The sequence below is a fragment of the Camarhynchus parvulus genome, chromosome 10 (genome assembly GCF_901933205.1).
Source record: "Camarhynchus parvulus chromosome 10, STF_HiC, whole genome shotgun sequence".
NCBI lineage: Eukaryota > Metazoa > Chordata > Aves > Passeriformes > Thraupidae > Camarhynchus > Camarhynchus parvulus.
This window is the reverse complement of record NC_044580.1, coordinates 19,908,139-20,117,501: the sequence shown is the minus strand read 5'-3', so window position 1 is coordinate 20,117,501 and position 209,363 is coordinate 19,908,139. Positions and strand designations below refer to the sequence as shown.

The 209,363-nt window shown below is 64.0% G+C and overlaps 26 protein-coding genes across 36 annotated transcripts; 15 read left to right on the top strand and 11 right to left on the bottom strand.

Annotated features, from left to right (window-relative positions):
• Positions 1 to 2,072: 2,072 nt before the first annotated feature.
• Positions 2,073 to 9,847, top strand: PDIA3 (protein disulfide isomerase family A member 3). The gene is made up of 13 exons (XM_030955381.1): positions 2,073 to 2,340; positions 2,422 to 2,500; positions 3,182 to 3,299; positions 3,686 to 3,793; positions 4,655 to 4,784; positions 5,244 to 5,360; positions 5,802 to 5,927; positions 6,333 to 6,515; positions 7,055 to 7,163; positions 7,967 to 8,095; positions 8,517 to 8,596; positions 9,103 to 9,160; positions 9,444 to 9,847. Exons 1-13 carry the CDS (start codon positions 2,171 to 2,173, stop codon positions 9,561 to 9,563), a joined length of 1,527 nt encoding a protein of 508 aa, XP_030811241.1. The 5' UTR covers positions 2,073 to 2,170; the 3' UTR covers positions 9,564 to 9,847.
• Positions 9,848 to 11,342: 1,495 nt separating this feature from the next.
• On the top strand, positions 11,343 to 13,493 carry LOC115907545 (peptidyl-prolyl cis-trans isomerase FKBP8-like). Its single transcript, XM_030955498.1, has 7 exons — positions 11,343 to 11,577; positions 11,713 to 12,058; positions 12,229 to 12,446; positions 12,519 to 12,691; positions 12,769 to 12,846; positions 12,968 to 13,071; positions 13,162 to 13,493. Exons 1-7 carry the CDS (start codon positions 11,343 to 11,345, stop codon positions 13,196 to 13,198), a joined length of 1,191 nt encoding a protein of 396 aa, XP_030811358.1. The 3' UTR covers positions 13,199 to 13,493.
• A 103-nt stretch (positions 13,494 to 13,596) lies between these two features.
• On the top strand, positions 13,597 to 14,308 carry SERF2 (small EDRK-rich factor 2). The gene is made up of 3 exons (XM_030955279.1): positions 13,597 to 13,661; positions 13,889 to 13,997; positions 14,098 to 14,308. The coding sequence occupies exons 1-3, from the start codon at positions 13,655 to 13,657 to the stop codon at positions 14,159 to 14,161; spliced, it is 180 nt and encodes a 59-aa protein (XP_030811139.1). The 5' UTR covers positions 13,597 to 13,654; the 3' UTR covers positions 14,162 to 14,308.
• Positions 14,309 to 15,373: 1,065 nt separating this feature from the next.
• SERINC4 (serine incorporator 4) lies at positions 15,374 to 19,642 on the bottom strand. The gene is made up of 12 exons (XM_030955378.1): positions 19,071 to 19,642; positions 18,812 to 18,943; positions 18,212 to 18,390; positions 18,030 to 18,109; positions 17,843 to 17,936; positions 17,569 to 17,780; positions 17,203 to 17,298; positions 17,005 to 17,131; positions 16,728 to 16,800; positions 16,466 to 16,517; positions 16,232 to 16,388; positions 15,374 to 15,934 (listed from the first exon to the last, which is right to left on the bottom strand). Exons 1-12 carry the CDS (start codon positions 19,116 to 19,118, stop codon positions 15,718 to 15,720), a joined length of 1,467 nt encoding a protein of 488 aa, XP_030811238.1. The 5' UTR covers positions 19,119 to 19,642; the 3' UTR covers positions 15,374 to 15,717.
• Positions 19,643 to 20,270: 628 nt separating this feature from the next.
• On the top strand, positions 20,271 to 21,342 carry HYPK (huntingtin interacting protein K). Its single transcript, XM_030955393.1, has 4 exons — positions 20,271 to 20,482; positions 20,673 to 20,728; positions 20,960 to 21,011; positions 21,178 to 21,342. Exons 1-4 carry the CDS (start codon positions 20,297 to 20,299, stop codon positions 21,271 to 21,273), a joined length of 390 nt encoding a protein of 129 aa, XP_030811253.1. The 5' UTR covers positions 20,271 to 20,296; the 3' UTR covers positions 21,274 to 21,342.
• Positions 21,343 to 21,699: 357 nt separating this feature from the next.
• Positions 21,700 to 26,034, bottom strand: MFAP1 (microfibril associated protein 1). The gene is made up of 9 exons (XM_030955149.1): positions 25,870 to 26,034; positions 25,535 to 25,754; positions 24,716 to 24,848; positions 24,241 to 24,428; positions 23,705 to 23,813; positions 23,474 to 23,634; positions 23,069 to 23,228; positions 22,525 to 22,614; positions 21,700 to 22,410 (listed from the first exon to the last, which is right to left on the bottom strand). Exons 1-9 carry the CDS (start codon positions 25,946 to 25,948, stop codon positions 22,228 to 22,230), a joined length of 1,323 nt encoding a protein of 440 aa, XP_030811009.1. The 5' UTR covers positions 25,949 to 26,034; the 3' UTR covers positions 21,700 to 22,227.
• Positions 26,035 to 29,215: 3,181 nt separating this feature from the next.
• Positions 29,216 to 45,895, top strand: FURIN (furin, paired basic amino acid cleaving enzyme). 3 transcript variants are annotated; one of them, XM_030955503.1, is made up of 16 exons: positions 29,216 to 29,239; positions 33,716 to 34,083; positions 37,801 to 37,899; positions 38,506 to 38,601; positions 39,164 to 39,292; positions 39,531 to 39,607; positions 39,962 to 40,050; positions 40,250 to 40,422; positions 41,278 to 41,490; positions 41,581 to 41,681; positions 41,790 to 41,893; positions 42,090 to 42,207; positions 43,117 to 43,296; positions 43,383 to 43,507; positions 43,922 to 44,038; positions 44,113 to 45,895. In XM_030955503.1, exons 2-16 carry the CDS (start codon positions 33,904 to 33,906, stop codon positions 44,679 to 44,681), a joined length of 2,370 nt encoding a protein of 789 aa, XP_030811363.1. In that variant the 5' UTR covers positions 29,216 to 29,239; positions 33,716 to 33,903; the 3' UTR covers positions 44,682 to 45,895. The 3 variants fall into 3 exon arrangements, with proteins under 3 accessions (XP_030811363.1, XP_030811360.1, XP_030811361.1); XM_030955500.1 differs by lacking the exon at positions 29,216 to 29,239 and adding an exon at positions 31,730 to 31,838; XM_030955501.1 differs by lacking the exon at positions 29,216 to 29,239 and having other exon boundaries at positions 32,278 to 34,083.
• A 1,725-nt stretch (positions 45,896 to 47,620) lies between these two features.
• FES (FES proto-oncogene, tyrosine kinase) lies at positions 47,621 to 53,497 on the top strand. The gene is made up of 19 exons (XM_030955298.1): positions 47,621 to 47,692; positions 48,391 to 48,636; positions 48,731 to 48,904; positions 48,973 to 49,069; positions 49,430 to 49,613; positions 49,764 to 49,901; positions 50,012 to 50,131; positions 50,214 to 50,336; positions 50,404 to 50,590; positions 50,762 to 50,839; positions 51,052 to 51,261; positions 51,358 to 51,480; positions 51,682 to 51,735; positions 51,856 to 51,974; positions 52,174 to 52,268; positions 52,362 to 52,485; positions 52,595 to 52,752; positions 52,938 to 53,060; positions 53,215 to 53,497. Exons 2-19 carry the CDS (start codon positions 48,415 to 48,417, stop codon positions 53,355 to 53,357), a joined length of 2,472 nt encoding a protein of 823 aa, XP_030811158.1. The 5' UTR covers positions 47,621 to 47,692; positions 48,391 to 48,414; the 3' UTR covers positions 53,358 to 53,497.
• A 503-nt stretch (positions 53,498 to 54,000) lies between these two features.
• Positions 54,001 to 62,686, top strand: MAN2A2 (mannosidase alpha class 2A member 2). Of its 2 annotated transcripts, XM_030955597.1 has the most exons (22): positions 54,002 to 54,501; positions 54,675 to 54,929; positions 55,036 to 55,180; positions 55,268 to 55,439; positions 56,006 to 56,133; positions 56,261 to 56,434; positions 56,736 to 56,922; positions 57,011 to 57,188; positions 57,331 to 57,533; positions 57,766 to 57,948; positions 58,101 to 58,215; positions 58,387 to 58,454; positions 58,620 to 58,785; positions 59,033 to 59,269; positions 59,366 to 59,488; positions 59,580 to 59,694; positions 59,785 to 59,918; positions 60,026 to 60,167; positions 60,355 to 60,488; positions 61,127 to 61,321; positions 61,412 to 61,522; positions 61,675 to 62,686. In XM_030955597.1, exons 1-22 carry the CDS (start codon positions 54,370 to 54,372, stop codon positions 61,825 to 61,827), a joined length of 3,450 nt encoding a protein of 1,149 aa, XP_030811457.1. In that variant the 5' UTR covers positions 54,002 to 54,369; the 3' UTR covers positions 61,828 to 62,686. The 2 variants fall into 2 exon arrangements, with proteins under 2 accessions (XP_030811456.1, XP_030811457.1); XM_030955596.1 differs by having other exon boundaries at positions 54,001 to 54,501; positions 61,127 to 61,522.
• A 544-nt stretch (positions 62,687 to 63,230) lies between these two features.
• On the top strand, positions 63,231 to 64,559 carry LOC115907539 (protein shisa-like-1). Its single transcript, XM_030955488.1, has 3 exons — positions 63,231 to 63,297; positions 63,944 to 64,157; positions 64,340 to 64,559. Exons 1-3 carry the CDS (start codon positions 63,231 to 63,233, stop codon positions 64,557 to 64,559), a joined length of 501 nt encoding a protein of 166 aa, XP_030811348.1.
• Positions 64,560 to 64,928: 369 nt separating this feature from the next.
• On the top strand, positions 64,929 to 71,314 carry UNC45A (unc-45 myosin chaperone A). Its single transcript, XM_030955280.1, has 20 exons — positions 64,929 to 64,977; positions 65,453 to 65,611; positions 65,972 to 66,008; positions 66,098 to 66,273; positions 66,369 to 66,461; positions 66,681 to 66,848; positions 67,042 to 67,210; positions 67,450 to 67,620; positions 67,724 to 67,895; positions 68,068 to 68,368; positions 68,521 to 68,615; positions 68,721 to 68,862; positions 69,025 to 69,165; positions 69,322 to 69,449; positions 69,619 to 69,685; positions 69,840 to 69,953; positions 70,044 to 70,159; positions 70,250 to 70,367; positions 70,450 to 70,605; positions 70,790 to 71,314. The coding sequence occupies exons 1-20, from the start codon at positions 64,966 to 64,968 to the stop codon at positions 71,048 to 71,050; spliced, it is 2,796 nt and encodes a 931-aa protein (XP_030811140.1). The 5' UTR covers positions 64,929 to 64,965; the 3' UTR covers positions 71,051 to 71,314.
• A 65-nt stretch (positions 71,315 to 71,379) lies between these two features.
• Positions 71,380 to 76,387, top strand: RCCD1 (RCC1 domain containing 1). The gene is given in 8 exon segments (XM_030955287.1): positions 71,380 to 71,555; positions 71,959 to 72,149; positions 72,152 to 72,312; positions 74,932 to 75,053; positions 75,236 to 75,340; positions 75,462 to 75,614; positions 75,777 to 75,806; positions 76,012 to 76,387. Coding segments are annotated over 8 exon segments (1,062 nt in total). The 5' UTR covers positions 71,380 to 71,398; the 3' UTR covers positions 76,155 to 76,387.
• Positions 76,388 to 77,488: 1,101 nt separating this feature from the next.
• PRC1 (protein regulator of cytokinesis 1) lies at positions 77,489 to 82,851 on the bottom strand. Of its 5 annotated transcripts, none has more exons than XM_030955286.1 (14): positions 82,778 to 82,803; positions 82,442 to 82,574; positions 82,011 to 82,133; positions 81,461 to 81,691; positions 81,218 to 81,388; positions 80,877 to 81,026; positions 80,513 to 80,660; positions 80,292 to 80,428; positions 79,952 to 80,047; positions 79,689 to 79,835; positions 79,258 to 79,368; positions 79,012 to 79,110; positions 78,334 to 78,442; positions 77,489 to 77,706 (listed from the first exon to the last, which is right to left on the bottom strand). In XM_030955286.1, the coding sequence occupies exons 1-14, from the start codon at positions 82,801 to 82,803 to the stop codon at positions 77,678 to 77,680; spliced, it is 1,710 nt and encodes a 569-aa protein (XP_030811146.1). In that variant the 3' UTR covers positions 77,489 to 77,677. The 5 variants fall into 5 exon arrangements, with proteins under 5 accessions (XP_030811146.1, XP_030811144.1, XP_030811145.1 ...); XM_030955284.1 differs by having other exon boundaries at positions 77,492 to 77,706; positions 78,257 to 78,442; XM_030955285.1 differs by having other exon boundaries at positions 77,492 to 77,706; positions 78,293 to 78,442.
• Positions 82,852 to 83,180: 329 nt separating this feature from the next.
• Positions 83,181 to 90,923, bottom strand: VPS33B (VPS33B late endosome and lysosome associated). The gene is given in 25 exon segments (XM_030955449.1): positions 83,181 to 83,302; positions 83,461 to 83,577; positions 83,656 to 83,731; positions 83,903 to 84,004; positions 84,492 to 84,565; positions 84,808 to 84,940; positions 85,284 to 85,330; positions 85,408 to 85,462; positions 85,580 to 85,644; positions 85,928 to 86,002; positions 86,175 to 86,265; positions 86,884 to 86,970; positions 87,854 to 87,993; positions 88,062 to 88,067; positions 88,477 to 88,497; positions 88,609 to 88,705; positions 89,010 to 89,114; positions 89,421 to 89,515; positions 89,812 to 89,857; positions 90,051 to 90,118; positions 90,250 to 90,299; positions 90,404 to 90,465; positions 90,542 to 90,579; positions 90,582 to 90,621; positions 90,789 to 90,923. Coding segments are annotated over 25 exon segments (1,866 nt in total). The 5' UTR covers positions 90,885 to 90,923; the 3' UTR covers positions 83,181 to 83,222.
• On the bottom strand, positions 90,897 to 93,826 carry HDDC3 (HD domain containing 3). Of its 2 annotated transcripts, XM_030955446.1 has the most exons (6): positions 93,775 to 93,819; positions 93,601 to 93,708; positions 92,998 to 93,524; positions 92,409 to 92,464; positions 92,085 to 92,325; positions 90,897 to 91,159 (listed from the first exon to the last, which is right to left on the bottom strand). In XM_030955446.1, the coding sequence occupies exons 3-6, from the start codon at positions 93,245 to 93,247 to the stop codon at positions 91,029 to 91,031; spliced, it is 678 nt and encodes a 225-aa protein (XP_030811306.1). In that variant the 5' UTR covers positions 93,248 to 93,524; positions 93,601 to 93,708; positions 93,775 to 93,819; the 3' UTR covers positions 90,897 to 91,028. The 2 variants fall into 2 exon arrangements, with proteins under 2 accessions (XP_030811306.1, XP_030811305.1); XM_030955445.1 differs by lacking the exons at positions 90,897 to 91,159; positions 92,085 to 92,325 and having other exon boundaries at positions 92,420 to 93,524; positions 93,775 to 93,826.
• Positions 93,827 to 94,185: 359 nt separating this feature from the next.
• TTLL6 (tubulin tyrosine ligase like 6) lies at positions 94,186 to 101,746 on the bottom strand. The gene is made up of 13 exons (XM_030955447.1): positions 101,706 to 101,746; positions 100,507 to 100,625; positions 99,911 to 100,041; positions 99,390 to 99,546; positions 99,059 to 99,202; positions 98,414 to 98,499; positions 98,081 to 98,306; positions 97,521 to 97,705; positions 96,767 to 96,955; positions 96,175 to 96,307; positions 95,684 to 95,857; positions 95,063 to 95,414; positions 94,186 to 94,526 (listed from the first exon to the last, which is right to left on the bottom strand). Exons 2-13 carry the CDS (start codon positions 100,525 to 100,527, stop codon positions 94,270 to 94,272), a joined length of 2,055 nt encoding a protein of 684 aa, XP_030811307.1. The 5' UTR covers positions 100,528 to 100,625; positions 101,706 to 101,746; the 3' UTR covers positions 94,186 to 94,269.
• A 144-nt stretch (positions 101,747 to 101,890) lies between these two features.
• On the bottom strand, positions 101,891 to 103,730 carry GDPGP1 (GDP-D-glucose phosphorylase 1). The gene is given in 2 exon segments (XM_030955444.1): positions 101,891 to 102,893; positions 102,896 to 103,730. Coding segments are annotated over 2 exon segments (1,056 nt in total). The 5' UTR covers positions 103,716 to 103,730; the 3' UTR covers positions 101,891 to 102,657.
• A 60-nt stretch (positions 103,731 to 103,790) lies between these two features.
• Positions 103,791 to 106,551, top strand: CIB1 (calcium and integrin binding 1). The gene is made up of 7 exons (XM_030955335.1): positions 103,791 to 103,895; positions 103,990 to 104,024; positions 104,430 to 104,532; positions 104,902 to 105,055; positions 105,305 to 105,423; positions 105,497 to 105,585; positions 105,819 to 106,551. Exons 1-7 carry the CDS (start codon positions 103,845 to 103,847, stop codon positions 105,838 to 105,840), a joined length of 573 nt encoding a protein of 190 aa, XP_030811195.1. The 5' UTR covers positions 103,791 to 103,844; the 3' UTR covers positions 105,841 to 106,551.
• A 1,362-nt stretch (positions 106,552 to 107,913) lies between these two features.
• On the bottom strand, positions 107,914 to 119,460 carry SEMA4B (semaphorin 4B). Of its 2 annotated transcripts, XM_030955589.1 has the most exons (16): positions 119,383 to 119,460; positions 116,323 to 116,511; positions 114,955 to 115,099; positions 112,349 to 112,509; positions 112,052 to 112,114; positions 111,835 to 111,933; positions 111,611 to 111,722; positions 111,272 to 111,388; positions 111,015 to 111,172; positions 110,661 to 110,842; positions 110,426 to 110,576; positions 110,081 to 110,291; positions 109,885 to 110,000; positions 109,581 to 109,744; positions 109,414 to 109,508; positions 107,914 to 109,284 (listed from the first exon to the last, which is right to left on the bottom strand). In XM_030955589.1, the coding sequence occupies exons 3-16, from the start codon at positions 115,040 to 115,042 to the stop codon at positions 108,509 to 108,511; spliced, it is 2,493 nt and encodes an 830-aa protein (XP_030811449.1). In that variant the 5' UTR covers positions 115,043 to 115,099; positions 116,323 to 116,511; positions 119,383 to 119,460; the 3' UTR covers positions 107,914 to 108,508. The 2 variants fall into 2 exon arrangements, with proteins under 2 accessions (XP_030811449.1, XP_030811450.1); XM_030955590.1 differs by lacking the exons at positions 116,323 to 116,511; positions 119,383 to 119,460 and adding an exon at positions 115,261 to 115,341.
• Positions 119,461 to 122,337: 2,877 nt separating this feature from the next.
• Positions 122,338 to 126,352, top strand: IDH2 (isocitrate dehydrogenase (NADP(+)) 2). The gene is made up of 11 exons (XM_030955611.1): positions 122,338 to 122,442; positions 123,334 to 123,425; positions 123,767 to 123,932; positions 124,322 to 124,482; positions 124,563 to 124,706; positions 124,809 to 124,945; positions 125,032 to 125,183; positions 125,257 to 125,369; positions 125,451 to 125,548; positions 125,663 to 125,755; positions 126,099 to 126,352. Exons 1-11 carry the CDS (start codon positions 122,352 to 122,354, stop codon positions 126,184 to 126,186), a joined length of 1,335 nt encoding a protein of 444 aa, XP_030811471.1. The 5' UTR covers positions 122,338 to 122,351; the 3' UTR covers positions 126,187 to 126,352.
• A 717-nt stretch (positions 126,353 to 127,069) lies between these two features.
• On the bottom strand, positions 127,070 to 132,699 carry ZNF710 (zinc finger protein 710). Its single transcript, XM_030955487.1, has 6 exons — positions 132,623 to 132,699; positions 130,352 to 130,889; positions 129,393 to 130,313; positions 128,667 to 128,858; positions 128,072 to 128,246; positions 127,070 to 127,881 (listed from the first exon to the last, which is right to left on the bottom strand). The coding sequence occupies exons 1-6, from the start codon at positions 132,640 to 132,642 to the stop codon at positions 127,709 to 127,711; spliced, it is 2,019 nt and encodes a 672-aa protein (XP_030811347.1). The 5' UTR covers positions 132,643 to 132,699; the 3' UTR covers positions 127,070 to 127,708.
• Positions 132,700 to 149,309: 16,610 nt separating this feature from the next.
• On the top strand, positions 149,310 to 154,981 carry AP3S2 (adaptor related protein complex 3 subunit sigma 2). Its single transcript, XM_030955616.1, has 6 exons — positions 149,310 to 149,684; positions 149,936 to 150,027; positions 150,120 to 150,231; positions 151,199 to 151,270; positions 154,141 to 154,248; positions 154,551 to 154,981. Exons 1-6 carry the CDS (start codon positions 149,616 to 149,618, stop codon positions 154,677 to 154,679), a joined length of 582 nt encoding a protein of 193 aa, XP_030811476.1. The 5' UTR covers positions 149,310 to 149,615; the 3' UTR covers positions 154,680 to 154,981.
• Positions 154,982 to 155,604: 623 nt separating this feature from the next.
• ANPEP (alanyl aminopeptidase, membrane) lies at positions 155,605 to 163,989 on the top strand. Of its 2 annotated transcripts, none has more exons than XM_030955608.1 (21): positions 155,605 to 155,712; positions 158,054 to 158,959; positions 159,211 to 159,356; positions 159,433 to 159,569; positions 159,653 to 159,779; positions 159,879 to 160,033; positions 160,106 to 160,219; positions 160,331 to 160,474; positions 160,549 to 160,614; positions 160,757 to 160,822; positions 160,977 to 161,149; positions 161,230 to 161,309; positions 161,469 to 161,602; positions 161,691 to 161,746; positions 161,864 to 162,011; positions 162,120 to 162,217; positions 162,354 to 162,461; positions 162,550 to 162,717; positions 162,825 to 162,965; positions 163,075 to 163,156; positions 163,694 to 163,989. In XM_030955608.1, the coding sequence occupies exons 2-21, from the start codon at positions 158,358 to 158,360 to the stop codon at positions 163,850 to 163,852; spliced, it is 2,904 nt and encodes a 967-aa protein (XP_030811468.1). In that variant the 5' UTR covers positions 155,605 to 155,712; positions 158,054 to 158,357; the 3' UTR covers positions 163,853 to 163,989. The 2 variants fall into 2 exon arrangements, with proteins under 2 accessions (XP_030811468.1, XP_030811469.1); XM_030955609.1 differs by lacking the exon at positions 155,605 to 155,712 and adding an exon at positions 156,679 to 156,756.
• A 6,490-nt stretch (positions 163,990 to 170,479) lies between these two features.
• On the top strand, positions 170,480 to 172,662 carry LOC115907620 (gonadotropin-releasing hormone II receptor-like). Its single transcript, XM_030955613.1, is given in 5 exon segments — positions 170,480 to 170,522; positions 170,930 to 171,152; positions 171,154 to 171,478; positions 171,911 to 172,115; positions 172,226 to 172,662. Coding segments are annotated over 5 exon segments (1,233 nt in total).
• Positions 172,663 to 173,557: 895 nt separating this feature from the next.
• TMED3 (transmembrane p24 trafficking protein 3) lies at positions 173,558 to 176,186 on the bottom strand. Its single transcript, XM_030955615.1, is given in 4 exon segments — positions 173,558 to 174,690; positions 175,147 to 175,293; positions 175,295 to 175,396; positions 175,987 to 176,186. Coding segments are annotated over 4 exon segments (639 nt in total). The 5' UTR covers positions 176,140 to 176,186; the 3' UTR covers positions 173,558 to 174,453.
• Positions 176,187 to 177,600: 1,414 nt separating this feature from the next.
• ANKRD34C (ankyrin repeat domain 34C) lies at positions 177,601 to 179,339 on the bottom strand. Its single transcript, XM_030955610.1, has 2 exons — positions 179,263 to 179,339; positions 177,601 to 179,146 (listed from the first exon to the last, which is right to left on the bottom strand). Exon 2 carries the CDS (start codon positions 179,131 to 179,133, stop codon positions 177,601 to 177,603), a length of 1,533 nt encoding a protein of 510 aa, XP_030811470.1. The 5' UTR covers positions 179,134 to 179,146; positions 179,263 to 179,339.
• Positions 179,340 to 209,363: the final 30,024 nt, after the last annotated feature.

Below are 209,363 nucleotides of genomic sequence, written 5' to 3'. Positions count from 1 at the left end.
AGGACGCAGGGACAAAGGGGAGTCTTCACCCAGAGCCACAGCTCTGACCCCCAGGCGGGGGCTGGCCGCTCCCAGCTACTGGTGGCTGAGCAGAGCGGGTGTCAGTGCTGGGAGTCGTTCCCTGTGCCCGCGCAATAGCGAGGAACGGCTCTAGGGCTGAGGGAGCAGAACCGGCCCTCGAGCACGCATCTCCCCGCGGCGGCTGCGCTCCCGGAGGCCCGTGCTTACTCACTGGGGTTGGGGTACCGCAGCATCAGCAGAAGCAGCATCCCCGGGCTGGCAAGGAAGGCAGCATTCCTGCGTCTTGTGGGCAGCAGGAGCGAGCGAGAGGGAGATAGAAGAGGTCCCGCAGGGCTCGCTCCGGCAACTACCGCAGTACGGCCCCGGAGCCCGGCTCCAGCCCCCGCCGCTCCCGCATTCGCTACGGCTCCCAGCCTTCCTCCGACACTGGCAGCCCCAGAGACCCCCGTCCCACAGACCGCCGAGACAAGTTGTGACACACCTGATACCTCCCCGGCACGGGACCCCGCCCCGTCCCTGCCCGCTCACCCCGCTCCGGCCGCCGGGGCTGGCCCCCCACGGCGCGACGGAGCCGACTGTCGCTGGCCTCTGTTCTGGGCGCTAATCCGAGGCCGGCGCCAGCCCCAGCACCGCAAAGGATGCCGAGCTCGTGCATTATTGATGACGGGAACCCGGCACGAGCGGAGGCAGCCGGGCGGCAGGGCACTGCCCGGAGACGCGGACACCGCTCGGGGCCGCGGACACCGCCCGGGGCCGCGGACACCGCTCGGGGCCGCGGACACCGCCCGGGGCCGCGGACACCGCTCGGGGCCGCGGACACCGCCCGGGGCCGCGGACACCGCCCGGGGCCGCGGACACCGCTCGGGGCCGCGGACACCGCTCGGGGCCGCGGACACCGCCCGGCCCCGCCGCCTCACGCCGGCCGGAGGAGCGGCCCGGGCGGCGGGCGGCGGGCGGCGGGCGGCGGGCGGCGCCCCCTGGCGGCCCCGGGGCGCACGGCGCTGCCCGGCCGGGCCGGGCCCGGGCCCTTTGTTGCAATGGTGACGATGAAGTCAGGCGGGTTGTCCCCGCAGCCCTGGGGCCGACTGGCTGATGCAGCTCAATATTGGTGACAAACACGCCAAAAACAAGCCGGGCGGCTGCCCCCGTGCCGGAGGTGAGCTGATGAGGGCTGGCCCCGATCAGCAGCTCTGGGGATGCTGGGAGCAGTTGCTAAAACTCAGCTGTCAGCGGTAGGCACCTGACGACACGGCGAGGGCAGGAGCACGTGGGCTCTTAAGAGAAACGGATGGTGAGGCGAAAACGGGGTACCGAGAACGTTTCCCCAATTGATGCATTGTCCCCTGAGGCCCACCTGAGCTGCCCGGTGCGCTGCAAAGGGAGGTGGCGCTAGGTCGGTGAGAATCAGTTTTTGTGCGGGGACAGCCCCAGGCCCCATCAGGACCAGGGCACGGTGGTGCGAGGTGGGAGCAGGCTGCGCCTCATCAAAGCTGGGGGCGAGCATCCTGGCAGGGATGGTACAGACCCCAGCAGAAGGTGCAACTGCCGACGGATGGGGTTACGGGGTAAAGACCCACTCCCAGGTTTGGCTCGGGGTCAGGAGAACGCCAGACTGTCCCAGGGCTGGAGAGGGAGGGGTGATGGGGGAAAATGCGGGGCTGCGGTGAATCCAGCAGGCGAGCCTGCAGCGAGACGAGCGCTGTCGAGCGGCATGTGCTGGGCACGTGTCACTGGCACGGCGCGATAGGGACACGGTGGCCATGGTGGGCACAGCTCCTGGACACCGACAGCGCACTCGGCAGCGCGCGGCCTCGGGGAGCCTCCGCGGCCCCGGGGAAAGGGCAGGCGCTGTGGTCGGCACGACACAGCTCCATGCAAGGAGACTGCACCGCGGGTCGAGGACGGGCCCCGGCCCGGCCCCGCCGCGGCCCGTGCAGCGCCGAGCACTGCCGGCCATGAGGAGGGGCGGGGCCAGCGCGGAGACCCCGCCCCGCTGGCATGTGCGCCGTGACGTTCCGGCCAATCAGGAGCTGCCACACGGCAGATCCGGATGCGGGGGCCGGACTTCCGGCTGCGGCCCCGGCGCTCCCTCAGCTGCCGCTCCTGGCCCCGCCGCTCCCGGACCGCCGGACGCGCCGCTCCCGCCGCTATGTCCGCGCCCCGGCCCCCGCAGCCGGCCCTGCCTGCCGCGCTGCTGCTGTTCCTGCTGCTCGCCCTCTGCGCTCGCGCTTCCGACGTGGTGGAGCTGAGCGATGCCGATTTCGAGAGTGGCCTGGCCGAGCGCCCGGGGCTGGTGCTCGTGGAGTTCTTCGCGCCCTGGTGAGGGGCCGCTGGGGGCGGGGGGCTGGGGGCGGGCCGCGAGGGGCACCCGGCCGGTCTGACTCCCTTCCGTTCCTCTAGGTGCGGACACTGCAAGCGGTTGGCGCCGGAGTACGAGTCGGCCGCGACCCGGCTGAAGGGGATTGTGCCTCTCGTGAAGGTGAGCACGGGCTCCCGCCTTGGGGCAGACCCGGGGGCGGCCAGCGGCCGCATTCCTGCTCTGCAGGCCTGGCGGACTCCGTTTGTTTGGTGCCTTGGAGCCCTGAAATAAAGTGGAAGGCGGTCCTTGCAGGGCCGCAGCCGCGCGGCGGGTGTGCACAGGGTGTGTGAGGGCTCGCCCCGGCCGGGGAAATGGGCCTGCTCGGAGCTGTGTGATGAGGCTCAGAGCGAGCACCCACGTACCCACTGAGGCATCCTGGCTAGGAGCTTTCTTTTCTGCACAGAACTCGTAGCGTTTTCTCAAATCAGGGTCTCTCTCTTCCTTTACGGGAAGTGACATGGACTCTTGGCACCATGGCCTCCTGGTCAGGTCAGCCTGTTTTCTTCAAATGTTATATGAACTTTGGGACTGACAAGGGGCTGAGAAATTCCATGTCATTGATTGCAAAAAACTATCCTTTCTAATTTTTTTTAGTATGTAGTGTGGTTGAATTTGAAACTATTTAGTCTTTGCAATGTTTTCTCAAATATTTTTCCAGGCATCTCATTTCCTGTGCTACCTCTTTCCCAGTCTGGGCTATTGAGCACCAGGCAGTGTGTGACAGATCCCTCTAGTCCCTTATTTGGCATGGGTGTGTTAGGGCTGGACCTCAGTCTGAGAGCAAGGTTTCTTTTCCTTTAGGTTGACTGTACAGCAAACTCCAACACCTGTAACAAATATGGAGTCAGTGGATATCCCACATTAAAGATTTTTCGAGATGGAGAAGAGGCAGGGACCTATGATGGGCCCAGAACAGCAGGTAAGAACTGTTCAGCAGTGTCTGGTTTGCTGAGCTGCTGCAGGAGGCAGCATGTAGCAGCCAGGGATGCAGAGAAGGTTCACATCTACGCATACACCCCCCCAACCCCTTACTCTCTCCAGAATTCTTTGTGCTGACAAAGCCTGGGATGTTTATCTTCCCTTAAAGCTGTCCTTTAAAGGTGAAGGTTTCCACATTAGCTCCTAGTTCCCAGGATGCTAGAAAGCTCCTGTGTGAAGCTGATGGGAGCAGTCCTTCAGTTCGCATATTTATTGTATGGGAGATGTGCGTGGATTCTGCAGAAGCAATTTCTGGTTTAGGAAGCTTGAAAAATATCTTGTGGAACTTGGTATTGATCCCTTTAATTATTTTACTAATCTTTCAAGATGGGATTGTCAGCCATCTGAAGAAACAGGCGGGACCTGCTTCGGTGGCTCTCAGTTCTGTGGCTGAGTTTGAGAAGTTCATTGGAGATAAAGATGCTTCTGTCGTGGGTGAGTAGAGGTGGTGAAAGGAGTGGGCTCTGGGAGCTGGTGTGCAGAGAGCACAGGCAGTGCCACAGGCTGCAGAAAATGAAATTCCAGATGCACGTGAGCAAAATCACTGCTGGCAATGAGAGCAATAAAGCGTAGAACATGTATCCAGAGGGATTTTAAAATGTTCAGCCTGGGAAATTTTCACAACTTAGTTGGACAAAGCTCTGAGCAACCTGCTCTGACTGGGGGTTGTCCCGCTTCAAGTGGGAGATTGGATTTGAGGACCTTTAGGTATTACCTCCAAATTTTTTTTTCTTTTTTTTTCCCTTGGCCATCTGGCTTCGTTGGCTCCCCTGGCACCACAGTATGTTTTCCAAAGATTGTTGCTTTCTTGGCTGGCTGACAACAGGTAGCTTTGGGTTGTTTGGGGTGTGTTTGTTGCTCTGGTGGCATCGGAGGGCTGTTGGCATTGGCTGTCTGTGGTTATATGTGGCAACAGCAGATAGTGCAAATCAGGTGCCATCTTGTAGGTATAACCACATGAGTATTAACCAACATTCCTAAATTTACCGTTATTAAGTGCCAGTGGCTGTTACACAATCACCAGTGGATGTCTGGGTGTTCAGGGGACAGTTGTCCTTGGTTGAATGACCAATTTGGGCTTCTCTTGAGTAACTTTTCTGCTGCTGGAATGGGGGAGGGGGGCGGTGCAAGGAGGTCCTGGAAAATGAGAGAGAAGCTGTCGAAGGTAAACACCTCAACATGCACGGAAGGACTGGATTCAGGACTGATCCAGTGCATTGTAGAGAGAAATGCTGAGACCTGCAGAGGGTCCAGAGCTGGGCTGGTTTGAGGTCACAGTCTGCCTTTCTGCTGCAGGCTTCTTTGGCGATGCATCTGGGGATGCTTATTCGGAGTTCATGAAAGCAGCCAACAGCCTCAGGGATAACTACCGCTTTGCACACACCACCGAGGAGCAGCTGCTGCACAAGTACAAGGAAGATGGAGAGTAAGTTACTTAATACAAAGATTTTTTTCTTATTTAGGCATTTGGAACAAATTCATGGATTCCACTTAAATGGTTTCCGTTTCTAAACATAGCTTAAGGTCTGGTTTCTTCCCCAGCTGACAGTGGTGTTTCTTTTGAATTGAGATAGAAAGGTGTAAATGGTCTCTGAAGTGTTTGTGTCTGCCTCTGGGTGGAAAGTATCTCAAAAGAGACATTTTGTTTCCATATTCCTTGTTATAGTGAGAGTTTTGTTTCTCATTGTGGCCTGTCTGAATTATGGAGAAGGCTCTGACAGGTACACCTAGTGCACTAGTGCCATCAAGAAACTAGACGGTGTTGTTTGAGCTATGAATGGTGAGTGGGGATTGTTACTGAGAGTGAGTTTTTGTCTTATCTGGCTGCTGTCCTTGGACTCCCAGGGACACTTTGAACTAATTGATAATACCTGTTTTCCCGCAGAGGTATAGTCCTATTCCGTCCTCCACGCCTGACCAACAAGTTTGAGGAGAGCTCTGTCAAGTATTCAGAAGACAAAATCACCAGTGGAAAGATCAAGAAATTCATCCAGGAGAACATGTGAGTGATTCCTCACCAACAAATGTGACAAACTGGCCCCAGTTGGCTTTGGCCCTGTCAGAGCTTGTTTTTTCATTGCTTTGGCCCTGTCAGAGCTTGTTTTTTCATTGCTGCCACCTCTGCTGCATGCTTCCCTTTGGGGACACCTTCTTGAAATCCTGATGTGGCTGTTGGCATACACTCTCCATATTCTAACCATTATGTTTAAAAACTGGACCTGTGAGAGCTGTGCTAGCTTTGGCCTTAACTGGGTCAGCTCTAGCCACTGATGTGGCAGGAGATGGAGATTTTTCTCAGAAAAACCTGGTACAGGAATAAGCAAAGCGTTTCTTCCTGGGGCCTGATTGGTCACTGGCATTTAACTCCTGAGTGGGAAGCAAGTGTGCTGTGTCAAGCCTGTTCTGGGGTCAGGGACTCTGCTGATACCTCTCTCGTTGACAGCTTTGGCATCTGCCCTCACATGACTGAAGACAACAAAGACTTGATCCAGGGCAAGGACTTGCTGGTGGCATACTACGACGTTGACTATGAGAAGAATGCCAAGGGATCCAACTACTGGCGCAACAGGTGGGAGTGGTGGGGGTAAATGGGCCTTGCACTGTTCCTGCCTTGCTGCAGTTCCGGAGCTTGGGTGACAGTCCTCTGAAATCCTGTGCGATTGCTCTTGGAGCCCTGGGACCTTACCCACAGACTGCCTCACTGCTGTGCTGTGCAGTTCTGCCCTTCGTGCCTGAGACCCTGGGGTCACGCCGGTGGGGGATGGAAACGTGCAACACTTGCCTCAGTCACCACAGGCACGAGTCAACTGGTCTGCTTCTCAGCACCGTTTCTGCAGGACTTGGCTCTGAAGAGCACATTGTGCCACTGAATTCCTAGTCTGATGTGTATGTCATCTTGAAGGGTGTTACATCATGTAGAAGAAAATGTTCAAAAAAATAATGCTTTGGGGTTTTGTTTCTTTTTTATCCTCAGAGTTATGATGATTGCAAAGAAGTTCTTGGATGCTGGCCACAAACTGTCTTATGCTGTTGCTAGTAGAAAAACCTTTGGCCACGAGCTCTCTGAGTTTGGTCTGGACAGCAGTGTGGGTGAGGCCCCCGTCGTTGCCATCAGAACTGCCAAAGGAGATAAATATGTCATGCAAGAAGAGTTCTCGTGAGTTCTTGAACTTGATGGTCATGGGTCTGATTTGATGGACTTTGGTCTAGAGGTCTCTGACCAGATGATACTTTGTTAGCTTTGAGGAAACAGAAAAGCTGGCTGTTGCAGCTGGAAGAAGCAATTGCTGGGTCAAAATGGCTCCTACTCGTGTGTTTTCCTACTCTTTAGAAAGCTTTCATTCCCTGCTGTTATATAAAGGGAGAGAATTTAATTCAAGATCATGAAATTCTGGTTAGGAAATAGGGTGCAATAAAGGGCAGAAGAATTCACTGTACCTTTCATTTTGAAAAAAAACCCTGAAGAATGCTGGAAGGCCTAAAACTTTGAATGGAATGTGCATCCAGCCTCCTGTCAGAGCCCTTAAGGACATCACTGCACTTGTTCTGGGGTCTACTAAGCCAGCCCCAGACTGGTGCTGTCAGAGATGCAGATGGCATCTGTTGTGTGGGTGGAAGTAGCTTAAATAAGCCTTGAAAGTTTCCCTCTCTCATCCTGTGTGTGTGATGATGGCTGTAACATCACTTTTCTTTCAGCCGTGACGGAAAGGCTCTGGAGAGATTCCTGCAAGATTACTTTGATGGAAACTTGAAAAAATACCTGAAATCAGAGCCTGTCCCTGAAAGCAACGATGGCCCTGTAAAGGTGAGTGCGGCTTACAGCTGCAGAGACACTGCTCAGCAGCAGCTTCCTGTGCCTGTGTGAAGTGCTGGGAGTGAGGCATGGTGGCAGCTCAAGAGGCCTCTGTGCAGATAGACAGAGGAATTATTCACACCCTTGTTCCACTGCAGCTTTCTGAGGTGAAGGAGACATGCAGCTTGCAGTTTGGGTTCTGCTTTTTTTCTCTCAGCATAGGAACTGCTGCTTGGCCCCAGCAGTTACATGCTTTGTGAGTGCAGCAGCATCCAGATTTCCAGGGCTTACGCAAAGGCCTGCCCTCTTGGCTTATGCTCAGTTCTTCATGGCATGGTCTTCCTGTTGGTTGTGACTGCACTATTTTAGGGATCTCCCTGTTTATTTCATCATTGGGATCTGGTACAATTCCTGCCTTTCACCCTCCCAGGCAATTCTGCCCTGAGTAAGAGCATTCCCTGGCCTGGCTTTCTGTATGAGAGCCTCATACAGGAGTACTAGTCACGGGATTCACAGATGTTTTTGGGGCCATGGGGACAGCCTCAGCCAGTCCTGCACATTGCTTGCTGGGATTAAAAGGAAATGGCTTTATCTTCCTGCGAGGACACCATATGCAGACCTCACTTGGAGGTAGTGCTGGTAACGTACAGCAGGTTTTTACCTGCATAGTGCAGATGAGGAGTGCTGTGTTTGGTTCTGCTGCTTGCTCTGCAGGTGTGGGAGACCCAGGCTTGGGTTGGAGTGTGTGGAGCATGTCATGTCATCACCTCATCTTTGCCTTGGAAGGAACTAACTGGTGTGATCAACCCTTATAGGTGGTGGTGGCTGAAAACTTTGATGAAATAGTTAATGCACAAGACAAAGATGTCCTGATAGAGTTCTACGCACCATGGTGTGGCCACTGCAAGAATCTGGAGCCCAAATACAAGGAATTGGGGGAGAAGGTAAGTCTGAGATTCTTGCAAATGTGAACTAGAATTTTGTAGCACTAAATGATCCTGCTGCTCCTTTCCAGCTTCTGTGATAATGGGGTGTAATTGTGTCTTCCTGAGGATTACAAATTTTGGTTTCTTTGCAGAGTGCAGATATCTTGCAGCAGGATCTGTGGTAGCAACCACACTGGTATGTTTAGTCTGTGTTATTGGCTAGGGCACAGGAATATTCTAGGATTCAGTGACTGGCCTCAACTGCCCAAGTTTCTTTTTGGATCTTTTCCGTCTGCATGATTATAGTCTCCCATGTCGTGAGGGTTGGTGAAGTGGCATTCCCTATGCACTGTCCTCTGACACCACTGTCCCAGATCATGCTGACTGCTGGGTTCCTGGATTTTGGAATTGGTTACTGATGGGTTCTTTCTACCCACAGCTCAGCAAAGATCCCAATATCATCATTGCCAAAATGGACGCTACAGCCAACGATGTGCCTTCTCCCTATGAAGTCCGAGGGTAGGTGTGACTGCTGTGACACCACGTGTCAGTGCATGAGTCCCTCTGTCTGACTTCAGGCACAGCACTGAAGAGCTGAAAGAGCCTCATGGGGAAGGGTGTGGGGGTTGCCAGGCAATAGTTAGGTGACTGCTGGGCAATGGCTTGATGTGGAGAAATCAAGAGTGAAAACAAAATACACTGATCTGCCTGGCTTCTCCAGGATTCTGGTGTCCTGGCTCTGCTTGGAGGCCTGTCCTGCTGCTTTGGAATCTGCTGAGATTCTGTTCCTGGTAGTGTGAAAACAAATCTGGGCTTGCTATTCCAAAAGCAGTTCAGCTAGCAAGCTTGAACCTGTGAGCTCATCCAGATCTGCTGGGCTCTTGAAGGCCACACCTGGTGCCTCAGAGCCACTGAAGCTGTGCCATGTTAAACCAGGGCAGTGTGGGGTGTGAGTCCCTTCAGTTGGGGCTGGTCTGATGGAAATCAGAGCATCTCAGGAGCTCATGTGTTTCTTCTCTCTCCAGTTTCCCCACCATCTATTTTGCTCCAGCTGGCAAGAAGCAAAGTCCAAAGAAGTATGAGGTGAGTATTTTGCTGTTCTTGATGCTTTGTAAAGAAGTGAAGAGCATCCAGGTCTTCTAATTATACTCAAGCCTCTTTGGAGGTGGGGGTGGCACTGTGTCCTGTTACCCTGGGAACACACTGATGGTACCTGCTGGGAGCGTTGTACTTTGAGTTATAGGCCCTGGGGAGAACACTGCTTGCAGTCACCTGGGTCTCCCTCCAAGCACCTGAACCCCGCTTCAGGAGAGGGTAGGTCCATCGTGGGTACAGCTGCTGCCTGACTGTCATTTGTTTTCTGCAGGGAGGCAGAGAAGTGAGTGACTTCATCAGCTACCTGAAGCGGGAGGCAACCAACACTCCTGTGCTGCAGGAGGAAGAGAAGTCCAAGAAATCCAAGAAGAAGGTGAAGGAGGATTTGTAAAGTACCTACTTGCCACCTTGTCAGAATGAGCTCTGTGTGAATTGGGGAAGCACTGGTCAGACTGGGGCCAGTTCTGGGCTGTGGAGAGCCAGTGGCCATGCGGGCCGAGGGGCCCCAGCTGCTGTATCTAGTAATGTTTAATTTTCTGCCGTCTCTTAGCTGCACTGTTGTGGGGCTCCCCAGGTTTGTTTTGTGGTTTGGGAGGGGGTGGGGGTACAGTTATTTTCTAATTTTTTTTGTACATTTGGAGAAGTGAAACAATAAAATGACCCCCTTAAGACCAACTGTCCCTGTCCTGAGGAAGCCCATCAGACCTAGTAATGGGATCCTGTTCTTCATAGGCAGCAGCTTCCTGCTCTAAGTTGTTCCCTACAGTGAGCCTTCCTAGTCACTGACTTTAGCTTTTAGCCCATTATCCTCTTTCCTCAGCTGCCTGAGCCCCTCCAGAATGTAGCAGCAACAGCTATCCCAATGTGTTGGGCTTCGGGTGCTGCATTTACACCCATTTTGGACTGGGGAGCTGTGGTCACCAGTGCCTTTGCTGTGTGCTGCCCTGGTGAGTTCAGAGGTACATGGTGCACACTGTGACTGTGGGATTGCAGCAGTGCAGGCACACAGAGCAGGCTGGCAAGGGCCTTGCTCAGCAGCAGCAATAAATCTGCTTTGAAGCTGGTGCAGTAGTAGTCAGCTCCACTGACACCTGACAAATACCCATGTAACACCAAACTGGAGTGCTGCTTCCTTGGTGGGGGCAAGACAGTGCTCTCTATCAAGCCAAGGAGAGCCAGGAAAGTGGTTCTAATCCTGGCTTTGCTCCCTGCTCTGTGACTGTTGCCCTGGTGGCTGCTGAGGCACTGAACACAGGTAAAACTTGTCAGCATCTTTGGCCCATAGCATCACTGCTGGTGCCCAGAGCAGCCTGGGTGAAGTTAGCACAGGCCTGGGGAAACTTTCTGGCAGGATGGACAGAGGATGAGGAAGTGCTGTGCTGGTGGCTGCCCAGATGCCCCTCGCTGTCCTGCAACTGCACTGAAGGTACTGAGCTTCAAAGTGAGGAGAAGAAGGCATCTGATGAAGGATTTGTATATTTGCTGCCTGGAACACTTGGCAAACAGGATGGCTGCAGACCTTTGAGTGAGACCTGCATGGAGAGCTGGTCCTGTGTAAGGGAGAAGCCACCACCCAAAGTAATACATTCCCCCCGAGCAGGGAATGGTGCTTCAGGGTAGCTGGAGCAGCTGGCACTGCTTCAAAGACCTGTCCGGATGAGCAAGGAAAAAACAGCAGCAACAGATTGCTTGGGAGACCCCGCTTCTTGTAGAATCAGGCTTTTGATGTGAGACAGCCTTGGATGGAGATGCTCACAGTGATTCTTCTCCTGCTGGTAGCTGGGATAAGCCAGAGACCCAGCCCGCAGCCTCGGTATCGGAGACGCCCGGCCACGGCATTGCCTGGAAGGCGCGGCGGCGGCGGGCGGTCCCGAGGGGCAGGGCGGGCGGCGGGAGCCCTGTGGCGGGGCTCGCCATGGGACAGCTATTTTTGCCGCCGGCGCGGACTAATCCCCTGAGCCGCTTCCCGGCATTAGGTAACGGCGCGGCGGCATGCGCTCCGCGGTGTCCCCGGCCCGGGCAACCCCCGGCAGTCGCGGCGCGGCGGGACCGGCGGCGACACGCCCGGTGCTGCGGGCTGGGGGCCGTGGGCACCCGCCGCCGAGCCCCGGGCGGGCCCGGACCGAGGCCAGCAGGAAGCGGCGGGTGGTGAGGAGGGCCGGGGGCGGACATGCCGGGCCCGTCGCCCGGCGGCTCCTCGGAGAGGGAAGCAGGGGCCGGCGGGCGGCCGCGGGGGCCTGGCCGGGAGCGGCGGGTGCGGTTCCGGCTGCCTCACACCGCCATCGTGGTGCCGTCGGTGCGCGAGGAGGAGCAGCTCTTCTACCGGCGGCTGGAGGCTCTGGCAGTGCCGGGGCCCGGCGGCTTCGGGCCGCTCTTCGCTTCCGACGGTTGGAGCGACTTGACGGGTGAGCGCCGACGGGCGGCCACAGGGCCAGCCGGGCCGGCGGCCCAGGCTAGGACGGCCGGTACCGGGGAGAGTCGAGCAGGGAGCGCCAATTTCGGGACTCCCGGCTCGGCTCTCAGCGGCTCCTCCTCCGCAGAGGACCGGCTGCTGCGGAAGCGCGTGGTGCGGGCCGGACCGGGCGGGCCGCGGCCGATGCCGGGCCAGGAGGTGTCGGTGAAGGTGCTGGGCGCCCTGGAGGACGGCGGGCTGGTGGAGCGGGACCCGCGGCTCAGCTTCGTGCCGGGTCACGGGGACGTCGTGGAGGTGAGCCCGAACCGGTGCGCGGTTCAGTGCCGTGCGGGCTCAGCGCCGCCCTGGGCTCCGACCCGCCAGCCCCGCCGTGCTCGTCCGCAGGCTCTGGAGCTGGGCGTCCCTACCATGCAGCCCGGGGAGGTTTCCTTCTTCCTCGCCGCTTTCCCCTACGCCTACGGCCGCCCGGGCAGGTAGGGCGGGCGGGCGGGCGGGCGGGGGAACGAGTAGGCGGGGACTGGAGCAGGCAGCGGGCGGACAAGAGGCCAGGCGGGGGGCGATAGGAGGAGCACAGCCGGCGGGGCTGGCAGGGCAGGGGACCGGGGCGGGCAGGTGTCGCGGGCAGCCGGCGCTGTACCAGCAGGGAGCCCGACGTGCCGCCCGAGGCGCCGCTGCTGTTCGAGGTGACGCTGCTAGAGGTGCGGGACGGCCCCGACCCGCAGCCGCTGCCGCCCGCCATCCGCCTGCGCCTGGGCTCGCAGCGCCGGGAGCGGGGCAACTTCCACTTCGCGCGGGGGGACTTCGCCGCGGCGCTGCGATCGTACCGGCTGTCCCTGCGCGCCCTGGACGGCCCCGCCGCCGGTGAGACCGGACGGGAGGGAGGGCCCCGGGCTGCCCAGGGCTGGAGCGCTGAGGTCGCCACTCGCCCCGCAGCTCCGCCCGGGCCCGAGGAGGAAGAGGAGCTGCAGGAGCAGCGCGTGAAGTGCCTCAACAACTGCGCGGCTGCCGAGCTTAAGCTGGGGCGGGCGGAGGAGGCGCTGGCAGCCTGCGAGGCGGCCCTGCGGATCTGCCCCGACAACGGTCGGGCGTTGCTGCGGCGCGGGCAGGTGGGACTCGCATCGCCCCGCACCGCCCCGCTCCGCTCGGCCGGCCGTCCAGCCACCCTCCGCTCCTCTCCCCGCAGCTGCTGGCAGAGCAGGGCCGGGACGCAGAGGCGGCGCTCGTCCTGAAGAGAGCCCTGGAGCTGGACCCGGCCAGCAAGGTGTGGGAGGCGGGGTGCGAGGGCGGGCGGTGGTCCCACAGCACCTGGTACTAGGGAAGGAAGAGGATCCCGCGGGAGTCGGTGGGTCGGGTGTCCCACCGCAGCCGCCCCTCGTCCGCAGGTGATCCACACCGAGCTCTCACGGCTAGCGAAACGCCAGAGCCCTCCATCCAGCACCGGCCCGCAGAATCCCCGCCACGACCCGATGCCGCCGCCGAGCTCCGCGTGCGTAGGCGACCTGGGCTGTGCAGGGACGGATGCCCGTCCCGCACCCGGTTGGCGCGGATAGCGCTTATAGCCGGTCCCTCCCTGTAGATCCCCCGCACCGCCCTCGGCAGAAGGAGCGATCTGAGCGGCCCCGCAGCACCCTAGAGCCTGACCGAGGAGATAGAAGAGCTCTCGTACCGTCCTCCCCACATCGCCCCACACTCCCTGGGGCGGGACGGCGCCCGCCCCCGTTCCGCACCGCCCGTCCCGCACCGCTCTCCCCGCGGGCGGTGCTCCCGCACGCCTCGTGACGTCACGGCGGGGGGCGGTTCCCCCCGCCCGCGTCCTATCGCGCGGAGGCGGCTGCGGCGCGTGCGCCCAACCTTCCGGCTTTTTCGCCCCCGCCGGCAGAAGGGAGGCCATAGCCCGCGGCCAATCAGGCGGGGCCTTGCCGGAGAGACGCGCCAATGGGAGTGCGGCGGGGGGTGGATCGGCGCAGTGATTGGCTGTGGCATCCCTTAAAGCGCCGCGCGGGGCGGGGCGCGGGGGGGTGGTCAGTGCGGGACGTGGCGGTGGAGTGGAGGTGGGAGGGAGCGGCGCCATGACCCGTGAGTTGGGGGGGGAAGGCAGGAAGGAAAGGGGGCTGCGGCTCAAGAGTGTGGTGGGAGGCTGCTCTGGGACCCGGGAGTGCGGTGGGGCCGGGGTTAGGGGCTATGCCGTGATCCGCCGGTGCGCCGAGACCCGGCCTGCGGGCAGTGGTCGGGCCGGGTGTGGGGGGTGGCGCCGCGGCCCGCAAGCGCGGCCGGGCTGCGCTGAGGCGGCCGCACTGTGGCAGGCGGGAACCAGCGCGAACTGGCGCGGCAGAAGAACCTGAAGAAGCAGAGCGACTCGGGCAAGGGCAAGCGGCGGGATGACGGGCTCTCAGCTGCCGCCCGCAAGCAGAGGTGAGCGCCGGGCCGGCCCGCCGGCTTCCCCAGCCCCGCTCCCTGCTCCTGCCCCGCGGCGGTGCCGGCCCCGCCGCCAGCCCCGCCGCGCTCCCCGCAGGGACTCGGAGATCATGCAGCAGAAGCAGAAGAAGGCCGATGAGAAGAAGGAGGGCAACAAGTAACGGGCGGCCGCGCCGGGCTGCCGCCCCAGGGCCGGTCCCGCCGGCAGGATGCCCCGCGCCGCCCTAGGCCGGGTCCCGCCGGGACCCTCGGCATCGCCCCGCGCCCTGCGGAGCCGTCCCCTATTAAAGTAGCTGTGGAGCCCTGCACGCTGCGTCTGCTCGTCCGTGCGCCGGGCGGGGGGTGGGCGAGCATGGGTATTGCCAGCGGGGCAATCGCGTCCGCGGAGAAGGACCGAGCGCGGCCGTGGTGGAATCAAGCGGCGGCATCTTGACGGTGAGGAACAAAGGTGGGGCCGGGCCTGGGCGGTCCTTGGGGCAGCACTGGGGCTCAGCGCGGGGCTGAGGGCCGACCGCCCCGGGGCGGGTGGGGGAGCTGGCAGCGTCGAGGAGCGAAGCCGGCGGGCACAGCGCCGGAGCGGGCCGGGGCGCAGCCGGGGCTCCGGGCCGCTCGGAGGGCGGCGGTGGAGAGATGGCGACCGGGCCTGCGCACCGGGGGAGAGCCGCGCTGCGGCACGGCCGGGGCGGGCCCAGCTGTGGCTGCCCGTCCGGCAGCAGCGCGGAGCCGTGCGCCTGGCGATGGGGTCCAGCTCAGTGCTGAGGCCGGTGCCGATCCGCCTTTTCACCTCCCTGCAGGGCCATAATAGTGGCTTCAGCCCGATCCGGCAGCACGGCGACGGGTCCCGCGGCAGCCTGGGCTCCTCGCCGAGCCAGATGCAGCGCCGCCTTCCACCACGCTGGTGCCGTCCTTGGCGCTGGTCTCGCAGAACAGGCAGCCCGGGGGCTGGGGCTGGCAGCGGGGCCCTGAGGAGCTGCTGCTCGCCATGGCCAGCTGCCTCTGGTCTGTGTGCACCCCTTCGGCCAGGCCAGGCCGCAGCTCCGTCTTGTTCCCCACCAGCATCAATAGCTGTGACTGCTCGACTGCAGGAGTGTGGTGGCATGGGGCTCTCTGGGGCTGGCCCAGAGGGCCATGCCAGTGCTGTGGCAGGCTGCCCAGTGGCCTGTGCTTGCAGCAGGCGTGAGCAAGGCATTGTTTCCCCAGAGGACAGCCTGTGCTGCCTGCAGCAGGGGGGCCTACCAGAACCCCCCATCTGGGTCAGGCTCTGCGGAGACTTGCAGCAGTGCTGCTGACTAGGGGTGTTTCACAGGGCTGGCACCCCCTCCCTCCATCCCCATGGCAGCAGTCTGTGCAGGGCAATGGCACAGGCTCAGTTCAGAGTTTTATATAAAAATGTATTCAAGCAGGTATTTACAGTGAATGCACCACGGCAGTGGCAGCCAGGGCAGAGCCCTGCTCCCCCAGTGCACCCAGCGAGGCCAGGGCAACCAGGCTGCAGGCTGAGCACCTGCCACCAGCTGGCTCTGGCCCTTTGGGTGACCCTGGCTCAGCACGGGGCCAGTATCCCTGGCATCCACCTCCCATGTTCCCCTCAGGCTCTCAGGTGCTGCTGTCTCCTGGGACAGGGGGTCAGGGGAGGCCAGGAAGACCAAGCAGGGCTGGGGCACAGGCACGGGGCACGGCAGGGACCAGCCCTGGGCACAGTTTGTCCTGGCAGGGGCTATGTGGAGACGTTGATGCGCTGTGGAGCGCGTCGGCGCCGTACGATGCGTGGCCCTGTACTGCTGCGTTGGTGCTGTGGGGAGCCATGGAGGCAGAAGGGGCTCAGCAGCAGCCACAGGTAGAGCAGGACACAAGCCCAGCACGAGGACACCTTCACCCAGAAGGTTGACCAGCTGCCGTGTGTGAAGGTGGTCTCCAGCACTGCGTTCTCATAGCTGGTGGGAGAGGGCAGGGCTGAGTACCCAAAGGATGCCAGCACAGGGGGTTCCAGTGCCAGCTGCAGCCACCAGATCACCCTGTGTGCCAGTGGCCACGTGCCCCTGGGCATGTCCCTTCCATGGGCCCTCCAGCCGTTCTTGCTGCACTGCACAGCTGCCACTGGAACAGTGCAGGTCCCCGGGCACAGAGTCCTGAGCATCCCCAGCAGGTGCCAGCTCAGTGATACCGTCACAGCCCGGCGCAGAGGTTTGGAGTGAGAGCAGGGAGGGCTGGGCAGCAGCACAGAGCCTTACCTGAACCAGTTGGTGAGTGTCATCATAACATAGAGCGAGGCAAGGAAGAAGACAAAGTGGAAAGCTGAGTAGCTGTAGACCACCCGGTCCTGCTCATCCTCGATGATGAACTGTCCTCTGGCACTCTCTTCTACTTGCTGACATGTCTGGTCGGTTCCTGGGGGAGTATGGGGACATGGCACTCCCAGGCTGGGACACAGGCTCTGTCCACTCCCACACAGACACTGCGCTCACCTCTCAGCTCCTCCTCCATCTTCTCAGGGCAGCAGAAACAACAGGAAGGTTTCTGCAGGGAGAACAGAGTGCTGACTGCCCAGCCCCATGGCCACCATGGCCAGGTTGAGCCCTGCTTGATGCCAGGGCAGGTGGTGTGGGCAGCCCTCTGTGCTTTGCTAGACAGACCTGCCCCTCTCTGGGGCTGGGACAGGGCCTTGAGGTGGTGGGTCTGGGGTGCCCTTAGCAGGAGGACATGGAGCACAGCTGCATCCATACTCACTTTAAACTCAAAGCTGTAGACTTTGACCATCCAGAGGGGCCCAAAGACCTCAGCGAGGTATGAGGCTTCATTGCTGTGCCCGGGAGAGAGGCAGAAATCATGACACAGCCACCCATCACGCTGTGCTAGGCTCCCAGCCTGCCCCACGGATTCCCAACGGCCACAGGAGCTCTGCTGTGCTGCCTCTGTCCACCCACCAATGCCCCACCTGCTCTTGCCCTGCCACCCGCCGGGATAGCCCTGGCAGCCCGGCTGTGCCTGGGCAGGGAGCACGCACCATGCGAAGAGCACGCAGGCGTACATGATAGCAGCGCCCAGCACGGCGACGGTGGTGTCCTCTGTCTGCAGCTCATCCTGCCCGACCCCCGGGAAGCAGACAGTGAGGTTCTGCCCCTTGTACAGCACTGCAGGGAGGTGGAGGTGAGAAGGGCATGCATCATGGTGGGGACTGCTGGTGGTGGACAGGGACACCCACCTCTCTCTGGGGGGCGGCTGGACAGTGCAGAGAAGGTGAGGTACATCACATAGCAGCTGATGATTGAGGACTGCAGCAGCCCTGACCGCGGCTGCTCTGCAAGAGTGCGGATAGAGGTGTTACTGGATGGAGTTCCTGGAGTAACATGAGCTGGGGGTGGGGCTCCCAGTGGGCCCTGGGCAGTCCCCTCCCGCCACTCGCCCATCCAACGCCTTGTGCCAAGGTATAGGAAGGGCCAGGAACCCAGAACTGGGTTCTCCTCCAGTGCCCCCGTGCTGGCCCTGAGCTGGGGCCCACAGTCAGCACAGGACACAGCTGGCCATGCAGCATGGCAGCCCCCAGCACGCTGGGCTGCGTGGTACTCACTGAGCCGCACACACGGTGTGATGGAGACGAAGGACATGATGCCACAGAGGCTGCCATTGATGGCAAGCAGTGCTTTGTTGAGGTGGCAGGCGGCTGGGTGGGTGTAGAACTTGTAGAGGAAGGAGAAGGCGGCAGAGGCAAGGGTGTAGAAGGTGGCCGTGGCCAGCAGCACGGCCAGATACCAGCGCTTGTCCTGCGCGGCTCCTGTCAGCCTGCGGAAGAGTGGATGAGCAGGGGCAGGGGACAGGTACCCACCCGGCACCCCAGCACTCACCAGTTCTTGTTCCAGGTGTGTGCAAAGGCTGTGATCAGCACCAGCTGGATGAGGATGAAGGCGAAGCCCCCACAGACACCTGTGTAGTGCCAGGCTGGGGGAAGAGGGCAGAGGTAGAGATGGCACAGGGCAAGTGGGGCCCAAAAGGGGTGCCCAGGGTGCCAGCTCAGGTAGGGTGGGGACACACCTTGGATGAAGTTGTCCTCAGGGATGAAGAAGCTTGCAGCCCAGAGGCCCACCAGCACCAGCAGCTTCAGGAGCCAGAACCTGCAGGGCAGTTAATGTCAGTAGGACAGAGCCCCCGACAGCCCCACCCCAGGGCAGCCCCATCCCAGGACACCCTGTCCCAGCCCCATGGCCCATCCTCACCCATTGTGGAGCTGCGCACGGCAGTCAGAGCTGGAGCGCACGTTGAGCAGCAGGGCAGCCTGTGCCAGGTGGAAGCAGGCAGTGCCAAAACAGACCCGGTACACGGCCGAGGAGCCCACGAGCTGCTCGCAGTCTGTGCCCCCGGGCAGGTGTTGGCACAGCACCACTGAGAAGGGCACCTGGCATGCACGGTGGTTGATGGGACAGGGCTGCTGGTGTGTCCACCCACCATCCCCCAGTGCCCATGGCATCCAGCACATCCAAACTTTGAATATTCCCACCATTCCCAGTACCTTTCTCAGTATCCCGGGACTGCTGGGACCCTCAGCATGCCAGGCAAATCCTGCATCTCTGGTACCCCTGACACCCCTTCCCCCTTGGCACCTCCAGCACCCTTGTCACTCCCAGCAGCCCTGTCACTATCCCACCATGCCAGTATCCTCAGAATCCCAGTACTCCTGATGTCCATGGCAATTCTGGCATGCCCAGTGCTCCCCTGGGTGCCCTGATGTGCCTGGCACCCCAGTACCCCCAGAACTCAAGGTACCCTTGGGACCCCAATACTCCCGATACCCTGGGTGTCCCGGTTCCCTCTGTCACCTTCTCCGTGATAGCCTGGGCCACGGTGCGGGACAGCATGAGGCAGCACACAGCAGAGGCCAGGACGTGCAGGAGCGTGTAGAGGATACGCGTGCTCGTGGACACGCGGAGCCCGTGACAACCGCAGCAGAGCTGGGGAGGGGCATGGTCCGTGGGGATCCCAGGGGACCAGCACTGCTCCCCAGCCCGGCCCAGCACACCCTGCCCGCCCAGCCTCGCTCCCAGTCCGCTCCCAGCCCCGCCAGACCCCAAGTCCCACCTGGAAAAGCAGCGGGTGCAGGAGGTGCTGTGCCACTGTGCCCGCCATGGCCCAGCTCGGCTCTGCTCAGCCCCCGCAGCCTTGATGGGATTAGGGGATTGTCAGCTCGGCCCGCCCTGCCATCTGCTCGCTGTTCCCTCCAGGCAGCCACCCCTGGCGTGCTCAATGGGCACTGTCCAGTGACTCCTGGCCTTGGGCATCCCTGCCCAGAGCCCGGCCCTCCTTGGGCAGGGCAAGGCCTGGGCATGTGACGTGGACATGAGCTTGCGTGAGGGGCACCGGTGTTCTGCACATGATGTCTCCCTGATCCCAGAGCGGTACCATACAGATGAGTGGAGGGGCTGGGGGATGCGGAGTTTACTGGAGGGGGGAGCAGCCCCGGGCACAGAGGCACCCAAGGGACACAGGTACCTCGCTGGGTAGCGGGACGGCGTGCAGCGCATCCAGCGGCTAGCAGGATGGCCCAGGGTCGGCACGAGCTGGGGACAAGCAAGGGGATGCAGGGGGCTCTACGCTGGGGCTGGCGTCACCTTTCTTCAGCTGCTCCACAGCCGCTCAGGCTGTGCGCCGGCAGAGCCTGAGACACGGCGGGTGGCGGGGCCGCGGCTGCAGCGGCGATGACACAGATCTCCCGTGTCCCCCGGTAGCGCACACAGCGCAGGGCCCGGCCCGGCCCGGCGCGTCCCCACGGCCGGGGGGTGACCGGTGAGCCGCGTGCGCCAAGGGAGCGGCGGGGGCGGGCCCGCCTGTGCCCGCGGCAGCCGGGGCCGCGCTGCGGTACGGCCTCCGACGGCCCGGCACCGGGGCACGGGGAAGCACGGCCACAGCCCGGCCGCCTCTCGCCTCCGGCAGCGCCCGGGGAGCCGGCCAGGCCGCCGCTGCGGCTGCCCCGTCCGCCGATCCGTGTGCCGGCGGCGGCCATGTCGGGCTGGCTGACCCGGCAGCCCCGGTGCGCCGCCAGGGGCACTCGCGGGCAGCGGCGGGGCCGCGCCCGCCCGGCCGGCTCCGCGCTTCGGCAGCGCCGGCGGCCCGCCGCTAGCGATCGGCCCGGAGTGCCGGCACTGCGAGCTGCGAGCTGCGCGGAGCCCCGAGAGCGCCGGGGAGCGCTGACCGTGCCCGCTCGGGCCTGGAGCCGGCCCCGCCCGCGCTCGGTTCTGGCGGCGCGCGCCGCTGGCCGCCCCCGCTGGCGGCGCACGTGACCGGAAGCGGGCCGCGGCGGCGGCGGCATGGCGGCGGAGGGCGATGTGGAGCTGGAGCTGGAGACGGAGCCGAACGGCTCCGGCGGCGGCAGCGATGGGGCGGGCGGGCGCGCGGCCGAGAAGCCGCGGAAGCACGATAGCGGCGCGGCGGACCTGGAGCGCGTCACGGACTACGCGGAGGAGAAGGAGATCCAGAGCTCCAACCTGGAGACGGTGCGGCGGCGGGACGGGACCGGGCCAGGGTGGGAGGCCGGGCGCTGCCTGCAGCGGGGCCGAGCCGGGTGCTGACAGCTGCGCCTGCACGCCCGTCCCGGTACCGGTACTGGTGCCGGTGGCCGTGCCGCCGGCGTGGCGCTGACCCGCCCGGTGCCGCGCAGCGGGGTGACCGCGCTCGTTCTGGCAGGCTATGTCGGTGATCGGAGACCGGAGGTCCCGGGAGCAGAAAGCCAAGCAGGAGAGGTAACCGTCCGCGCTCGCTCCGGGGCAGTGCCTGTCTTGCAACTTGTCACCACTCGGGACACGACCCAGGCATCTGCTTCCATGTGTGACATCCCGGCCCTTCCCCGGCCCCCTCCCAGCCCCACGCTGCTGCGAGGGGTCGCTCCTGCCCACCTGACGGCCGAGGGAGCACCGGGGCAGGGGCCAGCGGGGACTGTTGGTCACCGGAGGTTTGTCCATCTCTTGTCGTAGGGAGAAAGAACTGGCAAAAGTGACCATCAAGAAGGAGGACCTAGAGCTGATTGTGAGTAGGGGCGGGACCCCAAGCAGGCTGTGACATGTCCCAGATTTGGGTGCACCCACGGAGGAGGCTGGGGCATCCTGCCCTGAGGCCAGTCCAGTGTCCCCATGGGTGGGTGTCCCCCAGGGCCCTGCGGGTGCTGTACGGGGCTGTGCCTGTTTCTCTGCAGATGACGGAGATGGAAATATCACGGGCAGCAGCGGAGCGCAGCCTGCGCGAGCACATGGGCAACGTGGTGGAGGCTCTCATCACCCTCACCAACTGAGCTGGGAGGCCATGGGCTGCCAGGCATGGGCCTCTTGCCATACCAATAAAGGCACTGGTGGGACTGGGCTGTCTTTGTGGTCTACACAGTGCTGAGCATATGCCCCTGGCACTGAGTGCATGGTGTCCACAAGTGGGGCCCAGTCACGTGGCATTGTGTTGGCAGTGCCAGCTGGGCTCCCCCGTGACGAGAGCAGGACAAAGTGACCTGCCTGAGCAGTGAGACATGCTGCTCTCCCCGCTTTTAATCTCTGCCCCTGGGGCAGCACAGGCTGGACAGGCACAGGCCTGAGGCAGTGGTGACAGCTGATGGTGCATGCCCTGCCTAGGCCGGTGCCTCCTGTGCTGCCCCAGCTCACCACGGCTCACAAGGGAAGGCACGAGAACAGGATGGCCATGTCTTTAAGAAGAATGGGGCCAGAGTGTGTAAGAAAATCTAATCTTTAATCAAACCCTCCCACCCCACACAGGTAGAAAAGCCAAGCCCTGCAGGACCATGGTGAGGAGATAGGGTCACCAATGACCACCTCAAAACAGAGCCCAGACTGACACCTGGGACAGTACAAGCAAGGGGCTGTAGACCAGAGAGGTGCAGAAGTCCTGTAATTCTTCCAGAAGTGGATGTGCTGAAGCCGGGGTGGTGCTGCAATGTGCCAGACACTGCCAAGGCTCCACAGTGGCCGTTGCTGGGACATAGTGTGGCCACCAGCCTGGCCAGCACCACAGGCCATCATCCTCCACACTGCATGGACAAGGAGCCCATCGGGTCTGCTCAGCACAGGGAGTGGCACACCTCATCTGGGTAGGCATGGTACAGGTGGTACAGGCAGGGGAAGGGCTTGCCACCACAGGAGTCCTGGAACATGTCCCTTCTGGCCCTGCCCAGGCTCTGGCAGCTGGCAGGGCAGCGCCCTCCTGCCAGCATCTGCCACACCAGACCCTCCAGCCCGTGCTCCTAGGTCGTTTTCCGTTTCTTGGCCGAGGGTCTCTCAAAGACATCCCGCACCCCCGCTGCCTTCTGCTTAAAGAACTTGGTGTTCTGTGCACTCTCCTGGCCCCAGGCAGAGTCAAAGGAGGTGGTGTCCTGGTCCACCAGGTGCGTGTACTTCGTCCGCCCCGAGCGCCCGAAGTTCTTGACCTGGGGAGCAGAGGAGCTTGTGAGCAGCTGTTCAGGGGGATGCAGGACCAGCTCCTCCAACCTGCCCACCCCCTGGCATGCGGGCTGGGCACCCTCTGCCAGCATGACACGCACCTGCATGACTTTGGGCAGGATGGTCTTGTTGAAGTGGTCCTCGAGGGTCGGAGCACTGAAGTCCCTCTTGTACACCTCTTCATCTTCATCCTGCAGGAAGACACACCTGCTTAGCCTAAAAGGTTCCAGCAAGCCTTGGCAGCAGTGCGAGAAGCTGCCTGAAGGTCATATTGCTGCTCTGCCAGGGCTGCCACACTACTTGCAACCCTATTAACTCCTGCTGGAGTGGGGGATGTGAGCACTGTTCCCCGGGCTGCTTCTCCAGTGGCCCTTGCAGAGCTGACTTGGGTCTGTCAGCCCAAACACCAGCACAGGGACAGCTCTGCAGCTTCAGCTCCATTTCAACTGGGAACCCCTAACCTGACACGCTCTGGTGAGGTCACTCTGGGCCAGCTTCAGCCCCATGCTGCCTCTGAAGGTTGGTTCTTACCCCAGGGCACCCCCAGCCCCAGGGCACCGTGGGAGAGGGGAGGCTCCCCACAGGGAAAAGGTGGCCCTGTGGTCTCACATGTGCAGCCAGGCCTGGCCTTAAAAGCACACTCACCATGAAGAAGGCGCCACGATGGTAGTACTTCTGCAGGAATTTGTATTTGCCCTTCACTGCCTTGTTGGTGATGACTTTGCCATTGGCCCGGAGCTCAGCGCGGCGCTCCTCCTCTGTCAGGTTCCGCATACGCTCGATCTCTGCCTTCTCCTTCTCCATGCTGGGTGGGAGAGAAGCTCCTGAGACCCTGTGTCCCCACAGCATCTCCTGGGAGAGAGACTGTCCCCAGCTACCACCTGAGAGCTTATACATTTACTGCTAGGGAGCAAAGGCACCATGAGGGCAGGCAGGAGGAGCTCTGGGCATTCAGTCTATCTGGGATCCTGCTGCCAAAGGACAGCCTGAGGAAAAGATGCTTTAACTGCCTGTGGGCTCCCAGCCTCTGGTCTAGCAGACAATACTCACGCTTCTCGTTCCTCACGGTCTCTTTTGATACGCTTCAGCTCACGGACTTTCCAGGCCTCGTACTCCTCCTCATCGTTCTCATCATCTGTATCGAGTGCATCCAGTGCTGCCAGTGAGCGCTTGTTCTCCTCCAGCTCCTTCTTTGCTTCCTCTTCTACAATCTGCAGTGAGGTCCAAGCTAAGCTTGCTGCAGTGACTGCCCCCTCCAGCCTCCAGCCCACCCCTCCGCACCTTAAGCGTGTACTTGCGCCGCTCCTCTGCCATCCTCTTTGCCTCCTGCTCCAGCTCCTTCTGCTTCAGAGCTTCTGCTTCTCTCTCCTGCACTGTGATCCGGTCCTTCCTGAGAGCAGAGCCATGGCAGCCTTCAGCCCTCCCATGAGCCACTGCAGTGGCTCAGCCTCTCGCTGGCTCCCACACCACAGCTGCTTTCAGCCTTTGCCCTCTCCAAGGACAGGTCAAGTCCCAGGGCTCTCCCCTTTCTAGGGACTACCACGTCCTTTTGCCACCGTATGGCCTTGCCAAAGAGCTCTGGTCAGATTCTGCAGCCTGATGTCACAGCAACCCAATGCAATTGATATGGGGCTGTGGGAGCAGGGATCGTTCCTCGCTCCCTAGCTGTGCCCTGCCAGACTGTGACTGTCCCATCCCACCCCAAAGAGGTGAATGCCTTCCTCACAGTGAGAAGAGACCATGGCAGCAAGGTCTCCTTGGGCCCCAGCTTCTGACTACCACAATCCAGGGCCGGCCCATGCACTTCCATCACCTACTTGCGAATAAAGACCGGTTTGAGACGTGGCTCCATTTCATCTTCGCTGTCCGTGTACTCCTCATACTCTGATTCTGACTCAGACTCTTCTCCAGACCGACCCTCATCTTCCAATTCCATCACTTCCATCTCCTCAGTTTTCCTCTCCTGTGCTCGCTGACGCATCATCCCACGCCGACGCTCGATCTCCTAATGGGGACAAGCACAGAGCAGTCAGAGGCCAGCCCTGCTACCACTTCTCTCTCTCTGTGAAACACATGTCATGTCTGGACTGTTGGCTTTGAGAAGATGCACCTGCCTCTCTGGACGTGGTGTGTCCTGTTCCATGCCAGAGGATGGTAACCCACCAGTTAAGTCATGGCTAGGTGTGACACTTGTCCAAATACATCAGACAGCCCACATATCCATGCAAAGGGCAGTTCCAGCCTGTGCCCTTCCAGCTTTCCTAGGCCCATTATCTGGCTCTGCAAACACACCTCATCATCGATCTCTTCCTCTTCCTCTTCACTGGTGTCCTCCCGTTCCAGGCGCCAAGCTTCTCCCCCCTCCACTTCTGAATCACTTTCTCCAACCACCTCAGGTTCCACGATTTTGCGGTGTCTTGCCAGCCTGCAAGAGACCCCAGTTAACACACGGCACTTGGGATGTAAGGGGCTGCAGGAAAGGGACTGTTCACACATCGCTTCTAGCAAGGCCCCAGTAAGCACCGGGACTGCCAAACATGGCCACAACTGATACGTTCCCTCAGGAGGCCACAGTGGCTGGGCACTGGCAGCTCTTCCCTGTCCATGCTTCAAGGAAGAATGGAGTTCCCAATGAAAAGACTGTTAGTGGAAATAAAACCAACCACAGTTCCATGGGAGGCAAACAGCACTCAGTGGTGTTTTTCTGCAGATGACAGAGATGGAAATATCACGGGCAGCAGCGGAGCACAGCCTGCGTGAGGGCAGGGGCAACGTGGTGGAGGCTCTTATCACCCTGTGTACACTTCATGAGACACCATCCTTCCTCGCTACCCTGAGCCTCAGCATGCTGCACTGATTTCTGTTTTGGTGCCTGTTTTTGATACCATCCACACAAACACGCCTGGACATGGGCTGCACCTGGCTGGCTCCTGGCTGGAAAGCAGCCCTAGGCACAGTGCAGCGTGGATATGAGAAGTCACAAACACTCCTGCACTGCCTGGACCACGTTCCCAGCTCCTGCCCTGTGCAGTTTCTCCCTGTAGCAGAGCAGAGTGCCAGCCCCCAGCCCCAGACAAAGGGGGCTCAGCTCTTGCCTGACCCAGCACTCACCGCTCCTCCACGTCCTCGGCGATGCGGTTCTGGAGACGCCGGAGCCGGGGGTCGTTGGCCAGTTCCTCCTCCTGTTCCTCGGGCTCGACCTCTTGCTCCTTCGCCTTCTTGATGAATTGGAACTCCTCATCCTCCTCCTCCGAGGACTCCATGGGTGCGTAGTCGGGCCGCTTGCCCGACACGTACCGCTTCACCTTCACCTTCTCCATGGACAGCTCGCCTGCGGGCGCCGGGCCGTCAACGGGGGTCTCGGCCCCGCGCCCCCGCCGCCCCAGCCCCGGCCCCGGCCCCGCGCCGATCCGGCCACCCCGCTGAGCCCCGGGCCCCCAGCTCACCCTTCTCGTTGCGGACGGGCACGGCGCCCGCCGTGGACTGGATCGGCGGCTGCTTCATGAGGGCGCTGGGGACCGACATGGTGGCGGCAAGCGGGGACCGGGCCGGGCCGGGCCGAGCCGAACCGAGCGGAGCCGCTGACAACAGCGCCTCGAGCGCTCACCCGGAACCGGAACCTGTCCCGCTTCCGCCGCCCCAGGGACCGTGCAGGGGCCCGGAAGTGACGCTCGGCCGGGGCCGCGTTTCGGCCTGGCCCGGCGCGGGGTGCGCGGCGTGTGCCCGGCCCGCGACTGCGTGCCAGGGGGAGTCCCCGGTCCTTTCGCATCCGCCTTCGGCCGGGAGAGGTTCCGTTCCCTCCCGCACGACGCGGGTTTCCCCCCGAAGGGGCGTCAGGGCCAGGCACCGGCCAAGCCGCCATCGGCCGGCGGGGGCACCGGGCAGCGCCGCGATAGCGCTCTGCTGCTCGCCCGGGGGTGACTCGCCGGGCGCCTCCGGCCGTGTCTGAACGGGGCCGGGACTCTGCAGGTCCGGCCGTCCCTCTGTGCAGGGAGCGCTCCATGCGGGGCTGGAGCTGAGCCGGCCGCTGCTGGAACACCGAGCGCTCAGGGTCACCCGCAACTCGCTGACCGGGGGAACGTCCCCCGGTAAATTCCTGTGCCGAACTGCCTCCCACAGCCGGGGAAAACCGCCGGTCGCTTTGGTGCACAGCGGGCCCGGGGGCTCTGCGCCGTGCCCGCTGCCAGCGCGGCTGCTCGGGGCGGAGCGGGGCTCGGTGGCCGCGGCCGCTGCTGAAGCCGTGCAGCTCCTCCCTGCGGCGCGGCACAGCCGGCCGGCCGCCCGTGCTCCCGACAGCCGGAGCCGGCCGTGGCCCCAGTGTCCCTGCTCTGCCCGCTGCCAGCCGGCTCCAGCAAGTCCCGGGCAGCAAGGACAGACAGCTCCTGCCCCGCCGCGGGCCCCCGGAGCCCCCGGCCTGGCCAGCGCCGGGAGGCGCGGCTGCTGCGGCGGGGCAGGACCTCCGCCGTGCTGCTCGGCAAGGCTGGGGCAGCTCCCGGGAGTCCCCCTGGCGTGGGTGTGGTAAAGTGTCTGTGGGGAAAGGCTGGGGCCCCGGCTGCTTCTTGGGGATTTTCCATGAGCAGCCGGGTGCTGCCTGTGTCAGCAGGTCTCAGCTTCCGAGGGCTGCGCGGTCCCACGGCGTCGGGGGCGGCTGGTGCGGGATGTCCCCGGGCGCGCATCCTGCCGCAGAAGATAATCGTTTCTCTTAAGTTGGTAAAACTGCGTCACAAGCCACTACTGCCACGTCTGCCACTTTCTGCCTGCCGCCTTCTGCTGGCTTCTACGAAGAAAGGAAGAGGAAACCCTCTTTTATCTTCCATGAAATCTGCTAGCTGGCAGGGAAATTTAGGAAGCAGGGGAGCAGAGCCATGCTTTAACAGTTCACGGGCAGTAGCAGAGCAGGTGCTCTCGTGCTTGTGTGGCAGTGGCCCTGTGGGGTGAGGCCAGCTCTGGCAGCCAGGAAAGGCCAGGGCACATGTGCTTTTCCAATTGCTGGGTCAGCAGTGGAGCACAATCCCTAGGGGAGTGCAGGGACGTGTTTTTCTTTTGGTGTCCTTGGTCTGGGTTGGGAGATGTCCCTCTGGCAGCATCTCCTGCAGCCAGTCTAGGGGAGAGCAGACCCAATTTTTTGCAGCAATACCACCCTAGTCTGGTCCCAGAAGTGGCTGCAGAGGTCCCAAAGCCGCCACGGAGGTTGGCTCTCTCCTGGAGGACTCTCCTTGGTCTACAGAGATGCCGGGGCTGGGCAGATCCAGGCATGGGGGCAGTGGGCCCAGTCCCTTGCAGCACTGACTCAGTCCCTGCTCTAGTTCTGGGGAAGGGTATCCCTGCAGTGCCCTCCATACAGACCTGTTTCTGCTGCAGGCAGAAATTATGCTCTGAAGCTGGTGATTTGCCTGAGCAACTGAGGCATCAGTGCCTTTATAATCCTAGAGCACCTACAGCCTCTGCCAGGAACGAGCAAGAGTGGATCTGTGTGCTTGTTGGTGTGCTTCTGGCCTTTGCAGCCAAGTGACAACCAGAGCACCACTCTGTGTTTATGTTGTTAATGTTGAGGGTTGTCACAGTGTGTTCCCACCTGGTGACTCCTGTGCCACGTGGCAAGGAATAAGTTTTTACAGGACTTGGAGGAGCAGTTGGCCACAGCTATGAGGAAGCTTGGGGATTGCACACAAAGCAGATACTGTCCCATTCAGGTGAAGCTAAACTAAAGACCTGGGCAAACAGGGAAATGCCTTCAAGCCTGGCTCAGTTCTGTGGCTCCAGGTGCTGGAGGCCATGGCAGGAAGATGCCCCTCACTGTGAAGTCTTTTGCCCCGTGATCCCTTTCCCCAGTGCAGTGGCTGCTGACATCTTGGCCCTACAGCACTTGGCAGTTGGCAGCTGGGCTTCAGCAGGGTGGGAGGCACTTCCTGGGGCTGAGCCCCCCCATTGCTGGGCTGGTGTGAGGCCATGGAAGGCTGGCAGCTGTTCCATGAGTGAGCCTGGAGCACGGGCCAGTCTGTCCCTCAGTGCTGTGCCAGCCACACCTGCTGGTCTTTGGGCTGGGTTTGTGTGTCCGTGCTTGTGAGCACCCCCTCCCCAGCCCACAAAGCCCATGGGCACATAGCATTCCTACTGCTGGGCTGCAGGTGGGCTCCCAGCCTGGTGTTCCCTGCCCGTGTGTGCGTGTGCCCCTGTGCGTGTCACTTGTGTGGAACGCCCCAAGTGCCACAGGCACCTTATGGACTTAGGCTGGGCAAGGCTGTCCCTGCACCTGACCAGCAGGTGATGACAGGGTACTGTCACAGGACAGGTGATGGAAGGGCACGTCCCGCAGCCCAGAGCAGGGGCAGAGCCAGACTAGGCTGTAGATGGATACCTTGGCAGCATTAGGACTGCTGCTGACAAAGCCTAAGGCAGATAGTTACAGACCTCACCTTGAGTAGCTGCTGTTTATGTCTGCAGCTGTACTGCAGGACAAGGTCAGGGTGTTTGGGCTGGGCCTGAGTCCCTGCATGTGGCCACAGTGAGATGTTGTGTCTGGGAGTCAGAGATAAATAGAGCTGCTGGAGCCAGCTGGACCTTGTGGAACACAAATCCTGCCTGTGCCGCGGCAGTCTCAGCTCCCTGGGCACCAAAGGGCCTGCTGGTACTATCCATTGTGGAGGGGATGGACTGGAGAGACTCCAGGGAAAGACTGGAGAGAGACTCTAGACTGCAGCCTTAGCTTTAGGAGAGTGTGAGGATGTGTGCAGGGAGAAGGCTGGACAACACAACAGAGGGACTGTGGGCTCGCCTCTGCTGGCATGGGGGGCAGAGCAGGCTGCTCTGTGCTGGGTAAACCTGGTGTTTATTTGGTGCATCCAGAAGTTTCTGCCTGCTGTTGCTGCCTGTTACTTGGTTTTCTCTGCTGGTTTCTCTGTGTGGGCTCTCTGCCCTTTTCCTGCTATTGCCCATTCATTAGCTGCTTTCACCTGCAGTCCTGCAGGTCCCCCAGGCATGGTCCCCAAGTCTGAGAGGAGGGTTTGTGATCCTGGCAGATGTGTGGCAGTCGCTGTTTCACCCCCTGGCTGCATCGTGGCTGGGGGCAGAGAAGGGAGCCCGGCAGCCCTGAGAGGCAATGGGGCACAGCGGCTGCTTAGGTCCATGCTGGGGGCCCTCTCTGCTCCTTCTGCAGCTGTGCCCGCGGCTGCTGGGGCAGCGGGTCTCTCCCCATCCTGGCGTTGTGCCACCTGCAGCCAGGTGCTTCCTGAGCCAGGTGTTTTCTTTGGCAGGGCTGTGGGGTCAGCGCGGGTCCCAGGCCAGTGGTTTGCGTAAGAGCGCGGTGCTTCCTGCCTGCCTGCCCCGCAGCCCCGCGATAAGCCCGTGCTGACAAGGGCCCTTTGTCAGCTCCTCTCAGCACCGCGTGTCACAGGGCTGCGCAGCAGCTCCTCACCTGCCTAGGCACGGCTGCCAGCGCCCAAAGGAGGCATCCAGAGATAAGGTTCACGGGTGGGGCAGGCAGCCCGTGTCCCATTCTCCCTCCCACCACTGCTCCGGACCTGCCCCTGTCCATGCATCCTCCATATAACCCCATGGGGCACAGCTGGCTCCCTGTACCCCCAAGGGCAGGCCTGGGTTTGCCAGCTCACAGGGACGACTCCTGAGCATGCTGCAGTGACACTGGGGTGAGTGCTGCCTGTGTGGTGGGTGCCTTCTCCCCCTGGTGGGACCGTGGCCCTGAAGGTGGGCCTGGGGCACCACAGCCCCTGTGGCTGGTGGTCTCTGGTGCAGCACTTGGGGCTGGCTGCCAGGGTTGGCCCAGCCTGAATACCTGCGGCCAGGGTACTGCCCTGCAGAACTAAGCCAGTTTAGCACAGCAACCTGCCTGTTGACGGTGGTCACAAGGGTTTCAGGGTGAAGGAAGAGATGTAGATCTGGCTTCATGATCAGAAGACTTGATTTATTATGTTATGATATATACATCTCTTTAAACTATACTAAAAAGAAAAAGAAAGGGAGAGTTTCCAGAAGCTGCTAACCTAAGCTAAGAAAAGTAAAGAATGAAAACACACAAGCTGGCCTTGACAGACTCCGCACGCCAGCTCTGCTGTGACTGGTCACTGAACCAAAACTTTCACAGGAGACCAATCACAGACCCACCTGTTGCATTCCACAGCAGCAGACAATCTATTGTTTACATCTTGTTTCTGGGGCTTCAGCTTCCCAGAAGGAAAAAATCCTAAAGAAAGGATTTTAGTGAAAAGGATGTCTACAACAACCTGCCCTGTGCTAGATTTTCTGGGCTGTTCTCAGCATCTTGGTTACCAAGGTGACTGTTTCCTGTGTGATTGCTAATGCTTCACGATCTCGGTCATGGTATCTGAGTGACTTCCTTTTCTCTGTAAAGAGCACTAGGACCTGCTCCTGCCCTGGGCTGCCAGAATCATCGCAAGTGTGGAGGATTCAGGTCAGTTTGGGTTCAGGTCACTTTGGGTTCTGCTGCATTTGTGTTGCTGATGACATGGTCCCGTGCTCACCGTGGGTTGTTTTTTACAAATGACTGAAGCTGTGTTTCACTTCTCACCTTTTCTCCTTGGTGGAAGTCTCTCTCTTGAAACGGGGCTGATAGATTTTCCTTGTGTTATTCCTAACCAGACAGTTTTTCTGTCAGGCTGCTGCACACCGACCTGGGGTTGCAGCCCCACGATATGGGCCTCATGGGAAGTGCGATTCCTGCAGCCTGGTTGGGGAACTCTCTACTCCGGGGTCTGCCAGGGCTGGAACAGGCTAATCTGGCAGGGCTCCTGTCCTGCCAGCCCCGTGTCACAGCATAACGCACCACTTGCTGCACCAGGTGGGGGACTGGGTATCTTCTGTGTGCTCTCCACTGCAGGCACCCTTACACCCCCGGTCACTGCCGCGGGCCCGTGGCGGGGGCTCACGGCTCTCACGGCGCAGATCCGGGTTTCCTGCCTGGGCTGGCAGAGGGTACCCCCGGGTGGCAAGGACAGCCCCATGCTCGGCTGCAAGAGAGGCCGTGCAGAGCCCCGGGCTGTGCCCGCTACTGGCGACGGGGAGCGGCCCCGATGCTGGCGGGCGGCGCGGAGGGGTTGCCGGGGGTCCGTGCCGGACCCGGCGATGCAGCACGGGACGGAGGGGCGGGCGGCGGTGACGGCATCCGGCGGCGCCCGGCAGAGCGGCGGCCGGGCCGGGCCGGGCCGTGCCGAGCCGAGGGAGCCGCGCGGGGCCGGTGGCTCGGCCGTCGGGGCGGGGCCGGGCGGCGCTGACAGCTGCGCGGCGTAAACAAGCGGCCCCGCCGGCCGCCCCGGCCGCCCCTGCCTGGGCCGGGCCCGGCTCCGGGGCGGGCGCTCCGGGCGCCCCGCGGCGTGACGCGGCGCCGCCGACAGACGGGCCCGGCTGCCGACGGGACGGAGCGGAGCGGGCAGGCCGCGCGGTAAGGACGCGGGACCGGCATCGGCCTGGGGCGGCTCGACCGGCCGGCGACCGCGGTTTGACAGCTGGGGCGGCCCTGCCGGACGGGACCCGGGCGGCGGAGGGGCCGGGCCCGGGGCGACCCGCGGGGCCGCAGCCGCTGGGCAGCCCCAGGCTTAGGGCGCTGCCGGCGGGGATGTGCGGGCGCGGCGGTCCCCGGGAGCGAGCGGGGAGCCGGGAGGCCGCGCTCGGAGCTGCGGCGGGGGCAGCCGGAGCCGCCGCCGCGGGAGACCGAAGGGCAGCCAGGCCGCGTCCCGCCCCGGCTCCAGCCCGGCCGCCGCCGTCCGGAGCTCCGCCGCCGGAGCCGCCCCGTGCATGCAGGCCCGGGCCCGCCGCTCAGCCCGGGGCCGCTGGGCTGCTCCTGTGCGGGGCTGGGTCCTTGGGCGGCGGGCACGGGCCGGGCCGCGGTGCGGAGCCGGGAGCGCGGCTCCGGGCTGGGTGCGGCGGCCGGGCCGTCCCAGCACGCGGTGCTTCGCTGGCGACGGGTCCAGCGGGAAGGCGCCGCGGGATCCGGGCTGTCCGCCGGCGGCCAGAGTGGCCCCACGTGCAGCGGTCACCGCCGGAGCGGGACGGCTGCCGGCGTCGGGACCAACGAGGGGAAATAGCCCGGCCTGGGTGCCAGGTATTGGCACGTACGCTGGTGGACCACGGCAGATAGTTTTCTATTGTGCCGTACTGTGCTGAGGGCCTTGACAGTCTGGCACCCGGGGCTCCCGTACAGCCTCCGGCGGGTGCTCGCGGCTCTGGGCGCTTTGTCGGGGCGGTCCGGTCCGAGGCTGGCCGAGGTGTGGCTGATAGGGAAACCCCGCTGTGCCAGGGTCGCTGCACTGCTGTGTGTAGCCTCTGGCGGGTCTCCGGCGGCTGCTCGGAGCTCTCTCCTGTGGCGCTGCCGCAGGCTGCCAGCTCTCTGTGGCCACTTCTGGACGGAGGGGAATGTGGCCCCTCTGGGCACTGCCGGCTCTCTCTTTCCCAGCTGCTTCTGAAGCATGACCAGATATTCCAGGGTCCCTCTGGAACTCCGAGTGTGGAGCTCACCCTGGCACCATCATGTCTTGGGCTCCCTTACACTGAGTGGGTCATTCCCTGCTCTTTCCCTGCAAGTTCTTGCGTTTGCTGTCCCACAAAGCATGAGCTGTTCCTGGGCATCCCTGGGTTCATGCTGGAGGTGACAGTGTGCCCCTTTTCCTGGTCCTAGTTCCACCGGGTTGCGGGGATGAGTCACACCGGTGTCACCATGTTGTGCTCCAGAGGAAGGACAGATCTGAGCTGCTGCTGGTGACAGGCAGTGCAGCGCTTGCCATGGCTGCCAGGCACTGCCTGGTCAATGGCTGTGGAGATGAGAGCCTGCAGGTTTGCTGGACGTCAGGAGCTCCCCTTGACTTTTCTCCTTCCAATCTCTCATTTTGCTGGGATTCCTCGCACAGTACCTGAGGACATCTCCTTTGGGCTCCCCTTGGGACTGGAGAGGCAGGCCTCCCGTTTCAGTTGCTCCCACCTCTGTACCCAGATAGTCCCATCCCAATTGGAGCAGGGGTAGTGGCAGCAGGAGGCACAGCAGTCTCTCTTGCCTTGCTTCTCCCCTCCTTTGGTGCCCTCCTCTCCTCCTGGTTAATTCTCTGTGTTTATAAGCAAACATTGGCTAATAGGCAAGGTAAACAGCACCTCCGCGCAGGAGCAGACATGTGGGCACACGGCCAAGCCAGGCGGCTCCTCGGCTGCCGTGGGGGGCAGCAGGCGCTGTGTGCCCAGGGGCTGACCCACGTCTCAGCGAGGTGCAGCCTGCCCTCCCGAGGTCTGAGGAAAGGTGCCCTGGGTGTGACCTCTGTCCTGTCTCTGCAGATCGTGCTTCTGTCCTGGATGGTTTGTTCCCGTGCTTCTGTGGGCTTGGCCCCATGTGGCCTTGGGCTGAGCTGGGACCAGTAGGGCAGAGAGGCCGGTGTGCCTCGGAGTGCTGACGCTGGGAGGCTGCTGGACCTGCTTCTCCCAGGACCCTCCTGTTCCCCAGCTCGAGGAACCCCGATACTCTGATGGATCTGAGGCCTTGCTCGCTGCTGTTGCTCTGGACTCTGGTGGTTGCCCTCTCTCTCCTGGACCAGGAGGTGCTGGCCCAGCATATTTACACCAACACCTGGGCTGTGCTCGTCCCTGCAGGACCCCAGGAGGCTGACAGGCTGGCCAGGAAGCATGGATTCCTCAACCTAGGCCCGGTAAGTCTCCTGCTTCCCTCTTCTCACTGAACTAGTGTTCTCTGACGTGGTCTGGGCAGGCGCTGAGCTTAGTCCCAGAGCTGGCTTGGGGCCTGCTCTTTCTGGCAGCAGGGCCACTGTGTTTGAGCCTGTTTGCTGTGGCCTTCCAGCATCTGGTGCCTTGACTCGATGGTGGCAGTTACCTGTATGGAACCAGGGTCTCCCCCTGTCACTGGGACCACTGGTGACATGGTGTGGCACGCTGCCTGCTGCATGGGGAAGGAGGAAAAGCCCATCCTAGCATGAGGAGCTGGACTGGAAGTGCTGTGTGATGATGGATGGGGAAGGCTTCCAGATTCCACTGTTGCTCCCCACAGCAAGCTGCCCAGTGCAGCATGGCCTTGGTTCAGTGGGACAGCAGCAGCGCCTCTGAGCTGTCCCCAGAGGGGTCTGACAGCAGCTGTGTATTCTTATTCCTGAGCTGTCCTTGACAGAAGGTGTGTCAGCAGGTCCCCCCAGCTCTCAGCTTTCCCTGCTGTCAGCCAGCGACCAGGCAGTGTGCGTGGCTGTGCTGGGAGTGAGCTGTTTCTCTGGGAAGGAAGTGCAGGGTGAAATCCCAGAGGAAATTGCACAACTGTGGCTGTGGTGTCAGGACCTCGCTGTGCGTGGCTGCTGGGAACAGTGGGAGGGTGGCTGCTGCAGGAGCCAGCAGGACCTTGTCCTGCCACCCAAAAGGAGTCCTGCATGGGCACTGGGTACTCTGGGCCCTCTGGGACTTGTGTCATAGGAGTGAACTGTGGGGGTTGTGGCTAGACCCCAGTGAGGGTGTCTGTGCTGGGTGGGCCATGGCATTGCCTTAGGCAGCTGCTGTCAGTGTGGAAGTGGCTCAGAGCAGGTCTCAGGGGAAAGAACTTGTCAGGCCAAGGCAGCTGCCATGCATAGGGGACTGGGAGAGTGCCATGTCCCACCAGCCTGGATGTCTGATGAGACCCCTTGGAGTGGGGATGGTGGTGAGGTGCCATCAGCCTGCTCCTGGCAGTGCTCCCCATCATGCTGTGGTGCCTGGTCCCAGGCCTGGCTGTGAGGGCCAAGGGGCACTGCTTCTGTGGCTTCATCTCCACAGTGCAGGGCCTTGTACTTCAGTTGAGAGCCCAGGCCTGTCATGAGTTCCATCCCTGTGAGCCACAGAGGCTCTGTGCCAGCTCTGCCCTTGTCTTCTCCCCGCACCGTGGTTCTGCGCCTGGAGGCTGGCACCTCTTCCTGGCTCCCCATCCCCTCACAGCAGTGAGCCTGCCCTTGTGAGCACAGCCCCACATGCTGCAGCAGCCCAGGCTGTAGCAGGAGCTTCTGGTCTGGGCATGTTTTCTCGCGTTCTGGAGCCTGTCCCACTGTCTGCGTTGCGGGACCAGGTTTGCTGGCCAGGGCTTTGCAGACGGGTCGTGGCAGTCCAGTGGGAAGAGTGTGGCTGGAAAGAGCCTGGGGCTTTCTTTCCCTTGCAGGTTTCTGGACTGCTGCTCCTGGGGGTGTGTGCCACTGGAACAGGATATGCAGCCAGGCTGGGAGTGGGGGAACTGGGTGCATCTGGCAGTGCCCCAGTAAGAGGGCCCAAGTGTCCTTCTCTGAGAGGATCCTGGCCTCAGCCTGGGCTCTGGACACTGTCCCCAAAGCTGTGCTGTCCTGGCATACCTGTGGCTATGCCGCTGCCTATGGAATAGGAGCCAGTGGCACCTGGGGAGAGGGCCCATGACTGGCTCTAGTGGCCTTGGGGAGGGCTTGAGGAGGACACAGGGGACAGTGGGGGGTCGTGGGTCAGAGAGAGGTGGGGGCTGCATGTGGCAGTGAGGTGGGTTTGTAGGGGTTTCCACTGCTGGGATTGTGCAGAGAAGGGGGCACAGGCATTGCCCCCCACTGCTGGGATTGGGGTCACTGGGAAAGGACACTGATGGTGCCATCCCTGGGCTGTGTTGACAGGACAGTGCCATCCTGGGAGGGGGTGGTCCTGTCTCCCACACCACTGGGCTGCAGGTCCAGCATGTTGCTCCACTCCAGGGGCTATGGTCAGGCATACAGGCAGCCTCCTAGCCCTGGGACTGGCCGGGGTAGTTGTGAGCTGTGGCCAGGGGTCAGGCAGCAGCACTGAACTGGCACCAGGGACACGTGGTGCTGGGGGGTGGCTTTGTCCTTGCTGAGGACAGGGACAGTGAAGATTAGGGTGGAAGTGTGTGGGCTGGCCAGCTCCTGGCTGCCACCACAGTGTCAGTGCAGACCTAATCCAGGTGGATGACCAGTCAGAACTGCAATCTGTGTGCAGGAACAATCTGGGCTCTGTCCATACCCCTGGAGGGAGTGAGGGATGCTGAGGGAGAGCAACCAGCCTGCATTCCACCACCAGCCCTGTGCAGAGGCTTTGTACCTTGACACGTCCTCAAGGGCTCTGAACAGAGAGGCATCCTGGGGAACACGGTGTGCCAGAGGAATGGGTCCAGGGTTCGGGATGAAATGGATCCTGGGAGAGCTGACTGCTGCCCTGGGCCTGAGGGTGCTCACCTGGGTGCACCTTGCTTGGCCCAGTCTGTCCAAATTGGCGGCACATCTGCAGAGCTCTAATAAGCTGGGGAGGTTTGTTAGCCCCAAACAGACTGTTTTGGGGCAACCTGAGATGGAGAAGGCTGAGATGTCTTCATATTCCTACAGCCCTTGCAGCCCAGCCCCTCCAGCTCTGGCACAGCCTGGGCAGCTGGATCCTGCCTGTGGCTGCTGCCTGGGCTTTGTGGCTCACAGGGAGCTGCTCTGTGCGTGCTTGTCCCCTTCTCCCCAGTTAGCGCAGGCTGCTGGGCTGGGAGGCCCTGGGCAACCAGGGTGGGGCCACTGTGTCCGTCAGCCCCAGGATGTGCGAGAGGGGACACGGAAATGACAGCACTGGAGAGGGTTTGGGGTTTAAAAATAACCATCTGGGCGGCAGAATGGCCTCCTGGCCCAACCAGCTGTCCTGGATTCCCGTCCTGCCCCAGCTGGGCTGTGCTGGAGTCCCACTCTGGGCTGTCCTCCTCACATGGGAGTGGAGCAGGGTGAGGACAGCACGGCTGCTTGGCAGTGGGAGTTGGACCCCGCTGGGGTTGGATGCCCGCATGCCCCCTGTTCTCCCCCACTGAAACTGGCTGTGCCTCAGGTAGAGGCTGGCACTAGGTGGGTGTTCCAGTGGGGCACCTGGGGAGCAGCCAGCAGCCTGTCCAGAGGTGCAGAGGCTGGTGCAGACCCTGCCCTGGCTAGGACCACCTGGAGTGTGGGGCCTGGAGCCATTGGGACCTTCTTCCAGGAGGAGCTGGGTGGCACTGGGGGAGAAGCAGTGGGTTTGTCTTCTGAGTCTGGTGTCTCTCACAGGCTGACTCTGAGAGGCCTGTCCCTCTCTGCCACTGCTTGCCTGGGGCCTTCCTGCTAGGGCAGCAGTTTTTTTGGACAATGTTAGACTTGCTGCCATGTGGGGACCTGCAGGAGGGTGAGGTGCACAGCAGCTGCATTTCTGCTACTCCAGGGTCTTCCCAGCTGCCTTGTCCCCAGCTGCCACAGCTTCTCACAGGCGGTCCTGCCCAGAGTACCGGACATAATACCAACCACTCTGGAGTGGGGGCCCAGCCCGTGCATGGCAGCCCTGGAGCTCAGATTGCACACACGGGGTGTAGAGGACTGGAGAGACCAGGCTGTCAGGGCTGTCCCACGAGCAGCATTTCTCTGTTGCAGATCTTTGGTGACTATTACCACTTTCGGCACCGCGGCGTGGCCAAGCGTTCCCTGTCGCCTCACCAGCCCTGGCACAGCCGCCTGGCCAGGGAGCCCCAGGTACGAGAGAGCAGGGCCTGACTTTGGTCCTGGCACTTCACAAGGGCACGTGAGCCAGTGCTGGGCACAGGACACGGCTGAGCTGCCTTAACCATTCCTTGGCAGAGGGGGTGGGAGCCCACCCCATGTCTGGCAAGGGCAGGGGGTTGGTGGAGCCCAGTGTCAGTGGCCTGTGGGTTGTTGCAGTGCCAGGGTCCAGGAGAGCCTCTGTCCCCAGGAGAGCTCTGTGTACTTGGGACAGGACAAGGTGTGCAGGGCAATAAACAGATCCCAGAGCAGTGGTGTGTGGGGGCTGCTGTTTTCCCCACCCTCTGGCTTCAGCCCAGGCCCTGGAAGGCGTGTGGTGTGGCGTGGCAGCTCTTGGCAGCCCGTGTCCCAGCGGAGCTTGGCGCTCTGACCGTCCCCCTCCACTGGAGCACAGCCTTTGCAGGGCACAGCCAGGAGGGGGGCCTGGAGGGGCGGACTGGGGGTGGCAGTAGCTCTGACAGGTCCAGTACTCTGCCAGGCGAGAGCTGACTGAGCTTCCTGGGGAGAGCCCCTCCAGGCAGGCTGAGGGCTGGGGTCATGAGGGGTCGGCGGGGGACCCCACACCCTCTCTGCCCTCAGGTGCAGTGGCTGGAGCAGCAGGTGGCAAAGCGCAGGACCAAACGAGACGTGTTCATGGAGCCCACGGACCCTAAGTTCCCACAGCAGTGGTACCTGGTGAGTGTCGGGTGAGAAGGGGGCCTGTGCTCATGATTGTGGCTGTGAGCTTGGGGACACAGGTGTGGCAACCTAGGAACTGCTGTCAGGCAGCAGCTGCTGCTAGCCTGGCAGGAGGGAGGAGGAGGAGAAGGGGGAAAGCCTGGGGCAGCTGCCCAGTGCTGTGTTATGGGAACACCCCAGGGAGGAGGCTCTGCTCACAGAGCTGTGGCTCCTGGCTGGAATGCTGGGAGGGCGTGTGGGGGACCCAGGGCTGGACTAGGAGGTACAGCCTTTTGCCTAGCCCAGGAATGGGTCCCTGCCTGTGCCTGCTTCCTGGAGCTTGAGCACAAGCCTGATCTCTGCAAAGAGTGCCTTGTCTGTGGGACTCAAGCATAGGCTGGGGTTCAGTCTTGCTTTCAGAGCAGCCCTTCTCAGTTAGTTGTGCCCAGCCTTGTGCCCAGGTCTCTAAGGTTCCTTGTTACAACCCACAGACGAGCGGGGTGAGAGCTGGGTGGGTTTTGGGCCCATCACAGTGGCTATGCCTGGGTGCATCTCCTAGTGCCAAGGCTTCTCTTGGCAGTACAACACAAACCAGCGGGACCTGAACGTGCGTCAGGCCTGGGAACAGGGATACACGGGCAAGGGCATCGTGGTGTCCATCCTGGATGACGGCATTGAGAAGAACCACCCTGACCTGGAGGCCAACTATGTGAGTTTGGGTGATGGTGCGGGGTGGAGTGCCATGGGCGCTGGTCTGGGCAGCTGTGTCCATGCGGGGCAACCCCAGAGCTCTGAGGTACAGGGCTGGTGCCCACCATGGTGGGACATGGAGATGGGATTGGAGCCTGCCCATCCTGCTCAGCAGCTCAGCCTCATGCCGTGGAGTAAGGGCAGTGGGGCTTGGTGGCTGAGGTAGACAGTCTCCAAGTGTCCAATTTGTCTTCCAGGACCCAGGGGCAAGTTTTGATGTCAATGACCAGGACCCGGACCCACAGCCCCGCTACACGCAGATGAATGACAACAGGTGAGGCAGGAGGGAGGGGTGAAGACACAGAGCCTAAGTGTGGCAGGGACCTGGTGCAGTACCACCCCACATGGGCTGCTGGAAGCTGTGAGGCTGGTGGCATACTTCTGCCCCATGGGGAACCCTTCACCTCCCTTTTTGACGTGAGCAGCATCCTTTTTCTGCCCAGAGTCAGTGTGGGCTGTTCAGTGCCCTGGCTCTGGAGCAGGAGGGTAGGTGGAGGAGCCTTCGCTGGCTACCTGGTCCGAGGGGACAGGAGGCAGCCCGGGTGGGGGTTGCTGGGGCTGCAGCCTGTGCTGACCCCTGTGCTCCTCACACCCTATTTGAGCATGCTTCATCCTCCTTTGGTTGCAGACATGGCACGCGCTGTGCTGGGGAAGTGGCTGCTGTGGCAAACAACGGCATCTGTGGAGTTGGCGTGGCGTACAACGCCAGGATCGGAGGTGGGTGCTGCCCTGCGCCGGCTCCTGGGGGTGTTGAGTGGCTGCAGCAGCAGCTGAGCTGGGGACCCTGGCCCTGCTGGCTGCAGCAGCTGTGACAGCCCGTGGCACAGGTGGCAGCAGGGTTTGGGGGCTCTCAGCGGCAGCACCATGGCCGCTCTGCCCCGGCCGGTCGCCGGTGACGTTTGCTCTCTGGCCCTAGGAGTGCGCATGCTGGATGGGGAGGTGACAGATGCTGTGGAGGCCCATTCCCTGGGTCTCAACCCCAACCACATCCACATCTACAGTGCCAGCTGGGGCCCTGAGGACGATGGCAAGACTGTGGATGGCCCGGCCCGGCTGGCAGAGGAGGCTTTCTTCCGTGGGGTCAGCCAGGTGAGAAGGAGGGTTTGCTGGAGGAGCACTGGCCTCAATCCTGCCCTTCTCCCGGGTCTCCCTTCCCTCTGCCTGCCCTGGGTGTTACCCTGGCCCTCCCAGGATGAGCCATCTTCCAGCCCATCTCTAGGATCAGGCTCTGTTAGTTTTTCTTGTTCTTCCTGTGTGATGGCTCTGAGTCAGGACTCCTCCCGTGTGGTGTTATCTCTGTGAGGGCTCCTGTGTGGCATGCTCTCTCCCTGCTCTCCCAAGCCCTCTCCTGGTTCTTTTCTGGTTTTGTGCCAGGTGCTCACCCTCGCTTCCTGCACCCATCGTCCCCCACTGTCCCTTTGTGCTGTCAGTGTTGCCCAGCTGGGCAGCTGTCATGTTCTGCCCAGGATTCCTTACAGAGAGATGCATGTGGTGCCATGCTGACTCTGTCACGTCCTCTGCGAGGGTAGCTGCCACATTTGGGTGCCAAGACATGGCCAGGACTGTGTTGTGGGCTCCCACAGCTCTGCCAGGCTCTGCAATCCCACACAGACAGAGTCAGGCCAGGTGACTTCTGAGCAGAAAAAGACTTGGGCTCCTGGAAGCCTCACATTGTCTGGGCCTCCTGCTGCCTGGTGTGTCACACACTGGGACAGCCCTGGAGTCTCTGACGAGGTGCTGGGCACCCTCCATAGGCACAGTGGTGGTGAGGGCACCCAGGTTGGTGGGCTGTGACTGGGGTGTCATGCTGTCCCTCATGTCCCAGCTGCATTTGCTCTGTCTGTTCAACTCAGGCTGGCGCCATCTGCCTGTCCCCAGCTCCAGCCTGGGGTTTCCTGTGTGTGGCAGTGTTGATGCTTGCCCTCACCCTGCCTCTGTTGCTAGGGCCGAGGCGGGCTGGGCTCCATCTTCGTCTGGGCGTCTGGGAATGGGGGCCGCGAGCATGACAGCTGCAACTGTGACGGTTACACCAACAGCATCTACACGCTGTCCATCAGCAGCACCACCCAGTACGGCAACGTGCCCTGGTACAGCGAGGCCTGCTCCTCCACCCTCGCCACCACCTACAGCAGCGGCAACCAGAATGAGAAGCAGATTGTGAGTGGGGGCTGCTGCTGTCCGCAGGCCAGGGGCTCAGGGGGTGGGATGTGCCTGCAGCATTTCCTGCCCTGGCCCTCCTCCTCGCAGGTGACGACTGACCTCAGACAGAAGTGCACCGAGCTGCACACGGGGACGTCAGCCTCAGCACCCCTGGCCGCCGGCATCATCGCCCTCGCCCTGGAAGCCAAGTAAGGGATGGATGGGGGGATGGCTGTTTCTGCCCCTTGCACCTGGACGTGGGCCTGCCTGGGGCCAGCAGGAGCTAGCACTGACCTGAGCTCCATGTCTCCCTGTAGTAAGAACCTGACGTGGCGGGACATGCAGCACCTGGTGGTGCAGACCTCGAAGCCAGCTCACCTGAATGCCAATGACTGGGTCACCAACGGCGTTGGCCGCAAAGGTACCGGGGTGCTGGGATGGGAGCGGGGTCTCCCAGTCCCACATGTACCACTGGCCTTGGGGTGCTGAGGCACAGTGCCCTGGCAGCCCTGTGGGATGAAGGAGGCAGGAGGGCCCAGGGAGCATGCAGCATGGCCAGGCAAACATCCCTCCCTGGGTACCCCCAGGAGCGGTGCTGACCCCCTCTTTGTCCACAGTCAGCCACTCATATGGCTACGGCCTGCTGGATGCTGGGGCCATGGTGAACCTGGCCAAGAACTGGACTACGGTGGGACCTCAGAGGAAGTGTGTCATTGACATCCTTGCAGAGCCCAGGTATGGGCTGGTGAGCTCAGGAGAGGATCACTCAGCGTCTGTTCTGCACAGGAGCTTGAGAGCCTCTGGGCCCAGAGCAGGGAGTGGGGAGAATCTCAGGGACTGAACTGCTGCTGAGACCCTTGGAGCATCTTCCTGCAAGAGCCTGGGGAGAGCTGGGAAAGGCGCCTCCAGCCATCCCGCTCTGGCGTCACTGATGAGCCTCCCTGCCATGGGCTGGGCCAGTCAGTGTGGGCAGACTGGGGCGCTGCGGTTGGGGTGCAGCCAGCACGAGTCATCCTGGACAGAGGGGCTTTTCAGGGGGCAGACAGAAGCTCCTTTGACTCCTGCTTGGCTGCTGCTGCTGCCACAGTGCAGCATGTGCAGTCTTGTCTGTGGACAGGGCACTCCCTCGGGGCTCCTGGGTGGGGAGATCATGTTGCTGTGCATGAAGGGAGCTAGTGCTGGGCCCTGCCCTGACCCTCCTGGGGAGCCAGCCCTGTGTGGATACAGCAGGCACATCCTGTGCTGGCATTGTGGGGGGAGCGGCCGCAGGCCAGCAGCAGGATGGGGACGGCTCTGCCCATCCCATCCCATCCCTGGCTGGGCCATGCAGGGTGTAGCTGGCCTGTGGTGTGTGAATAAAGGGCCTATTCAGGGCTCATGTGTGGCAGCGCCTGAGGAGGCAGCACTGGGCAGCGCAGTTCCCACCCCTCATGCCCAGGGGCTGGGGCACCCCTTCTCCTGCCTGCACATCTCTGGGAATGGTACAGTGGTGGTGCCACTCTGACCCACTGCGGATTTGATTCCCGCTCTAGCTGTCCTGGTGCCTGGTCCCCAGGACAGCTGCACAGCCCCACAGCAAGGAATGGGGAGTGTGGTCTGTCCCCTTGGTGTGGGACTGGCCTCACACTTGCCTGTCCTTGGCAGGGACATTGGGAAACGTCTCGAGGTACGGCGGAAGGTGGATGCCTGCCTGGGGAAAGCCAACTACATCAGCCGGCTGGAGCACGCTCAGGCCAGGCTGACGCTGTCCTACAACCGCCGGGGGGACCTGGCCATCCACTTGGTCAGCCCCATGGGCACCCGCTCCACCCTGCTGGCTGCCAGGTACGTGCTGGGCTCTGGCATGCCCCAGGCTGGCCCCTGGTGAGTCTGGGATGTGTTGACAGCCACATCTTGCCTTTGTTGCTCAGGCCCCATGACTTCTCAGCCGATGGTTTCAATGACTGGGCCTTCATGACAACACACTCGTGGGATGAGGACCCCTCTGGGGAGTGGGTGCTGGAGATTGAGAACACCAGTGATGCCAAGAACTATGGTAGGAGAGTGCTTCCCTGTCCACTGCCTCCCTCCAAGTCTGGGATGTGAGCTGTGTAGTCACCCAGTTTCCCCCCCGCCCCTGCTCCTGAGCTGAGGGGCCAGTAACATCTTGGATGTTTAGGGTGACGTGGCTGGGGAGAGGCTGGACTTGCGCGTGTGGGATGGTGCTGCAGCCCCTCTGGGGCAGTCCAGGCAGAAGGAGACCCCATGCCAGCTCACCTGACCCCCTGCCCCTTGGGAGTCCTGTGCAGGGTCATGGCCCCACAAGAGACTCTCTCCCAGGTGGTGGGCACAACCCTGCTGTGCCCTGGCAGCCAGGATGGGGGACCAGCGTGAGCCCCCTCCCTGTGCCTGTCATGGGCACAGGTGGTCGTGGGGGCACCTCTGTGGTCCTCACCCTGCGTTGTTGCAGGCACGCTTACCAAGTTCACGCTCGTGCTGTATGGGACAGCCACCGAGTCCCCCAGCCTCTCCAACCAGCTGGAGAGCAGTGGCTGCAAGACCCTGACCCCCAGCCAGACGTGTGTGGGTGAGTGTGGGGACAGCAGGGGGGGAATGTGGGCGCAGGAGCCCGCAGCCCAGCTGACCCTGCCTGTCCCACAGTCTGCGAGGAGGGGTACTACCTGCACCAGAAGAGCTGTCTGAAGCGCTGCCCTCCTGGCTTCGCACCGGGCGTCCAGAGCACACACTACAACCTGGAGAACAGCGTGGAGCCCATTGCACCCCACCTCTGCCTGCCCTGCCACTCCTCCTGTGCCACCTGTGCGGGACCTGGCCCCAACCAGTGCCTCACCTGTCCTGCGCACTCCCACTTCAGCAGCCTGGACTTCTCCTGCTCCCACCAGACACAGAGCAGCCGTGCGTCCCCTGCCCTGGCAGATGGCGAAGGACCAGCTGAGGCCCCCCCTCCGGTCAACTTGCCTGTCCTCATCGCCAGCCTCAGCTGCATCCTCATTGTCATCATCTTTGTCACCATCTTCTTGGTGCTGCAAGCACGCTCAGGCTTCAGCCTGCGGGGTGTGAAGGTGTATGCCCTGGACAGCGGGATCATCTCCTACAAGGGGCTCCCCTCTGACATCTGGCAGGAGGAGGGTCCCTCTGAGTCGGACGGTGAGGATTACGAGGCCCACAGCGAGAGGACTGCCTTCATCAGAGACCAAAGTGCCCTTTGATGAGCCCTCCTGCCCCTCCCTCCTCACTGCCCAGCACTGCAGGCTTGGGGCAGGTGAGGCTGAGGGGCCCTGGACTCTGCCCCTGTCCCCTTCCTGCACTGCAGCAGCCTGGGGCTCCCACCCACTGGCACCATCCCTCAGCCCTAGTCTGGGTGGCCAGGCATGGTCCTGCAGGCACCATCCCCAGCACAGCACCGTCCCAGTCTTGCACCATCTCTCGTGGCCCTGCGTCCATCCTGTGCCCCATGCCGGGGTGTTTGGTGGCAGTGGGGCCCAACACTTCCTGGCCCTGCACTGGCAGCAGTGTCTCCCATGCTGGATTATACGGCTGCTGCTTGGGATCTTGTGAGTTCTCCAGGATGGGCAGCGTGTGAAATCCCTGGGTTGCCATGGCTCAAGGTGGGCTGGCTGTGGCAGGGCTGAGCCCAGCCTGTGTCACAGCATCCCCCTGCCCCTCCCACCCTCAGCCCGTGCGGAGCTGCATCCCAGGCTCAGTTCATTGTGTCCCAGCTCCCTGCCGCCTCCCCTGGGCCTGTCTGCTTCCACCCGTGCCCTTCGACAGCAATAATGGCCAGGCCTCAGCTGCTGCTGTCCACTGCCTGCCCATCCCACCGCCGCTGCCTGCAGCGGGTAGGAGCCCTGGCACCGCGGAGCATCAGGCTGGGCACCACCTGACCCTGTGCCCATGGCACAGCCCACAGCCTGGCAGGGACCCCTCGCACAGTCCCTGCTTTGGGGGGCTGCCTTGGGCCCCTTGTGTTCTGCCCCTGGGGAGGGCTGTAGGTGCTGCTGGCTGGGACTGTCAGGTAGCACCAGTGCCAGCACTGCCCCAGCTCTGCCTGCGTCCTGCCTGTGCTGGGCAGTGCCCAGCATTCCTGCAGCCCTAGCCCCCCAACGTGCCTTGCCCTCACTTGGTGACAATCTGTTCTGCTCCCCGCTGGAGCCCTTCCCCTTGCTGCCCCTTCCCCGTGGGCTGGGGGCCAGTGCCACGCGCCCCTTTGCCGTCCGCCGCCGCACACCGGGGCCAGCCGTGGATGGAGCCGCTGGCCAGGGGCCACAGGACTATTTTTCTATAACAACTTTTTGGTGCACAGTAATTTTTTCTTGTAATTTAATCAGCCGGGAGCTGCCTCCTGAGCCTGTTTTTAATTTAATGGATGTGGATATAACGCTAGAGAGACTGAGTTATTAAATGTTCAGAACTATGCAAACCAGCTCCGCTGCCTGTGCTCTGTGTGCCGTGGGTGCCCGGCTGGGGCAGTGGCCTGGCCGTGGAGACTGTGGGCCTCAGGGGCACCCAGATCTGTTCTGCAGGTGCGCTGCAGGTGGGCTGGAGCCCTGCCCAGACCTTCCCCAGGGCCAGGGACTGCCCTTTCCTGGCTGTGGACAGGAGATGTGGTGGGGACAGGCAGGGGATGTCCCTCACCTGAGCGAGGGGAAACAGCTGCTTATGGGGACGTGCATCGAGGGCAGTTAATTCAGAAATGGGCTGCATGGGTGTGTGTGCGTGTTAAAAGCCTGGGGACTTAGCACCCCTTTCCCACAGCACGAGGGTCAGTCCCTTCACCAGAGCCTGGGCCCTGGCTGCAGCCCCTGTGTGTAGCACCACCCTGGTGCAGGAATGGCCTGGCTGGACCTGGGACCCACTCGTGCTGTGGCCAAGCTGCAGACACAGCCCAGCGCAGCCTCACCGAGCCCCACAAAAGAGCCTGTTGTGGCTGCGCTCCGTCACAGAGGCAGCTCCTCTCTGCAGAGTCGCTCGGCCTCGCTGTGCCTGGGCCGCAGCGGCTTCCTGTGGTCAGGAGCGCGGTCCCCGTGGCAGGCACAGACTGCAGTGCACTCTCCCTGCTCTTCCTCTTCTCCCGAGGCGGGGCTGGGGCCGGGCAGCAATCTGCCTTCCAGAGAGAGCTGTTGCCCTTGCGGTCAGACGCAGAGCAGCCCACCCCTGACTGCCCGGGAGCAGCCTGGCCAGGCGGGGAGGGGAGCGGCGCTGCCGCTGCCGGGGGGATGCTGAGGGGATGGGGGTGGTGGGACAAGCAGCACGGTGGCAGCCCTTCCTTGGGGCTGCTCCAGGATGTGGCCACCCCACATTGCTCTGCTATAGGAAGGCGAGTCAGCAAAGCTCCCGGCTGACATGCTTTTTCCCTGACTTCCTCTAAAAGTGGAATTGGCCTGGCAGTGTCCTGCAGGTGACATTGAAACTCCTGTGGCACCAGAGCCTCCCTGCCAGTCACAGGAGAGGGCTCAGGCCCAAGCAGCCAGGCAGGGGCTAGGCTGAGCTGAGTGGAGCGGACCTGGGCCGTGCCGCTGGGCAGTGGCAGCGGTGGTGGCAGCTGCCAGGGCTGGGCAGTGCTGCCGCGGCACCAGGGAAGCCCTTTGAAGGGGAGGTGCCCAGTGTGGTCCTGGCTATGTGGATGCAGGCTGGCAGCAAGAGCTGGGGCATGGCACTCTGCATGTCCATCAGTGGGTGCTCTGTCCTGCAGCCTTTCCCTGTCGCAAGGGCCAGGCTTGGGAATGGTGATAGGGTGGCTACAGTTCAATGGGGCTACACCGAGTCCTCGGGACCCCCCAGGTCCTGCAGTCTCTTGGAGACACAGGGACATGGAGTGGGACTGGGAGCCAGGCAGGACCAGGCACAGCTGAGGGGGCTTTGCTGGGTGGGACTGGTGCTAGATGAAGGCTCCACAGGAGCAGTGGAGCCCTTGGTTACAGGGCTGGACCTGGTGGTGTCAGGCCCTGGTGGGAGACAGCTGGGAGGTGTGGTGGGGCTGGGAACTGCCTAGCTGCAGCAGATCTGTGTGCTGGCTGCTGGCGTGGGGACTGGCAGGGAGGGCAGGAAGCGCAGGAAATCTCGCAATGGCTGTATGGTCAGCACTGGGTTTCCTGTTCCTCCCCAGGAGCCGGAGCTGCACCGGGTCCAGACCGCGTCAGCCCCGGCCCCAGCAGGACGCCAGCTGCAGCCTCACAACGAAGACCCAACAACAAATGTAGGTTGGAACGACTGTGCCCTGGTGAGGTACTAGCAGAGACAGGGGGATTCCTTTGAAAGGCTGGGGGGGCAGGTCTTGGTGAGGTCAAGGGCTGTGCCAGGAGACATCCTGTGCTGCACAAGGAGGTGCCCCAGCACTCTCCTGCTCCTGCTGCACTCTTGTTTCAGGATAGGGGCACCCAGGGACTGCCACTGGGATCAGTTTGACTCCCAATGGCCTTACTGGAGTCCTGCATGCTGGGACATATCAAGGTTCTGCACCTTTCTCTGGGGCTCAGAACCCTCCTCAGCTTCTGCTGGCTTCCCACCAGTGTTCCAGCCCCAGGGAACTCCCACACTGTGGGCATAGGGGTAGAAAAGGGCAGGACAGGACTGGAACTGCTAGAGAGGAGGGGCTGGTGCTGCCCTGGGTGGGGGGCACAGCCGTGCTGCCCTTGGGGAGCAGCCCTGTGTATGGCAGAGGTGACACTGCTGTCCATGGCTCCACACTTCCTCCTTCCCAGCACCATCCCCACAGGCCCCAGCTCCCACAGAGCTTGGAGCACTCATCCTGCTGCTTTGAATAGGCGTTGCAGGGCTGTTTGCAGTGGGTGGGGAGGGCCATCTCTGCTGCCCAGACCGGATGATGGGGTAGGAGGGTGTGAAATGCAAAGGGCCCAGCCGCTGGTGCAGGCAGTGCAGGGCGGCAGCTGTGGCTCAGGCTGTCCCGGTGCCCCGCAGACCCCCTGGCTGGACAGTGGTGCCATGGGCTTCGGGCCGGAGCTGTGGTGCCCGCAGGGGCACAGCGCACTGCTGCGGCTGCAGGATGGGGAGCTGCGCCTCCTGGAGCTGATGAAGAAGTGGATGTCACAGCGGGCCAAGAGTGACCGCGAGTATGCAGGGATGCTGCACCACATGTTCTCCCAGCTGGAAAAGCAGGAGAGCACTTGGCAGCTCCATGGCAACCATGGTGGTCACATCGAGAAGGTAGGGATGCCTCAGAGTAGGACTGCGCCCTGCAGAGCCTGTCAGGTGCTGGAGGATGCCATCTCCACGCCATCCCTGACTCCCTTTCCTGCAGTCCTGGTCGGTGCTGGTGAGCCGGACAGAGACGCTGAGCCAGATCCTGCGGCGGCACGCGGAGGAGCTGGCAGCGGGGCCGCTGGCCAAGCTGAGCCTGCTCATCCGCGACAAGCAGCAGCTGCGCAGAGCCTTCAGCGAGCAGTGGCAGCAGCTCAGCCAGGACTACAGCCGGGTACGTTGGAGCCAGCAGGGGAACTGGAGAATGTGCTGGACCTGCTCCCTGACTGTGTCCCTCTCCAGACGACACAGCAGGAGATGGAGAAGCTGAAGGCACAGTACCGCAGCCTGGCCCGTGACAGCGCCCAGGCCAAGCGCAAGTACCAGGAGGCCAGCAAAGGTGCCAACCTGGCCCCTGTCCCCTGCGTGACCTCCCAGCTTCGCTTATGGGTCAGGGATGGCTGGAGCACCCTGCACTCCGTGAAAACTACAGCCCAGCCTGGAGTGGGTGGGGGTTCTGGGGTTGGGCAGCATAGAGGAGAGCCCAGCCTGGCCCCCAGGAAGCCAGGCAGAAGCCTGGGGGCCTTGGGATACCACACTGTGGGTCAGGGGCATCTCCGTGTCACAGTGTGACCACCCCAGGCTTGGTCCCCCTGCCTGCCCTGGGACCCTCTCCCAGCCCTCACCCTGTGATCCCTGCCCCGGTGCTGGGGCAGGTGGTGTGCTGGTGGTTGGGGTTTTCCACAGCCTCTCTCCACAGAGAAGGAGCGGGACAAGGCGAAGGAGAAGTATGTGCGCAGCCTCTGGAAGCTCCACGCCCTCCACAATCAGTATGTGCTGGCTGTGCAGGCGGCGGCATTGCACCACCAGCACCACTACCAGCGGGTGCTGCCCAGCCTGCACCAGTCCCTCTATGGTCTGCAGCAGGAGATGGTCCTCGTCCTGTAAGAGCCCTGCCTGCCCCGCTGCCCATCCTGCGCCCCACTGCCCACCCCGTGCTACACTGCCCATCCTGTGCCCTGCTGCCACCCTGCACCCCACTCCCGACCCCTGGGCACGCCCATGGCCCCCCAGAACCAGCAGTGCTCCCACAGAAAGGAGATCCTCAGCGAGTACTGCAGCATCAGCAGCCTGGTACAGGAGGATCTTTTGGCCGTGCACCAGGAGATTGCCAGTGCCATCCAGGCCATCGACCCTGCCACTGAGTACAGCAGCTTCATCCAGTGCCACCAGTATGGCTCCACGCAGCCGCAGCCTCTCTGCTGGGTACGGCCCTGCTGCCTCTGGCTGGCAGCGGCCAACACGGGGCAAGTGGAGGCACAGCTGTCCTGGGTGCCCACAGGTACAAATCTGAGATGCCACCAGCTGTGTCCTTTGATGAGAGCCTGCTGGAGGACACAGAAAACCTGGTGCCGGGGGAGCTGCAGCTGAATGAGCTGACCCTTGAAAGTGTCCAGCACTGGTGAGTGGGACTAGCCATAGGCAGGGGCAGGGGCAGGTGAGGGGCAGGGGCCAAGCCCACTGTCGGCACCCATCTCTTGCAGCCTGACATCAGTTGAGGAGGAGTTGGTGGCCGCCACAGAGGCCGTGAGTATCAAGGAGCAGCAGATGCAGGAGCTGAAGGCAGAGATCCACGATGAGGAGCAGGGCCGGAGCCCCGGGGAGCGGTGAGGTGCAGCAGAGGGGGACGAGGGGCTGGGGCAGCGGGTGCTGACCATGCCCTCCCCTCCCCAGGGTGCACTTGTTGGGCAGGCGGCAGGGGCTGCATGAGGTGCGGCAGCAGCTCGAGGGCTGCCTGTGTGCCCAGGCCAAGCTGCAGCTGCAGCGGGACCTGCTGGCCAGCAAGCTGGCAGAGCTGGGCGTCAGGGAGCCTCTGCCTGCCCTGCCTCTGCCAGAGGATCGGCAGTCCGTCTCCTCCACGGTGAGTCAGCCTCGCCTCCTGTGCTCTGGGAGCTGCAGGGATGGGGTGCACAGCTGGTACACAGCCCGCTCTGGAAGCTGCAGGGATGGGGTGCACAGCTGGTGCACAGCCCGCTCTGGGAGCTGCAGGGATGGGGTGCACAGCTGGTGCACAGCCCGTGCATCCTTCCAGGAGCAGGAGCGGAGTGGGGCCAGCGCGCTGGAGACCCTCAAGAACCACATCACGGGGATCTTCAGCCCAAAGTACTCGGTGAGTCCCTGGGTGCCTCCCGCCACCCTGCTCTCTGCCCAGCTGCCTTGATGAGCCTGTCCTCTCCTTTCTGGCCACACAGCCCCCCTTGCTTCAGCATCTCCAGATTCTGCTCCCACCTGCCCTAGGCACAGCTTCCAGATACTCCTGCTGCCCCACCTCTGGCACAACTCAGGAGTGTGCATAGCTGGGCTCACCTTGTCTCCTTCCAGCTGCCACCTCCCGTGCCCCTAATCCCAGACGTGCAGAAGCCGCTGTGCCAGCAGGTCTGGTACCACGGGGCCATCCCACGTTCCGAGGTACAGGAGCTGCTGACCTGCACTGGGGACTTCCTGGTGCGGGAGAGCCAGGGCAAGCAGGAGTACGTGCTCAGCGTGCTGTGGGATGGGCAGCCCCGGCACTTCATCATCCAGGCTGTTGGTGTGAGTGACCACAAGCAGGGGCGATGGCTGCGGTGGCCTTGCATGGGCAGGCACGGGTTCCTGCCCATCACAAACTCTTGGCCTCCCTCCCTGCAGAACATGTTTCGGCTGGAGGGTGACAGCTTCCCCACCATCCCGCTGCTGATCCAGCACCTCCTGCAGAGCCAGCAGCCCATCACCCGCAAGAGTGGCATTGTCCTGGCCAGGGCTGTGCCCAAGGTGAGACAGGCAGTGGCGAGGAGGATGGGGCCCCCTGGCAGGGCCAGTTCTGCCTGTTCCTTTCTCCTGTTGATGGCTGGGCTGAGGGCCACAGGCATGCTTCTCCAGCTGGACAGGGGAACCTGGGCCTGGGCTCTGCCTGAGGGGGGCCTGCAGGGGTCTGTGGGCCAGGGGCAGCTCACGGGTGTCTGTTCACTGCAGGACAAATGGGTGCTTAACCATGAGGACGTGCTGCTGGGGGAGCGCATTGGTCGGGTGAGATGGGGTGCTGGGGGCTCTGCAGGAGGGCAGGGGTGTCCTCACAGCTCTGCAGGAGGACAAGGGTTGCCTTGGGCCGCACGGTGAGCTGAGCCTGGTGCACCTGTGTCTCGGAAGGGTAACTTTGGGGAAGTGTTCAGCGGACGCCTGCGTGCTGACAACTCCCCCGTTGCTGTGAAATCCTGCCGGGAAACCCTTCCGCCTGAGCTCAAGGCCAAGTTCCTGCAGGAAGCCAGGTCCGTGTGGCTGTGGGCTTCTGCTGTCACATCTGTCCACTCTTGGAGCTGTTGGACACTGCTGGGACTGCAGCACCCTCGTGCTGAGGGCCGTGTCCCCGGGCTGGCTGGGCAGAGTGCCCTGGGGATGGCAACAGGTGGCTTGTGCCCAAGGCAGCCGGGCCCCCCTACACTCACAGTGCCCATCCTGTCCCCACAGGATTCTCAAGCAGTACAGGCACCCCAACATCGTGCGGCTCATTGGTGTCTGCACGCAGAAACAGCCCATTTACATCGTCATGGAGCTGGTGCAGGGTGAGCGCCCCGTCCCCACGCTCCCCACACACCCACGCCTGGGTGAGCTGCCAGCGCTGCCTGGCACCCACCGCCTCTGCAATCTGGGCACAGGGGGGGACTTCCTGACCTTCCTGCGCAGTGAGGGTCCCCACCTCCGCGTGAAGGAGCTGGTCAAGATGACAGAGAATGCTGCCGCCGGCATGGAGTACCTGGAGAGCAAGCACTGCATCCACAGGTGGGCCCTGGTGGGACAGGGAGCCCTGGGATCCTCACCACCCCATCCCGTGCCAGGTGGAGCCCCAGGGACAGCTGGGCACGTGGCTGATTGCCTGGGGCTGTCTCAGGGACCTGGCTGCTCGCAACTGCCTGGTGACGGAGAGGAACACCCTGAAGATCAGTGATTTTGGGATGTCACGGGAGGAGGAGGATGGCATCTACGCCTCCACAGGGGGGATGAAGCAAATCCCTGTCAAGTGGACGGCCCCTGAAGCACTCAATTATGGTACAGGATGGAGCCAGGCATGGCCTGGCACCCCGCAGCTGGCACTATCTCACTCCCACGCACCTGGTCCTGGGGAGGGAGGCAGAGACCCTGAGCACCTCAGCCCTCAGGAGCACGGGCACAGCTGGGCAGCGGTGACATGTGTGTCCCCTGCCAACATCATTTGTCCTGCCCCATGTCCCCAGGCCGATACAGCTCAGAGAGTGATGTCTGGAGCTTTGGCATCCTGCTGTGGGAAGCCTTCAGCCTGGGTGCCGTCCCCTATGCCAACCTCAGCAACCAGCAGACGCGGGAGGCAGTAGAGCGTGGTAGGGGACACGGCTGAGGCTGGCTCCTGAGAGCCACCATGAGCTGTGGGTCCAGCACTGTGGGGCTGTGCCTGTGGGATGGGCCAGACACATCCCACAGTGGGATTTGGGGTGTGAGGGGCCAGTGATCCACGTCCCCATCCCTGTTGCCCAGGTTTGCGGCTGGACCCTCCGGAGCAGTGCCCTGAGGAGGTGTACCAGCTGATGCAGCGCTGCTGGGAGTATGACCCCCACAAGCGGCCCAACTTCTGCACCATCCACCAGGACCTCATTGCCATCCGCAAGAGGCAGCGGTGACAGGGAGCACCAGGGGCCCTGGATCCATCCCATGGCACTGCTGGGGACACTGCAGAGCCCTGTCTGGGCAGCGGGTACTGAGGGGTGGCTGTGTGGCCCTTGAGCCCCAGGGCAGGGGCTCCTGCATTCCTCAGGGTGGGACATGCCACCCACAGCTCTTGCCCGGCTTCGTCTTGTACAATAAACACACGAGCTCTGCAGCTGTGCATCTAGGAGCTGTGAGGGGACACGGACTTGTACTGCACTGGGACATGGCACTGGGAGGGGTCACTGTGACAGGGCATGCGGTGCACCAGCATGGGGTACCAAAAAGAAGTTACCAGAATGGAGTGCACTTAGACAGGAACTGGCATGGGGAGTACTGAGACAGGGCACTGGGACAGATGGCTGGAACGGGATCCTGGGACAGGGCACCGGGACAGGGATCAAAGACAGGGTACCGGGATGGGGCACACCGGGACAGGGTACCGGGAGGGCACCGACATCTGAACTCGGCTGCGGGGTTGGAGGCGGCTGCTCCCGCGGGCCGGGGCCGGTTCGGTGCCGCCCCCGCGGGCCGGGGTCCGTTCGGTGCCGGCCGGTTCGGTGCCGCCCCCGCGGGCCGGCCCAGCGGGCGGAGCGCGAGGCGGGGCCTGGCCTGGCCTGGCCCATCCCGGCGGGCCCCGGCGGGTCGATGTGAGGGCCTGGGCCGGACTGCGGAGCCGCCCGGGGCACGGACGGGGTGGCGGCAGGGACACGGTCGGTGCTGGCCCGGCCTCTCCCGGCCCGGGCCGTCGCCGCGGGGCCTCAGCGCGGCGGGCCCGGGCGCTGCCCGGCCCTGCGGGGCCGCGCGGCCTCTCCGGCCCCGGCCCCGGCCCCATCAGCGGATATAAATATCCAGCATCGGATTAAGCCAAGTAGGACGCGGTGAGGGCTCTTGGAGGAGGAGGCAGGAGGCCGCGGTGCGGGGCTGCGCTGTCCGACCTGGCTCCCCCCCAGTGCCGGCGCAGGTGAGTCCCTGCATCCCTTCGGGATGAAGCTGAAGAAGCAGGTGACAGTGTGTGGAGCTGCCATCTTCTGCGTGGCCGTCTTCTCCCTCTACTTGATGCTGGACCGGGTACAGCATGACCCTACACGACACCAGAGTGGGGGCAACTTCCCCAGGGTGAGTTTGGAGGGTCTGGGGTGAGTGAGAGGGGTCCTGGGACGGCAAACAGGGACATTCAGCCAGGGAAATTCATGAGGAGCCAGCCCTGGCTTCTGGGCATTAAGGTGCCCAGGACCAAGACTGGCTCCCCCCAGCTGTGGGTGACCTCTTGCCCCTCGCTGTGCCCCCAGAGCCAGATCTCGGTGCTACAGAACCGGATCGAGCAGCTGGAGCAGCTGCTGGAAGAGAACCATGAGATCATCAGCCACATTAAGGACTCAGTGCTGGAGCTGACAGCCCATGCAGAGGGGCAGCCAGCACTGCCCCAGCATCCCCTGAATGGCTCCTGGGTGCTCCCCCCTGAGAGTCGCCCAAGTTTCCTCTCTGTGTCCCCACAAGACTGCCAGTTTGCTCTAGGGGGCAAAGGACAGAGCCCAGACCTGCAGGTGAGCGTCTGATGGCTCTGCTAGCATATGAGGAGTCCATACCTGGGCATCCATGGAGTCCTGGCTCTACTCTTTCAGGGATCTCAGCACTGTCTCCTACCCACAGATGCTGGCTGTGTACTCCCTGCTGCCCTTTGACAACCAGGATGGCGGTGTCTGGAAGCAGGGCTTCGACATCACCTACGAGCCCAACGAATGGGACACAGAGCCCCTACAGGTGTTTGTGGTGCCGCACTCCCACAATGACCCAGGTGAGAGGCAGGGGCTGGCCCAGCTCCTGCTAGGGTTCCTGGCAGGGACCCTGGGCCCCCCACAGTGACCCCCGCCTGTGCTGCCAGGCTGGATCAAGACTTTCGACAAGTACTACTACGACCAGACGCAGCACATCCTCAACAGCATGGTGCTGAAGATGCAGGAGGACCCGCGCCGGCGCTTCATCTGGTCTGAGATCTCCTTCTTTTCCAAGTGGTGGGACAACATCAGTGCCCAGAAGCGGGCTGCTGTGCGCAGGTAGGGCTGGCCCCCTGGCCCCAGTGCTCAGCTAGCTCCCAGGCAGGCTGAGAGCAGAGCGTGTGTGAGGGAATGGCTCTAGGGACTGGAAGGCTGCGATGGGCCCTGCACTGCTCAGCATGGGGTGCCCTCAAACTGCCAGCAGCCTCCCAGGGCCATCCGATGTCAGAGCCACTGCCTTGTGGAGGGAGAGGTGGGAGAGACAGCTCTTGCCCTGGGCCCCTTCCTGTGCTGATTGGGCTGGGGAACTTGTGTGTAAGGCCCAGGGCACCCATGGAAGGGTGGGAGACCTGGAGAGCAGGATTATGTGGTGAGACAGGGTCCCCTTGTCTGTCCCTTGCCCTGAGAACATTGGGGATGGAGGACACAGTGGAGGGGGAATGGGCTGTGGTTGCCATTGGGCTGTGGAGGGATGACTCTCTGTGTGGGGACAGCATGACAAGGGGGGAATGGCCGTGGTGGCTGTGGGGGCTGCATGTAGACTGTAGGTGGCTCAGGGCAGGACTCTGCAATGGACATGCAGCTCGTGCAGGGCTCTGGTCACATCTTGGGTGTCCCCCTGACAGGCTGGTGGGCAATGGGCAGCTGGAGATGGTGACGGGCGGCTGGGTGATGCCTGATGAGGCTAATTCCCACTACTTCGCCATGATTGACCAGCTGATCGAGGGGCACCAGTGGCTGGAGAAGAACATTGGTGAGAGCTGGGCAGATGGTGGCAGGGGGCCTGCCTAATGCTCTGCAGGCCTCCACGTCCTCACAGGACCCTCGTCACGGGAGGTGCTGCTGTCCCAGCACGGGGCTGACAGGTGTCTGTGCCCCAGGTGTGACACCACGGTCAGGCTGGGCCGTAGACCCCTTTGGGTACAGCTCCACCATGCCCTACCTGCTGAAGCGCTCCAACCTGACGGCCATGCTCATCCAGCGCGTGCACTATGCCATCAAGAAGCACTTTGCTGCCACCCAGAACCTGGAGTTCATGTGGAGACAGACATGGGGTGAGGGGCTGCCAGGAGGGGACTGCAGAGGGGGCCCTGTGGGGCAGGTGGCAGCAGAGAATGGCTACCAACTGCTTTTCCGCGCATATGAGCCAAGCAGTGGCAGGTGATTTCTCTGCCCTGTGGGACAGCCTCAGGGTGACTTTCCACCTGCCCCCAAGTCCAGCAACACACTCGGGGAGGCTGCTGTGCCCTCTGACCTCTGAGGTCTCCTTTGTCAGACCACTGTCTTTGGGCTCCCCTGCTCAGGGACAGGCAAGGGAGAGCCATTGCTGATGCTCATCTGTCCTTGGTCCCACAGATCCAGACACGAGCACCGACATCCTCTGCCACATGATGCCCTTCTACAGCTACGATGTGCCTCACACCTGTGGCCCAGACCCCAAGATCTGCTGCCAGTTTGACTTCAAGCGCTTGCCTGGAGGCCGGATCAACTGTCCCTGGAAGGTGCCTCCCCGCGCCATCACTGATGCCAACGTGGCAGAGCGGTGAGTGCGGCAGGGGCAGGAGCAGGGGCATGCCACTCCCGGCCTTGTGGGCCATCGGGGCCAGTCTCATGCCCTGGCCCCCACACAGAGCCCAGCTGCTGCTGGACCAGTACCGCAAGAAGTCCAAGCTGTACCGCAGCAAGGTGCTGCTGGTGCCCCTGGGAGATGACTTCCGCTACGACAAGCCACAGGAGTGGGATGCCCAGTTCCTCAACTACCAGCGCATCTTTGACTTCCTCAACTCTCGGCCCGACCTCCATGTCCAGGTATGTGTGGAGAGCTCTATGGAGCTGGGGGCAGCAGGAAGCCACAGCAGAGCACAGTTGGAGGGGTGAACAGTCCTGTGAGGGGTGATAAGAGCCCCCACTGCAGGAGCCCCAGCTCAAGGCAGCATGTGCTGTCTTGCAGGCACAGTTTGGCACGCTCTCTGACTACTTTGATGCCCTGTACAAGAAAGTGGGCATCGTGCCGGGGATGAGGCCACCCGGGTTCCCAGTTCTGACTGGGGATTTCTTCTCCTATGCGGACCGGGAGGATCACTACTGGACAGGATACTTCACCTCCCGGCCGTTCTACAAGAGCCTGGACCGGGTGCTGGAGGCCCACCTCCGGTGAGGGGCAGTGGGCTGGTCCACGGGGCACAGGAGGCATGCAGGGGGCACGGGTGAGGGGTGGCCAGGCAGCATCTGGGAGCTCAACAGTCCCCGGTCTGTGCCAGCTGCCAACACACTGGACTGGTGCACGGAGTGCCAAACCCATGCCTTTGCCACCCCCCTCCCAGGCCAGTCTCTGCAGTATTGTATCACCAGGGTAGGGACACTCAGTGACTCTGTCCCTGCGCAGGGGGGCAGAGATCCTGTACAGCCTGGCACTCGCCCACGCCCGCCGTGCCGGTGCTGATGGCAGGTACCCACTCTCTGACTACGCCCTGCTGACCAACGCCCGCCGCAACCTGGGCCTCTTCCAGCACCATGATGCCATCGCCGGCACTGCCAAGGAGGCTGTGGCCGTGGACTACGGAGTCCGGTGCGTGTGGGGGCCAGGGCGCCCTCAGAGCCTGTCTCAGAGTGGGGCTGGTGGGCTCAGGGCTGGGAGAACGGCTAGGTGTGGGGATGCTGTGGGGAGGTTCTCCCTCTCACAGGGAGATGTAGAGGGTGGCTCACTCTGCCTCTGCCTAGGCTGCTCCAATCCCTCACCAACCTGAAGCGCGTCATCATTAATGCTGCGCACTACCTTGTGCTGGGGGACAAGGACGCATACCGCCACGACCCGGCTGCGCCGTTCCTTGGCATGGTGAGCAGCACCAGCCCCTGCCTCCCTGCACTCTGGCACACTGTCCCCATGCCCCCAGGAGCAACTCTGTGCTGCAGAGGCCAGGAAGAGAGCCCCAGATTGTGCCCATATCCTTGGGCCCAACTGGCAGGGGCATGGGGCACACTCCAACTCTTTACTACTCCTCCCCAGGATGAGACACGCTCCAGCCAGGACTCTCTCCCTGAGAGGACAGTGGTCAAACTGGGCACCTCACCTCGGTAGGGCCTCCTGCCTTGCTCTGGGGACTTCAGGGGCTGTGGGGAGGCAGTGAGGGAGTACCTGTGAAGCTGTGGGTAGGTGCAGTGGATCTGTAGTTAGTGTGGGGCATGGGACACCTGGGATGCTGTGAGGCTGGGATGCCAGCCCTATGTTACCCCCCACAGGTTCCTGGTGGCGTTCAACCCGCTGGAGCAGGAGCGCCTGAGCGTGGTGCCAGTGCTGGTGGACTCCCCGCACGTGCGTGTGCTCTCCGAGGAGGGGCAGCCCCTGCCCTCCCAGATCAGTGCAGTGTGGAACTCTGCCACTGAAGCGGTGCCCAATGTCTACCAGGTATGGGGTGCCCCACACCCACAGCCCATCTGTGCCAGCCTCCCATCCTGCACACTGCCAGGACACAGCGGCAGCCCTGCTCTGTCCCTGCCCCACAACACGAGATCCCACAGCTGCCAACCCCCAGGTCCCCATGTGTGTCCCTCCTCAGCAGCGGCTCCGCAGTGCTGAGCAGGGTCTTTGCCCCACTGACCCCCAGTCATTCCCTAGAGGCGGGGGCTGGCTCAGGTCCCCATGCTGCCTGCAGGTGTCTGTCCTGGCCCGCCTGCCTGCGCTGGGGCTGCGTGTGCTGCAGCTGCACAAGGCCTTGGATGGCCACGCCACGCCAAGGTCCTCCACGCGCCTGTACCTGCATGGCCGGGACGTGCCCGTGCACAAGCCCGAGGCTCTGCCCCTGCACGTCTTCCCAGCTGCTGCTGATGACTTCTGCCTGGAGAACCAGCACCTGCAGGCCTGCTTCTTGGGGCGCACAGGCCTGCTGCAGGTGAGTGCGGGGCTGTGACAGGGCGTGGGGTGGAGGACAGGAGGGGTACATCCTGCTGCTTCATGCTCTTACTGCTGTGCCGGCACACACCTGCAGAGCCTGCGCCCAGCTGGGGAGGAGCAGGGGCACAGGGTCAGCAGCGAATTTCTCGTCTATGGCACCAGGACCTCCAAGGACAAAAGTGGGGCCTATCTCTTCCTGCCTGACGGCGAGGCCAAGGTACAGGGTCCACCTGTGGAAGCCAGCTGACAGCTGTGCCCGTAGGACTGTCCTCAGGCAGCAGTGTCAGCACAGCTATCCCTCTCCTCAGCCCTACGCTCCCAAGGACCCCCCAGTGGTGCGGGTGATGGAGGGACCCCTCTTCTCAGAGGTTGCCAGCTACTACCAGCATGTCCAGACTGTGGTGCGGCTGTACAATGTGCCAGGTGAGGTCTTGAGGCTGTGCCAGGTGTTGCTGGCCCAGGGAACTGGGCCATGCTGCCCTTGGGGCTCAGCTCCTCACTGCCTACCCACAGGGGTGGAGGGCCTGTCCCTGGATGTGTCCTGCCTGGTGGACATCCGTGACCACATCAACAAGGAGCTGGCCCTGCGTTTTAGCACTGACATTGAGAGTGATGACACCTTTTTCACAGACCTTAATGGTTTCCAGGTATGCAGCAGGCTGGGGAGGGACAGCAGCTGCCCACAGGGGGACAGTGCTTTGGCACCAGGCACTGTGGGGTCCACCTCTGGCCACTGATCTCTGTTCCTTGGCAGATCCAGCCCCGCAGGTACCAGCGGAAGCTGCCTCTGCAGGCCAACTTCTACCCGATGCCTGCCATGGCCTACATCCAGGACATGCAGAGCCGCCTGACGCTGCTCACAGCCCAGGCCCTGGGGGTCTCCAGCCTCCACAGCGGTGAGCTGGGCTCTGTGCCTTGGGGACCTGCTGTGGAGCTAAGGGCTGTCCTCTCCAAGGGAAGCAGGGGAGGAGGGTGCTGCAGGCTGGGCAGGGTGCCCTGGTCCTGCTGTCGCTGGGGGCTCTGTGCTGTGGGGTGTGGCTGGCCCCTGGTAAAGCCTGGGCTGCAGGGACTTGCTCTCCACAGGCCAGCTGGAGGTGATCCTGGACCGGCGCCTCATGCAGGATGACAACCGAGGCCTGGGCCAGGGGCTGAAGGACAACAAGCGTACCTGCAACCGGTTCCGGCTCCTCCTGGAGCGCCGCAGCACTGCCAACAAGGTGCTGGCTGTGAGGCAGCAGGGCTGAGAGCCCGACCTGCCTTGGGATGGGGCAGGGTGGAGGCATTTGCAGAAAGGCACATGTGATGGGATGCGGTGTCCTCTCCCCCTTGTCCTGTTGTGCTGGCACTGGGCAGGGATGGGCCTGGAGCAGGGGGCATGGGGAGAGCAGGACGTGCAGTGGGTTCTGTCCCTGTGGAGCCACGTTGCCCTCATAATCACAGTGTTCTTGTCCAATCCCCTCGCTGCCCTCTATGCGTGTGCTGTGCCACTCATCCAGAGCTCCGGCTTCTTTTCCAAACTGGTCTCCATGTTTAAAGCCTTGAGCTTCCCTGGCACCAGGACTGGCAGCCCTGAGGTAATGGCCAGCCTGGCCCTGCTGTCTCTCCCTGTCTTGTGCACTAGCTGCTAGCCACTAGTCTAGCCAGGCTTGTAGCAGGTCTGTAGCCTGACCATCAGCTAGCCGGGGTCCTGTTTGGTGCTGGGGCGGGGGAACCTGCCTGGGCAGGGGCAGCTCCGTGTGCACTGTGCTGGCAGGTGCCTGGTCTCAAGGCACTGCTGGAATGGAGGTTCTTTGGGCCTTGCCCAGGCTCTGCCTGCCTTCCTGGGCCCCCACTTGACCCATGTGCTACTTGGCAGGTGCAGGATGAGCGCCCCATCAGCTTCCCCTCCCTGCTGAGCCACATCACCTCTGTGCACCAGAATGCTGAGGCCTTGGTCATGCCAGTGGCCCTGGAGCAGCCAGCCCTGCCAGCCCTGCGCTCCTTTGTGCCCCTTGCCACCACCCTTCCTTGCGACTTCCACATCCTCAACCTGCGGACGCTGCAGGCAGAGGTGAGCCACGGCCCAGGGGCGGTGGGACTGTGGTGGGGGCCTTGCCCCTGCTGTCCCCAGTGCTGTGCCTCACGCTCCCACTCCCTGCAGGATGACTCACTACCATCAGCTGAGGCAGCACTGATCCTGCACCGCAAAGGCTTTGACTGCAGCCTGGAGGCCAAGAACCTGGGCTTCAACTGCACCACCAGCCAGGGCAAGGTAGGGCCAGGCTGCCCCCACACCTCCTCTGGGCCAGCTGGGCTGGGAGCTCGGCATGGCAGCCACGGCACATGTCAGGCTGTCCTGGGCACAGTGCTGCCCCAGGCATCGCATCCTCACCTGGGCCTCCCCACTTCCTCCTCTCTCCTCAGCTAACTCTGGGAGGCCTGTTCCAGGGCTTGGAGCTGGGCTCCCTGCAGCCCACCTCATTGACACTGATGTACCCGCTGGGCACAGCCTCCAACAGCACCAACATCCACCTGGACCCCATGGAAATCGCCACGTTCCGCATCCGCCTGGGGTAGTGTCAAGCAGGAGAGGAGTGGAGTGGCTGGACAGCACAGGAGCAGCACCAGTGCAGCAGTGGAGTGGGGCCAGCAGACTGGCAGAGGCTGTGCTGCCACTCTCTAATTTATTAGCTCCATGTTCTCAGATAGATTTTGGAATGAACTGCTGTGGCAGGGCTGGGGCAGACGTTGCTGGACACGGTGCTGGGTGGGCCGAGCGTGGCTGGGGAGGGCTGCAGGCTGGGCTCTGCTGCTGCTGCTGGGACACACACTGCTGCCCTGTCACAGGCAGGCTGCCCAGGAGGGTGGCCACCCTGATGGCTGGGGCAGGGCCCGTGCAGTGCTCCCCCTGACTGGTGGGGCAGCAAGGGGAGGCCAGGAGCACCCAGGTGTTGGGCAGCTGCCTGAGGAAGTGCTGTGGACTTGGGACTGACCTCTCCCGGAGCTCATAGGAAACACGAGGCTGTTTCCAAGGGCCCTGGTGTACGTGTGGTTTGTGGCTCTCACTCACTCAGGGGAGCGGGAATGGTGTGCTGCGGGGAGACAGGGCAGCACTCTCAGGTGGGCTGAGGCCAGCTTGAAGATCTGGCCAGGAGCCCTCGGCACTTGTGAGAGGCTGGTGGCGTGGCCAGGCCCAGCTGTGCTCGGGAGCAGGCAGCGCCTGGTGCTGGGCAGGAGCCAGGGGGATGGGAGTCAGTTCCTGGTGCGGACAACAATGCCTGGGTGAAGCGTGGGAGTGCCTCCCCCAAACCCAGAGCCTTTAGCCCCGTTTCAGAGTGAGCCTGGCGCTCTGCTCTGCTGGAGCTGCAGTGGCTGAGTCGCAGCTAATTACACCGTGTCACCAGAGCATCCTCCTGGTTGCTGTGGGAACCACAGGCCATGCTTCCTGGCCCCCTGGGGCTACTTACTTCCAGCAGGGAGGGCATTGGGAAGGACAGGGTGGGGTGGGGAACTGCCTCAGCTCTGGCTTGGTTGGGTTGGACTGGATGAGCTCAGAGGTCTTTTCCAACATAAAGGATACTGTGATTCCACAATTCCTGCACAACCCCCAGTACATCCACATTGCATGGGTTTGGCCTCTGGAAGCTCAGCACCTCGCAGTGCTTGCTCTGTGCCCTGGCCTGGTCCAGTGCCCTTTCAGACACTCCAGGATGGGCCCAGGTGCCCAAGTGGGGCCCTGGACACAGCAGCTGGTGCCTTGCATCCAGCTGGGAAAGGAGCCTGCCGTCCTAGTCCTGGCCCTAGAAGCTCATTACTGATGCTCCCGCCTCCAGCCCGGTCCCTGCGGACAGGGGAGTGCAGAGGCTCTAATGGCTCTGAGCGGCTCTTGGTGGAGGCTCGATGGAGGCGGGAGCAGGAGGAGCTGTGGTTTCTGCCTCCACTGGAGCCACAGCTGACTCTGCCCAGGACTGGCCGGGAAGATGCTGGATGGGCACCTGCTCCAGCTGCTCCTTACCGCGGCTCTGTTGCCCAGCATCCTTGGGACAGGTACAGCCCCATTCCTGCCCCTCCTGTTCCCTGAGCCCACCCCTGCTGGGGCCTTGTCCCCTGAGGGTCGCTCCCCAGCAGCGGTGGGGGTCTGTGCTGGGAGGCAGCGCTCTGCAGGGAGAGTTGGTGCTCAACACTGGGGATGCGGGCCCAGGTGTGGTGCTGCTGGGGTTCCTCCCACTGCAGCACTGCTGTGGGGGCTAAGTGCTGTCCCCACAGGGGACACAGGGAGGGTGTTCAGCACGGGGGCTGGGGGCTGACCTGATGTCCCAGGCGGTTTCCCCTCTGTCTGCCACCATCACTGCGCTTGCCCATGTTTGCCCTTGCCGAGGCCTCAGTGAGCACTGGAGGTCACAGTGTACACAGGGCCATGGCACCAGAAGGCAGTGCCAGGGGAGTCTGCTCAGCCACTGCTGCCTCGTGGCGTGTTGCCCACTCTGAGGGGGGCTGAGCCAGGGCCCCCATGCCACGTTAGCCAGGCTCCCTGGGACTGCCGAGCCCAGCCCTGCCCAGCCCTGCTCTGCTGCATCACGACACAGAGCATGCTGTGGAGCTGGCAGCCTGTCCTACAGGCCCTGCACAGTTCCCATGTCCCCGCAGTGGGGGTTGTTCCCTGCCCTCTGCAATGCCCTGCTCCCCGCTGCAGTCTTGGCGCAGAACCTGCACCTCTGCGAGGGCTACGCGGGCCCTGATGGCCGCTCCCACCCCGGCTTCTACTGCCCGCGGCTGACGGACCCCCCCGGCCACCGCTACTGCTGCCAGCCCCGCCTGGAGGCTCTCAAGTCCTGCTGCTCTCAGCTGGCCCTGGAAGCCCTCACTGGAGTGAACCTGTCGAGCCTGGCTAGCCCTGGTCTACTGCGGTGAGCAGGGCTGCAGCCGGCTGTGCTCCTGAGGATGGGGGGCCTTGGGACACCCCCAGGGGCTTCTCCTGGCTGCTGGGGCAGGGCCTCTGGTGTCCTTCGGAGCCCACAGGGGCCCCACCTGGCCCTCCCCGGTACCACGGAGGGTCACGGCTGCCCCCCTGAAGTGCCCCACCCCGCAGGAACCCGCTGGCCCTGCCTTTCGTGGGGCTCTATGGGCTCCTCGTCCTCGTGCTGATGGCCATCGACCTCTGCCATTTCTACTGGACCTGCCGGTGCCGCCTCCGCCGCCTGCTGCCCCGTGCCTGCTGCGTGCCCCGCGGAGCCCCGCGGCGGCACCCGGCCGGCGCCCGGGCTCCGCACGGTGCCCCCAGAGTGACCCGGCCCGGCCGGGGCTGCTGAGGGCGCCCACGGCAGGGCAGGGGGGGCACACGGGGGGGCTTGCACCCGGGGGACGGGGGGGTCACTCGCATCCCGGGGTGCAGCACGGGGGGGACACTCGCACCTCAGGGTGCACCACGGGGGCGTAGGACGGGGGGGCAGTACGGGGGGACACTCGAACTGCGGGGTTAATAAGGGGCTGGACAGGGGACACTCGCTCTCCGGGATTCAGTACGGGGCAGTGGGAGGGTGCGGGGGACGCGGGGACACACACAGGGCCGCCGCCGGTCGGTGCTGGCACCGCCGGGCCGCGAGGCGGCGCTGCAGCGTCGGCCCCGCCCGCCTCAGGGCGCGCCCCGTCACGTGACAAGGGCGGTGGCGTCAGGGTTCCCCAGGCGATCCGCGGTGACGTCACGGGTGCGGCGCGATGGAGGAGCCGGTGAGCGAGGCTGGGCGGGACCGGGCCGGCGGGTCCCTGTCCCGGGGGTCCCTGGATCCCTGTCCCGGGGGTCCTTGTCCCGAGGGTCCCTGGATCCCTGTCCCGGGGGTCCCTGTCCTGAGGGTCCCTGGATCCCTGTCCCGGGGGTCCTTGTCCCGAGGGTCCCTGGATCCCTGTCCCGGGGGTCCCTGTCCTGAGGGTCCCTGGATCCCTGTCCCGGGGGTCCTTGTCCCGAGGGTCCCTGGATCCCTGTCCCGGGGGTCCCTATCCCGGGGGTCCCTGTCCCGAGGGTCCCTGGATCCCTGTCCCGGGGTTCCCTGTCCCGGGCGGGGGTCCCTGAATCCCTGTCCCAGGGTTCCCTGTCCCGAGGCTCCCTGTCCCGGGGGTCCCTGTTCCGGAGCTCCCTGTCCCGGGACTCCCTGTCCTGGATCCGTGCGGGGCCCAGGGCTGTGTCCCAGCCGGTGCCCCTCGGCAGGTGACGGCGGAGCAGCTTCGGGCGCGGGGTAACGCGCTGTTCCAGGCGGGGGATCACGCAGCCGCCCTCGCTGCCTACACGGAGGCTCTGAGCCTGAGCGAGGCCCCGTCGGAGCGCGCCGTGCTGCACCGCAACCGGGCCGCATGTTACCTGAAGCTGGTGAGCGCTGGGCGGGTGCGTCCCCGCGGCCTGCACGAACCTGCCCGGCTGGCTGGGGCTGTTCCCAAGCAGTCACAGTCTCTCTGATCTCTGGCAGGGAATCTTTGTCTGGGGCAGGGGGTGGACACGAGGAACTTCAGGGGCTTGAGTAGACCAGAAGTGCCTGAAAAGCACTGGGGGCCATAGGGCTCCCTGGACGCCCTCTGAGGGTTGTATTCTGGGAAAGACAGGGTGTCCCACTGTGCTGGCTCCCTGTCTCCAGTGATGCTGTTCCCATCCTGTCCCCAAAGTTAGGGGTGTAGGCTGCGTGGGGCTTGTGCCAGCAGTACTCAGGCATTTTTCTCTCCTGTCTCTGCACAGGAGGATTACACCAAGGCAGAGGCCGATGCCAGCAAAGGTACTGTCGGTGGGGCTGGGGAGCAGCTTGCGAGCCGCCCGTGGGGCGGCGGGCAGGCGGTGGGCCCGGTGAGTGACCGCTGTGCGCAGCCATCGCCGCGGACGGGCGGGACGTGAAGGCGCTGTTCCGCCGCAGCCAGGCGCTGCAGCAGCTGGGCCGCATGGACCAGGCCGTCAGCGACCTGCAGCGCTGCCTCAGCCTGGAGCCCCGCAACAAGGCCTTCCAGGAGGCCCTGCGTGCCCTGGGCAGCAGCATGCACGAGAAGGTCAGCGTGGGGCGCTGGGGGCTGCCGGCCTGCTGGGGGTGTGGGTGGCAGGAGAAGGCGGGGAGGACTGAGCCGCTCTTTCTGCTCCGTTGCAGATGAAGGCCATGTCCTGCACGGACTCGAAAGTAGAGCAGATGTTCCAGATCTTGCTGGATCTTGAAGAAAAGGATGCGGACAAGAAGCAGAAAGTCTGAGCTCAGGGAGCGGGGTGCAATGCTGTGGCTGGGAGGAGAGGAGGGGAGGATTGTTGCTCCTGGCCAGCGGTGGCTGAGTGATGCTGCCTGGGCAGGCTGGGCTTGCCGCCCACAGAATGCTCCCCAAGACGGGTGGAGGGTGGGTGCCTGCAGCTGCTAGCAGGTCCTTGTGCAGTGTGCTGCTGTGACCCAGACTGAACTCTCCTTCCCCAGGCTGCGCAGAACCTGATCGTGCTGGCACGAGAAGAGGCTGGAGCAGAGAAGATCTTCCAGAGTGACGGTGTGCGGCTGCTGATGCAGCTGCTGGACACAGCCAAGGCTGACCTGATGCTGGCAGCCCTGCGCACGCTGGTGGGGCTGTGCTCCGGCCACCGCTCTCGTGTAGGTGCCACCACACCCAGGGCTGGGCCCAGGGGAAAGCTGTGCTGGGGAGGCTGCAGAGGGTCACACAGGGGAGCTCTGAGCTGTTCCCTGCCAGGCCTGAACTTGTGAGAGGAAACCATCCTGATAAGGGGCTGGGGAGCAGCAAGGCTTCCCCAAGGGCTCCGGAGGACAGGTGTGCCTGTACCTGCAGACCGCGGCCATCCTGGCGGAACTGGGGGCTCCCCGTCTCGCAGCAGTGCTGGGTGTGGAGCACGAGCAGGTGTCCCTGGCTGCCTGCAACCTGCTGCACGTGATGTTCGACTCCCTGAAGGAGGGGCTGCAGAAAGACTTCCGAGGGAAGGAGGATGCAGTGGTGCTGGGTGAGTGTGGGCTGCCCTGGCTGGCTCTTGTACGGGGAGAGCCCCAGGCAGGTGCAAGAGGTGCCGTGGGGCTATTTGCTGCTGCCCTGTCACTGCTCCCTGCAGCAAAGCCAGGCTCTGATCCAGGGTTAATAGGAGGCAGAAGCCCCTGGTCATGGCAGCATCTCTGCCAACTGTACCATGGGGGACGTGAGGCCATGCCCAGGGTGCTGACTGCTGGGCACTGTCTTTTTTGGAAGATTCCTCCAAGGACCTGAAATTGCTGATCAAGCACCTCCTGGAGCTGCTAGTGCTGGATGGGGCCTCAGCGCATGGCCGTGACAACGCCCTCAACCTGCTCATCAAGGTGGTGCCCAGGAAGTCACCAAAGGAGACCAACAACAGCCTGAGCCTCTGGGTGATTGATCAGGGTTAGTGGAACAGCTAGCAATGTCCTGCTGGGGCATCGTGCTCCTCTGCCCCAGGTCTGCACATGCCACTGTGCCCCTCACTGGACTGTCTGACCTTTCCCAGGCCTGAAGAAAATCCTGGAGGTGGGCAGCACAGTGTGCGGCAGCTCGGGCAGCCTGCCCGTGACAGAGAACAGCCGGATGAGCACCTCTGTTCTGCTGAGCAAACTGTATGAGGACCTGAAGTGTGATGCCGAGAGGGAAAACTTCCACCGTCTGTGTGAGGACTATGTGAGGTGAGCCAGGGTGTCCTGGGAGTGACGGGGCTTTTGTCACCTGCAGCCTGGCAGCACCTGTCACCCTCAGTGCTAAAGCTGACTGGGCGCCTGCTGTGGGGGAGGTTCAGCAGGTGGGGCAGGAAGAAGCAGGTGGATCATGCTGACCCTTTCTGGTGGTCTTTCCCTGAAGGAGCTGGTTCGAGGGGCACGAGCTGCCGGGAAAGCTGCGGGCCATTCAGACAGTGTCGTGCCTGCTGCAGGGTCCCTCAGATGCAGGGAACAGGGTGCTGGAGCTGGAGGGCATCATGGACAGCGTGCTGTCCCTCTGCGCATCTGTCTGCGAGGCACACCAGCTGGTGGCCGTGGAGGCGCTGATCCACGCGGCCGACAAGGCCAAGCGCGCCTCCTTCATCACGGCCAACGGCGTCAACCTGCTCAAGGAGATTTACAAGCACAGCGAGAGGGACAGCATCCGCATCCGCGCCCTCGTGGTGAGCAGCTGGCACAGGGTGTGACAGGGCCCTCTGTGGGCTGTGGGTGCAGGACCTCCGGTCACAGCACTGCTCTCCGCTGCTGTGGGTCCAGGACTCACATCAGGTTGCCTACATGCATTCCTGCTCCCACACTCTCTTCCTGGCTGCAGGGGCTCTGCAAGCTGGGATCTGCTGGAGGCACGGACTTCAGCATGAAGCAGTTTGCCGAGGGATCCACCATGAAGCTGGCCAAGCAGTGCCGCAAGTGAGTGGGGCTGGGTGTGGGGGGTGGGCAAGGCACCCCCCAGCTGGGCTCCCTGCAGCTGGGCTGTGCACAGCCCCACAGCCAGGCTCAGGGAGCACTCTCCAGGTGGCTCTGCAACGAGGCCATCGATGCGGGCACGCGGCGCTGGGCTGTGGAGGGCCTGGCCTACCTCACCTTCGATGCAGATGTCAAGGAGGAGTTTGTGGAGGACAAAGCAGCAATGCAGGCCATGTTCCAGCTGGCTAAGGTGCATACCAAGAGCTGTGGGATGGGCACCCTGGCACCAGGGAAATGTGCTGGAGCAGGTGTGGGGCTCATGCTCGGGGGGGGTGTGGGAGAAGCTGGGTGGGCTCCAGTCCTGGCTGCTCCTCCCTGCTGTGAGTGTGACAGGTGCCCACTGTCGCCACAGTCAGAGGACAGGAGTGTGCTCTATGCTGTTGCCTCCACGCTGGTGAACTGTACCAACAGCTATGACCACGAGGAGCCTGACCCGCAGATGCTGGAGCTGGCCAAGTATGCCAAGCAGCACATCCCAGAGCAGCACCCCAAGGTGAGCAGGGCACTGCTGTGCTTAGGAGGAGAGCGGGTGGTGGGACAGCCTGGGCTCCCAGTGTGGCCATGGTGTCCTTGAGGCCCACAGGGTGGAGTTGGGCACCTGCACAGGTGCTGGTGCTCCTGAGCCCAGCGTGCCCTGCCTGTGGCACAGGACAAGCCCGAGTTTGTGAAGCGGCGCGTGCGGAAGCTGCTGACGGCCGGCGTGGTGTCGGCTCTGGCCTGCATGGTGAAGAGCGAGAACCCGGCGCTCACCAGCTCCTGCCGGGAGCTCATCTCCAGGTGGGACAGAGGGAGCTGGGGTCCCAGCCTGCCAGCATCCTGCTGGTGAACTTGCGTGCCTGTGCTGAAGGCCAGCTCCTGGACAGCAGGGAGGATGTTCAGGAGTCTGGTGCAGCCTGGGCCCACTGTGACGATCCAAGTGCTGCAACCAGTCCCACTTGGTCCCTAGAGTGTTCTTGGCACTGGTGGAGGAGGCAGAAGACCGCGGTGGTGTGGTTGCTCAGGGAGGAGGCAAGGTGAGAGCATGGATCCCGCTGTGCTGCCGTGCACTGCTCCAGGGGGTGCTGGGTTTAGTAGGGCTGCACTGGCTCCCCTGGACATGAGGCTGGGGAAAGCTGCCCTGGGTGCTGTGGCCTTGGCTGCAGGACAAGCTGCTGTTTCTGCCCCCAGGCTCTGATCCCACTGTCCCTGGAGGGCACTGAGGTGGGGCAGACCAAGGCAGCGCAGGCCCTAGCAAAGATCACCATCACGTCCAACCCGGAGATGGCGTTCCCTGGGGAGCGGGTGAGTGCTGGGGCTGGGGGCTGCCAGGCAGGGGCTCAGTTGGGAGCAGCAGTGGGCATTGACTCAGTGCCATGCGTTCTGTCTCCCCAGATCTATGAGGTGGTGCGGCCCCTGGTCAGCCTCCTGCACCTGCAGCGCACAGGCCTGGAGAACTTTGAGGGGCTGATGGCGTTGACCAACCTGGCTGGCATCAGCGAGAGGCTGCGGTAGGGATGGGGGAGAGGGTGGCTGGCTGTGCCCTCGGGCCTGGCGGGCTGCCCTGGGCAGGGAGCGCTCACTGCCCGCTTGCCTCCCAGGCAGAAGATCCTGAAAGAGCGGGCTGTGCCCATGATCGAGGGCTACATGTTTGAGGAGCACGAGCTGATCCGGCTAGCCGCAACTGAGTGCATGTGCAACATGGCCATGAGCAAGGAGGTGAAGGCCGGGATGGGCTGGGGTCTGTGCTGGGCTGCTGGACCACCACACCCCCCTGATCCCTCCTCTTTCCCCTGTGCAGGTGCAGGAGATGTTCCTGGCTGAGGGCAGCGACCGGCTGAAGCTGATGGTCCTGTACAGTGGGGAGGAGGATGAGAAGCTGCGGCGGGCAGCCTCGGGGACCCTGGCCATGCTGACTACCCTGCATCCCCCCATCTGCAAGCGGATCCCCCAGGTGGTGAGTGCACCCTAACACAGCAGCCTGTGTCCCTTATTCCCTCCCCGCGGCAGCTTGGAGCTCTGGCCCCAGAAGACAGGGCAACCTGTCACGGCTTGGGCCAGACTCTGAGATGGGGCTCTAGGGGGGGAGCTGGAACCCTTCTCTTGGGGTCCGTGATGATGTTGGCCCCACTCCCCTGCAGACGGTGCACTGGCTGGAGATCCTGCAGGCCCTGCTGCTGAGCGCCAGTGCAGAGCTGCAGCACCGTGGCGCCGTGGTGGTGATGAACATGATGGCAGCTGCTCGGGAGGTGGCCGAGCAGCTCATCGCCAGCGAGATGCTGGAGATCCTCTCTGTGCTTGCCAAGGACAAGGACAAGCCGCGGGTGGCGCAGGCGGCCCAGGAGAGCCTGGCACACGCAGTGGCTTACGGGCTCATCAAGCCCAACCCCGGCCTCGCCTGAGGCCCGCGGGTCCCGCTCGCTGCACACGCTGCCCAGGCCGGGGCTCACACGCTGTCCCAGGGCGGCCCTGGGCTCCGGCTGCACGCGGAGCTGGCTCAGCACTGCCCGGGGCGGGGCCCGCGCGGTGCCCCGGGGCGAGGGGGAGCACAGGGCTTGCCGCTGCCTTTGCCACCGTCTGCCTTAGCCGGGAGGGCCGACCCGGGGCGGGCCCGGCGCGGCGGAGCCAGGCCCACCCGGGAACACTAAAGCTACTCTTGGACCACGGCCCGGCCTCCGTCCGTCTGTCCGTCTGTCCGCCCGCCCCTCGCCGTCACGTCCGGCCCCTCCTCTCCCGGTTCCGCCCCAGCCATGGCGGCGCCCGCCTGCCTGTGGCTCGTGTTCGGGTTCAGCCCCGAGGAGGCGGCCGGGGAGCCGGGCCCGGGCCCGGACCCGTGGCGGCTGGAGGCGGGCCCCGAGGGGATCTCCCGCGTGTGGCCCGCCTGGAGCTACGTGGTCGTGGAGACCGGTGAGCGCCCCCGGCCCGCCCGGAGCCCCGCTCCCGTCCCTCCCGCGGGGCAGCGCGGCCCTTGGCCGGCCCGTGCCCGTTTCCCTTTGCCGCTCCCCGGGATGGCGGGTCCCGTTCCCGCCGTGCGCTGCCGCGCCGGTCGCCTCGGTTCGTCCTGTCCGCCCCTTCCCCTGACGCCGGTTCCTCCGGGATGGGACCCCTCCAGCGCTCCCACCGCGCCCGTTCCCCCGGGATGGGACCCCCCCAGCGCTCCCACCGCGCCCGTTCCCCCGGGATGCTCCCCGCCGGTTCCCCGGTGACGTTCCCGTCCCGTCCCCCAGCAGCCCCCCGGCGCTCGTTCCCCGGTGTCCCCGGTCCCCCCGGGCTGTGCCCAGCGCCGGTCGCTGAGATGCCGCCGCGGCAGGCGCGGGGCTGGAGGTGCGGAGCGCGGGGCTGCGGCGGCGGCTGCCGGGCTGGGCCGAGGCGCTGCCGTCCGAGACGCACCTGGTGCTGCGGGGCGCGGCGGCGGTCGGCGCCTGGCGGCGGGAGGCGGCGCTGGGGGCAGCGCTGCAGGGCGAGCCCGCCTGGAGCCGGCCGCTGCCGCCGGAGCCCCCTGGCGCCGGCCGCTGCCGCTCCTGCCCGGCGGCTTCGCCACGCCGCGGCCGCCCTTCTTTACCGCGCTGCCGGCCGGCGTGCGGGCCCGGCGGCTGGTGCTGGGCACGGAGCACGCCCTAGCGCTGGGCGCCGCCGGGGAGGTGTTCTCCTGGGGCGGTGGCAGGTGAGCAGGGCTGTGCGGGCACAGGGGGCTGGAGAGGGACGGCGGCGGGTGGGCCTGCAGGGAGCTCCGGGACAAGCACGGTGCTGGTGGGAGGCAGAGAGAACGATGATGGGGGATGCAGAAGGGATGTGGGGGATACAGGGGGAGTGCAGGTGAAAGCGTGTCAGAATGGGGGTCACCTCAGGGGCTGAGCCCCCATTAGCCTGCGCACACTGCCTGGGGCCAGCATATGCCTCCTGACTTTCCCCTGGGGATGGACTTGGGAATGTTACCTTACAGCTGAGAGAAGTATTGGGGTACAGCTGCAGGTGCCCAGTACTCACCCACATGCTGATGGGATCTGTCCCTCACCACAGCCAGGTTCCCCGGCACAGGCATCCCAAATCAAGGCTTCTCTTGGGGGGCGCTGGCCTTGCCATGCCCCTGTTCCCACTGAGTCCACCCTCGCTGGCCCCATGGGCAGCCCTGTCTCATCTCCGGGCACTGGGTCTCTGGCTGCTGACTCTGGTCTCTGCTCTGACTTTTGGCTCCCTCAGGGCAGTCTCCGAGGATGCTTGGGTCTCTGTATGACCATCAAGGTCCCTGCTCTGTCCCTGCTCTTCTGTAGCTTGCCACACAACACCAGCTGGCAGCAAAGCTCTTGTGTTTCTGAGCTGGAGATGGATTCCATCAGTCTGTGACAGTTCAGTGCCAGGTCCCTCTGGTTCAGCCTGTGGAGGGGAATGAACCCCTTGGGAAAACCCTCCAGCCCCAGCGCCCCGTGTCACCTGCCAGCAGCTGAACTCGGGTGCATTTAACGCCTGGTGGCACCGCTCAGTTTATTCTCACAAAGGTGTTTCTTCTTGTATTTGTTTTGGTTTAGGGTAAATTTTGGGAGGAAATTTCTGAGTGGGGTTCTTTTAGAAAGTAAATTCAAGTGGCCTCTCCCCTAAATTGGTTTGGGGAAAGATTTCTTTGGGGAAAAGTGGAAAAAACCTGTTTATTAAAATAAGCAAAGAATTCACAAGTATAAAAAAAGAGTAATATTAAACAAAGAAAAAATTTTTGCTGTTCTGAAGAGATGGCAAATTTAGAGAGGTTTTTCTGTGAGGTGTAGATTGGCTTGCTTAGTCTTTTATTAGACTTTGTGGCTCTGGAATGCAGCATCCTATGCTTTGGGGAGTTACAGGTGTGAGCTCTTGGTGTTCTTTTGGGTCTTCAGTTTAGAGTAGGTTTGAACAGTTCTAAGAAAAAGAAAACTCATAGTCTAGGGAACTTCACTGCCTCAGCTAGCTAAAAAAATACTAACTAAAAAGCAAAGGAGAGCTTTCTCCTGCTGTCTGTTTGTGCTTCAGACAACACAGTCTAGCAGAATGATGTGGGGGAGTGAGTGCAGCTTTTGAAAACAAACTCTGTGTTTCTTTTTTCCTCCTTTTGCTCTCAGAACCAGTCTTTAAAGCACAGAACTTAATATCCAGCATAAAGAAAACAGGTGGCTGGGGGTATAAGCATCATAAAGTCACTCTGGGACAGCAGTTCATTAGGGGGTTGTCTGTGCATTTGCTGCCCCAGTCAGGTGCTGGAGAGCCCAGCCACAGGTGCCCCGGATCCCTGAGTTCTGCTGGTGCCTGATGAGGCTTGGCCACGGGAGCTGCTTGTTCTCAGCTGTAGAGTGGAAGGGTTGCTCTGTTCCTCTTTGCTACTTAAGGAATACAAACCCAGCACTGCTCATCTTTCACAGAGCTGGGTGCCCTGGCCCAGTGCCCTCCCTGTTCTCATCGCTCAGGAGCGCTTCCTGCCCCAGTCCCTGCTCCTCGCTCGCTGGCTCTGGGCTAGCTGGTGGCAAACACAACGCTCAGTTTACATCAGAAGTTGTTGCTTTGCCAGCACTGCATTATTTGGTCCTTCTTGCCTTCCCTTCAGAGGAAAGGTTTCTACATGTGGGGATATGTACTTGAGGATAAACTTTTTTGTAGCTTGGTTATTCAGCACATCTGAGAATCCTCTCACGCTTGCCTGTGCCAGTGTGCCCTGCAGTGTGGCAGCTGTGCTGTGTGGTAGCCAGGTGGTGGCCCAGCTCACCCCTGTGTAGCCCCTCTCCTACTGCTGGCTGTGGTCCCCATTACCCTCTGGTGAGGGAGTGCCCAGAGCCAGTTTCCTGTTGCAGCAGGCCCTTCCCTGCCCCTCAGCTCTCAGTGTGTCTGCCTCAGTCCTCTGCAGATTCCATATGGAATGTGAACAGCCTTTCCAGTCCCGAGCTGTCACACTGAAGCTCCCCAGACCAAACAGGCACCACTCTGCAGCTGAGCTGCTCCTCTCACCCCTGCAGCTCCTGCCAGCCCCTCCTGCTTCTGCCCATCTTTGACAACTAAAGCAATTAAAGCCCCTGGTGCTGTGTCCCACTGCTGCCCACCCACCCCTGGCTGTAGCTGGTGGTCTGGTGCTGGGCATCATTCTCCCCCTGGCGTTTGGTTTTTCCTGGGGTTAATTCTGCTCAGCTGTGGCTGTTCCCTCAGCTGCTCGGGCTCTGCCAGCCTGTGGCTGGGTTGGTGGCAGCAGGAAGGGCTTGGTGGGGTCTGTGGGCAGGAGGCAGGAGCTGGAGGCGGTGGGCTGTGTGCGTGTATGTCTGTGTCCCTGCAGGCACGGGCAGCTGGGCCACGGGCAGCTGGAGGCAGAGCTGCAGCCGCGGCTGGTGGAGGCGCTGGCCGGGGTGCCCATGCAGGCGGTGGCGGCCGGCGGGTGGCATTCGGCCAGCCTCAGCGGTGAGGGGCCGGGCCGGGCGGGGCCGGGCTGGGGGGTACGGCTGGGCACGCTGCTGGCAGCACATGGCTCGGGGGGACCTGGCTGGGGAATGTGGGGTGTGGGTGTCCCCGGAGCACCCAGTGCTGCCAGCGAGTGCGGCCCAGCGCTGAGCTCTGCCTGATGCGTTTTTCCCCCACCGCAGAGGCAGGAGACCTGTACATGTGGGGCTGGAACGAATCGGGGCAGCTGGCCCTGCCCTCCAAAGCGCTGGCAGAGGAGCGAGCGCAGGATGAGGACACGGGCACAGGTGGGTGCTGCTGGCCGGGCTGAGGGCAGGGCTGGGCCGGGTTCCTGCACAGCCCCTGCAGCTCGGTGCAGGGCCAGCGCGGTTCAGCCTGTGAGCAATGCTGCTGTCACCTCTTGTGCAGGGAGCACCAAGCTGATGCCCTGTCAGGAGCAGCTGGCTGCCCAGGATGCTGCATTCATCTCCATCCAGGCGTTCCCAGCACTGCTGGATCTGCCACAGGACCTGGAGGTCAGCGCTGTCAGCTGTGGCTCCCGACACACAGCCGTGGTCACGCGTGAGTGTCCAGTGGGGCAGGGGGCAGTGCCCCCGGGGGCAGGGGCTCTAAAGGGGTTCCAGGGCTCACCAGGGCCTGCGGGGCAGTGCCTCTGGGGGCAGGGGAGCACTGTGGGGAAAGGAGCTCACCGGGTGCTGCCTGATGGTGCTGTCCCTGTTGCAGGAGGCGGGGAGCTCTACACCTGGGGCTGGGGTAAGTGGCACCTCTGCTTTGGGAGTGTACAACCTCCCCAGGAGCAACTTCTGGTTCCTGTTCTCTCGCCCTTGGCTCTTTCATCGCTGTACGAGTTCTGTGAGCACTGGGGGCTCTTGTGTTCCCTCCCTTCCTCCCCACAAACACCAGGAGCAATTGCCCTGTGAGGCCCCAGGGCCACGTTGTGTCATGACTGTGTCTGCAGGTAAATACGGGCAGCTGGGACACGGGAACAACATCAGCTCTGACCAGGCCCGCCGTGTGGAGCACCTGGTGGCCGAGGGGCTGCGGGTGGAGGAGGTGGTGTGTGGGCCCTGGACCACCTATGTGCGTGTGCGGGAGCCGTGAGGGCCCCAGGAGCCGTGGGTGCTGCAGATGGCGGTGAGGGCAGGCTCTGCTCTGCAGGACCAGCTCCAGGACTGCTCTGTGCTCAGGGCAGGGCAGGCAGCCCTCCTGCGGCACAGGACAGGGCTGAGTTCAGCCCGCAGTGACCTGATTGACATGCTGGAGTGGGGCTGCAGCTGCATCAGGGCCAGGGACACCCTGGGACAGGCTGGATGTGTTCATTAAATTCACTTTTCCATAAGGGCTGCAGTGTTGGTGTGTGCGAGACATGTTCCAGCATATCGGGCTCCAGTGAAGCTGTCCTGGGGCAGGGACTGCACGGGGCCGTGCCTGGGTTTGTGTGAGCACGGTGCTCGCTCTGGGCAGTGGCAGAGAGAGCCGCGCTGGCACAGAGCTGAGGCTGATTCTGCTCCTCTGGGGCGTGCAGAGGAACTCGTGGGGGGCTGGGACACACAGCTGGACCAGGGGACCCCCAGCTGACCCCGAAGGTGTCCCAGACCATGTGGCATCATGCCAGCGTGGAAAGGGGAGGAGAAGAAGGAATGGGGGGATGTTCAGAGCAGGGGTGGTTTTGTCCGAGTTACCATTACCGTGATGGGACCCTGCTGTCGTCGGGAGGCTGAACACCAGTAGGAAGGAGGGAATGAATTCTTGGCTTTGCTTTGTTCTGTGTGGCCTTTGCTTCGCACACTGAACTGTTGACTCATATCACAAGTTTTCTGGCTTTCACCCTGTGCTTGTCTCCACAGTTCTGGTAGGCAGTTCAGGGGGAGAGCAAGCAGCTGAGAAAGGCTGAGGGTGGTTTGGGGGAGCGGGACTGCAGCTTTTTGCTCAGCAAAAAAATCCCTTTTGGTCAGGGACTGAGGCTGCGGCTCTGGCTCGGCACGGTCCGGACTGAGGCTCGGTTTGCGCAGCCGCTCACGGCTAGCTTTTTCAGCCAATCCGGATTCGGATTAGACTGCTTCTTCAGCCAATCCGGATTCGCATTAGACTGCTACTTCAGCCAATCCGGATTCGGATTAGACTGCTTCTTCAGCCAATCCGGATGAAGATTGAAAATTCGAGGGTTTGTTTTTTCTTTTTTAGCCAATCAGGAAATGATAGGGACCGCTCCTTGTTTGGCCAATCACGGCATGGATTGAAGCCCCAGCTCTTCCAGCCAATCAGAGCTCGGAATTCCAGATTATTTGGCCAATCAGGGCACAGACTGGGGCTGCTGGAGTTGGCCGAAAAAGCTGCAGCCCGGCTCCTGATTGGCTGAGACTCTCCAGGCCGTGCCCCGCCCCTTCCATTATCCGCCTCGCTCCGCGCAGGGACGCCTGGACGCGCCCGGAGGCTGGGGCTGTACAAGGACTTTATTCACAACATCTAGAAATTTTTTTTTAAATAAAAGCACATTCCTAAAGCAGCAAAGGAGGGGAGCGTTATCCAGGAACGGGAGGTGCTGCAGGCCCTGCATTGCTGCCGGAGCAGGGCTGCATCATGCGGCATTGTTGGTGGTGGAGTTGAGAACACGGGAGGTGCTTTCAAAGCTGGAAGCCTTTGAGAGTTGGCGCTGTGGAAACAAGCGGGGAAAGGAGAGGGATGAGGGAAGGGAGGGGGCTGCTACCTCACAGCTCAGAGGGGACAGAGAGAGGCAGGCCAGGCTGCCAAAGGGAGATGGAATACAAATTGTATTATGTAACTTGTAGCCAATGAACATTAATGCCTTTCTTTACTGAAATGTATAAAGAGTAGAAAACTTTTGTTAGTTTCACACAGTAGTAAATCTCTGGCTCAGCCCGGCCTGATGGGAGGACAGAGGGTGTCCAGGTCCCCACAAGGTCCCCCACCCTGAGAGAGGAAAGCAGGAAAGCAGCCCCCCTGGAGCCCCTGCTCACTCCACGCTCAGGGGCTCTGCCTTGTAGCTGTCCCTGCACGGGTCTGTCCCCAGCGCTGCTCAGGGCCCGCTGCCACCAGCTCTGCCAGAAGCTCTCCATGGGGAGTCACAGGCAGGGGCAGGAGCAGCCACCGCACGAGAGGACACGGGGGACACACAGGGGGGCACGGGAGGAGCAAAGGTCCTGTGCTGTGCAGTGATGGGGGGGTTAGAAGAGGTGAATTACCGCAAACTCAGAATAGGTGCTGGCAACAGAACTAACGCTGTGGTTACGCTGGGCAGGGGCTCTGGGGGTGCACCCACCGCTCAGGGTGGTTCCGTCCAGCTGGGACACGTTCTCCTTGTTCTGCTCCCTCAGCCTGCGTCGGGGGGGCTTCACTGCCGGGCAGGTGGGGGTGCGGGCCCGGCTGAACTGTGGGGAGAGGTGACAGTTATGGGATGCAGGAACTGAGCACAGGCAGGAGACCTGCGGCAGCTTCAGTGCCAGAGGAGCCAGAGCAGTGCCAGGCTCCAGGAGCTCTCCAGACTCTGGGGTCCAATTCTGGCCCCTGAAACATACAGCACAGAATCCTGCAATGATGTGGGTGGGAAGGGACTTTAAAGCCCATCTCGTTCTACCCCCCTGCCATAGGCAGGGATGCCATTCACTAGACAGCGATGCTCAGGGCCTGTCTGGCAGCCCACACACATTTTGAAGGTCCCTCAAGCTGCAGGCTCAGCACTAAGGAACAGGGCTACTAGAAATATAGGCTGGAGGAAGATTTTCTGGCGCCCTTCTCCTCCTCCCTCAGGTCCCAGAAACAGCCCAGCAGGATGGCAGCAGCCCCACAGAGCAGACTGCAGACAAACAGGGGCTTCTGTCCCCCACGAGCTCAGCAGGGGAGGCAGTGAGCCACGGGGTGACAGCAGAAGAGCTGCACCACCTCAGCTCACTTTCCCTTGCAGCCCAGCCGCGGGCAGGGAGTCCCCAAGGCCCCTCACCTTCTTCCCGGAGGGTGGCAGCCGAGAGGTGGGCGAGTGGGAGATGGCTCCCCCAAAGGCTGAGCGAACAGTGGTGTTGGCGCTGGAGGTGCTGTGGAGCTGAGGAGAGCAGAGCACACGTCACACAGGACACCTTCCCTTCCCGTGGGCTGCAGCAGCCGAGCCCTCCCCACGGGGCCGAGGCCAGCCCGAGGCTGTGCTCCAGGCACGCCCAGCCCAGCCCAGTGCCCTGCAGGGACATTTTACCTTGCTTACTTTGGCAGGTGTGTGGGGGCTGAGCATGCGCCGCTTGATGGGCGTGCGGGGGGCGCTGCCGTAGAGCATCTCTGCCTCCATCTCCCGGCTCTTCTTCAGGTGCTGTGGGACACGCCTGCACTCACACACTGAGCACCAGGGGCTGCTGACAGTGTGACACTGCAGCGGGACTGCCCTGCTGACAGCCTGGCACGGCCGCGCAGCAGGAACTTCAGCACAGAGTCACACGTGGCCAGAGCCAAGTGTCACCTCTGGCACAGCTGGGGCCAGAAAGGGGCTCGGCCATACAGATGTGACAGCAGTGGGCACCAGCCCCAGTGCCTGCTGCTTCCAAGCTGGGAATGAGCCGGCAATGTCCCAGCAGGGACAGCCCTAGGCTGGCACTCCCAGGCAGGAGCCAACAGGCTCAGCTCTGTACTCACCCGCTCCTGCTTCTCCTTCTCCTTCTCCAGCCGGTACTGCTGCCACTGCTCTGACACATACTCCATGAACTGCTGCCCCTTCACCAGGAAAGCTCCCTTGAACTCCTCCTCCCAGGTCTGGACCTTCCTCTCCAGCTCCTCCTGCAGCTGATCAGGACATGAGGGCAGTGTAGGGGCTGCCCTGAACGCAGGTGTCCCCACACCCAAGGATCTCTTTTCCTCTGTCAGTGGGACCACAGGTCCTTCCCCAGGGCTGGACCTACCCTAGACAGCGTCTTCTGCAGCTTTGCTCGCTGCTTCTCCTCCTTCAGAAGGTTTCCTCCTCGATTGGTGAAGCGACTGGGGTCATTTGCTTTACTCTGGTAGAGAAGCGTGGTCAGGAGAGGCACAGACACACCACCCAATCCCCTCAACCTCACATGGTGAAGGCCTCAGAGGAGCCAGCCCTGCACAAACACCCCAGTGCTTGAAACACAGCACCTCATCCCTGCACTGGCCCCCCATGACTCCTCAGTGGCTCCCTGCTCCTTCCCAGAGCGCTGTCCCAGGGGAGCAGAGGTACACCCTGACCCACGGCCCCCCGTGCTCCTGCCTGGACAATACCTCCAGCTCCAGGAACAGCTTCCAGTTCTCCTCCCACTTCTGAACAGCCTCAAACAGATCTTTGTGTGTTTCATAGTAGATCTTCATCTTGCCCACCTCGGCATCATGCAGCTCGAGCAGGGTCTCTGTGTAATCCTCTGGAGGGGCACAAGAGCCAGGTCAGGGGGCTGCTGGAAGCCCTGGGATCCCTCCCCAGATCTGCCTGGCCAGCCAGCACCCACCATCATAGAAGGGGCTGAACCTTTCCCTCTGCTCCTGGCTGTAGAAGCATTTGTCCCAGTAGTCGGCCAGCTCCGCCCGGATGGCGTGGATGACGGATTTCATGTTCTGCAGCTTCAGCTCCTCCAGACGGTCCACCTCCTGCTGCAGCTGCCCCCGGGAGCAGAGCAAGGTCAGGGAGGAAGGGGAGAACAGGGTTCATCTTCTGCGTGAGCCGCTCTCTAGAACGAGGCAGCTGCCACAGCCTCCAGCTCCTCCCTCCACGAAGGCAGAATTTGCCCCGCTCCCCTCACCGAGCAGCCAGGAGCACGAGAGCCCCCGAGCTGCTGCCCCAGCCCTGCCACCGTGAGCGCAGCAGGGTCTTACAGCTCTCCTGGTTCGGGCTCTGGAGCCGGCCAGGTGCACGGCCGAGGAGTCTCTCTGCTCCTGGGGGATCTGCAGCCGCTCCCAGAGCGCCAGGATCCGGGCGCGCAGCTCCGCGCACACTGCCTCGTTCAGGGCCCGCCGCCCTTCCAGCTGCACGCAGGGAGGGAGCGTGGGCTCAGCGCAGCCTCTGGCTCTGCTGCACCCACTGAGCCTCACTGGGGCACACGAGAGCTCCTCAGTGCCCCTGGAAGGCTGCTCTAACACACACAGCCTTGCCAAAACCCAGCGGCTGCTCTTACAGCACGGTGGCAGCCCCAGCCCTGGCTCAGGGCACTGCATACCTGCTGCAGCAGGTTCTGGAGGGCCATGATGTTGTCCTCGGACAGGCAGAACGCCTCCTCATCCTCACACACCACATCCCGCTCGAAGCTGGTGTCCGGGGTGTGGTCCAGCTCCTCCATGAGCAGAATGATCTGACGCTTGTTGCTGACGAACTCTTCCCGCCTTTGCTCCTGCGGTGAGGGCAGTGTCAGAACCAAGGGCCCCCTGAGGGCGCCTCAGTGACCCCTGCGCCCCAGGCTCACCTTCAGGGTGTTGAGGGAGGCCACGTGGCGCCGGTAGCGGTCCAGGTCGTCCAGGCTGGGCACGCTGCCGGTGTCGATGGTGAACAGGGCTGTGCACAGGATGTCACACAGGGCCCGGTCCTGCTCCTGCAGGGCCTTCAGCTCCTGCTTACGGTCCCGCTTCTGCTTCTGCAGCACCTCCACGCACGTGCGCAGGTTCTTCTCCATCTGCAGGATGGTACTTTCCTCTGTCTGCAAGAGGCCAGAAATCAGCTCTGTTCCACACTTCTCCCGCACCTGGCTCATGCTTCAGGTTTTTATACAAAGACCGCGGCCAGCAGGCCTGGGTGTGAGTGAGATGTTCCCCAGGAAGGTGCGTGAACACCAGCAACACACAAAACAAGCTGCTGGAGAGCGCCACACAGCCACCTACCAATGCCTGCCCTGTGAGGAGCCCTCGGCTCTACCAAGCACCCAGAAAAGCAGTTTTAAGTAGATATTTGCCTTCTAAGCTCTGGCCTCTTGGGACACGCAGGCAGAGGCCAGGCAGACCCCAGGATCCCCCCCTCACCTCAAAGGGGCCCAGCTGGAGCTCCCTGCACAGGGTGTCCAGCTCCTTCCGGCACAGGGCGATGCTCTTCAGCAGACGCTCCTTCAGGCTTTCCTCCTCCGCCACCATCATGTCCAGGAGGCTCTGCAGCACGGGTGTGGTTAGAGGCAGGGTGAGGGAGCCGAGAGCGGGCAGGGCAGCGGGACCACCGCGATGGACCCACGGCTGGGCCCGAGCGGGGTGTGGGCAGTGTGGGGAGCCCGGGGCTGCGCGGGGCGGGGGCAGAGGCGCGGTAACAGCCGGGCAGGGACCCTCGGCGCTCCCGGCAGCCCCGGCCCCGTGCTGGAGCTCCGAGAGCGGCGCTGGGTGGGCTCACTCCGAGCCGCTCGGGTCGCGGGCTGCCGCTGCATGCAGCAGGTGCGGGGCCCAACAGAAGAACCGGCGCCCCTCACCTTGATGTGCTTCCTGACGACGTCTGTGCGCTCCAGACGCTGCTCCTCGGGAATGCCGATCTCCTCCCAGATGTCCCGCAGCGCCGCCATGGCGCGGTTCAGGCAGGACACGGCCTCGTTCGCCAGCACCTCGCTGGGCACGGCGGGGCCGTCAGCGGCACGGCCGGGCCGGGCCCGAGAGCCTGCGAGCCACGCCCGTCCCGCCGGCACCTCCCGCCGCGCTCCGCAGCGCCTCCGCCCCGCCGCGCCCCAGCCCCGAGTCCTGGTTGGCCCCGGTCCCCGTTCCCGGCCCCGTGTCCCCCCGTTGTCCCGGTTATCCCGGCTCCGGTCCCGCACCTTTTCCTCACCGCTCCGCGCTCCATCGCCGCGCGCCGCCGATTCGAACTGCCCCGGCCGCGCTGATTGGCTGCCGCGCCGCCGCGGCCCCGCCCACAACCGCCACCCGGGCCGCGCCCCCGCCCCGCCCCAAGCCGCCCCCAGCCAATGGGAGTGCAGAGCTTTGGGTGCTGCCAGCCAATCCGGAGCGAGACCGCCGCCGCGTCCTGCGCGGGTAACGGCGCCCCCGCGCGACCGCATTTGGACAGCGCACCGTGACCGCGCCCGGCGGGGCCTGCGCGTCCCCGCCGCTCCCCGCGCGTCCCCGCCGGGCCCTGCGCCGCGGCTTCCACCGGGCCCGCCCGGCCCCGGCCTCAAGGCTGCCCCGCGGGTCGCGCTCGCACACAGACAGGCGCAGGCTGGGTCGTTGTCAGCAGAATCTTTACTGGCAGGCTGCCCTCGGGGCTCAGGCCTTGGCCTCGATCATGGCCTCCATCATGCGGGCGCTGTTGGTGATGGCCGTGGTCAGGAAGATGAACTTGCACCCTGCAGGAAAAGCCCGTCGGTGCCCCAGCCGGGCAGCGCCGGCACTGCCGGCCCCGTCCCCGCGGGCTCCAGCCTGAGCACGGAGCACGGAGCACAGAGCGTGGCTGGCTGCGGGGCAGCCCCGGGCTCCTGCCCTGCCCTGCCCGGGCCGCTCCTACCTCTCTCCTTGCCCAGGAAGCGGAGAGCCGCGATCTCAGAGAAGGTGCAGCCCCCCAGGAACACGGCGAGGATGACGCGCTGGCAGTCCCAAGCGGGGTTGTCCTCCACGGCGCTGTCTGCAGAGGGAAGGGCGCTGTAGGCCATGCCAGCCCCCATGAGGAGGCTGTATGCCTGTATCCCCCCAGCCCCACTACCTGACACAGAGAACTCGTTGCCATTGAGCAGCCGCACGACCTCCTCCAGGCCCTGCCAGCCCCGGCGCTCCAGCACCTGAGGGACGGCACGGCAGGGTCGGGCTGGCTGCGGGGCACTGCTCAGGGGGTCTCGCAGCAGAGGGCCACCACCAGCCCCAGCCCGGGCACATGGACCCTGCTGGGCTCCCCAGAAGGAGGCAGGGCTGAGGGGACGTGCCCGGCTCTGTCCCGCGGCAGATGAGCTCACCTGCTCGATGATCTTGCAGCTCAGGGGCACATAGGCCCCGCCAAAGACATAGGCCATGTCCCGAGGCATTTTGAGGTCATACTCGCCATCCAGCCGAGGGATCTGCAGTGACAGGTGACACCAAGGGTGCCTCGTTCCCCCTCAGAGGTGCAGGGGTGAGGAGACACAGACACTTGGAGCACGGCTCTGTCCCCACCCCACCCCACCATGCCAGAGCCACCATCACATGGCCTGGGGGGGCTGTGCAGCAGGGGCCAGGGACAGAATCTCCCTGAAATGTCCCAGAAATGTCATCTTGCCAGCACCCTAGGACCTCTGCCTAGGTCAGACACAGGGCTGCCTGCCCAGCGCCATGCAGTGTCTGAAGGGGGCAAGGAAAGCCCCAGCACTCCCAGGGCCAGGGCAGAGTGGGAAGCTGGCAGTGGACCCCAGCCCCGAGGAGAAGCCCCCAGGCTGCCTGGAGCAGCTGCTGCAGCTCTGGCCCTGAGCTGTGTCCCCCTGGGGTGTCAAGCCTGCAGCCTGGGCACGGGCTGAGCAGAGCTGTCTGCTCTGTGGCACTGTGTCCAGCCAGCATCCCTTGAGGACATACCAACCCCAGCTTCTTGCTTATGGCTCGGAAATTACTCTTTCTGGCCAAAGAACTGAATGCATCCGTAATCTTTCCTGGAAAACGTGACAAGGAGAAACATCTTGAGAGGCTGTGTCTGGACAGCAGAGCCAGGCTGGCAGAGCTGTGCAGAGCTGTGTGCTCTGGAGAATGGCCGTGGTGCTGCCAGCCCTGGTGCCCCCAGAGCGGAGCCCCCCGCCCTGCCTGCAGCACCACTGCTTGCCCCATGCCTCCAGCCAGAGCTGGGCCAGCAGCTCCCCTTGCCGGGCTCCAGGACATGGGGCAGGGGCTGGCGCACCTGCAGCACGGTCTGTCACCAGCTTGCTGACTTTGCTCTCCACGGCTGTCAGGGTCTCCCCAGCTGCCTGCTCGGTCAGCAGCCCGATGCGCTTGAGGTTGTGGAAGGTCAGCAAGTGCTCGGGGCCATAGCTCTGTGACCGGGGAGCAGCATCAGATCAGCGTGGGCTCCTCTGTGAGCACGGGCAGCACACGGGCTGGCCCCTCTGAGGCAGGGCACAGCCTGCCCAGAGCCCCAGCAGGCACAGGGCAGGGGCAGGTAGAGCCTGGGGCTCACATGGAGCCTGTGCAGGCAGGGTCTGTCCTGCAGGGACAGCCGGGGTGTGCTGGGGCTCAGCGAGGGCTGTGCAGGCAGGGTCTGTGCTGGGGCCCATGTGGAGCCCGTGCAGGCAGGGACAGCCCCTGGAGTGCCGCTGCCCAGCCCCTCGAGGCCGGGAGCACGGGGAGGGGACCCCGCCCGGCCCAGCTCTCGCTCACCTGCAGGTACTGGGTTTTCAGGGAGCGGTAGTCCTTGGGGATGAGACCTGCGGGGAGCAGCAGGTGAGCTCTGTGCCAGGCTGGGGCTGGGTGCCCTGCTGGCCTGGCAGAGCGGGGTGCTCACCGTTTTCTGTGATGGACAGGAGGCACATGAGGCGCAGGCTCTCGACGGGGGACACCTGTGCAAATGGGGGTTAGGGGGGCACCTGTGGGAGCAGGGTCGGGGGGACACCTGTGGAAGTGGGATTAGGGGGGCAGCACGGTGCTCCTGTGCAGCCAGCAGCCCCTGCTCTCACCTGGCGGTCGATGTGCTCCTCGATGAAGCTGGTGCTCTCACGGATGTCAAAGCCCTCCAACAGTGCTGTGGCAGGGGCACGGGCAGCGTCACCCCAGGGCTCTTGCCAGCCTGCTGGGCTGGGCTCTGGGCTCCGCTGCCCTCCCAGCACCCCAGGGAATGGGCCCCAGCCCGCCACACAGTCCCTCTCACAGAGTGCAGCCTGACCCTACTGAGGAGCTTGAGACACCCCCGAAAGAGGGGCCTGGGAGGACGGCGCCACACAGGGCACACCCAGGCATGAGGGCGGGCCTGGGGCCAGCGAGGCCATGGCTCAGACTGGGGCAGGCACAGATGGAGCAGCACTCACAGTGTTCAGCCTTGATGGTCTCCTGGAAGTCCTGCTTGGTTTTCTTTTTCATGATAGACTCACAGGCACCAATATCTACACAGCCAAGAGACACAGCGGCTTGGAGGGGAGAGAGCTCTGCAGGCACTGCTAGCACAGGCCAGCAGCCCCTGCCCCGTCCCTGCTGGGCACACCCAGGGCCCCCAGCCCCTGCTTTCCCCCAGCCCCAGCAGCACAGCCGAGGGCTCCCCTGCCCCTCGGTTCCTACGCAGGCTCAGCAGGCGATGCTCCTGCTTCAGTCCCTTCAGCTCCTGGGACACAAAGTCCTTCATCTGCTTGATGTCCATGCCCCGGCGCCGCTGCGGGAGGGAGAGCAGGGGCTGTGGCCAGGCTGCACTGGGGCTGTGGCCAGGCTGCACTGGGGCTGTGGCCAGGCTGCACTGGGGGCTGTGCCCAGGCTGCACTGGGGCTGTGGCCAGGCTGCACTGGGGGCTGTGCCCAGGCTGCACTGGGGGCTGTGGCCAGGCTGCACTGGGGCTGTGGCCAGGCTGCACTGGGGGCTGTGCCCAGGCTGCACTGGGGGCTGTGGCCAGGCTGCACTGGGGGCTGTGGCCAGGCTGCACTGGGGCTGTGGCCAGGCTGCACTGGGGCAGTGGCCAGGCTGCACTGGGGCTGTGGCCAGGCTGCACTGGGGGCTGTGCCCAGGCTGCACTGGGGGGCCGGTGCCCAGGCTGCACGGGGCACGGGGCTGTGGCCAGGCTGCACTGGGGCTGTGGCCAGGCTGCACTGGGGCTGTGGCCAGGCTGCACTGGGGGCTGTGGCCAGGCTGCACTGGGGCAGTGGCCAGGCTGCACTGGGGCTGTGGCCAGGCTGCACTGGGGCAGTGGCCAGGCTGCACTGGGGCTGTGGCCAGGCTGCACTGGGCAGTGGCCAGGCTGCAAGGGACAGTGCCACATGCATCCCAGGGTGACACTCACGTCGTACTGCGCCTGCAGGTTCCGTGACTTCTGGCTCAGGAAGCCAAACACGTTGGAGAAGTGCTCATTCCGGATCTGGCTGAACACCTGTGCGAGCACCACAGCTGCCAGGGCCAGGCCAGCTGCAGCCCTGGGGACACAGAGCCCAGGGCCAACGCTGCCCACACCCGCACAGCTCGCTGGCCACGTGCCACCCCGTGCCCCAGAGCCCTGGCTGGCAGCACACAGCCTGTGCCAGCGTGTCCCTCTGAGCCAGGCCACACCATGGTCACAGAAATGCTCCTCAGGGGCCAGCCCTGGTGAACAGCACCTGGGTCCTCCGCGGCTCAGCAGAAACAGTCTCTCTTCCTCAGAACTAGTACTGTCTAACCAGCTACTGTCTGTTAATAAACAGCCTGGGAAAATTATTTTTGTAACCTGAATAAAAACCCAAGTGGAGTAATATTTTCATTGTCAAATTCCATAGTCAAATACCAACCTGAATTGTGGCCAGAATAGAAAATTACTATGAACCTCATGACTCAACAGGAGGGTCTTCTGTATTCCTTTCCTATCCTTTTGATTCCCCCCCCATTCCCCACCTCCACGTCCACAGAAATATTTTTGGGTTGATTTTGGTTTGGATGGATTGATGTATAATACATTTTTGCTTTTTATCTGTGTGCTTTAACCATTTACAACTTTGCCAACGAATTTTGTCAAGCTGCAGCTTTTATATTAAACCTGTTTTTGTGGATACCTGTGCTGGGGATTCCCTTAGTGACCTTAAACACCCCTTTGTGACACAGCCCGGCACGCAGGGACTCTGACAGGTCCAGAAGTGGAGCTGCACCAGGTTTCTGTGCTCTGTGCCTGAACCATGCTCCGAGGGCCCCGCAGCCCCCAGGCACTCCTGCTCAAGCTCAGGGGGGGAATGGTTCACTCTGCCTCCTCCCACCAAGGGGATCCCCCGAGGCTCGTGAGGACTCACTTTGTCCTGCGAATTGAGCAGCACTTTAATACTCTTGTCAGAAGAGGTGACATCTGGCCCAAAATCCACACTGCCTGCAGGGAAAAGTGAAGAGCTGCTTTGTCCCAGACACGGCAACACTCCCACATGCATGAGCCTTGCTGTAAGAGGCAGCAGAGACAGCGGATGCCAGCCCAGTCTCTTGGGAAAAGTGAGGATGGCCTCCAGCAGCACACTGGGACTGTTCCTGTGAGAACAGCACCGTGCCTGACAATGCCAGGCACAAACCTGCACAAAACCTGCTGGCCAGGTGAGTGCAGAGCCCCGTGCTGTGAGTACAGAGCCCCGCTTTGCTCTGTGCTGTGAGTGCAGAGCCCCGCCTGTGCTGTGAGCCCCCCCGTGTGAGAGCCAGAGCCCGCTTTGCTCCCTGTGCTGTGATACCCCGTACTGTGAGTACAGAGCTTGCTCTGTGCTGTGAGCAGAGCCCGTGCTGTGTGTCCGCTTTGCTGTGCTGTGACGAGCCCCGCGTGTGCTGTGAGTACCACTTGTGAGTACAGAGCCGCTTGCTCTGTGCTGTGAGTGCAGACCGCTTGCTTGTGCTGTGAGGCAGATGTTGTGCTGTAGAGTGACCTCTCCTACCACACTTGGAGTTAATTATTTGGTGTCTGCAGGGAGAGTGGAGCCAGGCTGCCCTCCCACTCCTCCTGCTGCCCCCAGGGGCCCTCCCTGCCCCTCTGGGACACGTGCTGCCCGGTGCTGCCCCTGCCTCAGCCCACCTCTGTCCATGAGGAACACGTGTCCAATCTCGGGCTTCCTGCCCTGCCCTTCGCCCTCGCTCTCCTCCTCCAGGTCCCGCCACAGCTCGTAGCTCATCTGTGAGGGGCAGAGGCTGCCAGGGCGGGGGACAGCCCAGGCTCCCACCCAGGGCCCGGGCACACAGCGGGGCTCACAGCCACGGCCAGCCACAAACACTCCCACCCTTGGGGCACGGGGGCTCCACCTCACCCAGCAAGCAGCAGCCGCCCCTGCGCTGCCCACCCTGGCACACGGGACCCCCAAAACCCGCCCAGGAGGGGGCACGGGCAGTGACACCTCTGTGCTGCTGTGCTGCCCCGTGGCTGGTGGGCCCGGGTCCCTGCAGGCTGCAGCCCCGATGGGGACCTGGTGCCAGCCCCACCTTGGCACAGCGGCCGATGCCGTGGGTCTTCCCAAAGGGGCCATAGAGGGAGTTGAGCAGCTGCAGGGCTCTGGCGACGGGGTTGATCCAGCGGTGATCTCCCTCCTGGGGAGCAGGCAGGGAGTGTGGGCAGCTGCCCGGGAAGGGCTGGGCAGGGAGCTGGGGGCTCCATCCCCGGCACACAGCAGGAACTGCCCCGAGCTGCTCAGCCAGGGGCACAGGGGCCAGCTCGGGGCCGAGCCACCACTGCCCAACAAAAGGTGCCCCTGGGAGCAGCCAGGGCCCGTGGTGCAGGCTGAGGGCTGAGCAGGGCACCACACACCTCCCCTCTGAACAGCAGCTTGTCCCCATCATCCCCAGCAAGGCACGGGGGACAGGGGGGACCGTCACCCCCCACAGGGTCCCACTGACCAGAAAGTAGTCACGGAAGAACTCAGGCAGCTCCATGCTAATGATGTCCTCATCCAGGGGCAGCAGGTAGAAGGACCATTCATCGCAGGTGACATCTGTGTGCCGGACAGGGACAGGGGACAGTTATGCAGCCCGGGGCAGGAGCAGCCCCAGGAATCACAGCAGCCCCAAAACAGGGCCTGTGGAGCTCCAGACAGGATGGGGCAGGACCCTCTCTCCTCTCCTCGGGCAGAAGAGAGGGGCTGTGCTGTGTGGGCACACATCTGCCTGCAGGCTGGCAGCCAGCCTCGAGAGAACCCGTGTGCCCTGCCCACACAGGAATCCCAGCACTGGGATGTAACTGGGATCCTGTGGTGTCAGCTCCCCGAGCCAGCCCCGCAGCCCCACTCACCACCAAAGACCCCCTCTTCCTCCAGCACCATCTCGCAGGCATAGAACTGGAAGGGAAGGAAGGGGAGACCCTCAGGGCCAGGCAAGCTCTGAGCAAGAAAAGCTCTGCAGGGGCCCAGCGCCTTCCCAGTGTCACAACACTTGGGTTCACTTAAACATCTCTGGGTTAAAAACAAACAATTTTTGGTGCCTAGAGAAGGGTGGAAGGTAGAAACGGACAGCACCCTGGGTCCCACTGACCTTCTGGGGGCTGAAGATGATTTTGTACTTCCTGCTCCTCCCCGACATCTTGTCAGCGTTGACGATATCTGTGGACACCCCGCAGAGCCCCTGCACAGCCGCCCCCCGCCCGGCACGGCTCCCCCCGGCTCGCAGGGCCCGCTGGCCCCAGGCCCGATGGGCAGAGCCCCGGCCCCGGCTGCGGGCCGGCCGCACTCACCGGCGATGAACCTCATGGTCCTGACCCGCGGCCGCACCAGGAAGCAGAACCTGCACCGAGAGGGGCCGGGGCCGCTCGTACCGGGCCGGGCCGCCGGACCCTCCCTGCCCGGCCCGGCCCTGCCCGAGCCCCGCAGCCCTGCCCCCGCACTCACTGGTCGCTGGCGCCGGGGGCCGGCCGTGTCTCCACCTTGTACAGCTTGTCCACGTCGTGCTGCTGCGGGGACAGGCGCGGGGTGGGCGCGGGCGGCGGCGGGCGGCGGGCGCGGACGGCCCGGGCGGCCCCGCGGTACCTTCAGGATGGACACGTTGGCGATGCGGTCCAGGGGCTCATCAGGTCGGCCTCGATGAACAGGTCCTTCTTGCCGGGCAGCTGCGGGCAGGCGGGCATGGGCGGGCACCCGGCGGCTGCCCCGAGCCGCGCCCGCCCCGGCTCCCGCCCCGGCCCCTGACCCCCCCCTGGGGCCGGTGCCGATCCCGCCGACCCCCTGCGCCCGCCCCGCTGCGGGATGCCCGCCCCGCCGGGCGATGCCCCCGGACCTGCTCCAGCAGGTAGACGAGCTGGTCTCGGGCCAGCCGCTTCAGGATGCCGAAGTCCGGCGGCTCGGGCGCGTCGCGCCGCCCGGCGAGGGCCATGGCGGGGGCCGCGGCGCCACCGGAACGCCCGGGCGCGGGCGCGGCGCGGCCGGAACTCGGCGGCGGCGGAACCGCGCGATACCGTGGCAACGCAGGGACGCCGATCTGTGCGCACGTTTATTGGCGGAGGCGGGCGCGGCCCGGTCACGTGGGCACGCCGCGCGCCTCGAACAGGCGCTGCAGCGCCCCCTCCAGGGCCGCGCTGCTCCCGCGCAGCCCCGACACCACGCGCACCGCCCACCGGAAGTACTCCTGCACGCGCTCCTCCGACCACCCTGCGGGGACACGCGCGACGTCACTTCCGGCCCCGCCGCACCGGGGCCGCCCGCACCCCCCCCGGTCCCACGGAGACACCGGCACTGACACCGGGACACACACACCGGCACAGACACCGGCACAGACACACCGGCACACACACACCGGCACTGACACCGGGACAGACACACTGGCGCACACACACACCGACACAGACACCGGCACACACACACCGACACAGACACCGGGACACACACACCGGCACTGACACCGGGACAGACACACTGGCACACACACACACCGACACAGACACCGGCACACACACACCGACACAGACACCGGCACACACACACCGACACAGACACCGGCACAGACACACCGGCACTGACACACCGGCACAGACACCGGCACACACACACCGGCACAGACACCGGCACACACACACCGGCACTGACACACCGGCACAGACACCGGCACTGACACACCGGCACACACACACACCGGCACTGACACACCGACACACACACCGGCACTGACACCGGCACTGACACACCGGCACAGACACCGGCACTGACACACCGGCACACACACACACACACCGGCACTGACACACCGGCACACACACACACCGGCACTGACACACCGACACACACACCGGCACTGACACCGGCACTGACACACCGGCACTGACACACCGGCACACACACACACACCGGCACTGACACACCGGCACTGACACACCGGCACAGACACCGGCACTGACACACCGGCACACACACACAAACCGGCACTGACACACCGGCCCCGCCTCCCGTCCCTGCCGCCCCGGCCCCTCTGTCCCTCGGCACAGGCAGCAGCACCAGCCGTGCTGCGGCCGGGACGGCGGGGCCCGTGCCCGGTGCCGCTGCACTGCCGCCGTGCTCCCCGCGCCCCCCGAGCCGGCACCTTGCGGGGTGCAGCGGTTCAGGTCCCGCAGGTTGTGCAGCTTGTCCGCCAGCTTGACCAGCTTGGCGCGGTGGCTGCAGGCGGAAGCGCGCTCGATCTGCAGCCGCTTGCGCTCCATCTTGGGCAGGCTCTTGTCGTCCGTCACCTCCTCCACCACGCGCCGCACCTCTGCACCGAACCGCTCCTCGATCTCCGAGAACGTGGTGTCCGTGTCCTCCACTGTGTCGTGCAGCAGGGCGGCCTGCGGCGGGCAGGGGACGAGGGGGCTGCGGGACTCGGGCCGAGCCGTGGGGAACGGGCAGGGCAGGGCAGGGCAAGCGTTACCTGCAGCACCACCATGTCCGTCACGCCGGCCTCATGCGCCAGGATCCTGGCCACGGCTGCAGCGAGAACGGAAAGGTGGCAGGAGGCGGCGGGGAACAGGCAGCTCCGCGCCTGGACACGGGGGCTGCGCCGCACGGTGGGCAGCGAGGCTTCCCCGAGGCCAGCCCTGGGCAGGGGACACCCCGCGGGCACGTCCTGCGCGCTGGATCCTCGGCTGGGCAGGCAGGAAGGTCCCAGGGGCTGGCAGTGCCCCCCAGGTGGGGCTGTCCCCAGGCCTGGCAGGTGCGGCTGCGGCACGGGGGCCCCTCGGCAGCTCCCGCGGGCCCCACGCACCGCAGGGCAACAGGGGGGCGGCAGGCACACCTAGAGCCGGGGCCGGGGCTGCCGTGCTTCGGCAGCTCTGCCGCCATCGGCCCGAAGGACACGGCACGGGACAAGGGACACAGCTGTGTCCCGGGACCAGGGCGAGGGGCTCCCGGGGGCTGGCAGCGCGCCGGGGCAGGAGGGGTCCCGGGGTGAGCGGTGCGCTGGGAGAGAGGGGCTGCGGGGGTCTCCCGGGAGCGGGACGCGGTGCCGGGGGGTTCCGCACCGATGGGGTGGTTGATGTAGGGGGTGCCCTCGGGGTCCTTCCGCCGCTGCTCCTTGTGTTTCCTGGCTGCAAAGTCCACGGCCTCCAGCAGCCGCGCCGCCTCGGAGCCCGTCCCCAGGGCTTCGGAGCCCATCCCCGCCGCCTCGGAGCTCATCCCCAGGGCCTCGGAGCCCGTCCCCGCCGCCTCGGAGCCCATCCCCGCGGCCAGCGCGACGGAAGCGGCACAGGCGGAGGCGGGCCCCAAGTGCATTTATTGCGCGCCGGGCCCCGGCCCGCCCCAGCCTCGCGGCAGTCGGTACAGCAGCGTCCCGTCGGGGGCGCGCACCTCGCGCCCGTCCCCCGCCCCCCGTGCCGGTGCCGTGGCCGTGGCGGCGGCGCTCAGCGCCCGCTGGTCCTGCCGCAGGCGGCGGCGCGGGGAGGGACAGCCGCGGCTCCGCAGCACCCGCCGCACCACGTCCGTGCTGACACCAAAGCCCTCGGCCAGGCGCTCCAAGGGCCACTCCTCGGGCAGCTCCCGCCGCAGGAACCTGCGGGCACGGGCACGGTCACCGGGGCGCTCACCGGGGCGGTCGGCGGGCGCGGCCCGCCCGGCCCCGCGCTCACCGCAGCTGCTCCATCGCCTGCCAGGTCAGGGCGCGGTCGGGGGCTCCGCGCGCCCCGCCCAGCTCCCGCCGCAGCCGCTCCATCCGCGCCGCCCGCCGCCGCCGCGCCCTGCGGGGAACACGCGTGAGCGCCCGGGCCGCCGCACGCCCCGCCGCGCCCCCGGCCGCTCCGCACCTCTGCGTCTCCTCCAGCGCCGGGTCCGGCGGCTCCGGGTCCCCGGGCCACGCCGCCGCCGCCCGCCGCGGGGCCCGGGCGAGGAGCGGCACGGCCCGCAGGGCGCGCCGGAGCAGCCCCGCCATGGCCCGGAACAGGCCCGGGGACGGGCGGGGCCGGCGCGGGGAGCGGCCCCGGCGGGGGAAGCGGGCTTCCGACGGGTCCTGAGCGAGGTGGCCTCCGGAGGGCTTCGCCGCAGGCGGCTGTGCAGCGGGCAGGGCACAAGCACCAGTCTCCGGCCCTGGCAGGGGTGAAGGCAGCCGGGGCAGGTGGCCGGAGCCGTGCTGGGCCCAGGCTCTGGTCAGGAGGCTCAGCAGCTGACCCCAGAGTTGATGGAGGCAATCAGCAGCTGACCCCAGAGTTGATGGAGGCAATCAGCAGCTGTCCTGGTTTCATCCTGCAAGTCTTGGTTCTCACGCAAGGACACACGGGAGGAAGGCTGAGCCCTTGGCCATGTTACCTGTGCTTTTCAGGCTGTGAATCTGTGGGGCACTGGCACGGGGCAAGGTGCTGGCATGGTGTGACACACTGGCACGGCGAGGCTCTGCCGTGGTGTGAGGTGTGTGTGTGCTGCACCTGAGCGGCAGTGGCGGTGGGGAACTCCTGGCCCACAGCACAGCTGAAGGTGCCATCACCTGGGGCCTGCTCTGGGCTGGCTGGGGAAGTCGGGGGACAGCTGCCCCCATCGGAGGATGACCGACTACCAGCATCACCTGCAACAGCACAGATAGGTGTGGGGCCGTGCAGAGCCAGCAGCTCTGCAGCTCAGCAGCCCTCACTGTTCTTCCCGGTGGGGCTTGGTCCTGGCAGCCCCTCCTCTGTCCCTGCCCCCCGGGTCCTGAGGCTGCAAAGTGGATGAAGCCGATGCCAGGGAGCTGGGCTGGGCAAGCATGGAGGGTGAGAGCATGGGCAGGGAGCAGTGAGGTGGGAAGAGACTGGGGGCTATGCTGTGTCACCATGTTCCCTCTGACCCTCAGGAGCTAATGCACCCCTTTGACTTTCCTGGCTTTTCACACTCCCCCATGCCTGCACATCAACCCTTGATCCTGGGAAACCACCCATGGTTCTTCGCTGTCCCTGCAGATGGGATCTCCAGGCCTCAGAGGTTTCCAGTGGTAACCAGTGCCCCAAGCAGAGCACGGTGACCCTTTTGCAGTGTCCCAGCATCCCTGAGAGCTCCATGGAGCCCACCCGTTCCTCCCAGCCTGGCAAGGCCAGGAGCACCCACGGGAAGGTGGTGTGTACTTACAGCCTGCAGCCTGGCTGGCGGTGCCAGGGAGGCACTGCTCCCTCAGCTGCTGCCCCCGGGGGTGGGCGCAGGGCTGGGGGAGCGCTGCCCCCGCTGCCTGGCCCTGCAGCCAGCCCCCGCCCTGCGCCCGGGAGCCCTTGTGCCGCGCGTGGCACGGGATGCTCTGGCCTCGAATGCAGAGGGTCTCCATGTCCTTGGGATCTGGGCCTGGCATGTGCTGCGGCAGGCCCTGGGCTGTGGGGCTGGGTACGGGCCTGTGTGCCAAGGGCCGAGCTGGGACTCCCAGGAATGAGAAAAGCATCATTAAATTGTGGGCGCTGTGCTCCTCAAGGACATCCCAGGGAAACAGCAGCTGGAAGGAGGGAAGGAAAATGGCCACGGCTTACTTCTGTAGGCCTTGGCAGGAGATGGGAAAGAAGAGTCTCTAGTCACACCCAAGTGCACACTGAAGCATCACCCTGCACTTTGTCCCCAGGTATGTCCCCAGCACCATTCCATCATCTGAAGGCACAGCAGCTATTGCACCTGCAGCAGCCCCCATCCTGCCCCAGCAGAGATGCTCAGTGCCCAACCCTGCACCAATCCACTTCTGTGTGCGGTGGCTGTGGGCAGCGCCGTTACCTGGCTCTGCAGCACGTAGGGTCTCTGGGTTTCAGCCGCGGGGAGCAGCTGGGAAAGCAGCTCGGTGATGCCCAGCCCTCGGATCTGCTTCTCACGCAGCAGCAGAGCATTCACTCTCCTCTTCTCTTCGTGTTCCACAATGTTCTGGGGCTTCATGGAGTTGTACTGTATGCGCTGCACCTCGGCAGAGAAACACCTGAGCTATAGCAAAGCTGAAGCTGGGATAATGCACAGGTGAGACAGAGCCGTGAGCTGCTCCAGCCCCGGGGACAGTTACAGTCCCAGGGAGGACAGAGATCCCAGTGAGAGCCAAAGTGGAAAGCATGACACTGGTGCTTGCAAGTAGTGCCAACTCAAGTTGTTGACTCTGAACTTCAGGCAGGGAGTCAGACCTGGAATTTCTGCTTCATGGGTGCTCAATGGTTCAGCGCAGCTGCCAGAGCCACATCAGTGACTTAGAGAGCCCACAGACAGTGCTGACACTGACGTACCTTTCTGTCCCACGACTTGGTGCTTCTGTAGGAAAGGTGGGTTGTAGGAGTTGTGCTTTTACTCCTCTCTGTTTTCTTCTTCCTGACAGCTTCCAGCTTTTCATTTTTCAGGCGCATCTCCTCCAGCTGCTGCCTGCCACACAACACTACAGTCACTCACAGCTCAGAGCCACAATAGCAAAGGGCTCTGGGGCAGATTTCAACCTGAGGACATTTACTGCAGGCCCAAGTTCTGTATGAATAGCCCATAATAGAACTGTGCCAAGAAAGGGAATGGGAAGCTTGTAAAGAGACTTTTAAAAAGAGAGATGCCCTTGGATTAGGCAGTGTTTGCCAAAAGGGAGGGGGACATTTGGGAAATGGTGTTTCCAGGGTCCAAAAGTCAATGGACTACTGCCCTTTCCTCTCTGGAGTCCATCCAAAAGGAGCCACTTTGCTGTGGTGCCACAGCATGTGCAGGCTCCTTCCTTTCCCCTCCCACTCTCCCCGTTTTCTTACACCTGCAAGCAGCAGAGTTGCTCCCCAGGAGGGATCAGGAGCAAGTGGTCTCCATGCTACCTGTGAGAAGTGGGTTTCCACAGGAGCAGCATACCTGGCATACTCTTCTCTTGCCTTGGATGCTGCTGTATCCTGGAAGAGGGACCTGCTCTGCTGGAAGAAAGGCTCGTACTTCTCTGTCCCAGGTGCTGGGTAGATGCGCCGGAACCCCCCCAGGTGCTCGTTCTCGTAGGTTTCAGCCTGTGCCAGCCAGGCAGCCTGGCTGCTCTCCTGCTCCCTGCGCCTGCAGCGGGAGGAGCACGGGGAGCTGTGGAGGGAGGCTCTGGCACAGGCAGAGAGCAGGGCTGACGTGCTCAGCATGTCCCAGGATTGTCCCAGGACTCCTGATGGAAACAGCAGCTGGAGAGAGCCACAGCCTGCCTGCCAGGCAGCAGGCTCACTGAACACGGGCTTGTGAAAGGACATAGGGCACACATAGGAACAGGAAACTCTGTCCTGGAAAGGACCCCTGCCCTGGAGAAGGGTACCCCCAGTTCCCGAGGCAGGGCTGTGAGCATCCCTGCCAGCCCAGGATGCTGGCACTGCCCATCCCCAGCAAAAGAGATTACAAGCAGGTGCAGCTTGGGGAGAGTTCTGTCAGGGCCTAGAGCACAAAGTCACAGATCTCCTGGCACCCAGAGGGCAGCCCTGGCTCCTCCTTGCAGGATGCAGATAGTTTGGGAGAGCTCAGAGGCTGCACGATGCCATGGGCTCTGGGAGCTTCCACAGCTAGCCCTGGTGTTATCCTGCTCTGTTGTGCCCTGTCTTTGCTCACTGGGACCTGCAGCACTGTGGGGGAGCAGCAGTACCTGGACTCCCAGGGAGTCTGGCTGGCCTGGAGGAGCCGTTCCTTTACCCGCCGCTTGTCTTCCTCCAGCACCTTCTTTCTGTCACAGGCGTGCACATTGATCAGGTTGAAGGTGTCACACAGAAGGGCATCCTTCACCTCATGGTCTAGCTGAGAATCTGTGTTGAAGCTGGGAGAGTGGTTCACCTGCCAAGACAAGCAGGTAACCTAACCTGGCACCCCAGCCATGCCCCGGGATGCTCTGCTCCCTGCCAGAGACAGGAGCCACACACAGCACTCTCTCCTGCCCACCTGTGCCACAGGTCACTGGATCCCACCCCACAGGGGGCAGGCAGGGGGCAGCTGTCACAAATTCAGGGTGCTCCCAGGACAAGGGGTCTGAAGGCTTGGGAAAGTCCCTGTTGTTAGATGGTGTGCAGGAAATGGGTTCTCTTGGATCCTGCTCACAGCAGGTTGTTTGGCTTCACAGCCTGGTTAATTCTGTGAGCAAGGTGGCCCTTTTGAATCAAACAAACCCCCTGTCCTAGTGGCCCAGCACTGAGCTCTCCACTCCTTCCTCACCTCCAGCAGCCATGGCTTCAGCCTTCTATCCAGCAAAATGTCAAAGCCCAGGATTTCAAAGCAGGCACAGCCAGTGGTGCGGTTGGAGAAGCAGCTCTGGTAATGGTGTTTCAGCACAGGGTGAGCTGAAATCAGTGTCTTTATAACAATGTCATCAATATCTGCCCAGAGCTTTGATGTGTCGTAGTTGTTCTTTGCCATCCAGGCATTCAGGGTGGACAGTTTCCTGTGTGGGAACAGGGGTGGTAAAGGCTCAGCTGTGTCACTCCAGGAAGGCTGAGGTAAAGCTGTGTCCCCAGGCAGTGTTCCTGCAGTGCTGGGACATGCCAGTACCTCTTGCTGCCCACCATGTCGTCCTTGATGAAGTTCTCATTGTGTTTGTTGATTGCATAATTGGTCAGGTGCATGCAGATGTCACCCTGGCAGGGAACCACAAGAGATGTTTGTTCACTCTGAACCACTGAGCAAGAACAGGAACAGCCCCACCAGATACTCCCATGTTCTCTTCTGTCTGGAGCATGGGCAGAGTAGGAATGGTGTGGAATTGAGCATTCTTATCAGGGCCAGAAGCAGAACATGCTGCCCAGAGACACCGGGGCAGGGGGAGGCTTCACTCTGCAGGTTTTCAAAACCTGATCGGGTGAGACTCTGAGAAACCAGATATGAATTTATTGTTGACCACGTTTTCAGCATGAGGTTGGAGACCTTCCAAGGTTCCATCCAAGCAAACAATTCCATGATTCCATGGTAATGCCAGTGAACAGCCCAAATGTGGGGCCTTGGGGTAGATGTACTATCCCTCCTGAAACACCTCCTGTGAGGAGGAGGAAGGGGTATAGAGGAAGAACAGGCAAGCATCAAGCTGGGACTCCTGCAACTCCCAATACCTACCTTTTCAAGGCCTGGAATGCCCCCAGGACAAGTTAAGGACTAATACCTACAGATACTATATGAGTTTTTTTAAAACTTCCTCTTTACCAGGTTTCTCGTGCTGTTATCGATGTACCTCATGGTGGCAAACCGGGCCAGGCCCTCCTTGTAGAGAAAGATCTTCAGTGGGTCACAGGATGTGACCAGCACGTAGATGCGCATGTCAAACTTGAAGCCATCGATGAGGAAGGGCTGAGAGGAAAGAGGCAGGAGCGGGGGTGAGCTGAGGAACTGCTCCCCTGCCTGAGCTGCTCAGCAGAGGGACAAGCTGTGTCTGTGTCCCCGATAGGCCACAGCCACACCAACACCTCCAGCAGACCTGAGGAGACCTGGGGAGCATGGGGGATGCTGGAATCCTACCCCAGGACCATCCCAGTACCTCAGAGATGTACTGCTGACAGATCATGCGCTCCCCGTGCTTGATCTCCTCTGGGTGGTGGGTTATGAAGATCCCTCTGCCCTGGCAGCTGTTGTCGGGCTTGCAGATGAATGTTCTTGCTTTCCTCATGGATCTATAGGCATGGAAATCTCCGTAGCTGTGCAAGGGAGGGGTGACTATCACCAGCTGCCAAAAACACCCCTCTGAACTCTCTCCTAACAGCTGGGTACTGAAGCCATGGTGCTGTGGGCCAGCACACACTGAACTTCTGCAGGGGATGAATTGAACTCTCATTCCTAATCTGCAGGAGTCACAGACTGGTCCCTGTGCGACCCGACCCAGCCTCCCCATCCCTCCTTTTCCCTGCACACATCTCCAGCTCTGCTGGGCGGTTTGCTGAAGAGGTCACAGCAGTGTGTGCCAAAGCGATGCAGGTTTGGGCTCTGGTGCCCAGACAGAGCAGGCCAGCAGCCTCCCTGCCCGTGTCCCCTGTCCCCATGGCACTGTCCCACGCCACTCACTCGGCTGGCAGGCACCACGTGCGGGGGAAGATGTTGTACTCCTTGGGGAAGAGCCGGAGCATGCGGTTCAGGTTGCGGGCCAGCAGGTCCTTGCGGCACAGCTCGATCATGCCTGGGAAGTGGTTGATTTTCTGAAAGTGGTGCGGAAAAACCCTGGTCAGTGGAGCCCGGTGGGGATGGATGCTCCCAGCCCCGAGGAGAGCCTGTGTGTGGAGAACCAACAGTGAGAGGGAAGCCAGGCCTGTGGCTGCCTTGAATTACTGCCGGGGGGTGAGACTTGCTACAGCTGCTTTATCTGGGCTCCACTACTGATTTATCTGCCTATTCCATCTTAGCCCTGGAGCAGCACAAGAGCTGTTTATTTCACAGCACATCACAGGGCTGGGACGCTGCTGCTCCCACCACAGCTGCTGAGTGCTGCTGATGACACCAGCCAGGGACATGGCACAAGCAGAGGCATCTGACCCTGCGCCCTGGAGCCGAGGCACAGATGGCACATGGCACACTTTGGGTGCTTCTGTTTCACTCTGCCACGTGCTGTTCCACAGACAGCCCTGTGTCCCGAGCAATGCCTGCTGGGCAGGTGTTCTGATTACCTGGAAGCGCTTCATTTCCATGAGGCGCTCCAGAGTGACCGTGCTGTCCGTCCAGTACACCGTCCACTCCTCGTGCTCGGCCGCCTCCTTCAGCCCGCAGTGATGCGCCGCCCGCCGCACTGTGCCAAGGCAAGCAGTGACAGCGCCAGCCGGGGACCATGGGCAGGGCTGACACACCCCAGAGAACCGGGGAGGGGGTGTGAAACACACCTCTGCATGAGGGGCTGCACACAGGGACTGACAAACCCCCAGAGAACCGGGGAGGGGGTGTGAAACGCATCTCTGCCCGAGGGGTTGACACACACAGGGGCTGACACACCCCCAAGGGATGGAGAATGCAGCTCTCCGGGCTGCAGTTCCCCTCTCAGAGGTACAAGGTATTGGCATGAAGGTGTCAGGAACACCAGTTTTAGCTGGCCAACCCCCAAGCCTCTGGCTGCAAGTGTTCTGGGAACTCTTAACCCTCTAATCCCACCTGTCTTGAGGTGCCAGGGCCCCTCAACAGCGGGATTGAACTTCCCATGGGTTTTACACCTCACAGGCAAATACAAGTGTTGTGAAGGTGTGAATTTAATCTCCCAAATCAAAGGTCTTTCAGCAGCAGAACACAGCTCTGCAGGAAAAGGTCTCTGCTGGCATGGTTCATGCTAGTGCCAAGTATGAATTTGGCAGGGCTGATGGGGATCCACGCACACCAAGATCCCTTAGCAAAGTAGATTAAGAACAGCCCTCAAGGGCCAGGAGTTTGTTCTTTGAAGATCCAGCTTGTGGAAGGAGAGTGGGAGGGGAGAGTGGACCAGCTCCCTGGGGTCCCTAGGGATGAGCAGCACAGGGAGAGCCTCCAGGTACAAATCCTGCCTGCTGACCACCAACTTCACTTTGAACAGCTGACAACCCTCAGGTCCTGTCTCCAAGCCCGGGTGCTCCCTTGCACTGTACCTGATGGAACTCTTCCTGCCCATTTTAGCAGACAGCTAGCAAACACAAGTGTGGGGGACGTCGAGGGCTCGTGCTGCTGTTGCACATTTTAAATCGGGAGAAATCTCAGTCCAAAGCGAGACAACTCCCCACTGACACTAACAGGGCCCTGTGCCAGTCGCTGGCAGCAGCAGTGAATAAACCAGCGGGAGCTGGGTGCCAGCAGCGCTGCTGGCTGGGCACGCCTGGGGAGCCTGCGGGTCCCCGCCCCTCTGACTTACCGCTGTCGTACTTGCAGCCGCTCAGGTTGATGGAGGGGACACTGGAATAGAGACGAGATGACAGCAGCTCAGCGAGGCACCGGGCAGGGCACAGAGTGGGGACAGCCCCGATGCCCCACACACGCAGAGCACACCGGGCAGCCCGACCGAGCCTGCCCGGTTCGCTGCAGCCCTAAGGAGACGGGCAGGCTGCTCCTGGGCACGGAGCCGTGCCCGGCTGTGTCACACAGGGGGTCATTGGGGCACTTCCAGGGAACACTATTTATTTTGGGTCAGCGGGACCCCGCACCGGCTCCCGGGGGCTGGGGAGCACCGCGCACCGCCTGGGCACTGTGCCACGGCTGGGCTGGGGCCGGGACCGAGCGCGAGTGAGGCAGCGGGAGGCGCCGCCGGGAATGGCCGGACGGGCTCCAGCCGGACCCTGCCGGGGGCTGCGGCCCCGCACTCGCCTGCGCTTCCTCCGCGGCTCGGGTCCGGCGGGAGCAGCGAGACGGTACCGGGGGGCTGCGGCGATGGGCGCCTCCTCACTCGGAGGGGTTTCCGGGGACGGGCCCGGGCCCACGCTGCCCCTGCCGCCGCCGCCCGCCGCCGCCATCGCACCGCTCCCGGCTCCGCCGCGTTCCCATGGCGACCGCACCATAGAGCCGGGCATGCGGCCAGAGCGGCCTCGCGCGGCCACGTGACAGCCACTTCCGTGTCCTCCACAGGCAGCGCCCTCTGCCGGTCCCAGTGCGCTCAGCTCTGCACCGGCCCAGCCGCTGTCCGTGCCCCCGGTTCAGCGCTCCGGCCGCTGTCCGTGCCCCCGGCCCCGCGCTCCGGCCGCTGTCCGTGCCATCAGCGCTCCGGCCGCTGTCCGTGCCCGCAGCTCCGCGCTCCGGCCGCTGTCCGTGCCATCAGCGCTCCGGCCGCTGTCCGTGCCCGCAGCTCCGCGCTCCGGCCGCTGTCCGTGCCATCACCGCTCCAGCAGCCGCGCCAGCTCCCCGCCCAGGTGCAGCAGCTCGGGCTCGGGCAGCAGGTGCTGGCGGATGGCGCTCAGGGCCTGCTCCTCGGTGATGTCCCGGTAGAGCGGCTCGGCGGGCAGCGGCAGCAGCCCCGCCAGCTCGCACAACGCCACGGCGAAGGGCTCGCCCGCCTTGGGGCCGAAGAGCGGCCGGCGCGCCCACAGCAGCACCCGCAGCCCGCGGCCGCCCCCGGCCCCGCCGGCGGGTCGCCCCGCGTGGCCAGCACGTTGCAGGCCAGCCCGGCAGCGCCCAGGTGCTCCGCCGCCCGGCACACAGCCCGCGACACCGGCTCCAGCGCCGCGGGGCCGGCGGCGAAGAAGAGGAAGGCGGGGGCCGGTCCGGCGCGGAGCAGCGCCAGGCGCGGCCCCAGCGGCTCGGCCGGCGCCTCCTCCAGCGGCAGCGGGCGGTCCAGGTAGAGCCCGTGCAGGTGCAGGTGGTTCACCGAGGCGCCGCCGCCCAGCCCGTTGAAGCTCACGCGGAAGCCGGGGTGGGCGCTGAGCAGCGCCGCCTCCAGCGCCCCGCGCAGCGCCGGGGCCGTCAGCGCCTGCGGCAGCCGCCGCGCCGGCTCCGGCAGCAGCAGCACGTGTCCCCGCTCCAGCGGGCTGGCGTTGATGGCCACCAGCAGCGGCTCCGGGCCGCCGGCGCGCCGCAGGCGGAACAGCAGCTCGGCGGGGCGCAGCCGGGTGAAGTTGAAGGCGGCGGGGTCGAAGGGGTCGCGGAGGCTGCGGACGGGCTGCGGCGGGCGGCGCTCCGCGCTGCGCTGCTCGTTCAGCTGCGCCACGAGGCGCACGGCGCCGGGCAGGACGCGGGTGGGCAGCGCTCCCAGCCGGTACCGGAACAGTCCCCGCTCCATACGGTCGCTCCAGCCCGCCAGCAGCACCCGGTCGAAGCGGGAGGGCGCGGAGCCCGGGTCGCCCCAGCCGGCTGCCTGCAGCACGAAGTCCTCCTCGCCGTACACGAACTCCTCGGGGCTCGGTTCGCCCGGCTCCCCTCCCGCCGTGGCCGCCATCTCGGCGGTGGCGGGGCCGGGAGCCGCCGTGTGCCGGGCGGGCGGGGCCGGCGGTGCGTGCGCGTTTGCCCCGCCCGGGGCGGGCAGCTCCGCGGCGGCGGGCGGGGAAGCGCGCAGGGAAGCGGCGCCATGGGCGGCTCGGCCAGTCTGATCCCGCGGGAGCTGCTGGGCGAGTACCAGGTACCGGCACCGGGGCACAGGGCCGGCTGCGGGGCCCGGCTGGGGTGCCGTGCCTCAGGCCCCGGTGCCGGTGCTGACCCGCGCTGTCCCACAGGAGCTGACGTTCCTGAGCAAGCAGGAGATCTTGCTGTAAGTACCGCCGTGAGTGCCCCCCCGCCTGCCAGCCCGGTCCCGCGGGGCTTCAGCCTCTGCCGCGGGGCACGGAGAGCTCCCGTTCCGCCCCGCTGAGCCGGGAGATGCCGGTGGCACTCCCTACGAGCCGCCTGTGACGGGGCCAAGGTCCGCGGGTGCTGCCGGTGACGCCCTGACCCGGGGCTAGGGCTGGGGCCGTCCCGGTGACCCTCCGGCAGCCCCGGAGCCGGGCGGGCAGCAGCCGGACCGGCCCCTCTGCCTGCCCCGGGAGCAGGGTGGGAGCCGGCAGGGGCTGTGGGAACGGGCCAGCCCGCCCGGGGGAGCGCGGCTGGTGCCAGACGGGCACCACGGTGCTGCCACCCGCCCGCACCACAGAGCCGCTCTCTTTGTTGCCTCTTAAAGTGCCTACAAGAGGTTCAGTGAACTGCTGCCAAAGGAGGAGAGGGAGAACGCCTGCTCTGCGCGGGTCCCCAAGAGCCAGATCCTGACGCTGCCTGAGCTGCGGGTATGGCACATATGGGACACTGCTGCTCCGGGTTAGGGCCCGTGCACCCAGCACGGCCTCGCTGTGCCAACAGAGAGCTTCCCTGTCCTCACCGAGCAAGTGACGATCCCCCGGATCCCTGCTGTGCCACGGAGGATCCCGGGTCCCTGCTGTGCAGGATCCTGGGGTTTCCTGCTGTGCCACAGGGGACCCTGCTCATCCCTGCTGCACGGGGCTGCACCCCGGGAGGCACACGGGACAGGTTTGACCGTGCTGTGGGTGATGGAGCAGTGGCAGAGCAGGGCACCTGCTCACCTGCAGCCACAGCCAAGGTGTCCCTGATGGGGCCAGCAGAGCCCAGCCCTGCCTGAGCCATTCCCGTGTCCACAGGCAAACCCCTTCCAGCAGCGCATCTGCCACGTGTTCTCAACCTCAGAGACCGAGGATGACAGCATGTCCTTTGAAGACTTCCTTGATATGCTGAGTGTCTTCAGTGATTCTGCCACCTCTGACATCAAATCCTACTATGCCTTCCGCATCTTTGGTAAGGCTGGGGACTGGTGCTGTGTTCTGGGATCCCTGCACCTTGAGGAGGTGGGAGCAGGGTGATGAATTGATGTTCAGGCGGGCTGGCAGTGCCCTTGGAGCACCCACGGGGATGGTGGCTTTAGAAACTCCCTGTGGGAACAGCTTGTTTGGCATGGTGAGGTGCATGGAGGGGCGCAGTGCCGGTGCCTGTGGCTCCCTGGGGTCACTGTGGCCCTGCCAAAACCTACCTTGTCTGTCCCCACAGACTTTGACAACGATGGGATTCTGGACAGGAAGGACCTGGAGCAACTGGTGAACTGCCTGACAGGGCAAGGCGAGGGGTCCCGGCTGAGCAGCACAGAGATGGACCAGCTCATCCAAAACGTGAGGGCTCCCAGCCAGGGCACGGGCACTGCAGAGCCCCGGGAACAGAGCTCACTGCTCCCCTTCCCCACAGATCCTGGAGGAGTCCGACATCGACAAGGACGGCAGCATCAACCTCGCCGAGTTCCAGCACGTTGTCTCCCGCTCCCCCGACTTTGCCAGGTGAGGGTCCCCAGAGCCTGGCTGGGGTTCATCACCCTCACTGCTCAGCTGGCACTGCAGGAGGGCAGGGCTGCCCTGTGCCAAGTGTGCCCTAATGGCAGAGGGTTCTGCATCCCCGGCTGGCTCTGCAGAGCCTCTCCCACACGGGCATTCTGGTCCCTGCAGCGCTGGGTGCTTGTAAACCCTTTGTATGACCCAGCAAGCAGGTGCAGATCCTGTCCTATCTCTTGCAGCTCCTTCAAGATTGTCCTGTGAGCCCCTGGCTGTCCAGCAGCACCCCTCCAGTTCCTGCAGCTCTCTGTGGGCTCAGCCATTTCCTCTTCCAGGGAGCACAGGCCCAGCTCCTCAGTGGCCCGGCTGTGCTGCAATGCCTTGGGCAGGAACCCTCCTGCTCCCCTCTCAGGTGCCTGCTTGGCAGTAGGGAGTCCCAGGAATCTGCCTCTCCTGCGGCCCCTCTGCTGTTTTAGCATTAGAATTTGAATCCTTATGCATTCCAAGGGCAGCTCTGCTCCTGCCTGGGGCCACTCTGCACCAGCACAGGCCCTCTCTGCCCTCAGGACCAATTCCTACCTTGTGCCTTGCAGCAGCAGGCAGGGAGCTGCCTCCCCTGCCAGCCTCTTCCTGCCTCTGCTGTATTTCTGGGAGCCTGCCTGCTGCCACATGGATCCATTTCTCTGAGCAATAACTGAACGTGGGTCCTCTGAGCAATAACCAAAAAGTGGCTCATTTTCCACAAGCAGTAACCCAAATGGGGGTGCTTTCTCTGAGCAGTCACCCAGGAGTCACTGTACAGGTGCCACCCCAGAGCAGAGCTGTCCCCCCACGGCTGTGCTCCGAGCCTGCACTCCTCCTCCTCCTCCTCCCTTTCTGTCTTTGCCCTGTTCTGGCTCCAGCACAGCAGCTGCTCTGCTGCCCTGCCTCTTCCTCCCCCAGTCCCTGTGAGGACACAATTAAAGGGCTCTGGTTTCACCCTTGCTCTTTGCTGCCTTTGTCTGGCTGTGGGACGGGTGCCACCAGGGTGTTGGGGACATGGGCTCCTGCCAGCCCTCTCTGCCTGCGGCCAGCCGCCACTGCAGGGGACGGGCTCCACGTCCTGCTCCACCACAGCCCTCCCAGGGCCACCTCCTTCCCTCCCTCCTCCACGCTGGGGTCCTTCTGGGCAGCACAGAGGGCTTGGTGCTCAGGCCGGGGCGCTGAGGGGAGCCCTGGGCAGCGAGTGGCACCGTCACTGCGGGCAGCAGCAGCAGCAGGGTCCTTTGTCCTTGCTCAGGACCCTCTCTGCCCTGCCAGGACTGCTGTGGGTCCGGCTGGCCCCGCAGAGCCCCGTGCTGGGGCAAAGCAGCTGATGGCTCTCGGGGCTCTGGCGAGGCTGTTTCTCACACAGTGGTGGCTCCTGCTCCTGGCGCTGCAGCCCTTCCAGCTCACTGCCCCACGGTGCTGGCAGTATCTGCCCGCCGAGGCCCGTGCCCCTGCAGCCCCAGGGCTGTGTCTGTTGGCAGCTCACCAGCCAACGCCTCCAGTGGCTTTTTTGATGTCCCAGAACAGGCTGTGCAGGAAGTTCAGTGCACGGGTCCAGCTGGGAGCGAGGCATTGCTGGTCCCTCGGGGGAATCCTGCCGGGACACGCCATCTCTGCGGAGCTCACCGCTTCCCCCAGCCCTGTGCTGGCACTGCCGGTGCTTCCCAGTTGTGTGAGGGCTCAAAACCAGCACTGGCTGCAATCCCAGGCCTCGCCCTCAGCCACCACGGAGGCAGGTCCTGCTGGCAAAGTGTGCAGGGTCAGCCCACAGCAGAGTGGGATGGGGAGATGGGGACAAGGACCCGATGCTCCCTGCATGGGCAGTGGGTGCCACATGCAGCACAACACCGTGGTCCTGGGAAGGGGCCTGTCACAGCCTCTCTCCTGCTGGGGGCTGCCTTCTTCCCAGCTCCAGGCCCTACATTTTCTTACTCCTGGTCACCTCTGCCTCCTGTTTCTCATGGTGCCAGGATGGCCCCACTGCTCTGTGCTCCCCCACCACAGGGCCTCCTGCACCACACTGCCACGGCACGGGCCTCAGGCACGGCCCCGGGACAGCCCAGGGCTGCCAGCAGGTCACAGGGACACCGCCACTGTCCCTGCAGGGCCCCGCGTGCCCTGGCCCAGTGCTCAGCCAAGCACAGAGGAGGGGACTCCACAGAGCTATGGCCAGCACAGCCCTCTGCCCCCGCTGGAGGCACGGGCAGATCTTCCTCTGACTGCAGAGAGAGCCAGACGAGGCTGCTCTCCACGGGGCCAGCCGGGATGGTTCTGGCCTAGCAAGGCACTGAGCCCTGCCGCACACACGTGTCTGAAGGACTTTATATAAAAACAAGAGACGTTTCCACACACGCACGTGGGGCCATGGGGGTGTCCCTGCCCACCCAGCGCAGGGAAAGCTGTTCCCAGCTCCCCTTCCCCGGACACAATTCACATTTTCCACATATTAAAAACGAACCAAGCACAGACACACAGCACATGCCGCGGGGCTGGCGCTGCCCAGCCGCACACGTGGCCCTGGGTCCCCAGCGGGACGTCACAGTGAGTTGGGGCACGAGGGGTCTGCGGCCGCCTCTCCTGCCCTCTGCATAGAGGGGGTCAGGGCCTGGCACCAGCAGCCTGAGCCAGGAGCCGTGTCCATCCCTGCAGCAGGGACGCCGGGCTGGAGCCGTCCTGCAGGGCCCTGGAGGGCATGAGGCACCCCTCACAGCCACAAGTACCGAGGGGATGCCAGGGAGCCCGCCAGGCTCTAGGCCCCACTGGCTGGTGGGCGCTGCCACAGAGGGTGGGTGCCAGGCTCTGGGCATGCACACACAGACAACGCGGACCCTGGCAGTGGTGCATGGTCCAGCGAGGCTCAGCAGAGCAGAAGCAGTGGTGAGTGAGGGCTCGGCTCTCGTCCCTGTCACACCACCGAGTCCTGGATCTCGGAGCCCAGGCGCACCCGGGGTCTTTGGCAGGCAGGAGACACCTCCACAAAGCTGTCACGGACGTGGAGAGGCCTCTTCTCTGACTCAGAGAAGGTGCGTGGGGGTCCTGGGGGCTCATGCACCGGGGTACTGACGATGTAGTTGTCCTGCAGGGCCTGGTAGCCCTTGTGCTCAGGAGCCGTGCTGGGCAGGCTGCTGCCATTCAGGGGCAGGCTCTCCACTGGCTTGCGGGGCGGCTTCTGGTGCCTGCTGGGGTCGCCAGGCTCCAGCAAGGCCTTCATGCCGTCACGGTGCCGGTGCAGCACAAAGAAGGCCAGCACGAGGACGGCAGCGGCAAAGAGCACACACATCACCAGGAACTCGGTCCAGTAGGTCTTGCCCTCCAGCCGTGCTGCAGCACTGCCCACCGCTGAGGTGCTCCGTGACGTGCTGACCGTGTCCAGGGCGTCACGGCCAGCAGCCACCTTCCTGCCAGGGTCTGCTGGCCCGAGGGCTGGCTCTTGCACGCCCACGCAGTAGCTGGCCATCAGCTTGCGGAAGCCCTCCTCCAGCGACCAGCACTCGTAGGTGCCGGCACGCTCCGGGCTGCCCACCAGAATGAGGGCCCCGTCGGGCAGCACCAGGTAGGAGGCGTTGACAGCAGCCCCGTTGTGCAGCCAGCGCCCCGAGGCCAGGTTGGAGAGCAGCCGGCACGGCAGCGGCCGCACTGCGTTGGGAGGGAGCTGGATCTGCTGGCATGGGGAGCCTGAGGCTGCAGAAATGACTCAATATCAGCGAGGGGACCCCAGCCACGGGCAGGGGCTGCTGATGGTGGAGCAGGAGCCTGGGATGCGGGGGATCCCCCAGGACACGCACCCACACAGCACCAGCGGGAGCTCACCTGGGGGCAGGAGGATGCGGGGACGGGGCTGGGAGGCGTTGGCCGGCTGGCAGAGTCGCTCTGTGTCGGCATCCTCGATGTCCTGTGCCCAGAGCCTGGGAACAGAGTGAGGGCAGGGCAGTGGGGTGCCCTGGGGTGGAGGGGATGGCAGAGGGTGCAGCACTTACTGTGGGTGTGCCAGGGGATGTGGGGTGAGCCTGCGGCAGGCACCCCGGCTCCAGGCGCAGAAGGGGTCCCGTGCCAGCACACATTCCCCACAGCTGCGGTACAGGCTGCAGTTGGCAAAGGGCACCTGGGCCACTGCTGTGTAGGTGGCTGCGTACACAAGGCCCTGCGGGAGGGGACACGCTGGGGTCAGCGGGGTGGGCTCCTGCATGCCCCTGCCTTCCCAGGTCTCTGTCCCCCAGCCCACAAACAGGACCTGCCCCAAGCAGGCCGAGCCCCCAGTGCCCCCCTCGCCCCGGCTCCTGCCTGGTCCTGGTCCAGCAGCAGCTGGAGAATGGGCTGCCCATCAGGGAAGAGGCGGATCTCCTCAATGATGTGCACGCCGTGGTTCACCCGCACCGCCTTGTGCAGCCGCCCATCATCTGCAAACAGAGGGGCTGTGCTGAGCAGGGCCGGGGTGCAGGGCACGCAGCCTGCCCCGCACAGCCCCGCCTGCACCCACCCGTGCCCAGGAAGAGGACGTCATAGGTGCCGTGCAGGCCGGGCGCGCGGTGCACGCCGATCTGCTGGTAGCGCCGCTGGCTCTGCAGCAGCAGCGGCTGGCTGCGCACCGGGCTGTCCATCAGGAAGTGGTCCTTGATAAAGTTCAGCACCCGATCTGGCATCTGCAGCGATGAATTGATCTTCATGTGCCGCGTGTGGCTGGTGATGCACTGCAGGGAAAGGAAGGGGCTCAGAAGGGGTTGGGGAAGTGGCTGGGGACCATGCTGTGGCAGCCACTGGGACCAGGAGAGCAACGGGGCACTGCTGCGTCCTGCGCTCGGGCAGGTGCCAAGGGGCCACCTACCATGCCTGGCCGGGGCTCTGGCACGGGGCTGGTGTCTGTGTACCACTGCTGCGTTTCGCGGTTCACCTCCTTGTAGAGCCCGCCGAAGGCGCGCTGCACGCTGCGCATGGGGAAGGCGCAGACGGCCGAGCTGCCCAGCCCGCCCTTGTTCCTGGTGAGGACAGGCAGAGCCCATGGCAAGATCAGGGCCTGGTCCTGCCAAAGCTCCCGCGCTGCCCTGGGTGGTACCACTCACCACTGCGAGGTGAAGACACCGTAGAAGAGCGTCTCCCTCCAGCGCAGCTCACCCGGGGTGAGCACAAAGATGTCCTGCAGTACGTTGAAGGGGAACCCATCCTCAGGGTGTGAGCAGAGCAGCTGTGCCTTCAGGAAGGTTGTCCAGCGCCGCTGCAGCACGCGCTCCCCGCCCTGGTCCCCCTGCGTGGCACAGTGGGTCAGGGGGTGATGCTGCAGCTGCAGGGCACCCCACGTGCTGAGAGAATGGGGGGTCCAGGCACCAGGGGGTGGAGATATGCAGGATGGCCCCACATCCCCCCACCCCAGCAGCCCCAGGCACAGCCGCCACATGCCCCTGCTGCCTTATGCCCACCTTGCACACACGTGCGATGCGGGAGACGATGGTGTTCTCAAAATAGTCAAACTCCTTCCCGGTCTCGCTGAAGAAGAAGTAGACCTTGTCGTCGTCGCCCTCAGGGTTGCCGGCAGGGAGGCTCTCCCGCAGGTAGGCTGAGCCCACGAACGCTGGGTCTGGGGGCACGAGCACCCTCAGCACTCTGGCCCCATCCCTTGCCTCCCATGCTGCAGGGCAGAGGGACCCCGAGCAGCCGTGCCAGCCCCAGCTCTCACCTTGCAGCCAGTTGAGGGAGTTCTCGGTCTTGAGGGCGATGCGGCTCTCCTGGCTGCGGGAGATGGTCGGCTCATTGCCCTGGAAGTTGCTGACGGTCCCGGCGTAGAGCTCACCGTCTGCCAAAGACACGTTCCTGCTGGGACCCGCCACGCGCCACCAGCACGGCCCTGCGTCCCACTGGGGCTGAGATAGCCTGGCCTTGGCGTGGCTTGGCCGGGCAGACGCAGGGACGGGAGGCACAGGGAGGAGGGCAAAGGTCCCAGGGCGCTGCGGGGAGGGTGTGGGCTCCAGGGTGGCACAGGGAGGAAGGGCGAGGGCCGCAGGGTGTTGTGCCTTACCGACCATGACAGCTGTGGAGCGGTACTCAGGGTCAAAGGGGCAGCGTCCCTTCCCGTCCTCCAGCACCACCTTCCCTGATGCGTCCCGCTCCAGACTGAAGTGCTGCACGTTCTGCAGCAGGAGGAGGCTGTGAGCCAGCAGCACTTGTCCCAGTGCCAAGGACCCCACTGCAGGGCCCTGATGGCACAGGGGGTCCCGCAGGGGACCCAGTTCCTGTACTCACAATGTAGGCACAGGCCGGGCTGAAGGCGCAGGTCCCACAGGTGTACAGGTGGGTGCTGTTCAGCTGCAGCAGCAGCTTGATGTAGTTGTGACAGTCCCTCTGTGGGGGCCAGAGGACGCAGCTCAGCCCTTGGCTCAGCTGTCACCCACACCCATCCTGCACAGGGCACTGCCCGTACCCACCACTGCCCCCGATGCCTGCTGGCAGCGGGGCTCACCTGGGGGTCCTTGCCCTTGAACACACACTGCCTCTTCTTCTCCTCATCTGCGCTCCACAGCAGCTGTGGAGAAGGGACAGTCACTGGGAGTCCCCTGTCCCTGGCTGATCAACCCACACCCTCCTTGGGCTTGTTCATAGCAACCACATCCTCCCCACCTCAATCATCCTGCTCTGGGGCAGTTGCTCCCGAATACACGATGGCTCACACAGACCCAAATGCTGATGGGGATCCCCTGCACTCCAGCTGGGTGCCCCCTCCCTCCCCAAGGGCCGCCCAGCCCATCCCTGGGCTCACCCTACGAACTGGGGAGCTGGGCTGAAAGTTGCTGGTGTTGAGGGTGAGGAGCAGCTCTCGTGCCCCCAGGTAGAGCGTCCCGCCGTCCGGGCTCAGCAGCAGGGCCGTGTAGTTGGACACCCCAGGTGCCTCAAAGCGCCGCACCACCCTCTCGGCCGAGTCTGTGGGGCAGAGTGACAGGCATCGGCCTTGTGCTGGCACCTCACCCCAGGACCCTGCGCCATGGCTGCCCCTGGCCCCTCTGCCCAGCACCCCGGCCATGGCACCCACCCGGAGCAGCCAGGGCCAGGTCCAGCTCTGCCCACACTGCCAGACACACCGCAGTGAACTGTGCAGGGCCGTGCTAGTGCCCGAGGCCACGCGAGGCACAGCCATCTCCTGGCCCTGAGGATGCCCCAAGAGCCCTGCCTAGCACTGGGGTACCTGCCCAGCCACGTCCAGCCCTAGAGCTCAGCCCTGCAGCATGGGAGGCTCAGCCCAGCCCAGGGACCCGAACCTCACAGCAGGGGGAGATGAGTGCTGGGAGTATCCTTGTGCCCCAGCCCACAGGGCTCAGCCCCGTGCTGGATATGGGGCTCAGCCCTGTGCTGGGCGTGGGGCTCAGCCCTGTGCTGCCCACACTGCCCCGCGGGGCTCAGCCTCTGCAAAACACAGGGCTCAGCCTGTGCTGGGCGTGGGGCTCAGCCCGTGCTGCCCACACTGCCCCGCGGGGCTCGGCCTCTGCCAGACACGGGCCAGTGGCCGTGCTGAGTCCGTGCTGAGTCAGGGAGCGCCCGTCCTGTCCCGTCCCATGCCGTCCTATCCCGCGTGGGTGGCCTGGCCCCGGAAGCCCTTCCTCTCCTAGTGCCGCTCTGAATCAGATGGGCCTGGCTGTGTGAGCGGGACACGTCGGGCTGACTCACGCTGCCAACTCCCTGACCCTCTGGGGACTCCCTGACGTCCCCCAACCCCTTGCCTGCTCCCAGAGCCCCACCAGGACAACAAACCCAGAGCTCCTGCCAGGCCCTGCCTGGTGAGAGCCACTGTGAGGGATCGAGGAGCTGTGGGGCAATGGTGCTGTGGGGAGCACCCCGTGGCTCTCACCTCCCATTGCTCCACCAACCCCAGGCGCCTCTAGATGGGGCAGCATCTCCCCCATTCCGGGGGGCTCAGCTGCCCCCAGCACCAGCCCAGCTCTCCACAGTGGTGCAGAGAGGAGGAAGCTGATGCCCCAGGGCATCCTCCTGTGAGGGGCCCTGCACCCTAGTGGCAGGTGATGCCACCCGTGGTGGGCACGGCAGCGGAGGGGCGACGGGGCCCCTGTGCCTTGCAGAGCTGCGCCGACACGGCGAGCTAGCTGCTGGTGTGGCTGCCAGGGACCTGTCAGGACAAGACCTGCTTCTTCCAGACAAACCTGCTGCAGGCACATCCAGTGCTCCCAGGGGAGCAGCTCCCAGCTCCTCCCTCCCACCGACCGCAGCCCCACGTGGCCAGCTCCATGGGAGCCACCACCGGACACACAACGGCCACCGGCCCCCGCTCCCCGCCCAGCTCCCCCGCCTCGCTGGGCTCCAGGCCGGGATCCCCTGGCACTGCCCGTGCCTGCAGCCCCACAGCTCCCACAGGTGTGCAGAGCACGGGGCAGAACCGGTCTGTGCAGGCAGGGCCAGGCAGCGTAGCTCAACACGGCACAGCACAGCATGGCACGATGCCGAGCTGGCTGTCTCACTGGGTCCCAGCCTCCTGTCCAGCTCAGCAGGTCCCACATCTGCTGGAGCCACCACGGCCGCGGCCAGCGGTCATGGGAGCATGTGGTGGGGCCACATCTACACCAGTGAGCTGCAGCACGCTGAGCCAGGGAGCGCTCGCAGCTGCCCAAACCACGGCACCCTCCCAGCGCAGGACGGGATGGGCTTTGCTGGCCGGCAGCAGCTGGATCCAGCCACCTCCTGGCAGCACAGCCGTGGGTGGCTCCCCCGCACGGCACAGCTGCCGGGGTGAGCCCGAGCAGCGTGCCCCACGGCTCGCCCAGCCCGTGCCAGCTGCTGGGGGCTCTGCAGGGCAGGAGGGGCTGCAAACAGGCCCCCCGCTTGTTACAGTTCTGCCTGGCCTAGCACCCTCCCAGATATCCTTCCTGGCCCCTGCCCAGTGTAGCCCCCCGCACTCGGGCCACGCAGCTGACAAGTGCCTGCAGAGGGGCTCAGAGCTGTCCGGAGCGGAGCATTGCACAGCAGGGGCTGTGGCGTGTCCCCTACCCCAGGGACACACTGAGCAGAGTGCCCCGGCCGGCTCAGCCCGCCCCAGCTGGTACGGGGCACAAGCGGCCGCGGGTGCCCCCGGCACACCCACCCTCGGGGCGGGTCTGCACGGGGCTGCGTGACCCTACAGCCCGCAGCATCCCCGGGACTCTGCCCCAGCCTTGCTCCGTGTCCCGCTGACAGAGGGCTCGCCGTGTCCCGGGGAGCTGGCGGGGCTGTCACACGGCGTTTCCACGCGGCGTTCAGAGCCCGGGGGGACGCGGGACGCTCCGCCGCGCCGGGGGAGACGCCGGCCGGAGCCCTCGGCGGGGCTGGCTCCCCTCCCCGGTCCCGGCGGACCCTCACCCACCGAAGGCAGCGGACACTCACCGTAGGGCAGGCTGACCCGCGGGACGGGCTCCGGAGCCGCCGAGAGCAGCAGCGCCGCCAGGACCGGCAGCACCGGCCGCGCCGCCATCCCGGACCGAGCCGCGGGGCTCCGCCGCGGCCGCGAAGCCGCCCGGGCGCCGCAGACCTGCGGGGGGAGAGAGAAGGGGCTCAGCGGCTCGGTAAGGCACGGCCCGGCCCCCGCCCCGCTCCGCCCCGCCGCACCGGGCGTACAGCCACGGGCGAGCCCCGCCCGGCTGGACCGAACCGGCCCCGGCCGAGCCCTCCTGATCTGTTCCCGAGCCGTACCCAGCCGTTCCCGGGCGCACCGACCCGCTCAGCCCCCAGCCCGCCGGTGCCCCGGGCGGGGTGGGCCGCTCGGAAGAGGAGGCGGGCGGTTCCCCGCCGGTACCGCCCCCACGCCGCCCCAGCGGGACCCGGCCCCAGCCCCCGCCCCGCGGCCGTCACGGTCCGGAGGGAGCGGGGCTTTGTCCCCGGGCTGGCGGCAGCCAGGGACTCCTGCGACCTCCTGCACGCCCGCGGCAGGGAAACCCGCTGGGGCCGGGACCCCGGGGGTGGTGCAGGGGGGCTGGCTAGGAGCATATCTTGCTGTCCCCGGAAAAGCTGTCCCGGGAGTGCCCTGCTGTCCTGGGGACAGCTCGGCCCCATGGCTGCTACCGGAGCCGCCCCCCTGCCCCTCAGCTGTGCCCCACGGCCGCACTGCTGGGGCTGGGGGCCCTGGTCGGCGCAGCGCAGCGCTCCGTGCCCTCCCTCGGGAGCCATGGGGTACCACGGGGTGCCTGAGCCAGCCCCACCATGGGCAGACCTGGCCGGCACCGGTGTCCCCACAGGTAGCACTCGGCACAGGCGACACATCCCTGCCAGCCCCGGCGCCCGTGCCAGGGGGCCCGCCGAGCAGGCAGTGCTGGGCACGATCCTCTGCCTGGCCCTGGGGGGCTCTGTCCCTGTCCCTGGCTGGGGTGTGGGGAGAGCTCACAGAGCCCTCAGAGCACTGCCCACCCGGCCAGCAGCGCCCACGCAACTGTTATTAATGACAACTCCTTACATCGCCATGGCAACGGGGACAGGGGGACAGAGGGATGGGGTCCGGGGATTCCCCAGGCAGCACACTGGGGCCAGGGGACCCAGCGCTGCCCTCCCAGTGTGGGGTATGGGGCAGAGCTTCCCATGCCCTTTTTGGTCAGCCCCAGCCCCGGCTTGCAATGGTGGGACCCACCTGGAGCCCCCTGCCCAGGAGAAATGCTCCCCACACCCAGCACAACTGTGCCCACACTCCCGGGACAGCCGTGCCCACACTCCCACACTCTGCCCGCCTGGCACTGCCGGACGGTGCCCACTCACAGGTCATACCTGATGTCCAGTGCTGGGGCTCTGGGCTGCCCTTCTGCCCCAAATCGACTTTGCTCCCTTCCGGTTCCCGCTGCTCCTTCCCAGGCCCGGGACAGTCCCACAGCTCCACCCCAGCCTTATCAGCAGCACCCTTTGCCCGGGAAGTGGCACAGACGGACGGGACTCAGCTAGCCGAGCACGTCACCCTGACTGGGTGGGAGAAGGCACTCACCCTGCAGCCATGGCCCCCTGCCCCACGCCACCTCAGGGCATCTTGGGGGGCTCCAGGGACCTGGCTGCCACCTGTGCAGGGCCGTGGGAGGGTTGTGTCAACACCCGGGTGCGATGGCATGCAGGAGGATGGGAGCCCCTGCGGGGAGGGCAGCTGCTCTGGGGTGAGCAGGGAGGGCAGGAGCAGGAGGAAAGGGAAGGGGCGGGCAGGGAGGAAAAGGAGATCAGAGCAGGCAGGGAGGGAGGGCAGGAGCAGGCAGCAGAACCAGGCCAGAGCCTGTGCCTTTAAGCGGCACTCCAGCACTGCTGGCAGCCAGGGCTGTTTACGCCAGACTCCCATTTATCTCCTGTCCTGCCCACGCAGCTGCCAGCGGGGCAGTGCCGGGGGCACCGCAGCACCCTGCCCCGCTCTGCACTCCGGCAGGCCCGTTCGTGCCCCACGCCCTGCTGCAGGCATTGGCACGCACCGCTGCGGCGGCCGTGCCGCCCTCCCTGCCCACTGCCGGCAATGGGGAAACCTCTCTGGCTGTTCGGGCAGCACCAAAACCCGTGGCCTGGGGTCAGCAGGCGGGTGGGGCAGTGGTTTCTGCACCGAATTCCCACGCCAGCGCCCGCACCCCACTCCCACTGGCAGTGGGTGCCTGGCAAGGCCGTGATGGAACTGGGCGCTGCTGCTGCCTGCAGAGAGCAGGATGGGCTGTGTGCCTCACCACTGCTGCTGCTGCTGCTGCTGCTGCTGCTGCTGCTGCTGCTGCTGCTGCTGCCCACCAGCTCCCACCTGCTCCCGCAGCCTGCCCCAGCACGGCCCCTGCTCAGGGACCTGCGCCCGGCTCGCACGCTGCCCACACAGCCGGGCTCTCCCCACCTTGCGGGGCTCACACGCTCGCCCCCGGCTCGGCTGGCTGCTGGGAGCTGCCAGACAGCAGCCGGCAGTGCCTGCTCCGAGCACGCACACGCGCGGAGTGCACGCATGCACACCTGCAGTGCGCGGCGGCGGGCCCTGCACAGCCACAGATGCTCCAGCCCCAGCTGCTCAGCGCCGGCCGCCCGCACGCTGCGGGTCTCCCTGGCAGCGGGGATAGCCGGCCGCAGCTGGAGCGCTCTGCTGCGTCCTGGCAGCTCCTGGCAGCTCCGACAGCCTGACAGGGCTCCCCACGGGGGCATCCCCGATTCCACGTGCACCGGCTGTGGCACCTTGCCTAGCCAAGGGCCTCCCTCGGGGCCAAGCTGGGCTGGCCCCCCACCTCTCTGGCCCTCCGTGAGCTCAGACCCTACTGCCAGGACCCCCTGGCTGGGGTGTGGGTGGTGGCACACAGCCAGCCCCACGCTGCCCCACAGCATCCCCTTCGCCCTGGCAGGGCGCTGGGGGGCACCTGCACCCGGGGCACTGGGTGGCCCACAACACACACCTGTCTCATTGCTCCCATCTCTCCTGCCTGATGGCAGAGTCAGTTCTGAGGACAACAGGGTGTCCCCACAGTCCACCTGTCCCTAGCCCGCACCCTGCGCTGCCTGCCTGGGGAGCGGCAGGGTACATGGGGTGCTGCACGGGGCCCACACTCCTTGCTGGGCAGCCCTGGCACAGGGCAGGGAAGGAACCCCAGCCAGTGAGCTCTCTTGGGGGCAGCGAGGTGGTGGACTCTGAGCACAGGCATATCAGCTCCCTTGAGTGCAGGAACGGAGGGTCCGGGCTCAGGGATGGGTGGCCCCTTCCCAGCCAGTCCTGACTCTGCAGAGCCCAAACCAGCGCTGGTCTCCTCAGCCCCACAGCACCCTTGGTCCTGTGGCACCCTCGCTACCCTTGCCCTGGTGCTCCTTGGGCTCAGAGGAGGTGCCAGCCCCCTAAGCAGCCCCAGGCCCAGTTGGAGCAGGCACTAGGGCCCAAGGGATGACCCAAAGGCCCATGGGACCTCCACCCTCCCTGCACCCCAAGACCAGGGGCTGCCTGGGCACCAGCAGATCCTCAGATGCTGTGGCCACATGTGTGGGACACACAGCACGCGTGCACCCCGCAGGTGTCAGGGCACATCACACCCATGGGACACGCCGCACACACGCGTGGCCCAGTCCTGAGCAGGCTCTGACACGCCTGCCCGTGAGCAGCTGTGACGCTGTCCCGAGCGCTGTGCGAGCCTCTGCACCCTCGGCTTGCTGTACGCACACCCGGCACATGTAAACACACGCAGACAGGTCACGGGGTGCTCACACCCTGAGTGGCAAACACCGGCCTGGGAACAGGCTGTGGGAACGGCCCGGTGTGCCTGCACCCCACACACAGACACAGACACATACAGACACACACACACACACGTGCACACACACACACACACACACACACACACACACACACACAGAGACACACACACTTACACATGCACACACAGAGGCACACCCACCGGCTCAGTCAGACAGGCACACCCAGATGCACACACACTGATGCACATACATTGTCACTCGTACATTGTCACACAATCACAGAGCCACGCAGCAATGCACACACACATTGTCACACACACACACACAATCACACAGTGATGCACACACACTGTCACTCGCACGCTGTCACTCACGCACAGGCACACAGTCACACACACAGTCACACACAGTCACACACACAGTCACACACTCTCACGAGCACACCCGCACATTCTCACATTCACGCACTCCCAGCCCCCCCGCACCCGTTCCTCGGGGACCCCCGTGCACGTGCACACGCGGCCCCTTGCCCGGCGCCGTGCCCGCGCACCCGCCCGAGCCCGGCCCTCGCACACGCACCCCGCGGGCACGCCCGCCCCTTGCACACTCGCTGCTCTCGCACGCCTCCCGTGCCCGGTGCCCCCCGCTGCTCACCCGCTCGGCGGCTCCGAGGCGCGGCGGGAGCCGCAGGCAGCGGGGGCGGCTCCGGGGTGTTCCCCCGGCGGTGCGGGGCGGTGCGGGGCGGTGCGGGGGCGGCTCCGGGGGCTCCGCCCGCACCACAACAAAGGGCCGGCCCGCCCCGCCCCGCCCCGGCCCGGCCCCGCCGCCGCGCCGGGGGCCCCGGGCCAGCGAGGGCCGGGGAGGGCTTCTCCTGGCTGCGGAGTCACCCCCACCTGGGGGCGGCTGCTCCTGGCTGCGGAGTCACCCCCACCTTGGGGGCTGCTCCTGGCTGCGGAGTCACCCCCACCTGGGGGCGGCTGCTCCTGGCTGCGGAGTCACCCCCACTTTGGGGGCTGCTCCTGCCCAGGCAGTCACCCCCACTTTGGGGGCTGCTGCTGGCTGCGGAGTCACCCCCACTTTGGGGGCTGCTCCCGCCCGGGCAGTCACCCCACTTTGGGGGCTGCTCCTGGCTGCGGAGTCACCCCCACTTTGGGGCAGCTGCTCCTGGCCAGGCAGTCACCCCACTTTGGGGGCTGCTCCTGGCTGCGGAGTCACCCCCACTTTGGGGCAGCTGCTCCTGGCTGGGCAGTCACCCCCACTTTGGGGCAGCTGCTCCTGGCTGGGCAGTCACCCCCACTTTGGGGCGGCTGCTCCTGCCGGGCAATCACCCCCACTGCAGGGCAGGAACTGCAGGGGCCTGTCGCTGCCCCCATGGTTCCTGGGATAGCACCGGCCCTAAAGGGGTTGTGCTGGTGTGCCCAGCACTGAGTGTTTCAGCCCCAGCACACTGAGCGGCTTCCAGCACCATGGGGCTACGGGAGCCTGGTTTAGGGAGCAGCACCCACTGGGAGCCCTTCCTGGGGGTCCCTGGTAGCAGGGGTGGCTATGGGGACACCTAATGCCTGTGTACACGGCCCCAGGTATCATGATGAGATCCCTGTGGTGGTAGCGGGGAGTTTTGGGGTAATTCATGGGACTGGGCACCTCACAGTGACATGTAACTCTGTGCAGTTCAGGGACAGCATGGCCGTGGGTGTCCCCACAGTGGCACAGGGAGCTGGTGGCTGGCAGCTGGGTGTCAGCAATAGCCAGAGCTGCTGGGATCACGGGCACTGAAACACTGCCTGTGCTGGCCAGGCAGGAGCGCCCAGGCAGGGCCACGCTGGCAGCCCCAGGAGGCCGATGGTTTCCCAAGGGGGGACACAGCCCCCACTCCAGGCCGCGGGCCAGCAGCTCTGGGCGGTGCTGGGGGCCCTTGCATTTGTGGGCAGCACAAGGGAACGCGGCCCGTCAGCCCCTCGGTGCCCCCTCCACGGGCAGACACAGCCCCACGCCGTGTGCTTCTCATGCTCTGGCTGGGTCCCAAACCTGCGGGACCTGTCCCCCCTGAGGTGCCGGCCCCACAGCCAGCCCTGCCGGCACTCTGTGTGCCCGGGGTGGCCGTGCAGGACACTGGAGCGGCACAGCGGGAGGGGGCGGGGCCGCGGCCCGGGATGCCAGCCCTCTGTGTGCCCGGGGTGGCCGTGCAGGACACTGGAGCGAGCAGCGGGAGGTGGCGGGGCCGCGGCCCGGGATGCCAGCCCTCTGTGTGCCCGGGGTGGCCGTGCAGGACACTGGAGCGGAGCAGTGGGAGGTGGCGGGGCCGCGGCCCGCGATGCACGGGCGGTGCCGCTGTGTGGGGCCTGCCCTGGGCCTGCGCCACATGGCCGCCCTCGGGCCCTCCTCGTGGGGACTGTGCCGGGCGCTGGCCCGGCCCCCGTCCTGCCGGGCGCTGCGGTCACCGGGCGGCTCCGGCCGCGGGGCCAGGGCGAGGCAGCCGAGGGGCAGCCCCGAGCAGGGCCGCCGGGCGGGCGGCGCTGGGAGCACGGACACGCCGGAGCCCGGCCCCCCCGGCGGCCCGCGGCTCCTGATCTGGTTAATGTTAAAGCCAGCCGACGTCAAGGACCGCTGCAGCTCCCCCAGCCCCTCCGCCGGGGGCTGCCAGCTACAGGGCTGTTTTTCCTCCCGGAGCAGGCTCTGCCCGTCCCATGTGGCTAAAAAAAGCCATCGGCTTGGCTGGGACAGCGGGACAACAGATTCCCAGCCCGAGCAGCCTCTTGGCAACCCTGGCACACTCCGTGCACCTTCTTGGGGTGCCCCTGGTGTGCATCACCCCCGTCGTCGTTGTCATCATGGTAGTTGTCCTCGTTGTCGTCGTGGTCCTCCTCCTCCTCCTCCTCCCCACACGGGGCCAGGCGGGGTGAAGGTCCCTGGTGGAACAGTGGCAGTCGCCCTTGTCCTGCTGGATCCAGCTGCCGAGTCACGCGCCAGCCCGGCCGTGAGCAGGGACGCCGGCTTCCATGTAGGGTCAGGCTGTGTCTGCATGCCCCTGGCCCCATGTGCCGCCCCAGTTTCACACGGGGATTTGCAGCTGGGCTTGGTCCCGGTTCTAGGAGGGTTTTTACAGCTGGGTTTTTGATCCTGAGGGTGTCTCATGCCGGTTCCAAGAGGGGTTTTGCAAATGGGTCTGGTCCCGGGGGGTGGGGCCGTTTGCAATTCCACGAGGGATTTCAAACCGGCGTCTGATCCCCAGGTTTCGTTTAATTTCTGTTCCCAGGCAGGGTTTTGCAGCTAGGTCTGGTCCCAGGGGGTTTTGTTCCCTGTTCCACCAGGGGATTCACAACCGGATCAGGTCCTGGGGGAGTTTGGTCCCCATTCCACGACGGGTTTGGCCACTTATCCGTAACCCCGACGTACTCAGGGATGCACCAACATCCCTTCGGTGGGAACGGGGGTGCTGCGGATCGCGGCCACCCCGTGCTCCGGCACCGGGGCCGGACGCGGCACAGGCCCGACCCCACCGCGGGACCCCCCGCGGGCCCCTCGGAGCCTCGCGGGGCCCCACGAGGGGAGCGGGGCTGTGTCCCGCCCCGGGGCGGAGAGAGCCGCGCCCCGGTGTCCGCCCCGTCGTGTCCGCCCACGCCATGGCCGCCCGTTACCTCCGCGCTGCCCCGGCGCTGCGCCGCCTGCCCCGCTGCCCGCCGCCCGCCGCCGCCGCGGGGCAGCGCCGCCACTGTGAGTGGGGACACCGGGGGGACACCTCGGCGAGCCGGGGCTGTGCCCGCCGCGGGCGGGGAGCGCTCCGGACCCACGGGGGGGCGGCTCGGATTCTTTAGGGGGGCGGTGTCTGAAACGGGATCCGGACTCGCGCGTACCGACGGTCCGCGGGCCTCTGCCGACCCACGCGGGCTTTTGTAGCTAGGTCTGCTCCTGGGGGGGTTGGCCCCGGTTCTACGGGGGGTTTCACAGATGACTTTGGCCCCAGGGGGGTTTGGTCCCGGTTCCACGTGGCGTTTTGCACTCCAGCTCGTACCTGGTCTGAGCCTGGTGCGGGGGGTGCTCAAGGTCCCGGACCTACACGGGATTTCACCCCCCAGGAGGGCAGCAAAATCCTGTCCTGGTGCCACGCAGAGTTTTGTTGCCTATCAATGCTCAGGTCCCAGTCTGGGAGGGTCACCTCTGCTCTGGGTACCGCGTGGGGTTCTACAGCCTGACCCACAGACAGGTTTGGCACCCAGAGGGGTTTAGTCCTGGTCCAGGATCCACAGAGGGATTTGCACCTCGGTTTGTTCCTGAATCTGGCCCCAGGGGATTGCACCTGCTCCTGGTTCTGGTCCCATTCTTGATCTCACTGAGGCGTTGGAGCCCGGCTTGCACGTGGACCCCACTCTGGGAGGAATGTGTCCCTGTCCCCCTCACGTGGTGGGTTTTGCACTCTGACCCCCACTCCAGCAGTGGTGACCCCAATAACAGCCCAGACCCCAGCGGGGCTTGCCTGAGCCAGAGTGGCACCCACACCTGGCTGGACAGAGCTGTGTGGTGCCCACACAATGCCCTGGCCCCACACAAGGGTGTGGAGCTGTGGGACCAGGGGTGCGCCCCTCACACGCCCCCACTGCTCTCCAGATGCCGACAAGCGGATCAAGGTGGCAAACCCAGTGGTGGAGATGGACGGGGACGAGATGACACGGATCATCTGGGCCTTCATTAAGGAGAAGGTGATGGGGGGGTGTGCCCCGTGGAGCTGGGGGGTTGGAGGGGGAGCCGGTGATCCCTGTGCTGCCCTCTGTCTGTCCCTCCCTCCTCTGTCTGCAGGAACCAGGTCGTAAAACAGGCACAACTACCAGAACGACCTTTAAGTGAGGCTGTTCCGAGCAGCCAGGGCTGTCTCACACAGAGAGGCCTATTCGAGGCAGGGGGGATCATCCTGCTCAGCAGAACCACCTGGGGCAGGCAGCCAGGCTGGGCTGGGCTGGCTGCCAGGGCTGGCCGTGCTGTGGTGCTGCCCCCCAGGCACCTCGCACTGTCCCCCGATTCTGACACTCTCCTGGCCCCTCAGCTCATCCTGCCCAACGTGGATGTCCAGCTAAAGTACTTCGACCTGGGGCTGCCACATCGGGACAAGACGGATGACCAGGTCACCATTGACTCAGCGCTGGCCACGCAGAAGTACAGCGTGGCTGTCAAGTGTGCCACCATCACGCCTGATGAAGCCAGGGTGGAAGGTGGGCAGGGGCACGGGGCCGAGCTCCCATCGCAGTGGGGAGGTGCTGGCAGCTCCATGGGTGCTGAGCCTCCTGTCTGTGCCCCCTGGGGTCAGCAGTGCCTTCCCACTGCCAGCCCAGGTTTCCGGGCTGCGTTGGGGGCTGCACCATACTCAGTGCTGTGCCCCTCTCCCCACCCTGGGGGCTCGTGGGTGCTGTGGGGACCCCATGGGCCTGGGGACACACTGACCTCTGCCCTGTGCCAGCCATGATCTCCTGCTGGCTGTCCCTCCCCTTGCAGCAGGGTCTGGCAGCAGCCCATGGCACAGTGAAGCTGGGTGCTGGCAGGAGCCATGTGCTTCAGGGGGGCTGGAGGGGTCGTTCAGGGGTCCCATCTGCATGCCCCACAGAGTTCAAGCTGAAGAAGATGTGGAAGAGCCCCAATGGCACCATCCGGAACATCCTGGGGGGGACGGTGTTCCGGGAGCCCATCATCTGCAAGAACATTCCCCGGCTGGTGCCCGGCTGGACCAAGCCCATCACCATCGGCCGCCATGCCCACGGTGACCAGGTGAGCCAGAGCACGGCCAGCAGCTGTGGCTGCCCAGGAGCTGCCTCTGCCCCTGCCTGACCCTCTGGCTGCCCCCACAGTACAAAGCCACCGACTTTGTGGTGGACAAGTCCGGGACATTCAAGATGATCTTCACGCCAAAGGACGGCAGTGGCTCCAAGGAGTGGGAGGTGTTCAACTTCCCCGGCGGTGGCGTGGGCATGGGCATGTACAACACGGATGAGGTACTGCTGGGGCTCAGGGGGCCCTCAGGGCAGCGTGCCTCCCACCCTGGGGGATGCCAGGTGAGGGACAGGGTGCCACGAGGCTCTGTGCTTCCCTTGCAGTCCATCTCTGGCTTTGCGCACAGCTGCTTCCAGTACGCCATCCAGAAGAAGTGGCCGCTGTACCTGAGCACTAAGAACACCATCCTCAAGGCCTATGATGGGCGCTTCAAGGACATCTTCCAGGAGATCTTTGATAAGTATGGACCTGGGGGGGTCTGGGCTGTCCTGGGGGTGCTGGCAGCGAGACCCCTGTGGGGTGAGCATGGTTGACCCCTGCTCCCAGGCACTACAAGACGGAGTTTGACAAGCTGAAGATCTGGTACGAGCACCGGCTCATCGACGACATGGTTGCCCAGATGCTGAAATCCTCTGGCGGCTTCGTTTGGGCCTGCAAGAACTACGATGGCGATGTCCAGTCAGACATCCTGGCCCAAGGTGGAGCAGGGTAGGCTGTGGTGGACTCTGCATCGTCACCCCGCGAGCTGTCCTGACCCCTGTCCCCCCGCAGGGTTCGGCTCCCTGGGGTTGATGACCTCTGTCCTGGTGTGTCCGGATGGGAAGACCATTGAGGCCGAGGCCGCCCACGGCACTGTCACCCGCCACTACCGGGAGCACCAGAAGGTGGGCAGAGCCTGTGAGCTGCCTGTGCCAGGCTGCCCACGGCGTGGTGTCCACACAGGCAGCTGACCCCTCTCTGCGCAGGGCCGACCCACCAGCACCAACCCCATTGCCAGCATCTTCGCCTGGACCCGTGGCCTGGAGCACCGCGGCAAGCTGGACAGCAACCCTGAGCTCATCAAGTGAGCAGCGCGTGGGATCCCCGGGGGAGGGTCCCTGCAGCAGCTGCTCTGGGCGCGGTCGTGGCAGGGCCCGTGGCACCAGCTGTGCAAAGCTTACCCCAAACCCGTGCCCAGGTTTGCGCAGACGCTGGAGAAGGTGTGCGTGGACACCGTGGAGAGCGGGACCATGACCAAGGACCTCGCTGGCTGCATCCATGGCCTTGCCAAGTACGGTGGCTCTCAGGGCAGAAGGGGGGCAGCCACCTGCACTAGGGCAGCGTGGCTGCACAGTGACCATGCGGGTGGGGTGACCCTGTAGGGTGGCCACAAGAACAGCATAGTGACCACAAGGGTGGGCTGGCCCTGCAGGGCAGCCTCGAGGGTAGGGAAGTGACCAGGAGCTGGCTGTGCACCATGGCCACAGGTAGCTGCTGGCCTCTCTGGACAGTCCCCAGGCATGGCTATTCACTACTGACTGGGTTGGGCAGGGGCCACATCCTGGAGCCAGGGCTGTGGTGCCTGGGGAAGGAGGCAGGCAGGGACCCCCCCCAATCCCTGTCTGTCTCCACAGTGTGAAGCTGAATGAGCACTTTGTGAACACTACCGACTTCCTCGATGCCATCAAGAACAACCTGGACAAGGCTCTGGGCAAGAAATAGGAGACAGCCTCTCCATCTCTGGGATGGATGGGGTTGGGAGGGGCCCAGTGCCCACCCCAGCTCCCCAGCACAGCTCAGGAACAGTTGAATAATTTTTCTAAAGTTTTCTTAGGAGTGTTTTTAAAGCCTTTGTAGCAGGGGAGTGTGGGGTGGGGGGGCGTGTGGGGGTGTGTCTGTCCTGCCCTGATTCATGTACCCCATAACGGTTTGGTGCCATTAAATATCTCCCCAGCCATGGCACAGCATCTGGCACAGCTTTACACTGCGGGCACGGGGGGCAGCCAGAGCCCTCAGCTCAGCCTTGCCAGCCCGGGGGGGCCCTGCACTCCTGCATTCTGGCATTGGCCTGAGGGCAGCCTATGGGGGTCCCCAGCCCTGCCAGGCTCAGGAAGGGGCTGTGGCCATCTCCATCCTGCCCCAAGGCTGGCAGGGGTAGTAGGCTCAGTGGAGCCACACCCAGAGCCACCCCGGGGCTTTGGGGATGGGGCAGGTGGTGCTCAGCCACTGACACAAAGTGTAGGGGGGTGTGGGGTCAGCACAGGTGTCCCTGACCCTGTGCCCTGGCTGCTCCCTGGGTCCAGACGCCTGCCAGGACCCAACCCAGCTCTGGGTGCTCCTGGGGGATGAGGCTGTGGGTGCAGCAGAGAGTGAAGAGCCCAGAGACTGGTCCCAGACTCAGCACTGCCCCAGCTGCTTCCCTGCCACATCCCTGGGCATGGAGGGGGCAAGCCCCCACCTCACAGGCTGCCCCAGTGAGAGCCTTTTCCTCCCGCCCAGAGCAGCTGGGGGGCAAGGAGGGGGTGCCAGTTCCTCTGCCCAGGACCCTGCTCTGGTCCTCAGCCCCTCACAACCCCCTCTCCCCACACAGACCACACAGCTTACACGGGTTTACAAAGCACATTGGTTGAAGGGAACTGAACTCAGTGAAAAGATAAAACCAACCACGCGGCACATCTGAAAAAAATAAATTACTTTCAAAATACCATCATTTGCTGGGGCTGGGCTGGGTTTGCCTCCCCCGGCTCCACCGCTGGCTGCAGCTCCAGAGCCAGAGCTGTGGGCGCTGACTGCGCCCTGAGCTTCTATGAAAATACTCTGTTCTGCATCCCAGGGCCTGGCACAGGGCTCAGAGCCCCGGGGGGAGTGGGAAATGCAAACCCACCTCCTCATGCGGGCAGGGGCTTCTGCCCGTCAGGGGAACCCCTGTGCAGAGAGGGGGGACCCAGGAGGTAGAATAATTATGATGCTCATCATCTTGCTCCACAGCAGCCCCTTCCATCCTTACTCATTCAGTGATCTGCTGGGTCATGCCTCCCCTGCCTGCAGCTTCAAGTCACCAGGTGCAGGGTGCAGGCAGGGGCAGGGGGGCAGCAGCAGAGCCAAGGCAGGTCCAGCAAAGTCTTCTGGACATCCCTGTGTTCCCCAAGCCCAGTGGAAGCCATCCCTCCAGCTCTGGGGGGCCTGGCTGGGTGCCGCAGCCCCTCTTAACCCCACCAAGCCCCCACAGCCCCACCAGCCTGGGCTACAACATGTTGTAGTAGGCCATCTCCTTCATGGCCTGCTCGGCCAGCGTGTGCTCGTCTGGGGGGTTGCCCACAGCCCCGTAGCCGTAAGAGTTCTCCTCCTCGAAGTCATCCATCTCCTGCTGGCCATCCAGCTCGGTGTGATCAGCCCCAGCCAGCTCCATCATGGCATCTAGGAGTCAGCACAGGGACACGCGGTGAGAGACCTGCGGGGAGGGCTGGGGCCAGCAGCTGCCCCCTCCCTGGGCCTGGAGCCCAAAACTGCCCGGGAGCCTCAGCCCTGGTGGAACCTGCCGCAGCCAGCACGGCCCAGCCCGGCTCCAGGGCTGCGGGGCAGTCACAGTGCCGTGCCGGGGACCCACCTTGGCTGTCCAGGCTGATGTCCATCACCCCGTGCTTGACCTTCATGTGCCGGCTGAGGTTGCCCTTCAGGTTGAACTTGCTGGAGCAGTAGGGGCACTTGAAGGGCTTGCTGCCGGCGTGCAGGTGCATGTGCCCCAGCAGGTTGTACATGCGGTTGAAGGACTTGCCACAGACCTGCCAGCAGCGAGCCCACGGTCACCTGGGTTGGCCAAGGCTCTGCAGCACAGACCTGGCCCCCAGGCTGCCCTGGGGCTCCAGCAAGAGTAACGGGGCTGCTGCCCTCCTGCAGCCCCTCCTGGCTCAGAACAATGGGGCTCCCTCCCTCCTCCCGCTCTGCGTGGGGATGCAGGGTTGGTGCTGCTGGCAGCTCCAGAGCATCCAACACTGGTCAGAGAGAGGCACTGGCTGTCATTCAGCAGCAGCAACGCTCCCATCACAGCTCGGAGCAGATATTCCATGCCCAAGCGAGCAGCGGAGGCATCACAAAGCTGCTTCCATGCCTGAGGGCTCAGCCTGGCCAGACTCCTGTGGGCACAGCACAGCAGCACCTGTGCTCTCACATCCCAGCTCCACCAGCCCCAGTCCCACCGGTACCTTGCACTTGAAGGGCTTCACAGGCGAGTGCACGATCATGTGGGTCTTGAGTGTCTGCTTCTGCACGAAGGTCTTGAAGCAGATGTGGCACTGGTAGGGCCGGACGCTGGTGTGGATCAGCATGTGCCTCTTCATGTTGGCCTGCAGGGTGAACTCCCGCCCGCACACCTCGCACTTGAACTCCTTCACGCCCTGCCGGGGGGAGAGCTCGGGCAGACCCCAGGGGCACACGAGGGGTGCCAGGAGTGGAGAAGGGACCCCATGGGCAAGGGACAGGCTCCTTGTGCTGAGCACAGCACGGGGTGTACCTGAGAGCCCAGCCCGGCCTGAGCCCAGCAACATGCAGGGGCTGTGGGTGGGGGCTGGACAGGCTCTGTAAGTGCAGCTGAGTGCCAGCTCTGCTCTGGGGCTCAGCCCAATTGCTCCCCATTAACGAGCCCAAGGAAAAGGGCAAGCACCCACACACAGCCTGCCCAGAGGGGCTGTGACAGCTCCAGGTTACTCTGCAGCAGGTCTGAAACTCCCTCCCTGAGGAAGGGAACCCCCAGAAGGGCAGGGGCTGGGTCCCAGGGATCCCCTCATTGCACGTCAGTGACCACAGCTAATGCCAGCCTGAGGTGCTACTGCCCACCTGCACCACCCACCTCCCCCCAAGACTGGGGGCGCTGGGACATCCCCTCCACCAGCACGATGAGGGCAGCCCCCCAGAGGACCCTGAGCCCCTACCTTGTGCGTGAGCGAGTGCTGCTTGAGGTGGTGGATCTGGCTGAACTCCATGCCACACTCGGTGCAGACAAAGGGCCGCACGTTCTGGTGCTTCAGCATGTGGTTCTGCAGCTGGCTGCGGTAGTGGAAGGACTTGCTGCACTCCAGGCACTGGTAGAGCGTGGGGCCCTGGTGCGTGGCCAGGTGCCGCTTCAGCTGGGTGAGCGTGGAGAAGTCCAGGCCGCACTCCACGCACACGTGGCAGCGCCCGCTCTCGTGCTTCACCTCGTGCGCCTTCAGCTCGCTGGGGTAGGCGAAGCCGCGGCCGCAGAAGCGGCAGCTGTAGGGCTTGATGTCGGTGTGCAGCAGCATGTGCCGCTTCAGGTGGCTGGTCTGCGTGAAGGCTTTGCTGCACACCCCGCACTTGTGGGGCCGCGTGCCCTGGTGGGTCAGCAGATGGGTCTGCAGGTGGCTGGGCTGCTTGAACAGCTTGTTGCAGTGCGGGCAGGAGTGGGGCTTGATGCCGTTGTGGCCCAGGATGTGGGTCACCAGATTGTACTTGGAGGTGTAGGACTTCTCGCACATGCGGCACTGCCAGCGCTTCTGGCGGTCCCCCGCCTCCACCAGGTAGGAGTCATCGATCTGCACGTTGATGTCCAGCCGGTCCAGCTGCGCCTTCCTGCTGTGCTCGCTGGTGCCGCCGGCCGCCTCCAGCTCCCCGGGCTCCTGCCAGACACAGCCCTGCTCGCTCTTCAGCTGCTCGGGGGACGCCGGCGCAGGGGCCTCGGCCTCCCCGGGGGACGGGGCCCCCGCCTCGAAGGTGCCCGCGGTTTGTGGGGCCCCCCCGGTGCCGCCCGGCCGGATCGCTGCCCCTGCGCCGGCGCTCGGCGCCCTCCAGCTTCGCGGTGCGGCGCTGGCGCCCTCCAGCTTCGCGGTGCCGGGCTCGGGCCCCTCCAGCTCGCGGGTGCCGGCGCCCGCGCAGGGTGCCGCAGGTGCCGCAGCCGCCGGGGCTTCCTGCCAAAGGTGCCCAGGTCGATCATCTTCACGGTCCCACTCTGCACCGCCGGCTCCTGGCTGGGCTCTGGGGGCTGCGGCGCGGGGCCGTGCTGCCCCTCGCCCTCCTCGTCCCCGGGGACCGACGCACTGTATGGCGGCTCAGCCTCCACCTCTGCCTTCTCACTCTTGACCTTGGGCATCAGCCTCACAGGCGGCCTCTTCCTCCTCCGGGCATGCTTCTCCAGGGAGGAGTCTGCTTCCAGGGCGTCCTCGTCCTGCCCATCCCCAGGCGCCTGCTCCTCTCCCTCGGGCTCCCCCGGCTCCACGGTGGCATTGTCCAGCTGCTCCCCGGCCAGCCCCGGGAAGAAGCCAGTGGGGGTGACGGTGGCGCCGAGCAGCTCATTGTCGGACACCAGGCCCAGGACGGCGGCCTGTGCCAGGGACAGCACCACCACGGCGTCCGTCTGCGTGCCGCACTCGCTGAACCGATCCATCTCTCGCCGCCGGCCTACGCTGTCATGGCTGAGAGGGAGAGACACGGTCCTGAGCCCCTGGCACCCACCAGCGCAGACACCGTGCCACAGGGGCTCAGCCAGCCCTCACTGCCCTCCCCAGGGAACCCCAGCCCCACAGCGGTGATGTTTAGCACCACACAGCCCAGCGCGTGGGGACACAGCGGCCGCAGGGGCTCCCACTGTAGGGCTGGGGCAAGGAGGGAAGCTGGGATCCGTGCCCACCATCAGCCTCTCCGGATGGGCTGTTAGTTTGGCTGCTTGCATGCCCTCAGGCCCCTAGAGTGACGCCAGGGGACCCAGCAGTTTGGGAATTGGTCACAGCTGAGTGTGGCTCTAAGCTCCAGGAACAGGAACAGGAACAGCACAGGGAGCACAAGGGACGGGGCCACCAGGACACAGCCTGGCAGCGGGGCTGGCACAGGCAGGGCTCTGCTGGCTCAGCCCTGGAGGCTGGCACGCTCGCCCTGGGGCTCCCAGTGCCACCACAGCACCCTCCCCAGCAGGGACAGCCAGGAGCTGCCGCTTCCTCCTGCTGAAGGAGTGCTCTCCTAAATACAATTATTCCTGCAGCTACAACAAAGAAATCTTGCGGGGGAGGTAAAACAGGGATAAATTCTGAGCCAGATCCTGTCACAGTCTCAGGAGAACCCCAGAGCAGGAGGAGATCGTGGGATGAACCTCCAGTTTGGAGAAGGGAAACCCCACAGTGCTGGGCATCATCCCTGCAGCCAGGTCGGCCAGAGGGACACTGAGCATGGCCGGGGACATCGGCCTCTCTCTCCGGGCTGCAGGCAGCTCCTGCTCCTGCCCACCCCAGAAGTGTCCCCTCATGCCACTGCCCTGCGCCCCCAAACACCAGGCACAGCACGTGGCAGGAATGGGGAAGGGGATGGGATGGGGAAGGTCCAAACCAGTGTGAGAAAAGACAGAGAAGGGAGCAACCCCAACCACAGGGGCCTGGCTGCCCGCAGACATCTGGGGTACCGGGTCCCTCCTCAGCTCCCTCCCATCTGCCGGGCCACCGCGGGGCTGGCACTGCCCGCAGCAATGCGGGCTCTTGGCTCAGGGGGAGCCGGGGAGGGGACCCTGCCCAGGCTCGAGCTGCGGGGGGAAGGTCTCAGCCAGGTACCCCGCGTGCCCGGGCACCCCTTCCTTCCCCTGCGGCAGGGACACAGGGAGGGGAGGGCGGCGGCAGGGGAAGATGGAGAGGAAGAGGATGGGGGTGGGAGGAGGAGGAGAAGGAAGGGGATGAGGGGAGGACTAGTGCGGAGGTAGCGAAACAAAGCGAGGAGTGGGGGAGGGCGGCGGCGGGAAGAGGAGGAGGGCTGGGAGGAAGAAGAGCGATCAGTCAGGGAGGCGGCAGCGGGCGGGCACGGAGCAGCCCCGGGGCCGCACCCCGCCAGCTGCGACCCCTTCCCGCGGGGCCCCCAGTGCCCCTCGCAGGCACAGGGGACACGGCACAGGGGACCCAGCTGCTGTCCCCACGAGCCCAGCGGGGCAGAGGGCTCAGTGGCCCCCCAGCATGGCCCTGGGTCTCTGCCCCCCAAAACAAGCCCCACGAGACGAGAACAACGCACCTACACGTTCCCCAGAGCAGTACAGAGAATCTTGCGTTCTCTGTAGCCAGCCACCCCAAAACAGAGGCTTTTAGGGGAAAGCAAGCGTGGATTCCTGCCCTGGGCACCGGGAAAGGGCCGAGCTGCCCTCCCAGCAGGAAAGCTGAGCCCGTGCTGCACAAACCTCTCCGCACTTGCGTCCATCGCGCCCTCGAGCCCGGCACACGCTGCAGGAGGTTCGCCCGGAGCCGCAGCTGCACAAACAGCACCGGGAGCAGGAACAGGGCGCAGGCACCGCTGCACTTCCCGCTCTCACTTCCCTGTCCGCGCCCCGGGACTTGCCACGGCAGCTGGAAACACCATTTCACCATTGCCCAACGCTCCGGCACTGAGGGGCGGTCATGTATTCCGGCTGCCCCGGGACACTGCCCGCACAGCGCTGCCAGCCCCGCTGCCAGCCCCGCTGCCCGCACAGCACTGCCAGCCCCTCTGCCCGCACAGCGCTGCCAGCCCCGCTGCCAGCCCCGCTGCCCGCACAGCACTGCCAGCCCCGCTGCCAGCCCCTCTGCCCGCACAGCGCTGCCAGCCCCGCTGCCCGCACAGCGCTGCCAGCCCCGCTGCCCGCACAGCACTGCCAGCCCCACTGCCAGCCCCTCTGCCCGCACAGCACTGCCAGCCCCGCTGCCAGCCCCCGCCCGCAGCCCGCGCTGCCAGCCCCCTGCCAGCCCCACTGCCAGCCCCGCCGCTGCCAGCCCCGCTGCCAGCGCCGCCAGCCCCTGCCAGCCCCACTGCCAGCCCGCTGCCCGCACAGCACTGCCAGCCCCACTGCCAGCCCCCGCCTGCCTGCACAGCACTGCCAGCCCCGCTGCCAGCCCCACTGCCAGCCCGCTGCCGCCCCGCTGCCAGCCAGCGCACTGCCAGCCCCGCTGCCAGCCCCGCTGCCAGCCCCACTGCCAGCCCCGCTGCCCGCACAGCACTGCCAGCCCGCGCTGCCAGCCCCGCTGCCAGACCCTGCTGCCCGCACAGCACGCCGCCCCGCCAGCCCCGCTGCCAGCCCCGCCCCACTGCCAGCCCCACTGCCAGCCCCGCTGCCCGCACAGCACTGCCAGCCCCACTGCCAGCCCGCCGCGCGCTGCCAGCCCCCTGCCCGCACAGCACTGCCAGCCCCACTGCCAACCCCGCTGCCAACCCTGCTGCCCGCACAGCACTGCCAGCCCCACTGCCAACCCCGCTGCCCGCACAGCGCTGCCAGCCCCGCTGCCAGCCCCACTGCCCGCACAGCGCTGCCAGCCCCACTGCCAACCCCGCTGCCCGCACAGCGCTGCCAGCCCCGCTGCCAGCCCCGCTGCAGCAGCACCACGGGCACGGCCCCGGGCCCATCACCGAGCAGCACCGTGCCCGGGCCGGGCACACCGGGCCCCGAGCGCCGCACGGGCTCCTGTCCCCAGCAGAGACAGCAGCGGGGACAGCGGCGGGGACACCAGCACCTCCTCCTGCTCCTGCCCAGCCCGCACAGGTGCCTGCACCCGCAGCCCCTGAGCCCCGCGCTCAGGGCCCCTCCACGCTGCTGCTGGGAACCAAACCCTCCTCCAGCCTCAAGAAGCCGCAGTTTCCCAGGGCAGCCCTCGGGCCAGGCTCGGCTCGCTCGGGCTCATTCCCCTCGCTGCCACCCTTGTCCCACTGGGGGCGACACAGGCAGTGTCCCCCGTGCCAGCGGCAGTGCCCAGCTCCCAGCCCACTCACCCACCTCCCCCTCGATGTGCCTGATCTCTGGGGTTGTGAAATTTGGGGTTCTTCCTTCATTTCTCCTCCCAGTCCAAGGTTTAGTGTTGGTGCAAGCTCTCCTCCCGTGTGTCCCAGCACATCTGGGAAGACCCGGGCTCTGCCCTGGCACATCCTGCAGACCCTGCCCTCCCTTGCCCTGGCTGCCCCCTCAGAGCCTCCACCAGCTCCTCACTCACCACCTGCTCACTCACAGTAGCCTTTTTTCATGGCTTTCACTTCTTTGTGCTATTTTACTTCTATTTTCCTCTCTTGCTCCATGATTAGCTCCCCAAACACTCACTTCTTTCTCTCTGGGTCTCTGTGGCAGCAGCATCTGCACACCAGGTTCTCCACTCCCAGCACATTCCTAGCTGGATTCAGATTTTCCAGCCACCAGGCTAAGTGCTGTGTCTGTGGACACGTTTCCCTTCCCTTTGCTGTTTTCCCTCCCTCGGTTTCACGCACCTGCCCAATCCTTGTGCCACCCCACGCGGCCCCTTGGCCAGCACCACCACTCCAGAGATAAGAGCCTGGTAAATCCTCAGCTGGGCAGCATGGAAACATTTCACCTGGTCCACAGGAGCCTCACCTTGGTACCCACAGGTTTGCCTGTAACACCTGAGATCCGAAAGGGTCTGAGCTAAAGGAGCACCCACAGCCCCAGAGCCACCCAAGCCACAGCCCCAGGAGAGCTCTGGGGGGGAGCACGGCCCCAGCTGCCCCACAGCCTCAAGGAGGAGTTAGTGACCAATTAGTGACCAATTAGTGACCCTTGTTTGCCACCTGGCTCCACTGCCAGCTCCCCTCACCAGCCCAGAGGCAGCAGCACTCACCAACCACTGCTGCAGGGAAGGGAGGCCCAGTACCCAAATCCAAAGGGTTTGGGGACTGATTTACATCTGAGCTCTCCCAGGGAGCAGCAGCCCCCAGCAGGCGTGCAGGAGCCCACCCTGCTGCCAGGGCTCTGTCCCACCCAGCCCGGCAGGGGCAGGGCCGTGCCAGAGCCCAGTGCTGGCACCTGCAGCACTTTGTGTCACCCGACCCCTGCACAGCTTCCCAGGGCGCCTGACAAGCCTGCTGCCACGGGACAGAGGACATTTAGGACCTGCTCCTGGCTGCCCCTTGCAGGACCCCATTGCAGGACCCCATTGCAGGAGCCCACTGCAGGACCCTCCTGCAGCCCCTCTGCTCCCAGTGCCTGGGAGGTTCCCTGGGGACAGATGTGGTGGTGCCAACGTTGGGGAAAAGCTCCCAAGGCAGAGGATTGAGCCCCGGGACAAAGTGAGACCCTGGGCATTCGGGGCTCTCACTGGGGAAGGGGGGAGTAAAACTGTTCAAGAATTTTTGCCAGAAAATGGCTGATAATGGATCTGATATTTGTGAGAAAACCTTTGATTTTATTTTCCTTTCTTTCTCAAAAGCAGCCTTCATTTAAATTTAATAAAGGGGAAAACAGGCTTTCATCTTGCCTGCAGATTTCACATAAAGCTGCTCAACCCCCCACAATTCCAAAAAGAAAAATGTTGTTCTCCTGAAAATCACAACTAAAATTATTCTTAAACTTGACCCAGCATGTCTGCCCTGCCCCAGCCCAGGGATTTGGGGGTCACCTTGGCTGCACTGCTGGCCCTGGCTCTGTGTTGGTGGTGTGTGCCAGGGGCTGACCCACTCAGTGGCTCCACACACCGTGGCAGAACTGAAACTGGCACTTCTTGCCCCAGAACTGACCCTGATACAGAGGAACTGCTGCAAAAATGAGCCAAAGCTCTGAGAAACAGGCAGGAGCCACAGAAGACAAATACCTGTTTAAATTCAGTCCGTGTCTCCACACCAGATACTGTCAAACTACATTTTTAAAGGAAAACTTTTGTCTTAAGGAAAATTTCTCCAGGAAAAAGAAACCTCCACTGTCAGTGGCTCAGAGAGCCACAGTCTCCAGCCAGTGACATCCCAGTGTCCCTGAAGTGCTTCTGAGTGCAGGCAGAGCAGTCCCTGGGGGCTTTGGCTTCACAGAACAAAGGACACAACCTGGGCTTTGCAGAGGGATGTTGATAAAGTTTTTAGTAAACATTCCATGGAACCAGGATATTCTCACTCTGTGTCCATCAGTCAGAGGTCAGTATTTGCCCCTTTGAAAATGTATGGTTATTGGCAAACTCTGACTGGGAGGGAAAAGGGAATGGTTTCAAATAACCAGAGGTTACCAGTGCTGCAGAACGAAAGTGTGACGAGCCCAGAGCTGCCTGGTTCCTCCGTTATCTGCCCGGGGATCTGGGATCCAGCCCTGGCACTGGGGTGAGCGGGTCAGGCTAAGGACAGCAGCAGGGGCTGCAGCTGCTCACTGCAGGGGGACAGAGCTGCCATCCCAAATGCTCTTCCCAGCACACAGGCACCTGTGCTGAGCTGTGACATCCCACTCCTGCTTCCTGTTCTGCTGCAAATCCCCTTTTCCTCCTTCTGACACTGGGGCTTTATCCCTCTGTTCCTCCATCCCTCTGCTCCTCCATCCCTCTGCTCCTCCATCCCTCTGTTCCTCCATCCCTCTGTTTCTCCATCCCTCTGCTGCTCCATCCCTCTGTTTCTCCATCCCTCTGTTTCTCCATCCCTCTGCTCCTCCATCCCTCTGTTCCTCCATCCCTCTGCTGCTCCATCCCTCTGTTCCTCCATCCCTCTCTCCCCACCCCCAGTATCCTCTGCTCCTCCATCCCTCCAGTTGCTCCCTCATTCTTCCCGTTTCCCTGGCAACGCCCATCTCGCGCCGAGATCTGTCCCCTCTCTCCCTCTTATCTTTCTCCTCTCTCTTTCATCTCTCTCCTAATCTCCCTCTCCATTCTGAACCTCTGTCCTTTGCTTCCTTTCTCTCTCTCTCCCATTTCATCTCCTCCAATGCCTTCTCTATCTCAGGGTTACAATTATTTGAATCTCACTTGAAAGGAATGATCTGTTTAATTAACCACGGGCCCTGGCCCCGCTCTGCCCTCCCGCAGCCCACGCCCCTGCCCCCACCCAAAGGTGGCCAAGGACAGGGGGTGACAGCGCCCTGCCACCCTCGTGCAGCCCTGACAGCCCTGACCTGCAGCCCCTCTGCTCCGGTCTGGACTTCTCCCAGAAAAGGTTGGACAGGTGATCCCTGAGGTCCCTCCAGATGTGGGGATCCCTGACTCCATGATCCCAACACAGCCAGCACGGAAGCCAGCAGCTCCTCCTCAAATTCTGTGTGACAGCAAAACAAGGGGGAAAGGTGTTTCCTGAAAACCAGAGTCCTGATTGCATCCATTGGGGCAGGGGGTCAGGGAAAGAGGGGAGGAAGGCAGGCTGCTCCGGGCTCTGGGAGCAGTGGAGGGGCAGGGAAGGAGCCTGGCTCTGACTTGGGGTCCCTTGCATGGCACTCCTGATGGTGGCACAGCCAGGAGGCCACCAGAGCAGGCCTGTGGCCGCCAGCACCGTCCCTGCTCGGGGAGGTCTCTTAGGGAACCTTGTACGGGCTGAGCCAGAGCAAATGCTGGGGTGGTCTGTGAGCAGCCAAAGGTGCATCAAAACCTCACCAAAACCTCACCAAAGTTGCATCAACACCACACCAAAGCCCCACTGAAGCTGCACCAAAGCCACCGATGGCTCATGCCCAGAGTGGTGCCCAGGCAGGGAGCGTTTGGGAAGGGCGTTCTTCTGGGCCCCACCTGCCTTCCCAAGCTGCTGCCATGGCACAGGGCTCAACACCTCCTCCCTATATTCGCAGAGCTCCAGGCCTGCTCTTCCAGCCCTTCTGCCCTCCCAGAGCATGGCAGCGGGGACAGTGAGCTGAGCTCTGGTGGCACCTGGAGCAGTGATGGGCCCAGCCTCACCTGCTGAGACTCACCTGCTTTCCTCAGAGCCATGGGACCCCGGGGCCCTGGGGAGGGGTGTGAGACCCCTCCTGTCACTGCTCTGGGGAGCCTGGCACCTTGTGTCCCTCCGGTCTGAGCGCAGGGACTGGGCACAACCGAGGGGCACCTGCACAGCTGGCCCCTGCACACCTGGCCCCTGCACAGCTGGCACCTGCACAGCTGGCACATCCCACGAGTCCTCACGGGCTCCCTGTGTGAGCCCCCCACCCGCCTTTGGAACAAACCCTCCCTCCATTCCCCCTGCACCAGGTATGTGCTGCAGCAGAGAGCTCCAGGACCTGCCCTTAGGGATCACGGTCACCCCATCCCTACAAATGCTGCTGCTCTGAGCCCAGAGGCAGCAAGAGCCCTCAAACCAGGTAAGTGGTGTGGGGAGAGCTGAGGGAGAGGGGCTGCTGCTGCCTGGACCCCTGTGGCAGCACCCCCAGGCAAGGCAGCACAGAGCCCCGGTGCTCCAGGGGTTTGGCACCAGCAGTAAATGGGTTCTCCAGGAGCAGGGAGGGCCCCCAGCCCTGCTGCTGTCCCAGCCTGCCTTCAAAGGCTCCACACAGAACCCTGGCTCTGCCTTGGAAAACAATTTTTGCTTTTAAACGAAATAAACAGGGAAAGAAAAGACTTTCAAGTTCCTCCTTGCTGTAACGGCTTCTCCCCGGCACAGTCCCTTTCCTCTCCGAAAATAGCCGAGCTATTCAAAAGAGATGCGAGGAGAAAAAAAGGAACTGAATAGAGGAAAAGGGAAAGAAAAAAATGGAGCCCCAAGGGGGTGGAGAAAAACAGAATGAAAAGACAGCAAAAGTAAAGAAAAGGGATGAAAAATAAAGGAGGGGGAAGAGAGAGACAGACAGAGGAGCTTTGAAAAGAAAGAATGCTGCCAGCCTGAATACAGGGAGCAGGAAAAAAGGGCCCTGAAAAGAAAGAGCCGGCTGGAATGACCTCTCATTCAGGGCTGTGCCAATCACCGCCGCGATGGAAATCCTTTCTTCTTCCCTGCATTCTCTCTCTTTCCAGCGGGGGCAGAGGGAAGAGGAAGAAAGGGGAGCTAATTCTCAGCATAGCAGAAAATAAATCTGCTCTTTGCGGAGCCCCTGAAAGGCGCCGAGGCGCTGACAAACCCACTCCCAGCACTCACACACGCAGATGGGGACAGCAGGAAAGGGACTCTGCAACGGGACTACCTTCACCACCTCACCGTTTGCTCCTCTGGACAACGAAGGAGCAAACACCCCAGGCAAACAAACCTGCAGGAGCAAGTGCGAATCCAGGTCACCCCCAAAACCTGGCAGGGAAAGATCAGGGATGGTTGTGGCAGAGGCAAACCCAGGCCCTGATGCTTGCTGGGCCCTGCAGGGAGCAGAGGGCAAAGCGCGGGTGCAGCCCCTTTTGCCCTGCAAATCCCTGCCAGCATCCAGCCCTGCCTGGAAAGACCCAACAGGGCTTCTGCCCGGGTCTGTGAGTCCCAGCACTGCCCCGTTGGCATCCTCTGCACAGGCAGGGGTTAACAGCGCCTCGGGTGTGGAGATGGAGCAAAGCGCCCAAAGAGCCCAAAGGAACCAAGGTGCCGGGGGAGAGCAGTGGGACAAAGGGAGATGGAGCCCCCAGGACAGCAGGTGGGCACCCTGGTGTCCTGCAGAGACCCAGGTGATGCCATCTGACCCTAAAGCACCCCGGGGTGAGGGTGACAGGAACATCCTGAGCCCATGTGGCATCACCCCTGCTGGACACAGCTCCTGCTCAGCACCCCCAGGCTGGGGTTAATCGTAAACTGCTGGGACTTTGGGGCAGAGCCATAAACGTGGCCAGAGGTCTGAGGAGACAACACACAGGCAGGAGGAGCTCAGGAATCCTGGTGTGTGCGACCCAGCTGGCTGTAAAAGAGGAAAACCCAAAATGACACAAATGTCTGTCACCCCAAAGGGAACACAGGGATGTGAAAGAACTGCTCAGGTGCAAGGGCAGATCCCCACAGTGGGAAGGGTCTCACTTGAGGGTGTTGCTTTCCACAGCATCACTGCCCTTATCCTGGAACAATTTCAGTCCAGTTTTGCCATTTCCATGCGTGGAGCCCATCCATTCTGCAGGACAGTGGCTCCTGGGCCTGTCCCTGTGTCCCCAGGCTCTGTCCTGTGCGGGGCTGCGAGGACAGAGAAATGGAAACCCAGGGCTGGCTCAGATCCTGGCACCAGGGTGTCCAGCCAGAGCTAGGGGCACTGAGGAAGGCGAACAGCACCTTCACCCACAGCAAAATCTGCTGACAGGTTCAGTGTCCCAGGAGCACCCCCTGAGCCCTGCACGGGGCACACGCTGCCCCTCAGAGCCCCCAGCACACAGGAGCCTCAGCAGGGCCCAGCACAGCACAAGCAGCTCCCACTGCTCTCCTGCAGCTCATCCCAGCTGGAGAGAGGCTCCTGCAGGGCTGGGGCTGCCAGGGATGCTGTGCCCCCACAGCCGGGCACACTGAGCTCTGCCACCCTCCCTGTGCCTGCTGTCCCTGCACAGGGCTGGGTATGAGTTAATCCTAGCTGAGGGGCACTGATTTGAGCGTGATAACTAATACTGAAGCGGGTAATCCTCCACGTGTGTGTCTGCTGGAGGGCTGTGCTGGGGAAGGAGAGGGGCTGCAGGGCAGGGACACTCCATGCTGTGTCTGTGCCCCAGCCCCAGATTCTGAGCCTGTTCTGCCCTGGAGAAACTGCCCCTGTGTGCCACAGCCCCCGGGACACCCCGAGCACGGCACCAGCAGCCCTGGTGTGCCTCGGTGCTGGGGAAGGTCCCAGCAACCTGCAGGGGGGACACCGGGCTCTGCGGCTCAGGGATCACCTGTGGCACAAGGAAGCAGCTGTGCAGCTCAGCCCACGCAGCCCAGTCCCACACACGGTGAGTGCCACCTCCCACAGAGCCCAGCGAACACAGGGGAGGCAACCAGAGCTTCCCACCATGGCAGGAGGAGGCATGGGGGGAACTGGGGAGCACTGAGCCCCCTGGCACCCACACCAGGCTCTGGGCCGGCCACCTGGGAGTGTCCCAGCCCCACGAGGCGCTCTGACGTGTCCCCCCGTACAGGAACAAACCCAGCTGCACAGCTGCCAACACCACTTCTACTTTCAGATCCCCAAGGCGGGAAACGTTTCAGATCCTTTTCTGCACAGCTGAGCAGGTCAGGACGAGCGAGCGTTTGGGAGGCTGGGTTGGACAGATGGAGCAGGAGGCACCGGACAAAGGTCCCTGCTGGTGGCAGTTCATGAATTCCCAGCCCAGGGCTGACCCAAGCCAGGTGTGGAGGACACACATCCCCTTATGGCCCAGAGCCAGCTGTGCCTGCTGCCCCCACAGCACCACGTCTGCATGGCCAGCACCTCTGAGATCCACCCAGCAGAGGATTTGGCTGCTGCTCACAGGGCCAAGGTGAAATGTAATTCCCACTTATTGCTCATGTGCTTTCGTGTGTCATCATGCTGTGAAAGCTCCTGCAGTGCTCCTGACCCCGGGCACAGGCCGGGATTTTATACAAAATACACATATTTATCTTTTGCAAAGGAGTTGGAAGAACAGGCCTGGCACTGCTGTCCAGAGTGTCAGTGGCTGGACAGGGGACAGGGACAGAACCTGACACCCCTGGGAGCACTGCCCAGGGCCCTGCAGCTCAGGGCTGTCCTGTTCCTGAAAACAGAGCCAGTGCTGGGTGCGCCTGGCCTGGGGGCACCGGGGGCACTGGGGGCACTGGGGGCATGGGGGGCACTGGGGGCACTGGGAATGGGTCACCTGCCTGGCACGCAGGGCTCAGACAGGGCTGGCTGGGTGATGCAGGGAGATGCAGTGGGCAAATCCCGCTCCTGAGCGGGAGGGTGGGGATATCTGCACCATTTGCTCATTAATATTTCCCGAGGTCTCAGTGAGGCTGGGCTGTCTCTGCCTTGGTTCTGGCAGCTCTGGCTCACCCTGGGCTCTGTACCACTTGCCCTCCCCATTCTCATCCCAACCTACACAAGCCCTGTACTTTGTGCCCTTCCTTGTCACGGCCAGAAACTCCCATAAGCACGCACGATACCTGGCTGTTGAAATAATTTCCTTCTGTGTGTCCCTGGTTGCTAACCACAGAGCCAAAGCAGACCCTGGAGCCCCCGCAGGCCTGGCCAGCTCTGGGCAGGGGATGCCCAGCCGGGCCCTGCTGGGGCAGGCGGGGGGGCCAAGGCAGATGCGATGGATGGAGGGACCCGGCAGAGACTCAGAGCTCTGGCAGGGGACACTCGCCCAGCTCTGGCCTCGGCTCTGCCTCTGGGGAAGCAGAGGGCACTCCTGGCCCCAGCTCAGAGCCCCTCTGAGGGGCGTGAGCTCCCAGGGAGCTGGTGCCCCCACATGTGAGCCCAGGGCTGAGAAACCCTCTGAGATCAGAGTCCAGCCACTCCCCAGCACTGCCGAGGCCACCACCAAAACCTGTCCCCAGGTGCCACATCCACACAGCCTCGGAACACCTCTAGGGCTGGTGGCTCTGTGCACAGCAGGCACAGCGTGGCCACAGCAAGGACAAACTGGAGGCTCTGCAGCAAAGCCCAGGGCAGAGCCAGCAGGGCAGCTCAGTCTGCGCCTGGCAGGGGCGACGCTCAGCCGGCTCAATAAACTAACAAAGAATTGACTGCCATGGAGCAGGGAGGTGCTTGGGCTGGGAGTTTAACATGCCTACGTTTTGGAGGGCAGAGGGGTCAGGATTCAGAGTAGAAAGTCCTTTGTGAGGAAGGAGACCCTCACAATCCCTGTGCACTGACTGGGAAGGGAAGCAGTTCCCTGGAACATCCATCCTAACCAGAAAAACCATTCTTCCCAAGAGCAGCCACCAGCCAGGCTGGTCCTGGGCATCCCCAATCCACCCAGCCAGCCCAGGGTGTCCCTGACCCTCCCAGCCAGCCCAGAGTGACCCTGATCTGCCTGGTCATGTGCAGCATCTCTTGGGGAGCTTGGGATGAGCGGGCCAGGCTGCCCTGAGGCTTCTGTGATCTCAAAGGTCCTGTCAAACCAAAATGGTTCCAAGGAGAAGCTCTCCCTTCAGAGCAGCCCATCATGGGTTGGACAAAGGCAAACCTCCCGCCTCTGTTCTCTGTTCTCTCTCTTCTGCTCGTGGGTTCCAGTCCTGAGCCCAGGGGAACTGGAAACCACCCAGTCCCCAGTTTAACCCCCAGGGCAGGGCTGGGGCTGCGGGACATGGGGAGGGCCCTGGGATGGTGGGTGTGGGAACAGACCGGAGGTGAGAGAAGGGAAAAGCAGCCAGGAGCTCACCAGGATTAAAACTTGAAAGCGAAAGAAGGGGAGAGACAGAGCTGGTTAAACCGGGATAACGTGGTGAGGGACAGGTGCCAGGAGAGAGGCAGAGAGGGGAGAATGCCCGACACCACAGAGAATGGGCATGAGACAATGCTGCTGCTGAGAAACAGGAAAGATAAATTTAGAGCTTCCTCTGGAAGCTCTGCCCGTCCTTCCTCTCCCTGTTCTCCTTGTCCAGGTCCCCCCCAGCACGGGCAGGACGTGGGCTCCAGCCTGGTGTGGCTCTGAGGGCTGGGGGCCAGTGCCAGCCGTGCCCAGGGAGGGAGCCAGCCCTGCTGGGGGGCTCAGGGACAGCGAGGGCTCCGTGCAGGCTCGAGCACCGTCCCACCCGCAGGAAATTCCTGTTCCACAGCTCCACGTCAGGGCTGTGCACTGCCCGGGCACCAGGCAGCTCCCCACGGAGGAGAAGTGGAAGTGAAACAATGGGCAGGGCTGTGTGCTGCTTCCTCCTGCTCCCTGCCCGCTCTGCCTGTGCTGCCCGCACAGCCCGGCCGGCTCTGCTCTGTGCCAAGCCCTGCCTGTGCCAGTGTCTGCAGAGCAGACACCTGCAGGGTGACCCAGGGCTCCTTCCAGTGCCTAAAGGGGCTCCAAGAGAGCCAGAGAAGGACTGGGGACAGTCTGGAGTGCCAGGAAGGATGGCATCAGACCGACAGAGGGCAGGGAATTGCCACAGGCTGCCCAGAGAAGCTGTGGCTGCCCCATCCCTGTTGGTCCAGCTGGATGGGGCTTGGAGCAATCTGGTGCTGAATCTCCAGGGCCACAGGATGTACCCTGTCCCACCAGCCCTCCCTGCCTCTCACAGCCACGGGGCTCCCCAGCACCCCATTGTGCCTGGGTTATCCCCGGAGCCAGCCTGGAGAACATTCATGTGAACTTCCCGCAAGTTTGTCTTTGCTCTGCACAGCAAAGACCCAGACACCGGCCACTTTAACTAAAAACTGTGACACTTTGCAGGGAACATTGTCCAAACCCTCTGAGGACCAGGAGGCGACAGCACAGGACACTGCAGAGCCGCCCGCAGGTGCTGACATATTGTTCCTGTTAATTTGCACCAGAAATACCCGACTGTCACTCAAACAACAGATGGACAGCTGCAAGGAAAGGCCAGGAAAAGTCAAAACGTGTTTCTCCCCTTTCATTTAAAGTCTGGGAAAGAAAGTTCATCATTGCTTGTTCCCTTCAGGGGGAGAGCCCTCTGTTGAGGCTGCAGCCAGGCGAGCAGAGCAGCCTCCCTGTGTGCAAACACAGACCCCCCAAACACACAAACACAGGCCTTCCTCCACAGCTCGGCAGCAGCACCTCCTTCCCCTCTGACATGCACATTTCACCGTGCTTTAGGCAGGAACTGGGGCTCAGGGAATGCAGGGCACGGGCTGGGCCAGGGCTTCTCCCACACCAGCCCCACTGTGACCCACAGCCAGGGGCAGGAGAAGGAGGAGAGGGGGTGCAGGGAGCTGAGGGGAAAATGTGGGACAGAGGAACAAAAGGAGAACACTGATCACAGCCTCTGTCCCCAAGGCCAAGCCCTTTGCGAAGGGCATGACTCACCCTGAGGACTCTAGCCACAGGCAGCACAAAGGAATGGACTGGGCACTGCTGGCACTGCCGGCACTGCTGGCACTGCTGGCACATCCCATCCCGGCCATCCTGCAGCATTCCTCCAGCCCCACTGCCCCACCTCCGTGGCACACGTGCCCCGAGCAGGCACCTGGGGCATTCCAGGAGCTGGCACCTGAGCCCAGACAGGGGCACTGTGTGAGCCAGGGACGTGATGGGGCTTGGGAAAGCCCAAATCTGGGAGCGGGTGGCACAGTGCCACAAACCCAGCAGGAAGCCCCTTGGCACAAGGCTGCCCCTCATCACTGGCTCTGGGCTGGCAGCCCCCAGGGACATGCCCAGAGACTGGGCTGAGCTGGGGCTGACTCCTCCACCAGGAGTAACTGAAATAAAGGAGCGCGGGCAGCCTCTCTCCCATGGGCTGTGATGCTGGCACGTTGCTGGCAGTACAAATACACTGCTTTGGAGATTCCTCAGTGCTCCCAGCCAGAGAGCAAAGCCAGACAGCGCCTGTGCTCCTCCCTCTCCACACCGTGATTCCCAAACTAGCTGATAAATTAAAATGGCCCAGTAAAACTGCCCAAAACAAACACTTTCTCAGGGATTAAACCAAGCCCAAAATGCCAACATGAGCCGTGACCTGCAGCAGCAGAGATGCTCCAGTCCCGCTGCTGCAGGGACCCGCGTCGGACCCTGCGAGGCACCCCCGGGTTTGGGGCAGTCCTGGGGTGCAGCAGAGCTCCTGTTTCCCCTTTTGGGGGGACAGTGTGACCCACAGACAGGGCACCGACGCAGAGCTGCTCGAGGAGAGGAGCTGGGCCCAGGCGAGGGGACGTGCCCGCTCCAGGCAGCTCGGGCAGTGAGGACATTGTCACCAGGGTGGCAGCAGGGCACGGGCACACCCGGCCAGCAGCGCCCCAGCTGCTGCTCCCCACGGCCAGCCAGGGCCTGGCCACCCCGGGACCGTGCCTGGAGCCTGCCTCCAGCCCAGGATGTGTCTGTCTAACCCTGTGGCCAGCCTGAGCACCCACAGCATCCAGCTGTGCCCGGTGGGAGCCAATTGGACCCACAGCTCGGGGGGGACAGCTCAAACCCGGGCTAGAGGAGTGACCAAGGCACGCCTGGGAGCGCCGTGTGGGGAACACAGAGTGGTACAGGACACAGGAGCGTGCTGTGGGGCAGGAGCTCCGTGTGGGGAGCAGAGTGAGACACGGGACACGGGAGCAGGGTGTGGGAGGTGGGAGGGAGGCTGACGGAGCTGCAGGCTTTGGACCTGGGGTGGGGTCAGGCTCCACTCCAGGGCAGGTCAGGCTCTGGGCTGCCCCTATTCGCCCTGGTCACCCTTCTCTTCCTGCACAGCTCCTCACAAGAAAAATCCTAATGCTCGACTAATGAATTCATTATAACTTATTTATCCATCACGCGCTGTCAGGGCCAGAGCTCCGGAGGGCTTTCACACGGCTCCCCTCGGGCCCTTGTTTGGGCACAGAGCTCAAAGGGCCCCCAATCCCCACGGAGCCCCCCCGGAGCACCGGGAGGTCCCACACGGGGACAGCCCGGGGTGTTCCGGGGCTGAAGGTGCAGCGGGACCCGCCTGGTGCGGCACCAGCCAGAGCCTCCCCGCACTCCCCGCAGCGCTCTGCCGCCGCGAACGGGGGGGCCCACCCGGGACCCCTCCCGCTGGCCGCTCGCAAACACCGGGAAACTGCGGGAACTCGGGGCAGGGCCGGGCAGCGGAGCCGCGGTGCGGGGCCCGGCCCGAGCATCGCTCCCCGCCGCGGGGCCCGGCCCGAGCATCGCTCCGCGCCGCGGGTCCCTCCCGGTGCTCCCCCCGCCCGCAACAGGTCACGGCCCCCGCCCCGCGCCCTCCCGCAACTTTCCCGGCCGAGAAAGTTTGAGCGCGGCCACGGGGAAAGTTCCGGGGGGGCTCCCGGAGGGGCGGCCCCAGGCGCGGACCGGGACCCCCGCCCGCCCCGCTCCTCCCGCCGCCATCGCTCCGGTCTCGGCGGCGCGGGGCAGGACGGCGGCGACATCGCGGTGTCCCCGCTGCTGTGCCCCCCCGGGCAGCGGGGGCGGTGGGTGGGCTTTAGGGGCACGGGGGGGTCCGGTGAGGACTCACCGGCGGCTCCACGGGGCGGCGGCGGCGGCTCCGGGCCCGGCGCTGGGTGCGCAGGAAGGAAGAAGGAGGGAATGAGGCAGGGCTGACGTGAAGGGATGCAAAGCAGCTCCTCCTAACTCGCCCGCCCTTCATCTTCCTCCCCCTCCTCAACTTGCCCGAGCACGGCGAACCGCCCCGCCCGCTGCAGCAGCACCGTCCACCGGAGCCGGGGTCGCCCTCGGTACCGTTTTGGGGGGGTCGGAGGTGGGGGCACCGGGGGTGGGAGTGGTCCCTGTGCCCACGCTGCCCCTGCATTAGTCCCCTCCCGCAGCACGGGGGTCATTCTCTACCTCACCCCTCATTTCGTGGGACTGTGACCCCACGGAATGATGCCGAGGAGGGGGTGACCTTCTCAGGAGACCCAGATCCAGCTGGGCGTCGCTGTCCTCCGCCATGGCGGTGGGAAAGCTCATGTGCACCCCAAAACCTTGTAGGGGTTGATGGCAAGGACTCCTCTCTCCCCAAAGATGGGATGAGAGGAATTAGGGGTGTTACAGGAATTGGAGAGGTTTGGGGGGATGCTGTTCACCCGACACAAAGAGGCGGAGGGAAAGGCCACGGTGGGTGGCAGGAGGTGGCCAGAGGAGGGAGCGAGATGGGATGCGGCGTGGGAAGGGGAGCAGGAGATTCAGAAGTTGGAGGGTTTGGGAAAGGGGTGCTGTTGGCTGCCCCAAGAAGGCAGAGGGAGAGGTACGTGGCTGTGGGGATGGAGTGGCAGGAGGCCGCCGGTCCCCAAAGGGAGGGATGCGGTGAGATGTGGCACGGGAAGGAGAGTGGGTGGCAACAGCCAAGGATCTGCGGGCTGCGGGCTTGGCTCCCATCGTGAGGAGAAGGAGGAGGAGGAGGAGGAAGAGGAGGAAGAAGAGGAGGAGGAGGAGGAGGGTCTCCTCCCCATAGCAGAAGGAGCGTGCGGAGGCAGCCGTGATTCGGCTGGTGTGTCGGGAGATTCTCATCTCCATGGAAGCAGGTGGCGCCGGCCGGACTAATCGCAGTGGAGTTAGTCTCCACACGCAGCCTTTTGTCTGGGCTCACTTCTGCTTTCCTGGTTTGTTTTTTTTTGTGTGTTCGTGGTGAGAACTGAGCTCCCTGCCCTGTCCCCGCTGCCCCTGCCGGTGCTCACACCCCCCCGCCTGTCTGGGGCCGCCCAGCTTCCCGTCACGTCCTGCTGCTGCCCAGCCCGGAGCCGCCGGTGTTACCGGTCCCCAAATGTCGCTTCCCTCTCCAATGCCCGGCCGGCCTCGCCCCGCACGTGGCCCGCGGACGGCTCTGCCCGCACAGGGATTTGCCGACAGTGACGGGGCGCAGGAGGCTCGGGGCTCTGCATCCCGGGGTGCCCGGCCAGCGGCTGTACCTGGCGGGGCACGGAGCGGGGCACGGAGCGGGGCACGGAGCGGGGCACCGGGCAGGACACGGGTGGGACGCGGGGCGGGGAACAAAGCGGGACACAGAGCAGGACACAGAGCGGGGCACAGAGCGGGGTGCGCCGTGTGACCCGGCCCGGGAGCGGGAGCGGGAGCGGGACCCGGAGCAGGCCCGGGCCAGCCCCGGCACCGCCGGCTGTCACGGAGCCGCTGCCCGTCCGCTTCAGCCAATCAGGACGCGGATTCAGAAGGATGCGGCCACCTCAGCCAACCAGAACGCGGATTCAGACGGATGCGGCCATCACAGCCAATCAGAACGCGGATTCATGAGGCTGCCGCCTCAGCCAATCGGAAGGGGAAGGCCCGAGGCCGCAGCCGCCCCAGCCAATCAGGACGCGCGGTGTGCCGCCGCCGGTCCCGCCGTTCCTCCCGTTTCCCTCCTCGTTCCTCCCCGCCCCGCGCGGCGCGCACTGACCCTCTTTTCCCTGCCCTCCATGTCCCCCGCCGTGCCCGCCGGTCCCGAGGAGCCGTGTCGTTGCCCTCCGAGGAAGGGCCCGTGGCTAGCGCCCGGTGCCCCGCGGGACTGCCCCGCCCTGTTCTCGCAGTCCCCAGCGCAGGGCGTTACTGCGTGCCCTGGCCGGTGTGTGCCCGCGCTGGGGGAGGCGGGACCGGGCAGCGGCCGGTGAGCTCTGCCCCTGCCGGTGCCCTTCAGGCAGACAGAGTCGCTAGCCCTTTAAAAGAGGGCGTGGCCCAGCACATAGCCCTGCCCCCTGCGCGCGGCGCCGGTCGCGGCGGGGCTGGCGCGCCCCCTGGCGGCGCGCGCGGGGAGCAGCGGTCCCGGTGGTCCCGGTGGTCCCGGCACGGGCAGCGGCCGCCGCATCCCGGCTCCAGGCCTGCCCGTCTGCCCCGTCGGGCTGCGAGGAACGGCCGAGCCCGCCCCGGCGGCAGGCGCGGTGCAGCCGCCCAGGAGCGGCTTTGATCGCTCCCGCGGCCCGGCGCACCGCAGGGTCACCCCGGGCTCAGCCCACCGGAGCCCGGTGCGCTTCCGGGGCGGCCGAGGGGCTTCCTGCGGTGGGTGTGCGGCCGCGGTGCTGCTGCCAGTGCTGCTCCCGGCCCGGCCCGGCCCGACGCGCCGCCGGGATGATCAACGCCATCCTCGTGTTCAACAACCACGGGAAGCCGCGGCTCGTCCGCTTCTACCAGCACCTGGTGCGCCACCGGGGCCGGCACCGGGCCGGGGCCGCCGCTGGGCTGCGGCGGGGGGTGCCTGAGCCCGCTGCGGGGCCGGGAGCAGTGCAGGGCTGGGGGTGTCCCGGGAGCAGGGCGGTCGCTGCGGCGCCTGCCGCTGCCCTGGCCGTGTCCTTCGGGATGCCGAGGGTCAGCCACGGCTGGCACCGGGACCGCCGTGTGGCCCGGAGCCGCGGGTGCCACGGGCGCCCAGCCACCGTCTCCTCCTGCAGGCAGAAGAGGTGCAGCAGCAGATCATCCGTGACACCTTCCACCTGGTGCTGAAGCGCGATGACCACATCTGCAACTTCCTGGAGTGCGGCAGGTAGCGGCCGGGAGGGGCCGTGCCGGGCTGTCCGCAGCCCGCAGAGTGCCGGGCTGTCCCCGAGCCCCTCAGCCGTGCCCGTGTCCCCACAGCCTGTTCGGCGGCTCCGACTACAAGCTGATCTACCGCCACTACGCCACGCTGTACTTCGTGTTCTGCGTGGACTCCTCCGAGAGCGAGCTGGGCATCCTGGACCTCATCCAGGTGCGTCCCCGCAGCGCCCAGCTGCCCTGGCACCACTCAGGGCCGTTTCGTGGCCGTGCCAGCCCTGTGCCAGCCCTTCTGAAAGGCCTGAGAAGCCCTCGGGGCGGGCGTGGGGAGGGGGGCTGCACGTATGCCCTGAGCTTCTACACGGCTTCTTCACCTGGGAGCAGCAGGGAAGGCAGTCTGAAGGGATGTCTTTAAAAATAGACACACAGAATCATTCAGGGTGGAAAACTCCCTTGGGAGCACCAAGTCCAAGCGTTAATGCTAGGATTCTGGAATCCCAGGTTGGAAGGGACCTCAGGGATTGTCTGGTCCAGCCTTTCTTGCCAAAGCATGGCCTAGACAATTCCCAACACCCTGGCATGTGAAAAATACCCAGTGTTGGGGAATCCCTCACTTCCTCATGGAGATTATTCACCGGCTGTTTCTTTGGAAAAAATTTTCCTCTTGAACCTTATTGGAGTCTCCCAAGAGGAACTTGTACCCATCGTTCTGTGTCTTTCCATGTGCCTCCTTGCATGACAGGAGTTTCCAGCTTTGTAGCCACCCTTTAAACACCAGGATATGGGAAGAAGGTGCCCCTGAGCCTCCTTTTCTCCAGGCTGAGCCTTTTCCCAGCTCCCTCAGCCTCTCCTGGGGCTCCAGCCCCTTCCCAGCTCCGTTCCCTGCTCTGGACACGCTCCAGCCCCTCCAGGTCTCTCCTGGCAGGTGGGGCCCAGAGCTGGAGGTGCCCCAGCAGTGCCAGCTCAGGGGACAGGCACTGCCCTGGGCCTGTGTCCATGCTGGGGTTGACACAAGCCAAGTGCCAGTGGCCTCTCGCTCACCTGGACACACCTGGGCTCATGTTCAGCCACAGCCACCAGCATGCCTAGGTCCTTCTCCAGCTTTCCAGTCCCTGTGTCCCGTGCCTGGAGCATTCCATGGGGTTGGTGTGACCATCTTGCCTGGTCTCCGTCTGTCCCAGGTGTTTGTGGAGACGCTGGACAAGTGCTTTGAGAACGTCTGTGAGCTGGACCTCATCTTCCACATGGACAAGGTGGGTGCTGGGCTCGGGGCTGCTCCGGAGCTGCATTTCCTGGGCTGGGGCTGGCCAGGAGAGTGTGGGGATGGCAGGGGTCACTTTGGGGGGACTGAGGTCCTGTATGGCAACCTTTCAGCCTGTGTTCTCTAAAAGGCACTCACATTGTGACCTCCCCAGGACAGCCCGGGTGGTCAGTGTGGATCTGTGCTGCACAGCCAGCTCCGCTGCAGCTGGGCAGCCTCTGGCCTGGCACTGGGGCGTTCTGCCTCTGCTCCAGGCCGTGACACCTCGTGGGAGTTAACGTTGTACTACAGCTGCCGGGAAAGAAAGGGAAGGAACAATGGGAGTGTTTGGAATTCAAAGTGCTGGGTAAACTTTGGTTTGAGCCACAGCCTGTAATTCTTCCTCTTGAGCTGGATGGAGATCCTGGGCAGGAAGCGTCCTCTTAGATCATGTCCTGGGTCACAAGGCTGAAGATGGCTGGGGATAGGTAGCCAGGAATAGGCTTGGAGCGGGGGGAGGCTTGGCTGAGGGCGCTGGGCTTGCATTGCTGTTGATCAAGATTTTCTTGCTTTGCTGGAGACAAAAACATATCAACAAAAAAGAGCACTGGGGAAAAAAAAAGTAAAATGCTCCCTCTCCATTGGTGATTCCAACAGGGGAGCTGGCAGGGCGGGGGAGTGAGCAGGTCCCGGGTATCTCTATGTTGCCAGCTGCTGAGGTCAGGCTTTGGTTTCGCTGTTTGCCCTAAGTGTTTATCAAAGGAGGGAGGAGGGCCGAGCAGCTGTGGGAAAAGTGTTGGCAGCTGCCCAGGTCACCTCTGCCCACAGCTGGGGGAGGATATGCTCTGGGTGCTGAGTCTGTGGGAGGGGCAGGAGCCAGCAGTTTTTCACTCAGCCTTACTCTCAGCTTTACGTGAGCTGTGCATGTAAAACACTGAGCCCCATGGCCAGCCCACAGCCCGCGGGCAGGCCACATCACACCTTGGCCAGCAGCAGTGGGGTCACCCTTCCTCTGACGTCTCCTGCCTGCAAGAACATTCTCAGGAGAGTTTCTGGTAGTGCAGACCCCAGCTCGGTCACCAAGGCTCTCCCAGCCCTTCCCATCCCATGCTCCTGCTGCTTCCCAGCTTTGACTCAACTCTTGGCCATTATCAGTTCATCCTCCGGTCTCTTTCTATATTTGGCACATGTTTATTTCTCAGATATACTCACGTTCCTGTGCTTCCTGGAGCTGGGTTGCAGAGGGACAGCGTTTGGGGTGCTGGGAGTGTGCTGGTGTGTCCTGCTGGGCCCGGGTTTTCCCCCTGGGATGCCCAGGCAGGGCCATGAGTGTTTCCCCAGCCAGGGCTGTGAATGTCTCCCTGGGCAGGGCTTCAGGTGCAGCTTTGGCTGCATTCTGTAATTTTTCTTTTTGCCTAAAGTTCCACCTTGCACTGCCTGCAGCACAGGGCCATGGGACCAGAGCTGTGGCAGGCCTGGGGTGATGGAGGGGGGCATTGGTCAGGCACCAGTGACACCAGTGCTTGTAGCTGTCGGCGCTGGGAGCCCCAGCCTCAGAGCTGCAGGGATGCCCTGTCCAAGGGGGGCTCAGGGTGGGCTGTGCTCAGCTCTCAGCCCTGCTTTCCACCTCGGAGGGGAGTGTGAGCTGCACTCAGCAGCTGCAGAGTCCCAGAGGGAACACAGATTGCTCAGGAAGTGCTGTGCTTTGGCTTGGAAAACAAAACTTGCTCAAGATTTCTGCCCTGCTGGTTTGGAGCCAGCTTGGGCTGAAGCCAGATCTTGAAGGAACGTTTCCCGATGATCCCATATCCTTTCAGGCTGTGGGAGCCACTTGCTCCAGCTGCTTCAGCATGCACAGGGACTGGGCTGTGGGATGGGGGTTCCAGAGCCGCCTGGGGCTCACCCTGTGCCCTGCTGATCCCGCACACCTGCTGCTGCTGCAGGCACTGTGGGACTGGGACAGGAGCTGTGGGGAGCCTGGGCTGGGTCACCTCACAGAGCTGGGATTGCCCCTCAGCAATTGCTGGGATTGCACCTTCTCTCGTGTTCTTTATTCTCCCCAGCACTGTCCTGATGGTCACAAGGTGTCACAAGTGTAGCCTGGCTCTGTGAAACCATAAAACAATCTCATAACCCAACCGTGCTCCTGTGTAGCCTCTTTCACGGAAGTATCTGGGACCCATAAATCCATTATCTGTGCTGGAGGCTCATTGGGAACTGCTGACTGTGCAGGCAACGCTGAGCGGAGCCAGGAGCAGGAGCTGAAGGGGGTGGTAGCCACCAGCACAGCCTGGCTGCCACCTCGGGGCTGATTGCAGTTTCTGGGGTTGCAACTCAGCAATGTTCCTTTCCCTGTTCTGGCTGTGTGATTGCACTGGCCTTGCCTGGCTGTTCATCCTTGAACTCGAGGGATGCCAGGAAAGGAGCAGACTCCCTTGGCAGTTGTGTGCTTTTTCTGTGCCCATGTCACAGTCCTGACCTTCCTCAGAGACAGTGGAGAGGCCAGGCTCTGGCCTGGCTTTCTGAGGAGAAAGAGCTTCTGGGGAGAAGTGTCTGCCCCATGAGGACCCTGCTGCCTGCTGGGTCATCTCTAGGCCACATTCCTGCTGTAACCTGGCCCAGGAGGGACCAGCCATGTGTCTAGGCTGTGCCAGTGGAACCAGTTGCATCTGGCTGCTGCAGGGGCCCGGTGGGTGGGTGTCATCTCCAGTGGGGTGCAGGTGGAAAGTGGAGCTTTGGGGCTCCCCTTGGCCACCATTTTGTTCTCCAGCCAGCTCAGAAGGGGGCAGGGGTAGATTTGTGTCCTTTGGGGAGATGCTGGCCCCGGACATACTCCCAGGTGCGGGCCCTCAGCCTTCTGTTCCTTGCCTCCCTCCCTGGCAGGTCCACCACATCCTGCAGGAGATGGTGATCGGTGGGATGGTGCTGGAGACCAACATGAACGAGATCGTGGCGCAGGTGGAGGCCCAGGGCAAGCTGGAGAAGGCAGAGGTGAGCAGTGATGCTGTGGCTCTGCCCCTGGGAGCTGACAGACCCTGGGCTGCGAGGGGGTCCCCCATGGGGACGGGTGGGCGTGGGGGGTATCCAGGGTACTCCCAGTGTCTGCCTGCCTGAGCCCTCGCATGGGGCTGGGGACACCCTGCCCAGTGGTGCTGGTCAAGAGTGCAGGGAGCTGCCCGTGGAAGTGGCTCCTTTGTCGAGGATAATGACCCCGGGCCATTGAAGCTTTCTCATGAGGAGGCTGTGGAGGGGCTGTGGGGTGGGGCCAGTGGTCACGGTCCCTCTGTCCCCAGGGAGGCCTCTCAGCTGCTCCTTCCCGTGCTGTGTCGGCTGTGAAGAACATCAACCTGCCCGAGATCCCCCGCAACATCAACATCGGGGACATCAACATCAAAGTGCCCAACCTGTCACAGTTCATGTGAGCAGCCCGTGCTGGGGGGCTGCCTGCTGAGCAGAACTGGGGTCCCCGGCTCCTCCCGGGGCTCTGCCCACGTGGCACACAGGGCTGATGGTGGCCGAGGGCGACAGGGCTCAGAGAACGGGTGGGGGGCTCAGAGAACGAGGTGGGGGGCTCCCTTCCTCTGGAGCTGGGCTCAGTTCTGCTCCCTGGTTCCCCAACAAGGAGGCTGCTCTTCCTTCCCCTCCCTCCCTGCGGACATGCAGAGCCTCTCCTCACTGTGGGGAAGAGTTGGCTCCTGCCTCTCCTGGGATTCTTGGGATTCCCAGAGGTGAAAGTGTGCCTGTAGTGACGGCTCTGTCAGGAGCTGCAGGTTGTCCCCTCCATCCTCCCAGCCATGGCTGTCCCCTGCCCTGGTCCTGCTCTCTGTGATGGGCCCCAGCTGGGTGGGGGTCACTCATGGGAGCTGCTGTGTGCCCTGGGGACAGTGTGAGGGGGACATGCTGGAGCAGGGATGTGGCAGCAAGAGGGACGGGAGCTGAGTGACCTGGGGGGCTTGCAGGGTCAGGCCAGGCTGGGGCTGCTGGAGTGTGTCCCTGTGTCCCAATAAATTGTCCCTGAACCCGTGTCTGTGTCTGCTGTGGGTGTGTGGGACCTGTGGGGCTGGGGTGCTCTGAGGCCGGGGAGGAGCAGGGCTTGTCCTGGGGGTCACAGTGACCCCGATGGGCTCTGTCAGCCACGTACCCCACGCCCCTGGCTCCGCCGCGGCTCCATCTGGCCACCAGCCCCTGGGGCTGGCCGGGGGCCCTTCCTCTGCTCCCCAGCTGTGCTCCGGGTTCTGCCTCCACTTCCCCTGGCAGGGAAACCGTGACTCTGCCGGGAAGGAATTTCCCCTCCCTACAGCTTAACCCTTCCCCAGCTGGCCACTAGCCACATAAGCACTCCTGGAGGTCAAGGAGCTGGGCAACCTGCTGTGTCCTCTTCTCCGCTGGCTCTCCTCTTCCTCCGCTTCCTCCTATTCCTCCTTGTCCTCTCGTAAGTGCCGGCGAAGGGTGCAGGTGAGCCATCGTGCCGGGGCCGTGTCCTGGGACTGGGGCGCCGAGTCTGGCCGGACAGGGACAGTCGGAGGGGAACGCTCCGGCTCACCTCATGGCCAGGGAGTTGGCGAGGTGCTCCACGCCAGGCCGGGCTGCGGGCTGGGCTGCCGTGGGCAGTGCCACAGCATCCCCCGCCGCTGCGGGCTGTGTCCAGCCCCACACCACAGCATCCCCGCCGCTGTGTCGGGCCACACGTGCTCCCTGTGCAGCGCCCCGCAGCTCCCCGTGCAGCCCTGTGGCAGCTCGGCCCCGCTGCCCGGCCTGCAGCTCGGCTGAGGCCCGGCACCGCGCTGGGCCCCCCTCTGCGGGCAGCTCCTCTGCCGGCCCAGCCGCTCTCTGCTCGCCAGCCCTGGCTGAGGCTGGCCTGGGCCGGGCCGAGCCCCTAGCCCGGGGAACCCCAGCCCCGGAGCTGCAGCGGGTGCGGAGCAGAGCGCCCGGCGCCGGCCGTGACCCGCTGTGCCCAGAGGGGCCGCGCTGGCTGGGTCAGCAGGCGGGCCCACAGCCCCAGCGAGCCGGGGCATGCGGCCTGCCAAGGAGACAGCTGCCGCTCCGAGCTGCCGCACGGTGCGGAGACGGGGCTGGACGCCGGGCATGGCTCCCGGCCCCAGCCCTCCGCCAACCCCGGCTCTGCTGGGCTATGGCACCCGCAGGTGCCGGGCTCGGCCGGTTCGGCTCAGCCCTGCCCGCTGGAGCGCGTTCCCAGAGCCAGGCCAGGTCCCCGGGCGCCTTTCCCCTCAGAACTGCCTCCCGGCCGTGCGCTGCCCTGGGCCGTGCCCCCGCCCCGCCGGCCGGCAGACACGAGGTTAAGGGGGCCAGAGCTGCGGGTTCCTGCCCTGGCGCTTCGGAGGAAGCTTTCCTCCCTTCGGAGCCAGAGCGCGGGGCCGGGGCGGGCAGCCGGGGCGGGCAGAGCACGGACGGGCAGCAGCACGGGCAGGGCGACCCGCGGGGCGCAGGAAGCGGCAGCGGGGCGGGCGGGACCCGCTGGCCCCGGCGGAGCGCAGGAAGGTGAGCGGGCACTGCTGCTGCGGAGGCTCGGGGTGCACAGCCTAAGCGGGGCTCCGCGGGGTCCTTGGGCTGCACCGCGCGGGGCAAGGGGCTGCGAGGGCGCGCGGGGGCTGTGGGCTGTGCGGCTGGCAGTGGGTTCGCGTACATGGGGGTTATGGGGCCCGTATGCAGTGCGGGGCTTGGGGGGTCGGTGGGGTGCATGGCGGTGTGGGGGGCTCTGGGGGTGTCAGCCTGTGGGGTGTGTGAGGCCACAGCCCCAGGGACCCCGTGCCCACGGGGGTGACACCCAGCATCTTGTGAGTGCCCTTGTGAGACGGTGCTGCTGGCTGGGCTCCAGAGAGGAGTGTGCTAGGGTGGGGACAGAGTCCTGCAGGCTGGGGGAGTCGGGTGTGGCTGCTGTGTCTGCTGCTCCCCGGTGACTCCATCCAGCCCCTCCCCAGGCCAGCCAGGGGGGATGCCTGCGTGCTGTGCCCGAGGGGCTGTGGGGAGTGCCAGCAGGCCTGGGACAGGGGTGTGCAGAGTGCCTGGCACCCTCCCAGCCGCCTGTGACCCTTGGGCCTGTGGGGGACTGTCCCCAAAGCCTTTGGCCAGAGCCAGGCTGGGGATGGCACTGAGAGAGCCAGCAGTGACCTCTGTTCTTGGGGCATGGCTGTGCCTAACAGGGAGGGCCAGGAACACCAGCAGCATCCAGAGTAATTTGTGCCAGGCACGGTGGCCCCGGCAGGTGCAGCTGGGTGCTGTCAGGGACAGGGCAAGGACTCCCTGAGGACACCACTCATCCTGGTTTGCCCTTTGCCCCAGCTGTGGCTCCTGGCAACACCTGCCCATATCTCCCTATGGAGAGATCGATTAGATCCTGAGAACAGGACTTCCTATTTTTTCCCAGTGTGTGACAGGTGTCACCCCCACCCTGGGTGGGGACCTCACCTGTGCCCATTGGGGCTGGGCTCACAGGGATGGAGTTTGACCCCACTGCCTCCAAGTGCACGACCCTGGACTTTGAGAGGGCTGTGGGCAGAGGGAGCTCCGCCCAAGTGTCCCCCTCACATTCCCCGCCGCTGCCAGGCCTCGTGCTGCGCCTGCTTTCCCTGGGTGGGGCAGCCTGTGAGCTGTGTCCCCCGCACACCAGGGCAGCCTGGACCCTCTGGCAGCGGCTCAGACCCTGTCACTCGAGGGTGAATGGAGTGACACTGAGTCTGCATCTGGGCTTGGCTGATGGGGACACACGCTGGGCCCCGCAGCATGGTGGGGATGTGACTGCTGGCTGCGACCACCCACTCTGTCCCTCCTTCTGCAGGGCCAGGCCAGCGCTGGGAAAGGACTCCAGGGGTCCAGGCCCACAGCCCCTGCACGCTCCCCGATGGTGCCACCCCCCATTGCCAGCTCTGCCCCTGCAGCAGCGGCGCTGGGCCGTGGTGCTCCTGCCAGGCTGGGGGGCGGGTGGGTGGAAAGCTCATCCCAGGGTCTGTCGCCACCCTGAACCCCATGACCATTTAATCCTTCACCCATTAACTTGGACTAATAAACCTCGTGCGAGTGAGAGGCTAAAAGCCGTGCTTGCACCAGCGCCGTCTCTGCCAGTGCCACTCCTGCTGCCCGCCATGGCAGGTGGCTTCTTCATCAGCAAGACCGTGGGCATCGTGGCCATCGTGCTGGGCCTGGGGGCTGTGGCCACCATCATCGCACTCTCCGTGGTGTACGCCCAGGAAAAGAACAAGGGGATATCAGATGTGGGCACCAGCACCACGGCCAGCCCCGGCACTGGCACCAGCACCACCACCCCTGCCCCCAACAACCCCTGGAACCGGTGGAGGTTGCCAGCCACGCTGAAGCCAGAGTTCTATGAGGTGTCCCTGCAGCCCTTCCTGAAGCCTGATGCCAACAACATGTACATCTTCAAGGGCAACAGCAGTGTGGTCTTCCTGTGTGAGGAAGCCACCAACCTCATCCTCATCCACAGCAAGAACCTGAACTACACCATGCAGGGCTCCTTCCATGCCACCCTGAAGGCAGAGGATGGTGGCAGTGCCCCTGCCATCTCCCGCACCTGGCTGGAGACTGCCACCCAGTACCTCGTGGTGCAGCTGGGTGCTCCCCTGCAGCAGGGCCGGCGGTACCGGCTGTCCAGCAGCTTCACCGGGGAGCTGGCCGATGACCTGGCTGGCTTCTATCGCAGCGAATACACGGACAGCTCAGGCAACAAGTAGGTGGAGGGCAGGGGACAGGGTAGAAGCCACAGGGCTGGCCCAGTGTGGTGGTGGGAAGGGGCTGGCACAGGGCAGTGGAGGGCATGGGCTGGCTTTGGGGCTTCTCTCCACCAGGACCATGGGATGAGTGTGCAGAGCCTCTGTGTCCCCCTTGCATCCTCATGCTGCCCCAGTGGGGATGGGAGAAGGGGGACTGGGGGGTGCGGCCTCCACAGGGACCCCCAGGACTGATGGGACTGGCTCACAGGCAGGTGGTGGCCACCACGCAGATGCAGGCGGCTGATGCACGCAAGGCTTTCCCCTGCTTCGACGAGCCGGCCATGAAAGCCAACTTCACAGTGACACTGATCCACCCCTCTGGCTATGGGGCCATTTCCAACATGCCTGCCAAAAGTGAGTGGGGCGGGAGGACCCCACTGGGGAGCTGGGGGCCTGGCAGGGCTGTGGGGTGATTCTCTGATCTCTACAGACACCAGGCAGCAGGAGATTGATGGAGAAATCTGGCATGTCACCGAGTTTGACACCACTCCCCGGATGTCCACGTACCTTCTGGCCTTCATTGTCAGCCAGTTCACCCACGTGGAGAGTAACTCGAGCAATACACTGGTAGCATAGGGTGGGGTGCACCCCCTGCCCACCTGGGTGGCTGAGCCTGGGCCACTGATGAGTCCTGCATCCCTCCTCTCCAGATTCGCATCTGGGGCCGCCCCGAAGCCATCGCTGAGCACCAGGGCAGCTACGCACTCAATGTCACTGGCCCCATCCTCAAATTCTTTGAGGGGCATTACAACACGGCCTACCCGCTCCCCAAGTCTGGTGGGTGCTGCAGGGCGCTGGGTTGAGGTGCCCACTGCAGGGGGGAAGATGGTCCAGCGTGCTGTCAGCGGGGCACTGACAGGAGCCCTCCACCCCCAGACCAGGTTGGCCTCCCCGATTTCAATGCGGGTGCCATGGAGAACTGGGGGCTGGTGACCTACCGGGAGAACTCGCTGCTCTTCGATGCTGTGTACTCCTCCATCGGCAACAAGGAGCGGGTGGTGACCGTCATCGCCCACGAGCTGGCACACCAGGTACCTGCTGCACCCCTCGCCCACCGCCCTGACTGACGGCTGGCGGCTGAGGCAGTGCTGTGCCCTCTGCAGTGGTTTGGGAATTTGGTGACGCTGCGGTGGTGGAACGACCTGTGGCTGAACGAGGGCTTTGCCTCGTACGTGGAGTACCTGGGTGCCGACTCTGCTGAGCCCACCTGGAACATTGTGAGTGCCAGGGCGATGGGGGGGGGTGGGCAGGGGAGCAGGCAGCCCAGGGCTGCGCTGGTGCCTGGCGGTGCAGCGGGGCTGAGGCGGGTGCTGGTGTCCCCTCTGCAGAAAGACCTGATGGTGCTGAACGAGTTGCATGACGTGATGGCCACCGACGCCCTGGCCAGCTCCCACCCGCTGTCCTTCCGCGAGGAGGAGATCAACACCCCAGCCCAGATCAGTGAAGTCTTCGACAGCATTGCCTATAGCAAGGTGTGCACGGGGGTCCCTAGGGTGGGGATGGACTCTGGGGTGCCCCTGGCTTCTCTGACCTGCTGTCCCTGCAGGGAGCATCGGTGCTGCGGATGCTCTCGAGCTTCCTTAGCGAGGACATCTTCAAGGAGGGGTTGCAGGTGAGGTGCTGCTGGTACTGGGGGGCAGCAAGCCCAGTGCAGGGTGGGCATCCCGTGGTAGAGACCTTCCTGGCTGCTCTAGGGGGGTCCCACACCCCAGACTTGCCCTTGCTCACACATCTCTCCTGGTGCTCTCCCACAGTCCTACCTCCACACCTTCTCCTACAGCAACACCATCTACACTGACCTCTGGGTCCATCTGCAGCAGGTAGGAGGGGGCTGGTGCTCCTGCAGCATCCCCAGCCCTGGCTCCAGGGGGCTGCCAGGTGTGACACATGCTGGGTGAGGGTTGCAGCGCTGGCCATGCCCCACGCTGGCCATGCCCCTGGCCCTGGTGACCAGCAGTGCTGCCATCCCTGCAGGCGGTGGACAAGAACAATGTCCAGCTGCCTGACAGTATCAGCAACATCATGGACCGCTGGACACTGCAGATGGGCTTCCCTGTGGTCACTGTCGACACCCGCAGTGGCACCGTCAGCCAGGCCCATTTCCTGCTGGACCCCACATCTTCTGTGGAGAGACCCTCTGTCTTCAAGTGAGTGTGGCAGGGCTGGCTGGGAGCTGAGGGGTCAGGGGATGAGGGCCGGTCCCACCACCTGTCTGTCCATGGTGCAGCTACACCTGGATCATCCCCATCACCTGGATGACAGACAGTGGCCATGGGAGCAGCACCTACTGGCTGACCAAAGTCACAGGTATGGCATGTCCTGGCCGTGAGTGGGGGTACTGCTGCCACCTCCACTGCCATGGCACTGGTCGGGGTTCCCAGGGAGGCAGTGGTGGTGGGGGCTGAGCCTGGCCCTCCCTGGCGGGTCGGGGTGCAGCTCTGGCAGAGCCTCCTGTCCCCTTCCCAGACACCAACAACAGCTTCAAGCTCAACAGCCCCAGCTGGCTCCTGCTGAACCTCAATGTCACTGGGTACTTCCGTGTCAATTACAACCAGGACAACTGGAATCAGCTCATCAAGCAGCTTGACACTAACCACAAGGTACACGGGGTGCTCAGGGCTGTGGGGTGGGACCCCATTCACACCACCCCGCTCAGGCTGCCCTGAGACACTGACTTTGCTCTCTCAGGTCTTCCCTGTGATCAACCGTGCCCAGATCATTGATGACGCCTTTAACCTGGCCAGGTGAGCCCTGTCTGGTGGTCTGGGTGCCAATGGGGTGAGGAGCTGGATGGGGTGGGTGCCCTGGGGTGGGCAGTGCCAGTGGGGCTGGGGAGGTGACGCTGCCCTCACCCCTGGCAGGGCCAAGTACGTGAACGTGACCTTGGCTCTGAGCACGACACGGTTCCTGGGCCAGGAGACGGAATACATGCCCTGGCAGGCAGCACTCACCAACCTCAAGTACTTCCAGCAGATGTTTGACCGCAGCGAGGTCTTTGGGGCCATGTCGGTGAGTGGTGCCAGCCCCCCGTGCTGGGCATGAGGGGCCAGGATTGCCCCCACGCTGGTGTGGGGGCTGCTGCCATCTCGCTGGGCACTGACCCCCTCTTGCCCCCAGAAATACATGAAAAAGCAGGTGACCCCTCTCTTCAAGTACTACCAGAACATCACCAATAACTGGAATGATACCCTCAGTGATGACTTGCTGATGGTCCAGTGAGTACCGTGGCCCTGGGGCTGGGCTGGGTCCCTGGGGGACTGCACTGGGTAGGGGCACAGCCCTGCCTCCAGCCAGCACTGGCTGGTGGGTGCCCTGTGCCAGACGCCAGCCCTCACGGCCTCTCTCCCCCAGGTACAACGAGGCCAATGCTGTCAGCACCGCCTGCTCCTACGGTGTCACCGATTGCCAGGATTTGGCTGCCAACTACTTGCGCCGGTGGCAGAACAGCACCAGCAACCCGTGAGTCCTGGGAAGCCCCGGTGCTGGGTGTGTGGTGGGGATGGGCACGGCGAGGGGCTCCTGGCACCGACGGCTCTCACCCCAACAGGGTCCCTCCGAACTTGCGCTCAGCCATCTACTGCAGCATGGTGGCCACGGGCGGGGACGATGCCTGGCAGTTCCTCTGGGAGAAGTTCCAGGAGGCCCGTGTGGTGTCTGAGGCTGACAAGCTCCGCACAGCCCTTTCCTGCAGCCCCAGCCCCTGGATCCTCAGCCGGTGCGTGTGGCATCTGGCTGGCACTGCGCTGTGTCCCCACCAGCCCATCACCCTCGGCGTGTCCGCTGCCCCTGCCAGCCCCTCACCCCCTCATCGTGCCCCTCCAGGTACCTGCAGTACGCCCTCGACCCTACAAAGATCCGGAAGCAGGATGCCACCTCCACCATCAACAGCATTGCCAGCAACGTCGTGGGGCAGTCCCTGGCCTGGGACTTCATCCGTGCCAACTGGAGGACGCTCTTCACCCAGTGAGCACCGCGGGGGCTGGGGGCACCCCTGCCTGCCTGCACCCCTTGAGGGTGGCACTGTCCCTTCCCCTGTCCCTCCCCCTGGCTCAGCACACTTCTGCTTTCACAGGTATGGGGGTGGCTCCTTCTCCTTCTCCCGCCTGATTTTATCTGTGACCCAGCGCTTCTCCTCGGAGTTTGAGCTGCAACAGGTGAGGCTGGACCCCGGCAGGAGCCGGGGGACCAGGGACCCCAGCCTTGGCAGAGCTGCCCTTTGCCAGCAGCCCATGAGAGGGGATTTCCTGCCCCTTGTGAGCCCAGGGGTCCAAGAGGCTTCTGTCCCTGTCGCAGGCTGCCGGGTGCCTGCTGGGGTGGTGGCAGGGATGCCCAAGGGCTGTCAGAGTACGCCTGGGGGCTGTTGGGGTGCTGCATGGGCTGCTGGAGGCTGCTGGGGTGCTCCTAGAGGCTGCTGAGATGGTGCTGGGGGCTCTCAGGGTGCTACTGGGGCTGTCAGAATGATGTTGGGTGGTGTTGGGGGCTGCTGAGGGCTCCCAGAGGCCATTGGGGTGCTCCTGGGGGCTGTAGGTGTCCTGCCAGGGAGCAGCTGAGAGGTGCTGGGGTGGTGCTGGAGTGCTCACAGGGGTTGTCAGGGGCTGGAGCACTCCCAGGGGTGCTCTGGGGGGTGTGCAGTGGTGCTGGGAGCTGCTGGGATCTGCCCTGCCTGCTCCAGCCCCGTCTCTGCCTGGCAGCTGGAGCAGTTCAAGAAGGACAACCAGGACATCGGGTTCGGGTCGGGGACGCGGGCGCTGGAGCAGGCGCTGGAGCGGACCCGCGCTAACATCAAGTGGGTGGAGGAGAACCAGGCTGCGGTGAAGAGCTGGTTTGAGGGCGAGACCAGGAGCAAATAACAGGCGCTTGTGATTCCCCGGCCTCCAGGATGGACCCTCGGCCACTCCAGCCCCCGCACTGCCAGGGATGGGCTGACGCCTGCATGATGGGCACGGGAACTCAGGCTCTTGCCAGGGGGAGGCCAGGCTGGTGCGCTCTGGGCTGTAAATAAAATCTTGCCCAGTTTCCAGAGCACCCTGCGGGCTGGGGCCGTGCTGTGGGGACTGTGACACACCGGGTAGGAAGTGCCAGGGGCCCTGCAGGCCTGGGGCAGGGCCCGGGGCTGTGAGCCCCCGGGCTGTTAGGAGCCTGGTGCTAAGTGGCTCTGGGGCTTCACTGACGCCAGCCCCCAGCCCCTCTGTCTGACAGCTGCGTGTGAGCTCTCCTGCTGGGCCCTGCTCAGGGGGACTGGCACCAGGACCCTCTGCCTGTGCTGCTCTGGGCAGGTGCTGCAGGCTCGGGGCAGGGACAGGCTGTGACAGGTAGGAGGGGCTGTCCCTCATGGCCACCCTGCAGGGACAGAGCTGCCTTTGGGCTCAGGGAAGGGATGAGATCCCCAGGCGGGTGGGAGCTGGGGGCCAGTGGGGCTGGGGACGGCCTAGGTGGTGAGTCCCTCAGCCCCGGGACACAGCCGGGCAGGGGGCTGGGCTGGCAGTGGGCAGCACCTGGCTGTGTGTGGGGTGCAGGCTGAAGGGTGCTCCCAGCCCTGCCCGTGCTGGGGGTGCAGCCAGCAGGTCCTGCAGTGAGGAATAGGGGAGCAGCTCTGCAGGGCAGCTTTGGTGAGGGTCCTGGTGTCCGTCCCATCCCGTGCAGCTCTGCAGCATGGCTGTGCCACTGACCCATGGCCCTGCCACTGCCCCACTGCCATGCCACCGTGCCTGTGCGGGTTCTGTGTCCATCAGGTCTGCCCTGGGAGGCTCCAAGCAGCAGCAGGAAGGTGCCCTATTAGCCGTGGCCGTGGCACATCTGTGGGGAGGCTCCAGGGCAGTGCAGCTGGGAATGCTCTGAAGCTCTGGGAGGGTCCCTGCAGCAGGGGTGTAGGGGGTGACCCTACATCCAGCTCCGGAGCCCCAAGCACCTCTGGGGCAGTGCACACAGCAGGGCTGCAGAGGGGAGACCCCCAGGGACCCCTCCCATGCCGGGAGCCCCGTGCAGCTCCGGGGGGATCTCCACCATGGCAGGTGACCCCCAGCCCGCAGTGCTGGGTGTCTGTGTCCTGGCAGCACCCAGGACCCGGGGACAGAGGGGACAGTGTCTCCCAGCAGGGCGGAGCGGTGGGTGGTGTAGTGGGTGGTGAGGCGATCCTGGTGAGGCCAGGTAGTGCCTCAGGCTCTCTGTGAGACACCCGGACCCCCTTCCTGCCCCGAGGGGACACAGGGGCACTCTGCTGAAGGAGCTGGGGGTGCGGGGTGTGTCTGGCCCTGGCTGGGCACGGTTCTGCGGGCCGTGTCTGGGGGTAACCCCGTCTTTATTTGGGCCGGGGGTGCGGGGTGATGCCTCTGCACCCGCCTGGAGGTACCGAGCTCCCCCAGGCTCGCCCTGCTCCGGGCGGGCGGCAGGAGCCTGGGAATGCCGGGCCCATTTGCAGAGGTGTCAGATCTGACTCCTGCGGTCCTTAATTGGCCCTGCCGGCGCTGGGAAGTGTGTGGGGACCCATTCACACGGCCGTGAGAGATGCTAACGTGCCGCCAGCCCCGCAGCACCGCAGCGGATCGCCCCGCACCGCAGCTCCCCGCACGGCAGCGCAGCCCGGGACTTGACCTTCCAATGCCGGGAGCCCGAGGCGCCGGCCCCGGCAGCCGGCAGAGTCCCCTGCCCTCTGCCCAGCTCCCGAGCGCTTGGCAGCGCCGAGCCTGCCCCAGGCACAGCCCCGGGCACTGTCCCTGTGAGCGGTGCCCGTCCCAGAGGGACAGAGGGACAAACATGACCCCCAGACACCACAGAGGGTCTGATCCGGAGTGGCGGGTCCCCAGCGGGCAGGGACGTGTCCTGGGAGGGTCCCAGCAGGGCAGGAGGGCTGGGGGCTCAGGGGGCACAGCCTGGGCACTGACTCCGCTCTGCCGTGGTGCCCTGGCCGTGCTGCCTCATGGCCCTGCACCCTGCTCCACTGAGAGGGGCTGAAGGGATGGGGGAACCCACCCTGCTCCCGGGGTGAGGGGCTGCAGGGTGGCCTGCTGTCACCAGATGTTGGGCATCAAATCCTCTAACACTGTAATTTCAATATTAGAAAGTACCATTACTTTATTTCAGGGCTGGGTGTGCAGGGGATGTCTCCTACTACCAATACCACAGCTCGCTAGCAGACTAGTTTAAAACTTTGTAAGTTATTAATTACATTTCCCCAAACTCATACATGTATGCTAAACAGTCTCACAAATTCTTTTGCATACTTATATCACTTTTTGGAGCTTATTCACATAAGAGTAGGGGTGTTTGAAGGTCTCTGGTGCTCATTTGGGGAACACCCTATTCCTCAAATTGGCTAGTTTTGGTCATAGGCCAAAACCAAAAAAAATTTATTTTCTTTGAACAGGTCCCAGCTCTGTGGTCTGGCTGAGATGTATCTTCTTACCGGGGTTGGTCAGGCCCACGCTCCTTAAGGCTAAGATAACCACTTGCACACATTAATACGGGACTAAGCGCTTCTGGCTGAAGCTGAAGGAATTCACAAGACTTAAACACTCTTTGTCAGAATTAAAGATTTTCCCAACCCTGCGGGGGCTCTGACCCCAGGGCCGGCGCTGCCCCGGCCCAGCCGCGCTCCAGCACTTGTGCAAACAGGGAGGTGGGAAGCGGCTGCGGCGGGTGCAGAACTCATTACCCGGGAGCTCATCAGCTAATGCGGCCCAGGAAGGGGCCGGCCGCGGGAGGGGCCGTGCCTGGCCGGGCCGTGGGGTGCAGCTCGGACACCCCTGCGCCCCACACTGGGCTGGATGCTGGAATGGGGCTGGCGCTGGTGGCCTCGGGTGGGCTGGGTCAGTGCTGGGCGCTGCTCGGACGCGCACACACGGTTTGGGGGTCCCGTGTCCCGGCTGTATCCCCTCAGCTGTGCCCCCAGCTTTGTGGGGATCCTGTGCCCCTCACGTTCCAGGGCTTCGCACAGCCCAGTTGGGGGGTCCTGCACCCCGCTGTGCCAACCAGTGCACACCCAGTTTGGGGTCCTGTGCCCCCCCGTGTACCCCCAGACCAGGCTGCGCCCCCCAGCTCTGGGCCCGTTCCGCGCCATGCCCGTGTCCCCTCGCTCCCTGATGGATTTTCCGTCCCTCGGCGGGGCCGTTTCCCGGGAAACCTTCACACCCGCCGGCCCCGACACCTGCGGGGCCTGGGAACGCCCCGGGGGGGCTCCTCCCAGCCCCGGCCCTCCGCACCCGCCCGAGGGGGCTCCCCGGCACTGCCGGCCCCGGCCCGAGGGGTCCGCCAGGGGCCCGTGGGACACCCGCACCCCCAAACCGCCTGGGGGGAGTCCCACGGAGCCAGAGGGGCAGCTCCCTGCGCTGCAGAGGGAGACACGGGGACACGCCACCGCAGACCCACTGCAAACAGCACCGAAGCCCCATGAGAGCCCCACAACGGCCCCAGGGCACCCCCTGCACCCCCGTGCTGCAGCTGCCCCAGCACCCGCCGAGACCCCGCTGCAGCTCCCGGGTGGGTCCCGGCCCCGGCCCCGCCCGCGCGGGCCCGGGGGGCAGCACCGAGCGGCTTCACACCTCCGGGGTGAAATTCGTCACCCCGTGTTCACAGCCGCGGGCCGGGCCCCCCCCAGACCCCCGGCCTTTGAAGTGCTGCTGCTGCTGCAGCCGCGAAGGTGCCTCTTCACACCTCCGGGCCGGCATAAAGCCGGGCGCTCGGAGCCGCCGGCACTCCGGCCCCAGCCCCCGGCGCTGCCATGGCCCACGGCACGCTGCCCGCCGCCCCGCTGCAGGACTGGGCTGAGCGCGGAGCCCCGGACCCGCAGGGCTACAGCAGCAGCTCTCCGCAGCCTCGCCCGACTCGTGCGGGCTCGCGTCCCCCGCCGCGGCTCGGGGGCCTCGCCGCGGGCACGGCAACCGCCCCCGGGGCAGGAGGGGCCGCGGGGCGGCGGGGCGGCGGGGTCCCGCGGCAGAGCGCCAGCGAGCGGGAGAAGCTGCGGATGCGGCGGCTGGCGCGGGCCCTGCTGCGGCTGCGGCACTACCTGCCGCCCGCGCTGGCCCCCGCCGGGCAGACCCTCACCAAGATCGAGACCCTGCGCCTCGCCACCCGCTACATCGCCCACCTCTCCGCCCTGCTGGGGCTCGGCCGGGGGGCGCCGGCCCCCCGACACTGTCCCCTGTGTCCCCGGGGCCTGGGGTGCTGCCAGGACACGCAGCCCCGCGGTGCTTCGCCGCCCGGCGCCGCGGGCTGGGGGTCTCCTGCCATGGCGGGGATCCCTCCGGAGCTGCACGGGGCCCCCGGCATGGGGACGGGTCCCTGGGGGTCTCCCCTCTGCAGCCCTGCTGCCAGCACTGCCCCAGAGGTGCTTGGGGCTCCGGAGCTGGGCTTAGAGACCTGGGGATCACCCCCCTACATCCCTGCTGCAGGGACCCTCCCAGAGGCACTTGGGGGTCCGAACATCGCCATGGAGACCTGGGGGTCTCCCTCCTACATCCCTGCAACCGGGACCCCTCCAGAGGTTCTTGGGGTTTCCAGCATCCAGGCGGAGACCTGGGGGCCACCCCCCTACGTGCCTGCAGCGGGGACGTCCTCAGAGCTGAACAAGGCTGTCACCTCCACTGCGTCACCCTGGCTGACCCCTCCCCACTCCGCAGGGGCCGCGGCCCCCCCGGATCTCCCTGGCGATGTCCTGGACACGGGACTGCTGCTGTCAGAGTTGGTGGGCACGGGGACAGTCACCCAGGTACGTGCTGCATGGCGTGACTCTCAGCATGGGGCTGGCGTGGGGCAGGGATCAGCCCCCCTTGGGGCGGCCTCAGAGTCCTCTTGGTGTGGGCCAGTGCAGGAACTGGTTTTGGGGTAACAACAGCCTTGTCTGGGGTAGGGAACGGAGAGGTGGGCCCTGCTCTGTGCAGCGGCTGAAGTGGATCCCCCAGGCTGCCCCATCCTTCCTGGTGCTTCCCTCCCTCGTGTTTGTGGGGATCCCGTTAGTGGGGACAGAATGGAGTCCCTTGTCTGGGGGGGGGCTGTCACTGCCACGACCCCAGCCCGGCCTGCAGCTCTGTCTGGTGCTCACCCTCTCCCTGTCTCTCCCCAGGATGTCTCTGCAGAGGACCTGCTCTCACTGCTGGAGGCTCTGCTCCCAGCACAGCCCCGGCACTGACCCGGGTGAGTCCCCGGGCCTGGAGCACCCGCGATGCCCGTCTGGAGCCCTGCAGCTTGGGGACACACGGCCCTTGGGGCAGCTGCAGGAACAAGCTGCCCGTCGCAGCCTGGAGCCGTGCTGGATGTGCCGGGCGGCAGCTGGACGTGAATAAACCCTTGTGCCCTCTCTGAGTGTCCGTGTGGCTGTTCAGGAGCTGGGCACCGAATGGGGCTTGGCAATGGGGCTTGGCATGCCCAGGAGAGCCATGCCTGGGCTCTCCTCGCTGGGCTGGAGGGCTGGGGGCTGTGGGGCAGCCAGGCACCAGCTGGGAGAGCAGCCTGGGGGAGTATCAAGAGAAACGCTCCCCTTGCCCTGGGGCCTGACCCCCGGCCAGGAAGGGCTGAGGATCCCCAGCACGCTCCAGATCCAGCCTTCCCACCTGGCACTTCTGGGCCTGTGGGAGGCAGAGAGGGGTAGATTTGGGGTCCAGTTCAGTGTGGGGGTGGGCCTGAGCCCACGGGCTGGAGACCCTGCCAGGAGCTGGTGATGGGGACTCTATGCCCCCAGCCCCCTTGGTGGCTCCCTGAAGTCTGGGGTCCCCATTAGCGGGAGGGTGCTGGCACCTGGCAGCCATGTGCTAATGTATCCTCCCAGCTCGGGGGTCTGGGGTGAAGGGCGGGGGTTAATGAACCCCATGGAGTGTGAAAGGACTCTCTAATGAGGTTAATATCCTCTGCTGGGGCAGAGGAGGGGCGTGACAGAACCGAGACAAGCCTTTGAGATGTAAAGCAGCTCCCTGGCCTGCCCTCTCCTAGGCTGCAGCTCCTGCTCTCCAGCCAGGGCTGAAGGGACCTGGGCATGTGCTGCAGCCATGGGGACACTGCAGTGGGGATGACCACAGTCTGGGGGAGCAGCTGGCAGTCGCAGGGCTGGGAGGAGGAACCTCTGGGTCTCTGGGCTCCCCAAATGCTGCACCTCAATGCAAGGAGCCCTTGTGTGCTCTGATTCCTGGCCCTGGCAGCAGCAGCGCCAGACCTGGGGGGCCCTGGCAGCACCCCCTGGGCTGGGGGCTCCCTCCCACAGATGTGGGGCACATCCCACTGTCCGTTCCCGTGCGAGCACCACACACGCTTACGTGTGTGTCCGTGTGCTGTGGGTGGCAGGGGAAGGACCGTGCTGTTCCGAGCTGCTGGCTACGTCAAGGACCATTCCGAGCTGCCAAGGGCGCCCACGCCACAGCAGCTGCAGCAGCAGCAGGTGCTGCCTCTCTGCAGTACCTGCCCCGGTACCTGCCCCGCTCCCCTCGTGCCCCCGAGCAGATGCAGGAGCCCTCAGCACAGAGCCTCGGCACTGTGTGAGCACCAGCCCTGCCATGGCCTGGCTGGGGAATGCCAGGCAGGACACCCTGGACACAGGTGAGGAGGGGGGAATGGGGTGTCTGGTCCTCCAGGCTCATTGTTGGGCTGGGTGGGGTCCCCATCCCAGGCAGGATCATGAGGGGTGTTCTGGGCCGGGAGGGGCACAGCAGCGATGGCCTGAGGTGGGGGGCGTGTGTGGGTCAGCTGCCGTTGTCTTCCTCTGCCCTGCTTGGTAGCTCTGGGGGCATGGAGGGGCTTTGGGGGCTGCTGGAGGCTCAGGGGTAGCAGCAGGATGCAGCGAGCAGGCAAGGATGGAACACAGGGAAGTGAGCTCAGAAAGGTGATGTCGGCACTGTGGCCCTGGGCAGGGGGCTCTGGGGGACAGGACCCACAGTGCTTGATGTGGCCTGCCCCGCCCAGAGCCCCCGCTCAGGGCTGCCGCTGCCCTGTGCCTGTTGCGGCAGGTAGGGGCCATTCAGACGCGGGCCCTGCGGTGGGGAACAGCAGCGCGGAGCCCCCCGGCATGACGCCCCCCGGGTGGGGCTGCGCCTGGAGCCCCCCCGAGCAGAGGGCCGAGGAGCCCCTGCGGCTGCCCACGTTCTCGCCGGCCGCCCAGGTGCGCGTGGCCGTCACCTTCGCCCTCTTCGCCCTCTCGGCCGGCTGCAACCTGGCGGTGCTGCGGGCCGTGGGGGCGGGGCAGCGGCCGCCGCCCGCACATCCGCCTGCTGCTGCGGCACCTGGCCGCCGCCGACCTGCTGCTCACCGTGCTGGTCATGCCGCTCGACGCCGTCTGGAACATCACGCTGCAGTGGCGGGCGGGCGACCTGGCCTGCCGCCTGCTCATGTACCTGCGCCTGCTGGCCATGTACGCCTCGGCCTTTGTCACCGTGGTCATCAGCCTGGACCGGCAGGCGGCCATCCTGCGCCCGCTGGCCATCGCCCGCGCCAGCGCCCGCAACCGTGCCATGCTGCAGGCGGCCTGGCTGCTCAGCGCGGGGCTGGCCGTGCCGCAGGTACCCACCGACCGGGCCCTCTGGTAACACACCCTGCCCAGCCCAGCCTCCGGTGACAGACCCTGCCCAACCTGGTGTCCACCCGGCCCCTCCGGTGACACACCCACCCAGCCCGGTGTCCGGTGGCACTGTCCGGGCTCGCTGCCAGGGCCGGTGCCACCGTGCCACGCGCAGGGTGGGGATGAGAGCCCTGTGGCATGGGCACGCCGAGCTGGCAATGGAGTGGCTGTGCCAGTGACCCCCTGACCCAGCTCTGCCCGCTGTGGGGGTGCCCCAGGCCCCTGTCCGTGCAGGGGTGGTAACTGGTCATCCCCCCCGAGGCCGGGTCTGCCCCTGCGCGAGTCTGGGGGTCCCTGCTTTGGCCTCCAGTGCCCTCCGTGGCTCAGGAGGCACAAACCCCCATCACCCCCACCCCACCGCTCTTGTCTGCAGCTGTTCCTGTTCCACACCATCACCCTGCGGCCCCCGCACAACTTCACGCAGTGCACCACGCGGGGCAGCTTCCCCCGGGCCTGGCACGAGACCCTCTACAACATGGTGGGCTTTGCCTGCCTCTTCCTGCTGCCCCTGCTCATCATGGTCTGCTGCTACGCCCGCATCCTGCTGGAGATCTCCCGCCGCATGGGCTCGGGCCTCTGTGAGTGCCAGGCACCCCCGTGCCCCGGGGCAGCCCTGTCCGCAGCTCTGTAGGGACCCCCAGCTCTGCCCCAGCGCAGGGTCCCCGTCCCAGCCCCGTGTCCCCCGCAGTCTCCTCGCGGGACGCGTCACTGCGGTGCTCCAGGAACAACATCCCCCGGGCGCGGCTGCGCATGCTGAGGATGAGCCTGGTCATCGTCTCCTCCTTCATCCTCTGCTGGACCCCCTACTACCTGCTGGGGCTCTGGCACTGGTTCTGCCCCCGCGCCGTGGAGAGGAGGATCTCGCCGGCCCTCACCCACATTCTCTTCATCTTTGGCCTCTTCAACGCGTGCCTGGACCCCATCACCTACGGGCTCTTCACCATCCCCCTGCGGGGGGGCTGGGGGTGCCCATGCAGGCACGGCCCCCCGGCCCGGCCCCCCTCCCCGGCCACGGGCTCCTTCCGCTGCTCAGCCTCCTCCGTGCCGCCCCAGCGGGGAGCCCAGGGGCTGCCCCGGCCCCGAGGGGCTGCCAGGGACCCCTCCTGCCACAGCAGCTCCCTGTGACACCAGCTGGGGGCCTCGGGGCAGGGGGCCCGCAGCAGGGTCAGCACAGCTCCATGGGGATGGAGTCACTGCTGATCTCTCCCTGCACCCCAAAGTGCCTCGGGGGGCTTGGGGCTGCTGGGGTGCCCCCGTCCCCTCTCCCTTCTCTGTGCCCTGAACAGCAATAAAGTGTCCTATGGCCACCTCTTGTCCCTCCCGTGTCCCCCAGCTGGGAGTCCCCAGAGCCAGCACCCTGACCCATGGGGTCACAGCTGCCCCTGTCCCCACCGTGGGTGGCTCAGGAGTCCCCAGGTCGGGGCAGATTCCGGGCCGTGCCAGCCTGGCCAGGGCTGGGTGCTTCCCTCCCTGTGCATCCCCACAGCGGGCGCAGGGCTGGTCCCTGCCAGGGCTGGTGGCAGCGCCAGGGTGCCGCTGCTGTGGGCTGTGCTCCAAACAGGAGCTGCTGGCTGCTGCCCAAGGCTGCTGGGAGGCACACGGGGGCAGCTCTCCCGCCTGCAGCACTGCCCAAGGCCGCGCTGCCGGCAGAGCCAGCACGGCTGCTGGGGCCCGGGGAGGCGGCGAGGGCTGCGGCTGCCCGGCCCCTCCCTGCCCCCAGCACCACGAGTATTGCCAGAGCGAGCTGCCCTGGCATCCCCCAGCCTCAGGGAAGGGACCCCAGAGCTGGGCTCTGCCCGGGGCCCCCCCGTGCTCCCCTGGCTCCTCAGTCCCCACTGCACACTGGGAACCCCATCACAGCCCACTGACAGTGCAGCCTCACCCTGGGGCACACACAGGGCTGCCGCTCCTGCTGGGGGAGCAGCAGTGTCCTCCTCGGGCCCTGTGCCAGGAGCAAGCTCAGCTGTGTGGGCAGCGGCAAGGCAGGAGAGCAGGCAGAAGCTGTGCCCAAGAACAGCAGTGCCAGCCATGCTTGCAGCGATTTATTTGAAAGTGGCAAAGGAAAAGTCTAGTGGAGTTGCTTCAGCTCTGAAAAATGATCTCACACCTGCTTGAGGGCTGGAGGGCCAGCACACCAGTCACTCCAGGGGTCTTGTGGGGCTCCAGGGAATGAGGGGCTGCAGTCCCAGGTGTGTGTGGGTCCTCCGTGCTTCTGGGGCAGGGACGGGCTTCCTTGGCACGTGTGGGGGGAATGTGTGAGGGGGCTGAGTCTCAGGCATGGACTGGTGTGAGTATGGAAATACCACCTGGTACAGGCACACCACCTGCTGCCAGCCTGAGAACTGCTGCGAGGGGAGGAGCTGGCAGAGCCAGAGCACCACCCAGCAAACAGCTTTCCCTTGGATGCTGCTGTTGCTGTGTCCTGCTGCTGGGAGCACCCTGCTCGCCACAGGGCAGCTCTGCTGGGGCTGAGGGCACTGGGGGGTGCCGGGGGGGCCAGCGCTGCCCCTGCCCTCGGTGGCTGCACAGGGCTCCAGGGGCAGCGTGTGGTCACATCCCAGTCACGTCCCAGCCATGTCCCAGTCACGTCCCAGCCATGTCCCAGCCATGTCCCAGTCACGTCCCAGTCACGTCCCAGTCACATCCCAGTCACGAGGGTGCCCCGGTGCTGTGCTGGTGCTGCTCCCACCCGCTCCCCAGTGCAGCCAGAGAACAGGGACAGGCTGGCCAGGCGAGGGGACAGGGTAGGCCGGGCGATGGCAAACGGGAGGTGATGCCGGGGGACGCCTGTCCTTGGGTGGCCATGTCACCAGCTCAGCAGTGTCACCCCCCGTCCCACCCCCCGCCTGCCACGGCACACATCAGAGGCGCAGTGTCTGTCCCACTGCCTGCTCCACTCGGGCACAGACAGCAGCTCTAGGTGCCAGCTCCGCCGCTGCTGGGTCTCTTCTCGGTGAAGAAGCTCTTGAGCAGCACCACCTGCCCGATGCTGACCACGAAGAGGATGAGGGTTTCCCCCACTGACCAGTACGAGACGCGGCCATTGAGCTCCTCTGCTCTGCTCCTGTCCTGCGCCTCCCGCAGCCGGTAGTGGGTCTGGGAGTCGATCACCGCCTTCAGCATCTCGTGGATAGTGACACAGGCAGATTCCAGCTGGGGACAAGGACAGGAGCACCCTGCCACTTCTGACATGGCTCAGCTGAGGGGGCCCAGGGCCGTGCCAGGACACTCAAGAGCAGTGTTTGTGTAGTAGGTTTCCTGCCAGAACCCATGCAGAGTGGTTCCCCACCGGGACAGAGCTGAGTAGCCCACAAGGGCATCCGGATGCCCAGCCCAGAGCTCACACCCAGGGATGGAATGGCTGATGCAATTCCCTCACGTGGGATGGACACGGCTGCTGCAGAGAGGGGAGCCCAGAGCCAGCACAGCCCCCCCGAGCCAGGCAGAGCAGAGGATGTGGTGTGTGGTGGGGCTGTTGGCCGGCGGTTGGCACTTCTGCATCCAGTGCAGGAGGAAGGGGACACGTCCCCAACTGCCATCCCACAAGGCTGCTTGGGGCCGCAGCAGGACCCTTCCTTCCTCCCTCCCTCCCTCCGTCCTGGGACCCACCTGTGTCAGGGCAGTGACGCGGTTGTTCATGTCAGGCAGGATGGGCGGCTCGTCGCCCACCTGGAAGTCAAAGTAGACGATTTTGTGGGAGAAGGTGGAGAACTCGTTGCTGAAGCAGAAGGTGTAGACACCCTTGACCTCAGGTGTGGTGCGAGAAGCTGTCGTACTGCTTCTTGGTCTCCTGGTAGATGGTCTTGCCGTTGGGGTCCTCCACGTAGCAATCCACATCATAGTGCCCTCCGCTGATCACCTGTGCGGGGAGACGCATCTCCGATGGTGGCACACGCCCAGAGACGTGGCAAGGGCCCCCTGCCCAGCCCCACAGCTGTGTGAGAGGCCAGCGGGCACCATGCCCATGGGATGGGGCCCAGGCCAGGGGAGCCCTGGGGAAGTTGTGCACCACGGTGCCAGCAACTCAGCTGGGGTGTCTGTGGCTCAGGTGGGGTGCTTGGAGACAGGAACAGCCCTCCTGACCCAGCTCAGGGGTGTCCACGGCTGATGTGGGCACATCCCAGGCCTGGCTGTCAGGTGGACACTGCTGGGCATGGAGCTGGGGCTGGGAACAACTCCTAGTGCAGCATGGAGGGACCTGGGGTGGCACTGCAGCCCTGCCTGGGGCTCTGCAAGGCACAGGATGGGAGTGTGGGAGAGGCACGGGCAGGTGGCATGGGCAGAGGCAATAGCACACACACGGGCAGGGCTGTGGGCAAGGGGGCACGGGCACCGGGGCACAGGCAGACACATGGGCAGGGGCACAGGGATGGGGCACAAACGGGGCGGAGGGGCCCTGGCAGGGGGTGCAGGCACGGAGCGCGCAGGAAGGTACAGGCAGGGTAGTACCTGATAGTCGAGGGTGAACTTGACGCCGCTCTCCAGCTCCTGGTGGAAGCAGCGCTGGGCGCTGTCGGGCAGCTCCAGCGTCAGCTCCGTGCCGCCGGCCCGCAGCGCGCCCAGCAGCGCGGCCAGGCACAGGATCCGCACCGCGCCTGGCATCGCGACCCGCACCGAGCCCGGCACCGCCACCCGCAGCCCGGCACCGGCCCCGCACCGCCCCCGGCACCAACACCGGCCCCGCACCGCCACCCACCCGCACCGCCCCCGGCACCGACACTGGCCCCGCACCGCCACCCGCACCGCCCCCCGGCACCGCCACCGGCCTCGCACCGCCACCCACCCGCACCGCCGCCGGCCCCGCACCGCCCCCGGCACCGCCACCGGCGCCGCCCCCGGCCCCGCACCGCTCCCGCCGCCGGCACCGGCCCCGCACCGCCCCTGACGTGGCGCTTCCGCTGCGAGCGGGGCGGGGCGGGGCGGGAGCGGGGCGGGGCGGCAGCTCCGGCCCCGGGGCGGGCACCCGCGGGCATCCCGGGCACGTTCCACCGACCCCAGGGCCCCCCGGCGCCTCGGGGCCGGGCGATCCCCGCGGCACTGCCGGGACCCCGTGCGGGCGGCTGGTGCCGGCTCCACGCGAGATCAGCCTCGGTCCAAAGCTGAGCGCTTTATTAATGCAGTGCAAAACCAGTGCACGAGTGTCCGCAGGGCCACGGCGTCACCCCAACACCTGCCCCTGCCCCCCTGCGCCCACGCAGTCCCGTGAATAACCGCGATCATGGAGCGATGGAAGCTGCGGGAGCCGCGGCACACGGCCGGCCCGCGGCACAGCGTGCGTGGGGAGCGGCGTGGGGCGGGGGGCCCGCGGGGCCTTGGCTCTGGCGCCGTGCCTGCGGCTTTCCCGGCGGGATGAAGCGCTGGGCTCAGCCCGTGTCATCCCCGGTGAGCTGGCATCCCGCGTTCCCCGCTGCTGGCAGAGGCTCCCATGCAGCCGGGACCATCCTGCTCGGGGGGATATGCAGCGCTTCCTGCATTCAGAGCTCCTCGGCGTGGCGGGGAATGAACCCCCTGAGGTTCAGACGCTTCAGAGACGAGACAAGCCCATCCCGGCCTGCAGCCCACGGGGCTGCAGCGGTGCCGGGTGCGCTGAGCCGCCGGAGCTCCGGGAATCCCGGAGGTGGAGCATTGTCTCCCTCTCCCGCTCTGGGAGAGCACCAACACGGTCCGTGGCTGCACGGGGGTTCCGCCCCTCGAGCCCCCGCCGTACTGAGCCCCTTCCCCTCCTGGATGGCACTTCATGAACGCCTCGGCCCCAGAGATCGCCACCGGGGGCTCCGGGCCGGGATTCGGTGAGAGAACGAGCAGAACGTAAGAGAAGCGGATTGCAACTAGTGAGGAATAAGTGAACTGCCGGTGGGATCCTTGGCGCGGAGCTTGACGATCTAGGACGGTGTGGGATCGATCTCCCGATCAGCCCGCTCCCGATTCAGCCCCCGGGCTCAGGGCTGAGCCCGCTGGCCACTGAGTGTCCCGGGAGCCAGTGCCCACTCGGTGTGGGAACCGTCCCATCTCTGCGGGGACAGCACGGCTTCGGGCACCTCCCTGTGAGCAAACGGGGCACGGCTACTGCGCCACGACCTCCTCAAAATCGGAGAGGTGCCGCATCTGCTCTGCCTGCATGGAATGTCTGCGGAGGAGCTTCCTGTGGGCCCTCAGGTCGCCCCGCCTGGGCGAGCTGGGTGTGAGGGGCGCCAGCGGCTTCAGCCCAGCGGCCAGCGGGGAGGGGGCTTTGCTGGAGCCGATGTCCGGAATCGGGGGGTTGGGGTTCACATTCAGGGGGGGCAGGTATCCCGGCCTTGTGTGGGAGATGTGGTCCAGCAGCAGGGTCCCGGACCCTCGCCTCTCCAGCAGGCCGGGCGGCCGGCGCCGGCCGCTGCTGGGCGATGTGCTGGTGCTGCCGGAGGGAGAGTCACAGCAGCCGTCCAGCAAGGCCAGCTGCGACCCGCTCAGCTTCCGCCTCTCGGACGGCGCCTTCCCCGCCTCGGTGACCGCCGGGTCCCCGTTGTGTTCGGCGCCTGGCCTCCACCAGTGGGGAGCGTCCGTCCCTGCGGCGGAGCTGGCGGCCGAGCCGGTGCTCTCCGGCTCCTCCGGGAGCGTGGCGCTCCGGGACAGGCACGGGCGGGTGCCCGGGCTCTTCTCGTGGGTGGCTTTCCATGCCAGCGGCCCCAGTGCCTGCTCATCCACTGGGGGAAAGAGGGAGGGGTCCCTTCCCTTGCTGCTGCTGCTGCTGCGGGTGAGGGAGGGCTTTTTGGAGAGAGAGAGGTCGCCGATGCCCGTGATGACCTCGCTGTCGGCGCAGACCCGCGTGTCGTCGCGGTGGCTGGAGGCTGCCAGCACCGAGGGTGCCACCAGACCCCAGGGCTCCGAGCGCAGCCGCTTCAGCCGGGGCAGCTGGGCTCTCCGGGCAGTGCCAGCTCGCTGGCCCGGGGAGGGGGGCTCAGTGTCCCCAGTCTGAGAAGGGTGTAGGGTGAGAGTGCTGCTCTCCTTCTCGGCAGGGGAAGGTGCTGAGGCGGGAGTTTTCAGGTGGGCACTGGAGGGGGCTGTGCTCTCCTCGAGGGGAGCCTTCTCCTTGAACTCCAGCGCTGGGGCAACGTTCAGGTACTGCTTGGCGGTCTTGGTGCCAGAGGCTGATGTGTCCATGGTGATGATGATCACCTCCTTCCCCTTGGCTCTGCAGGCATTCAGCAGGTGCTGCAGCACAGCCTTGTCCTCGGCGTTGATGGCGTGGACCAGCGCTGAGGCTCCTGAGTGGTCCTCAAGGCTGGGGTCTGCCCCGCTGTCCAGCAGCAGGGACACCACGTCCCCCCCAGCCCCGCGGATGCAGGCGTGCATCAGGGCCGTCTTGCCAGACTTGTCCTGGATGTTGGGGTCGGCTCTGTTGTCCAGCAGGTACTTCACCATCTTGGCCTTGTGGCTGCTCTGCTGGTCCACGTGCGTGGTGATGCAGGCCACCATGAGGGCGGTCTCGCCCTTGTCGTTGCTCTCGTTGATGTAGGCCCCCCCCTCCAGCAGCAGCCGGGTCAGCCGCAGCCGGCCCAGCCACACGGCCTTCAGCAGGGAGTTGCCCCCCAGCTCCAGCTCCGTCGCTTCGTCCATGGCTGCTGCTTCCCTGTGGGGGAACCACGGAGAAGATGTGAGCCCCGCTGCTTTGTCCCTGCCGTCCTGCGATGCCAAGCTCCGGGCGCTGCCCCCCGTCCCACAGTCCCTGTGACCGTGTCCCCCTACCTTGTGCACACAGCTGCCCGGATGGATGCCTTGGGTTCCCCAGGAGATCAGGGAGCTTCTGATGGTCTCCACCGGCGTGCTGTGTCTGGAGGGCCACAGCACGATGCCCACTGGAGCCTGTGTGAACTTCCCTGATGGCTTCCTGGGCTGGAGCCGGGATCTCTGCCTCCTCACTGCCGGAGGGAAGCAGAAGCAGCCACAGTCATGCTGTCTATTGTGTTTCTACCGCCCCACTGATCCCGCTGCCACCCACTCCTGCTGCCCCCACTCCCTGTCTCACTCCTCAGAGTGCTCCTGGAGCCCCGAGCAGCCGGTGCCCCAAGAGCGCCCCTGGAGAGGGCACAAGCCTCCCGGCCCTTCCCCACCCCTCCGTCCGTGCCCTCCATGGGATCCTGCGGCCCCGCGGTCAGTGCCCGCATTGCTCCCTGCCCCTCCCAAAGGCGCCCACGGTACCGTGAGCTGCCCGTGAGCTGCCCACGGCCCCTTCCCGTGGGGACCCCTCGGGCCCGGGGGAGACCCGGGCGGCGGCTCTGCCCCGCTCCCGCCGGGACTGCTGTTCCCCGCGCCCCCCGAGCCGCGGCCATCCCGCTGCCGCCGCCCCCGGCTGCGGTGGCGATGGCGGGGTGCGCACCCCACCCGGTACCTGCTGCCGGTGCTCGTGCCGGTGTGCGGTGCCGCTCTCCGGTGTTGGTGCCGCTGCCCCGTGCCCTGTGCCGGGGCTGGTGCCTGTGCCGGTGCCCGTGCCGGTGCCGAGTGCCGATCGCGGGTGCCGGTGCTGATCGTGGGTGCCGGTGCCGGTGCCGAGTGCCGATCGCGGGTGCTGGTGCCGGTGCCGGTGCCGGTGCCGATCGTTGGTGCCGGTACCCGGCGCTGCGCGAGGAGGAGGGCGCGGGGGGCGGCGCTCCGCCCGCAGGTGGGTGCGGGGAGCGGCGGGCGGGGGTGTCCGTGTGCGGGGGGCTGCGGGCTCTGTGGGGTCTGTGCCCGTGTGCGGGGATCTGCAGGTCTGTGTCCGTGTGCAGGGGGCTGTAGGGTCTGTAGGGTTTTCTCCTTGTGCGGGGCTCTGCGGGGTCCCTGTCCGTCTGCGCCCACCCGTGCGGGGTGTCTGTGCGTGTCCCTGCTCCGGGGGCTGCCCAGACCCCGAAGAACCCTGAGCCCGCAGCTGTCCCCACTCGGAGCAGGGGCAATCACGGCCCCCCGAGCCCCCTCTGGTGTTAGTGACTGCGCGGTTTGAGCGCACGCCTGGGACAGCCCGAGGGCACCCTGGGGCACAGGAGCGCCCCGTGCCGTGCAGGACCAGCTGGGCTGCCGGGTCTTCTCCCCGGGCACGGCTGCCCTCGGTGCCAGGGCGACACACCAGGACAAGCAGCAGTGTGCTGCCCCTCTGGCCCTCCCTCGTCCCCAGATCTCGCAGCTGGGCAAGCGCCTGCCTCCCTCCCAGCAGCTCCCTCCACCTCCCTCGGTGTGCCTTTCAGAGCAGTCCCAGCAGAAAGGGAATTTGGAGGAAGGGGGAAATGGTCACAGATGCCCCCAACCACCACCCTGACCCCCAGGGTTCTGCACTTCTGCAGAACTATCACAGCTGTGAGGGTGTTTGTCACCACACCCACCGTGTCACATTAACATTTGGGGAATTTTCTCTTGTGATTAATAAAATATAATTTAATATTGCAGCGTTCTTCATTCAGAGATGATGACAATGAGAATCAGAGCCAGCAGAGAAATTAAGTCAGTCTTACAATGTTAGGGAACATTTGGCAAATCTTATGGCAGGTTCCTCCTGACTTGGTAACACAGACACTCTGCAGTACCTGCCTAAACTGGCCATAAACCCCCCAAAAATGTGTTTATCTGTCTATTTTCCGATGCATGAGCACACCACTTCTCAAAAATAAACACATTAACTCCTAAAAACAACATAATATAAACACCTTGGCAAAATAAACACCTTAAAAATAAACTCCTGAAATCCACAAATTTGGAAGAGAGAAGCTGGTGGCAGGAGGAGCCCAGGCTGCCCAGGGGAAGCACCACGTCCCCCCAGTGATGGGGGTCTGCTCTGCTCCCAGGGCACCCCAGCGTGGTCAGGGATGGAGACAAGGAGGGAGGAGGTGCTTGTGGGGGAAGAGGGAAGGTCCTGGGTGCCTGATGACTGCAACGAGGAGAATGCTGCAGGTAAGGCTTGGGGACAATGCTGCAGGTAAGGCCTGGGGAGCCCCCTCCCCTGCAGGAGCCCCCTTGCTGCTCCTCTGAGTTCTCACCCCTGTGCTGTACCCCAGGCTGGCTAGTCCTGGCTGGAAAGCAGGAGTGACCTATCCTTGAGGATGTTAAACCCCAAGAATTCCCTTCCCTGCTCCGCCAGCGTGGCCTCACCAGCCTGCAGGTGTCCCTGGGTGGGAGGTGCCCCAGCAGGGAGGGGAGTGTGGTGATGCCAGCTCCGTCACACCAGTCCTGGGAGGGGAGCAGGGTGGCCCCTGCCTGCTGCCAGAGGGCCTCACATCTGCCCCAGCCGTGCCCTGGCTGAGCCCATGTGCCCACCTGTCCTCATCCTCCTTGTCTTCCTCCCCAGTATCTGTGCCATCCCTGAGGATGCCATGGCAACGGGGCTGCAGGGATGGCTGCTGGAGAGGCTGCAGCTCTGTGCAGAGCTCTGAGCCGTGGCTTTGGTCTCAGCCGTGCCCCTGCAGCCTTGGGGCAGCAGGGTGGGCTCCAGACACGATCAGTTTGGGACAAAACCGGGACGGGGTGGCTGTGAGGTGGCTGGGTGCCCCCAGCCCTCTGCCCACACAGAACAGCCCTGCAGGGTGTGGAGGGCTGGGCAGTGCTGGAGGTGCTGCTGGTGATGCCAGGCCCCTATGGCATGGGTGGCATCCAGGATCCTCACCTGGGCAGGACACAGAGGGGCAGGGGTGACAGAACTGTCACTGCAGAGAACAGCAGAGATGCTGGATGCTTTATGGGGTCATCCCAGCTCTACCCCACTTGGATGAGCAGCCAGGGAGCTGCCACCCCTTTATTGGAGCCTGCTGAGGTTCTGCTTGGGGTCTGGCCCTGCCTGGAGAAGGGGGAGTTGCTTTATGGGACTCCATCAGGGCTGTCTGGTCTCTGTGGGGTGCAGCTGTGGTTCCTGGGCATTCGAGGGGCTGCAGTGATGCCTTGAGGGGCTGACACTGTGGGAGCAGGGACAGGATGGCGAGGGGCTGTCAGCTCCATGTTCTCCTCAGCCCTGGAGGAGCTGCAAGCCCTGGCTGAGCAGAGCAGGGTCTGCCTGCTGGGGAAGGCCCTTGTACCATCTCCTGGCGCCTCGGGGCTCCGGGCTCAGGCACAGGGGCGCCAGGGCAGCCTCCCCAAGGGCTGGACCAGCCCCGTGTCCCCAGAGGCAGTGGCTGCCGGCAGGCTCTATTTTGGGTGCTGTGCCGAGGGCTGCGTGAGCTGTTCCTGCCAGCTCATCCCTGCACGGCCGCTGCTCCCCGCTCACAGCCACGCTGCTGGGGCTCAGGCTGGGGCTGCACAGGGGGCAGCACAGCCCTGGGGGAGCCCTGGGGGGGCAGCACAGCCCTGGGGGACCAGCACAGCCCTGGGGGAGCAGCACAGCCCTGGGGGAGCTCAGCATTCGGGGGGAACCCCTGGCTGTGCTGCTGTTGCTGCCTGGGGCACAGCCTGGGTCCCCCCCTTTGGCACGGCGTGGGGGTCCCAGTCCCCCGGAGTTCAGCCCCAGCCATGCCCCTCCTGGGGCTTCGTGGAGGACAGGGTCTGTCCGTGCCCACAGCACTTTGTTTTCCAGATCTGAGCCGAGCTGGGCCTGGCTCAGGTTTGTACCTGCTTTAATCGGGACCCTGATTTCTCCTGCTGGAAAAATGGGTGTGATGGAGATCAATCAGCTGCAATCCATCAGTCAGTGACAGCCCTGCCACCTCCTGTGGCCATGCAGTGCCACACGCTGCTGCTCCTTGTCCCCTCTGGTGGCTTTGGCCGGACGGTTGAGCTGCCTTGGTGAGACCTTGCCCAGTGTGGCAGCACCTGGAGCAGGCTGGGAAGCAGCAGCTCACCCCAGCCCGGGGCACCAGAGTGAGGGATGGAGCGGGTCTGTGTGACCCCTCACTCATCCTGTGGCACTGCCCAGGGCACGGGGCTGGCACACATCTCTGGGGCCACAGGGGTGTCCCAGGGGACCTCAGTGGGTGATGCAGTGGGGGATGATGGAATGGGGGATGATGCAGTGGGTGATGATGCAGGTGATGCAGTGGGTGATGCAGGGGGTGATGCAATGGGTGATGCAGTGGGTGATGCAGCAGGTGATGCAGCAGGTGATGAAGCAGGTGATGCAGTGGGTGATGCAGTGAGTGATGCAGCAGGTGATGCAGTGGGTGATGCAGCAGGTGATGCAGCAGGTGATGCAGCAGGTGATGCAGTGGGTGATGATGCAGGTGATGCAATGGGTGATGCAGTGAGTGATGATGCAGGTGATGCAGTGGGTGATGCAGCAGGTGATGCAGTGGGTGATGATGCAGGTGATGCAATGGGTGATGCAGTGAGTGATGCAGCAGGTGATGCAGTGGGTGATGATGCAGGTGATGCAATGGGTGATGCAGTGAGTGATGCAGCAGGTGATGCAATGGGTGATGATGCAGGTGATGCAATGGGTGATGCAGTGGGTGATGATGCAGGTGATGCAATGGGTGATGCAGTGGGTGATGCAATGGGTGATGCGGTGAGTGATGCAGCAGGTGATGCAGTGGGTGATGATGCAGGTGATGCAGTGGGTGATGCAGTGCTTCTGGAAGAGACTGCATCACCCAAAAGCAGCTGCATCATCACGGGGAGCGGCTCTGATGTCTCTATAGCAACCGTAGGGTAAAAATAGTGCAGCAGCTTCAGGGAGCTGTCAGGGCCTGGCAGGGATTGCTGCTGGCATGGGTGCGTGGGGAGCAGGGCTCAGCAGGGAGCAGGGCTGAGCTTCCCCGGTTTATCCCCAGGTCTCATTGTAAGCAGGAGCTGGAGCTTTCTGGGGCTCTGGCAGCCCCAGAAGGAGGGAGCAGGGTGCTCTGGGTGTGGGGCTCGGGCAGCGAGCACAGCAGCACAGAGCCCCTGGCTGCTCGTGCACCGGCTCCCTGCGTGTCCCCCATCCCTGCCCTGGCCTGGCTGAGGGGAGTGACAGCGGTTTGCACAGCAGGGTCCGGAGGTGCCCGAGTGTGGGGGATGCCCCGTGCCCTGATCACACCTGCACGCTCCCTGCCGTGCTGGTGAGCTTGGATCCAGGCTGGATCTGTGTCACGCCGGCAGCTCTGTGGCTGCACTGGCCACCATGGGCCTCACCGCTGGCTGTGCCTGCTGTCCCCTCTCTGAGCTGGGGACCTCCATGCCCGTCTTGAGCAGAGTTTCAGCCTCTCCTGTTAGCAGGAGGGTTTGGAGATGGGTGGGGTAGGGATCTCTCCAGACTCTGCCCCTCAGTGTGGGGAGTTGATTTGGCTCAGACTAGCAAACTGTGGAAAGGTCTGAGAATCAGACTGTGGTGGCCTGTGCCACTGAGAGCCAGAGCTGCTCCCCTTGGCACCACCAGTGGCATTTGCTCAGTGCTGGGCCTTGGAGAGTGGCAGCTTCTGTCCCTTGCAGGGCCCTGGGGATGCTGAGGGGCCCTGGACCACCCTCCCTCACTGGCAGCAGGGCTGGGACCTGTCCTGGTGGGCAGAGGGGCAGAGGATGGTGTTTGTGTCGCTGTCCTCACCCTCGGCTTCTTGTGCCCTGTATGCACCACTGGACCCCCGGGTACCCTGTTCCCCCTCCTTCCCTCTCCCAGTCCTGCAGTTGCCGTTGCCTTGACAACACATCTCTCTCCCTACGCGATTTCCCCTCTGTAATCTGCACTTTCTTGCACCTCCCCGTGGGCTTTCCCCCGGGTGTGCTCCAGAAGGGCAGCAGAGCACCCCTCACCTCAGGAGGCTGGGAATGCCCTTGGTACCCAGGTGGAAATCAGATCCTGGCAGGAGGAATGAATCTCTGTGGGTGGCAGCGGGGGATGAGGCCACTTGTGCTGTAACGGGTGAATCACTGAATCCCAGAATGGCTTGGAAGCTCCTCAAAGCCCATCCCATCCCATCCCATCCCATCCCATCCCATCCCATCCCATCCCATCCCATCCCATCCCATCCCATCCCACCCCATCCCATCCCATCCCATCCCATCCCATCCCATCCCATCCCATCCCATCCCATCCCATCCCACCCCTGCCATGGCTGGGACACTCCCACTGTCCCAGGTGCTCCCAGCCCCATCCAGCCTGGCCTGGGACACTGCAGGGATGCAGGGGCAGCCGCAGCTGCTCTGGGCAGGCATAGAAGGGATGGAGTGACAATGCAATTTGTGTGATTATTTACCAATTAAGGTGACAGTGTGCTGTGATGGGGCAGGGAGGGAGAAAACAATGCTTGGACTCTCTGGGCACTGTGTTTATTGCTTGTGGGAATGGGCAATGAATTCCTTGTAGTTTTGGGGCTATTTCTGGGGGTTTCTGGGTTTTGGATAGGTGATTCCCTGCTCTGAGCTCCTGGAATCAGCGCTGCAGCTCTGATGCCAGCAGGGCACAGGCACTGAGGTCCAGTGCGTGCCTTGCCATGGGATGGGGATGCAGCTCTCACCCAGCACTGTCCTGTATTTCCTTAACATTATTAAACTAAGTTTAATGAATATTCATGGCAAGGAAATCAATGCAAAAATATTCCATTGTCTTATTTTGCTCTTTTAATTTTAGAAACTCGTTTTCTCTTGAGGAGCCATTACAATGCTCTTTGGGTTGTGTTTGACTCCCAGTTCTGAGGAATCCCCGCAGGGAACAGCGACAGGAAAAAGCGCCTGCTCCCTGGGCATGGCAGAAGTGTGGGGGGCTCCAGACTGAACTGCAGTTAAAGCCCAGGATCTGGGCTGCTGGATCCTGGCTCAGCCAGAGCTGAGGGATCAAATGTCTTCAGCCTGGAGCAGGGAAAGCTCTGGGGATACCTCAGAGCTCCTTCCACTGCCTAAAGGGCTCCAGGAGAGCCAGGGGGGGACTGGGGACAAGGGCCTGGAGTGCCAGAACAAGGTGGGATGGCTTCCACTGCCAGAGGGCAGGGATGGGTGGGATATTGGGAATTGGGAATTGTTCCCTGGCAGGGTGGGCAGGCCCTGGCGCAGGTGCCCAGAGCAGCTGGGGCTGCCCCTGGATCGCTGGCAGTGCCCAAGGCCGGGTTGGACAGGGAATAGAGCAGCCTGGGATGCTGGAAGGTGTCCCTGCCATGGCAGGGGTTGGAATGAGGTGGCCTTTAAGGTCCCTGCCATCCCCAAGCGCACCGCACCCTCTGCCCCGGGGTGGCACCGCAGCCGCTGCTGCTCCGAGCCTGCCGGCGCTGAGGAGCGGCTGAGCGGAGGCAGGAGCAGATCCGAGTTTGCACTGCTCGGAGCGCGCGTCGGAAGAGAACGGATCCGTGTTTGATGACAGAGCAGCGCAATAACCTGCAATTAGCCGCGCTCCGTGCTGCGGGGGCGGCGCTCCCGGCAGCGCCGGGCTGAGCGATGCTGCGCCGTGCCCGGGGCAGTGCCGCTGCCCTTCCCGGGCTGGCAGAGCCCTGAGACCCTGCCCTGTGCCCTGTGCCCTGTGCCCGGGGCTGCCAGAGCCCCTGAGACCCTGCCCTGTGCCCTGTGCCCTGTGCCCTGCTGGGGGCTCGGCTGCTGCCCGCTGTGTGTCCCCTGTGCCCGGGGTCACCCCGAGCCCTTGGCTCCCGTGCCCCGGTGCCCATTGCTGGGGCTGAGGCGGGGCTGGCAGGGACAGCGACACGAGGGAGGCGGGATGTGCACACGCGTGTCCCCGCGGCCGCCCCTCGCCCTGTGCCCCGAGGGCTGCAGCCACTTTAATATCTCTGCCGAGTGAAATTTCCTGGTGCGGCTTTCATGTCCGCCGGGACACTTATGAAATATCCGGCTGCTGGTTTTTCTCCTGAAGAAGTGGAATTTCCTATTCGGGACTTTAATATCAGGGCTACGTGCTCGGGGCGAGCGGCGGCCGCGGCGCTGGCTCAGCCGCCGCCCCGTGCCCGGCTCCCCGGGAATTCGGCTGCCTCAGGAGTTTTCCGGTGCCGCTAAGCCGCCTTTTCACGGCTGATCACCCCGCTGCCGCGGGCCAAAGCCGAATCCGCACTGACGGCCCGCCGGCGGCTGTTTGCGCAGGGATCACATGAGGTCCCGGCCCCCGATCAACCCCTCGTGCAGAACTCACATCTGGGGCTCCCGGAGGCGTCGGGCGCTCACCCACCCATGTGGGGCTCTCGGTAGCTCCAGGCACCCACCCTGGCCAGTTTGGGGCTCCCGGGAGCTCCTGGTGCTCCCCAGGGCAGCCCCCAGTGCCCAGGGATGCCGTGACCGGCCCGGTTCCGTCCCTCGACGGGCCCAGGGCGGGATGGCGGGGACAACCTCCCTCCTCCCTCAATTCATTTGGTGCGTCCGCCGCCACCTGCGCACCGCCCCGGGGCAGCCGCGGGGCTGCGGGGGCTGTGTGCAGAGCAGCGCTGGGACCCCCGAGTGCTCCGAGCCCACTGGGGCCAGCCCACAGCGGTGTGAGCCCAGAGCTGGGGTGTGGTGGGGTCACATCCTGCCCGCCCCTCGGCCTGCGGCCGGAGTCACTGGGGGGGACAAAAAACCATCCACGGGGGGTGACAGAGCCTGGCCCAAATGCTGACCCTTCCTCTGTGCTCCAAGGGGATGCTCGGGTTTGTGGGGGGGACTGGCTGCGGCACAGCCCTGGATCCCCAAAGGGCTCCTGTGGGGCTGTGCAGAGCCGGGACAGCCCTGGGGCACAGCCCTGGATCCCCAAAGGGCTCCTGTGGGGCCGTGCAGGGCCAGGGGATGCCCAAAGGGCTCCTGTGGGGCCGTGCACAGCTGGGGGAGCCCCGGGGCACAGCCCTGGATCCCAACCCCAGCAGTGTGGCACCACCGTGGCAATGTGGCAGTGAGCCTGGGGGGCTGAGACTCCCACCCTGGGGCTGAGTCAGTGTCTGGGGCCAAGCCAGGGGTCAGGAGGGGCCCCAACTCGGGAGCAGGGGGGATAGGGGGTTTAGGGGGTTTAGGAGGTGCATCTTTAGGGGGTGGGTTTAGGGGTGCGTCCCCTCCCCAGGCCATGTGCATGCAGTGCCGCTCTGACATGGAGCTGCTCCTCCACTTTGCTCCCTGCCCTGCTGCCTGCACCTGGGAATTTAGGGGGGCTGGGGATCCCCTGCAGCCTTTGTCAGGCAGCAGGGTGTGCAGGGAGAGCAGGGCAGTTCCGGGGGGTGTCAGTGCTTTGGGGAGCCCCCAGGGCTGCAGCAGGGGATGGCTCGGGGGGTCACGGGGGCCAGGGCAGCCTTGGGGTGTGGGCCGTGCAGCCCATTGGGCTCAGCCAGGCCAGGCTGTATCCCCTGGGGAAAGAAACCTCCTCCCTGTGCTGGTGCTGGCTCTTTCCTCTGACCCAGCCACGCATCCGTGGGCAAGTACCCCAGAGCTGGCATTGTGCAGGCACTCACTCTGCAGAGCACTTCAGAGGAGGAAAGATCTGACAGGTGGGAATAGCTGGAACCCTGGGCAAAGGACGATGGACATGTGGAGGGATTCCTGGGTGCTTGAGGGCATCGGTTTGCCATGCAGGGGCAGCCCCTGTGGGACCCGGGCAGCCCCGGGCCGGGTGGGACATGGGGGGCAGCCCCCCAAGGCGGATGGGAGCACAGAGACCCCCTTACCTCATCCCGCGGTCCGCTGCCCTGGTCCCTCTGCAGTGCTCATCATTTCCTCCGGCTCCTGTGGCTGGAGATGGCCGGCAGGAACTCACCTAGAAACCCGAGGAAATGTTGGGAATAAATGGCTTTAAACGGGAACAATTGCAGGTACAGGAAAGCACGGGAGTTTTACACTCATTTCTTACTTTTATAATGATTCTTTAAGTTGATCCCAAAGAATTCCCAGCTAACTTCACTGAAACACAAGCAAACAGTAACTCATTAAAAAGCATTTCAAGACCTTTTCCAAAAAGATGCATTTTCCTGCTGGAGACCTGCTGCAGATGCTGAAAGGGAAACCCCCAGAGTGACGAGACCCGCCAAGTTTTAGTGAAAAAAGATTCTTCTGTATCCCCTGCGTTTGCTTTGCGGCCGGTTTGCGCTGAGCCCACATCTGGAGCTGCCCAGGCACGGATGCAGCTGGAGCCGGAGCCGGGACAGCCCGGGGGCCGGCAGCGCGGCGGGACGGAGCTCGTGTCACCCGCACACCCTTATCAGTTCTCCGTCCAACAGTCAGAGTGAAGAAGCTGGGCTGGAAAAGTGATAAGGGCACGAGAGCGGCCTCAGGAGACTCCCGGGGAGCTGCGCGGTGCATCCCGCAGGTTCGGGCGGTGCGGTGCGGCGGGCACGGAGCCCGGGCTGTCCCCGAGCGCCTCTTGTCGCGGCGGCGCTGGGGAGCGCGGGGTGCGCAGCGCAGCCTGCCCGCAGCGAGTGCCCCGCGCCCTGCGCTCGTCTGCTCCAGCCCCCCGGACACTCCCCATGCACAACTTTCATAACTGAGTCCCCTCCCTGCGGGGAGGGACCGTCCCCCGGGGCTGAGCCGGCACCCGGCCGGCGGGGCGCGGCGGGACCTGCCCGCCGCCGGATTAAGCCCAATAACTCGCGGGGGTGCAGCCGGGCGGATTCGTCTGACGCTGCAGAAAGGCGCCCACAGCCGCACGGACCCCAGCCCGCCGCTGCCCCAACCCCGGGGCCGGGGCTGGGGTGTCCCGGCCCCGAGAGGCAGGAAAGCCCCACGGCAGGGGCAGCGAAGGGTCTGGTGCCCCTGCTCCTGCTCCAGCTGCTCAGAGGGGTGTAGGGCCGCCTGTGCCAGTGGTGACACCCCGTCCTGTGCCCCACGGCAGTGTCACCATGTCCCCACGCTGTCCTTCACATCCCTCCTGAGCGGTTCCGCCCGTCACACGCTCGAGGAGAGCAGCTGAGCCTGGTCTGTCCTGGGCAGCCACGGGCATCCCTGGCCACGCAGCAGAGCCCAGGATGTCTGGGGGCCATGGCCAGCCCTGGCCAGCAGCACCCTCACTCCATGGCCCCCAGCACCCTCACTCCGGGCAGCCCTGGCCAGTGCACCCTCACCCTCAGCCCTGCCATTCCCGGCCGCGGCGCAGCCGAGGCTGAGCCATGCAGATCTCCCCTCCCAGGCCGGGCAGGTCGAGCCTGCCGTGCCCTGGGTCTCTCGGGGGGCGTTGGCCACCGGCAGGAGCGTCCCCGGGCCCGCAGGGGACTCGGGCTGGGCCGGAGATTCTCCCGCTGTGAGTCAGCAGTGCCGAGCCCCGGAGCTCCCCGCGGGCTGGTCCAGGCAGGTTGTCCTGGCTCAGCTGCCCTGCGGGCAGGGACCTGCTGTCCTGCGGCTGTGGGTGCACCGGCACTGGCAGCAGCAGAGACAAGGGTGGAGGTGACAGAGCAGCTGTCAGTACCAGTGCCTTGGGCTGATTCAGGTGCCCTGTATCCTCCCTGTCCTTCTCCCAGCATCTCCTTCCTCCTCCCTCGCTGCTTCCCAGGGCTTTGCCGCCCTTTCCCAGGCGTGGAACGAGCACAGGATGACATTTTTTTCCAAACTAAAACACCTCTACAGTTCCTGCTGGAGGAGAGTGAGCTGTGGAACTCCTGCATGCATGGCACATCAAGGCCTGTGTTGGCCGTGGGCTCCGAGAGGCTGTGACCACAATCCCTTCTGGTTTTGGTCCAGGTTCATTTGCTGCTCAAAGGACAAAACAAAAGATGATGATGGGCCAGTACACCTGGCCCGTGGAGCAGGGAGGCAGCTGGAGCCTGTGCTCCCTGTGTCCCCCGGGCTGGGACACTGTCCTGTGCCCCTTGGCCCTCCAGAGCCACCCCTCAGGTAGGAGATGCTGACAATCGTGTCCCCTCTGTTTTGGATGGTGCGAGATAGAGCAGTCTGACAAACCAGGGCAGCAGCAAAGGGCTGTGAGAGCACGCCACTCGTGCAAGGGCTCCGTGTCCAACCAGCACCCCTGCCCAAACCTCCCCTGCCCAAAGACCCCCGGCTTCCTCCAGGGCATGGCCGCAGCCCTTCTCCTCGGAGCTGTGAGCACTCGGGCAGTGTTGGGACAGCCGGCGCTGCCGGTGCAGCCGGCCCGGCCCGCAGCGCTGCCGGCGGTTCCCGGGCGCTCCCACCTGCCCAGCACCCTCCGGGCACGGTGGGAAGCGCAGCCAGACAGGGCCCGGGGGGCTGGCTGCGGCCGGAGCCACGGCTTTGATGTCCCTGAGCGTGCTGGGCAAGCACAAAGCGCGGCGCAGCCGCGAGGCCCCTGTTGGTTTGGGTGATTATGCAGCTGAGCGGCTCCGGGATGTGAACATTCAGTGCAGAGTAAACAAGCTTCGCTCCCCAAAAGGGCTGCTTGGCACAGGCTCTGGTTCCCGCGGTGGCAGAGGGGCTGATGGCCCCAGGGCAGGGCAGCAGTGGGGCCGGGCTGAGCAGGTGGGGCTGTGACATCCCTCGTGTCCCAGAGCTGAGCAGGTGGGGCTGTGACATCCCTCGGGTCCCAGAGCTGCAGGGCTGGGATTGTCCCGTCGTCTCCTGGCTCTGTGGCAGTCCCGAGGGGCTGGAGCCTTGTGTGCCAAGCAGAGCCTTGTGTGTCTGCCCTGCTGCTCCCATCAGCAGGTTCATTTGTGCTGCCTGCCCCCCCATCTCTGTTATTAGCAGCGAATCTGTCCCGCTGCCGCTGGAGGCCGGCGGGGGCGGGAATCCCCCCGAGGTGGGAGGAAATTGCGGATACCTCCGAACCACCCCTGTCCCGGCGCTGCCTGCTCCGAGCAGCGGCTGGGGACCCTGCGGGTGCGGAGGGCCCGGCGTGTCCCTCCAGCGGCCTCGTGCCCTGCTGGCAGCGCGGGTGATGTGCCGGGACTGGCAGCAGACTGAGCTTCCCCAAACTCCAGCTTAGCTCTGGGCTCGACGGCTTGGAGGGGACCCCCCACACCATCGCGTTCCCTGACACGGGCAGGATCTAACCCAAACCTTCCACCAGGACAGGCGGCTCCAAAACCCGCCCGACCCGGCCTGAAACGCTTCCAGGGAAGGGGCAGCCACAGCTCGTGCCCCGGCGAGGGGCCCGTGGTGGCGGTGGGGCTGCACTGCTTCCCGCAGCCGCTGGATGTCACCTGCAATATGGGCTGGGTGTCACCTACAGTACGGGCTGGGTGTCACCTACAATATGGGCTGGGTGTCACCTACAGTACGGGCTGGGTGTCACCTACAGTATGGGCTGGGTGTCACCTACAGTGCGGGCTGGGTGTCACCTGCAATATGGGCTGGGTGTCACCTACAGTATGGGCTGGGTGTCACCTACAGTATGGGCTGGGTGTCACCTACAGTGCGGGCTGGGTGTCACCTACAGTATGGGCTGGGTGTCACCTGCAATATGGGCTGGGTGTCACCTGCAATATGGGCTGGGTGACACCTGCAATATGGGCTGGGTGTCACCTACAGTATGGGCTGGGTGTCACCTACAGTATGGGCTGGGTGTCACCTACAGTGCGGGCTGGGTGTCACCTACAGTATGGGCTGGGTGTCACCTACAGTATGGGCTGGGTGTCACCTACAGTACGGGCTGGGTGTCACCTGCAATATGGGCTGGGTGTCACCTGCAATATGGGCTGGGTGACACCTGCAATATGGGCTGGGTGTCACCTACAGTATGGGCTGGATGAGGCTGAGGCTGAGGCTGAGGATGAGGATGAGGATGAGGATGAGGATGAGGCTGAGGACGAGGATGAGGCTGAAGCTGGGGCTGCTGCCGGTGCCGGCGGAGCGCGGAGGGGCAGCGGCGGCAGCGGGAACCGGCCCTGGGGGCACGGGGAGCGCCTGCCCCGGCTCTCGCAGCAGGAGCTGTGCGAGGGAAGGGAGTGAAACCGGCACCGCGATCCCTGGGAGAGAGGAGCAGCGCCGGCCGCTGCTGAGCTGTGCCATGAGGCGCAGGTGGAGCCAGAGCCAAGCGCTGCAGCAGAAAGTGCTGGGATTTGGGAAAACGTGTTTTTTCCATAACATCCTACTCAGCTCTTGCAGTAGGAGGGTGAGGAGCTGCAGCGTGCCCGGCACTCCGACTGCCCCTCAGCATCGTGACTGCACAGGGGTCGGCTCCGGGAACATCGGCAAGAAGCGGCCAGAGGATCTGTGCCCAGAGCCCCGTGCCGGCACTCAGAGCCCTGTCCCGGCACTCAGAGCCCCCGGTCCCTGCACTCACAGCCCTGTCCCTGCACTCACAGCCCCTGCCCTGCACTCAGAGCCCTGTCCCTGCACTTAGAGCCCCCGGTCCCTGCACTCACAGCCCTGTCCCGGCACTCAGAGCCCCCGGTCCCTGCACTCAGAGCCCTGTCCCTGCACTTAGAACCCCCGGTCCCTGCACTCACAGCCCTGTCCCTGCACTCACAGCCCTGTCCCGGCACTTAGAGCCCCCGGTCCCTGCACTTAGAGCCCCCGGTCCCTGCACTCACAGCCCCTGCCCTGCACTCAGAGCCCCTGCCCTGCACTCAGAGCCCCTGCCCTGCACTCACAGCCCTGTCCCTGCACTCACAGCCCCTGCCCTGCACTCAGAGCCCCTGCCCTGCCCTCAGAGCCCCCTCCCAGCCCTGCCCTGCTCTCTCTGCCGCGGGCAGGTGGCACGGGCTCTGCCCCAGCCTCCTCCCTGACGCCAGTGTCAGGGCATCCTCGGCGTTTCTGGGCTTTGCAGAAGAATGCAAACGGAATAAAGGATCAAAGGTCAGTGAGCAGGAGAGCAGAGTATTTCTGGAAAGGCTGGGAGCGGCGATTGCTCACAGCCTGGCGCACATGGCCGGCGCTGCCTGGGCAGGCTGGGCTGGCACAGGGAGGGGACAGCCGAGGGTGTGCCCCACACAGGGATGGCAAAACCCGGCCTGAGTGCACAGAGCTTGTGGGGTCACCCCCGGCCTCGGGTGGGCATTGGAAAGCGAGGTACAACCTGCTGGGGTGAGACCAGGCGAGGCCACGGAGCTGCCCCAGGGCTGGAGCCCCTCTGGAGCCGGGCTGGGGAGCTGGGGCTGCTCACCTGGGGAGGAGCAGGATCCAGGGAGAGCTCAGAGCCCTTGCAGGGCCTGAAGGGGCTCCAGGAGAGCTGCAGAGGGACTGGGGGCAAGGGATGGAGGGACAGGACACAAGGAATGGCTCCCACTGCCAGAGGGCAGGGCTGGATGGGAGATTGGGAATTGTTCCCTGGCAGGGTGGGCAGGCCCTGGCACAGGGTGCCCAGAGCAGCTGGGGCTGCCCCTGGATCCCTGGCAGTCCCAGGCCAGGCTGGATGGGGCTGGGGCAGTGGAAGGTGTCCCTGCCATGGCAGGGGGTGGAACAAGGGGGTTTGTGAGATCCCTGCCAGCCCACACCATTCTGGAATTCTGTGCTTTGGCAGCTGTTTCCCCTCTCCTGAGCTCAGAGTGTGTCTCACAGGCAGAGCCAGTGCACAGCTGTGCTGCAGGTGTCTGGAGCGGAGCTGAGTGAGCAATCCCTGCACTTTTCCAATTACAAACTGGATTAGAGTCTAATGTTTCATAGGGTAAAAGAGTATCCTGATGATGGACCCACATCACGAGGGGCTGGTGCAGTCAGACGGTCCCTCCTCATTTCAGACGCTCCTTGGCTCACGAGCCAGACTCCGTTTCCCAGGCAAAGCCCCCTGTGCCCCTGCCCCACAGGATGAACGCTCCCAGTGCCAGGGTGGGTGACCCCGAGAGCAGCCTCTGCCCCAGCCCTCTGCCCCTGGCCCCTGAGCCCCCAGGGACCCCGGCTGCACGTGGGCTCAGCCCACGGGCCCCTCGGTGCCTTCGGCGGGGGACGGCTCCTCCTCTTTCCTCATCCCCGGTTATTTTTGGCTCCCAAGTTGTCATAAATGATTTGAGCTCAACAGTTTTTAAAATTTGAACTCCAAACAGCTATTTAAAGCCTTGACAGGATGCAGGAGTGTATTAGGAGCTTATTTTTAGAGCCTTTCTTAGGGTGAGAGGCTCACTCAGCATCACTTGCTCCCCGTGACGGACTGAGGCCAGCGTGGGAGCCCCTCTGAGCACTGCGGGGCTGCCAGGGGGGATGTCTGGGTGGGGAAGAGCAGGACCCCAATGCTCAGTGCCACGAGAAGCCAAGCAGGCACAGAGTGCCCAGTCACCAGATGCCTGGGATCAAGCATTGCAAAGCAAAAGGGATTTGACTGGAGAGGGCTTTGAATGTGTTGGTCCTCAAAGTTCTTGTGATTAATATAGCAGTTAATTAGCATGGTGAAGATTTTAAGACTTCTGTTAATTAGAGATTGATGTTACTCTGTGTCCCACTGCTTCAGGAAGGAGGAATCTTCCCAAACAATACCATCCCTCTGTGCACTGTTCCATTCTGACCTTGTGCACGGGGATTCTCCTCCCAGTGTGCACCCGTTCTAGTGGCCTCACACATTTAATTCCTTTATTTTATTATTTTATTTTATTTTATTTTATTTTATTTTATTTTATTTTATTGTATAATTTAAAAAATTATCTTGACTATTGTTCTGATCAGGGATATTATTTTGGCCTGCACTTAATTAGTCATAATTCAGAGGTTTTCATAAGTCACACACTGCACATGCTGAAGTGCTAATGAGGCATTTCCATGCTGAATCACCAACTAATGATTTACCAGGATGATTTTGTTATTAAATCCCAACCCCTGGCTCTGGCGAGCAGCGCTGGGAGACGCCTGTTTGCTAATACACGGAGACAGCGGAATGCAAGCAGAAAATATTATGAACTCGTCATCAGAGCGCTGACATATTGATGTGGCACCTGCACCTGCCCGCAGGGTTTTCCAAAAGCCGCCGGTGAGGAAGGCTGACAGATTGGTTATCTGCAGAGCCGGGCTCTCCCGCACTGCAGCCCCGCTCCCGCACAGCCCGGACACGGGAGCGCCCCCGCGGAGGGCAGGGAACCGCGGGCACTCAGCCCATCCATCCCCCCGGGACCCCCGGGCAAAGGGGGCTCGCGGGGCTGGGCTCTGCACCGCCCTCCCTCGCCCTCACCCTCACCCTCGCCCTCACCCTCACCCTCACCGCGGTGCCACTTCCAGGCATGAGGGCAACCGAGCGCTACCTGGTACCCAGGGCATCCTGGTACCCAGGGCATCCTGGTACCCAGGGACATCCTGGTACCCAGGGCATCCTGGTACCCAGTGAATCCTGGTACCCAGGGCATCCTGGTACCCAGGGCATCCTGGTACCCAGTGAATCCTGGTACCCAGTGAATCCTGGTACCCAGGGCATCCTGGTACCTGAGGGGATCCTGGTACCCAGGGCATCCTGGTACCCAGGGACATCCTGGTACCCAGGGAATCCTAGTACCCGAGGGCATCCCAGAACCCGAGGACATCCTGGCACCCGGTGCATCCCGCCTGGCTGGGGGGATGGCAGTGAATGCTCCCACCAGGTTCTGTGCCAGGGTGCCCAGTGCCTCCCAGTGGCGATGGGGCCAGGGCTGGGGGCTCAGCCAGGACGGTGGATGGGAAGAGGGCCCGTGCTGCCCGCGGGGTGCTGCCCAGGCTGTGGCTGGCTAGATGAACCGTATTTCCCGTGCCATAATTCCCGGCGCAGGAGCAGCGTCCCGGCCGTCGCGCTGGCTCCCACTGGCAGCAGCACAGACACGGTGGCACTTGTCTCTTCATCCTCTCCCTGCTGCTGCTGCTCCTCTGGCAGGCTGGGGCTGGCGGCGGCAGCCAGAGCCGTGTTTTGCAGGCTGCAGCACAGCTGGTGCCCGGCGCCGGGGGAAGGGAAGGTGAGCGAGGTGGAATTTGGAACCGATTCGCTGCTGACATCCGCACGCCGCAGCCCAGCGGCTCCTGCTGGTGCAAACATCTCCGCGGGGGATCGGGGAAGTGATGCATTTAGAGGGATTCTAGCAAGAAATTGCAGAAATGCCTCCCTGGGGCCGAGGTAAAGGGCTGTTAGCGGTGGTGTTTATTCATGAGCACAGCCAGCCAGGGAAGGATGAATCCTGGAATTGTTCAGGGAGCAGAGCGGGGAGGTGCATCCATTTCTCTCCCTGCTCCACCTGCACTGACAGCTCCATGTCTGGGGGGAGGCAGGTCCCGTCCCAAGGGGCTGAGGAGGGTGGGGAAATTTCCTTGGAGTGACATGGGGGCTGGGGCCAGCCAGAGAGTTTGGTTGCTGCAAGAATCCGTGTGTGCCAGGGAAGTTTGTAAATGGATGGGCAGGGAAGATTCTGATTAAAGACCCATTTCAGAATCAGCTGATCTGTGTGGTGAGAGGGAGTATTTAGTGGATCAGTAGCGCTCTGTTTTGGGCAAAAGGGCAAAGAACTGACAGAGCCCTGTCATTGTCCCTGGATTGTGTACAATTGTGCAGGTGAATAAATCTGTGAATCTCAGAACAGTTTGGGCTGGAAAGGACCTTAAAGCCATTTCATCCCACCCCTGCCAGGGCAGGGACACCTCCCACTGTCCCAGGCTGCTCCAAACCCCATCCAGCCTGACCCTGGGCACTGCCAGGGATCCAGGGGCAGCCACAGCTGCTCTGGGCACCTGTGCCAGGGCCTCACCCCCTTCACAGGGTAGAATTCCTTCCCAAAACCCCATCTAACCCTGCCGTCTGGCAGTGGGAAGCCATTCCCCATGTCCTGGGACTCCAGGCCCTGGTAACCAGTCTCTCTCCAGCTCTCCTGTACTCTCCCAGTCCATGGATGTTTGGGGAGCAGTGGCTGTGCACGATGCGCCTGTGCCCTGAACTGCTCTTCTCCTGCCCTGGCACCTCCAGGCACACATTCACCTTTTGTTTTGGGGGAACCTTGTCCCTCCTTTTGCTGTTGCTGAGCTCCTGGGACTGGGGCAGCTCCCAGACCCGTGGCTGCCTGCCCAGCCTGGGTGCTGCCCCCATGACTGCTGCAGTGGCTTTGGTGGGACCCCGAGCCCCGTGGTGACCTTGGTGGCACCGTGAGCATGGCAGTGGTGTTGGGGTGCCCCCGTGGTGCACCAGCCCCGGGCTGCATTAACCCTTTCCACAGCCCGGGCAGCGCTGGCACCCTGCGTGCTGCCATGGCCGGGCAGGGCGTGCAGAGAGCACAGCAGGAATGCAGAATGAGATGAGATGTGACAGCCCATCTTCCTGGGAACATCGATGTAATCTGCACCAGAATGTGCTCAGCCAGCCGGAATCGCCGTCAGCCCGAGCCCGGTGCCCGGGCGGTTCCAGCCCCGTGTGCCCGGGGCGGTTCCAGCAGCGCGGTGCCCGGCTGCCCTCCGGCGTCCGGGGCCGGGGCCGGCACCACTCCCTGCCCGAGCTCCGGGACAGGGCTCCAGGCGGGCCCGGCCGGCTCCTTGCAGCCCCGAAAGGCCTGAACCCGAGCGCACAAACACGCTCTGACCACGGGGCTGCTGCTGCTACAGCTGCTCTGCAGAGACCGGGGGTGAGCCCCTCCCTGCTCTGCAGCGTGGCGGATGAAGGATGGAGCCGCTGGGCTCATCTGGCTCAGGGCTGCCCATGCCCAGCCTCAGGAGCACCTCCAGGGGGTGCTGGGGGTGGGCTGGCAGTGAGGCTGGCAGTGGGCAAGCAGCTCTGCCTGCAGGGCTGGGCTGCCAGGGACTGCTCCGAAGTGTCCCTGCACTCCTCGGCGTGTGATCCTGTCAGATCAGGGACAATCCTGGCCTGGGAGCCTGGGCACTGTCCCAGCAGCATTGCTCAGGGTTTGGCTGCACTCCTTGCTCAGACACATGGTGTGCGTTTTCATCCATAGCAGAGCAGCTGTGGCTGCCCTGGACCCCTGGCAGTGCCCCAGGACAGGATGGACACTGGGGCTGGGAGCACCTGGGACAGTGGGAGGTGTCCCTGCCGTGGCAGGGGTGGCACTGGGTGGGATTTAAGGTCCCCGCAACCCAAACCAGCCTGGGATCCGATGGAACTTCTCAAGCATCAGCGCTGGAGCCTGGGGGTGGACAGGCCGGGGCAGCTGCAGGACAAAAGCCGTTCCTGCCCCACCAGGCTGCCGGGAGCACGGTGGGGCCTTGGTGACTCCTGTGCCAGCCCCTGGGAGAGAAGGAGGCACAGAGCAGTGGGGAAGTGGCCGCGAGTCACCATGGCGACCGAGATGGAAACATCACCAAAATGTGTCAAACGAGGGGAATGACAAAAAATAGAAACCCAGCGTGGTGTGGGCAAACAGCGCAGCTTCACGGGGCCGCTCCCGACAGCCCCTGGGCAGCCTCCCCGCGCTGCGGTGGTGGTGCCAGCCCGCGCTGTCCCTTGGGGTGGCCTGTGGCCCCCCGAGCAGCCGTGGGTGCACCCCGGTGCCCCCGGAGCAGCCGGGCAGCCCCGGCTCCTCACCAGCAGGGGGACAGGCACCCTGCACTGCCAGCCCCAGCGAGGGCACAGCGGGCACAGACACGGCCGGCACCTCAGCTGGCACCACGGCACCTCGGCGTGACCCCCCACAAATCATTAATCTGTAATAATAAGCCATGTGCCTGTTTCCAGCTGTTTTGGTTTGGGTTGGTTTTTTTTTTTTTTGAAGCAAATGGATTTGTAACCAATTTGTGCTATTTTATCTGTCACTTCTGCTCCCAGGATTTGTAATTTTAACGCGTGACATCAGTTAATCACAATTCTCTTCCAGCAATAGTTTTAATTAAAACCACTTTCCCCTTTTTTGGCTCATTCAGTGCTGTCACTGAGGGCTGCAAATGAGATCACAGGCTGGAGGTTGTTGTTGCTGCTGTTTTATATTCACCACTGACGTTAGGAACTGGGGAGGAGCAGGGATGGAGCAGGGATGGAGCAGGGATGGGGCAGGGATGGAGCAGGGATGGGGCAGGGATGGAGCAGGGATGGGGCAGGGATGGAGCAGGGATGGAGCAGGGATGGAACAGGGATGGAGCAGGAGCCCACTGGGGCTGCCCATCCAGCACTGCGGGACCCAGCGATGGCACCGGGGCTGGAAGGTCCCTGCGAGGAGCCCGAGCGCTCCGGCGCTGCCATCCCGGGCCGCGGGAGGAGCGTCTGCCCCAGCTCGGTTTCCAGCTGATTCCTCACCCGCCGCTTCGCTCCGCAGTGACCCTGCCCGGGCTGGCGGAGCTCAGTGCAAGCGCCGGAGCAGGAGCAGCTTTGTCAAATCATGAGCTGTAATTGCCTCAGCTTCACGGCCCACATCACACGCTGCTCGCTGCAGACACGGCTGCTGCTTCTCAAATCCATCCCCGAAACAAGCAGCTCCGACACCTGATCTGCTATGCGGGTCCAGCCGCGCTCCCGGCTCTGACAGCTCGCTAACGAGCTCCCGGCAGCAGCCAGGGGCCGGGATGAGCCCTGCCCGCCGCTGCCGAGCCCGCAGCGCGGATCCCAGCCCGGATCCAGGCGCGGACCCGCGGCAGCCCCGCGGGGACCGGGCCAATCTGTGCACGGTCCCCTCCGCCAGCGGCCGGGCTGCGCCCCAGCGCCGGGGCTCTCAGCCCAGCCCGGACCGAGTCCCAGCGCTGCCGTGTCCTGGCACGTTCCCCATCGCTGTGGCACGGCCGGGGCTCCCAGAGCGCTGCTCTGCGTGGGGAGGCACCGCCGAGCCCCCAGACCCTGCTCCGGGCGGGCTGAGCCGGCCCAGGTGTGCCAGCAGGTGTGTCCGTGCCCTGCCGAGCTGCCCCCTGCCCGGGCTCCGAGAGGGGATCCCACCCTCCCAGGAGCTCACCCTGCCCTGGCCGCCCTCCCTCCCGCTGGGGCTGGCTGCACCTTCCTGGAGGGAGGTGCGGACAGGTGGGGTCGGTCCCTTCCACCGGGCAGCACCGACAGAATCAGAGGATACAGTCTCCAGCTACGGCAGGGAAGGTATAGGCTGGATATTAGGGAAAAAAAATCACTGAAAGGATAATAGAGTACTGGAATGCTCTTCCCAGGGAGGTGGTGGAATCACCATCTCTGGATGTGTTCAAAAAAAGACTGGACATGGCACTTGGTGCTACAGTCTAGTTGAGGTGTTGGGGTGTAGGTTAGGCTTGATGATCTTAGAGGTCTCTTCCAACCTCAATGGTCTGTGATTCTGTGATTCCGTGATTCTGTGATTCTGTGACTCAGTGATTCTGTGGTTCTGTGATTCTGTGACTCTGTGATTCTGTGGTTCTGTGGTTCTGTGGTTCTGTGGTTCTGTGGTTCTGTGGTTCTGTGGTTCTGTGGCTCTGTGGCTCTGTGGTTCTGTTGTTCTGTGGTTCTGTTGTTCTGTGGTTCTGTGACTCTGTGGTTCTGTGATTCTGTGATTCTGTGGTTCTGTGACTCTGTGGTTCTGTGGTTCTGTGGTTCTGTGATTCTGTGATTTTGTCCATTATTCTTGATTGTCTTGACTCTGTTGTTCTGTGGTTCTGTGATTCTGTGACTGTGTTGTTCTGTGGTTCTGTGACTCTGATTCCTCACGGGCACATTTGGCACTGCAGGGTGCTGCCAGCCCTGCTGCTAACGCTGTGACCCCCCCTCCAGCCGCCCTTGTCCTGGGCTTCCTTTCCCAGTGGATATTTCATTTGCTTCACTCTTGGCAGATTAATTTGTTGGGTTTTTTAAAAACCTCCCTTTTTTCTAGACTGCATTTTAGTCAGCCCAAGTGCAGGGATGCTGAGGTTGGATTTACACCTGCCCCAGCCCCGGGCCCGGCCTGGTGTCCCTGCTGGTTGTGTGCACACCCAGGGATGGGTCCAACGGGTGGCATTTGGCTTCCGGAATATTTTTGACTTGGAAAATGGGAAAAAAATCAAGCGATGACAAGCGTATTTATTTGTGCAGCTGACGCTGCCAAGGGCTGGGGTTTAAAGGCGTGGTTTTGCCATTTTCTGAAGTCAGTTGGAACAGAGAGACCGAATCCAACACAGTGACACCTCTGACGGCTTGGAAGGGCTCCTTCAGCTGCAGCAAAGCTCAGCAGGTTTGACATGTGAAACTCCCTCATTCCACTGCCAAGCAAAACCTAGGCCTTTGCACTGTCTTTTTCCTGCTGTTCCTCAGTGCAAGAATTCCTGCTTTTTCTGGTTTCACACCATTATGAACACACCAGCTCAGGAAAAAAATAAAATTCTGCTGTAATGATAAAATTGGCTGTGGAATAGCAGAAATCTGGCTTGTTCATGTGGTGCCAGGCTCTGGGGAGCTCTTGGATACCAGGGCTGCAGTCATTGTGTCACTGTTCTGAACACAAAACCACCGGGAAAGTGAGATTGTAAGGGATTGTTTGATGTTCGGCTTTCAGGATTAATTCCTAAACTGAACAGCAATCCCTGAGGTGCAGCCACGGGCAGGAGGAAGCTGTCCCCTGCACATGCTCCCCTCCTGCTCCCCAGACCCCGCTGCTGGAGGGGACGGGGATTTGTCCCCCTCTCTTCAGAGCTGGCAGCCAGGGACCCTCGCTGCCCCAGCCCTTCCTGCTGGCACAGAATGAATTCTCCTGTCGGGGTTCAGCCTGGGACAGCAGGAGCGAGGCAGGAAGGAGGCAGTGGGGGAGGAGTGCAGTGGAAGGGATGTGGGAGGGATGCAGCAGGAGGCAGAGATGCAGAAGGATGTAGGAGGGTGCAGCAGGAGGGTGCAGCAGAGGGGTGCAGTGCAGACCCTTGACCCTTTCCAGACCCCTGCCCTGATGCTGCCTCCACTCTCCGGCCACTTTGCCTGGGTTTCTCCTCTTGGGGCTGGGACAGGTCCTGCCAGGTCTGCGTGAGGCTGATGGGACCAGTGGGAAACCCCGGGATGGGAATCAATGGGCACAGCAGCTCCAAGCTGGGGTGAGCTGAGGGCTCATTAGCTCTCATTAGCAGTGGAGTCCCAGGTGCATGAGAGGCAATTCACCAGGCACAGGCAGCATGGCCAGGCGTGTTTCTGGGTCATTTTCAGGCATAAAAGGGCAAACACTGCCCAGGGCATGCAGTGGGCTCTGTGGGTCCTGGGATGTGTTTGTGGGTGGGTGATGCTGCTGCACAGGCACCACCTGGGCCAAGAGCTGGGCATTCCCAGGGGAATCTCCCTCTGCAGCTCCAGCTGGGCATGGAAGCTGATCAGGAGCACCAGGATTCCTGTTGGAGGTGAGCTCTGCACAGCCTGCCCAGGCCAGGTGAGCTCTGCACAGCCTGCCCGGGGCCAGGTGAGCTCTGCACAGCCTGCCCAGGCCAGGTGAGCTCTGCACAGCCTGCCCGGGGCCAGGTGAGCTCTGCACAGCCTGCCCAGGCCAGGTGAGCTCTGAACAGCCTGCCCGGGGCCAGGTGAGCTCTGCACAGCCTGCCCAGGCCAGGTGAGCTCTGCACAGCCTGCCCGGGGCCAGGTGAGCTCTGAACAGCCTGCCCAGGCCAGGTGAGCTCTGCACAGCCTGCTCGGGGCCAGGTGAGCTCTGCACAGCCTGCCCAGGCCAGGTGAGCTCTGAACAGCCTGCCCAGGCCAGGTGAGCTCTGCACAGCCTGCCCGGGGCCAGGTGAGCTCTGCACAGCCTGCCCGGGGCCAGGTGAGCTCTGCACAGCCTGCCCAGGCCAGGTGAGCTCTGCACAGCCTGCCCAGGCCAGGTGAGCTCTGTGCTGCATGTGCTGCAGGGGTGCCCATGCTGGGCATGTCCAACGTGCTGGGGCAGTGGGATGGGCTCCCAGGTGATGCCAGCACCTGCCCTGAGCCGGTACCCCTCTGGCACCCACTGCTGTCCCGTTTTGGGTTTTTGATAAGCAGGCTAGGTGGAAGCAGGTCACTGCTGCTGAGGCTCCTGGGTTACATAAACACCGGTGGAGTGAGCCAGGTTGTGCAAGAGCCTGGCTTGTGTGAACGTGTGCTGTGGTTTGGAGAGTTGAGAAGGCAGGGACCTGGAAACAGGTCAGTTTAGGTGAGATGTGAGGAAGGAACTCTTCCCAATGAGGTTGGTGAGACATTGGCACAGGCTGCTCAGCAAAGCTGTGGCTGCCCCATCCCAGAACTGTTCAAACCCAGGCTGGATGGGGCTTGCAGCAACCTGGGCTAACCAAAGGTGTCCGTGCCCATGGCAGGGGTGGGATGGGATGGGATGGGATGGGATGGGATGGGATGGGATGGGATGGGCTTCGAGGGCCTTCTCACACAAACCATTCCGTGATTCTGTGACACAAGGCTGCCCAGTAGCAGGAGCACAGGAAGGCATCCCTTGGCAGGAATGGCAAACCTGGAATCCCTGAGGATGGGAGCTAACACAGCCCTGTGTGCGGGACAAGTGTGGCCGAGCTGGAGGGGATCTGGCCTGTGCACGGAGAGCAGCTCAGGCTCTGTGTGCTCTGCCTCAGGAAGGATGCTGAGAGCAGGAGGGGTCCCGGGACCGAGCCAGGATCCCCCAGCCCATCCCTGGCACGGCGGGAGGTGAGATGGGATCCTGCAGGGCTGCCCGTGGGTCCCGGCAGGGAGGAGTGCTGCTGGCCCTGCCGGATTTGAGCAGGCTCTGCTCTCCCCGAGCCGCATTTTGCTGCCGAGTGCTAACTAGGTCAGGCAGGATGAGCCGTACCTGTCCTGCGGCAGTGGCACTGAGCCCCGCCGAGGGGACAGGGCCCGGGTGACACCGAGGGGGACAGGGCCTCGGGTGACACCGAGGGGACAGGGCCTCGGGTGACACCGAGGGGGACAGGCCCCGGGTGACACCGAACGGGGACAGGCCCCGGGTGACACCGAGCGGGGACAGGGCCTCGGGTGACACCGAGCGGGGACAGGGCCTGGGGTGACACCAAGCGGGGACAGGCCCCGGGTGACACCGAGCGGGGACAGGGCCTGGGGTGACACTGATCCAGGACAGGGCCCCGGGTGACACCGAGCGGGGACAGGGCCTGGGGTGACACCAAGCGGGGACAGGCCCCGGGTGACACTGATCCAGGACAGGGCCCGGGTGACACCGAGCGGGGACAGGGCCTGGGGTGACACCGAGCGGGGACAGGGCCTGGGGTGACACTGATCCAGGACAGGGCCCCGGGTGACACCGGGGGACAGGGCCCGGGTGACACTGAGGGGACAGGCCCCACGTGACACTGACGACACCAGCGAGCGGTGGGGCCGGAGTGGGGCCGAGGGTGTGGCAGAGCCCTCGGGGACCCCTGGGCAAACCCCTCGGTGCCTCCATTGTGCCCGGCCGTGCACAGCGAGCAGATCCCCCAGAGCCTCTTCCTCCTCTTAGGGCTGAGCAATGCTCCTGCTAAAAACAGGAATCCTGCTATTTTAAATACCAGCTTGGGATGATTCAGTGTCTGCTCAGGCAGACACGAGGCGATGAGGATGTTGGTCTCCAGGCCTTATTTTCGGGGAACCTCTTCCTGCTGTGCTGGGTGTCCCCATGGGATGTGGTGAGGTGGGAAACCCCAGGAGACGGGACAGGCTCCAGCGGCTCCCTGGGCTGGGAGCACAGGAGCAGCTTCCCAGGAGGGGAGAGCTGCTGAGCCCTGCGGCAGGATCGCCTCCCAAACCCTCCCTGCCAGCACAGCCTCCGGTGTCCCTGCAGCTCGGCAGCTTCCTGTGCCTTCGGAGCGGGATATTCCCTGCCAAATTTTCGTCCTCTTGCTGCTTTTCCTTGTGCTGTGTCTCCAGCACATCCTCCCTCCTCCAGATGAAAGTGCTGGGGTGCCCCAGCCCTGACCCCCCGCTTTCTGTCCTGGGGTAAAACCTTCCCTCCAGCACTGCCAGAGCTCTTACATGGATAATGTCACCGGGAGCAGTAGGCTTTAGCAGAAAATTCCCTCTTTCAGCCGTGATTGATTTGGATTCCCCCCAGTCCTGGTTTCCAGGCACCAACGGCTGCTGGAAACGCTCTCCTGGCGACAGAAAATCCATGGGAAAGCAGGCAGCCTGATGAAGTATTCATGGGGATTTTCATCACTGGTTTTACCCGCTGCAGGAAAGTCAGCTTTATTTTTGGTGAAGGATGGATCCAGCAGAAACACAGGAAAAATACTCCACGTCCCTTGGAGCTGCATGGGGGCATTGGAGAGGGCCCGTGCCTGGGAATGGGGACCAAACAAACCATCTCCTAAGCATTCCCTGGCTAATTCTGAGCCCTCAGGACACCTGGACGAGGCTGTGGCTGATCCTCTGCTGCCCCAATGCTGCAGGCTCACTCCTGCTGAGCCTCCAGTGATTCCCATTGTCTCCCTAACCCCCAGCCTGCCTCTGTCCAGAGACAGCAGGAGAATCAATCACAGCTGATTAACTTGCCTTATCCAGAAGAATCTCCCTGAATTAGCAAATGTTTTATTTGTTTCTATAAGGGACAGGAAAACATCCCTCAGTGCCCGGCAGCTGCACCTGTGGCAGTGCCAGCCCCAGGAGTCCCAGTGCCACTGAGCCCTGATGGGATGATCACATCTGGCTTCAAACGATCTTACAACACATTTCTGAGCCAGCCAAGCTCAGCCACTGCCTTCCCTGGGTTTTCCCACTGCCTTTTCCCCACGGGCACTGCTTGCTGCCCGGGCAGTGCTGAGATGTGCTCTGTCAGCAGCAGATGCTTAATCTGTTTAAAAATAAACCCATCACTCTCCTGTGACTGATGGGAATCTGTTACAGCAAATCCCACTGTAATGAGGAGCCCAGCCACGGCTGCCAGACCTCAGCACTTTCTTCCCTTCTTTGCAGGGCTCCAGAGGAGGGCTGGGGTCCCTGTGCTGAGGCTCTGGGGCAGCTCTGGAACTCACCATTCCCTGCTCCTGTTTGTGCCCATTTACTGATGGCCACAGGTAACTCCTGGTGGGCACAGGGACTGCTGGGGCCCGGCCTTGCAGTGGCAGGATGACCTGTGCTGGCCTGGTGTCCGGGGGATGTGGGCTGGCCCTGGGCTCCCCACCGTGCCCTTGCGGATGATAATCCCAGTGCCCTGTAAGCAGCTCCTGCTGGCCTCACTGGGAGCCTTTGCCCTGCAGCAGGCGGGGCAAGAGCTGGTTTGGTGAGTGACCCTGTGCTGCCCAGGGCTCCTGTGACCCTGGTGTGTGAGCATCAGCTGCATTTGGGACCTGCTTCACCCCCAGAAACAGAATAATATTTCCTGTGGCTCCTGCAGCTCCTTGAGCCATCACCTCACAGCAGGTACCCGAGCGTCTCGCTGAGCTCCCAGCTGGCCGGGGGAGAGACAAGGAGAAAGGATTCCTTGGTGGCAGTAAGGGATGACTCAGTTCCAGAGTTTTGGATATTAAATCCTTAATTAGCGACATTTTGGTGTGCAAGAGCCCAGCAGGCTCCTCCCAGGGGTGCTGGCAGCAGTGGCAGTGCTGGCCTTGCTCCCCCAGGCCAGCCCTGGTGGCCCTGGGGATCACCTGCTCGGACACGGTGTGTGCAGCCCAGCACAGATTGTCCAAGGTGACTCAGCCCTGCCACCAGCACCTTCCACGTGCGCTCAGCCTGGAGCCAGGTGAGCCAGCCAGACACGGGATGGGGATGGCTGTGCCTGGTGACACCTTGTACCTGTGGGGACAGCAAACAGCTTCAAAATCCCAAAGCCTCGGCACCTGGGGGCTCGGTGCTGCTCTGCCTGCCAGGTGGCAAACCCCAGGTGTGACAGCAGGGACCCCAGCCTGCAGAGTGCAGCATCACAGGGTTACAGAACCCCCTCTTGGCCACAGCGCCTTCTGAGGGCCTGCAAACCACAGCAGTGCCCAAAACCACCTGTTTGCCACATCCAGCTGGGATGCACAGACCCACCAGAGGCCCCAGCCCTGGTGACCCCAGGCACAGGCAGCCCCCGAGGGAGGGGAGCTGCCCATCAGGCCAAGGGGGCGCGTGGAGAGGCTCCCTGAGGCTGGCAGGGTCCCCTCAGTGCCAGGAGAGGCAGGGCTGACCCCGTGGGGCTGCTGTGCCCTTGCTGGCGCTGGCAGGGCCCCCAGCCAGCCCTGCCCTGCCCTGCTGCACTGTGGGGAGGCAGTGCCATCCATTCCAACGCCCTCGGGAGAGGCAGCGGGCACCCCGGGCAGGAGCTCGGAGTGTGTCAGAGCCCTCTCCACGGGCTCGGGAGCGAGTGAGAGCTGCTGGCACAAATCATCAGGCTGTCATCCCCGGTGCTGACACTCCCAGGGAACAGCTTCGCGGTTCAAAGGGCTGCTGGAACAATTCTGCGTCGCATGATCGAGTCCCAGAGCTCTGACGTTCGGAAATGTCAGCAGTGAGGTGATTTCTGCAGCGGGGCTGCCCCGGGGCTGGGCATGGCCCAGGGCGTGGTGCTAACGACAAACGGCCCTAAAGAGCCCTTGAGCCGGTGAGGAGCCCTCGGATGAACATCCCCGTGCCCCGCCACTGCGGGCAGTGGCACCGAGCCCGCCCAGCTCCAGAGGGACCCCAGGGACAGGATGTGACACCCGCGCTGCTGGTGGCGCTGGTGGCACTGGTGTCCACGCTGGCATGGGGAGGATGCAGCTGCCAGCCCCAGTGGGTGTCCCCCACCCTGCCCTGGCACCCCAGATTGTGTTTCAGCCCCGAGAGGAGAGCAGGCTCCGTGTGAGAGCACCGAGGGACTCGTCCTGTGCCACGCTGGGGGATCAGGGCAGGGGATCCTCACTCTGACCCTGGCACGCCGTGGTCAGCTCCTGCTCCTGAGCCTCCTCCCTCCTGCTTCAGCGGCTGCTCTGCCCTGCTGCCCACCCCATCACAGGGGGCTCAGAGGGCCCTGGTGGTGCTGCCCCACCCCAGAGCTCCCCTGCAGCCTCCCCTGTCCAGAGCAGTGTCCCCTTGCTGTCCCGTGCCAGCTGTGCCCTCGGGTGCAGCTGCAGGTCCTGCTCCCTCTGCCCAGGCACCTGGTCAGGGTGTGCATGGCACAGGAGCCCACAAGAGCCACTTCCACATTTATTTAACACCTCAGCGAGGAGCAAAGAAACCACAGCAATTAAAGCACCTGGAAACCCCAGCGATCCTTGCTCTGGGCAAACTCCCTGTCCCATGCCAGCACACCGGGGCTGGCCCTGCTGGCCCTCAGAGGTGTGAGCAACGCTTCCCTGGGCTGCTGGCCCAGGAGGGTCACACTGCAAACCCCTCCGCTGATGGAAGCACGTCACCCGCGGGAAACACACCTCCCTTGGTGCCAGGAATCAAACTTTCCATGGCTTGAGCCTTGGAAGCTCTCAGTGATGCTTCC

Bases quoted from the DNA above. Each gene is read 5' to 3' on its own strand.
- PDIA3 (XM_030955381.1), top strand. From the start codon at position 2,171: ATGTCCGCGCCCCGGCCCCCGCAGCCGGCCCTGCCTGCCGCGCTGCTG. The intron at 7,164-7,966 runs GTGAGTGCGGCT...CAACCCTTATAG, and splicing joins GCAACGATGGCCCTGTAAAG to GTGGTGGTGGCTGAAAACTT. The intron at 8,597-9,102 runs GTAGGTGTGACT...TTCTCTCTCCAG, and splicing joins TCTCCCTATGAAGTCCGAGG to TTTCCCCACCATCTATTTTG.
- LOC115907545 (XM_030955498.1), top strand. From the start codon at position 11,343: ATGCCGGGCCCGTCGCCCGGCGGCTCCTCGGAGAGGGAAGCAGGGGCC. The intron at 11,578-11,712 runs GTGAGCGCCGAC...CCTCCTCCGCAG, and splicing joins CGGTTGGAGCGACTTGACGG to AGGACCGGCTGCTGCGGAAG. The intron at 12,059-12,228 runs GTAGGGCGGGCG...CTGTACCAGCAG, and splicing joins GCCTACGGCCGCCCGGGCAG to GGAGCCCGACGTGCCGCCCG.
- SERF2 (XM_030955279.1), top strand. The intron at 13,998-14,097 runs GTGAGCGCCGGG...CGCTCCCCGCAG, and splicing joins GCTGCCGCCCGCAAGCAGAG to GGACTCGGAGATCATGCAGC.
- SERINC4 (XM_030955378.1), bottom strand. From the start codon at position 19,118: ATGGCGGGCACAGTGGCACAGCACCTCCTGCACCCGCTGCTTTTCCAG. The intron at 18,391-18,811 runs GTGACAGAGGGA...CGTGCATGCCAG, and splicing joins CCCAGGCTATCACGGAGAAG to GTGCCCTTCTCAGTGGTGCT. The intron at 16,389-16,465 runs GTGAGCGCAGTG...ATACTCCCCCAG, and splicing joins GATGGAGGAGGAGCTGAGAG to GAACCGACCAGACATGTCAG.
- HYPK (XM_030955393.1), top strand. From the start codon at position 20,297: ATGGCGGCGGAGGGCGATGTGGAGCTGGAGCTGGAGACGGAGCCGAAC. The intron at 20,483-20,672 runs GTGCGGCGGCGG...TCGTTCTGGCAG, and splicing joins AGAGCTCCAACCTGGAGACG to GCTATGTCGGTGATCGGAGA. The intron at 20,729-20,959 runs GTAACCGTCCGC...CTCTTGTCGTAG, and splicing joins CAGAAAGCCAAGCAGGAGAG to GGAGAAAGAACTGGCAAAAG.
- MFAP1 (XM_030955149.1), bottom strand. From the start codon at position 25,948: ATGTCGGTCCCCAGCGCCCTCATGAAGCAGCCGCCGATCCAGTCCACG. The intron at 24,849-25,534 runs GTGAGTGCTGGG...GGTCTCTTGCAG, and splicing joins GCCGAGGACGTGGAGGAGCG to GCTGGCAAGACACCGCAAAA. The intron at 23,635-23,704 runs GTGCGGAGGGGT...ACCTCACTGCAG, and splicing joins GGCGCAAGTACACGCTTAAG to ATTGTAGAAGAGGAAGCAAA.
- FURIN (XM_030955503.1), top strand. From the start codon at position 33,904: ATGGATCTGAGGCCTTGCTCGCTGCTGTTGCTCTGGACTCTGGTGGTT. The intron at 39,608-39,961 runs GTGAGGCAGGAG...CTTTGGTTGCAG, and splicing joins ACGCAGATGAATGACAACAG to ACATGGCACGCGCTGTGCTG. The intron at 41,682-41,789 runs GTAAGGGATGGA...GTCTCCCTGTAG, and splicing joins GCCCTCGCCCTGGAAGCCAA to TAAGAACCTGACGTGGCGGG.
- FES (XM_030955298.1), top strand. From the start codon at position 48,415: ATGGGCTTCGGGCCGGAGCTGTGGTGCCCGCAGGGGCACAGCGCACTG. The intron at 49,902-50,011 runs GTATGGCTCCAC...GGGTGCCCACAG, and splicing joins AGCTTCATCCAGTGCCACCA to GTACAAATCTGAGATGCCAC. The intron at 50,132-50,213 runs GTGAGTGGGACT...CATCTCTTGCAG, and splicing joins CTTGAAAGTGTCCAGCACTG to CCTGACATCAGTTGAGGAGG.
- MAN2A2 (XM_030955596.1), top strand. From the start codon at position 54,370: ATGAAGCTGAAGAAGCAGGTGACAGTGTGTGGAGCTGCCATCTTCTGC. The intron at 54,930-55,035 runs GTGAGCGTCTGA...TCCTACCCACAG, and splicing joins GACAGAGCCCAGACCTGCAG to ATGCTGGCTGTGTACTCCCT. The intron at 55,440-56,005 runs GTAGGGCTGGCC...TCCCCCTGACAG, and splicing joins AAGCGGGCTGCTGTGCGCAG to GCTGGTGGGCAATGGGCAGC.
- LOC115907539 (XM_030955488.1), top strand. From the start codon at position 63,231: ATGCTGGATGGGCACCTGCTCCAGCTGCTCCTTACCGCGGCTCTGTTG. The intron at 63,298-63,943 runs GTACAGCCCCAT...TCCCCGCTGCAG, and splicing joins GCCCAGCATCCTTGGGACAG to TCTTGGCGCAGAACCTGCAC. The intron at 64,158-64,339 runs GTGAGCAGGGCT...CCCACCCCGCAG, and splicing joins GCTAGCCCTGGTCTACTGCG to GAACCCGCTGGCCCTGCCTT.
- UNC45A (XM_030955280.1), top strand. The intron at 67,621-67,723 runs GTTAGTGGAACA...GACCTTTCCCAG, and splicing joins CCTCTGGGTGATTGATCAGG to GCCTGAAGAAAATCCTGGAG. The intron at 70,160-70,249 runs GTAGGGATGGGG...CTTGCCTCCCAG, and splicing joins GGCATCAGCGAGAGGCTGCG to GCAGAAGATCCTGAAAGAGC.
- PRC1 (XM_030955281.1), bottom strand. From the start codon at position 82,803: ATGGAGCGCGGAGCGGTGAGGAAAAG. The intron at 81,389-81,460 runs GTGAGCCTGGGG...CCCTCACCGCAG, and splicing joins CCTCCCTCAACACCCTGAAG to GAGCAAAGGCGGGAAGAGTT. The intron at 81,027-81,217 runs GTATGCAGTGCC...CCCTGCGTGCAG, and splicing joins TCCAGAACCTGCTGCAGCAG to CTGGAAGGGCGGCGGGCCCT.
- HDDC3 (XM_030955445.1), bottom strand. From the start codon at position 93,247: ATGCACTTGGGGCCCGCCTCCGCCTGTGCCGCTTCCGTCGCGCTGGCC.
- TTLL6 (XM_030955447.1), bottom strand. From the start codon at position 100,527: ATGGAAATGAAGCGCTTCCAG. The intron at 99,203-99,389 runs GTACTGGGATGG...CTTTCCTCTCAG, and splicing joins GTCAGCAGTACATCTCTGAG to CCCTTCCTCATCGATGGCTT. The intron at 95,415-95,683 runs GTAACGGCGCTG...CCCTCCTTCCAG, and splicing joins CCTACGTGCTGCAGAGCCAG to CTGCTGTTTCCCTGGGATGT.
- CIB1 (XM_030955335.1), top strand. From the start codon at position 103,845: ATGGGCGGCTCGGCCAGTCTGATCCCGCGGGAGCTGCTGGGCGAGTAC. The intron at 104,025-104,429 runs GTAAGTACCGCC...TGCCTCTTAAAG, and splicing joins AGCAAGCAGGAGATCTTGCT to TGCCTACAAGAGGTTCAGTG. The intron at 105,424-105,496 runs GTGAGGGCTCCC...CCTTCCCCACAG, and splicing joins TGGACCAGCTCATCCAAAAC to ATCCTGGAGGAGTCCGACAT.
- SEMA4B (XM_030955589.1), bottom strand. From the start codon at position 115,042: ATGGCGGCGCGGCCGGTGCTGCCGGTCCTGGCGGCGCTGCTGCTCTCG. The intron at 111,934-112,051 runs GTGAGCCCCGCT...TGGCCCCCACAG, and splicing joins TCAAGGGCAAGGACCCCCAG to AGGGACTGTCACAACTACAT. The intron at 109,285-109,413 runs GTGAGCTCCCGC...TCATTTCTGCAG, and splicing joins CCGCATCCTCCTGCCCCCAG to CCTCAGGCTCCCCATGCCAG.
- IDH2 (XM_030955611.1), top strand. From the start codon at position 122,352: ATGGCCGCCCGTTACCTCCGCGCTGCCCCGGCGCTGCGCCGCCTGCCC. The intron at 122,443-123,333 runs GTGAGTGGGGAC...ACTGCTCTCCAG, and splicing joins CGCGGGGCAGCGCCGCCACT to ATGCCGACAAGCGGATCAAG. The intron at 125,756-126,098 runs GTACGGTGGCTC...CTGTCTCCACAG, and splicing joins TGCATCCATGGCCTTGCCAA to TGTGAAGCTGAATGAGCACT.
- ZNF710 (XM_030955487.1), bottom strand. From the start codon at position 132,642: ATGGACGCAAGTGCGGAGAG. The intron at 130,314-130,351 runs GCGCGGGCGCCG...GAGGGGCCCGAG, and splicing joins TGCGGCACCTGCGGCACCCT to CCCGGCACCGCGAAGCTGGA. The intron at 128,859-129,392 runs GTAGGGGCTCAG...TCCCCCCGGCAG, and splicing joins AGCACTCGCTCACGCACAAG to GGCGTGAAGGAGTTCAAGTG.
- AP3S2 (XM_030955616.1), top strand. From the start codon at position 149,616: ATGATCAACGCCATCCTCGTGTTCAACAACCACGGGAAGCCGCGGCTC. The intron at 149,685-149,935 runs GTGCGCCACCGG...CTCCTCCTGCAG, and splicing joins TCCGCTTCTACCAGCACCTG to GCAGAAGAGGTGCAGCAGCA. The intron at 150,028-150,119 runs GTAGCGGCCGGG...GTGTCCCCACAG, and splicing joins AACTTCCTGGAGTGCGGCAG to CCTGTTCGGCGGCTCCGACT.
- ANPEP (XM_030955608.1), top strand. From the start codon at position 158,358: ATGGCAGGTGGCTTCTTCATCAGCAAGACCGTGGGCATCGTGGCCATC. The intron at 158,960-159,210 runs GTAGGTGGAGGG...ACTGGCTCACAG, and splicing joins ACGGACAGCTCAGGCAACAA to GCAGGTGGTGGCCACCACGC. The intron at 161,150-161,229 runs GTGAGTGTGGCA...TCCATGGTGCAG, and splicing joins GAGAGACCCTCTGTCTTCAA to CTACACCTGGATCATCCCCA.
- ANKRD34C (XM_030955610.1), bottom strand. From the start codon at position 179,133: ATGGACGAAGCGACGGAGCTGGAGCTGGGGGGCAACTCCCTGCTGAAG.